The following is a 288,358-nucleotide window of genomic DNA, read 5'->3' as shown; positions in this document are numbered from 1 at the left end:
GAAGCCTAAGGAGGAAAGTAAAACATCTAGGCAGAACCTGCTTGAGATCTAGCTATGTTCCCATCTTGAGGCAAGGATGGGAAGTTTGTTCCCCAGTAATAAATTGCAATGCTCCATTCTAAAAAATTCTCTGGTGGACAGATGAGCTGAAGTCATATAGTAAATTTTTGGGAGAGTTTGGAGCATGTGTTGAGAATGGACGTAGAAACACGTTGCTGAGCAGGACTGTTGGAGAATTTTGCTCAGACATGGCTTGAAGGAAAAAGAGACCATGAAAATATGCAGCTGATGGAAAAGTAAAAGGCAGCTGTAAGCAGCTAATTCTCAAGCCTGTTTCTGTAAACAACAAAATTCTCAGGCACGTTTATGTAAACAGCAGAAGTTCTCAGGTTGGTTTTTAATAACAAGTAAATATCTTGTCCTTGGATAAGTTATGGGAAAGCAAAAGTGACAAACATGGAGGCCTTGAGAACAGTTCATAACAACATGGGAAAAAACAAGTCTTGGTTTCAATAACAAACCACAGGTATTGAAAACAAAAGGAGGGGTTGATGTTTAATCTGTAAGCAATGATGAGCTCGGGTTTTGCAATATGTATGAACTTAATTAACACTGTTATAAAATGTGCATGGTGGATCAATAAATCGGAGTTCGATGCTGATCAAAGGATGGGTCGTCTCCCTTCGCTTCTACACAGGACCTAAAGCAACTGTATGTTCTCAATGTGTCTTTTCTTTCGTTTGACTTGGTGAATGGAATTACCTGTTTTCCCATCCTAGTGAAATACTCAAGAGACAGTATTTGTATGAACTGAGCTAGAAAGGCTGTCCACAGACTAGTAGTGCCATGCCAATACTCAATAGAAAAAAAAATCAAAGAGGATATCAATTGTTCTGTGAAATAGCTTTTTCTGAACTGGACTTGAGCCTTTTTGATTTTTTTGCTCCAGAATTGCCCCTTCCTTGCTTTTCTGTTTCCTTCCAGAAATGCTGTGCTTCCCATGCTAGTTCCTACTTGGATCATAAGCCTCTGTTTGTTGATTTTCATTCTGATGCTCTCTCCATAAAACTAAATGCAGAGCTCAAGGCCACTGTGTAAAGCAATCATGTTTGCATCTTGAATGGGCACATCTTCTTTAAATGTTCATGATATTGTAAAAACGTGTGTAGCACTAAAATTGTCTGCCTCTCCACTACTTCCCAAGATCAATACATACCAGACTAGAGAAAGATACACTTTTTCTAAAATTTACAGTTATAACTGAAGTTTACTTCAATACCTTAGATGTCTTGATCTCTACTTGGCTTATTGAATCAATCCTAACATCATCTCTCTTCAAGGAGTTCTGAATATATATATAAATGTAACTTTTTAAATGTTTCACTGACCTCAAGGCTCAGACTCTTATTTACAGACTCTTTATTCACTTTTTTTTGGCAAGCAGATTTTGCATTAGTTTGCTCAAAACCTGAAAACAGCATCAAGGATTAACAAAATCTAAAATTCATCATCTACAGCTCCTCAAGTGTGAATTTAATATGAGAGAAAGCTGACAGTATTATTGCTGCCAGGGTATATGGCTCTGAAACTATTTAGCAAGGACAGAATGAATTTGGTTTCTATTTGAAAAGGATGCCTATTGACAAAAATGCATCAGCCCATTTCTCAAGGGAAAATCAAAACCATTTTCTTCCAGGATTCACATACAGAGCTTTGGAAAGCATTTATTTTACAAACAAAACCAGGCATATTGCTTCCTCTCTATGCTGCACCAATCAACTTAGTATTCTAATAGATTTCACAAGAGGCACCAGTAAAACCATGGTTTGAGCAGAGCAAATTATTTATAATTAATGCTTACAAGCTAGATTAATTTAGACTCATTCCTCTCAAAGTGACTGGTTTCCCTATGGAGGTGTTTCACCCATTGTTAACCATGAAAAAGCCACCTTTGAGGACAGCTTTGAGTGACCAGCTCCATCAGGAGTCACATCCAGAGGGAGCTGTCCATTACACTGTTTCCTACTTCCTCCTATTGGTCTTGGAGTAGTTGCAGAAAAGTACTTGATATTTTATTATCTGAATTATGGGATCAGTCATAATTAATGTGAAATTTTTTGTTTCCTGGAAGGATGATGCCACGTCTTGGGATGTGGGTAAACTGATCACGATGATGGTCTCTCCCTCTGGGTGAGGAAAACTTGGAAGAAAAGCTGAGGAAGCCATACATGCTTTTATTTCTTCAGTAAATTGTGGCAATTTAAAGCCAGGTAGCAGAGATAGTTACAGATCTTAAACTAATAGTATTGATTTTCCTTTCTGGAACACACAGCCCCTCTACAAAACATTGCTCTGAGAAAAAATATTGGACATCTGCTAAGCTGTGCTTAACAGAATTATTTATGTTGCTCTTAGACTGAATTAAGCAGAGTGACATATAGCAAATACATAGGAATAGTCATATGATTTACTAATTTTCAGCATCACTACAGTTATTCTTCTAATCTTGCATGCTGAAATTAAAGTGCTTTAGCAGAGGCCCTGACACTGTCTCTTAAGCTTTTAGAAGTTACTCCTGTGCGTTTCAGAGAGTATGTTTACATACTGAGTTTTTAGACAGATACATAGATATAGATTCCTGTCTGTATTTTTGTAGATAAAAGTATTTTTTGCATTTTAAATAAACTGGATGGGAATGAAAGAATGTAATAAAAGAGGAGCCAATTTCTCTCTCCATTTGAAGGACCATGGTCAGGATTGAATGAGCTGTAATATGAGGAAGGATAACTACTGATCAAAGCAGCTGCAAAATTACATGTAAGCCAGGGAACGGCACGCAGTTTCAAGGACTCTGATATCTTTCACCTTCTTTTATCATCTCTGTATAAGGTGAGGAGTATCCAGAAGGGTATGCTCTCAAGAGTGCACCCTCAGCCTGTTTGCTGATGACACAAACTGGGAAGAGTGGCTGACACACCCAGAGGGTTGTGTTGCCATCCAGAGGGATCTGGGCAGGCTGGAGAAAGGGGCTGATGGGAACACCATGAAGTTCAGCAAGGGGAAGTGTAAAGCCCTGCACCTGGGAAGGAACAGCCCCAGGCACCAGTGTGTGCTAGGGGATGCCTGGCTGAAAAGATGCTTTGCAGAACAGGACCTGGGTTGAACACGAGCCAGCAGTGTGTCCTTGCCACTGGGGCAGCTAATGGTGTCCTGGGCTGCATCTGGAAAAGTGCTGCCAGCAGGTCCAGGGAAGTGATTGCCCCTCTGCTTGGCACTGGGAAGGCCTCACCTTGTGTGGTCTTCCAGGCTGAGAATCCTCAGTGCAAGAGGCCCTAAACATACTGGGGAGACCTAATGAAGGGTCACAAATATGACAGAGGGACTGGACTATCTCTCTAGAAGGAAAAGCTGAGACAGGCATGGCTTTCAGCCTGGAAAAGAGAAGGCTCAGGGGATTTTATCAGTGTGGTAAGTATCCAAAGGGAGGGCGCACAGAGGACAGAGCCAGGCTCTCTTCAGTGGTGCCCAGTGAGAGAACCAGAGGCAATGGGCATCTACTAAAATACAGGAGGTTCACTCTGAACGTCAATAAACACTTTTTTATTGTGAAATTCACCAAGCAATGGCACAGATTGTCCAGGAAAGTTGTGGAGTCTCCACCCTTGGAGATACTCAAAAGCTGTCTGGACATAATCCTGGGCAACCAGCTCTGGGTATCACTTGCTTGAACAGCAGGGATTTGACCTAAGGATCTGCAGAGGACTCTTCCAACCTCAGCCATTCAGTAAATCAATGAGAATCCCAATCCAGACTGACAGAGTTAGGATTCCAAAACAGTCCCTTGGTTTCCCTATCATTTTAGCAAGTGAATTGTGCTTGAGGGCCCATCAAGGGAGGCAGAATGGGAAGGATCTAAGATTGCAAGAACATCTATGTGTTCTAGACACTAAGTCACCTGGTTCTTAGAGTGAAAATGAAAGGTGTAGGAGCCTGTGAGAGGTCAAAATTACTATCAGCAGCTCCAAAGGGAGACAAAAAGAACTGGATAGAGCCTGTCCACAAGGACTGCTGAGAAATATTTCTCATGTGGATGGTTTCATGAGCTCAGATGCCACTTCTGTACACCTTCCCAAACAGCACTGTCTGAATGCTTTATGATCTCCTGGGGCTCACTGTCTTCAGACTGGCCATTTCCTCACTTTATTGACTACAAAAGTGTATTAAAGGAGGCAGCAAGTGCCAGAGAAAAGAAAGACTTGTGGGTGATGCTGTAGAAGCAGCACTAGAGAAGGTGGCAGCAGGTCTTAGAACTTAAACACAAGATGAGTGAGATGCAAGGTTGTTTTTTTTTTATTAAAAAGCCCCCAGTGTTTGCCCAGGCAAATCCTTCATACTCATCTGAAACCATATTTAACAGCAACGGATTTCAAAGGGTCAGTGGTACAGGGGTTTAAATAAAAAGATTCTGCAGATGTGAGAAGATCTTTTCCAATGAGGTAATTAAGAGGACTAAATGGAGAAGAAAAAGAAGTTTTTTGATTTTGCTACAGATATTCCCTGCTTTGCACCTTGTTCTGCTCAGGCTGTGCTTAGATACCTGATTTTATCTTCTATTACCATATTAATTTCCAGCTATCCTAAAACTGGGAGAAAACTTCCCAGGTGAAAGACTTATGAATGCAGAGTACAGATCCAGCTTACTTCAGTCCTTGATGCCTGTGTAAAATACTGCCAGGCCAGAATGGTATCTTTTGAATCCAAGTCTTTTGATACAAATGTGTCAAATGGGGAGAACTCAACCTTGCACTTTGATATACCAACATCTCTAGTTCAATTAGGACAAAATTTGACAGTAGAACATTCTTCTAGCATTAATAACTGTTGTAGCTTGGTGTAACGTGAGATTATATAGCTAGTCATAACATGAAAGTTCCACAAGTCTTTCTCTAACTGACAGAAGAGAAAGCCTGCCAAATTTTTCAGCCCATGAATTTTGGGAGAGGAGTGAAGAGAATTGGATAGGGTCTATGAACTGTCTTTGGCAATTAGAAGATTAAACGGAGACACATGTCTTAGTTCTATATAGATTTTATCAGTGTACAGAATAGCCCATCAGTCTGCATTTTCCATATTTTCACCAGTTTTACACATCTTTTTGCAATTAACACATGGTTCAAATACTGAAATAAAAAAACATTGATACTTCATGTTTATGTCATCTGGAATTCATCCATAATTCCTCCCTGAAATATTCCATGTTGTCCGGGAACACCATTTGACAACAGCAGTCTTCAAAGGGTTAGTCCTGCAGGAGCTGTGTAAAGCAGATCCTGCAGACTCTTACATGGATAGTCCTGTTTTAGTCAGATGATGATTAAAAAGGAGAGCTGATCCAAGACAATTGAACTAATGTAATGTAATGTAATGTCTTTTTAATTATTTCATGCTGCTAGGCTGAAATACCTGATTTTATGGCGTAATGCCTAAGAGTTGGGTGTCCATCCAACCCCACAGGATCTTCAGCATTCCACCCAGCCCCGTTACACGTGTGTCTCTATAGGTAGAAGAGAAAAACCTCTTCTACCTATAAAGGACCCTTTCACAAAACTAGTGTCTCAGGATGCAGCAACAATGAAAGATGCAATTTTTCTTAATGTCAGTAGCATTGAAATTGTCAGTGTATATTAGCTTGGAGAAATTCTATATCGATACCAAATCTTGATTACAGTTTTTCCAATAAACTTAGGTTTCTTACCAACTATAGTGATCCAGGTGATCTGATATTCCTAAGCTTGAGTCACATTTTTTTTCTGTCAGTTTTAACAAAAAATCATAAAAATGAAGCCAAAGAGGACCATTGTTAGACAAGCATCTACTCATTTAAGTAGTGGCAAAATTTAGCTTTTTAAAAGAAATAAAGATTATTTATGCATTATTAAATATTGTTATAATTATTATAACACCATATTCCTACATGCAGGAATTTCTGGAATGTAAGATTTTGATATTATGATGGTGGTTTGTTAGTACTTAGCTAAAAGTTGTGGCAAATGTAAAGAGGACCAATCCTACTTCTCCCACGTATTGTCATAATTCAAGGTTTATGAAAGTACATTGAGTGATATCAGCCTCTGGCAAAGCATTACTGATTGAATGTCTGCCTCACGTACTCTGGCACAGCAGCAAAACACTGGGCTGAGGCTCGGCCCAAAGTCCTTTGTACAGCTCTGCTGAAATTACTTGCAAGACATGATAATGTGCAGCTGCACAGTCACTCTTTTGTGCACCAGCTCAGCATTGTGAAACAGGGCATTCCCAGGGGATGTACAGAAGTATTTGTGCCATTGTGAGACACAGTGGTCCAATCTAGATGTACAATGAAGCCAAGGCACAAAACATGCAAAGAGATCCTGGTAGATGTGGCAAACCTCTGTGTTGTGAGCAAAAGCTGTGGCTCTGGCTACACTGCAGGTACTGCTCTCTGTAGCTGATGGAAGGCTTCCAGCCATATAGACTGTGCTGTCTTGTGTGGCAAGTCGTGCTTACACCACCTCACAAAGACTGGGGCTGACAATGTGGGGCAGGTGTACAAGGTGAACTCCTCAGGAGTAACCCCATTCCCCATCAGGATGAGCCATGGGTGATATCTTTCCTGTCCTCTATGTCTGGTTTCCTTTGCAAAGACCCAGGAGTGCAGGCAGGAAGGGAGCTGCAGCATAGAAGAGTAACTCTTTGATCAAGAGTCCAAGAGTCTTGAGACACAAGACTCAAGAGCCATGAGACACAAGAGTAAGAAATGCAAACAGTGAGACTGAAAAATTAGGGCTAATTTTAGCTGATACTGAGACATTTGCCATCATGTGTGCCCTTAGGTTTCTAGAAAGGTTGAACAAAAACAACACAAGGATGTTCTCTCCTTGCCAGTCTGGGTAAGTAACAGTATCTCCAGTGCCTCTGTCTGAGGTAAACCATGCTTCTATTACTCACTGTGTATGAGAAGGTTTTAATTACTTCAGTGAAAGTATTGGCAGAAGGTTTAAAATTAAGCAAAAAGAAATACTTTTTTACACATGACTACACTGTAGATTTCAGTAATGCTGCTTGGTATCAGCTTAAGACTGCAAGAGGGTTCATGAGAGCCTTGGAAAAGCCATGAGTGCATTAGAAGCTGTCAGCTCTAGAAACCCTTAAAGAGACCTTAAATAGCTCATGGAAACTGGAAAACTGAGACAGAGGCATGTACAGGGACTTCACATTGGTTTATATTTGTCTTGTTTTTATGGTTAGTCAGAGTATTGAGTTAATGAACCTTGGAGAGTGTCTGAGATGTATTTGTTCACATCTGTGAGTATCAAAGCAGACACTTAAAATGGATATTGAGAGATTACCATAGTCAGTGTCTCACCTGCATATTTTCAGCATGCTTTTTTCCTAGTTTGTTATTTAAAAATTCAGTTAAGGAGAATGTCACTAGCCTGAGAAGCCTTTAGAATCTTTATTCTCAACCTTACCAGCAAAGATTTCCCAGAGAACTGACTTGCAGTATCTTGCTGCAGAGTACCACTTGAATACTGCTGGACCTTCATAGAACCCACTCCAAACAAACACCCACACTGACTGTGCACCCCAGCAATCTCTTTGTCTCTCTTTCCCATGTGGGTTGTGACTGCTCTCTTCTAGACTCATCCACATCACGTGTTCTAATTTGCTAAGATGAATGTCATGACCACCACCATCAAAAGCCTTTCTAAAGTAAAATAATACAATAGCAATTGCTTTTCCTTTGTCTGCAGCATCTGTTATACATTATAGAATAAAAGTAGATTATTCTGATATAATCTGTTCTCAAACACGCACAAAGTTACATGGTTTTTTACTCTCTGTGTCTTATCCTCCAGGTAGTCCAATAATTACTTGTTCCACTACTTCTATTTCCAGAAACAGAAGCTTTGCTGATTGGTTACATTTTCTTCTTGTCTTTTTGAAGTGCTCAACATGTTTACTCTTTCCATTGGATGAAATTTCTATTACTAATAGTAGTAAGTCAATCAGCTGTCTGAGGATGGAGAAGGTCCATGGAGCCACACTGAGTTTCATTTATCCACGGACTGAGGCATATCAAACTGAGGATGCTTTGGAAATGCCACCATTGCACCTTTAACTTTCAAAATGTGCACTCTGCTGTTCTCATCATCTGTGCTCTGTGCAACATCTGTAGTTCTAAGTGATTCTTTCCATATGGTGAAAGTCCTGGAGATTGACAGGCAAATTTGTACAACCAGAATGTACTCATATAAATAAGATTACACTAGGATCTTGGGGGCAAGGGGAATTGGCGATGCCATATGTGTTAATTTCTGTGCCAGATAAAATGATTTTAATCCACTATTGTATGCAATTGTATGCGCTTTGCCCAGGAAAATGATACCCTTGATATCTTATTCTCTCTGCACCATTTCTGAGCTTCTCAGACAATGGGAATGCTCATCTGGACTTGAATAATATCTCATCTATTGTGTTAGTCTCCATCCTTGCTTTCTTGATTACTCAGCATGCCACAAAACCAGGCTCTTGTAATGTTTGCTCCTTACCAACATTTGCCAAAGGGGATAATGCCAATTTCAAAATTGGGGTCATTTTCGATATATTTTTTTGGTGGAAGACAATCACATTTTTGTGTCTCTTAAATAATTTCTGTAAGGAAATAAAAAGAGCGAAGACAGACTTGTCAGCTGGCTGCAAACAGTATTTGAGTCATAATAATGAATTGGGGAGGTGCAAGTTAGGGATTGTGAGACTGTTTGGACTGAGGATGTAAGATATAGGAGGACAATCTCTTGTATCCATCAAGTTCTCACTGTAAGCCCTCTCCTGATAACTGAGTATGCAGATATCTGACTATTAGGTTTGACAGGAAAGGGACTTGAAGCTGACTACTGAACTCTACAAATACTGAGCATAACATAATTTTGGACACTGTCAGTGTCCCCATTAAAAATCTAAAAGTATTGCTGAAGTTTGCTGAAGTTCGTGTAGGATTTGTGATTTATTTTCCATCAAACACACAGGTGAAGATGTCCTCACAAAGTCAGTTTCGAAAGCATCTGAAGTTAAGACTGGCAAGATGACTGAAACCCCCTGTAAATCATTGCTTTGGACGCCTTTCTCTCCAGCTGGACACCTTCACAAACTCCTCAGCTTGAAAGAATTATTTGGTCAACTTGTTTCCAAAGCCTATTTCTTTTTTTCCATGTAGCTGCAAATACAATAAACTCAAGCAGAGTGAAATGAACTGGCACTTCAGATTAATGTCAACATCTGTGTGAAAATACTTCCTATCATTGGATAGCACTTTTAGCTACATCTAGTTTATTTGGATAGCTGCATTTAGTACTGCAGATTTCTCTCTATTGCAGCTGCAGGCTATTAACCTAGAACATGACCTCTTTTAGTTATTACTTAAGGCAGTAATAGTAGTGATACAGATTACAATGAAGATCCCTTGAGAAAAAGTACAGAAATTAAGCTCTATGTCATTAAAATTTTTCATGTCCTATAGTGAAACCAGTGTATTAATGAAAAGAAAAAAAAATAATGGGGAAATAATATGGAAACACTTAGCTAAAGGAATCTCATTTTTTGGATTGACATCTCTCCTAAGTATCAAAGGTGAGATTAAAGGAGCAGTGTGTGGGGACAATAAGAAGAGCAAACTCATACTAGAATGATTTAGGAAAGCAAATCAAATGCTTTAGGGCACAAGTTGAACACTCCTGCAAATAGGATTTGAAGCATAAATTTCAGGTAAGCTTTACTCAGCATGGAAATAAGCCATGTGAACTTTCTTTGAAAGTTAATTACAGACCATTGCAGGAGGCAGGACATTTCATCATTTGGACTCTTGATCTTTTCTGGCTTGTTGAGACCTATGTTCCTGTGAACATCTGAAGTTACCACAGGCTTCTTTTCATTGCCTTGCCTTGGAATCCCCTAGAGTTTTTTATGCTGCAGCTTCATGTTTATTCAGAACACAATGTCAAATTTGATAAAAATTCAATAATGGCATTCAATTGGACAAGAATGTATGCAAGGTTTTTTTTGTTTGTTTGTTTGATATCAAAGTTGCTAGTGAATGTATATGGGCATAAGAAGATAAAGGACATTAATAGGCAGAAAGATCAGTTAGTTAGACTGCTGAACTTTGCTCCCAGGACCTACAGCTTTAAAATGCGAATTAATGTTAGCTGATAACTTCTCATATGTGCATCAGCTGTGTAACATTGCAAATTGGATATGCTTTGCAAGGGAACATTTCTTATTAAAGATGGTAAAACTCCTTTTCTCTGTGATTCAGAGGAACATGATCCAGACATGAAAATATAAAAATCACTGACTATTACTTTTTACTTTGGACAAGATCATCTAACTCACCCCACTCTCTGAATGATTCATTGCAATATTATCAAGAGAGAGCTGGGAATGTGTATTATAAATAAAGGACAGATGAATTTCAAAAGAGGTGATGGTATCAGGAGAAGCATCTATGAAAATAAAATAGATACAGGAATGAAATTTAAGGTAATATATTCAAATATCTATTTCAGATTTTAATTAAACACCCAGGTTTATCTTTCAAGTAGTGCTATGCTTCCAGCATTTGGCTAAAAAGAGCTGAGAGTCTCTGGACATACATGCAGAATTTGAAAAGTTGACAGCCAGTCATGGAAGCTTTATAAAGGCTGCCCTATTTCACCTGAAGACAGACACAGCCACTCGTGCATATTCATGCATTTTAATTCAATAAAAGGTTAGTTTATACTGTGCACAATTTCAGGATGTTTATACTGTTATATAGTTTATACTGTGTGCAATTTTTTTGTTTATAGTGTGCGCAATTTCAGGATGCTCCCCTTCCTCTCTTGAGTGTAAAAGGCACATGCTTACTGTAAATGATAGAAAAAAGCATTTAGTTAATCCTGAGGCATCCTACAGATTGATTGCTTTGTAAGTATCCCTCATCTACTCCAGCAGGTGAAAAAAAACCAAGCAGCCATCTATGGTATAACACTTCCCTCCTGCACCATGCCTCCATAAATATGTAACACAGGCACAGCAGCCTTTCAAGCCAGTGGGAAAGGGTACCCATTTCTTCACTGTGTGCTGGCCAAAAGCCACTTTCTTTCCTCCTTCTGCAATGGAGAAGGTTGGAAAAAGAACACTTTTTTAGTTGATTCTGCATCTTCCACACCACAACATGACTTGCTCTTTTCCAAATAGGATGGATCCTTGAGGAGAGATGCCCTGCAGGATCCTTTCACCCTTGGCAGCAGAGCTCTTCAAGATGCCATGCTATTTGTGGCTTCCTACCACAGCTGCACATCAAATATACAAAGCAGCAGCCAGGCATGCTTTGGCAGCAGGAATAAAATTATAATGTGAGGACTGGAAGAGAAGTTACTTGTTTTTTATTGTTCTGGTAAGAAATTAGTAATCAAATGTACAGAAGAAAGTAATTGCTTGCTGTTCTAAGCAATTGTTCCAGAAAGAAGAGTTTGTCACCAGGAGAACAAGGGTCAAATTCACTAATTTTATATTCATGATTAGCAGTAGGCCTAATCTAGGAAAATGTTGAAACTGTATCCAGGATCCGCTCATCTAAGTTAGCATTTTCCATGTATTTCTTTCTCCACCATCACCACTCCAAATGACGGAGGCAGAAGAGGAACTGGGACAAAAGAGAAGTGGGAGTGGTAAAGATTTAGTTCTTCAGAAGTCTAGGGAAAAAGTGAGAGGCTGAGATGCACTTAAATGCAGTCTGACTTTGCCCCCGCCCTATTTCTGAGGTGACTGATTAAGCTTTTATGTAGTTTCATGACATTTGGTGCCACTTTGAATGCCTTTAGGTACCCTGTCTGATCTCCACATCTCCAGATGCTACCCTAAAAAGGCACAGATTTCCTACAGGTCCTATGGCATATCTGCAAGCTCAGAGTGAATGCAATTATAGCTTGCATCCAGAGGACACAGATTTCAGATGAGCAAACTTAAAATTTTCACTGAAGTGTCTGCCACTGAGGCTGAAGTCACTCTGCTCCAGTGCCTCCACACTGTCCAGAATAACTCAGGCAAGTTATATTTTGCAGTTTTAACAGCTGGGGACTGTTCAAACTGGTTGCAAGACAATCCCACAGTTCATCCTTTTCCTGCAGCCATTCTTCAAAAGGGTCACGTGTCAATAACACATGCCTTCATCTCTGCAGGAGATTTTATTCAACTGAGTGTTCAGGTTCAAGTTTGCAGTGAGCTCAGTGGCCTTGCAAGCTCTAAGTGTGAAGCTACACCTGGCAGTGAGAACACTCATCACTGACATGCCTTCCTGTAGTGAACAGAGCGCAGCGAGGGAAGCAGGTACCCCATGAATTTGTGCTCAACCCTTTGGGTACTTGTTGTGTTGGGATGTCATGGCAATGAAAGACAGGATCCTTGCCACAGGCCAGCCCTGGGTTTTACTGCACTGTAAGCATTTCCATGGCTCCCTTTTCTGTCCCTGCCCTGTCCTACCTTGCTTGCAAAGTATCACAGAGCCATAAATAAAGTCTTTCCTAGAAAATATCCTTGAGTTTGCATAAACCCCTACTCCACACCCACCTCCAGGAATCACCTCCTAGCAAGGTACAGAAAATCCCACATTTCCTTTAGTACAAATTTCAGACCTTGATTAAACACTCATGAGCTTCCACCAACCATTTTCTTTTCCTTTCCCACACCAGACAACACAGTCCTGCATTACCTAGCATTTTTGCAAGGGCCTTCAGAGGAAGAAAATGAAATAAAAAATCCCTAGCCAACTTAGCCAACATCTCACTCATCTGGCAGGAATCTGGGATCAGTGAGAATGGAGTATTTACTATTTCCCCATTTAAGAAGGACAGAGGATGTCACTTTTGGTTTATATAAATTTCCAAAACAAGCCTTCCTGAAATAAGATTATTTAATTAGCAAATACAGTGGAGTTTGTAGGAACTAGGTCCTCTTCAGTGATGTAACACTTTCCTAATCTAATCCAATGTGGCCCGTAGTGACTTTTATGTATTTTCCTGCAAATTTATCACAAGAAGGAAAAATTTGGCTCCCAGTACACATGGGAAATCTTGCAATCTCATAAGATAGCATTTTCTCTTTTTTTTAGTTATTTTTTTTGGGGGGGGCCTGGGGCATAGAATGATAAAGAGGACAAGAAATATTTTCTATGAAATATTTTTATTTCATAGAAAAACACACTCAAGCTGCAACTTTGAAATGATAAAGTCTATGTCCAGCTCTTCTATTGAATCTCACTAATGTTTTGGAATTTTTAGGAGGGAAAGTCTCATATCTGCAGGAGCTGGTCTCTTTTTTAGGAGTTAAATAACAGATAACTGACAACTTCCTCAGGTCACTTCTGGCAGAGCTGGAAAATTCTCTGTCTAGCCAGAGCAAAATCTGTCAGCTTGCATTTTTTCTGCCACAGTTTCTCAGAAAATGCTAGATTAGGTAATTCTGTAAGTTGCGCTGATTCATCTTAACTGTGACACGTTCTATGGCTGAGATCACACAGGCTGCAACAACTGCTGCTGCATCAAGGGTGGAGAACTTGGTCCTTTGCTCAAATAACAGGGGCTTGTATTTTTAATTTTTAATTAAGACTAATCCCTTGAAGACAAAACAGACCTGCCTAGGGTCTGAGAAATAACCAGAGCAGTGCTTCTTCAGCCAGGAATGAACATCTCAGACCTGAGTGGATGTCCTTGTCCTTTCACCACGTAAATACCGGTAAAGTATATCAGCAAAATACCTATTTAGTTGCCCTGTGTGGTTTGGTTTATCAAGAAAAATTTCCATTCTCACTTAATGGGCATTTAGACTTGAGTTTTGACATCACACTATAATTATGACAAGCTCCAGTTCCCCACCATCACAAAGTTTCTGTTGTGAAGTTCTCACCCTGCTCTGTGCGTGCTGAGGAGCTGACCACACCAGGGTTCAGCTCATGGTGGGATCCCCCAGAAGGTGTTTCCATAGAAGAAGCTGCATTTCACTGCCTTGCTGCCAACATTGGTCAGTTTTCAGTTTTCCAAATTGTCAGACATAGGCTGGAGGCATATTGAATGGACCAAAGGACAGCTATAAGGATTTGGGAAGCTGTTACATTATTTTTGATGTCTCGCCACTACTTCTCAAGGTTTGATGTTGTCTGTCCTGCCTATTATAGATGCCTGTACTGCATATTACAGTCATTCTGATGCTTATAGACAAAGAAATACAAAGAAAATGTTTGGGTTTTTTTTTTTAAAGATGGGTTGGGGTTTTTTTTGTAAACATATATAAAAGGATCTGACCTGCTGATACTAAAATAAATTAACTTTGGCCTTGTACAGTAGCTTTTGCTCATATAACATCTAATGGAAAAGCTAATTGACATTCTGTCATTTCTGTTTCAATTAACTGAACTCAATGATGCCGCCCTCTAGAATTCGTGACAGCTGATCTATTTCCAAAATAAACCAAGTAACTAAAATTATTTGCAAACAAAGATTACCTCATTCTGGAATACATGCTAAGCCTTTTTTCTGTCCTCATCAACTGGTACAAGAGAAAATATTAATAAAATGCTTTCAAAGACTTAAAGATCAAAAGGGAGACTATATATCACAGGAAGATCATGGATGAGAAAAATTAATCATAGGTAGTTTCAAATGTTTTTAAAAAAATCAGCACCTTTCATAAATAACAGCATACTGGCAATTAAGACAGGAATTCCAGCAGAAAAACAGCAATTATGGATGGTATGACAGCATTTTAAAAAGAAAAATGTATTTTAATAAAAAATCAGAACTTTCATGTTGTCATCCATGAAAGCATCTGAAAGCATGCTGAAATAATTAGGGAAGGAAAGGAAAAGAATGCCAACTACCATTTCTTGGACAATGCAAACAAAAAGCCCTACAGAGATCTGTCAGGGCATCACAGACTCCTGTTCCAGGAGTTCTGAGGGGTCCCCAGGTGTGGATCTGGCAGTCAGGGCATCCTTTGGGCAGCACTGGAGCAGCCACAGCTCTGGGATGAGGCTGGCACTGGCCAGGCATGGTGGGAGCTGTGGCTCACGTCAGGGCCAGCAGCAGAGACTCATCTTAAAAGCAGGTGCCACAAAAGGGCTGTGGCTTCCCCACCATCCCCAGCCACAGAAGGAAGGGGACGTTTTCATACTTACAAAAATTTCCATGTTTCCTCCATGATGGGGAAATGCACTCAGAGCCCCAACAAGTACAGAAGTTTGAGAAATGCCTCAGTCTTCTGCTGAGAATGGATGCTTCTGCCTATATATAGGGATGTATCAGTGTTGAGCAATACTGGGTTGGATAGGAAACTAGGTATGCATTTCCAAAAATGCAAGAGAGCAGTGTGAAAATAAAGATTTTCATAGGACAAGTGATTTCTGCCTGCATGAGATTTGAATTGGTTGACATAACTGCAAAATCTTCCACCACAGGATGAGTGTGTGTGCTCATAACAAAAATCAGGCACGCTCAGTGAACCAGCAAATAATCCACTGTCACTAGCAGGGCTATTAACCATCTGCAGGGATCTTTTAGTGTAATAAAGCTGGACATGGAAATGTGGCAAACGGCCTTATTACTCAGGAGTGCATTTTATGTTGCATTAAACATGCAAGATTTATTTAAAATTAAACATCTTCTTAGAGCCAAAATACCTCATTTTTGTTTACAGGTGATCTCCACCAATCTGAGTTTCATTGTGAAAAGGGTGTACATGTGGTATTCAGCAAATAGAATGATGTGCCTGTATTATTATCTAAATAGATTTAGCTTTCTACAGTCTCATTAGTATTTTGTTCTGAATGTAATACACTGGCAATTACTCCCTTTGCTCCCTTATTAATATTTTAGGACTGTATCATCTTGTTTTCCTCAGAGGTACAGGAAGCAGCAAAAAGGAAGAAACTCATCATTGAGCTGTTTTGTTCCTCTATTTATGGTACAGGTCAATGCGTTACGGAAATCTTTTGAGAAAAAAAAGAAGAGCAGTGTTTGGCATTTCAGCATGTGGTAACACAGTGCTTCCATTCCTACAATCCCCTGAGTAGTTTGTTACCTGCACACCCTATTCCAGTGTAACCTCTTCTGTACATAAAGATTTGCATAAAGTGTTCATCTTGATATACAATTAAAACAAACAAACAAACAAAAAACCCCACAAAAACCAAACAACAACCAAACAATGCCCCCTATTCTGTTTATTCCCTGAACATTTCTCCCCCATTCATTCAACCGCCTTCCTCATTTTTTTTTTTGTTCCTGGATATTCAACCTACAGCTGATTCTCCTCAGGTAAAAGAATTGGTATGAGCTTCCATTATTTTATTTGGAGGAAAATATTGCACAGTGCTGAGCTGGTGCTGTGGGGAAAAGAATGTACCTGTTCCCTCAGGAGTTGTACTTCTCCTGCCTGTTCCATTGCCTGCTGGAAATGCAATTCATTTCACTGTCCCACGGTCTTATTATTACTTCTGTGTTATTTTTAACCATATCACTGTTCCTTATTATTTGTCTTGTTATAATGCCTAGATACTTCTGCCAAGATCAAGACTGTACAAATGTGGCCTGAATCTGCCAGTAAAATGTCGCATATTGTAGTGGAAGAGGTAGGAACAAGAAAAGAGACAGCGAACACTATTGTTTCAGTTTTATGTAGAGAAAAACCAATCTAAGGGAGCTGTTCTTGCATCTGGGAGTCTAGAGCTGATCTGAATGTCTGTGCAACTGTTCCCAAAAGAGGTGGCACAAGTGACAGCCACAGTCCTCTGGAGGCTGTTGGACACATCTGGGAGTGCAAAGAGCTACCTGTCTTTAGGCTACCAGGCGCCTCTGTTCAGCCCACTTGAGATCACTTGCTTCAAGAAATGTATAGCAAAATGTGCTTCAATACAAATCCCATAAGTTCCAGTGTTAATCAAAATTAATTATTCCTAGTTTCAGCTTCTCTTTTTTTTTACTTTCTCCCAACCACCTACACTACTGCTGTTTTGAAGTGAATTATCCTTTCTTGCTTTAAATTTTTCTTCTTTCAGTTTCTTTGATTTTGGCTCCAGTCCTCCTCTCTCGCTCAGCAGAAGGCTGAACGCTGCTTTGGTTGGAGGCTGTGTTACAGAATGTTCTCCACCCCTTCTGCTCTTTTGTTGGCATCTCCTCCCACCCCCAGCACGCCAAACAACTCCAATGCTCTCTGAAGCACAGGGATCAATAGCCTTTGTAATTCTGTTTTAGCCAGTGTGCCAGTAGGTGTTGGTAGACAGGCAAACAGGTGATGTATTTAAAAACTCATGTCTGTGAAATACCCACTCACAATCAGCTCTCCAAGATAATTACATATGTGTGAAAAAAAAAATATTCTGATTCATGTCAAATGTATTTCCTTTTAAGAGTCATGTTATACATTTATTTCAGGCAAGATTATGTAGAAAAGACTGACCTTCTTAAAGCACTCTATTATTCTCTACAGTCACATTTTTCTTTCTTTTTCTGTCACTAAGAAGTCATTCCATTTCTGTGTTGACATTTTTATCTTCTTTTTATAGCCTTTCCAAAAGCCATGTCACTTGCTGAACTTTTGCTGACAAACAAAAGGAAGAGAAAGAAAAATGTCATAAACCTCCACATACAGCAAATGCAAGGGCACGCTGTATTACTCAGATATGGTTGAGCAACTTTTTAGCATTCATTTCTCATTTCACTCCTTTAGTTCCACTGTCTTTTCCTTCTGGTTTTGCTTTAATTCTCTTCTACCCAGTATTTTTGACTCATCTGTTTGTTCTGACACTTCCTTTTTATTCCCATCATTTCTTGTGATTACCACTTCCTTCTTTAGAATTAATCTATTTGATTAATTCTGTCTTCACTTTTGTTTAGCCTCTCTGCCAACCCCTTCAGGTATTACATTGCTGTGGAAAAAATTATATGTAGAGAATTTCCTAACTCCACAGCATCTGCTGTTCATTAAAATGTCTTTGTCAAAGTGCCTTTTTTTTTTTTTTTGGCTTTACATTATCAAATCTGGATGAATCCATGTTATTTACCTACTTAACAACCACCTTGTGATTTTAGGATTGAAGCATCTTGTTCTAATGCCAAGCTAAATGGCCACCACTGACTTGGCTGATGTAGAGCTGCCAGAAAAATAGATTTTCATGAGAATCGAAATTAGTGGCTGATGAGAAATATATAATATTTATATAATATATAATATATATATAATGATACTTCTTGAGAAGTCAACCTCTGCATATGCATTTTTTTAGAGCAATACTGTAAATAGCATTGTTGTTTTTTGTCCTTAATATATCTGTTGCATGGCCTCCATAATAGATGCAGACTCTAGGGGGACTGAAATTGCTTTAACAGCACTTTGCCCCAACTGGTTTGAATGTCACTCTCCTGCAATATGGGTCTGATGCTTTTCTGCCAACAGCACATTGCTGAGCTCGTCTCCAGCCAGGCCGAAAGGTTGGACCAAGTGTTTGGAATTTACTCTGCAAGCCTCTCTGAAGAGCTTGAGAGCCGTGCGATGCCGTGAGATCGTGGGCCGAGGAGTGCTGCTTTGGTTCTGTGTGCTGCTTCGGTCTTCTGATAAAATATCCACACTGAGAAAGCCACTACGATCACAACGCAGCCAGTGAAGGCACTGGCTGAGCTCATCAGGTACTCCCTCGTCTTGAGACTACAGATAAGCGGCCAATGAGGAAGGCGTGTGATTTCATCACACTTTGGATCTAAATGTGGCTATGGAAAAGCATATGGCTTGGCAATTGTTTTTGGTTGGTTTCTTTTTTTTTAGGTTTTATTTCTCTCTCCTTCCCTGCACAGACAGTTGCTGTCATCTTCACGAGATCAAATGTGGACTGGTGTCATACTTGATGCTGAAATTCACACTTACTTTCCTTCAGCAGCCCCAGCCAAACTTTAAAGAATTTCCAACTGCTGAGGATTTTTTTTAGAAGGTATTTGATCATTATGCTTTTAGCAGATTTAATTTTGAAAATGAGGTGATGTAATGAATTAAAGGAAAAAATAAAAGGCAGCCACAGAAGACTGGGAGAGCTACTGTTTCACACCCAAAGAACAACTGTTGAATATTCGTTCTGTAACATCCTGCAGCCAAAACCCCGATAAAGTAGGAAGATCTGTCGGTGTCCCCTGAAGGGCCGCATCCCGCGGCGCTGGGGCCCGTGATTAAGGAGCCCCCTGAGCACAGGGCGCCGGGAGCAGGGCCAGGACGCGGCCCCGAAGGGCAGGGCAGGGAAGCGCAGGGAAGGAAGGCAGTGCCGGCGGGGCGGGGCAGCGGCCGCGGCCGCCGGGGTGCGTGGGAAGCCGGTGCTGAGGGCAGGAACGCCGGGGGCGGGCGGGAGAGCAGGCAGGGATTCTCGTCCCGGAAAGGGGCAGGGATTCCGCCCGGCTGGGCAGGCGCCAGGGCGCTGGCGGGGGCGGCGGCTTTCCCGGAGCGCTGCGGGGGCGGCGGTGCCGGTGGCCGGTGGCGGACCCTCGCCTCCCTCTCCCTCGCTCCGTCCCTCCCTCGCTCCGTCCCCCAGCGCGTGCCGCCCGCCCCGCCCCGCCCCGCCGCCCGCGGCCCCGCGCGCCGCTCCTCGCACAGCGCCGGCCGCGAGGGAGCGGCCGCGCCCGCCCGCCGGGTCACCTTCCCGGCCGCCGGCAGCCCCGAGCGCCCCCGGGCCGCCGCCATCCGCCGCTGCGGGCCGTCCCCGCCCCGGGGGAGCGGGTGCCCCGGGGCATGAGCTGCGCCTCCGGGAGCGTCGTGCTCCCTGCCGGAGAGCCGCCGCGAGCCGCCGCCGCCCCGCTGGAGCTGCCGGCCGGGGCGGGGGAGGCGAGCGGGGACACCCCCGAGGAGGGCGAGAGCCGGAGGGACGGCTCGGAGAGCGGGGCCGCCGGCGGCGACAAGCCCGAGACGCGCTCGGTGTGCAGCAGCAGCGAGAGCGGCAGCGGCGGCCACGGCGGCGGGGCCGGCCCCATCTGCAAGATCTGCTTCCAGGGCCCCGAGCAGGTGAGCACAGCGCCGGGGGCGGGCGGCCGAGCCCCGCACGCCTTCTCACCCTCGGCTCGGGGTCGAGCCCTGTCCCTGGTGCTGATCTCGGCGGCGCTCCCCGGCTGGAATCGCCCTCCCCGGCGGCCGCTGTGCGGGCTGGCTGTGGCAAGAGCCTGGGGCGAACCTGAGCCGGCGCAAAGCTTTGGGGGAATTCAGGGATTTTGCCGTGTCTGGATCGCACGCTGGGTGTCCTCTGGCGCTCCCGCTCCCTGGTTCACCTCTGAGGGACTCTACACAGTACGAATTTCTCAGGTTTCTGTTAGACTTTAAAATGAGAGTGTTAGCTTACAGGTAATGCTGAGAAGACCTCCAAGTATCATCTCTGTCGTGACGTTACTGGGCATAATATCAGCGATGGATCTGTAACTAGCATTTTATAGCTTGTCTTGGAGTTGGAAAGAAGAGAACAGCTGATTTATATAATACAGAAACTACTGGGGGAAGTGCTTACATTATTTAAGGTCCTCTCTGACAGCTGGCTAGCTGGACAGCGCAGAGCCATGCTCCGAGAGTAAGGCTCTCTTGGAATTGTGACATCACACATTTCTTTCTAAGTGATGACTTCAAATAGCTGTTGCAGAAAAGTATCCAACCACTTTTGGTATCTTTTGAGGTATTTGAAATGGCTAATGGTACTGTTGTTCAATGCAAAGAAATATTTCAGTTGTTTCACACAGGTACATGAACATGTGTAGACAGCTCTCTGGCTTTTATCAGAAGAAGCAGCTTGGTATTTTTAAGACAGTTACGTTTTTGAGTATTTCATAGCCAAAAATACATGCTTTTCCAGATAGTGAAATTGAGACCAAGTCATTGTAACAGACCCCCTAAAGATTTTGGTGTTGAGTGTACATGTATGTGAAAGGTTCCTTTAAAGTTGACGTTTCTGTATTGCCTTTCCAGGGTGAATTGTTAAACCCTTGCCGCTGCGATGGCTCGGTACGATACACGCATCAGCTTTGCCTCTTAAAGTGGATAAGTGAAAGAGGGTCATGGACCTGTGAACTCTGCTGTTACAGATACCATGTTATAGCCATTAAAATGAAAAAGCCTTGTCAGGTAATTTGTTCTTTTAAAAAAAAGTATGTCTTTTCAGTCTTTTTTTTTTTAACAAAATTATTCTTACTTTTACTTCCAAGGTTTTTGGAAAATGCAGCAGAAGATCCTATATGCCTCACCACCTAGCACTTGCACCCACTTGAAGTTGGTTTTTAAGACCAGTTACATATTAAAATGTGTAGTGATTTGGTTCTGTTATGTTCTTCTAGTTTTTGATTTGCTGTAGAAATGGTTTTTAGAGGTTAGTAAATTCTGTAAGTAGTTAAATCATGCTGAGATGTGACAGAAAACTTGGATCTCCCAGATTAACTTCCTAAACTTTAAAAATGTCTTTATTGTTTGTTCAAGACTCACTCAAAGGTTGATTTTGTTCTTTCTTCAACTTGGGATCCAGAGGAGAGAGGTGACGAAAGCTTCTGTTGTCTGTGTATTCATCTACTGTAGAAATGTAAAAGGAGGTGACTTTTCAGTCTTGGCACAATTCAGAGCAGTGGAACACTCTTAAAGTTCTGTCCTCCAGAAGCTGTTTCAGAAGCTGAAATGTGCAGTAGCATTTTCCAGAGCTCCATTTCAGCAGCATCAGAACATGAGAGGAAAGTTAGAGCATTGTAGTGGTAGCACGTTCAGGGAGAGGTGGGGGGAGAAACTCAAAGCTCCACCAGATCTCTTAGGGAAGCCTTAATACCACTTTGCATACCAGAATTCTTTAGGGACTTTAAATTCCGTCTTGGAAATTATATTTTATAACATCTGAGGAACACATTTAGTAAGATAATTGTATCTTTTTTTAGTTTTGATCCTAGGAGCTCAGAGATGATGGTGCTCTCAAAGGCCAGAGCACTCGGGTCATTTTTCTGTGCCTGTGTTTGATTGGAGTGTTATAGAAAAGGCATGGTTGGGTGGTAATGGCAGTTGTGTGAACGTGATAAGCATGCCTTGGATACAGAATATCTGGAGTATTTGCTTACAGTTGTTCAGATTATGGGCAAGTACTTTCAGAGCCAGTGGACTTCAATTTTTTTTCCTTTAAAAATTCTCAAAGGAAAGGTTTTGGTAAGCTTTACTGGATAGAATCTTTATGATGTTAAAAAGTAAAGGATTTGTAAAACATTCCAGAAAATGAAGGTGGTAGATTCTGTTTCTACACAGGCATGGTTTGGCATGGGGTTTAATACTTTTGGCTTTTTTTAACCTTTGAAAAAATCTTTATTTCTTGCATCTCCACAGCAATCTCATCCTTTTCCTAGCAAAGATTACTATAGCAATATTTTGCAATTATAGTATCTGAAAATCATTGTGAGACAGCAAAGACATGACACAGTTGCCTGCAAAGAGGCATCTAGCACTATTTGAGATGTCCTAAGTAAGCCAAAATATGTACACAGAATAGCAGATATGACAGAATTTGTGAGGGACTCTGGAAATGCAGATGGAGGCCAAGTGAATATTAAAGGACATTTGAAAAGTCATTAGACACCTATCTGTGGACAGCAGAATCAAGCCCAAGTTTGAAGAACAACTTGTGGAAAAGAGAAGGGAAGAAGAGTCAGTAGATGATGCAGTAGGCAACAAAGTTTGGCCAAGCTTACAAAGGAAGTAAAAAGAAACTGAAGAGACAGAAGTTAAATGCCACTCATTGCATTAGTTGTCACCATTTTTATCTTTTTTTTTGGGTGGTGGGGGGGCAGGAGGGACAGAAAACGGATTTATGTTTCTCATTAAATAGCTTAATTCTTTATTTATTCTTCACCCTGTCTTTCATTATTTAGGTAAGTTATTTAAGTCTGTCCTTTCTTTCTAGACAAAATAGCATACAGAAAGATTTCATGGAGTTCCAACTCAAATAATAAGTTGGACATACAATCCTGAGGTCAAATTCCTGACACTCAAAAGATCAACCCATGTCTTTGAGGAAACACAGTAGTACCTTTCTCAGTCAAGAAAGTCTCAAACTGCAGTCATCTGTGTAATTGTATAAGGGGAATCAGTCTTAAAATGCGCTTACTCACTCCCCCATACTCTTGACTGTAATAATATTTGCTGCTTTTAGCCACTGGCTTGGCTTAAACTTTTGGACAGGTTCTGAGTTGTTTTCTGCACTACACAAATGCTCATTTTTAGGTAACTTTTTGGTTAGTTTTAGCAAAAAGCTAAGGGCAAGACCATTTCAATACAGAAGGATTTTAAAACATTGTCAGCTGAAGTAGTGAATGTACTTAAAAGTTCCCAAAAAGGCAGGACTTCTTGCGTTACATTAGATACAGTATTTGGACAGGAGTAGTTTACTCTGTCAACAACCACTAGTCTGCCTCAGTCCATCTTCCCATAATTGTCTCTACCAGTCTTTTACTTATTAGAACTTTGTGGGCAGTGTCATAGGAGAGAAAACTGGTGCTATTAACAAAAATAGCTTTTTCTCATGTGAATGCAGATCTGTGCCAGGTCTATGCAAGCCTGGTCTATTTACTCTCAGGTCTGTGCAGATCTACAACAGCCCTTCAGGTTTGCTTTCACCTCATGTATTTAAGGAATGTAACAATGTGTAGAGACTTAAGAAAGATTTTCCTTTGTTTTCATTCAGAACATTGGAATAGATGTGAATATTCCATTTAATATCTAACATGTTCTGTGGTTTCCATTGCTTCATGGAAGGCAAAGTTATCTCCAAGGGTGCGTCTCCTGGGCAGTACATTCAAGAAACAGAATATTTCTATTTTGATAGAAATTCTTCCAGTGTCAGTGTTCCAGTTCCAGATTCAGCAGCTACTACATAATTCACCTTTAAGAATCTAATCCTGGAAACACATAAATTTTATTATGGGAATAAACCTTAAAACATAAACAAACCCCCAAATTAACTCATGGGCTAGCAGTGGAAGATGAGCACACAAACAAGTTGATGACATTTGATATGATGTATAACAGAGATTTGGAATTTTTTCAGTATCCCTCTTAGGACCATATCAGAAAGACGTATCTTGTACTAGTCCATTAATGAAAACATGTGTTCATGTTGCTGGACTTGCTCCATTGGCAGGGTGGAATTTGATCCAATAATAGGCTAGGCTATGTTAATAACTGGGAAATTCCCTTACTGCCCCTCAAACTATAATGAGGGGAGCTGGAATAAAAACTGCTTTGGGCAGGGAGTTTTGGAAATACTTAAAAAGGAGAGAGAAACTTCAAATGTGTGACTTGGAAATTAAACTAATTTAGAATTATAATTGAGATTAACAAAAAAGAAAAAAGTACAAAAAGAAATATTTTTTATTAGTTCATTATAAGGTTATAATTTGTACAGATTTCCTTCCTAAAGGAAATATATTTCTAAAAGAAGTATAAACACATTGTTTTATTTTTATTGGTGCTATGTAATTTTTATGCTGTCAGGAGATTAGTTCACTAGACTTGCACTTAAGTATGAATGTGTATTAAAGAATATCAGTGCTCTTGTAAGATTGAGAATTAATGTTTAAAAGTGGAATAGAATAATGCAAAGGTTGAGAATATATACTTTGGTACTAAAACCTGTCACTTCTATAAGTGAGTAGTAAAGATATTTAGAGAGAAGCCTTTTCTAGACTGTTAGTGTAGTCTGTCATAAAATGGTGTTACATTAGATGTTTGATAAATCCTGTTCATTAAAACATTATATTCTGGTACTTTGGTGAAATGGACCTATTCCAAAATTAATACAGTAGATGGATGTGCTAATTTAAAACCTAATTGTGAGGCAGTTCAACACCTTTTCTGATGCCAGTAAAATCACAAAACTTATTTAAATAAGTAAATGCTTACTTGTTAGGCCTGATTTCTTAAAAAAGAAAAAAGATAAGGTGGTACTTTTCAAAAGGTGAGGTTTCACTTTTCCAAATTTTGTTAATGTGCGTAATCCTCACTCATTTGAGAAAGCTCACCGGCATCAACTAGATAAGCATGAGCAAAACTACATAGCAGACTGCAGGTATGTGAATGTGTGTTACACTAAAAGGTGCAAAAGTCAAGTTCTTCAGCTACTTCAGTATGGAGGTCAGTGTCCAGAAAAAATTGTAGAGTAAATGTTTAATAAAAGTTTTTGTGGATGACTATGCTCAGCTGGATGACAGCATTAAGTTCTTCTAGGCATAACTAAAAAGGGGAAAGGGGAAAGGCTGAAATCTTCAATTACGCATTCTAAACTGCACAATGTACTAAGGACAATCTATTAATGTCTCTTCCTGTACTGAAGATCCAGAAGAATACATTGTGCTATTCCATATGTCAGTGGACAAAAAAGAACAAAAAGGATTGTTCCAATATTGGACAATTTACAAAGAAATTTGAAAAAGAGATAAGGAATAAATCTATGGTACACTGGCCCTGGTACCGAGACCCCTGGTACACTAGCCATTTCTAACTATAATTCAGTTTTTGGCATCTCAAATGGGATGTATTTTAAGAGGCCTCTTAAAAAGAAAATAATGAAGCTTTGCAAGCACCCTTTGAATATGAAGGCACTATGCAAGGGCTGTTGGAAAATAAAATACTTGGCTGAGACAGGTATCATGAACTAAATGGAAGTGAGATTCAATGCCTGAGTAGTCATTAGAAGGTAATTAATACATCAATAAATGCCTGGAAGGACTTAAAAAAATTAAATAAAGTCTTTTTAATTTCATGTAATGGAGAAGAGAGTCCATCATAGTGGACAAAGTAGGCCAGTAACATGGTCAAAGTAGTGGAATAAAAGGAATTGTACTTGAAGCAGTTTTGTACTTGCTGAGAAGATTACTTTTGTCATGAGCTTAAAATATGTGTTACGGTAATTGAGACATAAGACAAAAGTGATGATGAGAAATTATTTTTTACATATGAATAGACTTAGATATGCTACATAGAAAGCACATGCAAGCTTTAGAAATATTGAGAACAGGAGGATCCAAATATATATTTAAATTTAAGATAATTCCTTATAAATTAAGGATCATTCCAAGAACAAATTCGTGTTTTGGAGCGATAAAACTATAGGGCTGGGACATGAAAATCCTAGAGATATTAATGACTCTAATTGAATGGTAAAATCCATACAAAAAGTGGTAGAAGCAGACTAATTCTTTAGTTTTGACAGGAGAGAGAAATCTGAAACAGAAAACTAGATGTCAGTCATCAGCATAGATACAGTACCTGTACTTCTCACACTTTTTTTTTTTGTAAGCATCTTTTGGCCACTTCTAGGGAGAATTTACTAGACTGTATAAACCTTTTAATCTGATATACTCACAGTCGGCTCAGTGACTGCACTGGGTAGATGGTGATTATGATCAGTTCTAAGTATCATGCTTAATGAGTTAAGAAACAAAAGGATAGCAGAGCTGTTGGAGAGGGCAGTTGGGTTTTTTTTCTGTGATGGGAAAGACAAAATACATTTTATGTTTACTTTCTGTTAAAGATCTGAAGGCAAATGAGGGACTGAAAAAGAGAATTGTGTAAGCAAGTGCCAATGGTGCAGAGTACGGAGAGTATAAAAGCAAGGACATCAACTTAAAAACAGAAACGCAAAAAATTGAAGGCATCAAAGAGAAAATTCTGATGGGATAATGAATTTCATGTTGTATTTTCTTTGTTTTCTTGTCATTAATGCAAAGAAAGACTTGGAAATAAAAGGAGTAGAGAACTGGCAAATAAAAGTGGTAAAAAGGTGTGGAGACAGAAGTCAGTTTAGCTTGAGAAAAACATTTGGTTGGCCATTCAGATGAGAGAGCACATTTTTCACAGAGCAAGTAAGCAGGCCGCTGGTGCACTGCTAGCACAGTAGGAGCTGAATATTTGGCTGCTAGCATACAGAGCTGAAGGAGTGCAAAGTGGACATTACAGTGGAAAAGAAGAAAAAAGCTTTAGAAACTTTAAAAATATGGATCTAATTGATAATTAATGACAGGTGAGAGAGAACAGAGTATGGAACAATATCATAAGTACCAATGATCTGAAAGTCATGAAAAAAGAAAGAACAGTAGTTGAACAAAGGAACTGATTCTATCATCACAGTGAGAGTTGGGTAGGGATAGAGAAGAACTAATAACAAATTACTAGATATTGACTTTGATATTCCTTTGAAGCATATTTGTAAGTTATGAGAAGAAATTAAATTCATCTTAAGAGGTCAGAGGACACATCAAGTGAGAGCTGAAGCCATCGGGAAGAAATATGGGGGATTACAGAGAAAATCAAACAGTTAAGCAATTCTGTCAGACTTCTAAGTATATCCTAAGGTAATCAAGTAAAATACAAAATAAAAAAAAAACAGAGCCTACTTTAAAAAAATAACAGTATTAAAAGTATGTGGGTGTGTGCCCCTCATACATTACACTTTTATTTTCCGCAGCTTATTAAATTTCAATTGCTTTCTGTTTTTATTTTGTGATATGTGTAGTTTGTGCTCAAGGCAGTTTGACTGCTAGAATAGTGTGAAAAAAACAGTGCAATGTAAACTGTGAATGGTTCTTGGAAATAATTTTTTAATTACAAGTGTCCTACTGATTTAGTGGTAAGATATATAATATAGATTTAAAGAGTGGCATTATCTTGTTATATTAAATAGTGGGTTAAATACGTCAAGGAAAAAAAGTTAGATTCCTTCAGCCTACGATTTTCATGGGGCAGAATGACTTGCATTAGATACAGAGGCAGGTTGTTTTTCAGAGGAAATATATCCAATTACAGTTATTGCTGGAAATATAAGCATAAATTACATATTTGCAACAGACTTCATTATAAAAAAACATCCAAAAGTAGAAAAGGATGTCAATGGGAATCAGGGTTGCTACCTATACATAAGTGCTGCCATTTCAAATGCTAAGAATAACAATGGAAGGCTTAAGATATGGCATCAGACCTGCATTTCCAAACCTTTGTATTACTGTGGTTTTTTGTCATTTTCTGTGCTTGGGTGTTTTCCCAATGGCTTGATCTGTTAGAAGTTTGTTTAGAGATCAAAGATTTCTGAGTTTTCACAATACAAATGTTTGTCTTTTTGTCATATGTCAAAAATACTTATTATTTAAGTCTTTAATTCCTGTCAACAGAGATTAGTGGAAAAATACTGAAACCAAGAAGTGGTTGTTTCAGCAGACTTCTTCTATTTCTTAATATGAAAAATTGTTAATACATGATGGTTTACTGCTTTCATACTGTGTGTCCATAATTCCTTACCTTATGCCAATTTGGCAGTGCAAGTAGCCTGCTCTGAGCACCAAGTACTGTCAATACATGTTGACTTCTCTACCAGTCTCTGAAGTGTCCTTGTACTGTTATCCACAAATGAAATTTGTCAAAGAAGATTTTATTAAATTAATTTTGAAATTTCAACTTTCCTTTTTATTTACTTTTATTTCTTCTTTTATTTTTCTTCTTCTTTTGTTTACATTTCAGTGAAGCTCGTGGAGAATGAGTATTCTTATTCTTGGCCACATGCTGTTTCTTTACTCCCTACTCTATTAGTGTGCATGTGTCCCATTTTTGCATATTTTTCTGGCAGTGTCTTCCCTTCAGGGCAGCATTAAACTTTGCCAGTTCTGTGATGACCATATTCCAGGTACAGGAATATACCGTACTGTTACCCTCACAAGCCATATTAGTGGATGGCCGCTATTTCCTAAGCTAAGGCTCATTTTTCTCATCTTTCATGGCAAAAGAACAGATATAATAAAATAATTCCTTTGCAGTTTCACATAGTCATGTACCTTGCCATCAAGATCAAATGCTAGCTAGCTTTATGTACATTTAACTAGTCTTCTAACACTGGAAACATATTATTCCAAGCACTACAAATATTTTGGAAAAAGCAAATTCCGTGACACTGGCAGCCAGGAATCTGTAACTGAAGAAAATGAGAGTAAACTTCAGTATGCCTTCTCTTTTTTCATGCTAAGGAGGCTCCCTCTGCTCCATGGGCAAAAAGACAGACTGAGAGTCTACATCTTAATGGAACATTTTATGTGTCTCTCATTGCCTTATCTGAGCAATCTGCAATTTACAATCTACTAGAGCTTGTGGCTACTCCCAGCACATTGTGTTCCTCCTTGAGTGACTAAAGTCTGCATCTGTTTCAGGGCTGCTCTTTCATAGGAGTAGAGTAGTTGGACAAATTTTAGTTGAAGGAATGGGTGTAACAGCTGATATGAGCTCCCTGAGTCACATCAGAATAACAGAAATAGACTATGGGAGACTCACACTTTCATCCTTCTCCTGCACCTGCAGCACTGTTCCTTCACATAGCTGCTGTTTTTACTGACCGTAAAAGTCATTGTAAGCTCAAATCATTCGATGTCACCTCCCAAAAAAGACACTTAGAAGGTATTTGAATGTACAAGCTGACCTAAAATCCTCCTGAGACTTAATAAAGAGGGTCACTTCCTCCCCACCCACCGTTTACAGAGTCCTGCATATCATCTCATTGCCTTCTGGATGCTTGCACCAAATAGAAATTAGATTAATAACAGATGCTTTTCTGATATCTGGCAAACTTACAGAAAAGATCTTCATATACTCTATTACCCAGTGTAAACAGAGGGACCCTCAAATACATCTTGTAGAATTTCATTCATGGGTGCATCATCGCTCTCTACAACTACCTGAAAGGAGGTGGTGGTGAGGTGGATTTGGCCTCTACTCCCAAGTGAAGAACAAGCAATAGGACAAGAGGAAATGGCCTCAAGTTGTACCCAGGGAGGTTTGATTGGAGATTAGCAAAAATTGCCTCATTGAAATGGTGAGGCTTTGAAACAGACTGCCCAGGGAAGTGGTGAAATCATCATGTCTGGAAGTATTCAAAATGCATGTGGATGTGGCACTTGGGAATATGGTTTAGTGCTGAAAGGAATTGTGCTAGGTCAATGACTGGACTTGATGATCTTAGAAATCTTTAGCAACTTTAAAATTCTATGATCCTATAATCTCTGGGATTTCAAAATTCTCTACTTCTACTTTTCTTTTCTTCTTATACCCTTGGTTAAAAATCTAGAAAATATGTGAAATTGCTGTTGGTTCTATGGAAATGTGCCTAGTTCAGAGCTTCTCCACTAAGAATTGATGCCATGTACTTGACTGTGTTCAGAAATTTGTGGAAAATCTATTGTAGCTCAGTGGGAAGTATTTATGGCTGCTGGAATTTTAAAAGCTTCTCTTTCCTCTGAGCTTTACCCTCCTGCTTTTGTAGATGTCACTGATACAATTGTTGTGAACTTAGCCCCAGCAATTAAACCTACAAGATCTATGGACTTCAGTCTTCTAGTCTAGATTGTTTTAGAATAGAAAGAAGTTTCAGTAGTTTAAGAACTTCCAGATGTCTTGGTGGTCATCATGTGACACAAGTGAGTTTTTGTCTTCATTGTACAACTTTCATGCATCAGGTCCTCAAGATAGCCTTCAAAGTTTTTCCTTCCTTGTTTAGGTTCAGAGATACAGGCTTCCAACCTGTTTACTTAAAAATAATCTAGAATTTCTGCAGTGCTATATCCTATAATCCTGCATTAGCACATCTGAAGTGTGAATAAGAAGCCATGTCTTTGTCCCAGGGTCACTCTCTGTTTTCATCACCACTTCTCTGGGCAACCTGTTCCAATGTCTCACCTCTCTCACTGCAAAGAATTTTTTCCTAATATCTAATCTAAACCTACTCTCTTTTAGTTTAAAGTTGCTAAACCTCATCCTATCACTGTACTCTCCGATAAAGGCTCCCTCCCTGTCTTTCCTGTTGTCTCTCTTGTCGGGGAAGAGAGTTTTGTAAAATATGTTTTATGATAAGAAAAAGAAAATTACTTTAGAAAACTAACTTTTATTTACAAACTCAAGTTCATGCACGAATTTTCACGCCTCCAAAGAGATGGTTAATTTGCACATCTCATGTTTATTTTCATTACTAAAGGAAAGGCACTTTCAGAAAACTCCTGTGTGTGCTGGAAGACAGCAATCCAACTGTTCAGACTGACTGTGGCCATCAGCATTTCTGAAGGATGTGGGTCCAAAGTCACAGCTACTTAACTTCCTGCTGGAGGACTCCACCACTGGACTTGGTTATCTTGTTGGTTGAGAGTCTGGGCTGCTTCATTTTGGTGGACCATGATCAGGCATTCACAAAGTAGCATTTTAAAAGCTCTTCTGTTGGAAAGTTGCTTAGGCTTGTTTTCACAGTCACTAAAATATCAACTTTTCCTGTTCAACACCTCATTCCAAGTTCCCTGACTGAAGAAATGATGCATTCCTTCAATCTCTCTTGTCCCTTAAAATCCTCTATGAGTTAAGGCTAATACAAGAGAAACAGTTCTCTTCAGTACAGCAGAGCAAAAAACAGTCTGATGTCAGTATGATGTCACTGGCCACTTAAATGATTTTTTTTGGTATAGTTTATGATAGTGATTCACAGTCAGTTTTCTGTAATTCAGAGTTGGATCTGTATAAGTTACTAAGTCAGCCAGGCCTGACTGGACAAACATACCTGAAGAAGAGTATTAGGTCCTCTCTTTACTAGATGTCTAAGCCATTTACCTCTTTGAGTGCTTTGAGCCATGAGATCTTACACTACTGGTTTCACAGCCCTGAGACATGTTCCATTACCTCTGTCTGCAGTCACCAGTCTTAAATATCCTGCACTTTCTCAGCTCACAGGCTTGATATTTACCAGAGTCTAAGGAGTAGGTGAAAATTCCATCTGAGATGGAGATGCTTCCCTGCTTTTTGATTAGACATCATCCATCCAAGGATGAGTTGCCCGCAAACTCTGGAAATCAAGAAATTTTTGTCTGACTACAGTGGCAGAACCAGGGCCTATTGAAGATCTACTTCCCTGTTTCTATCCATTCAGAGAGGTGAAAAAGAATCATAGGATCATAGAATGGTTTGGGTTGGAAGGGACCTTAAGGACCCTGTATTCCAATCCCCCATGCCACGGGCAGGAATGCCATGGGCAGGAATGCTGCTCAGTAGATGAGGTTGCTTAGGATCCCATCTAATCTGGCCTTTAACCAGTGCTTCACCACTCTCTGAATAAAGAATTTCTTCCTAATTGCTTTAATTTTTTTCAAGTGGCTAGCAAGTTGTTTCAGGGCTTATATGCTAGCAGACCCCTAAGATGTTCTTCTAAGAGTATCCTAAATTAGTTTAAGCAGAGCTCAACTGTTTCTGTTAATATAGGTAAGGAATGCAGAAACTGTGCTGACTGTAAGGTAGAACAATCTTATGAGCTCCTGTTCTGACAAGAAGACCAGTAGCTCCATCATATGTAATTAATGAACATAAAGAGGGACTATTGTCTAGAAACAACAAAATGTGAATGTGTCTATAGTAATAAACTTTAAAAATGACAATTGCAGAACAGTAAGTGATTTTTCCATAAATGTATTTTCTATATTAATAGCATGTACTTATATTTCATTCTTTTTGGTGCTTTTGGTATTTGAGAGAAATTGATGGCATTTTTATTTTATGTCTGTGTTTTTTCTGCAAGAGATGGTACATAGGTTATATGTAAGCCATATAAGCACCATCAAGCCAAGAACAATTTATAGCTTGGGAATTTTCAAACACAGTGATATGAATGGATATTACAGTTTTTGGTATTGCAACCATTGCTTCTAGAAGCAATATGATTGTTGACACAGAGTGCAACAAGTTAGCTGGAAATTTTCAAAAGCATATTGTGCAATTTAATTTAATTACTCCAAGGGATTTCAGATATATTCATGATATGGTTAGAGAGAAATAGAGAGTATCTGGTATAGTGTATGCTACAAAGGTAGCTATTCTGTTTTTTCACAGATAGAGCTCTAGTATTATATGATATGTAGTATTTAAATTGCCCCTCTCTGTAATTAAGCACTACAGCTTATATGTTTTTATAAAAATGGAATCTTGTAAGTAAGTGAGTGATCAAAACCATGGTTACTCAAACTATTAGACAAAAATTAGTATTGATTCAAACAGCACCTATTAGTGTGTAATTGTGATTATTTAGCAGTACCTGAAAAAACTAATGCAATTGACTGCTAAAATTTTGCTGTGTAATATATATTTAAAACACAACCTAATAAAACCCCTTTATGAATACCAATATTAACATTAATCCATTATAATAATTCTTAAAAATGTATTATGAATATTTTTAAAGCCTTTAATTTTTATACATAATGTGTGATATGTTAATTAATAAATTACTTAATTCTTCCACTAGGCCAAATTTTCAAGCAGTATATTATTTACCATATTCATTGGTACACTCTAAAATTCTATAATTATGACTAATTTCTCTTTAAGTGAAGACTTATTGCTAATTTAATTCACTACAAAATCAATCTAATTGATTTATTAATTTAAGAAATTACATTCAAATTGACTTACAAAGCAGACTCTGCCAGATTTCATACAACCCAGAACCCAAGATTGTCTTCTTCATGATTATATGCTATATAATAGCTTGGTACTCTTGCCATTCTGCCTTCTAACCTTCATCCAAGATACTCATTATCTTACTTGGGGATTAGACAAGGCAACAACTCGAGCTCAGGATATGTTTCTTGAGTCATTTCGTTGCCCTTGAAATCTGAACTTCTCTTTGTTTCACATCTTACAAAGAAACGCATGAAATCAGGATTGCTTCTTCTCTCATGAGCATCTTCCAGATTTCCATATGAAAATTCTGATTGCAGTCTGTGAGTTAGTTTTGCTGAGGGCCAAAAGGAGCAGAGGCCAGTATTTGTACTCAGTGGATTTCTGGTGAGGTTGTATCTTGCAGTGCTGAAAGATATCACTGCCATATAGCAACTGGAAGAAATCTGAATAGGGAAGGTGCATCTTCCTAACTAAAGGTGGGGAGTTGCTTTGTTCCCGAACTGTTGTTGAACTATTGTGACTAGTGCTGCTGCAGGATGCAGGGAAATCCAGCGACAATACATGGTGATGTTATTTGATTGCATGTCTTTGGATTCATAGAGTGTCTGCAAGCAGATAGTGGGAAGCAGTAATTATGATGTACTTTAAACAAAATTATGCTTTACAACTAGACTGTACTTATCCAATCAAATGTGATTGTGCATCTACATTCTGAGGGTCCTCTTCCAGTCTTCTTTCAGTGAACTGGAAACTTTGAACTCTGAATTTCCAATTGCATGGAATTTCTTTCACTTTCATACAAGTTCTATGGTTCTTTTCCATTATAGCCTTTCCATGGCTTCTTTTCCTGCATCCAGAGCCCAATGAAATATGCCAGTGTCAGAAATAGTTCCTAACTTTCTTTGTACCATACTAAAATCATTTCCCTACTTATCCCTATGGAGATGATGTGAATAGAGTAATCAATTTCATTTACTTTTCCTTTAGTTCACTGAACATCTATGTATTGTACAGGAACTGGAAGTGTTCCAGTAAATTACTTGGAAGAAGTTCTACTATTGAATATCCTGAATAACACAAAAATCTGTTATTAAAATAGTATCCTTAGAGCTGAAAGTTTAAAACCTTGCTTTCACTCGCGTGAACAATAGGTTTGAGGCAAGGCCCTCATGATGGAATAATTTTGGAATGGATCAAACATTAAGGTATAGAATATTCTCAAATAAACTCTCCATGATTCCTTTTGCATGGGTTGTAAAAATTATTTAATTATTCATAGGATCAAAAAGACAGAGAAAGAGTGGCCAGCACTTTCGGAAAGTCGAGCTAGCAAATTAAATGTGAGTTTTAGTAAAGGAGCCAGAATTAATACTTAAATACATTCAACATGGAAGACAAGAAGGCATCAACAGAAATGTATAGTGACTGTCTAGTGACTGCATAGTGACTAGTGTCCAAGGTATTCTTGTGGAAGAGGCTTGATCTGGCCCTCCATGCTGAGAAATTTTTTACATACATTTGGTGACTGCATCAATATCGTCATGAACTGTACAATATTAGCCTCATGTTCAGCATTTTTTTCTAAATTTAAAAGTTGTTAACAGTTTTAGCTAGAATTTACAGATAGGTTTTTTCCCACGAGAGAAGGAAAAAGCAAATCCAGAGCCCTTTCTGATACTGTTTATTAGTGTTGAAAAAGTAAAATGCAGAACTGTATAGGCAAAATGTGGTTAACACTCCAAAGTGACTACATGGCATGAAAATTGTTAATACCTCCTTCGTATCACTTATTTATGATCTTGCTGAGGTTTACTTCCTGAGTGCAATTATACTGAATTTTTTTCTCTCAGTGTTCTTCCAGGAATGTGGACCTGATGGTAACAGGACAGCCTGTGTTTGAGCTAAGCTGTCAGCATCACTTTGCAGATCATCTTTGGGTTGCAGAGACTGCAACAACCATGGCAGGCTTTAATTTCCTCCAGTCATTAATATTTAATTTTCAGATAATGCTATCAAAAATACAGTAGGTTGTAATGAAATTCAATATTTCCAATACAGCGGCAACAGAAATTGAACAGTTCCTACTTTACAGTAGGAATACTATTTATTCACATAGAAGGGTAATTTCATTTTCACCAAATATACACATCCATGGAATGTGCAAAATGCCAATGAGCTAAATGCCAGTAAGCTAAACGTAGTTAGTTTGAGTCTCATAGGAGTTAAAAGTTAACTTGAGAATAATTTACCTAACCATACATGTTTCTTATTTCCTTCAGAAAATAAGAAACCCTAGACTGTGTCCTCTTTGCTGTGCTGTATATCAGCAGACAGCTGTTCTTTTTTGTTGTAGTCCCCCATGAGAACAAGAGCTAGCAAGCATGAAACTTCTCCCAGCTTCCTACAAAATACTTCATCTGTGTCTTCATCCTCCTTGGATGGCCTGTAACAAACTCCTACCAAGGGATGTTTGCCTTGTCACCCTTTCCCTGAATCTTCATCCATGAATGCTCAAGTCTATTGGCATCATCATTAAGCTCTAGACAATCATAACACCCCTAATGTTCAGGGCTACCTTGCCAACTCTCCTTCCTGGACTATCCCTTCTGAAGGGTTTACAGCCATCCATTGCAGCACCCCAGCTGTGCAAGTCCTCCCACCATATTTCCATGATGTCACAGTTTTCCTGTCGCCCAATGGCTTCCAGCTCCTAGTGTTTGTTGCCCATGTCACATGCATTGGTGTGGATGCACTTCAGCTGGGCTATTGATCCCACCGCCTTTTTGGGGAGAGAAGCCCTAATTCCTACATGACCATTCTCAGGTGTTTCTGTGCTTTCTAATGTATCAATAACTTGTGCTGTTGCTGACACATACACAGATCTTCATTTCTGCCTCACTGAGATGGCAGACCAAAAGACTTTCACAGCACTCTGCCTCTCCAACACTAGTGTGCTATCCCCAGGCTGATCTCTAGTGAACATGGCTTTATCCCTTTTCCCTTCAAGTTTAGTCTAAAGCTCTTTCAGTGAGCCCTGAAAACTCCTGAGCAGAGATCCTTTTCCTGCTTTGTGACAGGTACACCCTGTCTGTCATCACAGGCTCAACACCATGTAAATTGACCCATGATTAAAAAACCCAAAATTCTGGAGGGAGGGAGTTGCAGAGATTTGCCTGCTGAGCTCAGCAGGAACTTGTCACCATTGTCCCCTGTAATTTAGGTCACTGCATTGGACAGAGGACAGGGAATCCTCCTTATCATGCATTCTGTCTGCCCTTTTGTGCCTGTCCCAGGGAAGGTAGTTGAACTCTACATTTTCTTTCTTACTCCGATATTCCTCACCCTGCTTGCCTGCCTCTTTTCTGTCAGTTTGAAGAGAAGCTCCTCTGCCTGGACATGCCTCCCACAGGCATGCTCACTGCTGCTGGCCCCTACTGCCACAAGAGTAGGGCACACTCTGCAGCCTGGCACCAGGGTGTCAGCATATTCCACTGGAGCTCTGCCTGGGTAGCTGCCTCGGCTGGTCACAGTCTTGCCTAATTCCTTTCATTATTTTAGCTGTCAGCAAAAAATAGATAGTGAAAATTTCTCAGAGAAAGAATAATGTAAGACTAATGAATTGACATCACAGCTCTGCTTGTGGTCTCAGATCCCAACTCTAACATAATTTTAAAAATTGTAAGATAAAAGGTTGAACAGTTCTACTTAGTAAGTAGTAAGATTTTGAGAGATGAAAGTACTAGAATATGAAGATTTTGTAGATTGACCAGGATGGCCAAGCTTCTGGACAGCCAGAAATCCAAAGTGCACCCAGGGTAGGTGTAGATGTTCAATCAGTTGTGTACATGCAGTAAGTCAACACTTCCAGGAACTGTCAACTAAACTGCTTGAGTGGTGCACAGATGGATGGGATCTGCACAGTAAATGTTATGTTTTCAGAATGTCCCAAGTAAAATAGTGATGCAGCATTCCAAGCTGATGGAGAAATTACATACAGCCCAAACTATCTGTATTGATGAACTCTCTGGCAGATGAAAAGATAATGGGCATCATGACTCCAGGCACTCCATGTGTTAATAATGTATCAAAATAGGCACCCATTAATGGTGTGCTGAAATTTTTGTGACATTGATTCTTTTAAGAAAAAATCATAAAAACAGAAGCCTATAGCTAAAAATGACATTTCTTATGTTTTTGTGTGTGTGTACTCAAAACTACGCATTTTCTGTCCAGACTGGTCAGTAAATTCACTATCATTGTATACTGAATCATGTAGGCAGTGTGTGCTTACTGCAAAACGTTTTAGAAATCCTAATTATGTAATCGCATAGACTACCAACAAGATAAAGTAAGGAACAGCCATTTAAAAAATGATATGTTGGACTTAAATCAGTGTGTTCTTTTGCTTCTCTATAAGTTTTATTCATATGCATGCAGATTACAAATCCGGTAATGGATAATGGATGACACTAGGAAAGAACTTTTTCATGTAAAAATTAGTTCTAGCAATTAGAGCAATCTAACAAAAGGTTTTTGAGATTGTATATTTGGTATGTTTTTGGGTTAATCTTGTTATATTACAGTAGGTCACAGCCAGGCATTATTGTTACCAGTATGTAAAATATTCATTCCAGAATGAGTGAAGGGATTGAGAGGTTTCTGTCAGCAGTGCCCATAATAAACCGTGTTTCTGAGTGAACAGAGTGGGATAACCCCATAACAGCTCTTTGTCTTAAGGAATTTTGGTGGATTATAAATTGGTACAGCTGATACGCATTTGGGTAGCCATAAGGAAATTTCATATGTTCTTTATTGAGGATGTAGGAAAACCTGTTGTTTCTTTGCAGACATTTTTAATGCAAAGTATTCTAAGTACAAGCACAGTATCAGTTCTTTTGAGATAATTTTTCTGCCATATATTATACCATAATCAATTGGTTTCTACAAGGCATTATTAAAACAAAGCCAAGTTAATATTGATTTATCTCAAAAATGACAGACCTTTGAATATTTTATCCACCTTTATGTTAGTAAGGACATGCATATAACTGTATTGACTTTATTCTTTAACAATTATTCCATCAAAGTAATAAATTTCCTTCAACTTCTGAAAGTCTCAACCTCAAAAATAAGGAATTATTTCCGTATATTTGTATTTTTCCTTGACAGAAACTTTAGAAGAATAGAAGAGCAATATTTCTGGGGTCAAAATTCGAACTCTAGAGTACCATTAATGTATTATACTCCCAAATGATTTATCAGGGAAAGACCAGTGGTAAATAAAAGTTTAAAAGAACCAAATACAATGACCTGTCAGTAGAAGTAAAAGTCTAGGAAGTTTTCAAGGGTAGAAAGTATTACATTAAAATCAGAAACATTAATTTTATTTTGTTTAAAACACCATTTTCAAAGGAAGTTTTGCCATCATTGTAAATTAAAATAAAATGCTTTTTTCATGGGCAACTGAGATGGTATGGTACATCATAACACTACATATATTATGAGAAGGAATATGAAATGGGATTTTCATAGAAATTTGAAATAATTTTAAATTATATTCTTAATAGTTTATAATAATTCTATAATAGTTTATAATAATTTAATATAATATTTATATAATTATATTATAGATATTATATTACATATTATAGATTATAATTATAATTATGATTATTATGTTAAATTTATAAGCATTTGTAAAATCTCATAAATGAGGTTTTAAAAATTATTATATCTGAAACCTACAATATTATTATAGTTATCAAGATACAAAATATTTCACATTTCTTTCTAGCTGTTGAACAAAAGTGACAATCTTTCTCGTAATATTTTTTTAGAGTCATCTACTTTACAGAAGCTGACAATAAAATCCTGTCTAGGTCTTTCCTAACTTGGCAAAATGTTTAGCTAAAATAACTGTTACAGATTGTGGAATGTATAGTCAGCAAATAGCAAAAACAAATTAGAAAGTCATAATATTATTTGTAGTCATGAATGATTAAAATTTTAGAACCAAGTTATATGAAGAAAATGAGAAAAACACTAGTGGAAATAATGGATTTAAGTCATGACACATGAATTCAGTCTGCTTTGTTCTGAATGCAATTTCTCAACATACTATCACTGAGTAATTTTTATTATTTTGTGGCCTCATAAGCCATTAATTTGACATTAAAAGATGAAGTGATTATAACAGAACAGTGAATACAATAAGTAAAATAACTGTGAGAAATCAAAGAATGTTTACCTGACTCTGATGCTATAATAAGAATGTCATTCTTAGAAGGAGCTTTCTTTTCCTGGGTTTCTCTCAGTTGTATTCTCACACGTGTTAGCCATGTTGTGAGTGAGAGGCACAAGCAAATGGTGTGACCACAACTCCAGTTCCTCTTCACAAGCCTTGTAATGAAATGCAAAGCAACCAAACAATGCAGTCGTGTGCAGTTCATCTCATTGTCTAATGGCTAATGCTGGCCACGTTTAAGAAAGGACTGAACATTCCAAGCCTATCAATATGTGAATAACGTCATAACTACAGAATATCACCTGCATTATGCGACAAATACACCTGCCCCAGTAACATCTGCTTGCCTTTTTATAATTTCTACCCAAACTCGGTCAAATTTATGGGGAAAAATATCAAGACACTCATTTCCCAAGAGACAATCTCAAACAATTACAAATCCAGACATATTGGAGAGGGGCAAGGAGGAGAAAATTTCTGTTGGGGTAAGTTAACCATCAGGAACATCCACAGTGTTTTTGCCATTAGCACTAAGGACTAACACAGACAGAAGATGAGATCCCCAAGCTCACCACATGTTAGAGCTGAGCAGCAATCCATCCCACCTCATCACTCCTGGGGTGCTGGATTCCTATGGCAGACTGCTGACCACAAGGAGGCAAGTTAGCGGTTTCAAGTAGATTTTCTAGGCCACTGCAATGTCTTCCGTCTTAGACACACAGTCCTTCCTCACCCATCTACTATGGAATATCATCAATTAGCTTAACTTACAGATTACAGTAATAGGGAGGAAAATTTTGTAAAAGTTTTGAATTTCTTGATTATTGCTGACCTTCATACTGAAAAAGTGGAGGACTAAAATTTTTTTCATAGGACAAAGACAGTGAATACCAAGAAGGTTAAAGTAGTTGGGTAAGAGAAGAAAATATCCAATCCTATTTTGGTGTTCTTGTTTTTAATTATTTTGATGGAGTTTTTGGTTTGTTGGTTTGGGGGGTTTTCTTGGAACGGTTCTTTGATTTTTAAAGGCAGAAGAGTTAGGAACAACAACCTCTGGAATGTTTGTAGTTTTTTCTCAGTAATGGTAGTAATTTGATAATGTGCTAATATGCTGAATCTTTGGAATTACTGACTTTATTGAGGTTGAGAGATTCAATTGCTTGCATTCTTGACAGATCAAGAGAAGAGTAAAATAATGAGAATACATTCTTTAGAAGAGGCTAGGAAGAGGTGAGGATCATATCTATGTTTCTTAGAACTTTTCAAGGTCAAGCTTTTCTAGAAATAAAGAATTGGGAAAACCCAACAACAAGCCAACAAAAAGCCCTTATGAAATGAGTAGTAAGAGTGGTTGGCACTGAGGAAGAGACACTGGTTTTCAGGCAACACCAGAATAGGGGATAAGCTATCTAGACTGCATGCTATATTATTTATCCCAAATGTTTGGATTGCTTTTTCTTTTGTTCATTAGTCTCTTTGCAGACTAACCATGACCAATCTAAGTTTAAAAAAAAAAAGAAAAAGAAAATAAAAATAAATTGAAGTGAGTTTACAAACTTCTGAAATTGCACTGTGACAGATCTGCTGTTTATTTCATTTTTATGTCTTTTCAGTTTATTGCCATCTTCTTCTGTGAATTTGGCAGTGCAATATTTTGTGACAGTTAAAGCTTTACTTCATGTAAATGGACTTTGATTCCAGGCATTCCAAAGAAATTTAATACAGTTCTGTCTCACACTGATAAAGAAAGACGATAGACATACATAACCAGCAGCATTTTTGACAGCTTTCTGCCAAGTCACACTATGTAGCTTCAGCTGAGAAATGAAAAATAATTTTGTTTAACATTACCCTATGGGGTCTAATGAATGTTCATTGAATTTCAGTCCTGAACTTCCAATCCTGTATACTGAGTCATGGAAAGCTCACACCATTCTGTCATGCATCACTTGTTAATGACCTTCTTTGACCTTCATAAAGAGACTGAACAAAGGAAATAAGTAGCCTTTGTTGTTTGACACAAAAAGGTAATATTTAGCATGAATAGCCCCATTCCAAACCTTCATGTTCCATGAAAAAGCTAGTATGCCTTTCATGAGTTCATTATTAAAGGATATTATTCCAAGATAGATGATTTACAAATTGTTGTATATCTATCTCTTTGTACTGTTATATTCAGGAGGTTGCAAGAAGAGAAGGAATGTAGCACCAATTGTTCATATTAGGCTACAGCAGAAAAGTTAATGGGAAAAGCTGAAAGAAAAGGACAGGGGACCCATTGCTCACCCAGGCTCTTCACGGTGGTACTTGGTGGGAGGAAGAGTGTAAGTGGGACAAAAGAGCATCAGAATGAATATAAGAAAAACTTTTTTCAACCTGAGTACAGTCAAGAAATGGAGCAGGTTGCACAGAGAGGCTGAACAGCCGCCATACTTGGAAGTTTTCAAGGTATTACAGAATAAACCCCTGAGCCACCCAGTCTAATATCATCCCCTTATCATGTTTTGAGCAGGAAGTTGAACTAGAGGGCTCCCACAACCCCTTGCAACCTGAATTATTATTTTATCCTATGATTTTTTGGTACTGGGTACCCAACAGCTGTAAAAAAGAGAAGGATTTGGTAAAGTAGTAGGAAAAAGGAAAAATTATTGCTAGATGGGAAAAGAGGCAAGAAAACCCTTGTTGCAATAGCTTTCTCCACTTGTTCCCTACTGCAGCTATAGAAGGGGGCTGGTACATCCAAAATTAGGAACAGGAAAGATGTCTACAAAATCCTCACATCAGCCCTGGAAGGAGTGATGGGGCTGGAGTGGGGAGTCTACCAATGTAGTAATTTACATAATTATGTCCAAGGAAAGCCATATATGTTAAGGGTAATCTAGAACAATTAGTTCCTTATGCTGTGTTTTGTTTTTGTGACTCTTATAATGGAATTGTATTTCTCTTGACAGAAGTCAGTACACACACTCTTTTATGTTTAAATCTTGTACAACCATAAACCAGAGTTATGTCACATATGGAAGATGCAGCCTGCCCTGGAAAGATGGACATAATTGGGGTGTGCTGAAAAGACATGTTTGTGCTATCTATATTCAGGGCTTCTCCTGAGTTTTCATGTCGCTCCCACACTAGGTTGCAGGAGATGTTTTGTGCTGTTTACACTGGTTTATGCAGAGAAAGACAACTCCCTTGGTATGTCTGGAACTTCTTTGATGAGAAGCCTGAAAGTGGAAATGGCTTCACACTTCAGGAGGGAGGGATGGAAAGGAAACCTGTCACACTAACATAACATATATTTGAAAAAGTCTTCTTTCTTTTTTATTCTGTTCATTACCCTCCAAAGATTAAAGACAGAATTCCATTCCTAAGACTTAATATATTTTTTACCTACATATTCAAAACAGAAGCAAAACTATTAACTCTTCAGAAGTTCACAGCTAGATCGTATTGATAGGGACACTGGAGGAAATGGAGAAGCAACTATTAGCTTCACTTTGAAATAGGAAAAAAGATATATAAGATGTCAGTATCAAGGATATTAGTAAATATCTATGAAGATATGTGTAAATATTAAAATACTTTCTGATTTCAGGAAAATGATGGAGTTGAATGTGCAACCATGGACAATAACATTTTTATCTTATACAACTTTGTTTCTCTTTTAGTGGCAAAGCATTACTATAACACTGGTTGAGAAAGTGCAGATGGTTGCTGTAATCCTAGGATCTCTGTTCTTAGTAGCAAGTGTGACTTGGCTTCTATGGTCAGCCTTCAGCCCTTATGCAGTATGGCAAAGAAAGGACATCCTTTTTCAAATCTGCTATGGAATGTATGGTTTTATGGATCTAGTATGCATAGGTAAGCTCAAATCTTTAAACAGCACAGACTGTGGTTTAAGACTGTGACTATTTCTATTTTTCTAATTGGTCACTCTAATTGATCAGTTCTTTGCAGATTTATTCTCAGCTGATACCTTTGGCAAATGCTGCTTTTTACAGTGTTGCAAATATTGCAGAGAGAAAAGAATCAGAGAAGCTTTACTCTCAGACTCATCAGTGGATTCACAAAATCTTAGTGGTGAGAACAGGATCAGTTTAAATTTCTTGATAAAATGACTAGCGAAGTTCAGGGGTTAAACAGATGAAAATATGAAAGACATTATTAAAATAATTAGTAAAATTACACACTGTCATCTTCTGATGCCAGTTTGAATTAGATTGTACCATCATGAAGCACAGAAGAAGCCCTTGAAGATGTCATCAAACTGCACACCCAAAATTAGGTTGCACAGATTTATATAGGTCACTGTGCTAGAAATGGAGGAGAACAAAGAAAGCAGGCATGACTTCTTTGCATATCATAAACAATTATGAAACACTCACACAGTGCTAACTATAGTAACTTGCTTTACTATTAAAAAGCCCCAAGTCATTTAGCCAAAACCTTGTAAAAGAAAATACATTTTACTGCAACACTGTATTGACCACTTTTGAAATTTCTGAAAATATACTGGATCAGGGAATATTTAAATAAAAACCCTTTTAGTATTTGGTAAAACAACCTGATTTGCTTGTTAGAATATTTGGAGAGAAAATTTACATTAAATATTACATAATTATATAATTTAGAGAAATAAATTTACAGAATTAGTAATAATTATTTACATCAAACCACATTCACAGAATTTTAATTGCAAGAAAATCCAGAAGTCAAACGCCATCTGATGTTTGCATTGACATTTCTGAGAGATAAATGTTATCTGAATCTTATATATGGGAATTAGAACAGTGCTGAATTCTGCTTTGTAAGGGACAAAGAAGCAGAGTGATTCCTAATATCAAGGGTTTTGCTTCAACTGTAAAGCCGCATCATCTTTTATTTAAACCATCCCATTACTGTAAAAGTATCTATATTTCAGCTACATCAGCAGTTCCATTCATTTTGTAATTTTTGTTAGAGAAGCCTGCTCTGGAATATTTTGTAACGCAGGCTTTCTTCTGTGAACCCAAATCTCAGACAGAAAAGTGAGCAGAATCTCATAGTTTGGACAAGTGCTCATCTTTTAAATTAATAAAAGAACTCAGCTACATGTCCTCTTAGATGCTGATTTCTGAACACCACTTCTTCCAGCTTAACACTCCATACTGAGGGCTTTGCTTTTGTTTAAAAATACCCCAAAGGAAGATAAAATGTGCTTCAGGCATTCCAAGCATTTCATTTATATGGAATTCTGGTTTGTTTGTCTTTTTTCTCCCCAATTAAAAAAAAATACTTTGGAATGCATCAGCTAGTTGAAATAACCAGTTACCTCAAATTATTTTCTTTTTCCCATTTGTTTTACTGTTAAAACACCTAAACCAGATTAAACTTCAAATTAGCCAAGAATGTCTGTGGGTAATCAGAAATATTACTGTATTTATCCATAGAAGTAAATATTTGGCAGGTGACCTTCCATGGATTAGTGCATCCTTTAGCTGCCTTTCAAGCCAGCTAGGCTGAAGCCACTGCTGAAGTGGAAGCTGCTGAACAAACGTGTACCTCACATGGAGCTTCTGCAGGAGCAAAGCAAACACACAGATAAACTGACTTGCCTTTCATTTAATAAATGCATATTTTATAGAACTATCACAAATAATACATGAAAATTTAAATGTAAAATGACTACAATTAAATATATTTGGAGACTATATTGTAGATACAAAATTCACTGCACATATGACTTAGGAATTTACTGTATCTGGAAATTCAGAAAGCTCTATAAAGGAGGTTTTGTAATTGAGGAATTTTGATAATCCAGATTCATTCAGACCCACTTATTCTGCATATAATTTCAAGTAATTTGCATTCTGTTAGCTTGTAAGATCAGGACTTCTTGTAACTCTTAAAAGTATTCATTAATATAGTCAACCTTATTAATTTCATCTTATTCTTTCACGATGAAGTGAGGGGTTTAGATTGATAATTTTAATTTACAATTTTCAAATAAAATTCTCTAATAGATATATGTAAGCATTACTTATAACTTATTTTTAAAACCCAAAATACTTTCCATTATGCTGATGATTTCCCTAGGCATTAACTTATTTTAGCATTATTATGAATCATCTCTTATATCATCAAACTTGTAAGGCTTCCAACCAGCTACAGGTCTCACTTAGGATCTCCTCTCCTTTCATTTGTGTTTAGTCATCCATGGCATTGTCTTAGTTTTGAACAGGATTTACAGTGAGCAAGTACCTCTCCTCCCACTGTAATCTCTTTATTTCAATGAAAAATTTATGCAGACCTACAGGTTTTCCTGTGCACCACGTATTTCAAGATAATGCTTGAGATACTGGTGGTATGACCAAGATTTATTCCACCTGCTTTCAGTTATGCCTCCCTACACTTTTGCAGAAACAATACAAATACTTTTTGGTTGTTTGTGAAATGTAGATATCTTCACACAAAAAGTGTGAAGCATTTTTTGAAATTTTTTGCTATAAGTTTAAAAGCAGTTTGCCAAAAGGTACTGACATATTTTTATCACATATTTGAAAATGTGCACATAACAATTAATTTACTCAGTTATTGACTTTTATATCACATGTAGCCCACCAGTCACTTACTTATTAAGTAAATTACACCTAACATGTATTTTACTTCTTTGTTTTTACATTTCAACAAAAGAAACACCCTGTAGATTATAGATCGTGAGAATAATATATTCTGTTCATTCTAGTGTTCATGCTTTTTTGGTATCCACTGTTCTCTTTCTTCTAGTCTGAATTTTCCCAGAATTATTCCTGACAAATAGGATTGTTTTTATTTATCAGTGTTGGTTTTAACCCTACAAGCCATTACCTTGTACCTTTCTGCATCAGAGCTGAGCATAAAGCTCTTCTCTTTGAAATTTGCTAGTGGGTAAGTTTTCCTAAAGCAAACCTTGAACACCCTGATCAAGCAGAACTTCAGCCTGTGAAAAGCAGAGCTATTCCAGTGATAGTGCTAGGATCAGACCATCCATCTAGGGATTACCAAAGGGAATGAGTTAACGAAAGGAATGAATAATGTTAATCCCTTATCTACTCACTGAAGGACAGTGTATCAAGCCTTTGCCATTCTACTTTCCAAACCTAGCTATTATTTTGCATAACAGAAAAGTAATAGAATTTTATATTTTTTTACTGGAAAATACTTATAACTACTGGTCATAAATGGTTCTAACATGAACAAAACCTCTCACAAATAATAAGAGCCGACTTGCAATCCCAGAACAACAGTGCTGCTCCTTTTCCAGCAGTGAAAAGTAGTTGTTACATTGCACTAGACACATGACAGGTGCCAGTAGTACTGTGGCAAGGGAGGAAGAGATGGGAGCCAGTGCGAGGTGTGAATTGCCCTCTGAAAGCCTCTTTCTTCTCTGCTAAGGAATTTGATGCCTTGCAACATTCCTGTAACTCCTTGGTTGTAAAAAGGAACAGGCTGAAGTTACTTACAATGAACACATCTAGCTGCACTTTATATGTCTTTACTCAGAAAGTCTTATTTTCTCCCACATTGGATCTAATTCTAAACAGTTTATAAATAATTATATTTTTTTACTATTTCTATTTTTAGCATGGATATGTTTCATTTTAATACTCTGAGCAATTGATTGCTTTTTTTTTTATATGTGTGGGCCCTAAATAGTTTTAAGACATGACATTTTGTCCAGAGGTAAAGTCTGTTTCTGAAAATTATCTTTTATCCCTGGATAAAATCTTGTGATATTACTGGGAGGACCATTCCTAAATGTTTATATGAATGTTTAGTATGATAAATAAGATAAAGTTGTAACCTAATACCACCAAATATGAATAAGACAAGTTGACTGCTTGTAAAGACATTCAGTAGTAAAAAGTTTCAAGTATCTTGTGAGTCAGGATAAGAAAACCTTTGAAGACAGTGAAAGAATAGAATGGTACTTGGCAAAAAGATAAAAAAAGAAAATAAAATTAAGATTCTTCCTAATCCTATTAGCTGGATCCCACTTCAATCCCTCCATCTTGGAGATAAAACCTAAAGGTAAAGTCTTCTTAGGACCATAGGACATTTAGATGGGTCCATCATCCAAAAACCCTGTTCCTTGTAGATATTAATTGGACAGAACATCTGAACAGCTAACAGTAGTGAATTGTAATACTTCTTGGGATCATCTGAGTCAAACAAATATTTTTCCCCTACAAGTGTTCAGCTGTGTCCTCTGTGTAGTTGAAATCATGGTGTTTGGAAGAAATCTGTATTCTTCAGGGATTTGTTCTTCTTTTCTCTCTCATAGCTACCTCCATTGCTGTGAAATCCTTAAGGGAAAGGCAATTATTTGCCATTTCCTTACAGCTCCACTTCAGTGACTAACTAGTTGTATTTTGAGCATCAGAACTCCTCTGGACCTGGAAAATTTCTAGCATTTAAAACTTACCTGGAGTTCCTCGTTTGTGGTCTTGGAACTGTTGGTGCCAAGAACTTCACACTCCCCCTCACCCTCATCCGCCCCCCATCCCCCAATTCTTTTGCCTCATCTAGGTAGGTATTTTTGTATTTTTCAATCTATAGCTCTATGAAGAAGGGAGCTAAAACTTTTTATGAGAAGAATTATGAAAGTGCTGCTTTTCTCCTTCAGCACTGCCAAATCTGACAACTTTGTCAAGGGTTGCCATATTTGATCCTTTGTTTTGTAGCTCTTTTAAAGTATATGTGACTGACAGCTTCTACTATAAAGGAACCCTTGCCAATGTTTAAAAATTTTGAAAACATAATTTCAATAAATCCTGAAAGCCCCAAGACAGTAAAAAAGGGCTCCCTGAAAGAAGTCATCCTACAACTTTTTCTGTTGTAATTTTGAGAAGAAATTTTGACTGTTTAAATGTACTCTATGTATCTCAATGATCCTTTCTCAAATACTTTATTCTCAGTTCTGAAATATGTTGTTCAGGTTCTAGTGAAGTGCAGACATGTGTCTTTACCTTGGAGTAAATAAGTTCTTTTGACTTTGCTTTCAACAGACTTGAGAGAAGTTGGACCAAATAATGCTGCATTCCAGGAACAGGTTGAGGAAGATTATTCTCATGTCCTTTATCAACTTCATAGGAAATCCAAAAGAACACAAAAGGATTAATCTTTGTCACAGCAGTAAAACCATGGCTAATTTTGTTTGTAGATTCTGTACAGGATCCAATACATTTATTCTTTTTGTACAGTCAAGCCAGTCTTGAAGGTACATTTATGTACCAACTAAATCATCATGATAAATTTTAAAGACAGGTTACTTTATCTATGTCTGAGAAGATAAAGATAGAAATCTTGCAATCAAGAAAAAATTCCACTAAAATGCTTTGCTGTTACAAAATACATTTAGAATATTTACTATTTAAATAAATTTTTTGTTACTACTTTTGCTGTATTGGATGCTTCAATGAATTCTAGGCAACTTGAAAGCCATACAGAGATGCTGCATTCACCATCATGTCCTTCTGAAAGAAATCTTTGTGTTTCTCCATCTTTCAGTGTAATGATCTTTAAAAATATGTTAGAGTAGGCGTTGCTTTCTGCAAATCATTGCACTTTAATGTGAGGTTTGCTGTTCATGTAAATATTTTTACCACCCTTTCAGCCTGTGACATCTTTCTGTGAGCATCTCCTTTCTGGTATCACTTAATTGTGCTAAATGACCTCGGACACTTAAATCACAATTTTCTTGTGTAGGAACAGGTGATATACAATCTCTTGGGATAAAGCACACCACAGGTCATATTACAGATGTGGCCATGTATAGGAAAATTTTAGGCAAGGAGCACACTGGACAAAAGTCTTATAAATGTTTTTGGCTAGGCAGATTGCTCTCTTCCCAAAGCAGGGAGCCAGAGAAAACAGGGGGTGTTGCTCAGAACTGTGTAAGCGTCTTCAAGCAGGCTGGCTGAGGAGAAAACTATTAGGAAGGCAGAAGCTCCATGTGTCTCCCCAGTAGTTCCATATTTGAAATACTCACATATAAAGAATGTGAGTAAAAACATATACATACATACAAAAAGTTCGAAGCTTAATATCTTTAAATAAGTTGCTTGAATGCATTCAATAGGCATAAATATTAGCTACAAGGAAATTCATAAGAAGATTGGTCTCCTGAGGACTCCAGAAATTTTGTATTTTCCTTGAAGGACCTTTTAAAAGATTTTTGGTTCTCAAGAAAAAGATAATTTACAACTTTTTCCTACTGAATACTGAAGAGAAAGAAGAAAGTGTATCATCCTTACCATGCTCATTGTAGTTAATAATAACATTTAATTTCGTCTTGTTCTAAAGAACAAGACAGGAAAGTCATTATATTTACAGCTGTTTCATAAATTTTATGTGCTCCTAAGTTGGACTGGGAATTTGAAAGCAGTTAAATTTTTCAGTATCTGTACTGAATTCTACAAAACACTCTTAAACAAATTGAGGTCTGTCCTGTTCATTGCGGAAGGTCTAACCTACTTAAAGGTCTACTTAAAGCAGTACCAATCTCAGTAAATAAATAGTATTTACCATGAACAGGGGCAGCACTAGCATAAGCAGTCAATATCCAAATCTGCCAGTTTTGCATTGGTTTACTTAAATCTGAAAAATTTATTTAGTTAGACATGCTCAGATTATTCCAGTATTGGTTATTTTGAGTTTTCATTCAGAACAACTTATTTCCTCTGCATGTTCCTGCCTCCCAAACAAATGAATAACCAGTTAAATTGCATATATACAGTTTGTTTGAATTATTAATGTTATGATTAATTAATTTAATTGCATCTGGAAATTGCCAGAGTCATTAAAATGTGTTAAATCTCTATTTGCTCTCAAAATGGTATCCATTGACATTTTGTATAAAGTCTCTTTTTTCCCGTCTTACTTTCAGGACTGATAGTCCACGAAGGTGCATCTGTTTACCGAGTGTTTAAGCGCTGGAGAGCTGTGAATCTGCACTGGGATGTGTTAAATTATGATAAAGCCACGGACATAGAAGAGAGCAATCGAGGGGAATCCTCAGCAGGGAGGACATTGTGGCTGCCACTGACTGCATTTAGAAACAGAAGTTTAGTTCATCCAACACAGTTAACCTCACCGAGACTTCAGTGTGGCTATGTGTTGTTACAGCTGTTCAACCGCATGAGACCTCAGGAGGATTCAGCAGAGGATAACTGCTCTGGGGAAGTAGTGATGAGAGTGACCTCAGTGTAAAGATTGTGCTCACTGTGCTACACAGATAAGGATAATGTGCCCTGGTGTTACAGGACTGTGGAATGTAGTTATGATGAATGGTGAAACCATTAACACTTGAAAAAATATATACACTTCTTTTTTTTAAATTTAATGTTTTTTATATGCTCAGATAAAACACAAATACATTTTTCTGGGGGAAAAAGTCTCTTGCTTTTTATATAGTCTGATTTATTGAATCTTTTCTCAATTTGTACCTGAGGTGTATGTAACATAGCTTAACTCTTAGGTCTTTGAATGATGAGGAAACTCATTTTTAAGTAAAAAGATATATTTAAATGTATTTTCTTAAACTCTGGCTTTAATCCACTACTGTTATTTTTTTCCACTTTCATGAGGATTAAACTGGGCAACATTCTTCCAAAAAGAATAAGAATGTTGACACAAGTGAAATATTTTTCCTTTTCTGTCTTTATTTTGCTGTTGTTTGTAGCTCATTTCAGATGTGTGAAAGTAAGTGAAGGATATATTGTCCTTTGCATTTAAGCAGAAAGTCCAGTGGGTGTTCTACAAAACCTAGAGGAAGATGGGAATTCTTTTCTTTTAGCTATCCCAGATGTCCATGCAAGCAATCAGACACAAATATGACACAGACAGGAGTAGAGTCTTGTACTGCCTCTCAAGTCTCTTAAGATCTGCAGAAGGCTGGTGCTGTGCCTGTGCACAGAAGTGACATTGCCTTCTCAGCAGCACTGCTGGAATTAGCAATGTGTGAATCTTTAGTACTATTCTAATTATAGGTCATTGACATCCCTTTAAAAAAAAAAAGAAAAAAAAAGAGAAGAAATGTGCATTGTAGTTTCTGATAGAATCTGGAGTATAAATAATACAGAACCATAATTTTGCCAGGGAACAAATCATATTAAAAATGAGTCAATATTATGATAGATCAATGCTGTGAAGTTTGCTTCTCTTGTTTCTGTTTCATGGCAAAAATTTTAATAGAATTTAATCAAATAGTAATGGAATGGAAATAATTTTCAACCTAATAATAAGCCTGTTGAAGATAGAGATAGAAAAGTAAGACTGAAATTACTCTGAGAACACTAGCTTATTCCAAACAGTTTTGTAGAATCATAGAATATACTGATTTGGAAGGGACCCATAGGAGCATCAAGTCCAACTCCTGGCCCTACACAGAACACCCCAAGAGTCACACCATGTGCCTGAGAGTGTTGTCCAAACACTTCTTGAACTCTGTCAGGCTGGTGCTGTGACCACTTCCCTGGGGAGCCTGTTCCACTGCTCAGTTCACCTCTGGTGAAAGATCTTTTCCCGACACTCAGTCTAAACCTCTCCTGACTCAGCTTCAGGCTATTCCTTGAATCCTGTCACTGGTCACGAGGTACCCGTCTGTTGTGGTTTCACCCCAGTCAGGCATCCACTCGCTCAGTCCCCCACCAGTGGGACATGGGAGAGAATCAGAAGCGTAAAAGGCAGAAAACTCATGGGTTGAGATAAAGACAGTTTACAAGAGAAAGCAAAAGCCACACACATCAACAAATTTAAACAGGGAATTCAGTCACCATTTCCCATGGGCAGGCAGGTTCAGCCATCTCCAGGAGAGCTAGGCCTCATCATGTGTAGCAGTTAACTGCAATGACAAAAGTCATCCCTCCAAACATCCCTCCCTTTTGTCCATCTTCCTCCTACTTTATACACTGTACATGATGTCACATGGTCTGGAATTTCTCTTTGGGCAGTTTGGGTCACCTGTCCTGGCTGTGTCTCCTCCTAGACTCCCAACAACCCTCACCCTCCTCACCAGAAGGGCAGTACAGAAATCAGAGGGAGCCTTGGCTCTGTGTGAGCCCTGCTCAGCCATAACAAAATCTCTGTCAACATCTACTACCAACTCTGTGCTCAGCATAAATCCAAAACTGTCTGTACCAGTCACTGTGAAAACATTTAATTCTACTCCAGCTAAACCAAACACATTCCACCCCTTATTCCATAGTATTTACATGATCCCAGGTGTCCCACTATTCAATACAATTGCAGTAACCACCACCTTAACCAACACACTGCCCATCTGCTTCCTCTCATGAGGATGTTGAGGACAACAGTGAGGTCTCCTCTCAGTCTCTTCTCCAGGCTGAACAGACCAAATGAGCTCAGTTGCTCTTCATACAGCTTTTCCTCCAGATCCTTCACCATCCTTGTGGCCCTCCTTTGGGCCTCCTTTGGATGCTCTTTAATAGTTTAATGTCTTTGTTATATTGTGGCACCCAAAACTGCCCCCAGCACTCAAGGTGAGGCCGCCACAGTGCCGAGAAGAGCAGGACAATCCCTTCCCTTGCCCAGCTGTGATACTGTCCCTGATGCACCCCAGGACAGGGTTGGCCCTCGTGGCTGCCAGGGCACTGCTGGCTCATATTCAGCTTGCCACTGATCAGGACACCCAGAGCCCTTTCCTCAGTGCTGCTTTCCAGCATCTCATTCCCTTTGTCTATACACACCCCCAGGGTTGCCCCATCCAAAGTGCAGAATCCAGCACTTGATCATGTTGAACTTCATATGTTGATGATTGACCATCTCTCTAATTTGTCGAGGTCTCTCTGCAGGGTCTCCCTGCCCCCAAGGGGGTCAACATCTCCTCCCAATTTAGTGCCACCAGCAAACATATTTAGTGTTCCTTTGAGTACTGTGTCCAAGCCATGAATGAAGATGTTGAAGAGAACTGGGTCAGGGAGGGAATGTTGGGTTGACCTTTTGAGGCTGTCAGATCCCCACCCAGCTTCTCTATCATCCTTCTCAACAGAAGAGAGAGGGGATATAGCATGAAAAATCTTGTGGGTCAAGACAAAGACAAGGGCATCACTAACCAGCTACCCCTCCTCTTCCCAGGCTCAGCTTCAACCCTTCACTCCCAACTCTTCTACCTGCTCTCCACTGGGCAGCACAGGGGATGAGGAATGGGGGTCAGTCTATAACCATTCCTGTTTGCTGCTCCTTTCTCCTCCTCACACTTCTCTGCTCCAGCCTTGGGCTTCTCCAAGCATTTCAGTCTTTCAGTATAAACCTGCCCCAGCGTGGGTTCTCCATGGGCTACAGTTCCTTTGAGACGTGTCTGCCAGGGGCTGCAGTGAGGATGTCAGCTGCACCATGGTGTCTCCAGAAATTACAGGGAAGTACCTGCTCCACCAGGACGTCTCCAGGGTCACAGGGCAATCTCTGCTTGGGATAGACTGTGTTTGGCATGGAGCAATCCCTAGCCTCTCCTCACAAAGGTCACCTCTGCAGCTCCCATCCCCACCTGCCCCCTGGGCACCTGGACCCAGTACAGAGATAAACAATTTTCTGTTTCAAAATAAGTTTATCCAGAGGCTGGAAATTTTTATTTTGTGCAGGAGTGCTGAGGCTGGAAAATTCCCTCTCATGAATCAACAAGATGGTGCTGAAATCAGTGCATGCTTTCCTTTTATAAGAGGCTTACGTGCCACCACCAGACACAGGAGGTCTCTGTGACTGCACTTGGAAGGCTGATAGAAATAATTTAAGCACTGGTGCTTAAAAGCTCCTTGTATATTCATAAACATTTATCTAATGAACTCTACACAGGGCCCAGTATTCTGTGTTACAGTCTCACAAGCTCAAAGTTATATTTAGTAAATTACAGATGTCTTACTGCTCTCTAACCAATTCATGTGAAAAGCAGTACATAAGCCATGAACAACAAAATGCTATCTCAAAAAACCCAACTTATCTCCTGCATGGCAAATTACCAGCATACAACAGGCACTCTCCTTGAGAAACTATGAGAATTCACTTCTAGGTTATCTTTAAACAATTTCCCAAAGGAGGAATTTGGGGAGAAATAAAAGATGAAACTATGACTTGGGAAACCTGCTCTATCACTTGTTCTTAATTAATGCTTAAATAAAGGCTGCTTTCCCAGAAGGACCACAGCTTCTCTTGACCAAATTGAGATCACAGTTGGTATCTCAAAAAGCACTTGCAATACCAGCATAATAAAGTATGCTGTGATCAATGTACTTCTGTTTCACACCTTTTAGGTACTTGTGATCTCTGGGATTTAAAGAACATTTAAGTGGTCTTTTACAGGATCCTAAAAACAAAATTAAGAACTATATGAAAACATTTTATTGTAAAGAAATTTTTTATTCTCATCCAAATGGGTAAGATGCTGGTAGAAAACAAAACTCACCAGAAAGAAAATCAGTGGATGTAATTTAAGAGAGGACAAGATTTCTGTGCACAAATATTTGAGAGACACCTAGGTCTAGAACACTTAACAGCCTCTGAGTGAAAAAAATGGCCCAACTAAGAGAAATGAAAATTGTTTGTAAGAGAAATGTTTACGGCAAATATACAAAAGCCTTTTTAATGGTAGGAGAACTTAACATTAATTTCTATTGCACAATAATTTTGCATACAACTGCATTTATGTATTTCCATATGTAGAAAACAGGATCAGGAAATTATAAACGGCAACAGGATCAGTATAGGCAGGATGCAGTTGTTAAAAAATAATGGAATTGTGTTGTCCTGCAAAATATTTTCAGAAGTAAGAGTGCCTAGTGCAGGATATGAACATTTTTTCATTGACCTTGTATTTGGATTAGTGCAGTACTTGCATTGCTGTAATCACCTACATGCCAGAGGATGAATTAAAATGACAACAGGTGCATAGAGAGGGTATTAGGATGAGAAAGGAGCAGGGACTCTGTTCCAGTCACTATGGGGACAGGAGGAGGGGTGTGTGCAGAATTAAAAGAGCCCAGCTTGTTCTGCATGACAAAAGTCGAGAGCGAATGTTATTGTTCTCAGTTAATACATTGCAGAATAAAATTTATTTTAGGCAAAGGACAATCCTAAGACAGCAGAAGAACTCAAGGACACAAACAGATCAGAAATAAATTTAGCTAGAAGTTCAAGGTAGTTTTAAAATATTCATCAGACAACAATTCAAGCTGGAAGGACCCACGGGAGGACATCTAATCCAAGTTGCAGAGTCAGCTTTGAGGTCAGACCAGGTTGCTCAGGGCTTTAAGCCATCAAGTCTTAAAAATCTTCAAGGATGGAATTTGCACAGCCTCTATGGGCAACCAGCTCCAGCTCTTGACTGTTCCCAGAGTAGTATTTCCTTCTATCCCACATTTTCTCCTGTTACAGTTTACACCCACTGTCTCTCATTCTCCCATAAAGCCCCACTGGGAAGTGGGTGGCTCTGCTTGCTAACCCCTTGCTGGGTCCTGGCTGGCTGCTGTTGGGCCTCCCCTGAAGCCATCCCTCCTCAAGGCTGAATAAGGCCTGATTCCTCCCCACACAGGGCAATCCAGCTTCTGCTGGATTTGTTCAGTTGCTTCATGTCTTTCCTGTACTGGCCTCTGCAAAGCATTAGAAGATGAAAGAACTTGTTGGTGGAGAAAAAGGCAAAGAAGACATTAGGAACATTGGTCTTCTCTGTGTCCACTGCCACAAAATCACTCTCTCCACCGAGCAGCACACAGCTCCTTCTTTGCCCTTCTACTGCTCACACAGAGGATGAAGATCTCTGTCTTGCCCTTGAGATCCTTTCCAGTTCCAGCTGAGCTTGGCTTTCCTAACCCCACCCTAGAAAGCCTGGCCAATATTTCTAAAGTCCTCCTCTGTAGCTTCTCTGACTCCTTTTTGTGGCAATTTTCCAGAATTCTCTCATGAGTTCTTGGCTTAGCCAAGCGAGACTGCTGATGCACCTGCTTGTTTTCCCTGGTATCAGAATGAACCATTCTCATGTGGTCCATATAGTCATGGCAGTTCCCCTCAACTCTTTAATCCTTCAGAGCTCCTCTTGTGTGATCTCAGCTGCCTACATCCTGGACAGGATGCTGACCTGGTGCCCCACATTCAGGCTCTGCCATTGTCCTCCCTCTCTCCCCTCAGGATCTTCATCTCCTCTCTTTCACACTCACCATAGCTAAGGCTGCCATGGCTCAGCACCTGCCCTGCTGGTGTCTCCTTGAAAGGGACAGCAGATCTATCAGTGTGATCCCGTGGGATGGCCCAACCAGGCCCGGTATCAAGAAGTTGTCCCTGACACCATCCAGAAACATACTCCTGCATGTGTCCTGACATGCCGCCCCTCCAGCAGTGACAGGGACATCCATGGCCCCAAGGAACACAAGGCTTTGTCCTCCTCAGACTCCCCCTAAAGGTTTAAGTAAGTCTCCTCCCTCAGTATGACGCCATGGTGGTTCCTCCCATGCTGCTGCCCTTCCTTCCCTTCACTTGGTTCTGAATCACATGTTCTCACCAGACCCTCAGCTGGCCCACAGGAGAATTCCACATATCTCACCTCTCCCGTAAACCTTGGGCATCCCTCCTTCTTATCCTCCCTGCCTGACTTTCCTCCTTGTCTTTCCTGAGAGTGCCACACTGAATTACTTGAAGACTCTCCATGATAAACAGTGACAAAAATTCCAGCCTGAATCAGAGGGGTTTTGATGACTTTATGAAAGTAATTGACATGTCATTACTAGTGGTGGCAGAAGACTGGGACTAGTACCGTTCTGTCCTGGTTCCGACCAGGACAGGGCTAATTTTGCATTCTGCAAGAGGCATGGCCAGGACCTGGAGGTTATTCTGTACGACTCCAGCTTCCTCTTTCTTCCAGGAAAGAGTTCTATTCCTCCTGGTCAAGTAAGCATGGTGGAGGGAGATGTCTGGTCCATTGTTGGGTAGGGGTTGTTTGTGAATAATTTCTTTTGTACCCTCTGTCTTTAGTATTGCAGATGTTACTGTTTGTTTCTTATCTCATTGCTGTTAACAGTAAATTGCTGGAATCTCAACCCATGATCTTTCCCTATTATGCCTCCAATTCTCCTCTCCAGAGCAGTGCATGGTTTGGAGAGTCCCAGTGAGGGCAGTGGACTGGGGAGAACCATTCCTAATCCACAACACCTTCACCCCTCTGTGTTCATTTTTATGGACACAAAATGCATACATCTCCTCTCCTGAATAATTTAATGCCTTGACCAAACAATTAACCTTTTTTCTAACTAATCTAGTTAAGTGAGAGACATTTAATGGACTCCAGAAAAATCACCATTTACTTAAACCCTAGGACCAGATATAATATAGGGTTAGGTCTTGCCTGCAGTTCCAGACAGAGGAAAAACACTGGAAATCAGACATGTCAAACCTGCATGTCAGTCACCATCCTGTTTGGATACTAAAACCACAGTGAGAGAGAATCAAGGTGTTGCACAAGCTAAAGGTTTGCATCACCACCTCTGGGAAGTCACATTTTTTCCATTTTCTTTGTATTAATCACCACTGACAGTAAAACAACTTAACTTAACTATAGGCAGCATAAGGGCAACATTTGAGTTTCTCTTTTGGCACACAGTAGAAATAGCAAGAATTGTGCAGGGAACAGCCCTCACATTCATATGACTTTGAAAGCAAGGAAGAATTAGATTCTTCTCACTCAAGAATACAAATGTTGGCTCTTAAACTGAAGATCACTATCCCAAAACTGTAGTGGTGAAACACAACAAGGCTCTCAAGGAAAAGCTATTTCCAGTCACTACTGTATACATAAGGTTTAAAAATGTTTAAAGTAGAAAAACCCAAACAACCCAGCCCATAGAAAATGGATTACTATTAGAGGTATATAATTTTGGGAGTCAAACTGAGCACCACTCCCTAGACTGGAAAGACTCAATAATTCTTTTGAATATCAATAAGAAAACTGATAGAAACAAAAAAAAAAAAAATGCTTCATAAAGAGTTTCTTGACAACAGAAACCTAATATGATGGAAGCTCTGCAAAATAGCTTCTCAAATAGACAGCAAAAGAGATCCTCATATCTTTCCTTTAGAATTATATTTAAAATTCAATTTATTGTTGAAACATATAATGTAATATTTAAAGCAAAACAAAACTTTCCACCTATTCTCCTCTTGCAGTTGGGCATCATCAGTATTAACCTACTCTGGTGTGTAAATCAAATTCAGTAATTCAAACAGCTCTGCAAAGATATAGGCAGGCTATTTACTGAGCTCTGCCAGTGTGATTATACTCCACACAAAGCCACAGTGGTTTGACAGGAATTTTTTTACTCCATTCATAAGGTACCATGGAACCCATCATGATTGCAAAGCAATTCCTGCTGGTGGCTCCTCAGGAATTAATTTGCAACTTGGACTCCACTGCAACAGAAACTTGGAGGAAAGGGTATATTTGATTTTGTTGTTGACTTTTCATACTAGTTGCTTTATAATATTTGGGTTGCTTTTTAACTACAGAATGTCTTAGTTTATTGCATTTCTATTCTGTGAATGACACACCAATGGAATGATTACCAGTACTGAAATCTAACTCCAGTCTGTGTACAGCAGAGTACAGGACAATACAAGGGGATGCTACCACACTGCAAAGCATAGTTCTCCCTCTGAAAACTTTACCAGTGTTTTCAAAAGATGATTTCTAGTGGATTGAATTTAAAAATAATTTATTATCTGTCAGATCTGCAAATATGTAAATTATGTACCAAGGAATATGGACATTTTCTAATTATTGAAAAATATTAATTGTTAGCAGGTTTTGTGAAAAGAAATGAAGACACTCTTTAAAACATTTCATTTTTCTTGTTTGCCATAAGTAAAAAAAAAGTAAATTAGTAAGCCTCATAACACTTTCAAAAAACCCTAATGAGTTATCAATTCCTAGAAATACCTCTTGTATAAGAGGACATAATTCAGTGTTCAGGACTGAATTGAGTACCTTAAAGAGGACATCAAAAATACATTTAAAAACCAGTAATGCTTGGATTTTATGTTTTAAAATTAGAAAAGAAGTTTTGGTTCTTTACACATTCAGAAATTTGTCAGGTGGGTATTAACATTCTCCCTAGATTTAAAGAGAGATATTTATAACACACTGTTGAGTGCAACCACAGTCTCTGTTAAAGGTGATGCACACATTGAAAGCAGTCACATGGCAAAAAAATAAAAAGGAAACACTAGGAAACAGGCCCCTGAGAAGCATAACACCTTTCAAAGATCACCTGCAGATAACAGGAAAAAAAGAATCATTACCATAATTTCCTCCTGCTGTGGCCAGTCAGCTCTCCTGCAGGTTTGCAGAAACCCATGAACATCCTCCTGCTTAATGAGATCCCTCCTGACAGACCAAAGCTGTCCTTTCCCCTGGAGCCTCCTCATGTACAAACTCAGCTGAATCTGACCCTGACATGTCACTATTTGCTCCCTTACTTTAGAAGCAGTGGGCTCGAGGGCCTGTCCTCTGAACAACAGAAGACCTCTCACCTGGCCAGAAATTCATAAAAGCCTCATAAATGACATTTTCAGCAGGAAGCAGCTGGCTGGAGCCAGCCACAGAACTTGTTTTAACACCAGACCAAGCAAACTGTACTGACCTAGATCCATGTTTGCAAATCTGTCCAAATGCCAGAATTTGGGATCAGTCATGGGCAGAGACCAGAAATGGCACCAAGGTCACCAGAGGAGGAAGAGTTAGGGTGAATGAAAGGGACTTGGACAATGGTGGCATAGTGACCCAAAAGGCTTTCTTCAGTGACCACTGCTCCTTCCTAGCCTGAAACCTCACTTTGTCTTACACATGAAGCTGGAAAAGGAACAGCCAAACTTCTGAAAGAAAAAATTATATTGACCGATTTATCCAAAGGTCCTGTTCCTCAGGCCTGATCAGCACTAATTCTTGAGGAAAGAGTACTTCTCCCCAGTTATGACCTGCCACCAGAAGGTGAGAGTAACCCAAGATCTTGTTAAGGGATCCCTTGGGACAGATTAGTGTGATGTGACACTGAGCGCTCAGTGTTTATAAATAAATAAATGAAAAATTTCATATATATATATATATATATATGTTCATTTTAGAACAGTTTGGTTGCAATGGAAAACAGGTATGTAGCCCTTTTGGTTACCATTACAGTTTTACCATCAGGCACAAACATAGAAACTCCTCTGTGTAGGTGCACAGACACACTTTGATTTGTTTTTCTAATGCAACTGGTCAAAACAAATAGTAGCTTGAGTCTGGTTCAGGGACAGAAACTCAGAGCCAGCTGCATTTCTCCTGTCCAGAAGTGTCTGTGAATAAAACTCTTGCATGTCTCTAATAAAGAAGGCAATTAAATCCAGAAAAGGCACAAATAATTTTAGTATAATATGTTTTGTGCCCCTGACCTACTGGACAAGGACATCTATCATCCAGGCACAGACTGGCTCCAGCTGGGTGGTGTGATTTGTTAGACTTTGCTATCTCTTGCTCCAGGCAGATTCCGCTTGTATTCATGAACTTCAGAATGAGTTTTTACACTTTGAAATGGAAGGTTTTCAGTACATGGGCTGACATTAGCCATACATTTCAAACTACATTCAGTGCACACTGGGGTGGGACATTTGTTCCCACTGAACACATCTGGGCTATTACTCATTCCCAGACATTAAGGTAATTTATCCACATCCCACTGATGACAGCTTGGCATTTGTCCATGAAACAAGAGTATCTGAGAGGCCTGTTCAATATTTATCCTCACATCAAGTGTTTATCACCTTCACAGGGTATTAATTTGGGTATTACATATTTAATAAACCCCCCATTTACTCCAGCTGAAAAAGGGTACTTCATTTTGTTTATCAATTAAAACACTTAAAAATTGCAAACACTGTCTCTGTAAGTACCAGCCCCTAATGACCTATCCACCATTTCCACTCATTCATAAGGATAAATTAGTTTTCCTGTTCTCTTCCCAAATTCTCATGCTTTCTGCAACAGTTTCTAGGCTGGCACTGAAGCAAAGCCCTGGACATGTCATGACTCACACACTGAAAGGTGTATTCTCCACATGACAGGACAGCCCTAAACTCACCATTTAGGCCAAACTAGCATTCAGCTCTGCTCTCTCACCCTGCCAGTGGAAATGGTAGGGGTCAGTCTCTTCCCAAGCCCCCCCTGGATGGGTTAAATGCTGTGGTTGGGGAGCTGTGTGTCACCATTTGCCTGCTTCCCCAGCTGACATGACTCAGCTCCTGCCACACAACCTCAAGAGCTGAGACACATCATGCTCTACAAAAACCATCCAAGGCCAGCAGCTGTCCCCTCCTGTGCACTGAAAACACAGCCACTGCACAGTTCAGCTGACTGGCCTCGCTCTTTTGCTACATCTCTCTGTTCTGCATTTACCTTCTCATCAGCACACCTTGCCCATCTTGCCCCAGGCATGGACAAACTAGTGGCCCCACTAGAAGGGAAAAGGGAAGTCATCTGTGACCAGATTTGCTGGAGACAGGAGCTGTACTCTCCTTTGCCCAGGCCCCTTGCCTTGTGCAGCAGCAGCAGTGGGAGCTGTGATGGCTGCAGGGCTGCATGCTCTCACTGCTGCTCTCTGTGAGCCCAAAGCCAGCCCTGTGTCCCCTCAGGAGAGGCACTGCAGGCAAAGCCCAGTGCTCTGGGTGCTGCTGGATCTGAGTGAGACCCTGCCACCAGCCAAGGACAGGCCTGCTCTGCAAGGAAGGACATCCTGAGCTCCTGGCAGCGGGCAGACAGCTTTCTTACCCCATTAGTGAAGCCTAAGGATGCCCAAATATTCCCTCACCCCCTCCTTGCACAGCCAGCAAGTGACAGTGTGAATCAGCTGGCTGAAGAAATCACAGATACAGGCCAAAGGCTCTTCAGTTGAGTTGGTAAATGGACAAGGTAGTGCAGAAAAAACAAAGTTATTGATGGAAAGGGACAAAGACAGGAACTTAGGCTTTCACCCTGGCTCTAGTGAGGATGTTTCACTCACTTTGCTCCTCTGTGCCTGGATTCCCCTCACACTTTATGTAGTTAGATTAGAATTTAGATCCTTAGATCTTTTTATTTTTATATACAGCTGCCTCTTTCTGCATACAGAGCATATCACAAGGAGCCTCTGCTCTTCAGCAAGGCCTTTTAGAACCTACCTAAAAGGAACACAATGTAATGTAATAATGCAGCATCCTCACTCAAAACCATCTGGATAATACTAAACTTGTACTAAATACAAATCCAGAATTTTATGCTGGCTTGAATACAACTAATTTGATAAATAAAGACATGGTGTAGAAAAATATATGCAGATTCAGTAATACAGATTTTCAGTAATACAGATTTAGTTTCAAGGGTAACACATGCATCTTTTGAAGCTCTGGTTCTAATGCATGCATTCAACTGCCATCATTTTGATTGAGAGGGAATTTAAAAAAGAAAATATAAAGCCAGTGATTGAGATTTTGGGGATTGATTTAATAACAAGAAAACCCCAAATATTTTTATAGAGCCTTTCTTTATAAGAGTAAGGCATATTTCTAAAAAAATGATCATCTAGATCTTACAAAGAAACTTTTGAACCTGTAGCATTTTAGCTTTGGCTAGCTTGGGCCTCTCTGCTTACATGAAGTCTTTTTCAAACTGAGCTGCCATTTGCTCTTTCAGATTTTTGTTTTTTCCTTTTGTCCAGTTCAATTCCAATTCTCAAGTGGTTTCACAATGACCGAACAGTTCTACTCAGCCAAAGTGGAAGACAGCCAAATACCCAGATAAAGAGATTTTCAGATGAGCTGGGGGAAATTCATTATGCTGAAGGTACATCATTATTGTCAGTAGCATTTGGCAAAGTGGAACAGGCAGTAGGTAATTATTAATCATAGAAACATTTGCACTTTGTCTCCTCTATGCAACCTTGCTTCCTCTGCTTTGGTTTCTCTGAAGTCCCACTTGCTCTGGGCTATAAGTCTTGGATTAATGTTGTACCTAGTGTTTCAGCATCAGCAGTGATGGAGAAGTTTCCTCTGCAAAGCTAAAGCCAGAGATGCTGATGTTATACAAAAGCAATCAATAATGCTATTTAACATAGCATTATTTTGCATTTAGCATTACATACTTTTTCCACTCATATTTAAAAAAATAAATTATAGACTAGCTTGGGCTGGAAGGGGCCTTAAAAGTCATCTAGTTCTAATCTCACTGCCATGGACAGGGACACCTTTCACTAAGTTGCTCAGAGCCCCAGCCAACCTGGCCTTGAACACTCCTGGGGATGGGACATGCACGTTTTTTCTGGGAAATCCATTGACACTTACAGTCTAACCTTTCCTTGGTCTCATCTGCGAGTTAGATAAGTCAGCTTGATGGTAGCTGGAAAAAGAAATACAGAGGACCCACCTCTAGGACCCTGAGCTCAGAGCCAGACCCTGATTATGAGAAAAGAAGAACGAAATCATGTGGTGAAAATTTCCCTATGTACATACTGCAGATCCACCAGCTGGCTGCTGTTTTGAAGGAAGCAAAAAGATTGGAAAACCTAAATGGTGGCATGTACCAAAAAGGGAAAAATTGAATTTCAGTAATGACGGGGCACAAATCTGGCTCATTTAACCCAGATAAGGCTCCTGTGAGGCTTACTTAGAAAAGAAAACATGTAAATGTCGGAGAGAGCATCAGTTGACCTTGCTGCAATGCACTTGGATCTTAACAACATTTACCAAGCATTTAATAACTGCAAAAATCCAACCACCCATATACCAGCTACTTTGGGACAGTGAAATGCTTGTGCTACATCAACCATGCTATGCTTTTCAGGTTGTTTGAACTTGCCTACATTCAATCTATAGGAGTCAACATTATTAGACACAGATTGTAATTGATGTTCTGGCACTGAAATTCTATTCTTTTTTCATGCACAGCGGTCAGAAACTGATCCATCCTGATGGAGCTCACATTTCAGTAGAGGAAGAGATAAACTATCAGGCAGCAATGGATAACAAAGTGATAAGAGATGTGCTGTGGCCTTCCTTCCCTGTCACCATAAACAGTTTCAAGCAGACTTGTGAGCTCCAGGTGGTGCAGAGAGGAGTTTTGCTGCAGATGACAGGAGAATGACAGAAGAACAAAGGAGCTCCATTCAGTAATGTTGTTCTGAATCAAAGCTCAAGCTTTGAAGTCTGCAAGCAGATCAAGTTACCTGATGACCAAGGGGTTCCTCATGAAATCTGGACTGGGTTTCCAGGGTACATGCTCACATTTTTTTTATTTCTGAAATCTGAAAAAGAAACTAATCTCAATAAAGCACAGTATTGAGACATATGCCACGGCCATTTTGTCTGAAAAGCACCAGGTGAGGTGGTTCACAAAGTGAAGGAAAGCATATGTGTGCCAAGCTGCTGCATAATACAAGGGCTGGAACCGAATGTAGATTTAGACTTCATCAAATCACAGCAGGATTGTCTCAGTTAAAACATAGAATTAATTCCCCATAATCAAGAGGAGAGAAGGATAAGTCTTATTTTTTTTTTTTCAGATGATGCTTCTAGATGGCAGCAGTGTCTTGTGTCTCCCCTGTAAGAATGAAGCAATAAATAATGATGTTGTAAAAGACCTGTAAAAAGACAGCTCCCCTCTCCCCTGCATTCCCAGTTTCTGTTGCAGTTCAGAAGAAGGCAACGCAATACTCAATTTGTCCAATAGGTGTTTTCTCCTATACAGCTGCACATAAATGAATTTGGATGCATAAGAAAGCCCACTATCCAAATTGCATGCAGTTTGTTCTCTAAAAAATAAAAGAAATTGAATTATGATTTTGTGCAATGCCCCCTTCACATTAGGTTAATTAAGCCAGTACCATTGGTCACACGGCGATGAGATATTTTGTGCCCTGAATAAGCAGGACTGGAAGATTTGGGCCTTGTATCTTCTTGGGATGATCAGTTAGAGATGAAAAATCACAAAGGCAGTGAGTGCTTGTATGCTGTGACTGAGCTTGGCTTGACAGCTGGCCAGCCTAATGCTCAATGTGCTAATCACGATAAAAGCAGGGTAATTAATCAGAGCACAGCAAGGACATGCCCCTTAACAGCGCTGAAAGCAAGCAGAGGAAACCTTCCCACGTTACAACACATACTTTTCTTCCCTAGAGATCTTCCGGGAGACCTATTATGGAAATGTTTACCTCGGTAAGGCCGAGGGGGAAATGGTGCAGTGATGCTGCTGATGGTGATAGCCTTGAGGTTTTACAAGGGAAGCCAGCAGTTATCTCTGCAGAGGGACACCAGCAAAAGGATTTCCTACCTTCTGGGTATGGGTTTCATAAGCAAACTTACACCAGAAAAGAATACACAGTACACATGATAATAACATAATACAATAATTCAGAATACACAATTCAGAATACACATAATTGAGAAACTGACCTGCCCTAGCAAGGGAAGACCTTCTGCTTTTACGGTCAGAGTGAATTGCATGTGGTTAATAATTAGAAGACACCTTTTGGTCAGATGCAATAATCCATGGAGTTAAAAAAGAATTGCTCTTAAGGCACAAGAGATTCCTGCTAATACTTCAGGTAAAAAGATACCACATTTTTACATCAACCAAGGCTGCTTACCAGGATTCCATTTTTATATTTGGTAGAAATACAGTATCTACTTTAAGGAATAAAAAGCCTGTTGAAACAAAAGCCTGGAAACCCTCTCTTCAGCATCCATCTCCTGAGTAAGTCACCAAATGCGATCAGAGGATTATCTGGGTGGAAACTCAAGATGTGCTGCAGCCCTTCACGCAGCCCCCAGAGCAAACCCTGCCTTGGTCCCTCCTTGCACATGTGGAGCTCTGCCCCAGGCACAGGATGAGTAGGAGGAGCAGCCTGGCTTTCTAGAAAAGGGGCAGGGAGCCTGCCTGAGCGTTGAGGGCTGGCTCTGCTCAGCTGGCACAGCACTGGCTGGGAGAGGATCTGGTTTGAAAACTGGACACTTGTGTGCAAACAGTAGTGCTAGCTCTGGATATTGCTGCCTGTGGCTGCGTGGACTCCAACAGGATAGATTTGTTGTTTTTCTGACAAAAAAGTTACACATACTGAGACAGAGCAAATTACAAGAATGTTTCATGTTTCACCCAGAGCCAGTGGACCTTGGGCTCCTACTAAACCATTTACCAAGCTATAGGAGGATTTCCGTGTGGAGAATCACTGGATTCATAGTCTCTAAGGCCCAAAGGAATAATTGTCATAAGCCAGGTGGATATCCTTTACAGTCTAGACTGCAAAATGCAGGACATGAGTGGGGACCTTGAACAAAATGCTCTCTCTTTTATCAATAAGGAACTGAGCTTGGATCTTCTACAGAAAAAATATATTCCATTAAGACCATGCAACAATAATGGTAATGGATGGGATGTTCATTAGCTGATGAGAGAAATAGCAGGTAACAGCTATGGAAGGGAAGTCTCTGTCCCCAGAAATAAAATAACATTGTTTTCATAATGGCAGAAGATACCCCAGATACCATGAGCTACACTTCTTTTCTGAACAGAGGGTTTGCACTTAGCCATGTGTTAACTCAGAAGATGACAACTCACAGAAAAGTTGCATGAGGTAGTAAAAAAAACAGTAACAGGGAACTACCTGCTGGATTGTTATGAAGAATTGCTGTGAGAAAATGTTCATTCTGCTAGGCATTTCCAGGAGCATCAACATTCAGCTGCTTTCCCATTGTAAAACTATCTAGGAATGCCAGCTGCCACCTCTGCTGAGTGGTGATGGAACAGATTCAGCCATGGCAGAGGTCATGTACAGAAAGCATGTTCCTTCTCACAGGTATGACACCAAATGCCTGCGCTTTGCATATATGGCAACAGCAAACTTTAAAAAAATATAGAAAGGAGGAGTGGGAATGCAGTTGGAAAGGAAGAATAGAATCATTTTGATGCATCATACTTAGGCAGGTTATCTGAGCATTTCACACATGAAATAACCTGCATAAGTACTGGTTCCAGGCAAGCCCTAAAGATGGAGTTACTTAACATCACAGAAAAGAAAATCCTTACCCCAGCAGCATCAGTGCTGCAGTCAGGCTGGCTCTGCTCACTACTAGAACATGCACTCAGAGTCAGGTTTCCTGGGTGGGATTTGTAGGCAATACGTCTTAGCCCAATAGTAATTCACAAATAGCGCATTTGGAGAGGAGAAGCCCTGAGGGCTTTGCTCTTTGTTCCAGAAGGGAGGATGCCCCGGGCAGGGATGGATGCGGGTCCTTTCCCGCAGATGGAGCCCTCGCCCCAGCGAGCAGCCGCTCCTTGGCTGAGCCCCAGCGCGGGGAATTCCGGCTGCAGCACAGGCGGGCTTCAGCTGCTCCTTCTCTCGGCTCTGCCAGACCGAGATTTTATGCTCACTCCGGGATTTTTGCACCAAATGAGCTGGTTTTATTAGCCAGTTCCAGGAGAAGCCAGGATGGTGGGGAACTGTAGAGGGGGCAGCCCAGTACCAGCCTAACAGGGGATCAGGATCACAGGGGGAATTCAAAAGTGTGGAAGCAGAGTTGTCAAGTAACTTTGTTCGTTGGGGATGTTTGTTTGTTGGTTTGTTTTTGTTTTTCTCCAGAAAAAAAGTTCCATTCTGCAGGAATTGTAAACTCTGACGGTGGTTTGATCCCTTTTCCTATTGTTGCCTGTAATTAGCCCTCAACCATCCTGCAAGACTCACTTATGGATATCTCTGCACTTGCCCAGGTGAGGGGGGTGCTTCTGTATGCCATTCATGCAAGAGGGAAAACCGAGTGCTTGAGCCCAGCAAGCCATGATTCCTGGAAAAACCCAACACAAATCTGTGAATGAATTTTTCCCTAAAACTTCAGGTTTCAAATTTTGTTTTACCCTCAATTAGGAAAAAAACAATTTTTAAAAGTGCTCACAGAGTAGAGCCATACATCCAAATGAATCACACTAAACCCAGTAAAGTGATTCATACTGATGAACTCCAAATGTTTTATTTGGAAGCTGATATCATTTCACTGAATTGTTTTTAAGTGGTTTTGTTCAAAGAGTGAATGGAGACATTTTTTGGAGGGAAGTTGGTCAGGCTGGTCAGGAGACAGGTCAGACTTGGAAGGAAGGGAACATAATACAGGTTTTATCCAAGCCAAAATAAAAGCTTCAGCATTAAAAAAAAAAAGTTTTAAAATAATTTTGGAAATATCTTGGTTCTGTGTCAGTGACACTGATCTAATTTCACAATTCACAGGGAATTAAATAGTTTCATCTGAAAAACCTTTTTTTCAAGAACAAACCCAGCAATATTTTTGATCCCAAAACACCACATTTCTTGGCTGCAGCAGAGAACTAGATTATAGTGCAGAGACAGATGTTATCAATAATAGCAGGCCAAGAAGTAACTCTCAGTATGAGAGAGTCCTCAGTATTCTGAGTCCCGTCAGGCTATGAGGGAACACAGGAACATTCCAGGGAAATCCAGAGCAGTGACATTAGGTAATGTCACTACTCAGAGAACATGATGAAGTCAAATGCATGTCCTGAATGCCCTGCTTTCACACTGGGTGAGCAATGAGCCCCCACAACTGTAAAACTTTGTATGATGCTATTAAAATGTTTAATTATTTATGTTATAGAACTACAAACTTCATCAGTTTGGAACTGAGCCTCTCAGATTCTCACCCAAACCTTGTCTTGAGTGAATCTGACAAAACCCACGTACTCCTTTCCATGAAAAGCCAAAGAATTCCAGCAAACCACTGTATGCCCTCTGCAGCAGAGGGAGGCTGTTCAGGCTGCAAGGATCTGCTCAAGGACCACTCTCTCCAAACAGCAGGTCTTTGGAAGAAGTCTTCCTTGCCCTCAGAATCATTGCTTTTCTCAGCAAGGCACAGCTGGCAGAAGACCAATTTTGCCAGATAAAAGAAATATGAAGAGTCTAATTGTCAAAATTGCCGTGAACACTTAGGGGCCATGCAACCAGAACAGTTCTTACATCTATTACATTTGCTATTTGGCACTTGTATAATTCAGTATTTTAAATATAAAGAATCTTTTCATAGCTGATATTATTTTTTCTAGTGATTTATGAGAATGGATTCTTATATGCACCACAGCTTTTAACCTAACACTGTTGTGACAATATGTGCAATATATGGCTTTATTTAGGGTAATATCTACTACTTAAGTGAAATATAAATTGGATCACATGGTTCATTAAGAGAATTTAATCTTATTAGAAAGGATGAAGAAGGAAAGATGGGAAATTTGCTCTGCAGAATCAATCCATTAACACCTTATTCTTACAAAATACTTCAGGATAATCTTTCTGCATGGTATGAAGATGGAAAAGGCATTCCTAACCTCTTATTTTAATAGGCAGTGTTGTTAGCAATGAGAGCTGATACTGCCTTCAACGAGTATCCCAAACACTGCAGGTCAGCAGAAACATTTATCATTTTCACATGAATCGGTCAACTTGGGTAATGATCCAGGATGCCTCTTCTGCAGTAAAACATTCATGCACAAGAGTAAATTAAATTTATGCTGTCATCAGCTGCCATGTTTCTCCACACAAACCAGCCTTTACTTGCAAAGGATCTATCAACTGTTTTAGCTACCAGAAAAAAAAAATTGGGAGATAACATTTGGGGGATAGCTTCCAGCATTTAGTAGTCTGAAACCATGGAAAGCAAGCTCCTCTTTTATATGTACAATTAATGCTTTATAGTAAAATCTTCCTAGTTAGGCCTTTTGAGTCAAAAATTAAAAAAAGAAAAAGAAAAAGAAAAAAAAGACAAGAAAAAAGGAAGGTTTTCTGAGAGATCTTCAGGGTTTCTCCTAGGTGGAGAGAAAATTTTAAATCAAAATGAAGCAGGTAGGGTGTAAAAGCCACCACCAGTGTAAAACCCAAAAGCAGGGAAAATGAGGTAGGAAAAAACCCAAAAAAACAACAAAGCAAAAATATCTAGGGAACAAACAGTAGACAGAACAAAGAAATTATTTTATAGCAAATTCTTTAGTACTGAAAAACAGGCAGTAGTGTAAATTGCCATTACCTTGTAAAACATCATGCAGGAATAGAAACCCAGGATAACACTTGCAACCCCTTAGAAGTGAACTTATGTCTGAGTGAGCTGCAAACAGATGTTATGCAGCTGCTGGAGTTTACACTGCAGTCCCTACTTCAAGAACTCAGCTGGGCTTCAGGTTTTCATCCCTCCCTCCCTCTGGCTGTCGCTCACCTGGGATGTGCAGAAGAGGACAGAGAGGAAGGAGGGGACGCACAGACCTCCCGCAGTTTGCCGTGTGGGTGTCCCCAGCTATGGGGTGAGGTTGGGCTGTCCCACAGCAGGCTCCGGACAAGCCCTGCAGGTGTTCCCTGACTCCCATCGCTCCCAGCACCCCTGGCAGGGCACACTGGGCTGCACAGCATCCCCCGCACGGGGCTGGGGAGGAGCCTGGCTGTGACCTCCAAGTGTGGCTGGCTCCCTGCTGCTTCCTGCAGCCCTCGGGCCCAGCATCAGGGGCTGATGCTTCAGCAGCTAAAGGGCGGAACAAAAAGAAGTGCAGGGTTATATCCTCACAACTGTTTCAGGTATTAGGATGTTCTCTGTGATTTCTAGACTGGCACTCTACATTTGTGCTCCTTTAGCTGGGGATGAAACCAGTGCCACAGCTTGAGATGACTTCACCTTTCAAATCCCAGAGACCTTCAGCAAAGCTCAGGCAGTGAGAGCTAAGATGTCTCAATTTTTTTCTTTTTTTCTTTTTCTTTTAAACATCAGAAACATTTTGGTTTTAAAAAGGAAGCCCAGACTGCCCTTTCTTCAAGAATAAACATTTGCACAAAAATTGTGGCAGACAACAATACAAAATGATCAAATCCTCACATGACGGTAATTTCTACGCTTGCCTGCATAGTCAATCATTTGTGGTTCGTTTGTTGTGTGTTCGTGGCCCAGCCTGTCTGGCCTTAACCACAGACATTTTCCTCAGAAGTTTTGGAAGCATCTTTGCCCAAGAAGGGCAACTAAAGGCATTTGAGATGCCTGATGGCATTGCCTGGCCTCCCTCTGCCACAGCAAACAGGCACAAATCCTCCTCAGGGACTGCCATCCCAACCATCCTTCCATGGATGTCTCAGATATCCTTGTGCATCTCTAATGGCATCCAGCATCTCTGTTTTGTCCACTAAATTGAGCCTTTGGTCTAACACTGATCCCAAAACTCTGGCCTTCATTAATGTAAATAAGGAATGAATGCAAACCTGAAAATGTGTAACGGATCCAAAAATGTGTAGATTGCTGTACAGCGACAAGCCTCCCTGCAAACAGCTGCTCTGCACTGATATGGTTTTCCCCAATATGAGTCTACATTTACATTAATCTTAAGGGTATTACTGGCAGAACACCTTATTAAAAAAAGAACGGCAGGCTAAGATTACACAACGAGAAGTAACTATTGATGATCCTAGAGAAGAATCAGAATATAGGTAAATATTACTGGTATTTTTCCTACCTTTTCTTCATGCATTAAATGGTCAAATTGAGCGAAGTTCTTAAACTCATGAAATATTACCACTCCGTAGGCAAATTCTGTGGAGAAAAGTAAGTGAAGCCCAGGAGTGTTCCAAATAGTGTCTCAGTACTCCAAAGCCAGAACAGTAATTCTGTATGCACTTTTCTCATTTTCTTGGTATACCATGGGTGACTTCAGTCCTTGTTCAAAGTAAGGACTTGATCATCTCATACTGCCATAGTTTCCTATTTTTCTCCATGTTTCCCTAAAAAAAGCTATTAAGGAAAGAGTTAAGTTCTCCGACAGTCAGGTCTTGGTTCAGTTGTGGATTTACATGGGCACATTTGGGGCATTTGTCTGAAAACCTGAGTGTACCTTGACATTCAGCCATGAGGAGAATGGACTAACTTTTTCCAATCTTGGCAAGACAAGCACACTTAAATCAAAACAACTTAGTCATATTATGAAAGCTGAAACCCTTGCAAATTTATATTCCTCGCCGTGTTTGGGTATTTGTGTGGGCCCAGGGCCAGAAGTAGGCAAAGGGTTTGAAGGAGCAGAGAAGGGACTCTGTGTTGCTGATTTGGAGATAATTTCTGCCTCCTCCAGATGAGTCTGGGAAACATATAAGCTGGCACTTGGTGACAGCACAGTTTCTGTCAAGTGTGTTGTGTCCTGCCTTTTAAGGGAGACTTAATTCTGATGCCAAACATCACAGCCAGTTTGACCAGACAGAGTGGTCAACTGCCCTGATACAGCTGCTTGTGTCTGACACATGGCAGGCCTTGCTAAAAATTAATAAAGGGAAGCAGAGATACTTAAACTTTTTTGACTGAGCAGAGGCTCGGGGAAAATTCTTGTCTTGATTACAAAGATGCAGTCTTACAGAAATCAAGAGGTGTCTTGATTTCGAATTCTCCCTGTAGATGAGAGGAATGAGAGAGACCTGGAAAATCTGTCTCTCTGTGACCAGCTTCCCAAATTGCAGGAGGTGGAAAGAGGATGAAATACTCTCCTTCCCCCGCTCTCTTCGAAATACAGACATACTCTCACTAGAGCCTGCAGCTAAAGGGCTTAAATATGCAGAGTACCAAGCCCTCATCAAAATTTCAAGTGTCTACTTCCATGAGAATCAATAGATGAGAATCTTTTCTCCTGAGTGGATTGGGTTTTCCAGTCTGAAGCACAAGGATTTCAGAAAAGAGGGTGATGAAAATATTTGATTTGGAGAACCTTGAGCAACTCTGAATATGGGCATTGCAAACAACAAATGAACATGTGTTCTGTGTCATGGATCTGCTGAGACAGATACCAAATCATGAAAACAGCTGCTGACAAAAAGGTCCATGTAGCTGAACAGTCTGGCTGACTGTAGCCAAAACCCAGCGCCTAGAGAAGCACAACAGAGCAAGCGCATTTTCCCAGCAAAGCCTGCCAGGCTCCAAGACTTGGTGCCTCAGGCATTTCCTGAGCCAGAGGTTGTCTGTTGTATTTAATAGCTGCACACACACTTTTCCTCTACAAACTCATCCAGTCTACTCTTAAATGATGTGAACACTTAGCACCCACAACACCCCACAGCAGGGGTCTAAGGCTCTAACAAATGGCAAACAAAGAATTACTCTAATTTGCTATGGATCTCTTACCTACTGGTTTCACATGATGCCCCAAACTTCTTTTTTCCGCCACTATTATTCATGGTAAACATTCAATCCCTTCATCCATTCAGCCATCCATGTCCTTTGTCACGTGTGTCTCATCTTGCCATAGTTAATTCTTCTCCAGACAAAGCATCCAGCCTGCACTGGGATGCCAGACACAGAAACCATTCTCAAAACTTTTTGGTATCCCCAGCTCCACAGCCTGACAGGTCCCCCCTGTACTTATTAATCCTTTGGATTTCTTGTAGAAAAGCTGTGTTGGTTCTTCCCTACAGCCTCATTTATCCATGTGCTCACTTCATGTAATCTTTATGATAATTTCAATTTACCCTTCAGCTTCACAGGACCATATTTTACTCCCACAGGAGAAAATACCTTATAAGCAAGAGATTATACATTACCACTTGCAATTCAGCTTTCAGCCTTGAATTCCTTTGCTGTCTTTATTGGGGATTTTGACGCAATATTTCTTTTTTTTCCTCTTTCTTTTTTTTTTTTTTTTTTTTTTTTTTTTTTTGGCAGGGAAAGGGGCTGCTTTGTCATGCTCTCAAATCTAACCTGCCAGAGATTTATGAACTCCAAAGTTCAGACTGCAAGGTCGTCTTGTGTCTTCATCAATTTGCCTTACAAAAAAAGTAGACCAGTGTTAAGAAATCAGACACCCCTCTGATCTGAAGATAAGCCAGTCTCAGTGTTTTTGGATGAGGTTCCCCTACAAAGGGTAAATACCAAGCAACTCTAGAAGGCCACTACTTAAAAAACCCAAACTAACAAAAAAAAATACCCTTTCCCTCTCATTTTACAAAAATAAATTTAAAAGTCTGAAGTCTCTCTTTACATGTCTCTGTGTTGCATCTCCAACAACCTCCCCTTAGCTTATGAACATGGTCACCTTGGCCTTGTCACAGCTCCCTTTGCTGCTTCACAGAGTAGAGTAAACTCTTTGGAGAAAAATCTGTCTGGGTTGCATGCCAGGAAAGCCCTTTCTACAAAATGCACATTTGTCCCGTTTCTGTCCTGGGTTTCTGACAGGGCTCCAACAGTCCCTGCAGTATGGATACCCCACCAAGAAGACTTTCCTCTTGTAACTCCAGCATCTAAGGAATGGTATTGGAGTGACACATGTGCCAAACCCCTGACACGAGGCCTGGCACTCCCCAGGGCACTCCAGAGTCCCTCCTGACTGGCCAGAGCTTCCCTACCTCTCCAGCCTGGATACACAGGGAAGGATGGCATTTCGTTTTCCTTTCCACATGTGGGATGTTGACAGTGGGGTTGCTGCTTTAGGACTGCAGGTCCCCCTGTGTTGTAGTGTGTTTGTTAATTTGTTCAGTTTCTCTCCCTTTTGTTCTGTAATGGTTCTGCTCTCCCAGTTTTTCCCGCCATTGTATGGCCTATCATTTGGTTACCTTGGTTACTCCCGCCACAGTTTATGTCAATCCTCTCTGTTATATAATTTCCCCTCCCCTGTGTTTCCTTATATGTGAATTTGTTCTTCTCCCTGAGCCCAGTCAATCACTCCCCACTCCTCCTAAGCTTCCAGAATCTTCTTCTACCTGGGAGTTATGATTGGCTGTGGCTCCGCGGCCCCTCCCTTCTAATGTAACTATTGGTTTCTCCCCAGTGCCTATTATGTTAAGTCCACTCCCTTACCTTCCCCTATTGGTCCTTTGTAAACCCCCCTCCCTGAGATCCCTCCCCCCTTTATAACCCTGTTGCACCCTTTGTTCGAGGTTACTCACTGGCTGACACCTGTTAGATACCAGCCAGGTTGTCACTCCCTGGTTGACACGCTGGGTTCTACAATAAATCTGACAAGTCCCCAATGAGTGTCCGGACTCTTTACTCTCGTCGGCCAGCAGCGATTCTGTCCGCTGTGAGCACAGCCTGAAGCCTTCTGACGCCGAGGGGTGCTCACACATTTGCAGCTGGGTGTTGGCCACCCTTCTGCCTGCCGGACACCTGACCTTGAGGCCACACCACGCTGCACCCCTGCACACACAACCATGCAAGTGCTGTGAATGCCCCAGCAGCAAGAATGTACTGCTGCTAAACTTTTGCCAGGCTTTCCATTGCATGTCAGGCTGTTTCAAGCAGATACATTTCTGGGAAATTCTTCTCCATCCTGAAAGATCAAGCCTGTGTGGCTCTGTGATTACTGCCAATTTCCAGGCACTTGCTTGCTTGCTTGAACTTTCCTTTCCTTCTGGTTCTCTGGAAAATGCAGCAGGTCCCACCACGGTGGCACCACTGTTCTCCTGCCCGTGAGAAGGGAGAGCTATTTGTGATGAGCAAATCTCAAGGAATGGAAAAGGGAGAAGCAACCACATCTCAGAGGGCACAGCAGCAGGGATTTAGGTTTCAGCACTGAGAGAAGCTGTCAGCCCAGCTGGGGAGGTGGCAGCACCAGAGATGATGCACTTGGCCAGTTCCCACTAAGATATGGCTGTTGGGATGGATCTCCAGCATTCCAGCTGCTGAGAGAGGGAGGGAGGACATGAAGTTGTTGGAGATTAAAAAGTAAAACATCAAAAGTTCACAGTCACTTGGGGCACAGATACAGAAAGTCTGGGTAATTTCTCTGCTGTTCAGGTATAGGAATACAATGCCAGAGAGGACAAAAATTCCAATGGTGCTTCCCCAGCAGTATCACCGAGGTATGGCCTGACCATACACATCATGGTAGATGTATAACTGATTTTCTACTACACTGCTTTAACAAAGCAGATTTTAATGGCTTCATTATACAGACCACTTTCCCCCAGATGATTCACCTTGTAGTTCCCCATTATTTTTTTAAGAAAAAGCATCAAAAAGCATCATCTTTACTGGCATTTGTACATGAACTTCCCACCTCCACTGAGAAACATCAGTAAGATATGGCCACTGAGTAACACGCAGTCAATCCCCTCAGTTAATCACCTGGATTGCCTGCCAAGTAAATGGCCTTATCCTATTAATACTGAGACATCCATCATTTGAATTATCCAGGACTGTGGAGGTGGAATACAACAGACTGTCATGGGAACTTATGCAACTCTATAAGGACAGAAGAAAAAAGGAAAGGGCATCATGGAGGAAAAGTCACGACTCTATTACCTTGCCCAAAGCAGGTGTCGTAGTGCCAGTCTGGTCTTGTTATTGATGCCAAATAAAACAGAAGATGCTTCATGCAGTCAAGGAATAAATCACTACAAAAGTATCAACACTGCTGTGGGCGGGTATTTTAAGACCCACAGCAGCCACCACCCATGAAAATGCAGGCTCTGACAACTGCTGTGTCACACACACCATGTGTTGGTCCATTCTATTCCCATGCTGAAATGCAGGTTGTCACTCTGCAGAGTCATGCCACAAAAGACCCATCAACAATTGCGATACCACAGGAGATACATGACCATAGAGAAATCAAATAGAATGTAATCCAAGTCCAGAAATAAGCCCTGTTCTTGAAAGTATTTTCACAAACCAGGAACAGAGAAATAGGGCAAAATTGGGGTGTCAGAAAAATAGAATTAGTTTTAAATATCTAGAAATATTTTTGCAGTTGTCCTGATAAAGGCTTAGGACATATCTTTTATAGGACAAGTGATTAAGATGTGAAAAAAAAACTTTATAAGGCTTAAATTAAATTAAATTATAAATTATACATTAACTACACTTATTTTTCATAGCTAGAAATTCAATTTTTCCAAAGCTCTGATGTCTGTCTGCTGAGGCAACTGTGTGAATGGAGTATATCGAAGAAGTAACAAAACATCTGAATAATGGATATTTACTTGTTTTAAAATAAACTATTTTAAGATCCATCAAAGATAGACAAGGAAACATGAAACTGTTAAAATATTCATTCCTTTTGGCACAGATCTCTCTCAGCATTCTTTCTACGCTTTACAAGATGACTTTTTCCATTTCTACCATTTTTGTGAGCTTGAGGCTACAGCATGCAATGTTTCTTTAAAAAACAAAGGAAAATTAATCAATTCTAACCCAAAGAACACAGAAGCTTTAGTGCTAGAAGGAATGGCTAAGATTTCTGTTCTGCATTAAAAGTACCAGAGTAATTTAGAAAAGCCTGGGGCAGGGGGGTTATTTGCTTTAAAAGATCCCTCCTTCTGGTTCCTCTGGTTCTTCCTCCAATGCCTGTTTAGTAACTTTTATATTGGCTTAATATGATATATCTATGGCAAACTGTATTGTTGCACTCATAATATTTTTTAAATTTGCATTAGCAAAGCCTACTTGGAAAAGACTTCTATTGGCTAGTTTAAATCTCAGTTGTGCCCCTGTGATCATCCAGAGGACAAGGGAATAATGACCTGATGTTTCTATCCAGTTTTCACAGAATACAAAGATGGAGGAAAAACATGCTCTGAATCTGTGCAGCAGGGTGCATGAAAATAAACATCCCTCAGCTATTTCATGGAGAAAATTGATTTAATCTGTTTAATAGCATGCAGTAATGCTGTTCAGTCAAATGTGTTTTTGTTAGGCTAAGTTTGAATTCTGATGTCTTCTGCCTGGCAGTAACTTGAACCCATGATTATTATGCCCTTTAACAGTCTGCAAAAATGGCATGAGTCTGGGTTCACACTGGTGGCTGCACCTTGGCAAAGCTGAGCAGCTGGTGCTGCTGAAATGCAGCTCCAAGAAAGAACAGACCTTACAAACAGACCTGCCTTCCTTGTTCTTCTCACCAGGCTATTCACACAAAGGTGTAAAGGCAGGAAAAAGACACTGATGCTGACAACCTCTCAAACCTTCACATACTGATAAAAGCTATATACTTCTGCTGGTAAAGGCTTTCTGGCCTGACTATATATATACACACATATTTAAAGGTAAATATTGGAGGCACTAGATGCAAAATTACTACTTTATTTTTGGTTTCAAGCTTGAGGCATCCTCACTGAAACAGTCTTTAACATTTCTCAGAGCCTGTGCCAAGGGAGCGTACTGTATTTAAATGAAGTTCAATTAATTTTCTTTATGTTTCTCTTCCTACCCCAAACTTTGTTCTTCACTATTTACTTCCTCTGGCCCAACCCTCTCTGCTCAACCAGTCAAACCCACCTCTCTTAACCCCAGTCCTACTTTCTTTGCTGAAAATCATTCAATCTCTTATCATTTCAGTCACAGTCCCGCTTGCCGAGGAAATCTCCTTCATCCTTCTTGTCCCAGCTCTCAAAACCCCATCTTTCAACCCTGTCCCAACTTTCCAGGCAGCTTCCATATAATTCAGGTAATTTCCTCCTTCACACTGCCAGAGTGATAAATGCCTCTTAGCTTTGCCAAATCTCAGCCTTGCCAGACTACAAGCTCCAAAAGATCTGAGCAAGTCCCTTTTCTCCCTGGTTACAGAGTTGGAGATGTTCGAAGACATGTAATGCAGCTAAATTTAGGTGAAACTTACTGGGAGATCAGGAAGACACATCCTTTTCCCAAAGCTGACCTCCTGGCAAGGCTCATGCTTTCACTCTGAAGGCCTTAGAGGAGATGAAAAGCAATGGACCATTTTCAAAGGAAGGGTCACCTGGAGTTTAACATGAGCAAAATGACATTTCCTCCAGCTTTATTTACAGAACCAGATGAACCATTTCAACTAACATTTTCAAAGCCCAGCATGGGAAGTTTCAGCATGAATAGCTAAACTGACAAAATTACAAAAAACTGAGGGTAGGTTACTTTCCTGGGGAACCCTGGGGGAAGAGGAGCCATGCACCAACTCTGCCAGAGAACTTTTCCCCTCTAAACTAACACTGGCAGCCGAGGGGCAGCCAGCCTGCAGTCCAAATAATCACTGCGTTTCTTTTTAATACGAGTTTGGACTTGCTTCAAGCCTAGTGCTAAAATTAGATATTTTACTAGCTTTTTAATTTTTCAGTTCAAAGTCCAGGAGTTTTGAGAAACCACATAAACCACTACTGAAGGTTTCCGTCTGGACCACGGTTCTGAGTTCAAGACATCCAACAGAAGCTGTTTTGCATTCTGCAGGAAGCCAGATGAGCACAGCTCAAAGAGGCAAAAGTGTTGCGCTTCCCATCAGTTTCAAGCTGCTAATATGAAAAATACAGTTCTACTTTTTACAAAAGCCAAGGGAAGGATGAATACCTAGACACAGAGTTTTGGCTATAATCACAGTGCATGGTAGTTTGGATGTGCCTTTTCTAAGAGACCCCTCTCCAGAGGACACAAATGATTCCAAAGACATAAACAACATGCCAGCCTGACGGATGTGATTCATTGCTGCCTTTCTTTGATGAGATCACCATATGCTGCTGCAGAGCAGAAGAAGCCTCGCTGCCTGAGCCTGAATTTTATGGTTCAAGCATCACCTATGTTTTCACTCAGGAAATTTATAGTCTTTGCTAACCCTAAACTAGAAGACACATCAGACACACATTGCGACTTTTCCAGCAAACTCAGCTCCACATGGACTATTTCAGTTTTTTTCCAGTGCAGTTTTTTTCCAGTATTTTCTGGTTCTGTCATTTTGGAAGTAGACATAGGAAAAAGGTTAAAAGTCAAATCAGGCAAGCTGCATCAATAAGTTAAGTTCAAATTTTCTTGAAATAAGTAGCAGTCTCAGAGTACCAACTCAGATCACGTAAGACTATGTACTTAAAAACATTTGGCTTAGAAAAATTACCTTTATTAACTTTCCACCAGTGCCCCCCAGAGAAGGGTTTCTACAGCATGCAAAGGGCAACACTGCTCCAGTAAGTGCTCTATCCTTTCAGTCATTCCATCTTACTTTTCTCATCAAATATGTTAACATGTCTTTAAACCAATGCAGAGGCCCTTCTGAAATTTTTATACAATTTTAATATTGTTGTTTTTTCCTTTTACTTATACTTCAAGTTTCTGATTATGTTTCAGGGTCAAGAAGAACCACATGAGGAAAATCAAATTTTAAAGACAGAGATAGGCGAGGTCATAATCCGTAATAATTTTTTTTCCTCTTTTAATAGTCATTTACCTACCTGATGGGTTGATATGCTCAATCACTCACCTACTTTTTGAATTCTATAAGTATTTAATCTTTTCTTTTCCACTAGCAATTAATCACTTAGTGCAAATGATGCTGCATGCTCATCAGTTTAAACAATATATTGCTTTATTTCTTGGTAGCAAATTAAGGCTTTATAGTGAGATTTGTACAGTACAGGCCAAATTTAAACATTAGAAACTTTAAAAACCATATAGCACTATTCACTCAATTCAACATAGCCAGAAAAGTAGATTTTTTTTTTAATAAACAATTAAATGTTACTAGTGAGGCCTTATATTTCATGAGTGCAAATGGCTCAAAATCCCACCATCCTCAGGGCTCAACATTTAAATTCCTTGAGGCCATTTTTAGATAAAGGATAAACAGAGAGTATAGCTGGCTCAGATAAAATATACTGTATTACTTGCTGGAGAAGAACCTCTTATTTTAGAAATATGGAAAGGAAAACCAAAATGAAATTAACTGTCCAAGGGATGGGATCACCTCATATTAGTCACTGACCAGTAACAGTAGCAATGACAAATTCATTTTCCATGGCCCTCTTTGCCTTAGTATAACTTAATTTTTAATTCAGAGCTGATGCCATCCTGCATATTAAAAAATCCAAAATTGGAGGAACACACATAAGTTACAGGAATTTTTGGAGCAGTAGGACAAGTTCCCTCTCCAGGGACATGTCCAAACCATTGCCTTTTTTTTTTTTAATTTGAGAGAGCATTGTTATAATTATTTCCTCAGCAGTTATGTGTTTTTCTTGGGCATATTGATTTTCACTTCATAGCACTGATTTTATTAGTGTTGTCTGGAGATGATGGAACTACTGCTTATGAAAACCAGACACAGCGCTTCCCTTCTCATGAGACACTTAGAGTGTTTGAGCTGAACATATGAATTCACCTGTCAGTCAGGCAGAGGGGGCCTGCCTGAAAATATCATCACCCTTCACATGTCTGGCTTTCAGATCTGAGCATTACATGTGAAAATGCAGAGGAACAGCTGCCAGAAAATTGTGAAGAAAGTAACCCTGAATCAACCACACGCTCTGGGGAAGGAGCCAATGAGATGGGGGACTTCCAAAACGCTCCTGCTCATGCAAGAGCAAGAGTGACCATGAGAGTACCAGGAGCTCCCAGTGTCACAGGGCAACTCTGCTGTTTAATTCTTTGTTGAACGCAGCTGTTTCTCCAGCCTGAGGGAACACACAGAGCCAAAGTCTCAAAGAATCTAAATCTAATGTGAATAACACTTCAAGACCCTCTGTCCCCAGGGGTGTTATCTAACATCAGGCTAATGTCTTTGAAGTCTTGAGATCAGCCATCTATCCTTTGAACTGGAAGGCCACAGAAAAGGCTCATGTTTCCAATTGTATTAAGGCACATACTAACTTGACCTAAACGCAAGTCCCTGGTTTGCTCAGACAACACCCAGTGGTGGTGCCAAAGGTACACTGCTGAAAAAGTACAGCAAAGGGACAAAGCCAGGCTTCCTGGTGACAGCCACGCAGCACAGCAATTGGGACTGGCCCATGCAAGCTGCTCCGCAATGCCTCAGAGCCTCTCTGCTGTCCTACAGTGCTATCTCAGCTTGTTGCAGAATTACAGCAGCTTCTCAGGCTGGTTTGCTGGCTTTCCCTTTTGCAAGGCCACCAATACCTCATTTGTTCTCCTACACTCATGTGAATACATCACTGCTTATCAGAGCCAGAAGTCCCTATCTGCTACCAGAGGATGGTACTACACATGCTGGAGAGGACAAATTTAGAAATGAAGGCAAGTAGTGATGACGCACGAGTGACCTGGAGGTGGGCTTCCCAAGAGAACCCATACATGGGCACAATCTCCAGATTCACTCCGCAGAAGTGCTCAGCAATGGCCAGCAGGTCTTACTCTGCTTCAAATGAGTATGTTTAAGGACACTACCCAGTATTTCCTGAGGGATTACAATGGATGACTATCAGCCATATAGGAAAAAGGTTGTGGAATACAGACACAATATTGCATAGTCAGCTTCGTGAGCACAGCTAGAAATCAGATGTATTTGACACAGCTTAGTAGCATGTCCAAAGGAGGGATTATGTGCTATTTCCTTTGGAGGCAGCTACTGTAGCCTGGGACATGGTCATGGCTCTTATGGAAATGACACCCTACCGGGGATGCTGAGCACTCACTGCTTTTGCATTAAGGTAGCCTCTCCACAGAGGCCCACGGCACCTTAAAAAGTGATCATACAAAAAGCAAACAAAATAGTCTTCTAGAAAACCCCTCACCCATAAGGTAGGAAAAAAACTGACTCCCGTGAGCGACAGAAAAGACAGCATTACTGATTATGGGAGCATGTGTTATTATACATCAGTGTTTTTAATACTGCATTGCAATGACAGGTGTGGGGTGTCCCTTCAGAAGAAAGCAGGGTTGGTGTGCTCTATAATACAGCGTTTGCAATGTCGTTTAACGAATCGCAGAGCATCCACAGAGACTTCGCAGTCCTGCACGTTCAACATCTGCAGGTCAAAACAGTTGGCAGCTACAATCTGCAGGCCCTGCCCGGTGATGCTCTCACAGGATTTCAGGCTCAGGCGCTTCAGGTTGAAGCAGTTGAGGGCTAGAAACTCCAGGCCGGTGTCTGAGACCAGAGGGCACTTGCCAATGTCTAGCGATTTGAGTTTTGTGCAATTTTTGGCGAGGTACTCCACGCCGTGGTCCGTGATGCCCTCGCAGCCCCGCGCGTTGAGGTAGCGCAGCTTGCTGCAGTACTTGGCGATGTATCGGATGCCCACGTCCGTGATGCGGCCGCAGTGAGCGATGCTCAGGTAGCGCAGGCGCGACTCCAGCTTGGCGATCTCGCGCATGCCGAAGTCGCTGACGAAACGGCAGTCACTCACACTCAGTTCCTTGATGGATGTGCAGTAAATCATCAGGTAGCGCAGGCCCTCGTCGGTGATGCGCACGCAGCGGCGCAGGTACAGGTGGGTCAGCTGAGTGCAGTGGGCGGCAATGGTGTGCAGTCCTTCGTCCTCCAGGACGAAGCAGTCTGTCATGTCCAAGTAGCGGATGGAGATTTGCTTCCCATGCAAGGGAGACAGCTTGATGGAGGCCTCGCGGGTCAGACTGATGCATGTTACTTTGGAGCAGCCTAGGTGGAAAAACACAGCGAGTTTAAGCAAGCAGTAAAAACAAAGCACACAGCAGGACCAGAAAGGCGGGTGTGGAGTGGTGTGCTAGATTTGATGAAGGTATCCTCACGTTGAAAGAGTGGAATCACCCTGACTGACTGCTCTGATTTGCTGGGCTGAGTCTCCACACCAGAGGAAACAATAACTTCCACGGGAGACAGTGAAATTACTTTGAGATTGGGAGCCCTGGAAAGCAATAGACTGATTTTGTCCATATCCCACATGTGAAATGGTGCTCCTGGGTCTATCTGGGGACAGCCTATGATCTGTTACTGCAATATGAACCCAGTGACAGCCAGAGAAAAGGATACTACGTGACAACCAATGCAGTTTTTCGATCAGTCTCATTGCTGACTGGCTGAATTTGCAAACCAACATCAGAGGCTCTTTCGCCATCCAAACTCATTATGGAAAACACAACCCTGCTCCCTTTCCCCTCCTCCCCTGCCCCAAGCATTTGGAGAACAGATGTGAATCCAGCCCCAAGCCTGCAATGTGGGAAGGATGGAAACTATGGCACAACTGTGTGCTTGCAGAAGGGTGGAGATTTGGATAACCTAAGGAGAATGGAGAGAACTGGTGGAAGTCAACAGACTAATAAGGGCATGCCAGGACACGGACAGACAAAGAAAAGGATTGTGTCCAATGAGAAAGTCTGGCCATGAATGGAGGTAACTAGACTGGAGGAGAAACACCAGACCTTGCAAGGAAAGACAAAGAACTAGATTAAAGGGAAAAATACACACAGACTTTCCCCCTTTTTAACCTCAACTCATTGCATAGTGGAGAGTGAAAGCTTTTTTTGGAAAGTGTGGTTTCTGCTGCAGTGCAAACTGGCAGTCTTAGGCTTCTCAGGGAAATTCTTAAACTGTGCCAAGTTCAGCTGGGCACTTTGCATTAGCATAGCTAGAAACAGCTGCAAGAAATGAGAGTCTACCCATTAGTGATTAAGGCCCAACAGTTTTAGCCATAAATGGCTACTCAGAGAATTTCTGCAGGTTATGCTCAAAGAGGTGCCCCCAGGTAGAAATAAAAAGACCTTTTCTGTATTGCTGGAACGCTGGCCAAGCAGTATGAAGTGACTCATAAAAAGCGATGACCTTAGAGCTCCATGTATCAGAAACTCTGCAAAATACTGTAGTGTGGAATTAAAGAGCATGATGATGTCTGGAGACTGCCTCTAAAACTTACATGACCCAAAGCTATGCCACTTGCTATTAGGGGTTGTCATTCAGAGACTTAGTGGAAGGTATGAATATGCTTCAGCTCTTAAAAGCAAAAAGGAAAAATATCACTTGAGATGGCAGTGTGGACTCACACAAATGCTGTCAGAAGTGTGGGATATGGACTTGAAACACTTTGCCACTTGCAACTAGATTTCTACATTCATCATTTAAATTCATGCTGGATCTTTAATTTGGATTTCAAATTCACTTGAAGAGAGGCAAAGTTTACCTTAGGCCTCACACAATTAAACAGGCAAATTGCCCACAGATCATGCAGAAGAAAGACCTTGAAGTAAAACACTCTGTTCAACAAACATCTTAAAACTGAATGCTATTTTCTCTTCAGACTGTTTTGGATCGGTCTATGCTCTGGAGCAATCTCTGGAAATACTTTCACCTTCAGGTATATACACGCTCAGTAACACAAAGGATTTTTTTAAAGGGAAGGACAACAATACTAATGGTGTAAAAAATTCACCTCTAGTGTATTCTTCGAAGTAGGTGATACAAAATGGATGAAAGGAGTTTCACAGTAGAAGCTGGCACCTAGGCAGAGCTCTGCTGCACCTGATGTAGCTGCTACTGTTGCATTTGGCTGAGGAGGTTGCTAGATTAAAAAGTCAGTCTGGATATTTTATATTCTGACCAGAATTCAAATTTAAATCCAGCTTAATGAGAATGATGCATCCATGAGGCCAAGGAGAACATTCTGTCTGCTGAGAGTCCAAGAAGGTTTAATGACCATAATTAGAAAGTGAACGGGTCAGAAGTCTCTCAGCAGGGCTGGAGTTGCATACACCAGTCGTGCGATCACGGTTTTGTCAAGCTCAGCACTGCCATGTCTAGTTACTTTGGCTACACTGTAAAACATTTCATGGGAAGGATATTCAAAACAGTTTCACCAGAAAAATGAGTCCATGCCGATACAGAACTGACTGATTTTTAGGCAAAATGACAGGTTCCTGGGTCTGCAACAATTTTTCTGTCCTAAATAACACCAAGTGTAAAAATAAAGCTCTTGTGACAGGATTTTCCATAAAGTATGATTTTCCATAAAGTATGATTTCTAAAAGGGAGGAGAAACGTCCAAACAGACAGGAAAAACATATTGGCTAGAGTGCTAGATAATAACTTGCAGTCAAGCTCAACCAACTTCTAGCAATATCTCAGACCTGCCCACAAAGTGGATGCTGACAGTGACAGAACTTACATTGCGGAAAGCTCCTAAAGTTAATACAAACATCTGGTTTTGACATTAAAGATTTTGGTAAGTTTTTGCTGCCAAGTAGCCATCCAAAGGGAAAAAGGATTCAACTAGATGTACAACTGTGAACTGGGATTTAATTAACTAGCAGCTAGCATCACCCCCCCAACACACACCCCAACGTCCTCTTGCCCAGTATGGAACCAAACCAGTGAAACACTTCAGTCCTGAGAATTCCTTGAGCATGTAGGTACAAGCCTTGTCCTAGTAACTACAGAGAGAAGAACAGGAAAATGGAATCCTCTTTCCCAAACATCCTCCAAAATTACCCACATCAGAATGAAAAAAGTGGACTCAAAACAAGAGCTTGGAGACTGATTATCCTCAATTCATATGGTACATGAAGCAAAAGCTATATCCAAACCCCAACATCCTGACTTCTGAGCATGTTCAAAAGTAGGATTTCTTCCTCACGTGCTCCAAATGGAAAGAACAGCTTAGGAGAAAAAGAAATTAAAATTACTTTCATATCTCATTGATGAGACAAAATTGAAGGGAGAAAGGAATTTTATTTGACCTCTGCACACTTTATACCAAACTGATGAGCTCTTAGGGACAGACTCTGCCTTCTGGGTCTGACAGTAAGACAGTTGGGAAAGCCACAAATGAAGACAGACCCCAAAAGAACCTATTTCAAGGCCTGGTATAATCTTTTTCTTTTCCCTGCCTTTGAAAAAGTCACCTTTGTTCTATAGCACATCCATAAATAAGAGCTGTGGACCAAAAGCATTTTCAACCACCTACAAGCCCCCAGGTACACTCAGGCTGTGAGTTCCAAAGCTCTAAGTCTAAACCACACAGGTACATACATTTTTTTCCTGGCACTAGAGATGCTTCAGCCTGGATGTGTGATCAGCAATCCAGAACTAATGTCAGTGTGTACCAACAACAAGTAATTCATACACAAGGGCACTGTGAATAAACACCTGTGGAGTTCCATAGATTCCTTATTGCCTTGTGGTTTTAGAAAGCAATCACAAAAAGGGCATAATTCTGATTTATTGATATTTGTTTTGATGCCTTCTATGACATTCTGCCATCCTAAGAATGGGGTGAGAGAGTTGGGTAAATCAGCTTAAAAAAAAAATTAAAAGGCAGAGAAGAGAATGCAAATCAGTGTATACCAGATAGGCAGCCTTGGAAAAAGCATCTGGTACCAATGACTCAATAGCATCACTTTCTATCCCCTGTTGTTTAATCCCCTGTCTTCATCTTTCTTGTTGCCACTGGTACCTCTGCAATGGCAAACCTGGTTTGGCTGATTTATGACGGCATTAGACTGATAACAGATGAGATCACAATGTAAATGTTGAGCAGCAAATTTACTTCAGTGCTCTGCTTGGCTGCATCCTTTCCATTAAGCGCCAACCTATTTGCAGAGAAGAACTTCTGTGCAGCTGACCTTGGGAAAAAACATCTTGTTTCCCCAGAGCAGGCTTGAAGAAAATTGTCTAAAACATTTCTGCTGATCTAAACATCTGCAAGGGCAGCTTTACATAAAAAAAAAAAAAAAAAAAAAAAAGGAAGAAAAGAGAAAAAAAGTTAAAGCTGGCTAAGTCTTGTTAAAATAGCAATGGAAACAAGAGGACCTTGAAGCTAGGGATGACAACAGATATTAATACCCAGAAAAAAAGCCTAACACTTTTTCTGAGCTCCTCCTCAAGTCACTTACCAGATTACAGATGTATTCATTATCTATATACAATCTACATATACATGTGTGTGAAAAAGATAAAACAAATTTTGCTGAAGTGACTAGGCTTCACCACATGACGTAGCACTGACTACAGTGTGGGCCCTTCTAATGGGTGCTTTGTGCCTATAGAAATCTGTAAGAACTCCTTGTGCCATTTGAACAGGCCATCTCTGCTAGCTCACTTCCTTTAGAAGAGGCCTGGCCACTCCAGAGGTGTTGCTGGCATTAGGGGCGCTGAGATTTTAGTGGTGCCTGTCCCACAGGCACTCTGTTAGGAGACAAGCATTCCTACTTTGAAAGACAACACAGAAAGGATAAGCGTGCAGTTATGGAGTTTGACAAACATCAAAAGCACCTGTATTGGAACATTCCCTGTTACCTGACACATCCAGGTGTTCCAGGTTTGGGCACAGTGACACGACATCGAAGACTGCCTCATTGGAGATGTTGTAGCAGCCAGACACCTCCAGCCTCCGCAGTTCAGGGCAGCACTGGGCAATGGTGTAGAGTCCTCTGTCTGTGAGCCGCCTGCAGCCACTAACAATTACCGTCTCCAACATGAGACAGACGTTGGGGGTATCCTGACAAAGCCTCCGCGTCAGCACTTTGAGAGCCCTGTCCACGTTGATTGTCTCGCCAGTGAGGCGAATTGTCCTCCAGAGCCGCGGGTCCCAGGCCAGGTTGTACCAGCGGCGGCACACGCGGGCGCAGCGGCACAGCTGGTTGGTGGGCAGGAAGGAGAAGATCTGGATCATGGCGTGGTCGGGCAGCCGGTCTATGTTGGCCTGCTCCTTCTGGTGCTTGGATGCCAGCCGGATGAGGGGATGGGTGAGACGGGTGGGAGGCGGCGAGTGGACCATGGCAACGGTTTCCCCAGTGACTGAGGACGAGGACGTCGACGAACCTCTGCCATTTTGGAAGCCAGGGGAATTCGGTGGAAATATTAATGCTGGACTGGGTGTGCTGAGCGTTCGCATGCTCAGGTCAGAATCTGGAAGATAGAATACACAATTCCAATTAGCTCTCTGCACAGCACAGCACCCTGCTAGCCCATTTGCTAATGGAGTACGATGGACTTCGGAGTTTGTTGGGGGTTAAGCAGTCAGAGTGAGAAAACATATTTCAAAAGCCGTGTGAGCAAAGGAGATGATGCAGTTCTGAGTCCTGAAAAGGAGACAGCAGCGGAAGGATTTTTTAAAATCCAAGGATTTTTATTCTTTATCCTCTTAATTAAACACTGAATTGAATTATGATGTTTGAGTCACAGGCTTTTTTTGGCAGAAAGTAACTGCCCATAACCTTGACACAGCTGTGAACTCTTAGGGGCAGAGAATGCTGTGGTCCCTCATCTCTAAGCTGCTTCAGCCATTCAGCAGGAGGCCAAAAAAGAGCTCACAAGGCAAATACTGCTTCTTTCACCAGATCTGGGCAGATGGGAAAAGCTCAACTCCATACACTTATTTTCAATGTGTCATCAGAAAAGTTAATTTCTCTAATTCAGTCATGCAAACTGAAACTCAGTTCACCCAAGAACCCAGTGCATAGTTCTTCATGTGCACACAGAAAACACTCCTTTCCAATGCACTAAAGCAAACTTTTTGGGAGAAAAAAAAAAAGCCCAGAAAAATAACAAATGAAGAAACAGCATGCCTGGAAACTTGTTGGAGAATTGTTATACAATATTTACACACTTTTTGCTAGAGCTATTTGTCACATTGGAAGCAGTCAACTCAACTCCCCAAAACAATATGCTACTTCTTTACCTTCTTTAGTTCATTTTAGTTGCCAAAATCAGGCACAAAATTTGAGGTTTTTTGCTACTAAGAAAGGTTACCTTTGCTGTAAGGTTATTTAAACTGTTTTTCCTGTGTGCTGACATCGCCTACAAGTAATTTCCACTCCTGCTCCCAGTTTCTCCAAGCAACCCAAGTAAAAGACTGGAAGACAACTAAGATATAACTTTGATAGTCAAGCAAATGCCATGGGCAATACATTTAGAGAATTTAAGGATATTTTAGTAGTATACTACACAAATACAAGCAGTGTATGAGAGATGCATGCTGCTGCCGAGCACACTCCCTCCACTTCAGTATGATATCAACAGAAACTTTTCCAAAGGAAAGCACCACCCAGAAATGAATACAGTAACCACAATTTAGTGAAATGCAGAATAACAAGTTTCACACACAGACAATTTTTTAGAGGACCAAGTTTTTCTCCACATCACATCTCCTGCAGTCACATCAATGTTCAGGCCTTTCAGGAAGTGTACAAAGACAGCCCCTTAGGTAACACTGACTCTGCAGCTGTGTGACTGTGACAGCATAGATAAGCCTAAGGAAGATACAGCCAGAAATGCATTCAACAAACATGTGCACACCTGGATTTGGGCAAGGTTTTTAAATTAAGTAGATTTTTGGTGAATTTGATCATAACACATAAACTTCCCTATGAAGCTTTTACTCAGCCCAGCACGGGCCTGCTCTGATCTCACTACCTACAACAGCAGCAACCACAGGCCTGTATTTCCACAGTGAGCCTGCAAGGGAAAGAGGCACAAATATTTAGCTGAGGAATCCAAGACACAAAGTCCAATGGCTCGCTCATGATCACCTAATTGAGTTGCAGACACATCAAAATCATCTTCTCACACTGTGGAGGAAAAACCTGTACTGCCCAGCTCCTTCCCTCCTCCTCTTATGCATTCTTGTTTTACTTAGAAATTCACTGTTTCAGTAAATGAAAGGAAAGAACATTTTCCCCAAGGGCTTCTGAGTCCGTGCTATTGCTATGTGGCCCTAACACAGGGATTTGTGTATTTATGAGCAAGAACAGTATCTTCATGCTGAGTGGGTTTTGCAGATACCCTGCTCCCTTTGAGACCTCCTAATACCCCCTGGCAGCTTTTGCAAATAATTGCATCGGAGAGTGCTATTTGGTAAGCATCTGGTATATGCTGGTATTTTAAAAATGAGATTTACAGCTGGAGAGAAAAATCCAACCAGCAGCAGCCAGGCTCCTGGAGACAAGCACTGACTCCACAGGCCTCTTAGGCAACAGGCCCTGAGATTAATTTTTGCAAGGACTTACCATATGTTTGACCTCGCTCACATTATCACCAAAACCAGTGACAGTGCCTGAAGCTAAACATGTGCAGAATATGTGGCAAAGCCTTTACTTTTTGCTCCTTTTTTGAAATTTTAATACAAGAATGTTTCTAATATAAAAGAATATACACTTTTTTTCCCAAGTGCTGGATGTATCTTCTACTGTTACATGTATTTGATATTGTCATTTCCTCTCATTTTACTTTTTCATTTGTTTGGGCCTTTTCCTTGGTTAACTGTTGGTTGCTTGTTTTACACAAACCAGAACAAAAAGGAAAACAAAACTATATGAATAAAAAACCAAAGAAGAAACACTTGTTTCTATTCCACAAAATAGTATTAAAATCAAAAGCAAAAAGTTCCAATTATTTACATCTGCTTCAAACAAATTTTAGTCCTCTGGGAATGAGTGTCTTCTGTAAGACATGGCATATTTGGAAAACATACATTTTTAGTCAGTTATCACTAAAAACACCTTAAAATTTCTGTAGGGTCTTCGTTAGTTCTGCAGTCTTCATTAGTTTCCATTTCTCCTTAAGCATAAAAAAGCTTTTCATAGTCCACGATTCTCCCCCCTTCCCTGGTGAGCAGTGCTCCAAGCTAATACGGCTAATCTCCACTGCTTTTGGATCAGAAGTGGCATTCCTTCATCACTCCTGGGCACTGTGAATAATCAATAGTTAGACATTCTGGGTGTGTAATGAATTACTAATATGTGGTTTTTAACTTAGACTTTCAGCTAAAAAAGGCCTGACCTTCTGTTTTATGTGTATGCTCCGTGCTTTGTGCTCTCTTAATTCTCTCATTAGTATAGCAGTTCCAGATGTGCATCCTGTATTTCCTTTCCCTTCAGTCCTGAAGGTGCATCATGTAAAACTTGCTCCCTCCATCCTCGGGACACAGAGGGACAGATAGACAGACACATACACATGCACCCTGTCTCCCCAACACAAAGCATTGAGGAAAAAGACCGTAGTGGTGTCAGTGTGTTTAAAAAAGGGAGTTGTGAGCACATTACTGCTCTGCTGAGCCCATAATGCAATATACTTTCAGACAGGAATTTTGCTGGTAGCTCAGCTGAACTCCACACAGAGGTATTCCTGCTTACTGTTCTCTGTACACCCCTAAGGGGAAACAAAATTTAAAAAAAAATAGCAGGTGAGTCCAGGAGCCTTACTGCCAGGAAAAACTTGGAAAGCTTTTTGCTAGCATTTAAAACTTCAGCAAAACACTTGGTCTACTGTACATTTTCCAGACTTTTCTAATGTTGTTGGGAGGGGCTTCCTGTAGCACTATCTCAACCTCTAGGAGTTTCCTTAGAATTTTGTTCTTCACCATTTACTGAGTGCTTGCCAACAGGCTGGGGCAGTCTGAGAAAGAGCAAATTAATGACCATGTAACATTACTAAACACAACCCTGCATGTAGAAATGAAGTTACTGATCAAAGTTCTCAATACACATCTTTATACACACACACGCCCTATACAAGCATTTCTCTTGTAAACTCAATTGTTTACAAGCCTGAAATGCGACTTTAATTTTGGTGATCTTAGAAAGTAAAAGAAAATTAGAAAGCAGCCTTGCACTTCCTTCCCTACAATCTCTTTTGCCCCTTTGTCTCCAATCTTCTGTGCAAGATACCTTTTATTAAAGCTTTGATCAAGCTCTGACAGTTGTTTGTTGATGTAAGACAAAATTTCTGAGCAATCTTTAAAGAAATCTCAAAAGATTAATTCCAGAAACAGAACCATAAAAGCTGACATAGAGGGAGAAAATGCAGTAGAGGGAGTTTTCTTATTCCACTAGGAATCTGGTTTATTTCAAAGGATTTTTTCTCCCCAGTTTGTTTCCCAATTAATAGATACATATGTGAACAAAAAACCCTTTAAATATATAAGAATTAAGCCAAGATCTAACCTCCATTCCTTCTGGCATTGACAATAATATGCAGTTTGATTTCAGAACCAGAGAGAGAAAACAGTGTTGTATTTCCATTACTCCAGCAACACACACTAACACGGGACACTTGATGTCCGGATCCCAGCATGGCCTTTTTAAGATTGAACCATTTTCCACACTTAAGGAATGACTCCATTCATTCACACCTTCCACTATGGTATGGTGAATGAGTCTTTTTTGAAATGAATACTATGCTGAGTTCTTCAAACTAACAAAATTGAAATGAAAATTTTGCAAATACCAATCAAACTTGAGATTCTTATCAGACAACTGAAAAAGGTCCTCTGTGTTGATCTCCTGTCACCACTGCTGTTTTTAGCAAAACTAAGGCAAGAAATAAAGAAAACTGTGTTCAAGCTCTGAAAAAGTCAATATAGCTGAGAAGAATAAAAAGCAATTGTCATTGTTGTAAACATTAGCTGCAGAGTAATATGCACAAGAAGCATTTACACAGCATGCCAAAACCTCACTGACTTAGCATCTCTTCAATTAGTGTTGTGTAGATATAACATAGTTTATTAAGTGCAATGTGGGCATAGACTTCACATTTTCACCACAATACCATCAACCTCAGGCATGCCAAGTAAGTACTCCTTTTACAGAGACTGGGGAAATGGGAAATTAATGGCTGTAGCAGCTACAATCAGAGATGCAAAGGGGAACAGAGGCTTCTACAGGGGATACAATGTGGGCTGAGTCAAGGAGAGACTTGTGAATTTGACAGACAGATTTCAAATATGGCTCTGTGCCCTTGGATTAGAGTAGGAAAAGGAGTTAGCTAGGAGAGCAGGCTACAACCCAGCCATTTTCTTTCCAAAGCCCTGGGTATGGACAAAGTTCCAGAAAAAGTGCTACCTACAAAAAAATAAAGAGCATCTTCCACATCACAAACATCCTCAGGCATTTTTCTCAGGATAAGTTACCCTACTGACCTTGGTTCCTCCCAGTCCCAGGAGGCTGGGAGGAACTGGAGACTCTGAGATAGCAAAGAAGCAGCTGGAATGAAATTCACATGCAAACTTGTGTGGGGCTGCAGCAGTCAAGAGTGTCAGAAGGAAAGGGTTGCCCAGTGGAGATAGCCACATGATTTTGCAGCCTTTTACAATGAAGAACATGCAGAATGAGTTGGATGAGTTCTCTCATCTCTCTCCAAGAACACTAAGTACACCTAAACCATCCCTGATGTGCCTGTCTGCCTTGCTTTTAACTGCTAGGGGCAGCTATTACTCAGCTCACTGAGGTGCCTGCTTCAGTGTTGTCACTGTATCAAGTTTCTAAGTTTTTCCTCTTATTTGGCTCATATAAGGAGTGGTTTCTGCCCCTCTCCTTGTGCTTGTGAAGAATGAGAGGTCTTCACTCTCCCGATAAGGATTTCTTACATGCATTTGCCTTTCTTTTTATTAGTCATTCCCAGTTTCCTCTATCTTTTCCTTTACATTTTCTCCTATCTTAAAGCACAATGCTCTGAACTAAGCATCATGAACACCCAACCTCACCAGCAGTGGCAAAAGTGCAGCCCTTTGCACCCATATTCCATGGAAAGCACATTTCCAACCTTCCAGATTTCAACAGTCCCAAAAGGCTGATGTATTTTCACTACGTGACTCAAGATATTGCTGGGACTCCCATGTGTCATACAGCACCTAGATATTTATTTTCCACACCTGTGTTTATGGAAACCATTCATCTTCCCTCCAGCTGTCTCCTTGGAGAATACTGTGTTTTCTCTCTCCTTAATCTAGTTTTTCAAGAGTATTTTGAGCACTGAGCAACCTTCTCTGAGTGTGTTAGTTTTCAGTTTTCCAAATACTTTGCTGCTCCAGGACCATAAATTTCATCCCATTTCTCTAGATATTGGTAATTTTGTGTCCCAATTCAATTGAAAAAGATGGTTCCTAGGGAGAAATGGAAAGTCTGGCAACCTGCTCACAAATATTGTAAGGCATTTCAGCTGAGACCAGCCCAGTTGATCAGAGCATGGTGCTGGTAACACCAAGGTTGTGGGTCTAATTATTCTATGGAGGAAATTTCCTCTATGGAGGAAATTCCTCAAAAACTGGACTCAATGGTCTTTTCCAAATCAGCATATTCTGTGATTTCTAAAGGGTTCTTCCTGAAACATCATCACAGCTGACAAAAACTCAGAGTGTGACTCCCGTTCAGTGCCCACCTTATCTTACCATGATTTTGTTCACCCCGTATTTCACCAGTTTGTTTCCAATACACACATGCAAAAGTCCAAATAAACTTCAGATGGCTTATAGCTACTGCTTCCCTCTCACCAGACAATTTATTTTTGCCAAAATGGAAAATTACATGGAAAACTGAGGTCAAAGGTACAACAACACTTTGGCAAAGGTAAAAACTAATTTTTTACCCTGTGAGATCTTGTCAGTCAATGAGAATGCAATTCTCTTGTCTTAAAATGAAAATGCAGTTCTCATTTTAAGAGCAAAGACCTGCAGCAGAGCTTGATTTGTCAGTGTAAGAATAAGCAACCTTGGAGCTCACAAAGTAATCACATCCACATGGTCTTGGAAGGAACAGTTCCACAGAACTTGAAATAACCTTTTATGGTTTTGAAAAACCCCCTTTAGAATGTAATAAGAAACTGTACCTATTGTATAAGACTAGAGGCATTGTGGAAGAGGGATATGTTAACTAGAATCTGTAGCCATCTCATAGCAGTTTCTGTGTGACACTTTACACCTTGGATTAGAGAGGTGTAGCTTCCCTGTGATGTTGAGCTCCAGTTTTCTTTAGCCCATAAACTCTTCTACACACATTTGGAGACCTGATCTTGCATTCCTGGCATACTCACAGTAGACGCTTAAAGTCAAAGAGCATTACAAGTGAAGTAATCATTGTAGTTTTATTAAGCAAATAATTCTTCCTTACAATGTATTTGTGGAAAACTGGAACTAATTTCCCCCCTACTGACTTTGTCCCCTGCCACTTGGCAGGAATTAATTTTATCCCCATATTTTTGAACAAGGCTAAAAATACAAAGACTGAGGGGGAGAAAAAGTAAAAAAGTAATTCACTATTAGTTTAGGAAGTCAAAGCATTATAATTTAGCCTTGAGTACAACTGATGATACTAGCACATCAGCTCTGAGAAAAGGGTTTCACAGAGCAGCATTGCGGGGAATTACACAGAGATGGACTGGAAGGTGCATTTTTTCCATGTTCTGTAAATATGTATCCCAAAATGAATTCCACACATGCTTAAGTAAAAGCTGTGCTTAAATCCTTCAGTCAGATGCTCTCCCAACTCTTTATGGTATGCCAGGGAGCTCCTCCAGCTGAGCTAGTTTATATTTACATTAACAGGGAGTGCAGCCCAGGAAGAGGAGTTCTGTGGAGCAAAACTAATATTGCTGAAAGCACAACATCCACAGGCCTGGGAAGTGGGTGTTATTTTTTTGCCAATATTTAATTTAATCCCCAATCCTGAATGCTCAGTAGGGGTTGCCTTTGGTGCTTTAGGTGTACTGCCAGAACATATTTTTTGGCTTTAGTTTTGCCTGAGTGTAACTGGGTTCATATACCTTGTGGTGGTTACTAAAACAGAGTAAGAAGGAGAGGCATTTCAAAAGCAAGCTTTGGACTTGAACAAAAATGCTAATGTAGATAAACTGACTGGTCAGAAGAAGCCCCTGTCTACCTCCTCCAAACCATGGGTTATCATCTCCCATCCTATTCCATAGCACTCTGAGGAGAGGAATCATGTGCCCTGCTTGATTTTCAAGGCTGGATTATCAATGGACCAGACACACTGCATTTCATCAGCCCCCATTTTCAGGATTGTCACGCCTATGAGGATCCATGATGTTTAATGCACTGCTCTAAAATGTGCAAACCAAATATAGTTAAAACAAAAATAATAATTTTACGAGATCCTTATAAATAAGCACCTTCAACATATTTCAATATAAAGGTTTAAATAAGGCAACAAAAAAAAAGCAAGTTTGCTTAATTTCAAATCTTACTAAAAATCCTGCCATCATCTCTCTCTCATCTCCTGGTAAGTTTGACAGCCTTAATTAACACAGAAACACCATCCTGGTGAATATAAAAAAAACCTTTCCAATTTATCCAGAGAATGACTTGTTTCAGTGAAACAGGCTTACAACTATAACCTGCCTTTTCGTTGAGTTACTCTAACATGCTCCAAGGTCAAAATTTTGTCAGGTAAAACATTTTTACACCTGACTAGACAACATCTACATTACATAAAAATATAAATTTTTACACTTTTTAAATCCACTCTTGTTTATTTTTCATTTAACACCAAGTTTAAATAAATGTAGAGAGGATGAGTGCACACTGCTTGATAGTGGCTCTCAAGCTACACACACACAGGGCCAGAATCAGTCTCTTAGAATAATACTGAGATGGGACCAACAGATCCTACTCTATCTTTGAATGATAAATACTCATTGCAAATGTATCTTTGAAATTTATATAGAAAACTGGAACAACTGCTTAATGGCTCCCATCTTCAAAATGCAGAAATCCAATCAGCTGCTCCAGACAATTGTAGCTGTCCTACTATTTTACCTTCCAAAAATGGGAGAATTTGGAATAAAATATATATCAGTTTACATTATTGCAAAAAAAATATATTTTGAAAATATATTTCTTCCATAAATATATTCCAGCAACAAGACAAGTTGCTGGAATATATTTATGGAAGAAATATATTTTCAAAATCCCCAGTTCACATGGATAAAAACCATAGGGACCTACAGAACTCTGAAATACAGTTCTGGTAGATGTGCGTGACTCTAAGTGGAAAATAATATACAAAGCAGAGGAATGTTTACCTCTGGGAAAAGCTGACAATATAATCACTTTGTTGTGTAATCAAGAGGACTTGGATCCAGTTGGTAGCAAATGCTGCAGTAGACAAATAATTCCCCCAAGAATGCCTGTTTCCAGCATATTCACCATAAACAAATTATTTGTGTAAAAGAACATTGTCTCATAATCAACTGTTGGCATTTTAAAAGCATGCAGCTCTCAGAAATTACCGACTTTTAAATTAACAGGGGATCCACGATTTGACCTTCAAAATTGGAGAAACAAATGGTAAGCAGTATGCTAAACAGAAGAATAAACTGTAATCAGAGATTTAAAGACATAAAATTGTGCTTCTCTCCTATCATCAAGTTTAGAACACAGAATCATAAAAGGTTGATGGGTTGAAAGAGACTTTAAAGACCATCTAGATCCAATCCTCAAACTGTGAGAAGGACAACTTCTACTAGAAGAGATTGCTCAGAGCTCCATCCAACCTGGCTTTGAACACTTCCAGGGATGGGACATCTACAACTTCTCTGGGAAACCTGTTCCATTGCCTCACTACCCTGACAGCAAAGAATTTCTTTTGCTATATGTAATCTAAACCTACTCTTTTTTTCACTTTGAAGCCATTTCCCCTTGTCCTGCCTCTACATGCTCTTGTAAATGGTCTCTCTCCAGATGTTCATGATGCATTAAATCAATGTAATTTAGAAGAGTACAAATATGCTTCCTAAAATAAATTCAAGCTTTGAAAACATACTCTTTGCTGATAATTTGGAAAAGATAAACCTGCAAATTATGGGACAGAGTTGTACACAGAACAAGATGCCTCTAGATTAAAAATAAGAAAACAAACTCAAAACCCAATTGGTAAAGCCATTCCCAACTCACCTTGGCTCATCCCAGCTTGTTACAGATTGTCCATGAGATACCTGCAAGTGCCTGCTTGGTGTCCCAGCTGATGAGTTGTGTCAGAGCAGCAGACACATCCCTCTACCAGCTAAACTCCAGTAAGTGAGTGATAATGAAACAGCAACAAAAAATGCTGCCAACAGACAAGAGAACACAACCTTCTTCTTAAAAAACTGCTTAATAAGTTACCATGTTAGTGCTCACTCCAGGGTGAGTTTGGTGAGCTCTTTTCAGTCCCCTAGGAGAATTACACCGAGGCAGTAACAGTTTTCCTGACTTTAGCAAGGAGATATGTTTAGTCCCAGACTAATGCTTTTGCAGACTAGGAGCCTGCCTGCATCCATCTGCAGGATGCCCACGAATTACAGAAATTCAGTGGAACTGTGCAAAGTGTAACTAAAGGCTGACCTGCAACACCTGCTCCTGATCAGCTCAGATCCATTTACACCTCAGTTTTCAAAGCTTATTTTCTTTTCCAGGAATGAGATTCCTTCAAAAGCACCTGCTAGTATCCTGGCAGGCACTCTCATGTTTTGAGGGCAAATACCTTGTTTCTAGGGTTGCATCCCTCCTCCCTTCTGATACATGGCCAAACTGAGAAAAACAAAGCTGGTCTCCAGGGCTTTTTGAAGGAATGGTAGAAAACTTCACTTAATCCACATTTTTGCATTTCTTACAAACCCACTGTTGCCACTACACGTTCAGACAAAGAAATGCATTCAGCAAAGAGCTGGCCAAAACCAATTCCCCAACAAATCACCTTTGGGACCTGGGTGAGAGGAACATTCTGGAGAGGATGAAAGCAAAGAAACATAGACCTCCAAAGCAGAAACCCACAGCACCAGCTCAGTCTAACTTATCCAGCATCTCTTCAACAAAGATACATAAACTGAGGCTTTTCATAATAAACACGTCACGTTATGAGAGCCTGGAGTGACAGTGAGCAGAGCCCTCTTGTTACAAACACACACAACAACACACTGAGCAAGCATGCAGTGCTTACTCAGAACCACAAGGATTAAAATTTTGTTTATGGGAAATCTGGGAGTTAAGCTGGGAAAGCGACATGGCCATTGGCAGCTTTCTTCCACTAGAAAAATATAACTGGCTCAAGCCCAACTGCACTAAGTTACATGGATTCCTGACCACCAGTGTGAAGCAGTCCCAGACTGTGTCAAAACAGATGGTACTTGTGACTGCAGAAGCATTCAGGGGGCATTAGCCTCCCTCTGAAACCCAGCCCTGCCGTCTGAGGTCCCAATTGCTGTCTGTGACTGGTTCTGTATAAATTGCAGATCACTATTTATATGCAACAGCATAAGGTACTCTGACATTTGAGGGGTATCAGATATACATACATGCAAGTAAACCAAGAATTCAGCACTCAGTATTTATGGCAATTTCAATAACTTCCCAGTCTACTGAACACAACAATAAATAACTGTTTTATTGTGCAGAAAATATGAACTGACTGTAATTATTCTTTTTCAATTCATTGTGATTTCAATGTACCGAAATGAGGTAAACAAAATTATTCACTGACTCTTCAAATCACTTTGATTTCATTACCTCAAAATCAATGTGCAAAAAAAGAAAATGTGATGTTTATGTCAACACAATTGCTGAGGTATTATTCAAAGCAAGAACTCTGGCACTATCTAAATCTTTAAGTCTATTTCATGTTAACCTAAGCTAATTATTTAAAACATCATCACTAGCTCTATATGGAATTTTACATTTATCCTCAGATTTATTCTCAGCAGCTCATGGCAGTATCTCAGGCAGTAGACTTAAATACAAGACAGCAGCAAAACCAGCATTTGGAATCAAGAAATATTAGACATCCTGACAAAGTACGAGGAAGGTGAAGAGAAAAGCCCTTATCTTCACAAAGTCCAAGGAAAATGGGAGCCTGCCAGGGGGGTCTAATGAATATGTATATACACCTGACAGGAAGGTGTGCATGAGTCCCTTCTAAATATTATTATTTTGTGTTTACCAATTCAGTTGATCTTAACAATGCTCCTCTTTTTGAGCCCTTGCACAGAATAACAAACCCTGCCTAATTAAAGCAAATCAAACCTTGTGAAAATGTCATAATAAATGTTCTAATTCCCAAACTCTGAGTGGAAAAGTTAAGTGATCTTGCCCCGTGCAGCTGAAGATCAAAGAGGACATGCTAATATGTACCATGACTCCAATGGATGCAGTCAGAGGAGGGAGGTGATGGAAAGGTTACTGTGCTTGCAGAGCCACCTAAGAAGGAGCAGCAGCCAAGTTTGACTAAGAGACAACATAGTACTTGAGGGTTAAAAATTTTGACACAGTACACAAATAGATAAAGGCATAGGCTGAGTGGGTTAGGATTGACATCTAGAGCTTACTAGGAAGCAGCAAAATTTTAAAAAACCAAAACACAACAATAGGGGAATTAATCCATGAAGAAAATTGTGCTTTAAGATATTGTTTACACAGGATGACCCAAGAGCTTCCCCATGCTTTATCATCAAGCAGCCTTGATTTGTTAGCCATCCTGGTCTTTCTAAGACAGGGAAGTAAAACTCTAACTGAAAGATTTGTCAGGGAGTTGAAAAATAAAGGAGTAACTGATGCTTATTTTCATCATTGGCATGGATCCACGTGTGGGCCTGAGAAGCAATGCCCTTGCTGCAGCACACACTTTTACAGATGTTTTACTCTGTTCATTCTCCATTTTGAGAGGAAAGAGGATGAAGTTCACTGCAATTCACATGATCCACAGGAGCATATTAAACCCTACTCATGCAGACTCTGATAAGTGTCTTGAACTTCAGTGAAATTCCTCAAGATTTTTTTCCCCCTCACAATACAGTGAATATACCAAAGATCCTTGTAACTTACAACTTGAGTTTGAGATTTAGTATTCACTGGCCTCAGTTCTGAGACTCCTGAGCAGCACACAGACTCTGGAGTGTCCTGAGCAGCACACTCCACTGCCAGTCTTCCTCCTTGCTGTAGAAAAACTAGCATGTCCTCTCCTTTTGATAGAGTTGAGGCTACAGATTTCTTGGTGGGATGCACTAAGCTTGGAGACAAGGACTACCAGAACTAACTAACTGAAATCCTAGTGAATCCACCCTCAGATCACCTCCAGCTGAACTGATGCTTATCCTTATCAGACCTGCTTCAGAAGTGAAGCTGATGGACACAAAGCACAGGGGAAAGTTATAATCCTTCAGAGAAAGAAAAGCACTGTCCAACTGCTGTATTACCATTATTTTTAAGGAGTGATGACAACGTGGTGTTTACAGGATGTGTGATGTAAATTAATGTAGATGTAATGAGGCTCTGGTTCTAGAAGAGACATTTAACACTCTGCTATAGTTCCACTAGGTACTGAGGCTTCAGGTGGAGAAATTATAGTAATGACTTCATCATTTCCCTCCTAATTGCACAAGACTTCAAGCAGAACACTACTGCAAGCAAAAAACCAAAATTATAAAAATGTATTCCTAGCATTTTTCAGTATAATTTGGAAACACGGAACACAGCCAGTAAAGAGAGATCACAAAGTTGCACTTAAAAGTTTTTAATGAGAAGGTAAAAAGAATTTTTATTAGGAAACATTTAGAAGCACATAGTGACTTCACATTTTCCAGCTCACTGAATTTACAAGCAAAGAGGCTGAGGCTGGTACCTGGATGCCAATTAGTTCCTAGGATGTGCAGAGTACCAGAGGCTACTGTAAGTTCAGAGCAGCCGGCCTCTCACAGGATCACACCTCCTCTCAGTATACACCAAAACTGAAATGCTGCCAGGTTAGGTCACTCTCTTCTCTTCTGTTTGTGGCAAAGAGACTTTTATAACATCAGTAATTGGCTGGAAAGCATTGCCCTCGTTTCATCATACTAAGTTACACTCCACCCATGCTGTATTCATGACTTTTTATAGCATGAACCATGTATAGGAACATGACACTGCAAAAGTGTCACTATGAGAAATGCTGAAGTAAGAAGTGAGATGAGATTACAAACACTGAGCCACTAATCTCCTATAATCCAGTTATGCCTTTACTTGCTTCATCATTTTAATTCCATTTACAGAACACATGAACCATATGCAAGGCACTGATACTACTGGTATTACACACAGTTCAGGAAAATACTTCTGTAGCCCTGAGAGTGATTCAAAAACTAGTAAAAAATGTTAAAGTTTTCACTATTAAATATATTATCCAGTCTGGGAGACAGCAAAATCTGTTGCCAATTCCTGATCACCCTGTAGTTTGTGTCTATCACAAGACATCCCTCTTGTTCAGTTTAGACTGACTGTTCTGACATGATACAGGGAAGGAAACAGAAGTGGCAAAAGCACTGGAGCAGAACATTTTCAATGACACAACTGCATGTGGCTGCTTATGTCTAAAGAGGTATCCCTATACAAGGGCACTGAAGTCCTTCCATTTCAATCTCAGGAATTGAAATCCTCCCTAGGACCATCTCCATAACACATGACATAGGTTTTTTGTTCACTACCTGCCAAAATGGGATGTCTGTACATCAACCCGGAGATGGAAAACAAACTCTCCACCAACCTGCTTCTCATGTGACTTTTGCAGTACTTGAATTCTGCCACTGCAGAGTCAGACTGTGATGTAACTAACTCATCAGATCCCGGCACAAAAGTATACCTGGCCCAGAAAGGTGTCTGTTCACAAGGGCTGAAGAGCAGAGTACAAGGAAAGACTGTACAGCTCACACGGAGCATCACCTCTTACTGAACAAACCCCCTTCACCATCCCATCTTTTTAAGGAAAGCCCTTACAAAGCTTTGAGTTTACTGCAATGGTGTAACAAAAACAGATGCTGCTGAAGTGATATTTGACTCACAAAGCTTTTATGTTGAATGGCCTCTGTTGATTTAGCAATTTCTATTTCATAAGCTCTGGAAGGCGACAATACATTCCCAAGTGATCTGCTATGTTATAAACCAGCCAGAAACCACTTGACCACCACAACAAGAAAAGGCTTTAGAGAGGCCACAATGCCTCCAGCCACGAGGGCTGACCATTAGGCATGGACATCCAGCTCTTCCTTGGGGGAATTGCACAGGTGGGATGCCTGCCTTGGGACTGAGCCATGGCTCCTGCACAGCTCAGTGAAGCAGTCACTTCTCTTCATTACTTGCTATATCTACAGCACTCACCAGTGATGCTACTGACTCCTCTTTACTGACTATAATGAGTTTCATGAAAGTGAAGCCATATCTGGAGAACAATTCAGGCAGAATAAGTTATTTTAGCTGAGACTACAGCTGGCAGAGCCTGCCCCTTAGGCAAATTGCCTTGTAACACAACAAAGCTTCATCAGTCTTGCAGCAAGCAAGTACATTGCAGCAGGCTTGCAAGCCTTTCTCTGAACAGATATTTGTTCCTTGAAGGGAATTCAGATTCTTGTTTATAGAAAAACTCCAAACTCTCAAGAGCAAAAAGCAATCTCATCATGCTTGAACTGCATTTAGCAGCCTTTTTGTACACAAAGGTGTGAGTGCAGGGTGTGCTTCTATGCCCTGCCAATGCAGCAGAAGATTACTGAGCACAACAAAGTGAGGTTTAGGAACAGATGGTGATGGCATGGCCTAACCTTGGGAAATGGTCTGGGACACCACCTTTTAAGACAGAACTGTGAGTGAATCATTGGTGGTGTGCAGGTGTAAGAAACCAATAAAATCAGTGTGTGCTTCCCAACACTGCTCATGTGAAAATGCACAAAACCCATCATTTCTAACCAGACACCTTAATAATGAAGAAAATCATCATCACCAGACAGAGCAGCTTCCTAGTCAGAGGCCAGGAGCTGCCTGCTTTCAGGCAGGCTGCTGCAGGCAAAGACCCAGAGCTCACGGGGTGCCCCTGAGCTCATGGGTGCTGCCTCACCAGCTGCAGGGAGCAGCTCTGGCTCCCAGGAGGTGAGAGCACCCACATCTCCTGCAGGATATGGGTACACTGCAGATGGGGAAAGGGGGGAGACTGTCACCCACACATGCTGGCAGAGTATGTGAGTGTACTTGTGGAGGAGAGTCTGTAACTTTTGGGGATTAATTAAATCTGTTTTCTGTAAGTGCTTATTAACATTAATTCAGTGTTCAGGGTTGTAATTTATCTGTGGCATTACTGGTACTGATCCCAAATGAGCAGTTCATTGACTACTGATTAAATTCATACCAGTATTAAACTGCTTTGATCCTAATTTTAGTTTAAGCTATCTGAACTGAATAGCACTCCACTGCAGCACATGTGATTCATCACTTGCTGCTGTTTGTTTCTGTTATACTTTTAAGGATGAGAAAACTGATTTATATCAGGCGTTGACAAGAATTTCAAAATAAAGCGAGGGATTAAAGAGTGTTGTTTAACCAGCTGCAACAAGCCATTGCTTAGAAAAGGTGTGGACAAACTCCAAAAGCAACCTAGATGTCACTGTGGATTTGTGGAGCGCTGGTAGCGCTGCATAGTGGAGCAACAGGGAGATGCTAAACACCTGCAATGAGGGATCATGTTCTGCCTTGGCAAGGACTGCAGCTGATCCAGACTCTGGTTTCTCCTGCAGGGAATCACAGCCCTGGTATAATCTAATTATCTCTCCATACAAAAATGTGCATTATTTCCATACAGAGCTACATTTGGCTGTACCTATAGGCAGTTTACGATAATTACAGATGGCCAGAAATGAAACAGCGGCTTTGAATTTTCTTCCTAAGTATGGAAAGTAATGGAAACCACAGAAGTGCTACAACTGAATAAAAAGCTCACCTTTCATTTATAAAATAGTGTGCCAGGGAAAACTTAATAATATACACCTAATATAATTAGGAAACCAAATTAAAGGCAATTAAACAATTTAAAACATTTTTTCTAGGAAAAGGTATCAAATTCCTTATGAGTAATATTCCAATCACACAATTAAACCATAATGATTTTACTCTATTAACTTTCTCTCTCTTCTTCTTTTTTTTTTGTTAAAGTATGTAAGATCAGGAATTGGCATATTACTATGGAGGAGTATGAAAAAAAGCCACGCACCCAGTGGTACAGTGGTAAGGATTATTTTTAAGCTGGGTTAAATTTAGTTTATTATGTTTAAATTAATTAAAAATTAATCAGGCAAGCCACAGAATACAGCTTTACAATAAGGAGCACTTGCAGAGGCTTCATCTGCTTTGTTTAAAATGGAGACACTTCATGATAGCATTGCTCAGAAAACAGATGGACACGAGTTGTAAACTTTAAGATAAGCTACCAAGATACTGCAGCTTTAAGTCAAGTTTACACTGCAAGGAAAACAGCTTTTAGTGTGTGTCCAGCACATCCTTGGAACTCAACCAGAAAATGGCCCTTCTCACTTTCCTGGGAGTAATGCTACTTTGAGCTGTAGTAACTTATCAGAGACACACTGGAGTACTGTAGCTTTTTTCAGACTTGTACCAATTTTTAAATCAAATTCTCCCTAATTAAACACTTACTCTCCTCTTTCAGCAGAGTGGTGAAAGAACCGACACGACAGACCATGAGAATGACTTTGGGCTGTACCAGGTCTTCAGGCGAGCTCCAGTGCAGCCTGGGAGATGATGCATCCTGGGGATGCACCAATGCAGGAGCAGACTGTGGAAAACATGGATCATGGCCTAGAGCTGGGAACAGCTGCAGCTGTGGGAGACATGCTGGGGAAATGGGACCCTTTCCCAAACCATGGGAAGCAGCGTGGTTTCAGAGGATATGAGCACTGAGCTGTTGTCAGCTATGATGGTGTAAAAAGTGCTGCTGTTTCACTCTTTTCCCTTTTTTGCACCCTCTGTTAAAACCCATAATTCCACTGCACAACACAATGTCAAAAATGTCATACAGATAATGATGAGTGGAGCCAGAGGATGAAGCCAGACGTTTATTCTTATGTTATAACCAATATAAACTGGATTAGGAAATTCAGTTTATATTTAATTGTATGTTTTAAAATAAGCCATAATAACCATTGCACTAACATACAAGGAATTCAGAAGCTGTTGGATGTCTTGGCAACCTTGATGTGAATTCATATTCTGCTTCTTTTAAAAGACTGTATCCAAAAGAAACACTGCATCAAATGTATTGTTGAGACTTTCCTCAGCACGTGTTTTGACATCCAGGCAAATCTCATGAGTCAGGGTGGTTGAGAAGCTCAAGCAACAGACCTGATGCTGCTGAATCTGACAGGTTCACCAGTGGGAGAAAGTAAAGTGCCTGTCTTCTTTTGACAGCTGAACAGGAGATCTCAGCCACTTGGCTTCATGCTCCCTATCAGTGCCCTCCAAGCTCTCCAGCTTCAGCCTGTGGCCAGCCAGGCAGCAGGGCTGAGCAGCCTCCTCTGCAGCTGGCACTGAGGTGCTCCTGGTGACATGACAGAGCTCCAAAGGAGCTTCAGGGCACTTTGAGACACCCATCATCTTAAAGCAGCTGTCAGGCACCCAAACTTCCCCAGTCACCTGTGAGCATGCCACAGTATTTATTACCTGCCCCCTGTGCTCCTCAACAAAGCACTGGCAGCTTACTTCTATCACATCTAATTAGTCACCAGGAGTCATTTAGCAGCCTGAGAGCAAGCCCAGCCTGGTCACAGAACAGGTCTGCTTCCTTGCAATTGCCCATTCCGGTACCAGAGCATTAAAGGCAAGTGAGGTCCACAGAAAGGCAGAAAGATTTCTTTTTTTTCACAGGAATATTTCACCCTGGCATGACCACAGGGTGCCACCAACCTGTGTTAGGTATCCCATGAAGATCATGCAGAATATGGCATACTGCAACACATCTAATATTTGTGCTCACCCAGCCACGCATCTTTCTTTGTCCTGGGGTCCCTCTACTACTCTGAGCATTCAGATACAGCTGCTGAAATACAGCTGCTGTTGCATTTGTTGCTGTTGCATAGTTGTTTCCCAGTACCAGTAGTAAAGCCCATGCAGCCAGGGCCAGGTGTAACTTCTTCACCATCACAGGCAGCAGTTGCAGCAGACAAAATCTGAACACACAGATACAAAGTGCTCTAGTTTAATGGGAAAAAAAGTGAAGCAAAAGCAAGCAGACTACAGGTGCTCAGGAAAGAAGCTAACGTGTCACATGACAAAAACTTCAAGTTAGAGATGGTAGCAGACCTGAAATACAGCCCTCTGGACACACCACCATGCACAGTGTGCAATCACCAGATTCCTGCATGCAACAATGAGAAACCTGGCAATCCTAAGGTTCATTATTTGAAACAGTCTAGATTGCCAGTTCAAGTTTTGTTTACCTGTATGACAGAATATACCCAAGCTGAGACATGCTGGGAGGATTCTCCTAGCAAGTCAATAATCACAACAGAAGTCTGTTTAACAGGAATACTGTTTCACATTCATTCACAATCAACTGTTTTGAAATCTTATTTTAAAAAGTGGGAAAAAAAATAGAGAAATCAAAGCAGGTAAATTAACCAGCCTTCCTTAAGCCATGGATTCAACTACTGCTAGAGGCTGTGGTGAGGTTAATGCCTTTATCATTGGTTTCACCCACCTGGCAAATACATGACACATTTAAATTTTCTACTGTATTATAAACAGAATCTAGATTTAGGCTTTTTAGATGAACCTTCTACCTGCCAACCCCACAGCATCATGTTGCCCACCACAACAGAGAGCTGCCATGCACAGGATGGTTTGGTTTTGCCTCTAAGTGCTCTCAGTCACGGCACCCTCCCACTCCCAGGACAGAGCAGAGGAACTCCCAGAGCTTGCTCCTCTGTGCAGATATCAGCACTCAGCACAGCCCTGCTAGCAAGGAAACTTGGCAGAGGCTCACAAATACACAACTTAACAATCAAGGGCCTTGTTGAGTTGGACCTTTTATTGAACACCACTCTGGCCCTTGTCTCCTCTCTCTGTTTATAAGGCTTACCAAGTATATAAACTATTGCTCTTAAATTATGAGGACCCACATTTATGAGAGCAATTATCCTTTGTTTGTTTAGAAAGGCTATTTGTCTTTCTCCTGTCTTTTAGATGCCTCCCTGCCTCCTTCGCCCAAAATAAAGCAAAATGTTTGGATTTTTATTTGAGGGTGGGCTCCATCTGAAGTTCACTTAATGAGAGGAAATCTCTGCTATAACTATTGGATGGGGGAAGGAGCTGGAGAAGGAGATCAAGCCTTGCTTCAATTCAAATGAAAGTTAGGCAAGGGAATTGTCTGGAGGAATAAATAAAGTTTTTGCTTTTATACATCTATAAAACTATTCATGACGTTGAGGTGGCTGGCCTTTAAAAAAATAATTTAAAAATCACAGTACACATCAGGTAGTAAGTGCCTTGCTGTCACTGTGCACTCTAGAGCAGGGTAGGGTTTGAACGTTGGACTGGCCCTTCTGCAGTCTGTTCAGATGAGATGGAAAGTAAAATCCCACTGGGGTTTTAAGAGGACCATGCTATATCTGGGAAACGGATTATACTATATCTTCCAAAAGACTAAAATATGTCTTTGTAAGACTGCTCTATTCAGAATCAATACTGCCAACATAAGACACATCTGAGCTCTGCAAGGAGCACACTTGGCTGTCTGACAGTGCTTCCCAGAGAGGTGTCAAGTACCAAGCATGGATGGGCTTCCTCTAACAGCTTCAGAAAAATGATCCCACATATCAGCTCTGTCACTCCTGTAACTCCAACAAGAATCCAAGACCTGAACAGTCCTGGGGCCTGCAGCCAGGCAGCTTTTACACTGAGGACCTCTGTTATTACCCTGAGGACCTCTGTTCTTCCTTCCTCTCCAGAATTTGCAACACCTGCCCTCTGCTACACCCAGGCTGAGCCTTTGAAATTATGGAAAATAAACCTTTCTTGCCTGGAAAACCACAGCAGCAAGCACCTGATGTAGCTCCTCCCTTCCTCAGGCACACCTCCTCATTGTGAGTAACACTGTTGTAAGAAATGCCCCAGTTAGGGGAAATCCTCCAGGGTCCTTTCAAGTGTGAAACCATATGGGTCCTTCTGAGACATGAGGATGGGGCAGATCTAGAGTAGCTGAGCTTCATCTTGGAAAATAATTTTAAAAAAATTGAAAAGGAAGATATTTTTGAAATAAGTGCTGCAGAACTGTCAGCAGAAGAGAACACAGGGCTGGCACGTGCAAGGAAGGATGCAGATGGGCAGAGTCATTGCACAACCAATCAGCCACTACAGAAGAGAAGTGCAACACAGAAAAACCTTCCAGGAAAGTGGCTGTTGTTTTGTTCAACAGAAGGGATCAGAACATACCTCAGAAGTGAAGTGCATTTTCTAAATTAGGGATTCTTATCTCTCTGACAGGAAAAGCACTTTGACTCAAGTTCACTGGTTGTTCGGCTCTCCAGGTACAAGGCACCCATCCCCTTAGGTGACTTTTATCAACTGAAATTAAACCTTTCAGTGCAGAAAGTAGAAGCACCAGACACTTGAAAGCCAAAGTCACTAACACTCCCCAATATAGCTTCCATATCCAGATATGATGAGAAGGGATCTTTTAATGGGACTCACTGACACTTACAAAGTTTTAATAGGAGGCTATCTTTCATGTTGCAGGATGTATTACACTCTCAACAATGCAGCCCTGGAATAAAATCACAAGTTTCCCTTCTTGTAGAACCTGTTTTCAAGGTTAAATGAACACACTTATCTTTAGGCAGAAATATGAAGTATTATAGAATCACAGAACCATTTAGGTTGGAAAAGACCTCAAGGATCACCAATTTCAAGTACAAACCTAACACTGTCAAGTCCACTACTAAACCATATCTCCAAGTACCACATCTACGTGTCTTTTAAATCCTCCAGGAATGGGGACTCAACTTCCCTGTGCAGCCTGTTCCAGTGCCTGACAACCCTTTTGATGAAGAAATTTTTTCTAAACCTCCTCTGGTGCAATTTCAGACCATTTCCTTTTGTCCATTCACTGGTTGCCTGAGAGAAGAGACCAATCCCCACCTGGCTACAATCTCCTTTCAGGCAGTTGTAGAGAGCAATAAGAGGGCAATAAGGCTCCCTTTCTCCAGGCCAAACACCCCCAGCTCCCTCAGCCACTCCTAAGATTCATTCTCTTAATTAATTATAAAAGGTATAAATATGAGCTCATGCAAGAGAAAAATGCCATTCTGCATTCCAGAAGCAGATTTTTTTCTCTCAAATTCTTTTTGGTTTTTTTGTGGGTTTTTTTTGTTTGTTTTTTGGTTTTTTTGGGTTTTTTTTATTTTTTGTTGTTGTTGTTTTAAACCATTAACAGCCACTTTTAGTAAGTTTATGCCACATCCTAAATATGAATTTTATAGAAAGCTTTTGCTGTAAAAGAGTTGTCTGGTTTGATTAATAGTCATCTTGAACAGGAAATACTTGCATAATGCGAATACATCTTGGATACAGATCTGGCTCACAGTAGGTCTTTTGTGCTGCAGAGACTAACCTGGAGCTGTTCCCACTGATACTGCTTTAAACAATCCTGCTGGACTGCAAAGTGTGGATACCAGCATCTCCTTCTGCAGGTTTTAAGCTATTCAGCTGGAGAGGGGAATTTTCCCAAGTTCCACCAGCTACAGATGAAGAGCAGAAACCACCTGATTTCTGAGCTGTATAACTTGGCCTTTCAGTCAGAAAGCCTCTAAACCCTATTACAAGGCTCAGATTGCACACTTGGAGAGCTTGGAATAGAGGGCCAAAATATGGGAAAAACTAAGGTTACTTGTTAGCTAGCAAACAAAACCACTGCAAGCAGCAATCTCAACCAAAAAGAAAAGTACCAAAGGACAGAGGAAGATCTGTTTGCTATAGTTCACTTGTGTTTGCAGAAGATACTCAATTACTGCCTACATTGAAGTCTTGAAAGAAACCCTGCAGCCAAAAGAAGTGGGAAGGTCTCAAAGGTGAGCTCCGTATTTTTGAGAACAGAAAACAAAGCAGGAGTTATCAGTCACTTGTCATTCAGGGAAGGCTCCAGACAGTTTGATAGGCTCACATGTAATCTAGACAATGTATTTAATAGGAAAACAATAAGTATGATGGTTGATAGATTAAATTATTCAAGGAGGTGAAGATGAGGGCTTGCTCTGGAGAACTGCAGAAAAGTCTTAATTGCACTCTGCTATTGGACATTACATTGTCAAATAATTTAATGTAGGTACAAATAAAACTCATTCGGATAAACTTTTCACAAAAATAGGCAATTTTCCACATAAAGTGAAAGAGTTTGAGCTGACAGGTAAGATCTTGAGATTGCAATAGACAGTTACACACCATAGTTCCAAGTGTACAGTCTCAAACAAACAAACAAAGAAGGGCAAAATCAAAATTCTCACAAAGGAACAAAGAACAGGAAAAGAGCAATCATCACCACAGAGGAAAAAAACCAACTCAAGTTCTGCATGCACTCCTGGTCTCCTCCTCTCAAAGCACTTTAGTATAAGCAGAAGCAGTTCAGAGGAGTATTGAGGACAAGCAAAAATAAGAAACAGCTTTTGAATCACAAACATTCTTCAGTCAAAAGAAGAGACAATTGAAAAAGAATATGATGGAGACCTGTACAGTCATAAGAGGCATTAAAAAGCTATACCTCACTTATTTTCTTGCACAAGAGAACAGATGATAGAAATTAAACTAACCATTGACAGACTCAAACCAAACAGACATGAGAGGGCAATGATCTGTAGGTGGAGGACAGCAGCATTTGCAGAAATCACCTCCTATCATATTCATAATGCTTATAGTTCTTATCCAGCTCCATCAGCATTTAAAATCTCACTCCTTCCTCTCCCATGTGGATTTTTAAATCCTGTAAGAATGCTGTATAAGCACTTCCAATAAATATAGGACTGAAAACACGTTATACTGCAAAGCGTTAAGAGCCGCCATCTCTTCCATATACAGTATTGCAAACATGATTGAAACTGATGAGTGTTTTCAAGCCCTAAGGCTGACTGGAAGGTGAAATTAAATGCCTCCTTTTATAAGAACAGCTGGAGCCAAATGGTGGTTAAAAACTGGTGAAGGCCAGAAGTCAAGAAAGTAAGCTGTGAACCAGGTCAAGAAAAGGTTAAGTTGCAAACAGGCAATCTGGCACTAAAGACTAAAAGAATTAATGTGCGGCCAATTGCTGGAGCATGTAAATATTAAGCTTCCAAATTGTTGCAGTGTGTTGTAAACTTCCTTCCCCAGGTGTGCCTATACCTCTCTCCCTTCCCCCTTGCCCCCATGCTGAGTGAGTCCTGTCAATCAGGCTTAACATTCCAGCAAGGCGTCGTGTGGTTGGTCAAGTTCAAAGGATGCCCCTATGCCCAGGGGTCATTGGCCTGTCTAGGTGTCATCCCCCCCTGAGACCCTGCCCCTCTCACCTGGTTGGTGATCAGCTGTTCCCTCCCCCTCCCCTGTCCCTGAGCTTAAAAAGGTGATCAGGCCATGCGGTCAGTATTCTGTTGGAGCAGTTGCCTACATTCAGACCTCTGTAACCATGGAATAAACCTCTGGATTAAACCCTCCAGCAGAATCCATTTCCTTTTCTCTTCACCATTGCCTGAAGCTCTCCTCCTGAGGTAAACGGTGTTCCTAACAAGCCTGGACTTGTTCAGTGCCCTGCTGCAATCTCCAGCAAGCCAAAGGTATCTCTGGGGTGATTACACCACAGTTGCTGCCTTTGGCCCAGCAGCAAGGGTCAGACTGGCCCAGGCACAATATAACTGCTAATATTGGGATTCATATTCCAATACCAAATAAACATGTCTAAATATAAGGGAAGGAAAAAACATAGTAGGAGATGAGCATTTTCTGTCAACAGCCTTGCAAAGGTAAGGCAGACCTAGGTAACATGCATGGGAGCAGCAATTTAACTCAAAAGACTGATGAGTGCAGTGCAAGAGCAAGCCCCTCAGCTTGCTAATACCATAACACTCTGCAAGTCTCTCTACAACTCCCCAATAAGACCTGAGATCAATTTAAGTGAGTCTGTGATAACTACCTTCTTGAAATTCAGAGAACCAAGAGAATAATTCTTAGTCCAATTTTTTAAATTTTGAAAACAACCATCCCAGCTCCCATACAATGGACAATGGCTCAAGCTAGCATTACTGCAAGTAAATATCGAGTTTTGCAAAGTTTGATGGCATTTTCTCAACAGTTTTTTTTTACATTTCAGTCAAATACCACCTGTAAAAACTCATAGGGAAGAGCTGTGATCTACGTCTGACCACCTGTAGTATTATACATAAATTCTGGCTATAAAAATAAAAAATTTATTTCCCCAGAAGGTCCTGCAGGACAAAAGCATCCAGAAAATGGTTGGTATTTGGCAATACTTCTAGTAAAATCCAGTCAAGGAAGAAAGGAGAAGACTTTCCCAGCTATCCAAATCTCAAGATGAGTAAACAGAACCATAGTAGGTTTATGGCAAGAAAAGATGTTAATACTTTCAGGATCTAAAAGTTATTGCTTGTTTTTTTCAGAGATAAAAAAAGTAATACAAAAGAAATAGCTGCCCTCTTCAGGGAGCTATTTTTGCCTCTTATCCCCTCTCAGGGCATAGAGGTACCAGAAGCTGAGGAACAGGCTCACACAAGTAGCTCATTTACAGAAATCCCACCCTGGGAATGCCTGATGTGGATAAAGCAGTTCATTTCCAGTGAATGAAGCAGCAAAAGCTGCTGTTGTCTCCTGAAGGAAAGGGAGCAGGGTACTGGTGTGGGAAGGAAGAGTGATCCTCAGTGTTTGTGCACAGTTTACGGATAACCATGCAGTGGCACTTTCCCAAAATATATTTTCCCCCTTCAGCATCTCTCCACTCATGCACACACCTGAGCTTCTGCAGTAATTAGGGACACCCCTGCAGGGCCCAGAATACCATGGAAAGGCTCCCAGGCCATTCTGGGATCTGTATTGCACACACCAAACAGTGTCCAGCCAAAGCGTGATTAATCTTCCTCGAGTACTCTTCTGTCACTGGGCCCTTTATTCACACGTAGTTACGACATCAAGCAGCCCTAAGCAGGGCCCAAGTGCAGCAGCAAGCAGCTTTTTCTGCCTCACAGCTGTGAGTGCTGCTCTGGATCAGAGCTGGGTTGCTAATAAAGCAGCACAAGCGGCTGAGGGAGTGCCGAGAGCCAGGGGAGTGCATGCCTGCACAAATGCTTTCATGCTTCCAGGAAGGAAGAAGTCAACTTGAAGTGAAGCCTCAGTGAATTGTTCCTGCTGACCTTCCACACTGCCCTAATTTTGTCAGTGCAGAAAGGTCACCTCTGCCACAGCGAGCAACTTTATCAAAAACATTATTTTAACAGCAGTGCTGAGAACACAGTGGGTCTGTAATTAATAAAACAAGGAAACTCCACCAAGGTGTTTTTAAAGGGTTTGGTTAGAGGAAGAAGGTAAGAAAGCAATTAATGAAAAAGCAGCAAAACAAAAGACATAATGCAGAGAGTTCACTGGAGTTCAGTTTTCATATATTTAATACATTTTTTTCAACACTATTGCTGTTTCTAAAATAGTCTGCTGCACTTCAGGAACAATGAAGAGGCATATAAATAAGCTAAGAGCTAGGTTCCCTTAGGGTATTTGAAAAGGAACAGGTATCATCTGACAACTTTATTACAGGGTTTTAAGTGTAATAAACACCTGTAGGGAACAGCAAGAGCATTAAGAAACAGGGAAGTGAACTAAGGAACAAAGATATTCATGACAGTATCAGGACACGAATTAAAAATATATTTCAGTGCTCAGTCTGAATTACTAGATATACAGTATCTGTAGTAAGGGGGCACTTTGCCATAACATGGAAAAAAAATCACCTTCAAGCACAAAATTCCTTCAATGATTTGTATAATAAATTACCAGTGAGGCAAATCACCATGGTTGGGCTGACAATTGCAGTATTACCAACACTCAAAGAACAGCTGTACATCGAAGAAAGACCTATGCTGCTGTCAGGGGAGGTATATTGAGCATGAAAATATTAATCAACTTATCTGTAGTAAAAAATAAAGGTAGCTTTACTGAATCCTCATTTTTTGTAATGCAAACCTTCTGAAGAAAAGCTCCTCCACCATGATTTTAAGAGCTGTGGTGGCCAGCCTGCAGAGGCATTCAGCTGCCCAGTACAGCAGGCAGAACCTGGCCAGCCCCATCCTGTGGGTTGGCCCTTCTCAGTTGCAAGGGTGGACATAACCCATGCAGTCCTACATATGATAGCAAAGATCATTGCCAACACAGTATAAGCACAGAAGGATCTAGAATATATCTTTATCTACCTCAGGGAAGAACATCACAAGCTTACCTGCCATTAGCTAATTACAGAAAAAAAAAATCAATGCTGAGAAGTTTCCTCTCATCTCTGAGTCACTCTTCCTTTAGCCTCATCCCTTCAGTTTAAGGCACTGGTCATCTTTATTCTGCAAAGCTATTTATAAATAGTTCCCCATTTAGTCTGTTTATCATGGCTGGCTTCGTTGGACTAGTTTAATCTTTTGAGCTTCATGTTACTTCTTCTGACAGTTCTGAAAGACTGCTGTCCACTTGACCTAGCAGTTTAAATTCCTGTGCAAGAGAGTACCCTAATGGTGTGCTTATTAATAAAAATCTGCTGAGTAATATTTGATTTCTATCCCTTCTTCTCCATGACCATCCCTTCTTCTTCAGTACAGCTTTTGAAACATCTCACACTGAGCAGTTCTTGCCTATTGTCTTAATCTTCTGTAGTGTTTTTCCCAATATTCCTCACTTTTCATTGCACCACTAGGACCTCTGCTTCAGAGCATTTATGTGAGATGCTTACCATACCTCTAGTTTCCAGTTGGGAATGGATTACGGAATAGTAAACAACACTGTAATTTCTTTTGAGGGTTACAGGTGCTGAATGCCATTTTTGCAGCTGTAGTCTTATCACTGACACATCTCCTTTCTTTGCAGCAGGTAGGTCATCAAGCTTCTCTCATGCTCCCCCCCAATTTCTGAGGCAGTTTCTCCTACCTCATGCAAAATCCTCTCCTCTTTTTAGCATTTACAGTTTTAATTCTTCTCTGAACCCAGGCCTCCTAGGTCACAGAGACTGACCAATTCACAATTCAGGGAAACATGTTACTCTCCATCCTTAGCAATCCCTCAGATCGAAAGGAGATCTGTACTGCTGCTTTATATTCCCCCTTCTTTACACTCTAATAGGCTTTTAATAGCCTCCATCACCTTTGCAATTTCAGGAAGGAAACAGTACATAACAGATTGGAGAAACAAAATTAGGGAAGAAAAAAGCAGATGCTTCCCCAGCTTATGCAGTAAATATTTTTAACAGCTCTATGAACCCTGGAATGGCTTGAGTGAAATTATGAACCAGTTTTAAATGAATGAAAAATGAAAAAACTTATAAAGGGGGAAGAAAGCCACCCTAAAACATTCTCAGTTTGGAAAACATTTTCCTTGTCAGACAAAAAAAGAAAGAAAACAAAGACTAAAGGTGTGTGATCTGAGGAGCTGGATTTGAAATCAAAAGCTGTATCTAACCAAGACACTGCACAATGCCATGGCAGCTCTTGGAGTCTGACTCCTCTGGGTACCTCTTAGCAGTAAGGATGGTGGTATACAGCAGCTCTAGTCAGCTCTATTCTTATTAAAACAATGTCTTTAAAAAGGCATGCTTAGAGTTTTAGTTGTTCAGCATCAAAGATTTTTTTAACAAGTCATATTATATTAAAGAAGGAAAATATGGAAGAATCAAGAGTTTAAGGTTGAGAAGAGCTAATTTTTTTTTTTTTAAGAACAAAACCCAGGGACTTAGAAGCTCACAAACTTATCAACAGCTCAAACTTTTGACATTGTGCTGCTTTATGATGCGATGTATCTTCAAATAATCCAGACTCAAGCTTTATGTGATAACCTAAAAGAAGTATTTATATAGAAATATTTAATACATTTTTAAAATTTTTATATATTTGCACAAGAGCCACCCAATGCCAATGTAAACATGTTTTAAACTGGATCTCAATATTTATGCTTGCAAATTCTTCAGATTCTGTTATTTTCATTCATACTGCAGAGCATTCTGAAAGCATTGCTTGTACTAAAGAGTGGCAAAACTATCCCATTTTCACTCTATTTTGATATGACTATGACGTTTTCCTGAAATTAGGCCTTTGCTCCAATACAGGAACTTTTCATCTTCATAAAAATGCAATAGAGGAGAGGAAAGGACTCTAACACATAACTGCCTTAATCCAGCCAGACCAGCATTTAACATCTTATATATTTTACTTAAGCAAAATGTAAGTGACTCTAGGGAAAGCAACATTAATAAACATGATCATATAAACTTTGCAGTGAAAATTCAATTTTACCTTTAATAGCGTCTCTCAAACAGTAAACTTTATTATAAGACCAACAACTTAATCAGATCCTAGCACCAAAATCAGGTGTTTCATTTTCAATTTTTAATGTTTGCTCAATTGCTTCTTGGAATATTTTATGCCCTAAATAAGATAGAAAATGCCAATGAAAATGTCAGATTCTGCTGGAAACTGGACTGATGCCTCCACTCTCCTCAGTTCCAGGAAAATTCTTCTTGACCAAGGAAAGCATTCCTCTTTGGTTACTGCAAGATTCCATATCTGAATGTAAGAGATGAAATACCAAAATTTGTCCAGAATGCTATTCTAGAACCTGGGTTAGTGGCAATTTCAGAGTCACACTGCTCTGAGGTGATGGCGCAAATTATGTCCAGTGGTGAAAAGAAAACAATTGTGATACAACCTGCTCAAAGATCTTTATATTTCTTTGGTTGCTTCAAGTCTCCATAACGCTCTACACTTTTCTCCTACTCACATCACCCTCAGTACTTATTCCTAGTATTTCCATTGAAATTTCCAGAAATGCTGTGAGGCATTTTCCTCCCTGCCCTCATCACAGTACTTGCAGCGCACAAATAAGCCCAGCCTGGCTTGTCCCTTAAGTATACTTTCTGTTTAAAGACACTATTGTTCTTTACATGCAAACATATAATTTGCCAGACACTAATTTTTTTCTCAAGCCATAATGTCTTTAGCATATTCAAAGGCAACTCCACAAACTTTATATGCTAGGCTAGTGCATCATTAACTTTTTCAGGGATGCTATTTACATCTCTTTCCCAAGAACACATGGAAGAGCTTTTGCCCATTTGGAAATTCTGTGTGGAGCCAAGCTTTCCACACTTGGTGGAAGCTCTCAGGTTTCTGGGAGTCTCCAGTTCTGCATGCTCAGTTTGAGTGATTACACCCAGACTTGCCACAAACAGTTGCTTCAGGTTCTGCAGTGGGGCATGGGGAAGAGAATGACAGTGCATCCATAATCTGCTCTGGCATTGTAAGGTTTCCACCAACGTGTGAAAACCAAGAAATCTTGACTTTCAACTGCAACTTTGTGTGGCTGAAGAGTGTAATGAAAGACAGCAACTCAAGGGCTGCAAGTGCAGTTTGAAGACAACTTTGCTGCAAAAGCAAAAAGAACTCCCCTGTCCCTGCAGAGTCCAGGTTGATCATGAGCACTATGTATAAAGGACAAGAGAGAAGAGGTGCTCCAGTTCTGCAAGGTTAAGATTTTGCCAAAAATACATAAATATTGGAAGGGAAGTAAAAGCTGATGTTTATAGCCAATGTTAATCTTTGCAGTTCTATGGATTGTCATTAAATAGTAGTGGACAAGAAATTCACAGGAAACTTAATTTTGTTACTGAATCTTCTGCAGTTTTGTCTCACTACTTGTTCTAAAAGTGTTGAAAAAGAGTCTTACAGACTGACATTGGTGCAGCTGCACCCATCAGCCTGCCCTAAACTCCATACCTATCCTATGGAAAATCTAATTTATCTGCAAAGATGCATGGTGGCTATAAAATATGTACATTTTTTGTAATGTCATAAAATTATCCTTTCATATACATTTCATCCAAGCACAACAACTACTGAAAATTTTTAATTACTGTAATGAATTTTGTATTTATAAAGGGGAAAAATGCAAACCAATTGCATCCTCCTTCTCTAAAAGCTAAACTGTTCTAAAAGCAGACAAAACTTGTGCACAAAGTATTGAATTGATGGGCTGATCTTGCAAGTATACTGCACAGGCACAAACCAACTCTGCACATCCTCTGGAAAGAAAAACATGAAGTTCCTCCACTCCATTACCTGAGTTTCTGGATGACTCAGACATATGTTTCCAGTGCTTCCAATAACTTGACAGGCTTGCAGGTTTCTGCATTCTTTTAAGATTAGGGAAACCATATGACAAGTTGAAGGAACTGCAACAGCATTGCTTTGGCACACGTGGGGACAGAAAGGCTCTCCAGAAACAGGAGCGTTAAGGAACGGAAAGAAATTTTTTTCTTGGAGAAAGCAACTCTGTAGGATTCAACACAAGCTCCAAGGGACAGACGAGGTAAAATGTTCCAGGGGATTTCTTGCTATTTGCAGAACATATAATTACTTCAAGGACAGCTTGTTTCTGCTCTCCTGGATGCCGCAAACCTGCCACACCACAGGACAGATTTACAAGACATATTTCCTTCAGATGCAGGAGGCTCCATCCACCCTGTCAGCTGAGTTGATTTGCCTGCACATGTAGGCCCATCTGCCCCTGGATTGCCGGAATGCTGCGGTTGCAGGAGCCCCCCATGGTGTCCCAGCTCACACAGCTGTGCTGGGCTCTGCGCAGCCGGGCTCTGCTCACGCCTGGGGAAGGGAGGCAGCGCCACAGCCTCTGCTCCTGCGTGCCAGAGACATGGATCCGTGAACCCCAGGTGGGATGTGCTGTGCAGCAGCCAAAATGAGGCCAGCTTTAAGAGGCCAAGAGCAGCCCTTTGAAGCGTCAATAGATGTAATGCTCTGCACCATGTCACAGAGTTTTCTGCCATGGATCACAAGGAAACCCAAGGTTTGCTGCAGAAAGATGAAATCTGTAACTCTGCTGTCACGAGCTCAAGCAAGCAATGACAGCCTTTGAGCCCTCCTCACCAGTGAGACATGCTGCAGTTGGGATATGTCGCAGACATCTTTTTGTGAAAATCCTTTTCTTTAGGATTTTCCCTTCTGAGAAGCTGAGGCCTCAGAAACAAAGGTAAACAATGGTTATCTGCTGCTGTGGAATGCATCAGGTGGATTTTTGATTGGGCCATCTTGAATGTTTACAGTTAATGGCGAACCACAGATGAGATAGCTTGGACTCTCCGTCCAAGCCACAGATCTTTGTTATTCATTCTTTTCTATTTTTAGCTAGCCTTCTGAGGAAATCTTTCCTTCTATTCTTTTTAGTATAGTTATAATGTAATATATACATATATATATCATAAAATAATAAGTCAAGCCTTCTGAACATGGAGTCAACATTCTCGTTTCTTCCCTCATCCAAGAACCCCTGTGACCACTGTCACAGGGATATATGAAGGAAGAATGAGACAGGGCACAAGACACAAATCAAGTACCTAAAGAGACCTTTGGAAAGCCACCTTATGACAATGAAACTGTTATCATGAGGGTACTTACGGACATCTGGCAAAGGATTTCCAGTGCTTAACCTCTGCTTTCAAAAACAGAATATGCAGGCACTGGGAAAGAGATGAAGGTAGAGGTTTTGAACCACTCTCTGCCTCTGCAGGCCTGTTAGATATATGAAATAATATATTTTTGTTCCCCAGCAAATGTCTTTTAAATGAATAGTGTAGAACCACTGCAAACTATCCACAGGGAGAAATACCTAAGTAGTCATTCTGTTGCCATGTATCTACTCCAGACTCCTCACTACTCACAGAAAAATTCAATTGTTTAGTGAGTTTAGATGACTGTTAGAAGGAATATTTTCTGCCATCTTTTTCTTAATCTTAATAAAGTCTTTTCCCTCTTGTCTCCTTCTCACTTTAGTATAAAATATGCTCCCCTGTTAAATGTGATTGCAAAGAAAATTACATGATTTACAACAGAATTCAAGCTACACTCATGATCTTTAAATTCTGTTTCTTGAAACTTGGTATAAAATCCCAATTGCTTCTGAGAATTAAGAGAAAATGTACATAAAAAAGCTTAGCAGAAAATGCTTAAATCCAATCTTATTTAGCAAGCACATGTTCTACACTGTTGAATGGGTTCCAGAATGGAGCTTCGTGTTATTTCCAAATAATCTTTACTGTCCTATAAAGCAGTCCATTGTATGAACTTTTTGGATTGGACACATAAGCAGATAACACAGACACATTTATTTAATGCTGTAACTGAAACCAGGCCTATATTCAGTATAAAACTTAACCCAAGGATCAAGGATTGACAAATGCCTAGGTCAATGAAATGAGAAAATGGGGCAAAATATTGGGAATGCTGGGTAAACTAGACCTGAAGGCTCCTACCCTACAAAGCACAAGCTGTACCAAACTGTATCTTAACACCAACCCTTGCAACTCTGAGTGGAGCTTCAACATATGAAATCATATTTTGTCCTGCTACTGACAGGTCAATCTCACCAGCCTTTCTTAAAGATGTTGCAGTATAATGCAGGACCTGTTCCAAACAGCTCTCCATGTTTGATGCTGTGAAGAAGGCTCTGATGCATCCATTTTCCTTCTCTTGGTCAGTAGGACCAATTAACTTTATGTAGAGCATCATCAGGTCAAAAAGAAGAAAGTAAAAAAAAAAAATGGATGTGCCACCCTCAAGTCCATCAAACAATTGAACTACTTGTGTGCAAAAATGGGGGCTACAACCCTGTCATTCAAGTGCTCCATCAGTCTTCTGCCTAGAGTGTGGTGTGAGGCACAACTCTCCTGGGCCAGATTAGTTCCCATGCCTGATCACTGCTAAGGGGTACTTGAAATGGTGCTTCAGAAATCAAAGTACCCAGCCTGCTTATTTATTACAAAGAGCGACATTTCACCTTCCTGTTCCACAGAAGAAGACAGAAAAGCAACTATGTGCATTGTATTGCTAAAAAATGGCTTAAATTTGCTCATCAGAGTACTGGCAGAGTCCCTGCACAACCCAAAGGAGGTGGTGGCCAAGCAGAAGCAGGTTGGACATTTGACCCCTGGCTGGCAAAGAAGTGATGTACCACCAGCTCACTTCAGCTAAGTCCAACCACAACAAACAAAATCCTGGCCTCAAACCTTTCCCCATCTCTAACAACGCTTTGAATCAAGCCTTTGGTCTGCTAAATTCATACAACATCAGAAATGTATTAATGCTTTTAAACTCTACGTGTCAAAAAGGAACTAAACACCTCTTGGGGTAACATTTTTTCCGAAACACTTTCACAATCGTGACGGTAAATCCCACTTGCAACACAATCAGAAACATGACAGGAGCAGAGGCTTGCACCTCCCAATAAGCAGTACATGTCATCTGGTGGGCAAAACACCCTCTGGGAAACCCCATCTCCCAGCGAGGAGATGCCTGAATGAACACATAGTTGATAAAGGCCAAAAATATCCAGTTACCAGAGGGAAAAAACCCCAAACAACCTAGTGATTGCTCAGTCTGGAGAAAAGCTGGGAAAAAAAATTCATATATGTTCCACTGGACACCAAAACAAAAAAGAAAAAAAAAAAAACCCTACAGACTCAACAGGAATAATGATCTTAAGGTATTTCCAACTCCTTCTCCCTCTCCCAGAAAGCCTCTCACAATCCACAGGCAGTATAAATTTCAGGTCATGCTGTTTTCCATACAGCTCTGTATTTGTCCACCTCTCCTCCTACTTTAGTCACTCATCACTCCTGCTGTCAGGTGGCTGGACCAACAAGCTCTATCTACACTCCACACAGTTGTTAAACTGTTAATGAACTGTGAAGACTGCTACAGGCTATTTTGGATCTACAGAACAGCTTGTGCATCTAGAAACATGTATTCCTCCCACCCATTAATATTATTTGCTCCAAAATATAAAATACCTCTCCTCACGAATCCCTCCTGTGAAGCTTCAAGCACACTGCCCACAGAAACGTGGGTGCTGCAAAGCTGCATCAGGAAGACACTGCTCAGTGCTGTCCTCCAAGCCAGCAGCAGCCTCACCTCCATTTGCTGACAGTCACTTCTAATTATTTTCCATCCCTGACTACTTAATGCTGCCAGGCAGGCTCTCCTCAGCTCCATGTAATTTACTTAAGCACTGCTATGATTCATCCTGCACAAGGTCTTTAAGTAATGTGGGTTATTTTCCATGCTTGTATTGACATAAAAAATTTCTCAATTGTATTTCCTTTCACAGACCTCAGACTGTTTATTAAGGCATCAAGTATCATCAGTGTCCTCCAGGCTGGTGGTGCTCTTGGCTAACCATATTGATCAGATCATGGCCAAACTCTGACTGAACTGTCAAATAAGTCAGTGGTAAGAAAGATTTTAAATCCTGTTGGGAGATACAGCTTATCCAAAAAATGCAATAAATATGGGTTTTATTTTTTATTTTTTAAAAATTTATTATGTGGTTGCTTAGTTTCACTTAAACTTTTTAAAAAACTATTTGGTGGTTTAAGGAAGAAAAACTGATGTATTCTGCCAATTCTCTCATTCATCTATTTCCTTGTTCTATTGTGCTCCAAGTGTCTGTTTCACTTGTTAACAAGTAAGCTCAGAATTTCTGTGTTTTTAGATGCCTATGCACTGACGTAGTATCCACATACACCAGGAGAGAGTGAATTGTGCTGTAACAGCAAGTGAGGCAGTTCCCACCTGGCAAAGCTCATATAAGCCATTTCTCAGGTGCTGCAAGTCCTCCAGGGCCCAAATGAGGTAAAGCTGAGGTGCTGCCCTGATCCAGCTCAGGAACTTGTGATCTTATCTTTGCTCACCTCTGTCCTGGAGTCTGTGCAGTGCAGATGCAACTGAGTGCGACTGTCTGTTCCAGCTGGTCAAAACCAAAAATGTTCTAAAAGGTGTAAATGAAATAAGTCCTGCCTGCAGTTGCCTTCACATGAAATATGAAAACATCACATACCAGCATGCTCTCTGATGTATAGGAAAAAACACTGATTTTAATTCTGAAAGTTCCCTGTCTCTGTCATCACACAAGGTAGCAGGTGTTGGAAATGGCCTCTTAAGGATTCAAGATTTATTACCTCTCATATGCTGTAACACCCTTCTTGGGATGCCCATGGAATACAATCCAATAGGGAAGCCCTACAAATATCCTTACATGACACATACCAGACAAGCATCTTTTATACACACAAATTCAGTTTATGTGCTGTTCAGCCAGAAGGCAATTGCAAAGGTACTAGCTTTTTATCCCTGCTTCATGGGGGGAAACGTATATAGCCCAATATTATAATCTTCCATGAATAACTGCAACAGAGTTGGGGTTTGGTAAGTGGATGAGGAAACACCAGGCAGGAAGAAAACACTGTCTCTATTGGCACTGGGCTGGGCTAGCATACCACTCTGTTCTGCAGTGTATGACACAAATTGTAGGGAAAAACTGGAGAGGGATCAGTAGGAGCCACAAGAATGACTAAAACATATTTCAGCAGACTAGGAAATTCAAGCAGCTGAGGATATTTATCTTACTGAGGAGGTCCAGGATAACTGTTTGTAAGTGCCAGTAGGAAAAGACAGATTTGATAGAGGACCACTCAACCCTGGATATAAAACATATAATCATGTATAACATTTGGAAATTGCAGTAGACGTTCTTATTGGAAAAAAAATTATTTTTATAAAAAAACCCATAAAATCCAATGAAGCTCTGGAACAATTTATGAGATTGATTCCCTCTACTCATTTCTTTTAGCTGATTTTGAGAGTTCTAAAAACTGTTAGAATTCTAAAACTGTTTAGAACTCTAAAACAGTCTTATGCTGTTACATAAGGAAGTAAAGGTGTGTGTTTCCTGTCCATGCAACAGATAATAAGCACTCATTACAGACCCTTCTGCAGTGAGAAATTACTAAATTCGTAGAAACTTGAAAGATATTTTGCAACCTCTTCAAAGAGGTATTTTTCTTTTAGAATTACTAGCAGTTAGGTCTGGAAGTAATTAACATTAGGCTGATATTTTGTTTCAATTTTTTAAGAAAAATTATTCTGCCACCATCTTTCCAACCACTTAAGCAACGTCCCTGAGTAACTACAAAGAATGAAAGAGGAATGACAGAGAGGGGAAAAGAAAGCAATATAGTATCTTATTATTCAACTGCCAAATGCAAGAGCTAGCATACAAGGAGGGCATCTTGTTGTAGTGTGTTCTTAGGTTTCTTGTTTTGCTCCCCCATTTTATGTATTGTTTCCCCCTGTTTTATGTAAAATGGTTCTGTCCTCCCCAGTTTTCCCGCCACAAGCCCTTTGTCAGTTATGTTTCTATGGTTACCCCTGCTCCCCCAGTTTGTCAGTCACCTAAGTTATGTAACTTCTCCTCCCCTATTTGTCCTTATAAGTAAACTTTTCCTCCTCCCTGGGCCCAGTCAATCACCCCCCACTCCTCCTAGCCTTCGAGAACCTTCTTCTCTCTGGGGGTTGTGGTTGGCTGTGGTCCCAGGGCCCCTCCTTTACTTTGTATTTATTGGTTGCTTTTGTATGTCAGTTGGGTTATGTACCTCCCCATGCCTTTCCCTATTGGCTAGCTGGGCATCCCTCCCTTCTCCACCCCTTGCCTTTAAAATCTTGCCTCTCCCTTTGTTCCTGGCCATTTGCTGGTCGGTGCCTTCCCTTTGTTGGTGCCTACCTCCCATCAATAAACCGACTTCCACTCCCAGCAAGTGGTCGCTCCTTTCCTCGTCTCATCAGCGTGCAAATCCGGTCCGCGATCCAGCCCAGCCCGAGGCCACGACGCCAAGGGGGGCTGACGCCCTCGCCGCAGCATCTCCCATTTAATCATTTAGTTGCTAGCTTTTAAAGAAAAAGGAATGGCTGCTATTTAATTTGCATTGTAGTTCAGCAATACTTGGAGCATTTGGTTGCCGAACCAAAATATTCTCAAAACAGATCATGGACTCATAGAATCATTTACGTGGGAAAAGGCCTCCGAGATCATCAAAAGTCCAACCTTGACCTGATACCACCATGCCCACTAAACCATATCATGGAATGCAATGTCTGTCTGTTTTTTGAACAGTTCCAGGGAGGGCAAATTCATGACTTCCTGGGCAGCCTGTTCCACTGCTTAACAACACTTTCAGTGATGAAATTTTTCAGAATATTCAATCTAAACCTACCCTGGCACAGTTTGAGGCCATTTCCCCTTGTCCTATTACTTAGCTGCTTGGGAGAAGAGACTGACCCTCCCCTCACCACAACCTCTATTCAGGCACTTGTAGAGGGCAGTAATGCCTCCCCTGAGCCTCCTTTTCTGCAGACAGAACAACCCTACTACCTTCAGATGCTCCCCATGGGACTCATGTTCCAGACCCTTTGCCAGCTCTGTTGCCCTTCTCTGGACAGGCTCCAGCACCTCAAAGTCTGTCTTGTAGTGAGGAGCCCAGAAATGAGCAGAGGATTTGAGGTGTGTCTTCAGCAGTACCAAGTGCAGGGAAACAATCACTGCCCTGCTCCTGCTGGTCACACCATTGCTGATACAGGCCAGGATGCCATTGACCTTCTTGGCCACCTGGGCATATGCTGGCTCATGTTCAGCTGCTGCCCCCAGGTGCTTTGCCACTGGGTAACTTTCCAGCTACTTATCTCCCAGCTTCCTGGGGTTGTTGCGATAGAAACCAACTTCACCTTGTTCAACCTCATACCATTGGCCTCAGCCTATCACTCCAGCCTGTTCGGAACTCTCTGCAGGGCCTTCCTTTCCTCCAGCAGATCAGCACTCCCATCCAACCTGGTGCTGCCTGTGAACTTACTGAAGGTGCAACTCAATACCCTTGTCCAGATCATTTTTAAAGGTATTAGACAGGACTGGCCCCAGGAGTGGAAAACGCCCTTGGTGCCTGCCCACCAACCAGATATAATTCAATTAACCAATTAACCCCAACTCTCTGAGCTCAGTTATCCAGCCAGTTTTTTACCCAGCAAAGAATACGCCAGATGCTCTTCAGCCACTATCATCTCATTGTGCAGAGCTCTGCCTTCCCCCCTGTGAGTGCAAGCTGACATTCTGGAGTATCTGAAAAGCTGTGGCTGCTCACACACCCTGCACTCACCCAGGGCCATAACTCACACACAGAAAAGGAGGCTGCTCTGCTGGACTGTCCTTCAACCACACCTGCCAATGGGGCTCCCTCATCCATGGCCTGAGATGTCACTGCATGCCTGTATCCTGAATTGCCAAACAAATTACATTCTATTTGCCATCTGTATAGCTGTTGTCTTCTGTTAAGTGGGCAGTTTTCCTTATCTCTTCCACATCCAATGTTTCCTCGGGGGGGGGGGGGGGAGAACATCTGCTGATAACAGGCTATTGAATGTCACTGCATGACTGATAAAACTACAGCATCCCATTGTGAGATGCTCCGCCCAGAGGGAGGAGCCAAGCATTCCTACCTGGATATAATATTGAGATTCTGGAACACCAGCACGGCTTCTCCACTGGATTTCCCAGAGAAACAGCTGCCTCTTCCACTGGATCTCCAGAGGAACACTACACCCCTTCTACATGATCACTGCTCCAAAAGAACCACACCTGACACTCCAGGAGGACTGCAGCCACAATTCCAATTGGACTGCTACCAACACCCTGACCAACAGGGTGTCAGGTCATATTTTGACTCTGTCAGTGTTGTTTTGGTATACTGCATTGTTTATTTTATCTTTTTATTTTCTTCCTTAATAAAGAACTGTTATTCTTTCTCCCATATTTTTGCCTGAGTGGCACTTAATTTCAAATTTATAACAATTTGGAAGGAGAGGGTTTACATTTTCCATTTCAAGAGAGGCTCCTGCCTTCCTTTAACAGACACCTGTCTTTCCAAACTAAGACAGTGTGGCACAGGAGCCAGCTCACCACAGCCCCTGGCAGGGGAGGGAATCACACCACTGCTAAAAGAGGTTTCCTAGGGGCAGGGGGACTGTGAGCCAGGAGCTCCCAACAGGCAGCCTGCTGTCCCTGCCACGGCATAAATCCCTGAGCAAATGCAGCAACTCCAGCCCTTACAGCTAGTGACCGCTGAAAGGAAGCTGTTGTCATATGGTACCTCATCAGTCCCATGTCAGATCTTAATGGAATATCCTGGCAAAACCCAGAGGGGTCACCAACAGCCCAGAGAGCTGATTTTTATTATATTTATTTTCCATGTATTTATATTGTTAAATTATTAAATATATAAATACATTATTATATAACTGTAAAGCGTGTTTAATTAATTATTATCACAAAAGTTACTGAAATGGAATAGACAAATACCTAATTACCTCCTAATTACCTCCTAGTTCCTGAACTAGTTGACCTTTAAATCTAGTTTGCATGAGGTTTTGCTGGCTTTTTAATCAAGTGTGAAGTCTGATTATAAATTATATTTATAACATATAATGCATGATAAAATTCTATATCATAAACATACTAAATATTATAGTTACAGCTATAAATATATATACAGTTATAAATATATATAGTATTATATAAAACATATTAATTATAAAATATAAAAAAATATCCATGTGACTTCCTTTATAGCAACAAATTTATTAATTACAGTACCCAAGATAGCAAATTACCTAATGAAAACTTTGAAATCTAATTATGACAGAAAGGAGCACGGGGAAGAAAAGTAAAAATGCTTTGCACTATGCACATTCCCTGACTGGCTGCAGCTGCTATCTCCATTCTTCCCAATACCTGGGGAAAGCACCCAGCTTGGGACCCCTTTCCACTCTGGGGAGCTTTGCTCAGGCACAAGAGAGGACAGCATGCCTCAGCAAGGCTGGGCTGTGTCTGAAGGCACTTACAGCTATATGAAATAAAAGGAGACTCCACTCATGCCGTGCAAAGCCAGAAGGAGCCATGTGAAGCCAGCTCCCTGCCAGCACAACGTGGAGCACACCCCAGCACCACTGACTGAGCAAAGCAGGAGTCTGGAAGAGACTAGAGAGGCTGAGCATACTGCTGGCTAGTCACTGGCTCACAGTTCCACTTGTTAATTTGCTTGTAGGAATAATCCAGAAGGGAAAAGCAGGCTCATGTATAAAGGCATGAACCATCTGCATGTGGAAATTACTTCACCCATTCAGAATCCAGGGGACAGATTGAAGAATCCAAACTTAAAAAAAAAAAAAGAAAGAAAAAAATAAGACTATGAAATAATCTGGCAACTTTCTTTTCAGGAAAGAGCTGGGGGAAACATATCCCTGCTGATTATGTGTCTAATAGTTACAAAAGCCATGTTCTGTATCAAACAAATCTGTACAGCACAAGCCTGCTTGCAAAAGGGAGGGCAGGTCTTTAATTGACCACTTTCAGAATGATGTAAGAGTTTTACAAAGGAGCATGAAAAAGGAAAAAACACACAGCCTGATTAATGAAATTAAGACATTGGAGCTCAATAATATAAAAATATACATGCTGTTAAAGCCTAGGCCTGTTCCTGTACCACAGAACTTACATGTGCCAAAGTCTGAGACAGTATGTGATATTGTTGAGCCATGTGAGGAAAAAAAATTATGCCACCAAACCCAAAAATATGACAAGAACAATGGATGTTTCCCTATTGCTGCCCAAGGGACTGCTGCATTAAGGAAATTACTGACCAAGGTCAAAGGCGTCAGAATTTACTTTGAGACGATAATCAGCAAAAAGCCAGAAATATTTATTCTAATCCAGATCTGACAAAGCCCACTTTATAACTTGGCTTGGGATTTAAATGACTTGTCTAGCATTACACCATCTAAAGCCTGGATGATGAATCAGAATTTACCTCATATATATATGTATATCTAGATTTGTCTTAAAAGTCAGGCAGAAATACCTAGCCTTTGAAGATATAAGAGGTTAATATTTTTCTCCCACTGACTTTTAAAATACTATAAAATACAGAAACTTGATGTCTCTAAGAATTATGCAGTAAAAGAAAGACAAGTTTTTGCAAGTTTAAGCTTCAGCTTTTTTCATATTTTAACAAGATGTAAAAATATTCTCTAAATATTGTGGTCTGAAAAGAGTTTTTTATATTTTCTAATTTTTATAATGTATTAGAGCATAGAGCAACAAAAGCCATGTAGATTTTTTCAGAACAAAACCAATTTTGTGTGTTGCAAGTATTGTTAAAAATTTTTCTTCTAGTGTGGTCAGAAACTTATTTACATTTGCTTCCCATATTAAAGTGAGATGTGGGGAAGCATCAGCACTTTGTGCTGCCCCTCAGTTCAAAGGGAGCAGCATTCTCCAACAGAGAAGGGGTCTGTCAGTGGGAACAGCACTTTAGAGGAACATGTGATTTGCACCTGGGCAGGATAAGGAGGCCTCAGGGCTCATGAAGAAGGAGAGGATGAAGAAGATGCAGCAGCCCTGCTCACCTCAGTGCACTGCTCACACTCACACCATGTCTGGGCATTATCAACAGTGCAAATAGGCCTGACTGGAGTTTCTAGGGGAGAAGCAACTGGGCCTTTTGCACACAAAGGCACACCCGAAATCCTTTGAAAACAATAAGCAGTTGTCTCAGCAGTCCTTGGAGTATTGGTAAGTTGCCAAAATCAGTCAATCAACAGACCTGCAGTTCTGCTCCAGGTGGATTCTGGTCAGCTGGAATGAGATGGAAGATTTTCATTTGGATCCCTAAATCAGCTGGCAGGGAAGCACAACTCAAAGTGTTAAGGCAACTGAGGTGATATTCTTTCCTTCGTGTTACTAATGAGTTAAAAAAAAATAAATATATGTATATATATAAGAAGAAGGAAAAGCTGTATTTTTGTGCCCTGCTGCTGATGTGCACTTTTTGATGTTGATAAACTAGAGATGTGACCCAGGGGCTGTCCAAGCCACATGGTGGAATGGTGCATTTGGGGCAGTGCAGCAGGATTGCCAAGTGTGTAAGAGGAGCAAATGTCTGCTCCCAGCTCCCCTCACCTCTGCAGGTCTCACCAGTTTTAGATGTGTGTTTGGAGACCAGGTTTTCAAACAAATTTCAGAACCAGTCTGTGAGTAGCAGCCACCAGCTGGATCAAATGTGACCATCTATCTGCATGTGGGCACTGTTGCAGAGAAAGGTTGCTCTGATGGAATGAAACAAAGGCACTTTAGCAGGAAGGCTCCAGACTAAAACTGAAATAATGAGCAGCCCTAAGAAAGATTTGTATGTCTGTTCATCATCAGATCTTTGATGAATGAGGACCAAGATCTCCATGTTTTCAATATTTCCATGATCAAGCCTGCAGTTAAACTATGCTGAATGAAGTGACTCCAGTTAAGAGTTCCATTAAATATTTTTTGTCTACTGTATTTTAGGCAAGTCCTGAAGACAACAGGAAAAATCCTGTTCTTTTCATACTTAACATTAAATACATTTTAAATGCCTCCAGAAAAAAAAAAAGTTAAAAGCCTTGTAACAACCAGCACAACTTTTCATTTAACAACTTTCTGTAGTCTTGGGGACAACTGTTTCTAAAAACAGATGAACAAAGGGGGATTAGTCCTTTATTTTAAGAACAAAGGCAGTGTAATCTAGTCATTAAATATCTGATGATGTCGTTTAATGACATGTGAAGAAGTGCCTTGGCACAGGCTGCGGAACATGTGCTAGCAAGAGCACAGATTCCCATGTTGCTGTGATGGAAATAAAAGCCATGCCAGGCCACTAAGGCACTTGAAAAAATTAAGCCTTTAGAAACAGAGATCAGATAGCTGGATATCCTAAATTATAAAATCTACTTTAGCAATAATAACATTTGTGATAAGTTTCTAGAGAGAAAAAAAAAACCAAAACAAGGCAAATATACATCATAAATGCAGAGCCCTCCTTCCAATTTAGCGTTATCTGAAGTTAGTGCAAATGGGAGCTATATGGGGAAAAAAAAGTTATTGTTAGTCTAATGCACAGAGTGGTACCTATGGGCTCAATTTTAAAGCAGTGTATTATGTAACACTTGAAATGCTAATATTTGGATAGTAAAAAATGTGAGCAAGAAAACAACGAAAGTAGGCACTGGTCACTGAAACAGAGGTGAAGCTTCTATTTCATTAGAAAAATCTGAAGGAAATCTTCTAATCACTGACCATGCAGTTGTACTTTCTATTGCAGCTGAGTGAGTTTGGAAGTGAAAATTTTGGTGAGGTACTAAAAAAATGATCAGAAGTGTAATCAGCTACCTTCAATAACTCTGTACGTGTGCACACACACAGATATTTTTGTTTAGTAAATGTGAAAAGACCGAAATGCAGAAATATTTTGATGATGAAGCAGGGGTAAGAACTATTTGCATACTAAGAGCCAGCATTCCCCAAAAGACTAATTTCCTGCACTGAAACCTCCTAACACAAATGACCACCTGTACCTGAAATAAACTGTTACTGTCTAATTGCAGCCTTTTATCATATTCTGCTTCCCCTCTCCATGTTAAATATTTAAAGGACATCCAAGGGAAGCACTTAGAAAGGTTTTAGATACAGAAAAATCACTGCATCTAACAGACATTGAAACCATGACAGTACAATTACCCCCCAATGCTAGAACTATCACTGATGTAGTTTTTACTACTTTTTTCTTAAGTTAGCCACAAGAGGGAGTCAATAGTACTTGAATGCCAACACCACACCCTCCCCCCCATCAGAACCAAGGGATGGTGTTTAAAAAAAGAGTTTAAATAAAACACATTCTAAAGATCCCAGTGAGATATTTGGTATGCATTTCAGGGAAATGAGGAGCACTAGTTCGAGGGTAAGTGGGAAGCTTCAGTTTCTTTGTATGTGAATTCTTATTCACTTATTTGTACATACATTTGAGGGTGAAAAGAATGTCTATAATGTGTAACACAATGATCCAGACAGCCCTTGATGGGATGTTTCAGTCTCTTCCCAGCACCATCCCACTCACAGCCTTCAGCAGTGGCACCAGAGGTTTGAATTACCCTGCTCTGACCCTCGTGGCCTGTTCCACTGACTCCCAGGACCTGTGGGACACTGAGAACCTGGCACAGAGTAATGCCCTTTTGCTCAGCCCCTGAGATGCAAAAGCCGTGTGTGCTTGTCTGGGCACGACCAGGCAGACAGGCAGGCCCAAGCAGAAAATTCTGCTTTTTGAATTGCAAAAAGAGCAGGGGGTATCTCCAAAAGGCAGGCTGAGACACCTCAAAAAACTTCACAGTTCAATCTCTTCACACCTTCGCAGCCAGAGCAACCTGGAAACTGACTACAAGCTGTAGATCCAGTATCCACCTCTATAAAATAGCAATATGTTGGAAAAAATTAAAATAAAATTAGTTGAAGAGTCTGAATGAAAATCAGATCTATTCCTTTTTCTGCAGGTAAGGTCAGGACAGAAGTACTTGACTTTTTAGCCTTTTTGTCACCTCTTTTTCTTGTATTTTGCCTTACAAATCATTGCTAGTTAGTTGTAATTGGCTTTATTAAAACAATTTTAATCCTCACTAAAAAGAATTTAATTCTGTGGATAGCTGCTTTAAGCTGGAAACAATACTCAAACAAAGCTCAAAGATGTAGCACATTCCTCTCTTCCTCATTTGCATACATAAAGATTTGTTCTGTCCATTCCTACATTTACTTAGGAGCTCATAAAACAGAGCACCAAATTAGAAATACCAGCCTTTGTTTCAGTGTCCCTTCATTTCTTACACTTTGCTTTTTCCATATCCCATCTCCCCCACTACATTTGTGAGACAGGTAAAAAAAAAACCCAGCACTCTTATTATGAAGATTATTTTATCTGATAAAAACCCCAGTTTTCTGAGGATGACTTGTAATCTCATTTCATGTTCATGTTCTGCAATTCTATTCAGATGTTCATTTTGTCCTATGAGTATGCAAATGACTACTACTGGCACAAGCACTGAAGATGAGCTTGCTTTAAATGTACCCAAAAAAAACCCAAATGGAGAAACTAAACAACCTCTCATGCACACAAAATAAACAAAAAACCTGTTAAGAGTTTCTGCTGGCTGAGGCAACAGAGGAATTTCATCACTAATAATGTTCACAGTACACAAAATATTCTGGACTTAATTGGTACTTTGAATTGTCTACTAGCCTGGTGATTTATGATATTGAATGCTTTTAAGTCCAGATCCCAGTCTTCCAGATTGAAAGACTGCTTTCATAATCATCATTTTTGTTGTGAAACTTCCTAAATTCTCCCAGCTACAATGAGGCTACAGTAGAAGCCTTTAACAAGTAAAGATTTATCATCACTGAGAAGTTGCCACAGAAGATCTTCTCTCTTCACAGAAGGCCACACGACAAAGCCCACAATGAGCCTTTGGAGAACAAAGAGAACAGTTGGGATTGGACAATACCCTCCATTGGAGCATCCACTGCATTTAGAAAGTCCATGACATCCTATTCAAACAGGAGAGGACCATACAGGTATGAGGTGCAGGTAGCATCATGTCCACCTATGTTTTCTGATTAGGCTTGTTTCAGATCTGATCAGCATTTGAAACAGGAAGCAGGCTACCAGCACTAAAGGGGTTCTCTATCACCATAGTTTAACCCTTCTGGGAATGAACTCATCTACCCACTAATGCATTCCTAACACTTAAAGATGAAGACTACAAGAAATATTACCAAGTCTGACGCTTGATGACATCAAATGCTCCACTACCTCAGCTAGGAACAGCTTTTGCCCCAGATCACAGCCAGGCATATACTTACTGGGCACATTCTCCCTCTCTTCCTCAGAGCCTTGGAACATGTCAAAGCTGGGGATAAACTATCACTCCTTGCTGGGGACAGAAAATCATTTTACTAATGTGCCTGGAGAGTGCTGTCTGCTTATACAGTCATTATGGCTCAAAGACAATTCCAGTTCCATACCCTGTGATCCTGGAGAGCACATACTGCAAAAGACAGCACAACCAGTGGGAGAGTCAAGTCACTGTCCTCTCCTGGGAAATCTGCCCTTAGTTATCTCTCCCATTTCCCTGTTATCTGAAATAATGCCCCAAAAGACTACAATACAGATATATTTGTGTGACATGTAGAAGATAAGTGATGAGCATTGTCCTCTTCTTCAGGGCCCCAGTGCAAGGCAGTAGAACCTAAATCAGCTTAGACAAGGGGTAGGACCATGTAGGACAATGCAGAAAGCAGGCCACTCATTTTAGCTGCCCAGCTCCCTTGGAGCTCAATGCAACTTTGAATTTTTGCATGGCTAAGAAGCTGAAACCACATAAACCCATCAAGTTTTACATGTTTCCATCCACAAAGAAAAAACTGACCTAGATTCTCTCATTCTTAGATTCCCTCACAGTTCTGGCCAGGTTTTCAGAGGGTTACTAACCTTGGCTGAGTTAAGGGTTTATAATGAAACACTAAAACACAAGTACGTTTGAGTTGGTTTGGATTTTCTTATGGATGTTTTGGATGGCTGTAATGCTAGAGTCAACTCAGACATTCTGGGCACTTTTCATCCAAAAATTTCTGCTTGGAAAAAAAACCCCCATGATTACAATAAATTAAAATCAATCATTATTTTGGGCTTGATTCCCCCCTTCACCATTCCAACACAGCATCTGGTTTAAAACCAGGCTCCTGAACTTGCAGTGGATGTACCTTGGTTTTATATCTTCTTACTACAATAATGAAAATAAACCATTTGTGAGAAAATTTACTTGCAGCTTCAAAAGAAGCAAAAATATTAGGTGATAGACATGAAGATGAGTAAAGAAGTAAAATAGTAAGAGAAAAGTCAGAAAAAATAAAGCCAGAAATTCAAAATACATCAAAAGTAGTGAAACAAGACTCTTAACAGTATGAAAGACAGCATCTTCAAGCTTGTGAGATAATCCATTGCCTTGAGACACATATGAAGATACACCATCAAGGTGAGGCTCTTAATTAATTTCATAGTTTAGCTAAGGATTTCATCCTCAAAATGTTTAAGCAATGACATATCTCTACTGCCAATCCACAGCTCTGGCAGAGGTGGGAACACTTATCTGAGTACTGGCAATGCAGAGCAGCACCTTTATCATTCTGCTAGAGCAGTACAGGCCCCTTCCAGAGACTCAGAGTTATTGACATTGAGAGTATGAAGGCAAATGGAAACTGCCATGGAGAGACCATGCCGCAGGCTGAGTAACAACAGAAGTATTTTGAACACTTGAAAGTTCTTCATACTTTCTTTGATGGGCTGTCAGTTCTGTCAGCATGTAGCAGAGACGGATTTTTGCCCTTCAGCCAGAAGGATGCAGTAGGACAGAGACAGAGAAAAAAAAAGGGGTGAATGATACTGACAGAACACTCTAACTCTGGAGTTCTTCAGAAATCAGTATCAGACTGATGTCTGATACTATCTTCAAAGCCTTTTTAAGCTTACTTTAATTCCTCTTATAAAAGCAATATTCTTTCTCCTAAAAAAACCCTAAACCCAGTTTTCCACATTAATTTCCCCTAGAATGAGGTTGCAAAAAGTAGTTTTACAACAGGAATAAAATAGTCTATACTATGCAAATACTGTGCATACCTTAACAATAGAGAGCTCAGAGATGCCTGTTTTCACTTACAAACAGGGACAGGGTGATTCTTTGTTAATTTTGTCTGCACTTTATTGAAATAGTTATGAAAGGAGGAAGAAGAAACATGCCTCAAGCTTTGCCAATATCCAAACAAAACAAACAGCAGCAGGGTTTGTTTTCACTTAAATTTCATTATAGTTCATATATAGAGAATTAGTGCAATTTAAACTGGTTTGTATTCAAACCCATGTGTATGGCAAGACTAGCCAACATGCTCATTTTCTAGTGGAAAAGTTTTATTCTTGCCATTGTTTTCTTGTGTAATGTGTTTTAATATATTCTGGGAATCTTTTTCCTAAAGCAAAACTATATCTTAACAAATTAACAGAGCTGAAGCAAAAGCCCAGTCAAGAAATCTGAACTACCAGGAGATTGCAACTGCCTTTACAATTCTATGGCTAATGTTCCTTCACTTTGACAACTGAACTTGGATAAGAGTGGCAAGAGAACATGAGTCACCCAATGACCAGGCAAAATAACCTTGGCAAGGCTTTGGCAACACTGAAAGCCAAAGAAACAGCCAGGAGCAAGCTATTTTTCCCCAAGTTTTCCCCAAGTCAGTAGAGGTTACTCAACTGAAAGCTCGTGCTATTCCTCATGCTTCTTGTGCAGTTTGGCAGCTGAGCCGTTTCCTTAATTCATGTTAAGGCTCACTGCAGGCCACCAACAAACACAGCCCTAATGACAACCAGCAAGAGGATATATTTAAATTCAGCAAAAGACACAATTGTAGGCATTTCAGATGCAAACAACTCCCAGCCAATACGTGACTGGTGCATTACATAACACACCTATGAGAGCTTGGAAGATATCTAGGAAACACAGCCAGGCAGAGAGACTAACTTTGTAACTCAGTCCTACATGAGGATTCAAGGCATTCAGTCATTTAAGGGTGGTGTTCTGCACTTCAAAAAACCACCTTAGAAAGAAATAGCATTACATCTGGCAGCTAATTAACACATTTCAGACAATTCATGATAGAAAATGCATGCTCAAACACTATGTTCCAATTCTTTGTTACCTGCGCTAGTTGCATGATCACTCCAGTTTTACATTATCCAGAGGAAAAATGCTAAGGAGTAAGGTGTATGGAAGGGTAATTAGCCTTCCAATTAGCAGAGGGAGTGACAGATTTTCTTAGTGAAGTGGAAAATAGAGGAGAGCTCCCCTGAGTCAGTTTTCTACGTGCATTTGTTGTGGTTTAGGAATGGTATTCCCCAATTTAGTGTTCCCACTGAAACGCTCCAAAGCGCGTGCTGTTTGCTTGTTTCTTGCTTCCCTTCCCACTCCCACTATGGCAGGATGGAGAGGAGAATTGGAGGCACAAAAGGTAAAGATCATGGGTTGAGGTAAGAACAACTTCCTGGAAAGAGCAATGAGATAAGAAATGCACACTAACAGCAACAAGTCTAATAACAGAGAAAACAAGAGAAACAAGGACAGTATATTCAAAATTACTCAGGAACTTTTAAGACCAAATCAGTCAAGAAACCTCTATAAATCAACCACGACCTCAGGTAATCTGATGTAGCAAGGAATCAGAGGACAGTTCACAACAGTTTAACTTAAAAATGTTCAATGGTATTTATACTATAAATTCATTTTTGAGTCATCCAACAAATATTAGATCTGTGTCCCCATGCTTTTCATGCCAATTTTCAAAGCAAACAAAATACTCCCCCATCTTTTTCCAGACTCTGATCATCTTTCCACCAGAAGCCAGACAGGAGACAGCACAGCCAACTAATACAGTAGGCAACATGTGACACTAATTGTCACCTGCTTGTTGTGATGAAAGTTGTGACTCTTGGCCTAAAATGCAAAAGGCTCCATGGTTCAACAGCATTCCTGCAGCAGTTGCTTCCTGCCTGACTGATTAGCTTGAAAAGAGAAACAACATCAATCTGGGAAGGACCTTCCATGGTTGACCATGAAATTTCCACCACACACATGCTTCAAAAAGAGGCTTTCCAGTTGGGAAGCAACAGATATGCTATGAAGTGGATGGACATCAGAACAGACACGAAAGTTCTCTTCTGACACAAAAGAATCTGTCAAAATTGCCATAATGCAATGCTTTCACAGTGCTTTTCAGAGATGGGACATAAAAAAAAATAAAATTAGAAGGAGTCTTAAGGACAACTGGAAGCAAAACACTGTGAAAAATATTGCTTAGAGCCCTGGTATTTAAAACATTAAGAACAAGAACAAAATCATCACTTTCAAGATACTAATAAATCCTTAAGAGAAAGCAAACTCCAACTAAAGAAACATGCAGGTGATATTCTCTAAATCAGCATGTGCCATTACAGCCTATAAACATCTGGGAAAAGCAAATTGGTAAAATTTGTTTCAGTTCATTTAATCTCTAAACAGAGAAGCTTATCTTTTCAAGCCAAGACTAATGAAAAAAGAATGTCTTCAACCTAATAGGTCAAATGTAAAGGGGTTTAAAATTCAACCACTTCTAAGGTATTAGAAATGACACTATCCACATGACTCTTCACACTCCTCTTCCTCATCTGCAAGAGGAAGTCCAGACCTGCCTCTAAGTCTCCTGCCCTAGTTTTCTTCCTACCCAAAGCAACCACTGCTTAACTGAGAACATGTAATCAATTTACTTGGCAGGGTTAATAACACTCAGTGCTATCACTGTGACTGAAAAAGAAGCTGAGAGCTGTGTGTTGTTTGGAGAGCCTCAGATAGCAAGATTCTTTCTCGGGAACTGAATGATCAGTCTGTTACTAATACTGTTTCCAGCCCTACTCCAGCTGCTCCCTTAACATTCAACTCCTCTCTACAAGTTTCTGCAGTTTTTGTAATGCCTGGATTAAAAAAAACTGTTCTGCTTGAAGGTCCTCCAAGTATTTGTATTTATATGTTGTTTCTTGCCCCCAGTCTCCTTCATTAAAATCTAGAAAACCCCCAACCCACCCCAAACCCCAAACAAAACAAACACAACCCCTCCAACCAAAAATCTCACAAGCCCATCCCTCTCCCCTGCCACCTGCTCAGACAGTTACTGCAATAAATACTCAATCAGAATCAAAGCACATAAGCTATTGGTGACAGGAACTAAAAAAGTATTTCACAAAGAAATTTATGTGATCTGAATGACAGCAGAAACAAGCTAGTATTTGGATTAAATTTTAGGCAGAAACTTTCTCTCTGTAATTTTGTACAGCCTGATATACAAATACTCGGGTCATACTATTGCTCCCAGAGATTCAAAGCCTGCAATTTCATGGCCACTGAGCTCATTGAACAGCACAAGCCTTGAGATGCCAAATCCCTTCTGTAAAGCAATGAAGGATCTCAGATTTTTTTTCCTGAATGGTCACTGTGAATTGCTGGATAAGACCTTCTATTCCCCCTTCATTAACAAATGGTATGATCTGGCATTCCAGCAAATCTGCTGGCTTCAGCTGAGCTACAAAAATGCAAGCTGTATGTAAACAGCCCAATTATTTTCCTCTATCCATTAAATCTAACCTAACCTAAGTACTGATAAATTACAATTTATTTCAGTGTTTTCTGACATTTTTATTTCAAGGACTTCTTCCGTTTCCAATTAAGATTTTACATTAGAACTATCCCTTCATGCCACAAATACACAAATGTAAAACTTTTTTCACTTAACTTCAAGTAATTGAAAGCTTACCAGGAATTATCTATCAAATGAATCTGCAAACTTCCATTTGAATTGTGTGAAAATATCAGATGATGTTAAACTGCAGCTATTTTTATGACTATGTCACTGAATGCACCTTTTGGTAGAGTTCAGTCTTCTTCTGGGGTAGTCAGTATTACACAAGTATTGGAAATAAAGTGATGAAAAGTTGGGCAGTAGGACTTCACTTCTGCTACTGAGGAAACAGCAGCAGGGCCAATTCAAACAGCATCAAACAGCCAATTCAAAGGCAGAAAGGGAGGCTAACCCACCTCACTCAGTATGGCCAGAAGAGCCCATCTCTACCTCATCTCTACTCTTCCACTAAAGTAGCTGTAGGCAGCAGACCGTGCCACCAGCAAAACAAGCCCTGTCCTCTCAGCCTCTGGTCACAGGTAAGTGCTTGAGTACTCAACCTTCTTTAAGGATGTTTCCTTTGACTGACTTCATTAGGCCAATGTGCTTCATGCTCTGGAGAGCTCAAACCAAACACAGCCACAGCGGGTGTGGCTTCACAGGTGCCAAAGAGAAAAGACAACTTCCCTCAGTTTATTGACTGCACTTTTACTAATACAGCCCAGCCTCAGGCCATTTTTTCCAGCCAGTTGATATTCCCTCTGCCGTCAAGTAGGTCAGTCATTCCATTTAGTTAGGTATTATCCATAAACTTGCTGAGAACACACTCTATACCATCCACCTGCATTATTAATTTGGATTTTAAACAGCGTTGGCCCAGTATCAGTGCCCGAGGGATACCTGTGGTAATTGGCTGCTAGTTGAAATTTGTGGGAGCTGTAAACCTGCTGATTCATATTGTAACCAATAATCTCACTTCTGAAGTGCATTTTATAGTGTGAAAAAAATAAATTTTAAAAAAGTTAATTAAAAACCTTCTTTATGAAAACGCTTCCCAGCCTTTATCCTCAGAGGCTTGTTTCCTTGAAGTACAAGCCCATGTGGCACAAGTTCAGGATTTCATGTTGCTGTACCAGGAAGCACCTCATCCTCTCAGTGATGCCACAGTTCAGGGAAATATTTACACCAAGAGCTGCTTGGAGCTGCTTGGCCAGAATTGCAAGCTTTAGGATTGTCTGTCAAGCTTTCCACAGAGAGATGGTCAGCTTGTTCTAGCTTCAGCTGGGATAGAATTCATTTTTTTCCAGATAGCTGATAAAATGATGTTTTCTGGATTAAGGATGAGAATAATGCTGGTAACACACTGATGTTTCAGTTGTTGCTGAGTACTCCTCACCCTAATTCAAGGACATCTCAGTGTCTCAGGCTCTGGAGCAAGAAGGTGCACAAGAACCTAGGAGGGAGCATGGCCAGGACACCTGATCTGAACGGACCAAAGGGATATTCATACCATGGAACATCATGGCCAGTGTATAAACTGGGGGAATTTGGTCTGCTGTGGGCTGATGGGAATCTGTCAGTGGGTGGTGAGCATGGTATTCTGCATTACTTGTCTTTCTTTGGTTTTACTACTTTGGTGGTTTTTTTTTTTTTTTTTTTACTTCAGTTATTAAACTGTTCTTAATCCATAGGTTTTATATTTTCCTAATTCTCTTCCCCAGTCCACCAGGGAGGAGGGGGAGCATTGTGAGGAGCTGTGTGGTACCTAGCTCCTGTCTGGGGTTAAACCACACAATGGTGTCACAGTCATCCCTCAAAATCATTGTAAGAAGGGATTCTGACTGTCCAGATTCCCAGCTGAAGCTTGCTTTTTCTCCACAAGAAGAATGCTGCATATGCAGAATTTCTGCTCTCAGTTCCATTTGTCATGGAACGTTGCTTGGGAGACCTGTAAGTGATGTCAAATATGAGAGTTCTTCTTGAGAATAAACTGATTTAATAATGCTTGAGTTTTTAATCTTCAAAAATTGACAGACCATGCCTGCAGGGAGTAGAAAGAGCTTATGAATTTCCTGGTTAGAATGCAAAGCCATTCCACCGCAGCATTAAATTAAATTTCCTAATCTAACCCCTCATATACTTATCCTGCTTGAGAGCTTCTTGATGGGATCAAAAGCTATTAACTTTGGTTGTTATTTGTAGTGGATGTTTCTACAGAAATACGCTTCTACCATGTTCAAACCACATTAGTTTCAGAATTTGTGCTATTAGCAAACACTGCTTCAGAGTGCAAAGAACAACTTTTTTGCAGGCCTTCTTTAAGAGGCCTGTGCCTCCAGCAGCCAGAGCACATGAAATGTGTTTGTCTTTGTGGTTCTGAGGGCTATGAAACAGCAGAAGGAAGCTGCATGGAAGACAGCTGTTCCTGGAGAGTCTGTCACCTTTCAGCAGTCAGCAATCACTGTTTTGATCTGCACAATGGATGTGGGCATCACCAAAGCTCATGGTGGCACTGAAACAGCTTGAGGCCCAGCTCTATTGTGCAGTGCTGCAGCTCCTGGGCACACAGAGCACGATGGCTCAGCTCCTCTGTGGCTCCATTTGTGCAGCCCCACCGCAAAGCCCCTGAATGTCAAACACACACACTCATGCCCCTGCTGAGGCACTTAGAGGTGTCTTTCCTGCAAGCTGCTCCTTCTGTTCTGGATACTGAGTAGTAACAGAAAACTTGTTTATTCAGCAGAATATTCTTCTTCTTCTTCACACTGGGAGAAAAACATCTCTTCAAAGAAGTTTTCCTGAAAACTGAGACTGGCCTTACTCCAGGAGAGAGTGGATTTGGGTTCATGTCTCCCTTGTCCCAGACAAACCTTAGTAACTGAACCTCTGGCCATTTCAAAACCAGATGCTCTGCTGTACCTCTGCTTCCCCAGACACATGCATACCTATTAAAAGTTTTGTTTCCAGCAAGTCAGCATTTTCAAAGAAAAAAGCTCTGATCAGAAAGATGCTCAGTTTCAAGAGACAGAATAGTGCCTTTGACATCCATCTGTGAAAATATTAGGCTGTTTAAGTGCACTATCATCCCTCATGAAACTTCAAGTGATTAAAGGGAATGGAAAAACTAGAACCTGGTCCAGCTTGCTGATGTGCTACTCCAGACATCCTCTCTGGAATCAAGATGCTCAGTTTTATCTTCATCCATGCCTTTGAGTTAAGCCCTCGGAACAAGTACCATAACTTTGCATCTAAATCTTGTATTGTTAAACCCATCCAGAAGGCAAGTGTCATTTCAGTGTGAAGCACCTGCTCTCTCTCATCTCCAGTTTCACAGTATATCACTGACAAGTCATACTGATGATATAAAATGTGTGGGCAGGTAGTATTTCTTTTAAACATACATACATGTTTGCACACAGTTTAAAAAAATCACTGCAGAAACAGGAAGAGAGGAAAACATAATACACTACATTTTAAAGGGCATGGACACAAGCAGTGTGAGACTGGATTACGCAGAAGACTTTGATTTCATTACCTCTGTCAGTCATGGCAGATGTGGAGAAGGCAATGGAAACATTATGTGCAAGCAGCTTAAGCCCTCTGCCTGCTATAAACAGATGGACTGTGGCAACCACCTGACTTCCATGAAAATAGTTTTTGACAGAAAAATAGAACTTAAGAAAAAAATGAAAATTAAAGCTAAAAATAAAAAAGCTCCACACCTCTGAAGCACTATAGGAATACCTGGGCCAAGCAGAAACACCAGCCCAAACTTCCCAGAGAACTCAAGCAAGCTGGAGACCTTCAGATGTAGGAGCAGAGGCATTACATGCTTTGTGAAGCCAGAGGGAAGGCAGAGCAATACTTGCTTTTCACCAGCAATAGTCCTACTTTCTCTTCTCACTTGTGACTATCTTGTAGGCAACTGTCCTTACACTCACCTAACACTACACTAAGTTCATATCTTTCACCACAAACATTTTTATTCGTTTCTTTATTTTCACCCTACCTGCTGGTAGGTGACACTTAAAATACACTAAGCTGATAAAGCTATTTACTGCACATTTAGCTAACAGAAGTTTGCAAGCTCTGAAGGAGATATGACCATATTTCTGCAATCACAAGAAAATACACGATCTGTAACATGTCATCAACTGCTTCTATGGCCTCAACTGTCCCTTTCATTGTATGGCAGATTTAACTACCAAGCTTCTATAAGAAGTCACACTAACAGCACATCTTGCTGCTACTCAATGGAACAACCTTCCCTCCCTTGTGTACCAGATTTCTAATTAAAGAGAATTAATTTTCTGCTTTGCTTAAAATATCCATTTAGCATGCAACAGTCGCACGAACACTGTTAACTGATTTAATAAATACATAAGTGCCTAATTCCCTTATCTCCTCAGATCCTTATTGTCTCCTGCAAGCAACACCTGCCACAAGTCCCCATGACTTCCACAGCAATGCACAGCATCAGACATCTCACTAAGAGCTTAACAAGGTTTTATATAATGAGGTTATTGAGGAATGCTCTTTCCATGGAGAGAAGTTATCTCTCATCTGAAAACAGCTTTGTGTTGTTAATTAATGTTTTCTTGCCTCTGAGGCTCACACTCTTTTCTATTCATTCCCATGAGAGAAGAAGCTGCAGTAATTTTGAATGCCAAGATGTCTCTAGACCTGAAGGGGGGAAAAGATCCTGTGAAGATCTAGAAATGGAAAGGGCACATCCAGCACCACTTGCAGAAGGACACTGCAGTGAGAAGCTACATGTGGCTTTTCTACATAAGTCTGCACATGGGTGCAAATTATGGCCACACAGAACGCACACTCCTATGTGCTACCTAAGATCAGTCATCCAGTAAAGCAGATGACTACACCACAGGCAAATTCAGAGGTGATTGCATCTCAGGGAATGCAGCATGAGAACAGCACACAATGCCCACAAAATTAAGAGACATGGCAGGCTAGGAGTCAGGGTGCCTTGCTTTTATTTCGGGATGTTGAAGATTTTTCTTAGAAACTCTTGACAGAAGTTGCAGAAGAGAGGCAGGATCCTGTAACAGACTTTACAGAAGATTAGAAGGAAAGAACAATAGCTTAGGGAGAACAGAAGAACTGTTTTGTCTGATGCTGTGCCAAGATTGTGTTAAATAACAAAACAGTGTCCTAAAAGAATTTGTTAATATGGCAACAAGTCTCTCCTGGACTGATGAGAGATAAGGCTATGCAAAGCATTGCTAATCTATTTGAGCACCAGTTTCTGCTACTCAAGTTAAAGCTATAGATCTTGGCTGTTGGAAGATCTGCTCATTTGCCAGGGAGCTGGCAGTAGTCCTTGCTATGCTGTAAATTCAACCAAGCAACTTTCATATCTTTTCAGAGGACCAGATCTTTCTAAAGTCACAAATAATTATTTCCAGTAGTTTCAGCCTCCCAAACAAAGAAACAAAAAATTACTAGTTACCTACAAAAATCAAGATATATATTATTAAGATCACACATTTTTTTTCAGAAGAGCTCTCAATTCTTCTAATCCCACTAAATCCCAAGCAAGCAATTAAACACATTCCTTTATTAAGTTCCCTTTGTCCCATAAGTCATCCATCCATACCTACCCTTCAGGTATTTATGTTACTTTATGGCACCTTTTAGTGCCGTAGATAAACAGAGACTCTGGTCCAGAGAATTTATTCTCTTATTTTATCCAAGACACAATGAAGAGAGAGGGGGAAGAATAACTGGGAATGTGAAAATGAAGCTATGTGATTGTGAAAAGCAGTAAGGTCATGAATGGTAGAAGACTGCCAAAGAATTTGGAGAAGAATGCTGCTTTACACAACATATTGTGGTACTCTAGATTGAAAAGATGAGCACCATTTGGGTATGCCACAGATGAGAAATAGGCATGGATTACTTAGCTGGATTACAGTGACTTCACTTTATGGATCAAAACAAAGAGAAAATCCTAGCTTGAGTGAAGATATGCAGTTAAATCAGTGCCATGCAAAGATGCATTCTAAGTTTCCATGAACTGTCAAGAAAATGGATTAAATACAACTTCAGAGCAGTGCCTAATGAAAGATTTTTTGCATGCTATTGCTTTCCATGATCTTCAACATATGGTTATTGAAAATCAGATTGCTTTGTTCCTTTCCTATAACATAGATTTATGATTATGTTTGTTTTCCTTTCTCTTCTAGAGCAGAACTTTCAATGCAAAAAGTCATGAAAAAAGAATCTTGCTGTTGGAGTATTACACACTCCAAGCAGCAACTCCCTCCTCTCCTGCAGGCATCCCAGGACAGCTTGTACTTATCTCAATCACCACTGTACATATGCAGCTCAAACCAAGGCTGTGAGGAACTTGGCAGCCTTTACCTTCACAGGCTGTCACTTCCAAAATTTTGTTGCTTTCTGACCTGCATTACTACACAGAAGAAGCAGCCAGCAATGCCAAATTTTGACTTAAGGGTAACAAAGATGGGAAAATCACAAGTTTGTATGGTAAAGGTGGAACTCAGAGTCTGACAGAGACACAGATCCTGCAAAATCATTTTGGAGAAATGGGGATCTTCTGCTCCTAGGCCAAGTTTCAGGTTAGGATCCGATACCAGACTGAAGTTTGTATTTAGTCCCCTGACTGCAGCTCTTTTCCAGTGCAAGGAGAGACAAAAAGCCAGCACTACCACATTTAAGTAACCTTAGCAGACGTTGGGTCTTTAGTGTTTATAGGTTATGAAATAGAGCTAGAAACTAAAAAAGCTTTCTTTATTATTACCTTTTTTTTTTCTCATCACATTTCATTTTCTGATTTCACAGAACTGCTTAGTCTTTCACAGAGTATTCGTAGTTGGAAGAGACTCAGGACAAAGATAAATATAGGATTTCAGTTCTTACACTTGTCAACTTTCAGTGCTGCTGCATGACCTTCAAAACTTTAACAAACCAAAGAAATTAAATAAAGAAAAAGGAATATAAAATTACAGAACCACTCCTATCACAGGTCACTAAATGCTCTTAAAACTTTCCATGAAAGGAGAGATTCTGGGAAAACATTAAGAAATAATAAACCTGGTCCCCAAATAAAAACAACAATACTTGATTAAGATTAATCAATGCAGATATCTCAATGTTTGTCATCTGCATGCAAAGGAACAGGGAACTATAAACAGGACTAGGGAGGGAATATGATAGGATGAAAAGAAGCATAAAACCAAGGAGTTCCTATCCTAAACTGTCCCTCTGTGAAAAGAGAGAAAGGGCTTTAAGGCAGAAGTGTGTGTATGTGAATTCTTGCTACATCTGCTGCAGTGTACAGACACTTGGGGATCTGCCATCAAAAATAAAATGAGCAGTTTGCCAGCAACATACCGAACATTAGTGGTCTTTGACACAGCTACAGGTTTTGCTCACAACGGGGCTGCCAAATGACAGCAGGGTTTTGTTCAAACACTTGCTTCACTTTCCCATTGCAGAACAACTGCCTGCTGAGCTATTGAAAATCACTCTGATAAATATCTGATAAATACCTCTGTTATAGGCACACAGAAAACCCACAGGCTTTCAGTCATTAGTGTGTCACTATTGGGCCTTTAATCACACACTCACTTGTCAAAACAGTTACTGTGTCAAAAGTAGAAAGAAAACACCATGGTTTCTTGCAACCTAATACTAACCAATCCAAAACTGGAGTAAAGAGTTCCACAGTAATGCTCAAACTGTGCTAAAAAAGGAAACTTCCAATCTAGAAGCTCATCAGCTTCATTGTCTTGCTTTGGTTATCGTTTTACAAGCCATGAACTCTCAGATTAAGTATGATCTGTTTGTTTCCATGTGGTTGAGGTTTACAGGATCATTTGAAAATACTAAAAATTGGAAAAGTAAAAATGCCTGGAGCTACTGCTAGCTTTAGAGGAACAAAATACCATTCCTCACCTCTCCATGACTATATCAAAGTTCAAGTAAAAGCAGATGAACTTTTCCATCAATACACACAAAGCAGAAAAACAGGTGACTTCTGCAGTCAGCTAAACAACTATAACCTTGCTAAATTGGTGATTTTAGGAGCATGATATGGTCAGAAGATGGGGAAGAAGATCAGCAGCCATGTGCAATGACCATTCAATCACAAAATGTTAATGGTCTTCTGAAAATCACTAACAAAGAAAACTCAAGGCCAGTCCAGCCTACAGACAAGGTTCATTAGTTCACATCCAAACTAAAAGAAGTTGGCAGGACAAAATAGCAGCATCTTGCCCTTGTCATTTCTAAGACAGTTGGAAGTAAAATCTTTGCCATAAAGCAATGTAAAATGATCCAAACAACTATTCTTTCCAAGTACTGCTCAGACTAGTCAGTTGTCAAAAACTGAATCAAATAAAATCAGCAACAAAGCTCCTCCCAAGAAACTCAGCTGCAGGAGATTCTCTTTCAGAATTACTAGACAGTGTACAAAGTGTTTGCTTGTGTTATAACAACTTTTTTCTCTTACCCAAACAAGGCTGCAACTGCTTGTCACATCTGAGTTTCAGCAGGTAAGATAACCTCTGATGAGTCACCAAATTTTGCCATCCTGGAAATGAAACTTAACTGTGTCTGGAGAAGTAAAGGATCAAAAAGTGAAAGTTAAAAGAAAAAAAAAACAACTTTGAAAACCTGGAAACAAATAGCAGTGATATTTGACAGTTGGTTCACTGCTCTTAGACTGACTAGGTTGGGGTTTTTGGACTGTGTCCTGAGGACCATTCTCTTCTCTCTCTGTGCATCTTTTCCAGACATCTGAATCTCTTATGACAAGGACACTGCTTGTCTGTGCTGGAGTTGAATTCACCACCCTATCAAGTCCCAGTTGCTTCCTATGCTTTTGCCAAAACAGCTGCCACTTACATAGCACAGCTGAGGGACCTGCTGTTCAGAGCATCACTTTTCCCACCAACCACTTCAGGAGAACATCCACATGCTGCAGGACTGGCCTCATGCTCCCATTGCACAGTCCATGCCAGAGGTGTTTCTGGATTAAAAATTAATGTTGAAAAACCTTGACCCCTCCTGGCAAACCTCCCAGTTTATAGACTGGACATAATGTTCTGTGGTATGGAATATCTCTTCAGCCAGTTTGGGTCAGCTGTACTGGCCAAGCTCTCTCAGCTTTTTGCCTCCCCAAGGGCAGAGCCTGAGACACTGACAAGTCCTTGACTTAGAGTAAGAACTGCTCAGCAGCAACTAAAACATCATCAATATTAGCGATAACACTGATCTTATCACTGATAAGATCAGTGTTATCAACATATTTCTCATTCTAACTCTGAAACACAATACTGTACCAGCTACAAAGAAAAAATGATCTCTACCCCAGCTGAAACCAGGACAATGTCGAATTAACTCACCGAAATTCACATTCCTGTTTCAATCAGGAATTCAGCATCACTGAAGGGTTGCCCAGTCTCCCCAGACAGTGAGAGAGCCAGACAAGGGGAGGACTGTCCTGTTGTCTCCTCCAGTCTGTGGGAAACTGCCAAGAACTCCAACCACAAAGTGGCTCTGCCTCTCTTGAACAGTCAGCAGGGCCAATGGCATGGACCAGCCACTCTTAAGCTAAAGATGGAAGTGACATCAGGACTTACTATTTATCTGCATCTCCAGCAGCCCAGCAAAGCAACAGCTGACATATGAAGATATCAGACAACTCGGCCTCCTGCTTTTGAAGGAAAGTTAATCAATACCTCATGACTTCTGCTTCCAGAAAACAGCACCAACAGGTATATCCATCATCACTTGGCTTATCACAACCCAATAGGGACCGACTAGAACTCTCTGGCAGCCTGGGCAAAAGCCAGCCACATAAGCCCCTTCATTTGCCTTTACAATGGTTGCTGCTTGCCAGCTGGGCTGCAGATGACATCTCAGCAAGATGAGAAACCATCCTGCTTCCTACTCTTCCTTCTGATACATGTTTTATATCAGAAGACCTTTCCTTTTCTCATTTCACTATCCCAAGGGTAGATTTGTGAATCTCCACCTCAAATTCCTTTTGGCGGGAAAAAATTCCTTTTGTGTTTTCAGACTACTTCCTAGAAGGGGTCCAACTCTTCTTTTTACAGGTTTACAATGTTTAAATATAAATCTCAGCATAAATTTTCTTCCTGTCTTGGCTACTTTTTTTCCTTCTGAAGCCTGCCATCAGTTACCTAAAAAGACTCCCAGCTTTATTGCATTTGCCAGGAATATTCAGGTAAGGCAGCATGTAAAGATTAGGAGTCCAAGCCCACTTCTCCAAAACCTAAGAAAAAGAACTTCCTAGAAAACTAGGAAGAAATTGATATGGAGGGAAAGAGAAAATTGAAGCCATGGGAATTGGAACATTGGAAAAATTGTTCTGAAAGGTTTCACATTTAAAAAAGCTAAATTTTTTTTAGTGCACCAGACACGTCAAACAAGGTAACTGTATTTCAAGGCATGGCACTGATCAGCTGCAGCTTCTAGAAAACACTTTGCTGCCAAAAGTCATTCTCTAGTTCCTGTTTTGATTTCCAAAGACCATCTCCCTTTGCAATGGTAGGAACTGTTTGTGACACTACTAGAACAAATGGTGTTGGTAAAACTTTTTTACATACAATGGGCTAAGTTATTGATGCGCTCAGTCAAGTTCTTCTTTGAATGCTTCTGTGATGAGGTACACCATCATTGTGTGTAATGAGGCATATCCATTTGGCCAGTTTTTCTCTGGAAATTCAAATGTCTCCCTTATCATGCCATTATAATATAGACTCTATTATGTCCATTATGCCCATTTCTGGGTCTTGTGGATATAATTCTCATTTACCCACCATCAAAATGAATATTTTCTATTTTTACTGTTAGATAAACCAACAAGGGAAAACAACCATGTTTCTAACTTACTTGGCAATGCAAGACCACTTGCAATATTCAGTATGTTTGATAACTTTTTGATAAGAAAAAAAAAGTCACCCTTATTTCCTAACCCTACTAAAGCAATATTTTCTATCTGGTAATTAAATATTCCTCATTTTTCTCCCTGTAGAAGTGGAAAAGTCCAGTTTCACTAAGAAATAATTGATGACTGCTGACTGCCCATAAAGTTGTTATCATTTCCCATGAAATAATATTTTTCTTATGCTTTCAGTGTAGTACATCTCCAGGAACAAGACACCTCTTACCAAGCTAAGCAAACCATACAATAAAATTTAGTTTGTGCCAGAATGCAGACTCCTAACAGCTTTGAAATACAGGCTCTGTTGAAGATCGTATTACTTGTTGGGCAGTGGATTAGAGCCACAAGTGATCTCATCTAGAAGGGGAAGTGTCTATATGCAAATAATACAAGTGTTTGCACAAGAAACTACAGAACAATTCTTTTATCATTTACATCATATGATATATATTTTTGTGCATATACCTGTTAATATGTATATTAAGAGTAATATAGATTTACATTTTGCTAATACAAGCTCTGGCTTAACACCAGGCAATGCTACTGACAGCAGAATAAGGCACAGTAAGAGTCCAAACTGGCAATGGTAGGAGGTAGTTTCCATAAATGCTTCCTCCAACATGTAGATCAATAGTGAAGTTGCAACCTCACTGCCTGGAGGTGATCCTAGAAGTCACCATAAGACAAATTACCTCTCTCCACACATAGCACTGCTCAAGCCTGCTACAGAGCCCTTTGAACAGAAATGGGGTAAGGGAAGATATGCTAAGTCTGATATGAAGTGGCAAAAAAGAAAAGGTGTCTGGCCACTGCTTTTCTGGGTTGTGCTGACCCAATAAAACTAGATTTGACATTTGAGGTATTTTGTTCCATCCATACCTTTCAAGAGTGGATTTTCCAAGAAAAGGCTTCATAACTTAATTTACTGCAGCAGAACCTGCCTCCCAGAAAGAACTAATGTGTACTATTTAGTCTACTTTGGCAAGTCATTAAGTATTTTCCAACAATGTATTCTGTTCCTAGCAAGTGACTAAAGGGGTCTCAGTGTGCCAGAGGAATGTACACACACAAAGACATGGTTCCTCCTCTGCTAGGATTTAATGGTTCTAAAAACTGAACTGTAACACAGCCTGGAAAAAACAAAACAGTTTCCAGTGCTAGATTACTCTATCATCAGCTTCCAGTGAGATATTTACAACAACTGATTTTGCAGTTTTAGCATTAAGTATCTTCTCCAGCCATGAGTAAAACAAGACGAAACAAAAATGCAAACCGTAGAAGCCATTTCCAACAGATAAACTCCTTGCTAACTCTCTCCTGCTTGCTGCTAAGTCAGCCTTCTATCTAGAGGAAAGACCTTTGTGATTTTTTTCCTGCTTTGGTATTATGCTGGAAACAATGGCCTTTTTGTTCCATGGCAAGACGACAGGAGCCGAAGCTCCGCGCACAATTGTGTGATCATCGCGCGGCCCCGTGTCCCAACCTTTGTGAAACACGGCGGGCACAAAGCTATCCAGCTGACTAACGAGAGGATCCAAGGGAAACAATGAACAAAACTGTCACTTCCAACAATGCAGAAGGCCACTTCAGTATTCCCACAAGCTCTTGCCAATTTTTCCTTCCTTGTGCGATTTCCTACATCAAATAACTACTGTCAGTTTTGACCGCTTAAATGATTAATTATTCTGATAAATATGCTTAAGAGAAATGAGAACAGTGACCTAGACCTGGAACATTTATTTGCCATAATAATCATAACTTTGTGTCCCTGAACATGAAGGAAGGTCTGAGACACTGAGGCTCCAAAGACCCAGATGCTGCCCTGCTTGGCATCTCTGAGGTAGGTCCAACATATAAAAGCCCAGCTCCAGGTCACGTAGTCCCCACAGAGGACACCTGTGTAACAAAACTAACCTACAAGCCAGGGCAGAAGTATGATTCCAGAAGTGGAGACACTTTTCTGGAAGTCTTTTTGCCTGGTTACATTACAACTAGAGCCTTCTGGGTGCACAGCAGTAGAGGCTGTGCAGATTTTCAAGTGTTTTACAGCTGTGCTGCTTGTCTGCAGTATCAAAGGATTTCAGTTCACTGTCGCACCCCACCACACTAGCAGATGTAATGATTACGCGCTGTCCTTATGTTTTGTGTTTTCAGTGGATCAGAGACACACAAACAAGTAGGAAATTTTCATTGTGTTCATTTATTAGAGTAAATTATTCCACTTGTAAAACAGTGAAGGAAGAAGCAAATGATGTCCACCCTTAGACAACTTTTCACTATCTCTGCAATTCTGCAATTAATTGAGCAAATGCAGGAGCAGGGCAGCAAAGAGCTGCTAGGAGCCCTACTCCTTGACTTTGCAAGAGTAACCTCCTCACCATGCTTAGTGGTAAAACTCTTCACCACAATTACAAGCCTTATGTGAAAAGTGCATCTGTTATTAGAGATAATCCCATTATTTAGTCATGGTCTGTTTTGCACATGGCTACCAATCATGCTAAACCCTGCATATTGCATTCAGCACAGCCCTACAGATTAAATGGCCAATGAGAACCCCAAATATACTATGAAAAGAAGTGTCTTGCTTCAACTCACCCTGTTAAAATTTGATGGCTCAGGTCCTTAGGATCCAAAGTAGTCTCTAAATTGAATGCTGGGGAAGAGAAGATTCGTCCTAAACTGAGTACAGCCCTCACCCAACCTCAGGCTCACTGTCCTTTATCTATCTCACTGTCCTTTTAACTCCACACTATATTCATCATTTCTGGGGGGCTGAGGGTAGTTGGTGTGCCTCTTCTATCATTCTTGGGACAAAAAAGAAAAAGAAAAAAGAAGGAAGCAGCTAGTATTCTAAGTATTTCCTTTGCAACTCATTTCTTTCCATTGCAGTACTCCTACCCTGCATGACATTGGCAGAATTTTTTTAGGTAATAAAACCTCATTCCATATTCAGGAGGAGTTCCTTGATTTTCTTTAAATTATAATAAAATTATAGAAGGTGTCCTGTTATGCATTTACTCAACTAAAAATAGACTTTGACCTATCTGGCAAAACTAACAAACAAACAGAAAAAAACCGACCCAAATATTGTTAAAGAAAAAATGGTAACATAATATATTCCAAGTTATTCTAGAATACTACACAATATATTTTTATGAGTTAGAATAATAGATATTGTGATAATATAGTGATATATCAGGATGATAACAAAATTGTAAAATACTTCAGTTTTAAAATTTAACATCCAGTTATTCTCCAGAGCCCCATCCAACCTGACCTTTAATGTTTCCAGTGATGGGGCATCCACCACCTCTTTGGGAAACCTATGACAGTTTCATCACCCACACAGTAATCAACTTCTCCCTTCTAGCTAGTCTAAATCTACCCACCTTTAGTTTGAAATCATTAACCCTTGTCCTACAGAACATGCCCTTCTAAAAAGTCTGTTCCCATCAGAGAGAAGATGCACACGTGGATGTAGAGATGGATGTGACAGGAAGCAGGAGGTGGCCACATGAGCTGAATCCTAAGCCTAAGGATGCCAGTTGCAGAGTCCTTCACCCAGCATGCAGGTATCACATTTTATGTCAGTATTTTAATGAAGTGCAAACACAGCACAGAACTGTCTGAGTTGGCAGTAGAAGCTGCAGTGTCCTTTCTACACTGGAGGACTATTAAGTCAGTTTAACTGCTGCCTGCTAAAGAAAAAAAATTAGATTCCTTATACCTTCCCATGTAAGTCAAATGTCAACATGTCAAAAAAAAGCCAGAAAGGCTTTCCAGTTTCACCAAAACTTCATGTTCCACACTCACATGCAAGGACAACAGAAAGGTTTACCAAAACCCAAAAGTTGTATGTTTAGAGAAGGAACAGACAAAAAAAAAAAAAAAATGGGGCATACTAAACATGATCTTTCACTTCAGGGTCTTCTCCCCATCTGACTACCTCTGGGTTATAGCAGTCATTTTACAAGGCTGTGACTGCTAGAGATGTGCTGCAAAATATTTGTAGTGCTGGTGATGTTAGCCTGGGCTGATACACCGTCATCTTCCAAACAGCATAAAGCAGTTCTGACAACTCATGACATACTTTCATTTATACTATCCAATTGCAAGGGTTTCTCTCAGGCTTATCAGCCTAAAAGTTAGTGGTCTGACTGTTCTGCATTGGATCCCCTGAGAACACCAGCTGTAGCACTTAACCACTGTAGTCTAATAGACAAAGCAAGAGAAGGGAGTTGGCAGGCAAAAACAAAAATGTGATTTTATGGGCTAGCATATACCCACAAAAACAGTGGTGGAACACAAGCCCAATCAATATAGGACCATAGGGACCCCTGTTTATGTAACGTGAAGCCAGAACACATTAAACTCTTAAGTTCTTTCCAGTGTTAGAGGTTTGCAGTATGCTTTGCACAGACTTTGGAACAGTATCTCATCTACTTTGCCAGCAAAAACATTACAGATGGAACTGTCAGATCTTCTTGTTTAGTGGCGCCTGCTTTTCTAACACGTGACTTTTTTAAATAACAACTGTCACTCATCAGATAAGCTCAATGTGTTTTCCAGCACCTGCAAAAATGCTTTGAGGACAAAGAATAGATTTCAACAACTGACAAACTACAAAGTGCCCTTCTAACAGTCATTCTAGGCTGTTTTAAACTTCATGCGTTTCACTACCATAATTCTGGTTTATTGTATATTTGTAGGATCTGCCACTGCAAGGATCTGTTGTAGGTTTGCTGATTACTCGCACCCATTTTGCTATTTCTTCGTTTTTTCACAGTTGAGCAAACAGTGGGCATGTAGGTCAGATCATCCTAGAGATAAATTTGGTGTGCATATGGTGTAAAAATGGCTAACAGCAAACTTAAGACTCCTGTCCTACAAGTCTGATTAATAATTTATTTCCTCATACCAATCAGGATTCAGGGAAGGCTTAAGGATACTTTCAGTCATGTCAGTGGGAATAGAAGAAAGCCAGCACAAGGTGTATTTGAAAGGCAGCCTTGGAAGCAGGACAACATGAATTTTCACTGGGATCAAATCCCAAAACCAAATGCTGAAAAAGAGTTCAAACTCAGAGTCTGGCTCCTGCTACTTTTCTCACTTGTCCTTAGGAGTGATGACTAACAATCATTACTACAGAGTATTGCATAGAGCAATAAGAATACTTTGTTTAAGTACAATGTTATTTTAAAAGCCCCCAAAATAAAAAAAGCAACAAAAAATCAAACACCCAAAAAAACCTAATTTCATAATAAAGATAGCATAAAAGAATGCTGCAGCCACACATGCAAGAGAAGGAGTTAATAAATACAGCACAACCAAGTTTTTGGGGGTCTCCCAAAATTGCCTGGGAAGTTGCAGAAATAAAATCAGCTAACAATTAATTTTAGCCGATAAACTTTCCATTACAAAAACATCAGTAACAAATGCTATTAAAAAAACCCGTCTCAAGAAAACTTAGCAAAGCTATAGTTAATCAGAATACCAGGAAGGAAAAAAGCAAACTTGGAAGACTGACACTGGCACAACCCTTGCTGATAAAAAGGAAGAAGCAGGAAGCAGACAGCTCATGTGATATGGCTTAAGCCACATATACAAAGACTTAAACATCTACAAGCAAAAAAGTTAGTATGAATAAGATACATCACAAAGCAAAATATTAGCATTTATAGAAGGGCTTGGTCATAACAGGAATTTTGGGGGTTTTGTGATTTGTTGGTCATTCCTGTGGAAGGCATGCTGTTGCTAATTTTGTCTGGTTGAACTACAAGAAAGTATTTCACAGCTCCTGCTTCACTACAGGTGCAGAACCAAGATGGGAAATGGTATTTTTCTTGTAAACTTAGAAGCATTTAAAGAAGGCCATTTATAAAGCTAAGTATTACAAGATGATTCCTTTAAAAAGCTTTTCTAATGCTAAGCTACATAAACTGTCCATACTAAATTTAGGGAAGGATATTAAAAAGATGATGTTACTCACCCAGGCATTTCAGTCTCTCCATGTTCAGTCTAGACTTTGATGCATTAGGAAAAATATTACCATTTGCCAAAACCCCCAATGACAATTGCTTTAGTCATTATTAGACGCAACTAAAACAAATTTAATACCATCCACTTCTCTTCTCACTCCACTACTAAAGAAGTAGTGTTTAGCAACATAGACCTGAAATCTACTCAACAAATGTAGTTTTCCTACATCTATTCTAACTCCAATATTGAAAGAAAACTGTATCAACATGTTTCTGTAACAGATAATGATTTAATAGGAAGCAACTGCTGACAGTGTTCATTAGATGCTTACATCTAATTAACTACACACACTAGTTAACACTTTGCTCAAGCACTCAGTATTAATCTGAGTTGCTGGCTAATAAGGTCCTATATGCATATATATCCACATTTATATAAACATGTGATGTTAAATATGATACTCCTTTAAGAGAAGAGTTTAAGTTTGTCAGTTCACTCCATGTTTCTTGCAGATGTCTTTGAATAAGTGGTTTCTACCATACTGTTGGGGGAACCTTCTTTCCTAGGGGTGGTTGTTGGTTTCATTTTTTAAGACTGTTCATTCCATCAAGATAATGTTAAGAAACTCCATTCTGTGGAAAATACACGACAACCTAAACAGAAAGAGACTGATCTCCCCTCTATTCTACAGCAAAAAGCAGCAACAGCAAAATCACACATCACCTGTTACTCACCCTGAATGATGGTTTTCTATTCTAATCTTTAACCAGCAACACAAAGTATTTGCTTTCTTGCAATACTGCATTGCATGAACTCTTAGAGCATCCTTGCTTCCCCTGAGGTTAAATGTAACACATACCTGGTTGGCAAAAGATAGTCAGAGGAGATTCCTATAAGATTTCCATTTCAACTAACTGAATTTAAAATGTTAAACTATGCTGCCTTTTCTTTTTGTAATAGGAGTTGGAAAGTTTCAGTTACCCACAAAGCATTTCCTGAAGGCCCAAAACACTGAAGCTTTATCAATTATAAGATCTGTCAGATCTAAAATGTTCATGAACACTGCAGTTTGAGAGTGTGGCAAGTGAGTGATTACATGTCCAAGAAGGCACTACAGCAACTGCTCTGCCAAGTCTCAAGGTCCTAAAAGTATTACTCACAATGCCATGGGAAGGTGATGCTCTTAGGCAACCAAGGGCCCATTTTGCTCAAGGGACACAAACACAGAGCAAGGTCACAGAAGAAGAAGGAAGGACAGCACAAACCTATTCCTTCAGCTGCACAAAAGGCAGCAGAGGCAGTGAAAATGGGAAAAAACACTCAAAGCCATGGCTGAAATCTGTCAAGCAAGAGGCTCAGAGTTATCTTATTGATGATCAGATCAGGAATTACCCATGAATACTGGGTAGCTTCTGCAATTTCCTTCCTTAAAGAACACTAGATTTCTAACCTGCTCCTGTGCCAAAGTTTCTCTGATAAAAGTATGGGTGTGAGGATGGGCTTTATGTGTGGGTTTTTGCTCATTTGGATTGGTTTTTTTCAGGGAGAGGGGGACTTCTGTTTGTTTCGAGCTAATTTAGTAGGTTTGGTGGGGATTTCTTTGTTGTTGTTTTGAGTCTTGGAAGACAGATCTATAGTCAGGAAGGAAAGTAAGGAGTCTTAGGGTCAGTCTAGATAATACTTCATAAAAATACTGAGAAAGACCCATTCTTTTGTGAGAAACTTTTGTAAATTGTCATCACAGCACACATTTCTGTGGGTGTGAACAAAGCCTAACATCCTATGACATTTAAATTTTCATTCTCTTTCCTATTTGAAAGGCAGTAGCAAAGTTATCCCTTTAAGTACAGAGGTCATTCTTGGGGTACTGGTGTGTTTTCATATATGCAAATAATAGATTTTTCACCTATGGAAAAAGACACATGTAGTATTCATTGTTTGCTTCACTAGTTTTTCCTTCTTTTCTCCCGTTCTCACATGAATCAGTTCCTGACTGCCTCCACTGAGTCAAAAGAAGACAGGCAGATATGTTAATCATCTGACTACCAGAAAACTAAGTCAGTGAAATGTTTGGGGTTTTTTTCCTTTATAAATGGTTTGAGAATCATTGAATCACTGATACCTGGGTTACCCTGTTCTGTGTCAAAGGGAGGACAGAAAACTGTCTTTTCAGCACGAGTGTTTACATGAGACACTGGCAAGACAGAGATGCTCTAATTCCTCTCCCCTCCCTTTCTGGTCTCAAGTCTTGGCCACTGCCTGATAAAAAACATATGAAAGAAGCAATGCAACAAGAAAAAAAATTCACATTCCAAGCATTAACATCACATATGCTGAGCACCAGACTCAATTATAGTTTTAAAATTCATTACAGATGTAGCTTAAACCAAATGGGTGCAAGATGTACAGTCAGATATGAATTTACAGACAAGTGTTAGGAAATAGCTGGCAGAGGACAGGCAATGTTGCTTGCATTTTGCCAACCCAAATCTTCTCCCCTTTCTCTCCACCCCTTCTCTCCCTTTAGGAGTTTTGGCAGCTGTGTCTCAATGTCTTCAAATTACTCTTCTAATTGGGTGTTTCCATGGAAACAGACTAGAAGACACAGTACCTCTCCATTAAAGAACTATAAAAACAAGAGGTGTACCATGAGAAAACAAAAAGGATGAAGAAGAATAATATAATGGAAAAAGTTCTTACCAACAATAAGGAACTGTACAGCCTTTAAACAGTTTAACAGCACACGGCAAACCAGGACCGCACTGGTGCTGCCAAGTTACCACACAACCAGCCGTGACTGTGCGAGGATGGCTTTTGTCTGGAGCAGCAAGCATTGTGCTGTTTTTCACATAAAAATCTCTCCAGGCCTCAAGAGCCTGTGCCAGTGGCCTGATGTAGTCTGTGTCTGATCATATTTCTCTATAACCCAAGATAAAACTCTCCTGCGACTCCATCCTCTGCAACCACTTACTTTGACAGCCAGTGCCTTTAGCGTGATCTCAGAAAGGAGATTTCCTGATCCAGTAGAGCATTCCAAGGGAAGAGCAGAGAATGCCAGTGCACCTAGACCATGCACCATTCCTCTATAAGGTTGCATAGATTAGCTCTCTGATTGGTGTATTTTGTACACTCATGTGGGTTTTGTAAATTGTTGGGAAAGCTTACCGAATTCAGCCGTCAACCAGAACTGGCTGAGTACACTCTGGTGATGACCACCAAGAAGCTGCAGCACCACACCAAGAAAACAGGAGGCATTGTTCAACCTCTTAAGGAATGCAGTGAGTTGACCTTAGCTGTGTGCCAGGTGCTCACTAAAGCCACTCTATCACTTGTCCTTAACAGGGCAAGGGAGAGAAATCTAATCAAAGGCTCATGGGTTGAGATGAGGGCAGGGAGAAGAGCTCACTCACCAACTACTCTCATGGACAAAACAGACTTGACTTGGAGAAACTGGTTTAAGTAATTACCAGTCAGAGTAGGATAATGTGAAATGAAACCAAATCTTAAAAAACACCTTCCTCCCAAGCCCTCTTTTTCCTGAGCTCAACTTCACTCCTGATTTTTCTACCTCCAGATCTCCAGCAGCACAGGGGGATGGGTAATGGGAGTTTCAGTCATTTCATCATCCATTGTCTCTATCATTGCTTTCTCCTCAGGGAGAGGATTCCTCATACTCTTCCTCTGCTTCACTCTGGGCTCCCTTCCATGAGAAACATCCTCCACAAACTTCTGGAACACTTTCTCCCTTTCCTTTACTGGTGTCTGCAGGGCTGTTTCTCTCACATCTTCTCATTCCTGTCTCCTGGCTGATGTTGTGCTGTAACTTTTTCCCCTTTGTAAATATGTTATCCCAGAGGTGCTTCCACTGGCACTGATGTGCTCAGCCTTGGCCAGTGGTGGGTCTGTTTCGAAGCTGGCTGGCACTGGCTCTGTTGGACATGGCAGAAGCTCCTGATGGTTCTCAAAGAAGCCACCCCAATAGCCTCCAGCTACCAAAACCTGACCACACAAACCCAGTACAGGGAGTAATCACTTCATGGAATTTAGACTTAATTTAGTGCTGTCCTGTCCTTGATACAGAAAAAAAATTAAGTCTATTACAAAAAGCCTACATCTCAGCAATGTCAGGTCACTGAGTCTGATCGCCCAGTCCACCACTTTAGCCCATGATGAGTGGGGGAAATCAGTGATAGACTTTCCATCACTTCAGATGCTGAGTCTATTGTGAATCAATGAAAAGGCACTGCCTACTAGTAAAGGAATTTCATAGCAGCCTCAACTGCAAAAGAAGGTACATTCAAGATTTAATTAATATAAAGTTAGTTGTTGGGTAACTTTTTCAAAAGGGCTGCTAGAAACAGGGGGCATCACCAGCAGCTGCTACTCAGCTGTGTGAGGCAACAGAACCCTGTAACTGCACTGGAGTAACAAAGCAGAATTTGTCAATATATTTAGGGAAGGTTGATGAAGAATTACATTTGTATTCCAAGCAAGTTAGTAATTTATGGTACCTTCTTAAAAAGGAACATATTCATTTCCAGCAATCAACAAATAAAGATAGAATGTACTAAATCCTTGACATTAACAAGTGGTGCTTAGCACTAATCAGAGATTTTTAACCTCAAAACATAAATCTGAAATCCAGTGATAGTTTTATGCTATTGTAGCAGAGAGGAGTGAAACAATTAAGTACTTTTGCTCAAGATCATGTTTCAGGTTGGGTTTTGGTAGAAAATCTTGTTAAAAGCTACACTGAAGACTGCTGTACTTATCATTCTACTGTTTTTAAAACAATATAATAGTTAACCTAATCTGATCTCTCTGTTGCCAGGGCCTAAGAGCTGAAACACAGGTCAGGGCAGACAACAATAGGTCATGAAGGAAATAAAACATTAAAAAAGGTGGCCAGCTGCCAACTGTGCTTTGGCATGAGGAGTTTATTCTTCACCCCCATGCTACTCCACCTTTCCCAAATAATTCCCTTAAAGAGGACAGTGAAATTTGACATGCGACCAGAGTTGATAAGCCACCCCATAATTACAGTGCTGTCCACACCACTTTTCCACTAAACTATAACCTACACCTCCTTCCACCCCCACAAAGTTTCTCCACTACATTCAAAAATACAGCAACAGGGGTATTTGGCAGTTTTTCTGGGATCCCCTACTTAGATGAACACCAGTTTGTCTCCCTGAAGGGACACTTGTCCTTGTCTGCCTGAGATACACAGAATTGTGACAGTAGCCCTGGCAGCAGAAAGCAGCATCCTTTAGATGCACCTGGCAAGCAGAAATGCCACATGAGAGGTATGTGACCCTAGGAACAACACAGGAAACAACAATTTTTATTTTTTTTTTTTAATCTCCTTTTGGAGCACATATGATAATAAATCCATGCATAGACAGAGGTATGTATAAGAACACTAATTTGCCATCTCACCCCTTCAGCCACTCTTGACTGGGGAGAGGCTTACTTATATGATAGCCTTTTGATGAAGAAGTGCAGAGAGTGATTAGGGGAACAAAAACAACTTAAGTGATCTTTTATAGAGGCCTGCATACTAACCAATCATGTTAGGAGAAAGATTCACCAAATTTCAAGACAGAGAGAACTTTCAAAATTCGGAAGGACTTCTTTTATTCCCCAACTAAATATATTATGTGTGACCAGACAAGTTCATCTTCTATAACAGTGCTGCAAGGAGCCCTTCTTTTCATCAGTTTCTTGATCACTCGTCCTAATTTCCCCAGTGTACTGACAACTCAAGTTCCTAACATCTGGAGTTATTGCCTTCATACTGCAATCTATTTGGAAAGAAAAAAGCTGAAAACAAACCCCAAATAAGACATCTAATTCTTTGTTTTTAAAGTAATTATGTTATTCCTTTAGGTCTGATAATATTCTCCTTCAATGCTCAGGAAAATCAGTGGCAAAAAAAAAGTATGTATCAAGGAAAAATCTTTTGGTTCTCATTAACATGAGGGAAAACACCTGGAATTTCAATAGAATTAAGAAAAATATCCATTTCCTTTAAACAGATATGAAAAAAACATGTTACTTGAGAAGAGGAGGGTGATGCAGACTGATTCCTTACTTGAACTGACTTTTAATAGCCTGCAAGCTTGCTGCTGAGCAGGGCAACATGATTTCATGAAGCTTTGTGCAGCCTCACAAAGATGAGAGAAACAACAGGAGCTCACAATGCTCAGAGCACACATAAAGTGAAGCCTTCCAGGACTCCCACTCAGGCAGAGGGCCAAAGTCATACCTACATACAACACTGAGTAGGCTACTGATTTACTACAAAGTCAACTGGGTTCACTGTCTAGAAAAATGAATGTTTGCATGCACGTTCCAGAAAATATGAGCTATTTCCAATGTAGAAAACAGTTCCCACATTATCCAAGTCTCATTTGCACACAATGGAAGTAATTTTTGCTGCCCCCATGCTGGACAGCTGCAGTATATCATTGCCATTTTCCATCTCAACCCTAGACAGAAAGCAGAAATGCTTCTGGTGCGCGCTCTGTTACAATTATTTTAAAAGGAGAGAAAAGAAAATTACCTACATAATAAATTAATGCTGCACATTACTCAGCAGCACACTGGAACAAAGGAGAGGAAATTGAAGAATCATGTTCCTTCCAACACTGCTGCAAAATGCTACCTGTCATAACACTCCCTCCATGTGCACCTTCTGCTGTTCCTGCCCAGAACAACATGGGACACTTTTCAGTTCCTTAATTTTGAAGGAGATCTATAGCTACATACAGACTGACCCTATTTCCCTGCTTACATCATTTGCAGTTAAGCACTTTACATTTTCTTGACACCTTTGCACATCTTCTCAATTCCTTGGAAAAAAAATGAATGGAGGAACAAGCAACAGAAAGGAAAAAATTCCATTTGGCAAGGTTACTTCTCATTAAGCTAACAATAGGCAGCCCCTTGGACAATGCCAAATCTGGAATAGGATTTGAGACCACTTGGTGCATCTTCACAATATTCCCAAACAAGTAATTAATTCTAGTCTATTGTTTAAGACACAGTTAATATTCTTAGACATCTTGCAACAGGTGAGATGTTTTTAGTAAATATTTACTAAGTGAACAGGAAATCAAATGAATACATGCAAATTTTAAACACTGAGCTTTACTGTGTATTGAAGGTTGTTTTATTCATCAGGTCTAGCAAATCATCAGGGCTGCTTTTAAAGTGCAGCAAAGTTTGACAGCTCCTGCCTTGCTAAGTGCCAGAAGTCATTTGCTTAACAACTCTTGTGCACTGAGTTGTATTATATTTATTCAAGAGACTTGAAGAGTACTGGATGTGCTACACAGTATGGTTATTTGTTCCTAAAATGCATTGATGACATACTGTGTGCATTCCAAGCTCTATAAAATTATGATTCAGAGCAGTGTGATAATCCAGCCTGGCTAAGATCAAAAGAATTCAGGCTTTATAGTAAGGTGTGGCTATTGCTGAGGCAATGCAAATGAAGAGAAAGAAATATCATGCATTACCAACTCAGATTTCAGGTCAGATATGTACCATTGCGTTTTTTTTACACCAACTGATATAATCATCAATAACAAACTTTTAAGTAAGCTTTTTTTAATCACATGAAACTGCAGCTAAGGTGGTATTTAAAAATAGTAAAAATCCCACTGCAATTGTTCCATGGGTTTATAATGCCTGGAAGTATTGTGGGCACATCAAACCAGACAGAGCACCTTCCATGGACAGTTTTTCCACCACAACAAATGCAGGCATATTCCCACTGAGATATGGCAAACTACACTGCTGAAATCAAACATCTGAGCAATCCTGGATACATGCAAGTAAAATCTACCCACAGGTCTACTCAGCATTTAGTATTTCCCTCTGGATAAAAGAATCCTTTGCTCTCATAAACCATACAGGAAATGTTTTTCATATTTTTATTATCTCAGGAGCAGAATGGTAAAAAACAAGGTATTGGTGAAGAAGTAAACAAAACCCATCATTACCTGCAGGGTTTCTATAAACTCCTTTGCTTTTCATTATTTCCTTTCATTGCTGACATTTTGATTCCTTCTTTTCTGGCCAGCCCATGACAGTTTAAGCCATACACTTATCCTACTCTTCTGTTAAGCTAAAAATACAAATTAGTACTTCACCACAGTGGCAAGACTAGAGAACAAAACAAAAACACCTGTACATAAGCAGGTTAAGGAGAATCTACCATTTAAAAATTAACTCCCAGTTTCATATACATTTTCCTTGTTGGCTGGGGGCCCAAGATAAAATAACTACCCACCAGTGCTGGCAATGCTACAAAGTTTGCTCAGCACAGGGTTGTTTGGTGGCATTTAATAATTATTTGCTTTACAGAAAGCAAACAAAGCCTATTGCCAGAGGACAACATACCAAACCCTTAGATAGGCCACAAATGATCACTGAACTAATCTAGTTTATCCTAAATCACAACAAAATTGCTTAGATTTCACTAGGACTTTTACAGGAGGGATTGTTCCTGTAGGCAGAACGGGCATTGAGGTCGGACAGGGCTTAACCAGCAGCATCCCCAGAGGAAAGGTTGTGAGAACAGCTGCAGCTGCATTTGTGTCCAAAGCTAAATATCAAGCCTGAAGCTCATATAAATAATTGATGGAAATGGGTGGAGGGATTTCCTATTAGAGAATTTTACAAAGAACCAGAGTATTTTTTTAAAACAATTGCATTTTTAAAGCCTGAATTATTTTGTGTGTGTGTGTGTGTAGAACAGTGTCATTTATATCCTCTAAGCAACTTTGAATGACTCAGCCTGGTACCTTATGCAACAATTTGTTGCCAACCATCTCAAAGGACCGCGTGCTTTCCAAGAGAAAGAAAAATGGCTGGGCAGGGTGGGGATTAACAGATTCCTTCATTTCTCCAGAAGGAACTGAAGAACAACCTCAAGTACATGGTGCCTTATCAAATCAAATTTAATATTTTTCTATATATGGAAGGTGTCCATTTATCTGACTAATAGCAAATATAAACCAGTACCTGCAATGCTTTAAGTGATTCTTCTAAGCCTTGCTTAGGCAGAAGTATGTTTTCTTCACTCCTTATAAAAACCCACTTATTTCTGTAATGTCACTGAAAATGTCATTTTGGAAGCCAGTTGGCTCTGTCTGACTGATGGCATCACAGTTTAATTGCTGAATTTTTATTTATCTCATGCTTCATCTTTTCTTACTTATTAACAATCAATTTTTCATCTTAAGGCAGTGACAGAATTTCAGATTAAAACTCTCAAGGGTTAATACTAAGAGCAATACTGTTCAACATCTTCACCAAGGACTTGGGTGATGGGAGTGAGTCTGCCTTATGGTAGCGCTGGTCAAGGCCCAACTTTAGCCAAGTTTGGAAGAATTGAACACCTGTACTTGGTATGTAGATATGACTATAATTCAGTCACCTTTCTCCATAAATACTGGACAGCTGAGCTTGAAACTCATGCCCAGTCTATGGTAAGACTCTGCTGAAAACCCCAGTGAATCTGCACCTGCTGACAAAGCTCTCTGGCAGTACAGATACCTGGAAAAGTGATACTCCATCTACACTAGGGCCACTAGAGCCACCCAAGGAAAAGTGACATGGGATGAGTCAGCCTGGAAGGAGAGCCAGAGTTTGAAAAGGCACAAACAAAGTCACAGTGAGAGAACGACTTAAAGGCAGCAAATGGAGCAGGAGGGCTGGCTCTGTTTCAGAAGTGCTTAAACTCAGGAAGTTATCCCACATGAGGAGTGCCCTGGAGGGAAGGAAGTCTCTGAGAAAGGACCACAGATTTCCTTGAAAGATGACATCCAGGTATCTGCAGAAGGGTGCTGGAAGAATACAGAATACAGAAGGGAATACAGAACGGTGCTGTTACAAAATAAGAAAACATCAAAGGAGAAAACCCTGGTCTAGAAGCTCAGGAATAAGACAGAAGCTGTCCAAAATCAAGTATAACTAGACATTGAGAGGTTAAAGAATCTTGTAAGAAGTTCTTCAGCTGTATAAAAATAAAAAGGAAAAAATAGTATCACAAGTAAGTAGTAGAGGCATTATCCAGAAGTAAAGGTGGATGAAGATCATTTGGGAGTGACAGAGTATATCTGAAAAACAAATAGGCATTTTGGCCTAGAATACTTTCAGGCTTTGACTGAAAGAAATATTCTGCATCCTTAGAGAAATGAAGCTTTGAAATAATTTCCCACAGAAATGAGGGGGAGAGGACAAAGTGCTTACAAAAGGGCTCTGCAAGTTAATGAAAAGGATTGCATGAGGCACTTGCTCCCAGAGCAGAGCAGCTGGTCCCAGTATCCTGAGACATCCCTTCAATTCTTTTGCTGTCCTTCAGAAAAAGCCAGTAAAATCCTTGGCCACCTTTGTTACAAGAGTCAGTATAACATTCACACACTGTAATAATTTGCAAACCTTTTAAGTGTCGTTTCATCACTAAGTGGAAAAAAAAAATCCAGCTGAAGAAGTAAGTGTTGGTCCTAAAGAACAAAAGCCTTACAGCATTGTTCTACAAAGCCTTTTCTCTTCCAAATACAGTTAATCCATCTCCAAAAATGGACTGAGCTGTATAGGAATAAATCGAGGTTTTAAAATCTCAAATTACTATACAAGTGAAGAGACACTGAAAGCATTTCCTCCATCCCTAATGAGTTTGGTCCCAGTTCTGAGATGTGATCAGGACACAGTTTGTTCAAGTGTATCAACGTTAAAACAGTTTTAGAGAAAAATGGCTGGAAAAGCTTCAGTGCAAGTACTTTATCAATATGTGATTCCCTTGAAATGAGTGTCTTTGAGATAACTGTATAGTTTGCCCAATTTTAGAAGTCAGCACAATAGTTGAAGATTTTCAGAAAAACGTGTCACTTTTTTTTACTGCAAAATGAATGCCTTCTCTTGCATCATATATTAGGAAGACAGTATTAAAAGGGAAAACAAAGTTTCAAATCACAGGAAACAACTGAAATTCTAAATAGCAAATGAAAATATTTTCCTGTTTAGAGCAGTCTTATAATGTAAACTATCTTTTACTATCTTTTCATTTACAGAAAATGTTGATCTCTGTCTCACTCTATCATCCATATTTCCAGACTTTATTAAGTCCCAAATTTTTCTAAACTTGTATTATGCCTCATCTCCTTGCAAAATTTAGAAGTTTGCTTTTATAAAAAAGCTTACTAGATGAATTAGAATGGGAATATAGGCTAAACAAAGGGAAGACCTCTCCCCTCAGTTGAAGAGCAAATTTGACTCTTAGTTAGACAGAGACTTAAATCAGTAAACTCAATACAGAATTTAGAAAAAAAGCAGAAATCGAGTAAGTCTTCAGGAATGTATCACTTTTTCTATGCTACAAGGCATATGTAGTATGCTGCAAGTTTAGGGGCAGGAAAAGCTGGGTTTAGGGATTTGCAGCATGTATGTACAGGGTTTTCTTCTCAACTGCTGGGGTGTCAAGTAACAAAAACGGAACAACGTAACTGAAGCCTCCATAAATTAAACACTATTCTAAACTGCAAATAAATTGTTCCCTGCTACCAGTTTAACAGTCCCTCCTTGGTTTCATCTTCAGCTTTCTGTGGCTTACATTCCTTGCAGGAATACGTCAATCTGTATAAACCACAGCAAGAATTGTTAAAGCTGTGGTGTCTAGGCAGCTGCATATACCCAGCCAACAGTAATCAAAAGCATAGAAAAAACAATTACATTTTCTTCTGCATGTATGTTTTAGAAGAACAACAGACTTTACAAGGCCTGTAGAGGAGTCAAATTAAGTAAATCAGTCTGCTGGAACTATTAAGTCTGAGTTTGGGCACACGAGCGCCATGGTGCAAACTGCCATCAGCCTTGAGTTCTGATCGACTGAGCAGATGGGAAAGAGGCAGGAACGCTGCTGTGTTCCTCCTGGGACACTGGCTTTGGAGGAGGGCTAAGCTCTTGAGGGGCTGCCAGGTGCCACAGCTGAATGGGGACGGCACCCCATGATGGCACAAAGTTAATGCACAGGCAACTGGGGAGAAGGGCTGTGAGGGACGAGCTTCGGAGCAGCCAAAACCTACTGGTTCCAGGACTTTGTGCTGCATTTAAAATGCAAGGATAGCAACAGCAGGGTGAATATTACCCCTTTTAACTGCTGCTGGGGCAAAACCATAAGAGACCATTGAGAGAGGTCTTTGGAAGAAGCCGCAGTGAGCCTGGATGCCTTTGCAGAAAAGCAGGCAAGTGGTGGGGTTAGACCTAGAAGGGGTGAACAAAGCCATGCACTGACTTTTAGTAATAGCAGTGGAGGGATTGCTGAGGAAATTCTCCATTCTCCTGAACTGCAGGAGAAACACGTCCTCCAGATATTTAACACCTACTTACCTGTTAGGAAAGCACCAGGCAATTCAATGTTTGTTTTGAAAGTTCATCAAAAAATCATCTCTTGTACTGCACAAAGCATCTTCTCATGTGACACTCCATTGAACTCCTCCATCAGCCCAGGGTCTGGTACTGGAGGATGCTTCGTGTCAAAACCATTTGCCTGATCACTCTTCAGTCCTACTGTGCTGTTGATCTGTATTAGCTATAGGAAGCAGGAAAATTCATGGAGTTTTCAGCTCTGTTGATGCTTATGAAAGTCTTGACATGGCAAAGTCCTTCATATGAGATACTACAGTACAATAATTATCCTGCAATTAACAACTTCTTGAACTGCGTTCATTTAAATTCAAGCAACCTCTACCATCTGAGATATGACTCAGATTTCAGAGTTCAAGTGGGTCCCATCTTGGAACCCATTTCTGGGCACACATAAAAATGAGATTTAGATCAGCAAAGCTTAACCAAGAGGAAATAATGTCACCTGACAGCCTTCAGTGATTCAGTGACATTGACTTTTTAAAGCCTGTTTTGCAATCTTCAATATTTTTGCAACCAAATTGGTATACCATGATCTGGATGACTGGAAAGCCAGAATGGCAAAAAAATGCTGGATGATTTGTCCATTCCAAAAGGGTAATGATTGCTTGGTTGTACTCCAGGCTAGTAACAAGCACCAGAAGGGTCAATCCTGAAGATTCATGGGACCACATCTCCCTTACTTCCAAGTTCTGGACTCCCTGATACCAGACTGGCTTTGAAAACTTGGAATAATTCCATCAGAAAGGCCCCAATGTCATCAGGTTACTGGAGCACTGACCTGTGAGGATAGGTTGAGGGACCTGGGCTTCAGCCTGGACAAGAAACAACTGAGGAAGTGGCAGGAGAAAGGGGCTAACAGCAGTTTCCCAATCCTACAAGAATGTTGTAAAGAAAAGAGAAGCAGGTTCTTCACAGTAGTGAAGATGTGAGGACAAGAAGCAATGAATGTAAGTTGAAATGAGGCATCCAGATGCTATGAAAGGGAAGGTCTTTTTTACTCTAAGGAAAGTCAGTGGAAGAGGATTCTCAGCCACTGGCATTCGAGGTTTACAAAACCCAACTGGATAAAGACCTGGGAATCTGGTGTGATACAGCAGGCAGCTGGACCTCTCCACCAAAGTAGTCTTCCAACCTGAACTATTCTATAATTTTGGAAAATACTATTTATTTTCTTTTACAGGAAAACAACACTGTAGGACTTTATATCCATTGATGCAACAGATTTTTTAGTAGACCTTCATTATCCCATGTACAGAAACTTTTCCAAAGCAGCTCTTCCTAGCACAGAAAACCTGTATCAAACTCAATGAAAAAACACCATCTGAATTTCCCAGAAGGAACTAGAAATAAAACTCAAGAGTGCTTCATGATATTAAATCATTCATACTATTATCCCATATTAAAAAAATAATATTTCATGTGAACAAAGCATCCCAATCATGCTGTGGGATCAAAAAAAAAATGCAAATGAGGTCTGTACAAACCACTGGATTCTACTATTCATGCTGCATTAGTTAATTTATCCAAAAGCTTCTTATCAGCAGAGGTGTTAATGAGAATATCCCTTTCATCTGCTTTTAATAATGAATTCAGGGAACTACCACCTCATGCATGTAGCACTAGACTCTGCTTCTGCCCCTACTGAATACTGAGGTCCACAAGATATTCCCTGTAACAACTTCATACTACAAGGGATAAAGCATCCATGAACAAAATGTGCACACAAGATTTCTATATAAAGTCATTAAGGACAAGTCTACACTCTGGATTTTAACCAGGAACACAAAATGTTGACCAAATGCGTCTGGATTCGTTCTTACTGTCACAATGAAAGTGCTGTCTTTTGGGGACAGAACAATATTTTACTTTTTCTGAATATGAGGGAGGGAAGAAGATTCAAACCAAAGACTTTTAAAAGACTGCTAAATCCACAGATTTTCCATTTCTATCATTTGCAATGTTTGAGCAGCCACTACAGTTTGGGAGCTATCTAGATAAATGACTCACTTCTGGAGTATTCCAGCTGTCACTGATCTCCCAGAAAGATGTCTGAAGAAATGAAAATGCTTTAGCAAGTTTATCTGCAGCCAGAAAATCTCACACTAGTAATTCAATTTTATTGTAAGTGTCAAGGTACTGCTAAAATAAATGGACTTTGTCCCTTGGCTCAAAGAATCAATATATCTCAATTTTTGAGAAGATTTCAACTTGCCATACCTAAAAATATGAATTAATAGAAATTCAAACAGCTGACATTACAGTGAGTACATTCCCACTGGTATTTTCAAGAACCCCAACAGCACTTTTGGAATCAGAGTTCTGAAAACCAGTATCCAGATTTTTATTTTGCAAAAGGACTGGAATTGCACTTCCAAGTGCAGATCTGAGTGGCAGAAACTTTTTCTGCCATGACTGCATTCGTGGAGTTTAATACTCTATAGCTGAAGGTCTAAAGTAACATTTAGCTATTTTGTAAGGTGACAACATGTCTTTATTTCAGAGCTGCCTACTTTATACACAAAAACATTCAAAAAGCATTACTTCCATCATGTGGGAGGGAGAAGGAAGCTTTCAATCATTTGCAGATTCAAGTTACTGCAGATATTTAAACACCTGATTTATGTGTACAGGCGCTGTTTGCCCATACACATTACAGCAGAAGGACTCACATTTGTTTTTTGTGGCTCCAATTTTGCTTCAACAAGTCAATTGTGGGTGGAAGTAACCAAATAGCATGTAAGATGCCAAGTAGAGGCCTCTGCAAACTTGGCCCATTGTGTGCATACTTGTTAGTCTTAAGTTTGCTGTTCTCATTTTAATCCTCTGTGCTTCTCACATCTGCAAATTGTTTAGCAAATTTAAGTTCTTCATTTATCCATTTGCAACCCAGTCTCCTTTCCTACAGTATTTTATCATCAGATTTGTGGAACCACTGTTGTTTCACTTGAAATTTAAATTAAGTCAGATAGCAAATGATGCTGATCTTTAGGCAGTGGCCACCAAGAAGGTGCAGGTATCAGTAGCAGCATGCTGTTCATTTAAAATAGTGTTGCCAGAAATTTGAAAAGGAATTAAATGCAGACAGATATTTTAACTCCACCATATCTCAAATCATACTATTTTATTATTTTATCCCTGCAGGTTACATAATGATGGGCAGATCTCATGTGCTAATGAGATTTTAATTACCCAAATGATTTATGATACTTAAACTTTCAGTTTAAACTTTAAGTTTAAGATACTTAAACTTTCCTAAAACAAAATACATGACTTGTTATGTTTTGTACCAAATCTCCTGGCACACACAAGGTGTCTTCCTTTTCTTATGATTGTTTGACCTGCCTATTAGTGGACAGAATTATTAACACATTTTGAAACACCAACAATACGGTAATTTTTTCCCTTGCAGAAAGGGGCAAAGGATAAGGGTATCCCTTTACTACAATATAGACAATGTCATTTTTTCTGGAAAAAATAATAAAAAACTATCTAGCAAAAAGCCACAAAAACATTAAATAAACAAAAAAGAAAAGTTTGGAAGCACCTCCCCACTTTACCGACCAAAACAGAAGAAACAAAAATAAAAAAAAAAATAAGTACAAAGGGTCTGATATGCAATGAAACAAAAAGAATCATGCCTCACTTCAGATTTCAACGAGCTGCACATTTCCAGACAGCTGTTCTGTTTCAAACAAACAGACAAGGTCTGCCTCAGGATATGAAAACTTTTTATCAGTACCTTTTGTGCTAGATAGGGGTAATCTGGCACGGAGTACCTATATCTGTGTATCCTAATGAACTAGGAATGTATCTCCTATTATACTAGGAAAAGAAAAAAAGAGAAAAAAAAATCACCAAATCTAGCAAAAAACCTCCACCCCACAACAAATAAAAATAATCCTAACAACAAAGGAACTCCATACACGAAGGAACCAAAAAATTACAAGTCACCAACCCCTAAATTTTAGGAAATAAATTCATATTTTAAATTAAAAAAATGCTACAGGTAACTTTATTGGCACAGCGTAGCATTGTTCTTGGAGAGTCTTGCCTTGCAATGGAAGTTTCTCCTGCCTTGCAGATTTGATTTCCAGCTCCTAGATGAATTGCAAAAATTAATCCCATGAGGTTCTGGGTAATTCACTTGGCTCCCACTGCTCTTCCAACCCTTCCAGGGCTGCAGCCCGTCCAAGGCAAGCAGAAAAACCCAAGCATATTTGCCATTTGATGTGCTATGTAAGCAAATAACATGTCTTTCTTCTGGAAAGAGATGCAAGTCTGACAACTTATTTCATGCTGCTTAATTTATTTCAGACCTGAACAGCTAAATGACTTAATCGGTCTCAGCAGCTGACCACTGTGATTTGATGGCCACATATGGTCAAACCCCGAGGGAAAAAGAATGCTGGAGTTAGCAGGGCAGCCACAACTTTTAAATGCACAAACAACAGGTGAGAACACAAAATCATCTGGTTACCCAAGACAGGCAGCTGCTGACATAGAAAATGTGGGACAGCTGCTTCCAGTTGGTAGTGTTGACTGTTAGAAAACTAGTTATCCTTGAAAACTTAACATATTTGCAATATATATCCCCAGGAATACATCTGGAAAGGCACAGAGGGATCTTAATTTCCCTTAGAAACAAAATTCCATCATAATTCAGCTTATCTGTAACAGATGCTCATTCTGGAAAAAAAAAAAAAACAAACCAAAAAACAAAAAACCAAAAGCAGTCCATCATGGGATTCTCCATCAAAATTCAACTATAAGTTTTGAATAAAAAAGTGATAATCATGTGTAATTCATAGCATCTTGGGACTAGATATTGGCCACTCAAACAACACAGAAGAACATTAAGAACATGCTGCTCAACGCAGATGCCAGCTGAGTACTGCCACCAGACAAGGAACCTGGGAATTTGAATTCAGATCAAAAACCTGTGCTTTAAGACTTGAAATCTGCATTTGTTTTGGACAACAGAGAACTCTTCTCTTTCCACAAAGAACACATGCTACTCATCAGAAAAATGTTCATATCTAACAAAAGGAACAGTAGCTGACTAGTGGAAGAGTTAGTAATTGATGTCTGAGAAAGAGAAAGCAGTTTAGGTATAGAAACCAAATTGCTGCAAATTTACTATAAGACTTCTTATTCTATATTTGCTCAGACCAACTCTCCAATACTGAATTATACATCTATTTTTCTCTCCTGAGGAGTAAAAGAAAATACAAAACTGGAAGAAGATTTTAAAAGATTCACCAACAGGGTTTAAAATAACCAATAATAGCAGAGAGTGAACAAATGGCTTAAATATGGTAACATGATGGAGAGATAGTTTTCTGTCAACCATGAAGTGTAGTTTGACATGAATGTTACTGCTGGCAATAGGCACCCATACATAGGATCATCAAGAGCATGCTAGTGTGCCAGGAGGAGTCATTGCCAATTAAACAAATTCAGCCCTTGTTTCTTCCCCAGTCCCCTCACTATATTCAACAGCTCTGCAAGAACGACAGTCCTGACTTCTAACTAGCTTCCATGTAGTTGGAGAGCACCCTCATGCAACCTCCTTGAGCACAAAGCAAGTAAAAATGCCAAAGTCTGTCTTTTCAGCATGGAATTTATTTCAATTTCACCCATCCAGTTCCACAGTTCCATCCCTCATCAGGTACTGCAACATTAATATGGAACTTGGGATTTTATTTCAACTACAGTGCTGTGAAACACCAGTGTTTACCAGCTGCACAAGGACAGCAACCTCACCTGAGCTACACTTAAAATTACAGGCAACAGAACAGGACCAGAAAACCTCAAACAGAAATCAGAGAAGCTCCCTTAAAGGCCATGAGGGTCAAGAACATGAGTGGGAATCCTTCCTTCCAGTTTCCTTCCCATATCTCTGTGATGTTCTGCTTGGATGTGCCAAATAGATTTAGCTTTTGATGGATCAAAACAGAGGGAGTTTCTTCTGGGATAAATAAAAACAGGGGTACTGGGAGTTGGAACAAATCTGAGAACAGTAGGTGCTTTTTAAACCATGAGTTAATTTTCTACAGAAGCAACACAATTAGATAAGACCTTTCAAAGCAATCTAAAGTCATTAAACAACCAAATCCTGCAATGAAACAAGGTCTCAGGTGAATTACTGTGATCATCTGACCTTCAAGGAGACTATTGCAAACTTAACACTTGTAAAGATGTTTTATAGCATTTAAGAAGCAGGGGCAAAAATTTGAAGTGATGCTTGCATTTACAAACATATGTCAAGGACTTAACTTTTGGCACAGATAAGTGAACCAAGCACTTTGAAGCTCAGTGTCAAGCCTAACAGCTGACCAGTTTAGCTGTAAAGGCACTCTGGACTTCATTCACCTGAACTTATGGCTGAGTAGCCAATACTGAAGAGAAATATCTCAGCAGAAGGAAATCAGTGATCATAACAATATTTGCTAGGTCATAAAAATATGATTATACTGACACAAGCCTGTTCTAAATCAACACTAAGTGTTGGGGTTTAATACTATTTATGCAGCAAATATACTCACTGAGAATTATGATCTACTTTGTTTATGCTCATTTTGAATGCTTTTCTCCTCAAATGATTTACAGTTTCATTTTTTTCTTCCAAGGCTCAGTTCCTAGAATTCTCAAACTGCTCCAACTCAGACACTTCCAGATCACCCATTAGTTGTTTCAATAAAGCTGTGGATTTACAATGCCCACTCAGCATTCCTATCACTGACTCACGTTCTCATCGGCAAGCAAGCTCTGACCAGTAACAATTTCACCCCAAAACTGAGCCCTGCATTACCTGCACAAGGCACCTTACCAGCATGCATGCCAACACCAACTGGGCATCCAATTTTATCCTCCTCCCAGGAGCCACTTTAAGACTTTTTTGGAGATTCCAACATTTAGTCATGCCTACTCCTGCACTCCTCAAGCATCCAATCTCCTTGAAATCTCACATCAGCTGGACAATACCAGGAATGCAGGTAATACATCTGCCTTCCCTCACGTTTCCTCCTGCCGTACACAAAATATCTCCTGCCTTAAAGCAGCTTTGCAAATTCCATTCCTGCTAGAGCCAGGAAGAAACACAATGCACACTCAACCTGAGAGAAAATAAATTAGAATATGTCAGTTGCATCCATGTTAACACTGGAAAACCATCCATTTTTCCCAATATAGAGCCAAGGCATCTACAGAAGGCTCTCAGAAGGCTGAGTATTGCTCTGCAGATCTTTGAATCTCCATAAACCAGAAAGACTGCTCTCTAACATTGATAAACAAATACAATCTGAAATATTACCACCTTTAAATAGCACTGAAAAAGGACTCCATGGTACTGCTGTCTTGAGTGGCTATCACAATGGAGCAGATTGAAAGAGCAACACCTAAACGTTCATGTGTATATCACAGGTTCAATAAGGAAACAAAAAAAAAAAACAAAACCAAAAAACCAAACCAAACAAACAAAAAACAAACAAACAAACAAACAACCCTGACAGAATCACTACTCTTTTTCCTCCAATGTTTTAATGCTGTTTCCTATGGAGTTCTTCACTACTGTGTGCAGAATATCCAACTATTGCTACAAATTCAGGTGCTAATTTGCTGCACTTATAGTTCGCTAAAGACATGCTGCAGTTGGAACAGTTGCTTTGAATTTAACTTTTGTAATTTGCAATCATTTCTATTTCCTGTTTTCTTACATTTAAGTTTCATATCCAGCGTAAGAGAAAATTAAGATGTATGCTATAGTAATATAAAAAATACTTATAGGCTTGCACATAGGCTCCATCACTTGAAGATGTGATAGGTGGATTTGAGCTATAACTACAAAAGTTCACTGATCACCCAGTATTTCAAAGAGGGATCCCTCTTAAATCTTGCATGGTTGGAATGATCACAAAATGTAAAGAAACGCCAGGAAATAAAAATAGGAAAGTGTGGATTGGTGCCATTGCTCCCAGACATGAGCAAGCTATGGTGTTAACATATCCAGTCAATTTGCTTGAATGTCTGAGTCCCAATACAATCCTCCTCCAAGCACAGTGTGTGGTTAGCTTTTAAATGGACCAGTCTGTGCTTCTCATATACATATCACTCATCTGATCATACAGCTTAAATGTGAATTGCACCATTTTTTTCCAAACAACTCCCTTAAGATTCATGCCATTCACATTACTAATAGGCATATTCATTTTACTCCTCAACTTCTTGCTAGTATGTTAGGCCTGGTAGCTTCTAAGAAGTTAACCATAACAATACTCTCCAAATTTAAACTAATTCCAGTTCAGTCAATATTCGAGTCTTAAAATCAAACAAACCAAAACCAAAAATAAAAAAGCAAACAAAAAGGAGGGTTTTTTCCATTATTTTACTACCTCAATGTGACTAAAACAAGTATCCTACATCATTATGCTATATCCACTTTGTATAAATGCAAACATGTCCATTAGATAAAAGGCATGCATGTGTGTGAGTGAAATCAGGCCCATCAGTCACTACATAGCTTACACACACAGAAATATGCTAGCAATGCACTACTCAACCACTTCAAAACACAGCAAAACAAACTGCATCAGCTGCTGAACACAGACTGATATCATGGAAATTTCTGAGTTAAGAAAGCAATGCACACAGACTCCTTCTTCTGCCTGTAATGCCTCTGAGAATAAACTGTATATCATTGTTAAATAAATTACAGCTCATTACCAAGTCGTATGTCTCACCTTCATGAGAAACAACAAAAATGTCATGTACTAGTAAGAATAATTCTCTGTGCCTAACATATCTTTCCTTCTCACTTCCAGAGGTTCCCCTTAATACTTATTTCATACACTCATTACATTCCTAGCAAATGCTCAGATACATCTTAATTCCTGCAGAGTGAATGCCATCCCTCTGAGTGTAAAGGTCAAATTTTGCTCTCTCATCAAAGCAATGCCTTGGAAGCCCCAAGTTAAAATGAAATAATATGAACAAAACTGAACCAAAGGGATTCATACATTGGTAATCAGCCGGTCTGCCAGCTGTGCTACTGGAGCAAATTAAGTTATCTGCCAATTCTTGAGCAGGTATGTGCTCTCCACATGAAGAACCAAGGCTCTTGAAGCCAGAGGATTATGCTTAGATAGCTTCTAAAGCCCTTAGACTACAGAACATTTTCTCAGGCAGACTATATATGGTCAGGGAGCATTATCTGGCTGATGCACATTTAGTAATGTAGGTCCCCACATTAAGACTAAAAGAGTTTTTGTTAGAAGCAGCACTAAGCAAAACTAATGAATTTAGGGGCACATTTAATTCCAAGTAGGATTGAACCCTACATCACAGGTTTTTGTGAGCTTAGTGCCTGATACAACATTTTCTACAAAACACTGAACATGGCTCTGCAAGCAGAGGGTGAGATAGGATTTCACAACTTCCAGCTATCTTACAGAAAAAACAATAGCAAGATTCACTGAACTTTTTGTTGTTTCCAGCTAACTCTGCCAAATCTATCCCAATTGTTTAAGATTGTTTTCTTCTTTATCCAAAATAAGACTTTAGTTTATTAATACACAAAATCTTGAAGTATTTAGTCTGCTCAAAGCACATGCAGATTTCATTTCTTAAAGACCTGATACTGCTTTGGTCTCTGCTGTCATATTCAGAAAACCCATCCATTGTGTTGTGCACCACAGGAGAACTGCATCAATGATAACAATCCAAACAGCATTTTTCCTACACACACAAGTTGCTGCACACTTTTAGAAAACACTTTCTGGTAACTTCCCACCAGAAAGGACAAAGACAGGTCCCAAACTAAGCAAAAAATTTACATTAAGTATTTAATCTACTAAAACAATATTGTTCATTTAAATAATTTACTAGATGTACAACTAAGACATTACTTCAAAACTCATGCGCAAACCCTGAGTCAGTTGGAAGCTTTCATCTACATGGCCTGTTTTGAAATCTAGTATGAGATGAGTGCTGATGAATAAAATTTGTCACAAGGCGTTTTTGCCATGTAGTTTTACATCACTGAAATAATTTTTTCCTGCACTCATTGACAGTTGTATTAAATCTGGTGAATATGACCATTTCCACTACACTGTCAGATTCTAGAGAAATGTGAGTTTTCAGTGGTTCAAGAACTGGAGCTGTCAAATATAATATAAAACTGCACCCAAATAATGACACAACATTACTTCGGTATTTCAAAGATATCTTAAAGACTCCTTAATAAAATATCCCCTTTTTGCATGAGCAAAGTCCCATTAGAAACCCTCACTAATTATTAACTTATATTCTTAAAAGAATTTTAAGGAAGTCTCAGATTTCAGACTCTGAATTGAGCTAAAGCTCCAGAGGCAAACTGCAGGTTTGATTTAGTCTAAGAGAGTCTCATAATTTTCATTAAGCATGTTATCTGGAGAGAGAACTGATGACTTCCAGAGTACAAAGCCCTTGACTTCCAAGAACCCACCATTTCATCAAGTCTCTTAGTATCACCCAAGGAAGAGGCAAGAGCAGAATAGCTTATTGTTCCATGTCAGACCTGCTCAAAATTTTTACTTGTCCTGCCGTGCATGTTTTCTCCTTACTGAATCTATTCTGAATAGGAAGCACAATTCATCTGGACAATGTAATTGCTTAATTATTGCAGCCTGCTTACCTTCCAAAGCAAACTAATCCAAAAGAAATCAGAGGAAAACAGAAAGCAACTGATTGCATCCCATGAGCCAGAGCATTGGAAACAGTGGAAAAAACCAAAGAGGATAACGATCAAAAGCTATTTTTCTAGTACCAGTGCCACAGAATTCATAAAATGTTTAAAGGAAACTTCCAGATTAGCATTTGGTAGCTTGTGCTCATGTCTTCTGCTCCCCTTCCTCCCCCATCTTACTCTGTCGCAATGTCTGTCTGGTAAAACCTTAGCAAGCACAGATGTATACTCTTTAAAACTAATGTTATGAATGAAAGTTTATTCCTAGGCAACCTGAGTATGGCAATAATAGTCACTACTGACCTTCTACAAGACTTTGACCACAGCAGGACATATCAGAAGCAGCATCTTTAGTTCCATCCTCAAAGAGATTTCCATTCAACCAATACTGCCCACTGAGGGCCAAATGGGAATACAATTCTTTTGTGCAAGGCGCTTCAGGGAGAGGACACTCTACCCACTCACATTTTTGGCCAGTAGCAGTCTGAGTTAAGTTTGAATTGCTGTTTTAAAGACAGAACTAAAACCACCCAAAATACAGCTGAGTTTCCTTTTTCTTCAATTCATGTTAAACAAGAAAGATAAGCCCTGAACTCTATGCTTTAATGTGCAGCATTACTCTGCACGTGCTTGTGGACAGAATTACATACAATAATATTCTGTACAAGTGCTGCTGTTTGCAGACTCATTCTCATGTAACAGTTAATCAAAGTTTCGAAAAAGAAGCAAAATCCTGAGTAATTCTCCATTTTCTTATCACACACATAGGTTTAAGCATTTCAGAGAGTCAACTCTGCAAACTGAACTAGTCTGAATATGAGGTTCCATTTGGTTTTTACTGTACATCCTTCAGGAAAGGCTGAGTAAGTTAACATTATTCTCCAAGCAGTACTTGTGCAATTCCTTTGAAAGCCATAATTAATGGCTGCCAATTAAATACATTTCTGCCAAAAATTTATTATTTCACTAGTATAATAAAAAAATTGGTAGGGCATGCCATATTAATATATCTTTCACACAATACTTTAACTCAGTGATACTTCAGTATGAGGATTAAATAACTTTTGAAAAACATTGTTCTCTCTCTTTAAAGCAGTGCTACCACCAACACGCACATGGCATGATACCCACCTGTTCTGTATTCTGTTCCAAAGCAGCCCCTACATCAATATATTTCCGTCTTTGCTGCCTGGAACAATTACAACAACAATGTAACCCTGAACCTTCTCACTCCAAACTCCTTCCCCAAAATGGGACAACGGAATTCCCCTCTTCAGTGTGAGGGCTCACCAGGTAACACTGGTTTTGGAGCAGGGCTCTCAGTTCAATCTCAGTTGAAATGGACCCACTTCTGTGGGGAGTGGGAGGATTTGAAGAAACCAGGCAAATGGTATTTGACCTTTGCTCTTAAAACAAGCAGAAAAAACCCCAAAAGCCTGAAACTCACTGGGTGGCACATGTAGACGCTTTATGCAAAGCTTTGTTTTTCTCCTTCAGTAATGCTTGAACAGTCAGAGAAAGCAACACGCAAGAAGGAAGTTTTATTGTCCAGTTCTCTGACACTGCATGCTCCCTGGAGGCTTCCTCTCAGATTATCTTGCTGTGCTTAGATGGGTCACAGTATGTTTCTGTAAAATATTTCTCTATACTTGGAAAAAAACCCTTAACAGCAGGGAAAATGGCCATGAATAAATGTCAGGCTGCTTTTCCTAAAAAGTGGCAGAAATTAACTTGATTGGCAGTGTTTGAAATACCCCATCACCTGCTAGACTGGCAGCTCTCGAGTCAAACACAGCAAGTACCTCCAAGTACTCTGGAGTTATCCAGCCCTGAGATAATTATCACTGCTAGGTTTTGTCAGTGCAACCAATAAAATAAGTTTATTTGAAGCTTCTGTTTACATACAACCCCTAAGGTACTCTCGTTTTGAAGAGGTTGCTCAAAAATGGTGTCAGCACAGCTTCATCATTAAGAGATACATCTTCAAGCAGGGCTTCTCTGACCTGACCCAATAAAATAACTTATCCACAAATGCAAGCAATATTTGTAGAATCCCTATGCGATCTTAAAACAAGAGCCATTATTTTTCCATACTTGCAAAAGAGAATTGAAATTTATTTTAAATACTTAAATGCATCCTCCCTCTTTTTCTCTGCAGGAAAAGCCCATTATTTTCACAGCTGAAAGCAATAATTTCTAAATGGGAAAACATTTCCAAACAAGAAACTCCTGATTATCACCAAGCTGCTCAATTTTGTTTGGGTTTTTTTGTTCCCCTCCTCCACAAACAACCATCTGCAAAGAGGGTGGAATTTAAGTGTGTGTAAGAACACACATTTACAGGCAATAAGCTCTTCAGAGCATGGACGGTTTCTCCAAAAAGCACCATTAATACAGTTCACATTTGGCACAAGTGTGCTTAGGACAGGAAAAGTCCTTTTCTCCTAGCCTTTGGGAGAGGAATGTGAACATCTTTCAAAGTCTTACCTATTGGGTCATAGCAACAATCATATTCTTCATAAAAGACACAAATTAGAGGCTAGTTTCTGCAAGAACCATCTTTCCCCTAAATGTTCTTACAGGCTGAACTCTGCTAACTGAAAAGATTAGTGCTGGTTCCATACAGGCTCTTCTCCTCTGCCAGTCCCAAGGCTGTTCTTACAAGCAACCACCAAGCAGTAACCACACAGCCAAAGATAGCCTAGAATAAGCCAAATCTCTTCTCACAATCTTGTGCCTACCCAGGTGTAAATATTTTGCACCCCATTCATATCAGAGCAAAGGCAAACAATTCCTGCACTAGTCTATCACTGAAATGCTTGAAAACTTGGACAAGATGTATCAGGCAAAGGCCTGAAGGATGGAAGCAAATTTGATATAACACAGAATGTCATAAAATATAGATCCATTAGTATTATGGGAAAATCAAAGTACAGCTGTCCAGAAGATAATCAGGAGGTTACACTAATTACAGCCCTTTCCTCTGCTGTACACCACAATGCAATGGCTACTTTTTCAGCTGCTGGTAGGACTTATACTAGATTTTGCTAATTTGAACAGAATGATAGCAAAGTGAATTAAGAGTCTTATGGAGTGTGTTCTTTTCCACCAGGTGTCAGAGAAGAACACAACTCCACTTTCAAAAAGACATTCCAGGCAGATTACAGATGTTTACAGATGCAGCCAGTCAGAAAAACAGAATGGGCTGGGCTGTAACCTCTTCCTTTCTAGAAGGAAGAGGTGAAAATAGCGGAAAGATTCCCCAAAAACATCATAGCAAGTTGGTGGACTAGGTCCTCATGTTTTAAATCCTAAAGGACACAATGTTCTCAAAAGTGGCGGAATTGACTCTGAGGAAAAAATGCAATAGCTGAAAATGCAGTTTACTATTTTTCTGTCAGCTCAATTTTATGACTAACACTAACACCTACAAGTCATGCCTGGCTGAAGTCTTTCAATGTTTTTATCCCTTTTCTCTCATTGTCATAAAATGGTTATTATACAAGGGTATGTATAATTTTACATTAACAGAAGGAAAAGTGATGTCTCTGGACTAATATCTACAATACATTCCGTATCAGATAAGAAGTCCTTTCCTACAAATACAGCCTTCACAGAGCAAACTGTCCAAAGAGAGTTGACAATAACTCAAGAGTTGCTATTATGGAGAAAGTCTCATTTCTCAGTTTTATCAAAAAAAAAAAATCCACCCAGAATGAAATTTCACAAACTGGATTCTTAAGACACCAGTGCACATTTCTAAATCATTAACTAGGTTCATGGCTTTAATTCTACAGACAAAAGAAGATATTTCAAAAGCTTAACCACAAGCAATTCTCAATACCTCTAACTATTAGTAAGAAAAGACTGGTGACCCTTCATTCTGAAGTACAACCATTTAAAATTCATATTCATGACAAATGGCCACAAAGAAAAGAAACAGATCCACACTGGATGTGAATTCTCTCTGCAGCTGGCACCAGGACACATCACCACTGGAGAGAGAACATTCCATTTTTCAATATCTACAGACATCTGGGGTTTCATTGCGGCCAGGAAAGTGCAAGTTTATGTGGAGTATGCTTAGATCTACCAGAAAAAATAAGAAAAGAAACACAAAAATAAAGTTATACTGTAGAACTTGGACAATTGAGACAATAGTTTAACCCAGAGATACCCCATAGAATCAGCACCTCCAAAAGAATCCAAGTAAAACCATGGTGTCAGGTAATGCTATGCTTGTCCTTTCACCAAGAAATTTGGCTCTACATGGCTTCACAAACTCCTGCACAAAGAATGATGGATGAAGGAGGAGAGGCAAGGAGCAGGAACACCACAGAGGTAAGACTGGCTCTGATCAAGCACTGGTCTTGACTTTAAAACTTAAAAAGTAATCTTTGTCCTGGAATGCTAGATCACAGTTAACTGTCTGCTCAAGGTGGCTGTTTTTCAGGGTTAGAGGCAGTTGGAGGAGACTAACACAGGGATTAAATCCTCTCTCTTTCATAAATATTCTCAAAGCCTCACAACACAGAATAATGAAAAAGAGCATAAACTTGCAGACTGGAGGCAGGAAAAAACATGGATGAGTTAGAAGAAGAAGAACTGAAATTAATTTCTGTAGGTATAGGATGGAATGCAGACAAGAACAAATAAAGTTTGGAGTTTTAAGGATCCAAAAGGGCACCACTGAGTACAGTAAATATATAAGATTTATGGGAGAGGAAAAACAGTGGCATGAAGATAGAAAAAATAATGTTACATTCTAATTCTCAATACCAAGCCTAAATACCTGAAAGCAGCAATATGCTTGCCAGAGAGAATGTTTAATGGTGATGTGAATGGCAAGGGAAAGGCAATTCAACATGTGGAGCCAGCAACTCAATAGTTTTTACACAGTTACGGCTTTCCCACCCTCAGTGCTCTGTGCAGAGCCCAACAGAATTAATTTCAGCCCATTTACAAGCAGGTTACTAGCCAGAGGACACATCCTAACTGGGTTAGGATAAGAGATGGACTCTGGGAGAATTACATGTAAATATCCTCCAGTACACTTATTACAAATTCTCTGTAGGGTTTTGGAGCTCAGCAGGAGCAGCTCCATTCTCTTCAGCTTCATATTCCTGAGTCCTGAAGGTGATCATCATTCCCTTTTCTTTCCCTGCATACTAAGCAGGCAAAGAGGTTTGCCAGTGGGTGCCCAGGTATACCTTTTGTGGCACAATTATAATGGTACACTTACACACCAGCAAAGAAGCTCCCTTCTGCAGACAAGGCTGCTGATGCACAACCGCCCACGCTGAGACATAACCATTACATGGGATGCTCCCACACAAGGGTTGATCCATCAACTGAGCAGGTTTGATTAAAACTATGTCAGCAATTCCATACTTTACACTGAGCCAAGAGACTGTACCTATCATAGAACCATAGAATATGCTGAGTTGGAAGGGACCATCAACATCATTGAATTCAAATCCAGGCCCTGCACAGGATACCCCAAGAATCAGACCATGTGCCTGACAGCATTGTCCAAATGCTTCTTGAACTCTGTGAACTCTGCCAGGCTTGGTGCTGTGACCATTTCCCTGGGGAGCCTGTCCCAGTGCTCAATCATCCTCTGGGTGAAAAATCTTTTCTAAGCCTCCCCTGACTCAGTTTCAGGCTATTTCTTTGAGTCCTCTCACTGGTCACCACAGAAGAGATCAGTGTCTCCCCCTCCTCTTCCCTTTGTGAGGACGTTGAAGACCACAGTGAGTTCTCCCCTCAGCCTCCTTTTCTCCAGGCTGAACACACCAAGTGACCTTAACTGCTCCCTCTCCAGACCTTCCACCATCCTCATGGCCCTCCTTTGGATGCTCCCTAATGGCTTTATACCCTTCTTATTGACTGTATTTCTCCCAACAGACAGCCCTGAAAATAAAAACACAGAAAGCTAACTCACAGCAACAGATTTGAAGTACAGATGTTAAGTTTTGATTTGCTTAGCAGTTTTTCATTTGCGGAGTAGAGGGCAGGAATTAAGGCAAGATGATTTTAATCATAGTTCAGAATTGCATTTTCTGTTTTGCACCTTTACATACTCCCAGATTTGAACAAGACAACAGTGTTTTTAGCAGCTACATCCTTAGCCTGAAGTCTGACCTAATCCTACCTAAGGTCTGTAACGTGACAAAAGAAAGAAATTACTGTAAAGTAATTAACATTGGAGAAAAAGTTTTCACATTCCAGCTAGGAAATGAGAGCCCAGAAAAAGAACACAGCAGATTGAACTCATGGTTTTACTCAAGACACCTACAACATAGCAAGAAGTCACTTAGTGAAACATCTTTTTCAAGGTAATTATGAAGCACTGGAACAGGTTGCCCAGGAAAGTAGTGGAGTCATCATCCCTGGAGGTATTTTAAAAGACTTAGGTGCCTAGGGACACAGTTTAGTGGTGGATTTGGCAGTGTTGGGTTAAATGGTTGGACTCAATGATTTTAAAGATCTTTTTCAAACTAAATTCCATGATTTAAAGGTAAAATGAATAGTGGAGTTTTCCCACCACAACTTGATGATTGGGAGGGGAAAGGGGATGGACTTCAAAACCCAAACACAAAGGCACAGTTGTGCATTCCTCTCCCTAAGCCAATAAGTTGTTTGAAGTGAATGCATCTTCTTTTAAGGCCTGCAAACCAAAGGCCCCATAGAGCATACAGGACATACAGTGAGAGTTCAGCTAACATACATCAACAGCACACATACAGATTCTGGCAGGGTTAATCCCATCATATACTGCCAGGGGATCCTAGATCTACTTTGGATGTATGTGGCAACCAGTTTTGTTTTCTTTTTCAGTTTTCAAGAATCAATTTCCTCAATGGGTATCTAGCTCATCACATGCAAAAGCCAGTAATTAAACTCAGTCATCAATAAGTTAAGTCTTCAGTGTTAGTACAACTATCCAAATTTTTATTCTTTTTCTGCTTCTGAACTACCAAGAAAATCCAATTACCTTGAAAATTTACCCTATTAAATATTTCTTTGACAGTGAGTGCGCTGTATTCAATTAGAATTTTTTTCTTGGTTAAAACCAGAATTGTATTCAGAGCCTACACAAAACAGCTTTTTCACGTTTAATAATTACTTAACAACCAATTCTGTGTCTTTGGACTTAATTTTAAGTTTTGAAGCCCCTAATATCTAACAAGTAAATAATATGAGGAGGAAAGATTTCTTTGTATTGCACTAAAGAAAATACATTCCAAATTCAACTCTGCATTCTGCATCTGTACCATAAACCTGATGTAAGCATATTTAGACCCCAATAAAAATGTTACAGTGCAACAGTTCCTCACTGTATCATGATACTAATGAATAACACATTATCTTCAGTGGAGAAAAAGAGAAACTACATTTTTCCTTGAGAGATTTTTAGCAATAATTTCACACAAAGTGATTTTATATTAATTGTAATATAAGAGAATATAAAAATTTTGTCTGTATGGATCTCCTCAGTTATGCTCTTAAATTAAGGAGATTTATTATTTAGCAGTTTGAAACTGTTGCTTATTGATCCATGAGTGAAAATACATAGAAAAGTAAGCTTTAAACAATTTTTGGGGTTTATTGAGAAAATACCATTCAAATCAAATTAATAGACAGTAAAATGTCATATTCAAGGTCTTGGCATTCATTTTTTGAACTTGCTAAGATAATGTTATTATTTGAAACATTTAGACGTCGTGGAGGGTGACTTTGATTTGAAAATAAACAAAAATAGTATCTTAAGATACCCAAGTTTATAGGTAACTACATATTCTATTATACTTATACTATATGTGTGCCACAATCTTTTGAGTTGCTTCCCAATTCATGTAAAGAAAATAACTGCCATTAATAATTTAAGGTTTTTAAGGTATTCATTCTTGAAAGTCATTTGTGAACTAAATGAAGTAGCAGTAATATTATCATAATGCATTTAAACTAAATGAAGGTGCCTTACATTTGCCTAATTAAAAGTAATAGATAATCTCAACATTCAGTTTAATTCTAAATCATATGGTGCTATGCAAATGAGTTTCCCCTTCTTCTGCCTTTGACTGAGTCCTTCAAAAGAAACATTTGGCCTCAGATTTTAACAAGAACAGCTAAATCTTCACAGTCAACTTGATAGTTCATTTTTCAGAAAGAAATTCCCATACCCTCTCTTCCACTTGCCTCCAGTGGCATAATCTTCACAAGGAATGCCACTAGGCACCCAAAAACGCTGCTGTTCCCCTTCCTCTGCTCCCCAAACTCTACTTGCCATGTTTGCTGATAAGTCATTTGCTCATAACCTTCTTGTAAGAAAATTTAAACTCTGAGCTGCCATCCCTCCAGGACTGGAAGCCAGGGAACAGTAAAGTGGGGAAAGGCTTTTGCCATCCACAGCTATGAATCTTTACAGGGCTGACCACTGGAGCTTAAAGCTGAGAAATTTACCTTCCTGAGTAAAGCAGTAATATGCAGGTAGGGAAAGACCACAAAGGTTATTTAACAAGACAGAATACTGGGATCAAGGAAATCTCATATCTACCTCGATGTCCTTAGGCAGCTTACTGTAAAAGCCTAAGGTCCCCTCCAATTACCTAAAGGAACAATTATAAGGATAAATGTTGCTTAATTTTAGAGACCTCATGATGGATGGGCAAAGAACCAAAATTTAACATGTTCAGGTAATACATAAAAATAATCTACATTCTCTCTTGAAAGATATAATGTTTTCCAAACTAGCTTGTATTCACAGAACTCTAAAAGCAGGCATACACATTCTGCATGAAACAGCACTGTTGCTGATGCTTAAACTCTTGTTAAATCTCTCCCATTTTATAGCTAATCACATTTTTATAGCAGGCATGAAGCACTCTACAAGGCCCTTGCTGAGCTGTTCGTGTAAATCAAAACCTTATTCCATCTTTCTGCTTGCTGGCAGCAGAGCAAGGTTACTTTTACCATTTATGGTTATAAAACACATCCAACTTTTTCCCCCCTTCAGTTGCTGCCTATTTTTCCACTATTCTTTCCTTCTCTGTCTCACTCCAAGAAAGATATTCCAAGTTCAGCTAAACAACTTCAGAACTCATCTATAACCTTTTCCTTGTCTCCCAGTACACTTAAAACCTCATGAAAACATCTAATGAGAAGACAGTGAAACACTAGTACAGTATTTAGGTCAAGAGCCTCCTTCTGACCTCAAGTCACATGAAACAAACAAAAACCACACAAGAACAGCAGGAGCTCAGAAGCTCTTTATGATAAGTTATCATTATATGGCCATACATATATCAGCTCACAAAGTAAGGCCCAGGTCAGACTGGGGGTACTCAGAATGATACTTTAACACTCTCATAGGAACATTCAGTTCAAGAGCTGAGAGCAAGAAGAATGAAGAAATAGAGTTAAATCTTACTATTTAACCCACCTATAAGCAGCCACCACATTCAGCAATAAAGCAAACTTAAGAATGGAAGAAGAAAATTCCTAGATTTAGGTATGCTGTCCAATTACATCCACCCCTCCTGGCACATAGGGAATTAAACTGAAACAGCCTCTATTTATGATGACCACAGACTGAAACACCAGATTCAGTTTCTTGTCAGGTCTGGTTCCATTTTTCCCCCCTCCAGCTTGGAGCCAGAGCATCCTGCCACAGAAACAGGACACTCTGCCCTTTCACACGCCTCCGCAGGGCACATTATCAACATGGCTCTGTAAGAAGCTGTACTGCATGGAAGAACAAGGATGTACATTGGAAACTCCTGAATTTTCAGCTAGAAAGGACTCCAGCCCACACTACGTAAGGGAGCAGTCAGCACACATGAAAATCATTACAGGGATGTTATTACAGGCGAACACATGTCCAGTTACAAAAGCAACTCTGCTGCTTAGAAATGCAGTTTTTCCAATGGACATGAAATCTACAGTGCTTCAGAAAGATATAGATATCTTTTTGGACTAAATGAGATTTATGTGAACATCAAGAACAGCCTCTGTTTGGTCTCATATTACCCTTTAAGAGTGTCAGTCTATTGTTCAAAATTTGATGTTCAAAAGAAATTCAAGCATAGCACATTCTCACATATAACTCCTACAGTCAGCTTAGCCAGGGATTTGCCACCACAGAGAAATCAGAACTGAAAAATTACTGACCTTTAAATGTAACATTTCCTGAACCTTACAGATAAAATGAACGAACTACACAAATGGTGATGTGCATGTGTACAGAAAAAGGCTTCCTAAGGAGATTATTCCCACATTAACTAGGTGGCTCATGACAACAAGCTGGTTTGTGGACCCACATCATTCTTTTTGTTGCATTCTGCCTCAAGTAGAAATCTGCAAGCAATCAGTAAAAACGATGCAACTACCTGCTTATCAAGGGGGTTTGGTTCTTCTGATTTCTGGAAGTATGCCTTAAATAATGCTGTTCACTTAAAAGATGTTTGATTTTGTGCATAATTTATGGTACATATTCTATGCAGATGTGAGCATAAACTGTTGTTACAATTTTCCACCTGGATATTTCACAGTGACTGTACTGATTTATGGTTCCATAACTATTACATCATTCTTGACTTCATCCCTTGTAGTTAAGCATATTTCATGAACAATGGAACAGAGTGTAATCAAAGGAAATCAATTTTCAGGGTCCTACATTTTTGACACACAGACCACCTGCATGAGGCGCTCAAAATATCTTTGCATCCTGAACTCCAGGGCAGGATGAGGCAAGAGTATGAGCAGGTTGCTGGACACTGGGGAAATGGAAGCACGTAACGAGAGCAAGGGAGGGAGAGGAGCCATGCAAAACCTTGTGCTGCCTGCACAAGTTGCCTCCCATTCCCCTGAGCCCAGCTGGACAGGGCACCAAGAAGTGAGGGCTCCTTTCACCCCAAGAGGGAGTCCCTGGGGAAGAGCTGCAAAGAACGAAGCTTGTGAAGGCACCTTCATGATTGCATTCTCTTCTTCATTGTTTTCTTGCAGAACTCCACACTACCACTAAAATTAAAGTCATTACAACCATACCCTTCCTGTTCATTGGCTGTCCCACACAGAGGTCCTCACAGCTGCTGCCTTTACCTTCCTGCCAGGGACAAAAGGTAGAACACCCACTGAATCACAAGAACTCTAGAAATTAGGTTGCCTGCAAGTACTTTCTGATAAGAAACTTCAACAGAACCATCCTCTCTCATACTTAACATAATTAACTGCAGATGAATGCCTTTGAGAGCTCATCAACAAAGGCAGAGAAGAAACTTGCTACAACCTTTCAGCTCCATAGCTCCCCTATCCCAAATCAAACATGGCTTGTTTGTTCTTCAAAAACAAAGGTCAGATTACAATTTCATGGTAAGATGAATAAATATCTGCAGTAACACTATTAAGTCAATGGAGATCCCCTGGATTTGCACAAAAAAAATCTGGCTCATTGTATTCCAAATAGCTAAAAATGTGGTTGACATCATAACACAGCAGCTGAAAGATTTGAAGAAAACTACTTGCATACATTTTTCTGTGCAAGAAGAGCAGAAGGTTAGATTCAAACCCTACTGTCAATATAGCAAGGGTCAACATTAATATTTTCTTCTTATGTAATGAATTGTCAGATCTCAGCTATGCTGCTGTCCTATTATCTCCTGGGAGGAAGGATAAATTGGTTAATATAGTTCTTTCCAAAAAAAGCCTTCAAAAGCAGAAACATCTGGTATGTTCATTAGTCACTATTTGGCCTGAGTTCAGTAGTAAGGCAAATTACAAACCCCATTCCCTTTCTCTTACCTAGAGAGGTCACAGTAGATGGGGGCCTAGCTTTACGGAAATCATCACTAACTGGAAGGAAGATGGCTGTGAAGCTTACAGATACACTTTGTTTCCTGTTCTCAGCAGCAAAAAATGCATTCACACACTAGCATCTAATGGCCATAGGAAGTCATATGATTTACAGGAGACACAGAGATCCAGGTAGTCAAAATATTTTTAAACGTGGCATTAAAAAAGCCCAGAATATATTTATATATTTAAAATTAAAGTATGCCAAGAGCTAGCTCAAAAATCTAAGCCTACAGCCACATGAAAACTGGAAAGAGTTGCAGAAATTAAGCAGTGTGATTTAGTCTGAAACAAGGACAGGAGCTGAATGCAGATATTGGAAGTTTGGGTTTAACTCTTCTGGTCAGCTGTCTGTGCAACTGGACAGAGCAATATTGGAACCACACCCTTGTTTTTACATTTAATATTATGTACAGTTTAACCTTTATTAGAGCCTGTCGGAGCTGGAAAATAAACATCAGACCTTATCAGTCCTTCTCCCAGGCTGGACTATACTAAACAGCAGCCATGTACAAGACAAAATACTGTTTTTTAACTCATCATTCAACAGAGAGAAGTAAAAATAACATGCATGAGGCCCACTGTCCAAAGAGTGCTGTGTGATGAGATGAGATTATTAATGGAACAGTTTAATCATAGCAAAATCCACAATAGGAGTTTGCTGCTGTGATGCTCAGTGTTCTTACACCAGGAGTCTATAGATATCCCCTACCAAAGTCCCTAAAACTGCAGGCCATCTTTTTGCATGCACATAATGTGGTTTCACCCCTGATTTAAGGTAAAACTTACAGTTAAATGTAGGACACCCAACAATGTCATAATTACATAGCTTTTAGGTCACCACTTCACTTCCAACAACCCTTAGGCAGCTGAAGAGTTTTTATATGCAACCTGTCCCAAAGCTGTCTTGACACGTCAGAAAGGCACGGAGATGCCACTCTATCCAAAATATGCTGTGAGCACTACAGCTGAAATATTGGTACCACAATTAGGGTGACCACAGGAAATAAACAGTAAGTCTTTGCATAAGCAGTGACTGGTCTTAGTATCAACTGAGACAGAAAAGGTCCAAAAAGATGATTTTTTACAATTCATAAACATGACAAAGGCAAGCTTAAGTTTTACAGACTTTCCTAATTATAGGAAATAATGGGTTCAAAACCATGACTACTGTTTCAGCTTAGGTCATATACCACTTTCAAGTTTATTTTAAAAAAAATTAACCTAAAAAAATTTTTAGACTATGGTCCTGCATTGAAACCTGTTTGTTTCAACAATTATTGGCCACCTTCTAATCCACTACACCCACCTCTGTTGTTCAAGCAAGCAGAGAATTAAAAAACAGCAGTGGAGGGAGCAGACTGCAATGAGCGTTTACCACTGGGTTTCAGAGGCATTTACAAATAGAAGGCACAACCCAGATACCTGGGAGATCTCCTACCCTGTCCCACTCTTCCTGACCAAGCAAGGTCTTTCACCACTCAGACTTTTATCTTCTCCCTTCAGATACCTGTCAGGCTTCCTTTTCATTCTTAGGGATGGCATAAGAACTTCCTCATCAAGTGTCTGCTTCTAAATTTTTAACATTTGGAGGTTTGGGATGTGAATGTGGAAAGGGTGGGATTTTTGTGGGGTTTTTTTTTTCCTTCTTCACAGGTTGTTCATCCTTGCTTGCTTATTTTCTCCACTTTCTCAGCCCAAACCACAGCATCTGTGCAAGCAGTAGAGGGACGGCACTGAGAAAACCAGGAAAGAGTTTCTTGGTCAGCTCTAGTACTCCTGAAAATGATCTTAGGTTGTGTTCATGGTGATACTGAAGGTTTTAAAGACAAAACTCTGATTAAACACAGAAGAGCTGAATATTCCAGGGTTTACAACTCGACATAATTTGGATCAGGCACCACAAGGGTACAGGATTCTGACAAAAATTAGCCTAACTCAAACCAGGGAGTCTGTATACCACATCTAGAGAAATAAACAATACAACTTCAGTAAAAATTATGGTATAACTACAAAACAATTTTCTCGATCTTAACAAAAATAATTAATATGCTGCAATGGAAAAGGCAAAAAAAAAATTAAATATCAGCAGCACATGCTACAGACAAACCAAGAATTTATGCAGTTAAACTTCTGTGATCCTTTTGTACAGGTATTGTGCAGGTTATCTCTATGGTTGAGCAGCTTCAACACACACATTTAAGAGCACTGCTTCAGACTGTAAGGAACTCACCTGTTCCTCTTAGAAAGTCTAAAATTATATTTTATACTATTAGAAAATAACTACATATTTAAGGGGGGCAGGGGGAGAGTGGGATGGACAGCACAAACACCTGAATTATTTCAAAAATACTTAGCTTTTTATATAAGAAAATGAAGTTTAATTTCATCTCATGACTTTTTTATATCTAGCCTCTTCTTCAGCCCTAGCAATTTCAAAACTAGATAACAGCTATACTTTTTCAGGCAGTAATCTTAATAAAATTGTTAAATAATTCTCTAGACTGTAAAATGGAAGGACATCTTGTGGTTTTCATGATCTTTTTCTTCAAAATAAGCTTGTACTGTTTACCTTCAAGGGTCTTCAATATTTGCTATGCATAATCTGCATTACTGACCAATTTCACTTTGAGAAAATAAAATTTTCAGCTTTTGTTGTTGCCCCTTGCTTTTATTCTTCCTGGCAAACACTCTGTTACTTGCCTAGAGCATCGATGTGAAAAGGGAGAAATCATATCTGGAAAATGCCCTAAGCCTACAGTCTTAGTAGTTCACGAAGAAAACTGAGATATATTGAAAATGTCATTCAGCATCTAAAATTTGGAAGTTAATTCTAACTCTATCAATCTTCACAGTGAGGTTAAAATCCCAAAACATACAATATTTTAGTCAGAGCAACTAAGCACATTTTATTAACTGAGGTGGAGATTCTAACAGGGCAGCTCCTGACCTTCACATCTATAGCAAATAGTGATCCCTTTTATATACAAATATTTGCTCTAGCAAAATAGTTTATCCATTTACTATGGATCACACTTTCAAAAAAATCCCTGAACAAGTTTCACATGCTTCACCTCCTTCCCACGTACAGGAGGGATAACATGTTTTATCTCACATGTTCCTACAAAGGATATTCTACATGTCTCCCCATGTGCCCTTTTGCTAGATTTTCCTATCATTTTAATGCCTATAAAAGTTGATTCTACAACAGAACAGGCAGATTAAAAGAAGATTTCCTGAAGACACTTTACAAAACCTCTTGGACATTCCAAAAATCTACCTTGGCAATTGCATTGACAGAGATGTTTTTCCAGCCTGTGCAGCAATTCAGATCCTGGCTTTCTTTAAGCTACTGTTCTCCAAAGGGAAAATCCAGTACTTTGTAGTAAAACTGGAAAGATTTTATCTTTCACATCAGCAAGCAGAGTCCTGCTATGTGTGAATACACTCAATTCCTAAATGACAACCCATTTCCAAACTGCTGATTAAAACCAGCATTAGGAAAAATACTCATTTGTGGACAAGTCCAACATGAGAGTAGAAAGGGTACAGAGTCTCCAAAAGGTCATAAATAGTCCCTTTTCATTTTTAGCTCTTCTATTTCACAGCAGTGTTAGCTGTCAGTTACAAGTGTATGCGCAAGATGTAAGTATCAGTCCTACACATACCTAGGCCAATCTTTGTTTCCTTCATGACTGAGCAGAGGCACCAGAACTTAGCACAGGCTAATTCAATGCTCATGGTAAAATTTGATCTGTTTTCAAAATCTAATTCTCTCATCTGCACCAAGCATGGACAAGATCCTTTCTCTTTGTAATTGAGCAATTAATTGCAGTAATTTTGTTCTGTATTCCAAGACACACTTATGTCCTCTTCCTTTCCCAACCTTATACTAGGAAATAAAGATGTCTGAGTGATTTCCTTTACAGGTCAGGTTTTCTGAACACAGGTTCAGTCTTGTATTACCTCGAAATTACTCAAATCATTACACTTGTAATGAAATACATTCACAAACCCTCAAAACAGCTACCAAGATGCTTCTTAAAGATAAACACAGCTTAAAATACCAAGTACTTGAAATTTGATCTAGCAAGGAGCTTGTATTACTGTATTTGATTTACAATCTGAAGGAAGGCATTTGAAATGCCAATGTGAAAGAACTCTGAAATAGCTTCATTTATATGACGTTGCCTTTTTAAGACATTGTAGTACTTTTTGCCACCTCTATACAAAACAGCAGCTTCTACTTCAAATACCACAAGTTTTATGGTGTCAGCCAGGATGGCTGGGCCAAGCTGGGTCCCTTCTTGCTTACGAGGATGACTGAAATGTCACCTAAGAGCTGCAGGACACAGACTTCATGGATCACAAAGGCACTTGCCTCTTGTGATACCCGACAGACCACATACATCTGAGAACGGAAATACCTTCAGCAAGCCCCATGGTGTTAGAAAGTACAGCACCAGACAAACGAAGCTATTTCACCCAAGTTTGTTTTGGCAGGTTGTCAGCTCTCTAAGTCTATCCTTGCCTTGTACTCACACACAGGACTTGGAGCAATTCCATTTATCAAGTCTACCTAGGTGCAGCATTAAGCTGGCCTCTAAAATAAGACAGGGACAAAAGGGAAAAGTAACAGAATTCAATACTGTTAACAATTTTCTCACTCTAGTTTTATGTAGGCAGGACAAAAAGATGTAGGGTAGAAGGGGTGGGGGGGGGGGGGGGGAAATCACATGAAATCTGAAGAAACAATAAACTACTTTTCAAGCCATGCTACTTGGCATAAGGCAATGTTAGTCAAATATGAAAACCTACTCTTGTAAAAAATGTCATCATATTATCTCAGAATAATTTTCAATTAAGCTAGAAAAAGGATATATACTTATTTCCTTAGTCTAAATCAGACAGTCACTAGTGCTTCATGTAAGACTGACGAGCTTCCGGTTATGCACTTTATAATTTTATATATTAATAAAATGGCTATAATTACACATATTTCATATATCCAGCATACACCTGCTAATGGAAATATGAAATTACTCTGTGTTTCAATTAAAAGCAAACTTCACTTTGCACTGCATTTCAAGGGAAGCTACGTTTTACAATACCAATATTCGCATTAGATACTACCTGAAAAGAGTTACTAAATATGTGCACATGTGCACCTACTCACTTAAGAAAAGCTTCTCAATTGCTGAACTTCTATAGCAACTTTAAGAAAAATGAAAAAGTTTTGGCTAGCCATTATCAGGCATTGAAATTGAATAACGAAAGCAACATCCTTACTCTATTTTGGAATTTAACTTGGACAAAATTCAGCTTCCATTATATTCTCAGGCGTTTCAGTAAACCGTAACCAAGTTATGATCGGTTTTAATTAAGTTAATAGATTATGAAAAATAACTACCTAAAATCAGGCAAATCCTTTTTATTAGGGCCTGTATTTGGCTTCTAAAATGTGGTTTAGTTTGGCAGACACTTATACCTACCAAATGGCAAAAGCAAGAATAAAAATGCAATGAGAAAACATTGCCACTGGAATGACACTTAATATCTTAAAAACTGCCTCCACTAATAAATATATCTTGCAATAATTTCAGTGGTGTAATTTACCAACCTTTAAGGAAGAAGTTGTATTCTTATGATCATGAAATTCCCGAAGCAACTTTGTTAAGCATTTTGAAATATGCCATCCTTCCTGCTGTATTTTCTATGTGTTTCATATCAAATTCTATCAAATAGAGCCCATGCTCTAAGTCAGTCATGTGCTCCAGGCTTTTGAAAACTAACATAATTTAAGTCAGAGCCCTGATTCAGAGTATCAAACTGATGGATACTTGTTTGTTCAAATTATAAATAAGCTTTTTACATATAGAACAAACCAAAGTGTAGATAAATGAGTCATTTATAACACAACTTAACATATATCATTTAAACAAACAAAAAAAGCCTTCATTATTTCACATCTTGTTACAGTTTGCCTTCATGGCAGGCAGCCATCCTGCATCATTTGTGGGTGAGGAAATGGACTGAAATGATAAATGACAGAAGTGGTTTCTAAGAGTTACAAGTTCCTTGATTCTCCCCAGAACAGTGCCTTTTTCCAGTGGGGATGTCATTACATCAGAAGTTAATACCTGAGAGTTCAGAACTTTTACTATCAATATTTAAAAAAAAAAACCCAAAAAAACAAAACAAAACCTATTATCAGCAAGCTTAAGTTCATGACTGCACTCTGTACTTCATGGAATAGTTTCAATATCTGCAGATCAACGAGTTGACATTCACAGTACATTACTTCAGCTCTCTTAACCACTTTGGCAAGGAGTCAGTCCTTGAACAGTCATCAAGAAGCACAAAAAATAATTCTTACCCTTTCCCTTCTAGGTCCACACTATGTGCTTGATTAATGACTGACAAGTTTCTCCACTAACACATATTGACATATTTAGCAGGGAAGCCATGGAAAATTGTTTGCCTATCACTAGAAATTAAACATAGGATTTGTACAAAGATTAAGCTTACGAAAAATGGGACAGATAATTTGCAGCAAGACAACACACCAGTAACTTCCCACCACAGGAGGTCTTCTGTAAAAAGCTTTACTAACGCCAAAAGTCTCATCTTGGACAACAGGGAGTAAGTAGTAGCAAAGTCTCAGTAACAGATAGCATGCAAGAATAAAAGCAGATGCTTTTCCCTGAATTAGCAGGATAAAAAGAGCACATTTTCAACACCTGAACTTGTCTACTTCTGGTGTAGTCAAAGTTTTTCATCCAGAAAAAGTCAAGATTAAGCTACTCAGTTGCAGCTCTACTTCTCAAAACAATTTAAACAAATATTTAAATTATCCAAGACAAAAGTTTAATTGCTCCTAATAATTTAAAAGCTTCAGAGCAAGCAGAAGGTAGATCAAGATGATCACTGATGGCATCCTATACTAGATTTATGATGCTGAAGCCCTTTTATGCCTATAGGAAAAACAGACAAGGTTTTTCTCATTGTGCACAATTCCTTCTCATTGTGCACAATATTTGGTGAAGAATAGTTATGACTGCTACTCCAGCATTCAAGCCTATTTTTCTGCTTGTGGAAGTAGATTAATTTATGACTGCAATTGCTCACTGAGGAATTTCTTTGTGAATAACTCTACAATAAGGGATAAGATTTCATTTCATATGAGGCTACCAAAATACAAAGGATACAGCTCCAAAAAAAAAAAACACAGGAAAAAAAACCAAACAAATCAAAATACCAAACAGACAAACATCAAACAAACAAAAACCAAAATGGAAAACCCAAAACCTGGAAAAGGAAAAAAAATCACCACTTTTTTTTTTTACTGAAAGAGCATTCAAGTCTATTTTGCAGGTGCACAAAGTTCTGCTAAGCAATTCCATTTCATTTTCATGTCCTGCAGGCAGTATTCCTTTCATTCATGATTTCCATTTGAAAATGGACTAGGTATAGCCAGTATAGCCAGGCTTTTGAGAAAGCCACCAGCCACTACTTTACATCTCCAACCCTCACATCATCTGAGAGAGCTGTCATCAAATCCTTCAAGATTACTGTGATCTCTCCTGCTGGCCAGCTGAAACCCAGCAGTACAGCAGAACTGAGCATTGTCCTAAACCACTCCTCTCAGCTGAGGTCAAGAGGCAGTAACCCCCAAACCCAACCTTCACGCTGTCCAAAGCTGAAGACCCCAGAGCTCTGTTTGGTCTCAAATGAGGCACGTGCACAGCTATGAGGGCTCCAGAGAATTTAGTGACTCGTTTGCCATGCAAACTACCATGAGAGACCTATGGTTCTACAGTCAACCATGGCTTAGCAAAGCCTTTTGTCAAGTTATCAGGAAAAAAATTAAGGTCTTCACGCTAAGCAACTCCAGCCCAGACAAGCAATGCAACAGAACAGGGCTGTGAATACCAAGTGGCTTCTGCCTCCCACATGACCAACAGTCCCTCTCAACATGTAAACCTTAGTGCAGCCATACTTTATACATCCTTGGAGAGGATTAATTTAATTTTGATTTCCTCTCAGTGTTTGCTTTGGAAGATTGCAGCTTGAGCAATATATATACGACCAAAGTTTGGCAGCAAGAAGCCTGTAACTATGATGTATATCATTTCAGCCTGGCGAGCATATTCAGAAAACTAAGCTGGCAGTGAGGACAGCTTCAACTCACATTCAGAAATAGTGTTGGAATAAGACATTTCCAGGAGGTAAATTTAAGATGGATGGAGTCTGATGTCATCCATGTGACTGAAGGAGCACGGTGCTCAGCAGAACAAGCTTTGATCATGACAGAGGAGGTGGCAGACATACAGATGTTTAAAGGCCATTCCATCATCAAGGTTTCTAGTATGTTGGTTACTGGTACCTTCCAAAGCTTGCCAGAGCAGTGGTGAAACCAGGGCCGTGCAAAGAGGTATTATTGACACAGGACGGCACACGGAAAACTAAGAGTTTTGCTGTCCAGTTTGCATGTTTGAGCATAATGCTAGATTGATGAAAACAGTAAGTATTTTCTAAAATACTCTGCAATGAGAGGAATACTTATGAACTCTGAACCGTACTATTTCCAACTTAAGTGTCAGTTAAATACTAAAAATTTCAGCCTCAACTTTTATTCCAACAGCTGTCCATCACAAAAGTTAAATGCATGTATAAGATGCTATTCTAGATACATAATATTCTGTTCCAAGTAATCATAAAGTCATGCTTTTATGATAATACCTCCCAACCTATAACACATTTGGTGCACAATAGAAAACAGCTTCTACTGCATTCCAACTAAATACAAGGACTTTGTTTTTAGCTTGTTCATGCTGTTTCTATATAGCTGAAATGCATTTGCCCAGCTGAGTTCTCTGGTACCTCCCTGCAGTCATAAGCTCCAGTTTATGAGTGAAGAAAGCATTATTGCCTGGAGCTAAAGAACCCATCCATCCTGACACAGACCTCGTTTCAAGGATTTTCTAGCACACAAGGGTTCTTCACTGTGTACAAACTCAAAATTATCCAACATCACAACCTATTACTGTTTCAATATTGACATCTATCAATATTATTTCAATGGTCTTGTAGCATTTAGGTTTCCATGCACCTAGAATTGATAGGGTTCCTTTTATTGGACCTCTCTATGAGTCTGTCAAGATTATGTTGTTGCTTCCATCAGAAGCTTTCTGTAAGGAGACACAAGTGCTGGAATGCAATGGCCTACATTTTCCTTAATGTCTTGTAATCACTCCTTAGCAGTGCGTTGTCCCTACAGATGAAACCTAAAGCTACCTTTTTAATATTATACACCACAGAAGCTTTATTTTAAACTTTGGCTTTACTACCTTTGCTATCTTTTAACATCACTGCTCCCTTTTCCCAATCTAAATTCAGGGCCTTTAGTTTGAGCAGTCCATTCCCTCCCCAAAATTCAGTTTCATGTTTCTGTGATCGGGAACCAAAATAACTTGTTCAGCAGAAATTGCCAAAAAAATTAAAGCATAGTCTATTCAGACTCAGTCACAAGCTCAATGCCAGAGCTAATTACTGTTCCATTAAAACTAAAAAAATGGATAGATGAATAGGAGTTATCAGGTCCAACTCCACAGCCAAAAGTTCACAAAATTAATACATTAAAAAAAAAAAAAAGGAGGGGGGGATAAAACCTGTTTAAAATTAGTGTCAGTTTCCTACACGGTATTTCGCCCAGGCCCAAGATCCAGCATGCAATGTTCAAATACCAAGAATAAGACCATGTATTTCAACACATACATATAAACTTTCATTTTTTTCTTTTAAGCCTTTGCCATCAAGTGATTCATGGTTTGACTAAGGCTATCTGAAGACTATCATATTTTGGATGTGTAAGACAACATCATTTACAAGACGGTGCAACATAGTTAAACACCTGGTTTTCCTTGGCCTTCTTCTGTCAGCCTACAATTCTTTCCTCAAGGAAAAAGAGAAAATTATTATGTTTTTCAACTACTTCCAGATGTTAAATGGCAATGGCTCTGACCAGGATACCTGAAGCTTCAAAAGCTCCAGCTAACTTCTACATCCACATAAGCAGCATCAAATTAAGTGCACCTGGCATGGTAGGGCATCAAGTCACACTTCCAGAGCTCTGCACAGGATGTCCTGACAAACTGGGGCAGGAGTGTCCTTCATTTGGATTAAATTAACACAGACATGATGTACAAATGAGGACTCAAAGCCAGCATGTCAATAAAACAGCACAGGAGCATAAACACTTCCAAGCCCATTAGAAGACCTAATTCTGAGCTGAACACACCATTACCAGACCACAGAGCTTGCCCACAAAACTGGGTCAGAATTAAAGAGAGCACAGTCCAAGGAGAAGCAAATTTTTTCCGTTGATATTTGAACCACATTAGCATTAAAAAATACTAAAAGTCAGAACAAAATTGATGTTACTTTTTTAATTTTCAAGAAACAACCAAGGCAACAAAACCTTTCCAGCTTTTGAGTAAACAGGCACACACCACAAACTACTGCAGTACAGTGTTAATGAGGTGAGGACTGATGATGTGTTTGCAGTTTAGCATCCTCCCATGCCAAATTTCTTGAAAATTCCAATACACACACAGATGGGAAGAGTTGAAGCTCATCCAAATCTTGAATTTAGTTTCCTGGACACTAGTAAATGAAACAAACAAAAATAAATAACCCTCCAACACATAAATAGCACCCTAGCACCTAAAATACACACACTTTTCTTGCAACAGAGAATTGTATCAGAACGTAAATGGAGACCAGCACCATTGACAGCCATGCATTTCATACCAAAGATGATCTTGTCCTCAGGTTAAAAGGAGCTGACAAACATGCCTCAGATTTTCATTTAAGTTTGAACTATTTTCTTTTCATAGAGGGTTTGTGTAATGATTGATCACTAGCTCCAGTTTATCTCACTATTCCAGAGTGAGTCTTTTTAAGAAAAGCTCAAGCTGGTTTTGATGGGCAACTTCTTGATGGGACATATCCATAGGTTCAGTGAAGCTCAGAAGTGAACTGAACTCCTTCAAAACTTAAAGAAATATGGCCTCTCTTAGGACTTGAAATTAGACACACTCTCGAATCTAGCATAAAAGTATAATTCAATTCAAGACAATAAGCAACATTTTCAGAATGGTATGTCAACTATTTTTTAGAACCACACTCACAATCCCAAAATAAACATCATTAACTTTTACATAGATTTTATTATTAATCTTTTGGATTAAGGAAGTCTATCCAGTTACACAAGTAGCATCAGATTCCAAAGATTCACTGTGATTACATCTGCTGTTAACCAAACCATCTACTACAAAATGCTTGTTTCTCTGGCATGCACTGGCTAACCATTCAAGCAAAACATCACAATTTCCACAAAGGGGCCCAAAGGAAACACTTTAACTTTTCTGCAGTATCAGAACCTACTAACTTTATAAGCATAATATATCATATTGAGCAACAGACAGTAGAATACAAATGTTTGGTCACTCATACCATATTATTTTTTTAATGATTTTGCAGATACTGTTTTTTCAGTTTCTTTTACCAAGTTTTACTCTTTGCAGTTCCAGCTACATTCCTTTTTTCTCCTATTAGGCAAATTAAGTTTTTGTTTAGCTAGGGTTTTATTATTCTTCCTTCAAAAACAGTACGGAATATCACAGATTTAAACACGGTTGCTTCAATTTAGAATCAGGAGATGTTCAACAGTTCATGGTATATTGTCCTTTTACGCTTATCTTATTTCCAAGATACATGAGAATAGACTTTCTTTTGGACAATGATATATAAGGAGCTGATCTAATATTTCATGTTCTGATTTCTGTGAAATTTGCAGGTTTGAAATTTAAGTAGCATTGAAGCAAGTACAGATCAGAGTTAAAGCAAAAATGAAGGATAATAAGTTATTCTAATAGTCTGGGAATTAACTTGATATCAAATTCAAGAGGTTACTCCAGTCTTTGCTTTAGGGCTCTGTTCATATCAAAACTAGAATAACCAATAAGAGAAATCAGGACATGAAATAAATTACATCAGTTCTGAGCCTTGTTTTTTCTGCTCACAGTATTTGCCAGCTAACTGAAAATAGACATCTATTAATAATCATGACATAGTTTCTCACAACCAAATCTCATGTTTGTTTCAGAACATTCAGAGTCTTCTCCTTATGAACAATATTTTTAAAACAACTAGTATTGTTTCAGCAACAAAAAAAAAAGCATAGTAGCTGGGGGCTATTTTGTGTATCATTTTGAGTTTTGGGGTTTTGTTCCCATATACAATCACACATTCTAAACAGAATTAAAATATGTGAAAGCATTAACACATCAAGGTGAGAAGATACTAATTATCCTTCATTCCACGTAGCTATTTAATATGATGGTGAAATCTGAACCCAGTGACTGAATGGCTGTACTGCTATTTTGAACTGGATACACCTTCATTGGGAGTGACATTCTCAGCATTGTCCAGCAAACATTCGCGTTTCACTAAATGCTACAGGGTTAATTAGACGGTGGCAGAAACGATCTTTACGAAACATGGATGGATAGGAGCAATTTATCATTCATCTAATGCCATTTCAGAAGAAAGAAAAATAAATACTCCTTGATAGCTTTTTCTTTTCCAAAACCAAATTTGTTAAATAATCTGCCAAATTAACAGTGCCAACTGATACCTACCAATGTCAGATTTTTTTACTGGAACACAACAAAGCATATTCAGAACATTGTGATTTTTAGCCAGGTCCAGAATAGTCTCCCATTAAAACCAGGCACATCAGCAGCTTCATCAGCTTCGCATGTTTTACGTGGCAAAAGCTTTCAAAAGATAAACTCAAGGCTGGACAGAAAATCCATTATATAACTGAATCTGAGGTACAAGGGCATTAAAAGAAATTTGAGACAGTTAACTCTACAGGAACAGCAAAGGGAAAATACCCTCACAGCTAAAACCAGATTGACTGCAATTTTGCCTCAGATTACAAGAAGTCTTGTTTTTAAAGAGAGAAAAAAGAGAATATTTTCAGAAAGCAGAGTTCAAGCTAATGGTTTATTCCAGCCCACAATAAAGAAGGGTCAGTAGTTTTACAAGATTGAGCTCACAAATTACAGTCCAATTATAATTTTATCATTTAGACTATATGTGTGCCCGTTCTTTAAGGAAAACTACCACAGAAGTCTTTACTGGACCAAGGTAAATGACTGCTGTGAACAGTGAACAGTTACTGAACTTCTGGGTGCCACACTAAGTTTTTATTGCTCAAATGGAAGCTCAAACCCTACCTGACAAGGCTTACAAATGTTTATCTTATGGGATGGAGGTGGGAAACGTGGGTGTATCAAATAGACAAAGAAATAATCAATGTTTACATATGCCCACATGGCCATATAAATATTCATGTTAAGCAAGCATCACAGCTGGAGACAAGAATTTGTTCCCACTGCCCACATCCTTGAGATTTCTTACTGTTTGTCTTTCAGAGACTCCTACACAGCATTAGTTACCTTCAATGAACAAGGTAAAAAACCTCCCACAAACAACGAATACTTCACAGTGCTGTAAAATTTCACTCTCTTTGATATACAGGATGGAAATGGGAAAACTATACAAGATGCTATGGAAAACTAAAAGCACTATAGATTAGATTAGGCACTGGTAACACCCAAAACATAGTTATGATAACTGTGATAAAAATTTACAATGGAGATATATGATGTATCCAAGTCACTGCAAGCAGCATGCCAGATTACAGCCATCCAGTAAAGCCATCAAGCTTCTTCCCACCCACACATTCACACCTCCAAGGCAGCACCAACATGCCACAAGGAGGTGACATGCCTATGAAAAGTCTCCATACTTCACTTTGTGGGAGGGTAACTCAAACTAGCAGATCTAAATTGACTGCAGGATCTTGCAAACAACCATTTACAATGCATGTCTAAAGAGACCCTGCCTGCCTTCTGGCAAACCTGTGTACACCCAAGAGGACAGAGTAAGGAAGTAAAAACCTCCTAGCCCAGTGTAGATGACAGGCTGCTATGGGCACTTGTTTTTCTCTATACAAAAAAAAAAAAAAAAGGCAAAAAACCCCTTTTATTTTAACTGTTAATACAAAAAATTTACTTTGAGGTTCAAGAGTTACAAATTCCCAAATCTATCATCACAGATCAAGATGAAAACTGTCCCTAAATAGGAAAGAAGTATCGCAATGGTCAGTTAGTGACCAGGCACACCACAAGTTCTATGTTCAGGTGTGGCTGATTAAGGATAGAGGAACACATAAAAGGCAAATCATCCAATTATATTCATGTTCACAACTTCTCCTTATACTTCCAGCCTAGTCTGATGTAACTGCCTAAACCAAAGATGATCCAGCAGTCAGAATTAACAGGAGCAGAGGAATCATCATTATCCACTCTTGAACTGCCATTTTCATCAGCCAATACTTCTCAAGGACAGAATTGAGGAGATGCCAACCTTGAGAAAGACACAGTAGCAGGAACTATGGTACAATAAGCCAGAAGAGATATACAGAATGGCTCAGCAACTGCAAGCAGATATTTCTCAAGCATGCTGCTAGTTTTGGCACTGTTGGTGGTATCAGCCTTAAAAAGTACACAGTCATTCGACAAACTGACATCAAAAGATAAGATATTGGAACATAAGGCAGGAGATTTTGTGCAATAAATTTAAACTACAGCATTTTAACAGGGATTGTGAAGTTATAGTCAAAGAATTTGCTGTTCCAATTTTATTTCATTATTTCAATCAAGAACTAGAACTAATCTGAAGCAAGTTGCTTGTCTCAGTTCATAAATTCCGAAAAATGGATAAACCTGACATATTTAAATATGCATTATCAGGTTGTATATATTCTTCAAGAAGTCTTAGGAGACAGTCTAGCATTCAAGAAAGATGGGGTTTTGACTAACAAATGGTGAGCATTCTTCATATCCTTTGAGATGACTTCACTTTTCAGAGAAGGAAACTACTTTAGACAGCTATCATAGGCAATAACAGGACAAACAGTTAAGTGTCAGAACCTTCCTGTGATAACGGTATTTAAGTAGTTTGGTACAGTATTTTACCTAAAGAATTATATTTGAGATCTTGGATTCCTTAAAATCAGATTTACAGGTAATTGAATAAACTGCAATCACTCCTACCAAGCATCAGACCTCACTTGGAAAAGCTAATGCCAGGTTTTTAAATTGGGATAATTTCTCTTTAACTGCACTGGTAAGTGCATTTGCTCTGGTGGGTCTCACATTTCGGGCAGCAGATCAAATAAGACTGCAGTTTCATGTACCTTTCCAATTTGTTCTTGGTATTGTTTGGGCAAGTTTTAAACATTTGGCTATAGCATTTCAGTACAAATTAGCCAGAATAACGTAAGGTTCCAATTTTCAGGTTTAACCTTGCCAATGTCTCAGCTACTTTTGCCTTGTATATGAACCCAAATTTAAATGCCGATTGTAATGGTATTGTTGTAATTAGCAGAACAGTTCTGCAGGAATACTGCCTATTAGATAGCAAAAACATATCAAGATGCGGTTAAGTACAAAAAAACAGAGCTTAAGAGTAAGCTCTATACTAATTTGTACCTTCACACACTGCTTGAGGTGATTATATTTGTGCATGCATTCAGATATGTTGGTTAGTGCAATTTAAATAGCGAGCTCTGTTTATTCGGCCAAACTGTTTACAGTTTTGGATTTATAAGCTGTCATGCCTCTCAGCCCCCTCTTACTCCTCCTCAATCTTTTTGGCTTGAAATTATTCTGTTTTGGCACATTCTGCAATGCAACATTTCGCTTCTCTAGAAAACTCCCCTGCTAGAAAAGTAACACAAAACCCCAGGAAACTTACCTAGTCTCCAGTTTCACTACCAACTCAAAACAGCCACAGCTCACCCAAAGCCAACTGAACCTCTGCCCAGTTCCAAGCAAGCAGGGGAAAATTCAGGCATTGATATCAACTTCTGACACACTGTGGTATACAGAAAGCCTGCTTTGACAGAACTTCAGTAGGAGAACCAAGAGCCCAAATGCCCACCAAGAGGCTGAAAAGAATGCAAAGATATGAAAAGGAAGAAAGAATAGGAATTATGCATATATTTGCATTCATCCAGAAAGAACATTTAAAGGTTTTCATTTCTGATACTGGGTTAATAACCTTCCAATGTTAAAGAGAAAATGAAAAGAAAAATGGTAAAGAACCAAAGTGGGAAAATATTTCTTAACAGGTAAAGAGCTCTTTCTCCAAAAGGGATCAAGAAAATCTGAGTTTAAAACTGCATCTTTTTTCAGCAGAAGTCTTGCCACAACACCTAGCTCAGTGTCTCAAAAAGGTACACAAAAAACTCAAAAGCTTTAGTGGAAGTCTGATATACCAAACAGAGCTACCTACCTATTTATGAAAACCTTAATATACAGAGAGGATGTCTATTTGCAAACTGGTTCTCTGAGGTTTTATCTCCCCTTAAAAAAATATCAGATTGCACTCACCTACATCTCAGTTTGAGCTGATTCTCTATCAGGAACTGTTTAAAATACAAAAAGCATTCCACAGCGACAAACCTGTTCCATCTTCCCAAATTTTTCGATACTGTCCACCACAGTCCACAATGCAAGAACTTCTCCTCTTAAATTCATTGAATAGATTAATAATTACTCAGAGATCCAAAAGAAAGTGGTTATGAAGCCAAAAGAAATTAAACTAATTACAGCTTCCCAGAAAGTATCCTGTAACAACTACTTTGTTCCCTCACTTGTACGGTGAAATGAGAGGCACGCAACCCAAACAAATATGTGTTCAAGAAATGTCACTTAGTATAGTCCCATGTCAAGTAGTGATAAATGTTTTCTGATATTGAGGTCAATTTTCTTCTGGAAAAGGTTTTCTATGGAAAAGCTTCAGTGGCCAGGTCCCACAAAAAAAGGATGGCCAATGGCCCCAAACACAGCCTGATCAACCAAGCCATCATCTTGCACAGGGTACAGTAGAACTTTTACATGAGTAATTAAAGCATTAAATGTTTGCAAAGGGCTACATTTTCACTCAGTTGCCCCCCCAAGATGGTTTAATGGAGGGAATGACTTCTAATGAATGCAATTGCTCCCACCAGGCTATAGGCCCTGCTGCTCTGAGAGTCATTGAATAATTTAGGTTAGAAAGGACCCTTGAGATCATTAAGTTCAACTGTAAATCCAGCACTGTCAATTCCAGCAGAAACACTACAAAACCCAAATAAAACAGGAAGGAGGATACAGCTGTGAAAGGGAGGGCTCTTCTTGTACACACCTAAACTGCAGATGCATAAAAACAGCTATTGCCAAAACAAATTCATTTGATCTGCACAATAAACATACATTGCAGTGTACTCTAGAATTGTCAGAGTACTGCAAAAGAAGAAATAAAGTAAAATACTTAGTCTTTGAAGGTCCCTAGAAGTCAACTAAAAGCAGATTAAAAATTGAACTTCTTCAAAATACAGCAGCTGGCTTCACCATGTTTTTGCAAACCTCAAAATACTACGATTTAATGGGATATATTCAGAGGTACTTCAGCACTGAGCCCTTCTGCTAAAATAGTGTTCTACTTCAGACCTAATCCTTCAATTTGATTTTACAGAAACTGAAAAATAAATTAGAACTTCTACATTGAGCTCATACATACTCAATTTAAAGCTGCCTCTGGATTACATCTTAACGGTGCTATACATGAAGTGCAAACAGTATTGATTTTTTTATTTGAAAAACAGTCAGTCAAGTTAATACAAAGTGTGCATAACATTCCACGCTTCACAGGTAAGTTGGAAGAAAACTCCCTGATCAAGGTAAGCCCATACAAAAACAGTCATTCAGTCTAATCTTCTAAATCAAGTTTCAGACAATAATATTCCAGCTGAGACTATGTCTAGCAAATTGCATTTAAATGGCCCACAAAAATCCATTTAGTCTCTCACTTGCCAGAGAGCAATGGGGGGTAGTAAAAACTCATGCATTCTCACGTTTCCAACTGTAATTGATTGATAGGGTAAAGAATTGCAGACAATGTTTGAGACTGGAAAGGAAGTTAAAGGCAGTGTATATTCAAAGCTGAAGGAAACTGTATCCTCAGGAGACAGTGTGGAGGCATCAGTGTGCATGCACACCCACAGGCTACCAGGCTTCCTTCTGACCCAGGCTGTAGCCAAACCAACAGGTCCCTCCAGCCTGTGATTTACACAGAGGACCAGACATCTGGGTTTTGCCACCTTCCCTTCACTCAAATACACAAAATGAGAGCCACTGGACTCCAGTTTCAGCACCTCTCCATTCCTCTCAAGTGCATCACTGGTATGTCAAAGCCTGAATTTAAGAAGCTGCACAGAGTGCCAGGTACTGTCTGCTTGCCTCTATGCCACAAAAACAGAATAATGGTTACCTCTCTGATGCATCACTGAGTGAAGCTTGTTTAGCTAAGGATACCAGCACACATTGTCCTTGTCTGGGGAAGATGTGCCCTTCACCCAGACACACTCAATAGCATGGCCAATATTTTATCTCTTTGAGACATAAAATATTCCACAACAGATGCCCTACAGATGCTCTAAATCTGCAGTGTGAGGGAGGGTACCATTATTTTGGGCCTAACTGCACCACCCATGCCCATCAAAAGAGTTAAATGATGCTGCCTTAAATGAATATGTAGGAGTGGAACAACAAAGGCCATTTCAAGCATCTTGTTACCTATTTCTGGTACCCATTCTGTAGAGAAACATCAGAGCTCTGAAACTTGACAGATAATGTGATTGCAGTCATCAGGATGAAGAGTGTGGTTAATTGCTTAAGCTGATGGAAAGACAACACCTGCTGTCAGATACATCCTGAGGTGGTCTGCTCTTCCAAACACCAGTCCTGCTTTACATCTTTTTGCAGTTCTTGGGAATATATAGCTGCCTAAGTAGTAGTTTACATGACTGCTTCTCTGCTGTACAGTACCAGAGATAAGACAGATCATTCCCACAAATTTCCTTTCTAGTTGTTTTAAGGCATTCATTCCATTGATTCAGCTTCAACAAGTGTTGTCACAAGTCACCTGTCTTAAAGAAACAGACGACAAGCTGAGCAGAACTGGAAGGAATTTGGTCTGTTTAAAAAGCTGGAAAGCAGAAGGCCTTCAGCCCCAACCAAATATTGTGTTCTTCACAGAGCTGGGCACTCAGGAAAGCAGCTGGCAACAGAAATTCAGAGGATGCCAGAGAAGGTGTCCGCCACTTGCTCAATCAGGATCATGTCCCATGGCAATGAAGCTGAAGAAGAGTTCACCTGCAATGATTCCTCATCCTTCCCACACCAAACCTGGCTGCATACAGCTCTCCACACAACACATGGCTTCTTCACAGACCAACACACAGTACTGTGAATTTACAATATAGGCAGAATTGGACCATTCTGTGCCTGCAGTAAACAGCCTCCAGTGAAAATAAAGATACACATACTGTGCTGGGCAGACACTATCATACCATGGCAAGCAAATACTACAGTGGACTAGGTAAATTTAACTAAAAGTTTAAAAACTGCTATGCAACCACTCCAAAACATGTAAGTGCCACTGCTTGTACAGCATCTCACACAATCAGACTCCTGTTCTTAGCTGGCCCCTAGGCATTACTCTGGTACTGAATGGTGCAAAAACATTCAGCATTCTGTAAGAACAGAACCCAAGTCATCTTCTGGAAGTATGAGTCTTTATACCCAGCTGAATCCTCCTTCAGTATATGTTCTATTGTTCATGGGGAAAAGAGGCGGCATTAGTAAAAACTCCAGGCACAGAAGTTGATAAATATGCCTTCAGTAACAGCACCAGTTTCAACAGTGCCTGTTTTGCTCCAGCTACTTCCCTATCTCTCGTCTCACTTGCCTTCACAGAATTCTTATGCTCCCTGGTTATGACATTCAAAATATCTGCCAGATGATGCAGCAATCCTCATTAAGGTAATTTCTATTCAACTGGTCCACATTAGTAATTCCTCAGGAGAAAGAAATGGTAAGAAAGTAGTAATAGCACAGGCTGAGGAAGAAGCTACCTCCAAATCTGTTGTCAAAATAAGTATTTGTCAAATCACACTGTTCCAGGGCACAGAAAAATTAGGCTGACAAATGAAATTGCCTCCAAGTATAGAATGCACAATTACACTGCTCTGAACTCTTTTTTGCATGTGAACTCATAAAAACAATTTTACTACAGCAACTGCTGGCCTGCATTTAAGCCTCCCTTGCTAATGAATTAATCAGCTGCAAACTAGTGGTGAAGATTTCAAGGTCAACATTTGTATTCACTGGTTCAATAAAGGGCTAAATTAAGAACAGAAATCATAGAGATTAGTACAGGATTATTTTGCATTATCTAATTTGAATCTAAGGAAAAAAAAATGCTTTATAGACTGAAGTAGAAAAGAAACTCAGAGCAATTGTTAAGTACTGACTTCAGAGTTTCCACAATTCTTTTGTGGTTTCTTTTCTTTTTCATTCTTGGCTGTCATAAAGAGAATACATTTCCTAAATTTTTTTGTGTCCTGGTAATTCACCTCTTTCAGATCCCTCAAAACTTTTGAGCCTCAGGTTTAGAGAAACATGAAGTCTACTATTCAACTTATGATTAACCATTTATTTGTTTGTTGTTAAATTTACTGGCTGGACTAAAAAGCACAGATTCTAAACCAGTATTTCTTATGATTCATAAGTGCCAGATATTCATTCCTGGTATGGGATTATGCATGCCCAACATCAGAACTCTTGTGATTTATGTGGTCATTTATTACTTACATGAACTGCTTTTACTGAACAGATTCTACAGTCATAGTCAGACTTGCCACACCAGAACTATTCAAAAGACCGATTTCCTTTAACCATAAGAAATAAAACTAAACTGAGAGCAATCAGAGCTTGTAACTTAATTTGTAGTGACAGAAATGTAAGAAATCAGAATTATAACTCAATTACTACCAAGTAAAACCAAATCATTATGACAGTTAAACAGAAATACTAGTTAAGTCATATAAATATACAATTTTTACAAAGCCTTATGGCTTACATCATTAAATTATATATAGTTATTTCCTCTCAGCCTTAAAAGACGCAATTATAAGAACTAGGGCAAGTAGACTTACATTTAACAGGGCACACCTACTCACATGTAACAAGTCAGAAAGGAACAATCAACATTTTTCTGTTCATAGACCAGTTAGCACAACATTGTACTGATACTGACAGATATGACACCTCCTTCCCCTGGACATCAAAAATCCAGCCCTCAGTGATGACATACTCCAGTAATTGAGGTGAGGTGTACTGACCTAATCAAATCTGTCAGGTCAGCATGCCCACAGCTATACCTTTGAAAAAATTTTCTCAACTCACATTTTCATGGTGTTTGCAATACAAAAAGAATTATGACTGATATTTGACCTAAATTGTATGTCAAAAAGCTTCCATCAAACATATCCTTCCCATATAACTGCAAAATAATGTCACATAGAATCATAAGTATAAAGGCCTTTGCTGAAAAAGTAGCATACAAAATTACTCCTAACTCTCTACATTTGGGTTCTGCAGAAGTACTTAAATCCTTTGTCACAAATTCAAATCAGAAACTACCACGGGCAGAAGTGAAAACTGTTTAAAGGAAGAATGGCTTTGGGATTTCTAGCAGACCAATGCTACTACACAGACGGAGTGAGGAGGAGAGTTTCTTCTTCTGAAAAGTGCTAGGATTCTGCTGGGGGGCCTGACCTGGGTAATGAGTACCAGCTGCCTACCTTCACTGGTAGCTGCATTCTTCTGGGCTTTGGTGGGTGTGTGATCCGTACTTGAACTCACGTCGGATGAGATGCTTGAGCTGCCCTTGCCTGCAAAAGGAGAAGGAGGTGGAAAGGGAGGGAGCGGGGGAGGAGGGGAGACAGAACAAAACATGAGTTGAAACTTTGAAATAGAAAGACCTTCAATATCTGAACCTGGAACAACTCCAGGAAGCTTTAAACTAGGTTTAAAGCAGCTGATGTTCATTTTGTACACACCAGAATAGGAATTCACTGCACTGTAACGTCTAGCATGTGCATCTTTACGTGTATTGAGGCTGCAAACAGTCTCCTATGCCACAGGGCCTCTCATAAAGTACATATTTGCTAAGCTCTGTTGAAAATTAAATGTTTGTGATTAAAAACATTAGGGGAACTTAAATGCTCACTTTACTCATTCAAATACATGTAACACAGATCAAGAAAAATGGTTACATTCAAAATATGATAAATTAGTTTAGATTTCTGTCTTATGTGTTCACATCATGTATTCAAGTCATTTGGTCACATGAAAATGAAAGCAAGGTATCTGTTTTCTCCTTCACCATACTCACTGCATGATGTAATACACCATTTCAAAATTAACTTCTCACTAACGGTGGAGGGGTTTTAACTGTAAATCATAACCTATGGATGTTTCTTCTCTTATTTTTCTCTCTTAAAAGCTTTTCCTGAATTTCCTATATCACTGTCTTCAGACATATTTGCAGGATGTCAAATGCTAGATACAAGTTACAAACAAAAGAAATTCAAATACATATTAAAAATTAACCTATATAGATACTACAGAAGAACAGAGTTGGCTAAATCAGAGCTGTCTTTTTGTTTTCCTGTGAGGATCTAAGAAGGAGTCACTCCTGTTTCTCTTCACTCATTCTACTCAGTCTCAGTAATTACTAGCAGGGAATACTGCTCAACTCTGCAGCAGGAACCAGACCAGCCACCCAATGAGCAATAAGTGGGATAATTCTAGAGAGAGGAAATGCAGCAAATACTGATACATTTTAAGTTACCTATCCCCAAAAACACTGCATCACTGAAGCCTTTAAGACCTATTTGGTTTTTTTTGACCAAAATTAATCTGTATGCAGAAAGCTAGCTGACACCAAGTTTCTGTCACTTGAGTAAACCCATAATCACAGGAATGTTAGCAAGAGACTTTTCTGATCTGTTATTTCAATCAAGCAGTCCTTGGGGTTCTGGGTTACAGTATGCCTGGTTTTCATAACATTTAGATGTAAGGGAGAGGTCTGCTTTTTAAAGGTGCCACAACCGAACAAGGATTTAAGTTTTAATGGGAAACAACTGGAGAATGTGCAAATGTAGGTTGTTTCACAACCAAGGTACTGCCACTTAATCTGTCAGCCAGCCCTAGAGAATCATTCTCCACAGAAAGTTGCTTAAATTAACATGCTTAGATTTGAGAGATGATTATGAATTTAACTGGAGTGAAAGGATATTAAAATGGCCAGAAGAAGATAAAAAAATAAATGGCTAAAGCTAGTAGCTGGGCAGGGTGAAGAGAAAGAAAAAAGTGTATTTCCAGTGATTCACTAATTGCTTTTTACATTCCTTTAAGAAGTTAAGCAAAACCAAGAAGCAGCACTTCCAGAATATCTTCATTTGTTCTCAGCTGTGACATGAGTTGGAGTAATAGACTGTGGTCTTTATAGAAATTACTGCCCCAAAATAACTCCATAACTAAGGCAACAAGGTTTGTGGTAGAAGAAAGGCAGAAGATAAAAGGGAAGGGTAGATGTTAAGTGCTCTGTCCCAAGAAGAGGCCAAAGAACAAGAAACACCTGCAGCAGCTGAGAATCAAATCACTACTGACAGGTACTGAGAGGCATTTAGATGGTAGTGCCACTACCAGCAACTCCTCAAGTATCAAAAACTCTAACTACAGAGGCAGAAAATAAAATTCTAAGGGGTATCAGCACTCCTCAACAGATTCATAGAAAGAAAACAAAACTAAACAGAGCAACTGGAAAAATTATTTCCTTAAAGCAAATAAACAGGATTTCCTCTAAAAGAGAATTTATCTTTTTGGGGGGGAGGGAAGAGGGAAAGGAAGTCAGTGAAACCAAATAACAGCAGAGTTGCAAGATGGTCATATCTGCAATGGGTTGTTTTCACAAAGTGAATTCTTCCCAGGCTCCCCATTAACAATAGCAGTTCTATTTACCCCAAATACAAGCCCACCTCAAAGAGCATAACCAAAATATTTTACCCACTGTAAGCTACTGTCAGTACACATCGTAGCAACATATTTACAATTGCACACTTCTGTAGAAATTGTGAAATGCCTGATGAAAATGTAGATATTTATCATTTGAATCTACTTGAACTTTAAAACATTTTAATGCCTTTCAAGAATTTAAAACTAGAAATTAAGAGAAAGGAAAAAACCAAACAAAACATAGTTGCTGCTTTGGTTTGATACAGTTCTGCCTGTAATTGTATATTTATATGGAGTTTTTTCTGACTGCATACAGCCCCAAAACTAGCCTTTTTCCTTATTGCCAACACTGTAACTCTCCACTCAGATAAGGGGAAAGCAGGAGGTACTTTCTAGTAATTTGCAATGTGTTTCAAATAGACTAGCTGACACTATATATCTTTTCTTTTGTTTTTTTTTTCAGTGCACAAAGCTTTGAGTAGGCTAGATTTGGCTACTGCAGACTCATGTACACATGCCAAAGCTAAAACATAACAGTATTTAAATATTCTCCAAAGAGGAAAGGCTAGGAGAGCAGCAGCTGTTCAGCCTGGAGATCATAGTTGGCCTCTACTCCCAAGTAAGAAGTGACAGACAAGAGGAAACGGCATCAAGTTGTGCCAGGGGAGGTTTGGGTTCCATACTAGGAAAAAAATTCTGCACTAAAAGGGTGTTCAGGCATTGGAACAGGCTGCTTAGAGAAGTGGTAAGTCACCATCCCTGGTGGTATTTAAAAGACATGTAGATGTGGCGTTTGGGGACACAGTTTAGTGATGGACTTGGCAGCGCCGGGTTCGCAGTTGGACTCGATTGTAAGGGCCTTTTCCAACCTAAACGATTACATGGAATATTAGAATCACAGAAATCCAAAGACTGCTGATTGCCCTAATGCTACAAGGAAAAGTTAAAACACAGCATAACACTGGTTTCCAGAGACCAGTTCCTCTCCAATTTAAAAAGTGCACTGAGAAAGTCATTGCACATAAATATACCCTGACAAGGGTTCTAATGCAATGACAACTAGAAGGATCAAATAGAGGGCAATATTGCAAAGACTACAGCAGTAATGACTGTATTTGATCATCTGCTTAAAAAAATTAAAGGCCTGCCAAAATCTTCCCTAACATGACTTGCAATGATCTAGAGTTTCCTTCATACAGTCAACAGTTGTTTATTCCTAAACCAGAAGCTGCAATCCAAAAGAAAGGAAACTGCACCATGGTAGTATGTAGATATGATAGAAGAAATCCATTTTCCTAGAACACAACATAATTCACACTGGGAGTGAAGGTAGCATGTACTTCATAACACCTGCAAAGAATCACAGAGCCACACAGTTGCAATTCAAATCATGTCTCTGACCTGCTTCTGAAGAAGCAAAAGTAGGGATTTTTTTTCCATCTGCTAGTGCCAAAATCTTACAATAGTTGTAGGAACAAGACTCCAGCTATCTAACCTAGTACACTATTTCCTGCAGATTACATTTTGATCCTGCTGGAAAGAAAACCAGAATAAGGAAAGCATATAGTATAACAGATACTTCTCCTCAACATTGTCTTCAGGCCTTTGTAGCCCACAGAAGTTTTTCAGCCACAGACATCTTTCCACTTAGTAGCCCTACAGCTTTATTAAATTTACCTTGTCTATTTTTGAATCATGACTATTAAAATCATGTGTTTAATTTTCTTTTTATCATACAGATGCCTATAAGGACAACAAAATTATGCTTGTTTTATAAAGTGTTTGCTATCTTCAGTTTTGCAAACTTTCGATTCTGCCATCACACTAACTGCTGACAAGTATCAAAGACATCCCAAGCCAGTCAGGACAGAATCAATGCAATTTAAACTTCCATGGCAAAGCACAGTCTCTAACTGTATGACACTGAAAAACCATTTTGGGAACCACATATGCAAAGCTTGTCCTAGTCTGAACAGCAGTGAGTCCCCTTCACTCACTCTGGAACAATTTTATTAGATTTTTATGCAGCAGATTTGCCTTGGATTCTGGTGTTATGAGCATTTGCAAGCCGTATTTTACACATCTTTCTAAGATCTCATAAAGACAGGTTGACCTGACCATTGTTTCTTTTGTGTCACCCTGGAAAGTAACAGCAGTACTTCTCTTGACATCAAGTTTTTATGTGATGATGTCTTTCTTCATCAGGCAGTGACAGGTACCTCAGGAATTAAATGGATAGTACACCCAAATCCCCTACTTGCCATGCTGAAGTGAAACATTAGACAAAATGCCAAAACAGAACAACTAAATAATCATTTAGGAAAAGAGAGCAGAAAACAATTAAGTCCAGAATAACCACTAATCTTTTTAACTGTCCATAAGTGTTATATTACAATGACTTTGATGTAAAAAGTCTGAAAATTTTGTTTACTTAAGCCACCAATTCTTATCCAAATGACATTATTCAAATTAAACTTCTCAAAATGAAAGTGCATATGTGCATGGTTTTCCTACCAGATGATCATTACTTTCTCTTTTATATCTTCAGAGAAGTTCTTTTAAAATCAAATACATGCCAACCACATCAAGAAGAGATCCAGAAAAAAAAAGAAATTAATCCAAACCTCAAAGCATCAGGGATCATTCAAGAGGAAAGAAAAATCTCTTTTCCTTCTCTTATTTCCATGACACACATTATGCTGGTCCAAGTCACCAAAACCTCAAGTATATCTCTTTACAATCTGCCCCTCCAAAGACTGCAGACTCCCAGTATGTTTCCAAGTATTCCCATGGAAATCAGCAGCCTAGTGCAGTGCTTAGGCTTTGTGGATATAAAGCATCATTTAAAGATGCAATATATCAATTCATTTATCCAAAGTACAAGAAAAGTTGGACTACACACTTTGGACAATCATTCTCCTTGAACTTTACATTTGTACGAATGGAAATTATATGTCATAAAACTAAGTTTTATGGTTTCCATCTATTAGTTCTTAACTGCTGACCAAACTACCACTGTTTCAACACTGAAATTACCTACCTACAAGCATTGTTACTCACTGAACTGCTTTCAGGATGCAGTATGTTCGTTTACAGATTCACTTTGACCACTCACAGCTGACCTTCTACCCTAAAATCTTAGGCATATGGCTCTTGAGCTTGCTCTTTCTTTTTTCCAAATTAAAACGCATGCTAATGTAACAAGCAGGTGCCAAATTTCATTCCACCCAACATTTGCCAGGATATGATAAAATAACTTGTACAGTAATCTGCACAAGCTCCAATCCCAAAGCAAAGAAATAAACTGAATGTTTCACAGGAAGCACACTGAAGTTTGAAGAGTTTGCAGATATGGGCTAGCACTGGTACTTGGGGACAATATTTCTTAAAACTTTCACGAGTGGAAGCTCCATAAGCATTTTTACATTACTTTTATTTTTAAACCACACTCCATCTTCCAGGATTGTGAAATTTGGCTGTGAAATCTGGCATAACTTAGCTATGAAATAGTACACTTAGCTCTGCAGCATTTCTGTAAGTTTTAAGCTAAATTTCAATTCAGGTCCCACAGGCCAATTTGGCCAGTTTTGTTCTTTCAGTCAGTGCCTGCCTCACCTTCTCAAGTACCACAGCACACGACAAAACCTCCTGCAAAAGCCAACAGGCTGCACTAATATATCCCTGGTAGAGCAAGTCACCTCCTGTTTTATTTCTTTTAGGAACCTTTCCCAGGTGCAGGTACCAGCCAAATGGCCCCACCACAGGGCATGGCTGAGCCCCTCAGAGCAGGGACGCCCTGAGGCTCAGCCCCTCAGTGTCACCTTTCTGAGGCAGTGTTACAACCAGATACAAGAAGCCCATTTGAAGGCAATAAGCATATTTAATTCTGATGTAAATACAGCTGTGGGAGTTCTGCAGCTAGCAAGACACAACAGTTTATCCACTATACTGCAAAAGGCTTGAGAACATTAGAGTGCAGGGGAGGGATTGAGTTTTTCAGAACTGTTTAGCAGAATGATGTTTGTTACCACCAAGGAAAGCCTTCAGAACAGCTGGATTAAAATCATGACACTTAAATAAGATTGTTTGCATAGTCATAGATTTTAATTGCTGCACTAGAAGCCTACTGGGTTTGCAGTCAGGACATCAGGTGCTAAACTTGCCAAGTGCTAAATAACTCACTATGAGTTTAGAATACTAAAGGCTTTATTTAATGAAGTCTTCAAGTGGACTCATCTAATCCAACAACTAAACAGAGGCAGGGCACATATTGCCTCCTCTATGTAACAGATGCAAATATATTTTCTAGATAATATCCTTTTCCGAGAGAACTTCAGCACTCACTGACAAGGTTTGTAAACCAAGAACCCTTACATGGGACTATGAAGGCCACCCTAATTTTTGAAGACAGTACATGTCTGGTTTATCAAAGGATTTCACCATACAGAGTGACAAACAACACACAAGTCTGCAAGGTTTATAAAGACTCAATAATGCATCAAACTACTTTGAGGCCTTTCTTCACACCTGCTAAGCAGCCTGCATGCCAGAAGGTAATATTTATTTGCAGCTAAACTTTGCACCCACTCCAAGTGTTAAGCTCCACTTTTCAAACACACAGTGATAGAACCCCATAAGCTGTTTAGTCTAGGCTGCCTGAGAAAGAAAGAATGCAAGTACTTTGCTTATTTGATCTCTTGAGAAAACAAGATGAGAAATCTTTAACATCCTTTTTTCTTACTTAGCAGGACTAGCATGTCTCCCAACTAAATGGCCCAGCCTATTTCAAAAATGGTTCCCACTTTGTAACCTTCTTCTTTGCCAAGGAAGCAGGGAAATAAAACTTTGACCTTCCTACCAATCACAGAATTTTCTTAGAAAACATTCATTCATTTAATGTAGGGCTTTCCATTACAAGTTGTCATCCAATCACCGCCATCTTGTAAGATGGGCATTTACTCAAGATAACATGTTCTCAAATTTATTACCTAACTTAAACTCCGCTATTTTAATCCAACAACCAAAAAAAAATTATTAAATCAACACAAGAAATTAATAAACACAAGTAAGTCAAAACAAAACCCTTTTTCTAGTTTTACACTTTCTCCGAGAAAGACTCTTCATTGACAAATTCACCACTAATGGCTACTTCAATTTTGGTTTTTTCCCAGCTCTATCGTAATTTAAGCGAAATGCTAATCCTTTCCATTCAAAAAAGGCAAAGACTATCCAGTTCAATACCAAATATAAATGGGCAGAGACTTCATTTGCACTTTATTGCATGAGACATGCCAAAGAGTGGAGGTAGCCTGAGAGGATGAACTCCAGTAGAGATTCTGAAGTGGCTGCAACCTGCTACTGCATTGGAACGCATCTGACACTTGGTATCGGTCTGAATTTCATAAAATAGTTCAGTAGTACAAAATCAAACCCACCAAACACGTTTGTCTTCCACAGTAATACCATTAATACTTAAGATTTCTTTTTATATTTTTGCAAACAACTAGTTCCAAGATCTAAACAAAAAATATTAATAGTAAATTTAACACTATCAATTTCATGGCTCAATCAGCTACAATGGAAGCAGAAGAAACCCCAGATGGAAGTGGCTGCTGTGGCAGGCTGGAGGGGCAGCTTTTTTGGTGTAGTACATAGTAACACCACATAAAACAACCTCACAATATCTCCCAAATTCTCAGCTTGACTATTGACAGCTGTTTAAGTCAGAGTTAATGGTAAAGAGGAAGTGAAAAACCTTTATCAAGACATCATACCAAGGACTCTGGTATCAGTGTACACTGTGAAAAGTAATACAAAAATCTTTCACGTGAGAATACAGATCTGACAGCCTAAGATGACTTCTTTACTTAAAGAAGAACCAAAAAACCTGACAGCTAAGGAAAAGCAGACAAGGATCACTCTACTCCTTTAGATAAGCACAGTCACTTCCAGCTTTTCTTTACTGATGGATACAGGGAGGGGAAGAGGGGGAAAGGCAAGTGGCTGACTCAAGGATGCAAGTAGAAGGAGACTCTGAAAAATAGTGGAATTACAAAAACTAAATGAAACTGATTTGTGAAAAAGGCATATAGTGATAGAGAGTGGTATCTTAAAGGCAACTAATAGGAGAGAATCTGCATACTAGAGAAATATCCCTACTTTTTTAACTGACAATCAAGTTTGGCAAAAGGACAAGCTTCATTCTAGCAGGTTCAGAAATGAAACTCATCAGTACATAACTGAGTTAAAAACAATTAAGAGAATGAAAGAAGCCATACTTACAAAAGAAATCAAACTAAGGCTTCATACAATACATTTGGCAATCAGTTTTAGATTTCTTCTTCCTTTTTCTCTGAATTCTATGAAATGCAAAGTTCTAATGTTGCACTAACCACAGATATCTGGCAATGATCCCACTGAAAACTAAAAAAAAAAAAAAAAAAAAAAGAACCAAGCCACAAAACAAAACCAAAAAGACCCAGTACCCATCTAATTTTTTTAAAATACAGTTTTAACAGATCATTTAAATGTAACAGAAAATTCCATTTTTCCTATTGAAAACTCTGTAGATTCAATTACATAAATTAATCTTTTAGTCTCAACTCTGTACAGAGACTGTACACACTACTGTAATTTGCCACTGCAGTATCTGCCTGAACACAGAGTAAAATTTATCCAAAACAATGCAGAGGCTCATCTCTCCCCAGAATGTGAGTAGGACGGTAATTCTCCATGCAGATTCTGTGCTTTCAGTGCCTATTCAGCATTTTTATTCCTTCTGCACCATTATCTATATTTCAGCTCTCTTTAACAAAAATATATTCCTGTCAGGAGACATGAAAATATGGCATGGAAACTCTGAGAAGAGTTAAATATAAATCTATCTCCCTCAAGGCATTACAATTTCTTCATCTATTTTATTTGCAGTATATGATCCAAGGTATCCCAACAAAACAGCAACAAAAAGACAAAGGACACTTTTTTCGTTTGCCCTGCAACCTTCACTAGGGCCATGTTATTTACAACTCACACAGGTTTTCAGTGGGAGAAGAACACAATTAAAGAAAAAAACACATGTAACTAATATATACCCTGCTGAAAATTCAGTATTTAATTTTGAAATGCTTTTCTTCCTCACTATTTAGTAGTATCCATGCCACTGTCATAAAGACTGTTTAGTTACAATTTGAGGATTACAAAATTCCTTCTGAAGTATATCCATAAAGCTCTAATTCAACTGAGCAATCCTGAAAAATAAAATAAATATAAAGGCACTGCTTTCAAAAGTGTTTTATCTAATGTTTTTGTGAAAATACATGCTTCATCCCCCTTTCTTCCAAGCACAACTGACAAGAAGTAGTTCTGCTCTTTGGTATTACTCATTCTTGTCGTTTTTAGTATTAAGGTCTGATCACAGGGAAAAAAAAGAATACTGAAACAAAGATACATCTCCAGCAGAAGAAAAGAGAGCAGAAACAGAGTGGGTATGTCAGCGACCACTACACATGACAGTTCAAAAAAACCTCTTGCTCATGATGTTCTTGTCTGGATGGTTTCTGGGAACCAGCCATGGTGCAAACAGGGCCAGTCTCCAGCTCCCATTCTTCCTGCCCAGCATCACACTGACTCTAATTCAATGTTCTTTAAGTCATTCTCAGTTTCTTTCCCTCAGCCAACTCTCTTGCTATACAGAAAAGAGGGCAGAGGATGCACTGCTTCCATTAATATTCTGTCATTTGACACAAAATCTTCACCACTACAGTGTCATGTGAGCACTCTTAAAACACTCAGGGAATCAGCTTCTTGATCACACTTCTGCATATATTTTTTAATTAATTAGTACTGGCAAAAAACTAATAGATGTCACACCAAAGAAACATGAATCATTTTAGAGAATTTTTCCCAACCAAAAAGAAAAGAAAAAAAAAAACACCAAAAAAACCCAACCCAAGCAAAAACCCCAAAAGCAACAAAAAAACCCAAACAAGAAACACAAACCCCCAAAATTAAAAACACAAACAAACAAAACCCCACAAAATCCAAACCAAACAGCCATTCAATCATTATTAAGATTTGTAATAACTAGGGTGACTCAAAAGTTGAGAGAAAGCACATGAAGTGGTACAATACAATGGCAATTATTACAGAAGAAACAGTTTATTATGCAAAAACTGCTGTCAATAATCAGGTTGGTAACATGAGAAGGAAACTAGAAATCCAAATGGGGGTGTCAGACAGGCTGAGGCTAACAGCAAACACAGACCAGGCTCAGTGGTCAACAGGATAAGGTCCAAGCGCACTATCTACAAGATACTCTGGTTCTCTCTTTGCATAAACTTCCACTCAGTTACACATTTTAATGGCTTTTTTATCATCCTGAAACCAGCTAAGCAACCTATGCAGTGCAATGTGAAGATGGCCCAACTGGCTCTACCCAAGGCTCAGCCCCTAGCTCCTCTTGGCTCTGAAAGATGTGCCTGATGAACCAAACCAAACCGAGCAACGCCCAGGACAGCTGCCTTTGCTGGCAGACCTGGTAGGCAAGAGTAGCCAAACATAAGTGAATGCCTTAATGCCTTTGCCATTGAACAACAAAACTCAACTCTTCCCAATTCTTTCAGTCTCTCTGGTTTGCTTCATTTTTCTGAAAGCAGTCACCACTACAAACTCATTTCTGTGGAAACTGTTCCAACTCCTTGACCACAATCCATCTGACAAGAAACATTCTCAAAGTGTCTTTCTAGTGCGGAGTAGAGATGTTCAACAATTTAGCCACTTGGGATTTAGTTTGCATCTTCTTGCATTTGCTCCAACCTGTCTGATGACTTCTAGCAAGTAAGTCTAATAACATTTACAATGCCATTAGTACATTTTTGCTAGCAGACAGAGCAAGTCTGGACTTTTACATGCAGAGGTAGAGCACGGAGCAGAGTAGCTGTGTCCTGGGAACTGACAACAGTTGTGTATTTCCTCCTACTCCCTCCTCTTTGAAATCTCTGTCTAGTGCCATTTGGCACCTTTCATACCCAAGCACTTCCTTAACTACTAAGCATCTACTTTTGTAGTTGTAGGCAATAGCAAGCTGCATTTTACTTCCAGGGAAGCATATAGCTTACATGAGCCAGAGGGAAACACCTGCACTTCTCTGGTCTTGGCATGTCCATGGCTGCATATCAGATCAAAACACAGTTGATGTCAAAGAGCCACAGGTGCAGGAAGCTTGCTCCAGTGCTCATTTCCACAATATCCTCTTAAAAGGACAGCTTATCCTTGGCTAACTACACTTAAGAGAGCTGCTAACGACTCATGTGATTCTTTTTCAGACATAAGTTTTAACTAAATGCCACTGTAAAACTAGAATTTGAGAAACAGACCATGCCATGCCAAGAACCTGATTTACTCATCTTAAAATTTAGTCTTCAGAAAATATCTGAACACAACAACAGGAACAAAACTTCTTGTCCAAGCCAGCTAGAAGTTTTGCTGATTTATCTCATTCTCCACTATGCTATTCAGGGTAAAATCTATGAGCTAAACCATTGTTTTTACACAGAAAGGGCCTTCAGAAGGTTGAGATGCTCTTGTACCAGTTCATTAGTACATAGTGCAAAATGTAATTGAAATGCAAAAGTAATGCCATGTTTCAGGCATTAATTTTTGCAAATTAAAACTGAAGCCAAATCACTGTACTGAAACAGACTTCTCCAAAACTAAACAACATATTAACTAATACTGAAACAATGATTTCTCATGTGATTAATTATCACATGTTATTTCCTTGGTTACTCCTTACCTGCATTAAAGGAAATCTAAGGCTAACATTTTTTCAAGCATAGGTACAAACTCTACAGCAGCAAGAAGGCCTCTGCAGTCCTAGATCAGCCTGGAACAAGCAAGCCCTCTAACTCTGTCCAGGGAGCACACAGAGGCATTTTAAACCAAACAGGCTGATTTTTTCCCCTTGTGCCAGTAAGTGCACGTTCATCCACTACCAGAGGGCCTGAGAGAATGCAGGAATGCTTAAAGTCATCATCTGTTTTTCCATTGCTTGTCACACCCTCTCTCAAAGGAAGTCATTAGAAGGTACTTGCTCAAAACATAAGCAGCAGCAGTGTGTACAGGATGGAAAGACAAAAGGACAGAAGTGAAGAACACAAGTAAAACCTGTCCTATATCTATGTCAGAAAACAAGTAGGAATATATCTGAAATGCTGGGTAGCAGAGGTGAGATTGTATCAATATTTCCTAAAATACCTCCCATGCTTCTAGTAGTAACAGATATTCATACTATTGAATGATTATACTACACATCTGAAAAATCAATAGCTACCAAAACAAAGTTGCCATAGGAAAATAAGTTTTAGACAGATTACGGCTGTGATTCCAGCATAGCACAACTACTAATTCATAATTTAACAAAAAGAATAAATGCTATTTGAACATCCATGCTGTCTTGAAAACTCAGAAAGGTACCTGATTTCTGCATATAAATGCACACACAGAGATGCATACAGTCAAGAAACGCAAGAGTGTGTCCATTTTTAACATCACTTCAGAAATCCAAATTGCACAATGCAATGAGTGCACCAGTATTACTACTATTTTGAAATTCATAATCTGGGTTTCAGATGTCAGCAAACACCTGAAGGCAAGCTTTCTCAATGGTTACTAGCTGCAGTGTTCTGACTTTTTCTTTTGCAATACAGCACACTTTTCTTTGAAGTAAAAAACACTCTTATTTGAGCTGAAACCCAACTTCAGAAAGCATCACTACAAAATCTGAAGCTGTAGACAGAGGCATTTATTAATGACAAATATCTTTACTAAGTCAGTCCACTCACAAATAACAAAATACATCTTGAATGTTATATCTAAAGCATTTAAAAATATACATAACTATGGAAGAATGTTTGCCAAAGTGGTTTTGGCACACAAAGGAAGAGATGGATATTGAGCATGTGTCCACTGTTCTAGGTCAGACAGAAAGGCTGATCCATCTCAGAGCTCCGCTGACAGTGCCCAACAGCAGATGCCTTTTTGGCACCACATCTCACTCTGAAGAAAACCACACCTCTCAAAAAGGAGAGGTGTGCTTTCTCTTACCTTTAAAAGCATGTACTAACCATTAGTAAATACCTGTTTGAAAAGGAACATTTTTCTTAGAGGAAACAAATCACATAAGGCTTGATCTGTCCCCATGGTGACCTTTCACTATGTAAGACTATCTCTATTTCAAATGGATAAATCTCAGCCTCAGTTGTCCTTATCCCACTCCACTAGCTTGCAACAGTGCAGAATAACCTTTCTTAAGCACTTTCACCGTCCCCCTTTCCAGAACAGGCACCACTGATAAACACCACCTTTAAAAATCAAGACAACAAAAACTACCTACAGTCAGTACCTGACATAAGGGAGGTACTGCTGGCTTGAGATTTATTCACTATTTACCATATCCTGTCCCACCAACTAAAAACAAAACAGCCAAACAGATCTTCCTTCAGAGCCTTCCATTCCATCTACTCCCCAGCAACATCCACAGGCACTTTCCCAAGGTACTCATCAAGTTCATGAAATCTCTAAGTATACTGCCCTCTTTTTGTCTCTCAGATGAAGCTCTCCATGATTTAAGCAGTCTGCTGGTAGGTAGGCAAATATCTATCAAGACAACTAGTATTAAATACTAGTTGTTTCCTCAAATCTGCTTTTCTGTCTGACTCTTCCAATAAAGAAGATAAGCTCTGGAGGACTGGAATTTTATTCTACTGCTGCAATCCAGCAGCATGAACAACCAACACTTCAATTCTGGAAGTCTGCAGGGAAAGCTGTTTCTCCTATTCCTGGCAAGAGCAAGCAGTTAATATTCTAATTTTCACTGAAAAAAGCCAGCAGAGAATAAAAACTCTTCAAGCTGATCAAGTACCCACCACAGTGGGTAAAACAAACTGCCAAGTGACATATAACAGGATCCCTGCAAAGGAATGCAGGGTCATGACACACGCGACCTTCCACAATGATTTATTCTTTCTAAAAAGTTGTAAAAATCAGGGGATGAAGTAGGTGGTCATGTCACTCTTCATCCAACAAGTCTGCACTGATACAGTGCACTGAAGTAGACAAACTTTCATAACATTGTAAAAACCCACACAAGTATCAGGAACTGATGGATGACTGAGCTGTGCTTGAAAGTGGCTACTAGCTCCTTCTGCACAGGCAGGAGGAAAAGATGCAGCTCACTGAAAACCTTACAGTTCCGCAGATGAGCCTGCTTGCTCCCCATCTGTTCATCCCCTTTTGGTCTCTGTTCAAACTGGAAGAATACCCTCCGGAGAGTGTGATCCCCAGGGTGCATCAGGTTTCTGATCCACACTGAATGCTGGGTCAGAGCTTGCCTGTGGAGAATGTTTTAATTACATCATGCTGGAATTTGGCAAGAGTCCTGGCATTTAATTAAACAGCCGTTTTTTGAAGCAAAGCTCACAGCAGAGCAGACAAAGAGACACAGAGGCCTGATGATGTGCTTCATAGCAGCACTTCCCCTATGGCCCAGTGCCTACTCTGTAAGCACTCCCCATCTACCAGGAATACAACATCTCACAGCACCAGATGCCTAAAATCAGGCTAAATGGGGTGGTCTACACCCAGGAGTACAAAAACCACTCACATTTTCCAAGAGCAGTGAAAACCATAGTCGACTGAATTCAGGCACATAAAAGCTGTATAGCCAATATTAGGAAAAGATGATTGGGGTTCTTCCTAATTTCTTTCTCCTGAAGAAAAGTCCACAGAGTAGCCATGCCACCATATTTCCCCAGACACTTACAAACATAAGGCCCAACAGGAAGATTAAAAAAAATAACAAGCATGATGATCATTTTTACCTAGAGAGTAACTTTTTCCTGATGTACAGAGAAAGGCCATTTAACAGTTTGACAGTTTGACATTTAACAGTTTGACCATTTTAACAGTTTGAAGAACTCTTACTTTAAAATAGAATCTCCACCTTGGCTGCCAGGTCCAAAAGATAGTTTTAAAACTATATTCCTGGGATCAAACATTCTAACTTCTAGTTTCAGTCATTTTTCATTTTTTTTAATCTATCAGGGATTTATAACAGTCTGAACATTTGAAAAGGAACCAAGGACTACTCCCCAGAAGCACGTAGCAAGCACTTCCACCCAGAACATCTGTTCTACCTCTGGGAAACAAGACCCATTCCGAGTTTCACAGCCCTGAACACAACAGCCTTAAAGGTAGCCTAATGTGTAAGATACCGTTCCCAATATCTCCAAGCATTCTAGTGGCAATTTCCTACAGATTTTTTGGTTTAGATCAACATTGCCATTCTGGCCCTCTAAATAGGATCTTTTATACAGGTTCTAGTATTCTTTCATTGCAAATACTTTCCCTGATGTACAGTAGACTTTCCCATCTCCATGCTATGCCATGCTGACAATCCATGGCCTGTTTAGCAACACAGTCTTCATCCCTTCTCCTCAGCTGCCTCCAATCAATGAGATGCCTAATAAAAGTTTTACTGTCAGTCTCTTCACCGCACTACTCAGTATTTTGCACCAGTGAGTTCATGCCATTTCTGCTTTTACCACCTCACAAAGTTCTGTCAACATACTCTGTTATGGTCCTTTTGCAGTAAGGACGTTTCCCATCATTACACACATTGCTGCCTCACCTAGTTCAAAGTCAATAATAAAAATGTTAGACAAGACAGGTCTATGAGGAAACACCACCAGGAACATCACCATTGTTGCAATTCCCTCTTGAAAATACCTTACTATGTGCTCTTCACATCAACCAAAGTTTTGTTCCCCCATAGACATCTCATTTCAGGAGACAGGTTTGCCAGGACTACTGGCAGAAGGGGAAAAGGCGGTGAGGCAGCCAAGAGCTGCAGTGAGCCTGCAGGCACCGTCCAGCAGAAGACACTGCCCTCTGAAAGAAGAAATTGCTTTCTAAAGCATTAAAAAACAACACAAGGCAGAGTTGCCTTTTATTAAGGAACTAAAACTGATGTATGCTTGGCTTTGATACAGTTTTACACTAAAATTCAGCTTGAGAAAGTTTGCAAACCTAACCCAGCAGCCTCATGTTCAACATAATGGCAACTATCACCACAAGCATCACAAAACCTTACAGCTTCCTGTCTGTGAACTGTCAAATATTAAACTTTCTTTGATAGTATTTCGAGACAAAAGTAAGACACCAAGCATATGGCAAATCCATTTTCAAAGGTCTCCTCTCCCTTTAAAAATTTATTTAAAAAAAAATAGAACAGCTGCCACCAAGACCAAGAACACATGGACTGATTTCTTGTCCAACCCCATAAAAATGGACTTGAACTTGAAATTGGCCAACTAAGATTTATATTTGCTCATGTAGAAATTGAAAGCCAATCACCGCCCAAAAATAATTAAAATCAAAAGCCCAAACAAATCCCAACAACTAAAAGAAAGTCCACAAAACAATAATAGCAATAACATCTGCAGCTAAAATAATTGAAATTCTATTAAATTCAAGCTTCTTGCCTTAAAGCTAACCCACATTTTTACTAATACATGATCATAGTATACAAGCCCTCTAGAGCCTCAAATATATCAAAAACTTCGTATGCTTGGCCATGAGAACCCATTAAATTGAGCAATTGCCAAAGCACATTATAGGGAAGATGTGAGGTTGGACTGTCAAGTATGTTCAAACAAAAATTTATGGGAATTTGGAAGCTTTTAAAAGTTTCTCTACTGTACACAATATCTGCAGCATGAGTTGTTCTCATGACAAGGATATCATTTTCTAAAACATGGTAGCAAACACTAAATTTCAAGTTTAATCTGATGTGACACAGCAGATTTTAAGTTCTTATATGCGTAGTCATTTTAACTCTGACGAAACTCTGAAGAGACAGACATCTTTAACAAGTAGATGCTAAAATTCTCCACAAAAATCCTACTACCTCCAGGCCGCCAGAATTCATATGACTGTAATGATTTCAAAACATAGCTGAACTGAAAACACCTTGGAAACTGGTATGTATTATGAATGCAATTACTACTGTCACAATTAATATATCCCTGGGTCATCAGAATTTCCATTCTACCTAAGCAAGAGGCAAAGGCCCTGATGACCTTCAGCAAACACTTCTGTACATCACATTTTGGATGAGGTTTCTGGAAAGTGTGTTTACCAAAGACCACTGCTAACCTGCTACACAGAGTAGAGAGAAGTACTGTGTCAGGCAAGACAGGAAACACCTGAACTGAGCAGAGAACCACACTTGCTTATACAAAAACCTACACCACTTAGGGCCAGCAAGGCAGAGGTGTCAGATCTCATCTCAGAAAGTTCCTCCTCTCAATCTCCTTCCATCAAAAAATTATTTAACTATCCATGTTCTGATGAACAATCTGCATTGTTTGGCTACCAGCTATAATCTTTTGATGTGTACTTACAGCTGAGTCAGAATTCTTAAAGAACCATGGAAAGTTCTAACTACAATCTGACTTCAGAATGGGTTACAGCATGCTTAATGTCACACATTCCCCAGCTGGCTTACAAAGTCACTCAGAACCAGTCACACTGACTGTCTGCATCCCAATGCCAGATTTTATTTTTAACATTAAGAATATATATGCTTATATTTCTTTCATTTCAAAGGTTTAATATTTTCTTTAAAGGATAGCATCTTTTAACTAGACCTTTTTAATTGGGTTACTGTATGGAAATTATAGTGAGAATTAGTATTACTAACACTTTACAGTCTACATATCCCTAGGAGCCCAGAAATCAAAAGCTACCCAAGGACACCCTCATAGAAATGAAAAGCATTACAATTAATGCTGTGTGTTCTCTGTAACTGTTCTGACTGCCCTTAGAAAAACACACTCCTAAGTTGCAGCTCTTCATTGTATTTGTAAATACTGGGGTCCATGTAGTTATCCATATCACCACAAAAACATACAATCATTTAGAAATTGGAAAAGACCTTTAAGATTATCAGCTCCAACCATGAACCTCACACTGCCAAGCCTAGTACTAAACCGTATCCCCAAGTGCAACATCTACACATCTTTTAAATATCTGCCGGGATGAAGACTCAACCACTTCCCTAGGTATCCTATTCCATGGCTTGACAATTCTTTCTATGAAGAAATTTTGCCTAATATCCAATATAAACCACCTCTGGCACAACTTGAGGTCATCCTATCACTTGTTACCTGGGAGAAGAGACCAACACTCACCTTACTCCACCATCCTTTCAAGCAGTTGTAGAGAGTAGTAAGGTCCTCCCCGCTCAAGCCTGCTTTTCTTGAGACTAAACAACCCCAGCTCCCACAGCTGCTCCTGATAAGACTTGTGCTCCTTTCACCAGCTGTTTCCCTTCTCTGGATCCCCTCCAGCACCTCAATGTCTTTCTTGTTGTGAGGGTCCCAAAACTTGATCCAAGGTGTGCCCTCACCAGTGCTGGGGGGGGACAATCACTGCCCTGTCCTGCTGGCCACTCTATTAATGATACAGGCCAGGGTGCCATTGGCCCTCCTGGCCACCTTGAGTTCAAAACATATTAAAAAAAGAAGCAACCATGATAAATAAATAACATTTGATGTGTTGGTCAGTTGCACAACTGAATAAGTAAATCCCTAGGAACGACAACAAATTACTATCAGGACTTCACACAGACTGCTGTCAACTTGAATAGCAGAAGTCTTAAAATGCCTAGAGAGACTGCTTAAGCTTCCGGGTCCCGTGCCTGCTATAGATGACTTGGACAAGAACATCAACAGAAACCTCATAACAAAAGCAAGTCTCCAAACAAGGACCTTTTAACAGAAGCCATAACTAAGCAGATAACCAAACAAAAAATTGCATGTTTTGCTTTTTAAACTAGCATAATATTTACCTTGTTTTTCTCATGGCAAAAAGTCTGAACGCATGCTTGAAAAAAGTTCTGAAGACCTAGCCACACTGCTACACCTTTAGGCTGTCATTTTCCATGTTCTGTAGAATCACAGAATATCCTGGTTTGAAAGGCACCCATAAGGATCATCAGTCTGTCTCCTGGCCCTGCACAAGATTCCCCAAGAATCGCACTATGTGCTTGACAATTGTCCAAATGCTTCTTGAACTCTGTCAGGCTGGTGCTGTGACCACTTCCCTGGGGAACTGCTCCAGTGCCCAAACACCCTCTGGGTGAAGAAGCTTTTGCTAATATCCAACCTACACCTCCCCTGACAAAACTTCAAGCCAGTCCCTTGGATCCTGTCACTGGTCAGCACAGAGAAGGGATCAGTACCTGCCCATCCTCTTCCCCTCATGAGAAAGTTGTAACTGCAATGAGATCCTCCTTAAGCTCTCCTCCATGGTGAACAAACTAAGTGACTTCAGTTACTCCTCTAATTGTTTCTTAACAATTTTGGATTTATATATGAAGCAAGAACCACATCTCAGTATTACTTTTTGGAACAAACCCTGGCAATTCTCATAGCAGCTTTTCGTAAAACTTTATTTTCTATATGAATCAATCAGTGACTGGTAAGGCACGCAAGTACTTTAGCTTTTAATAAAGACATGGCATTTAATTTAAAAGTAGTTGGATTGCTTCTGTATTTCCAGAATTACAAGATCAATAGTATACCTAAAATTCATTGCATTTCCTTTCTGAACAAGTTTCCCCCATTTGAATCATCTTTGTTTGCCAATTTAAGATGAACAGTCAGTGTTTCCAAGTCCAAGTTGCTCCATTTAATCCAGAGCATTCAGCAGATTCCCTGACATGGGAAGCAGAGCCATATTGCCTGTGGGTATCCAGCTATCAGAAGCCGTTCATGCCAGGAGACACAAACACAAACAAACAAGATGATAACAAGAATTCTTCTTGAGAAAGAGCAGCAGATGCTGTCAGTATTCAGCTTTAAGTAAAGAAACTAGAATATTTAGAGTACTTAGCATTCTTCTTTTAAGAGCATAGACCAGAAGACAGCAACAGTCCTTGTTAGGCCTAAAGAGAAATATGACCTAAAGAACAAGTTAGAAGAAATCAAGACATTTATACCAGATATTTGTTTATACTTGGGGCATCCTACCTTGTGATGGGAAAGGCCCTCAGTCTGTATTAGTCCTCTACTGCAGGAAATGCTCACCATACAAAAACCAGTATTCAGGGAAAAAAAAAGCCTAAGCAGGATCAGATAATTACAAACAGAGACAAGCAAGTTAGGCAGCTTTGAGTCACAGCTGTTGTCAAGCTACAAAATCTGCTTTTTGCAGGATTCTGCCAATAATCACAGACAGTAAATGTGTCCATTTGCCTGTCTTCTATCCTTACGAAGGAGGAAACAGACACCGCAATTCTATTCTTTTTTCAAATCCCTGGAATGGCTTCAAGTCCATAAAGGAATTCTCCACAAGTTATTTGAAATTCACAGACCAGACCAACTTTAGAAATTTGCTGAAGAAGCAGTGTCCATTAGCAATGGAATTTCTTCCTGTGCAAAGCTTCTACATGGATGAGGGTCACAGTTTAGACAATTATACCATCAACAAAAGGATTCTCCAATGGTACCTTACCTGATCAAGGGAACTATTACAGAATCAATTCGAAAATGCCCTTTCCTCTGGGGAACTAAAACTATAGAGGCTTACAGCTATACCCAGCAGGTAGATTGGCTTTCCCTCTACCTTTTAGACAGAGGGTGAACCTAGTCTCATTGTACTGAAATAGAGACTTCCAGAAGAAAAAAGATACTTTCTAAAAGCAAACAGATGCTTAGATTCACCATCATTCTCAGTGAGAGCTGTCCCAGTTGGACCCACCAAGTCCAAGTCAGGGCTTGGAGCTACAGTACAGGGTGATACAAACAAAGTATTTCAGAATAAGCTATTTCAGGGTAAGATGAACTCAAACAATGATATGCTTCAAAGCTTTTACTGTAAATATAAAACCCATCCCTTATTGAGAGCTATTAAAAACAGATGAACAATAAAAATGCTTATGCAGGAAAAAGAAAAAGTTTGGAAAAAACTCAGCTTTATTTCTTATGGTCCGTAAATCCAATAGTTAGAGATGTACTATACATGTGACAAAACCTCCATTTCCAGAAGCCTAGAATAGTTCACTTTCATAGTTCACTGCAAATTCATGGAGCTTCGATTAATTTTGTCATTATGAGAGGAGCAGATCACACAAGTAGGTTAATACACTGTCACTCAGCAAGGCTGCACTTCTGGAACGGGGCTAGAAAAGCAGCTCTATCTTTCTAACAGCCCACCCATCAAATCAAAAGGCTAAGAGAGTAGGGTTTGTTAAGATAGGGAAAGAGAAGGCTTTGGGGTGACCTAGGTGTGGCCTTTCAGTGCCTGAAGGGAGCTCCCAAGAAAGATGGAGAGGGATTTTTACAAAGCCATGTAGTAACAGGACAGGGGTGAATGGTTTCAGACTGAGAGCAAGTTTAGGTTAGATATCAGGAAGAAATTCTTTCTTGTGTGGGTGGTGAGGCTGCCCAGAGAAGCTGTGGGTGCCCCATCCCTGGAAGTGTTCAAGGACAGATTGGATGCAGGTGTGAGCAATCTGGTGAGCAAAGGGTGTCCATGTCCATGGCAGTGGGGTTGGAACTAGATGATCTTTAAGGCCCCTTCCAATTCAGGCCATTCTGTGACTAAACAGCAAGGAAAAAAATTCTCTCTTAATGAAACTTCTCATATTGCTGCTGCTCTAAGGCTCAACCACAAGGTGTCAGAAACAAATGTTTTTAACTAAACTATAGTGATGAATGATCACAATTTGCAGTATTTCATTTCTAAACACAAAATATGACTGTAGCTTTTCACTTCTACTGACAACTGTAGTCAAGAGAATTGTAGTATTTCCAATAAGGAGCAATGAAAACCTAACAAGAAAAGGGCACCCACTTATCTCTTATTCTTGCTTCAGATACCAGTCACACTTCTAGAATGTACAATTCTAGCTTGCAGGTTCTGTCTTTTAACTCTTGACATGATTCCATTAAACTATTCTTTGCTCATAAGTCATGAAGGTTCACCAGGCTATGGGGGTCTCATTTCAGCCAGTTCATGTATTTTAGGTTCTACACAAATGTTCTCCCAGGAATGTCTTTAGAGAAAGCAGTCTTGGCCATACAGCCCTTTTCTTCTGATTCCTACTTCTGCCACTGCTGATAGCTGCCATAGAGATTTCAATTAAAATCATGGGGGGGGACACAGAAATACCGTGCGAACCCTTGGATTGTCAGCCTGGCCAGATGATCATCACCTACACAAACAATGCACAACATTTCTTAGGATAAAAGCAAAGGACTAGGATTTAACTCCATGACAAATACAACAGCACAACATGAAGAGTCCCTTTCCAACGAGAACACATACAAAAAAAAGCGCTGCTCTGAAGGACAAAACCTCAATTGCCATGGCACAGAGAAAGGCAAGCAGCCCCACAGCAGCACATTCTCACAGGTCAAGGACATGTCCTGGGTTAGCAGAAAGCATGACAATGAATCCCAAGGAATCAATCACCATTTAAGTTTAGATCAACCAAAAATAAAGATGTTCAAGTCTAAATAGCATTTTTACATTACACATATGCAAACAATATTTTAAGATAAAGGTAGACCTTTGCTATATGAATGAGGCATAAAGTACTATGGAACAATTTATCTTACTGCTATTAAACATTCAAAGAAACAGCAATTCTCATTTGTTTACTATGGCCAAATGCCCAGATTTAATTTTTTTTCACAGATCTGTTTAAGCTAAAAATTGGACAGTTTAGGCTGCAAGAAAAGAGAAGGCTGAAAATGCAAACACCTTGGCCTTAAGGTGAGAGGACTTGCAAACTTGGTAGGTTACTTATCTTTACAGCAATGTAGTAGAACTTTTGCCAAGATTTTAGATTCCCAATTAGTTGGGATAGTACAGGATTATCCAGCATTTTATAGCCATTTCCTCACTTAGAATATCTGTCCTTAGCATCCTTCACTTTCATCTGCAACTCTAACTAGCAAAAGAAAATAATGACCATTTATTCTACGTGAAAGTGGGAGAAAATTCTGCCTATAAGCTTTCCTGCAGCTCTGGTACCTTCTTGAGAACTCACCTACAGATTATGGAGATTTGGGGTGAGAAAAGTAAATGTTTCTCCCTTTTCTAGTTGATAAACTAGCACTGAAACTCTAACTTCATTTCCCCTCTGTTGTTCTAGAATGAAGGAGCCTTGATCTAGTTCTGTCACTAGATTTATGAGGAATGTGCAACACAGACCCAGTGGGCAGCAAGGCCCAGTTCTGTCACTCCTATATTTTCCTTTGCTTCAGAGGAGTGTTTGCTGGCTGCTATAATTTAGTTGGCCTTTCCTATTTCCTGTGCCTCTCACAGACAATAAACAGAAATATTCCAGACATTACTTTTTGTCTGGATCCCAAGAAGCATTTCCAAAACAACACAAGCACTTGCAGTGCCCACTCTCCCATACTGCTCCTCAAAACCGCACAGCAGAACAGAAATACTCAAGAGACAGCCGTGCCATTAAGCAAAGGAAGAATAATCTCTTATCCACTTCATAATTTACTCAAAAGTGATTAGGAAGTGTAATGGAAAATTCTTCAGGACGCTAAAAACTTCTGGCCAGTCTGAATGACACCAATACAGAAAAAAGTACTACCTGAGCTGCACAGAGTCCAGCAGCTGCTGCCACCACCCAACCATCTGCACGTGGGAGCACACCCCAGGCTGTACTGGCTTTGCATAGAGCTACTGAAATATAAGGAACTGTTGTCAGTTCTACAAGAGGGCAGCAGGCAACTGGACTTAGTGATGCTAAGGATCTAATAAGGATCAGAGTATCAGAGACAACTGATGCTCATCTCTCAGAATATATTAAGGTGAATCCAGACTAAACTTAGACTGGAGTTTGCTTATAGCTGCAGAGAAGCAATTTGAGAGGCAGCTCCTGAAGGATCAATATCAGATTTGACTCAAAATCACAAACAAATTCCTCTGGCAGCTTCTAAATCGATTCCTTACCTGATCTGCATATATTCTTTATTCAAACATTCAAAGTCCTACCTGGAACAATGGTAGCATCTTTCTTACTTATCCTTAATTGCTTCCAGCATGGTCACAGAGCTTGCATACTAGTTTAGATAGCAAGATAGCACAGGAAGTAATTCAAGCAGCAAAGTCTCTTAAAATACTTTTGAAAACCTTTGTGTCACTTATCTAAAGGGTGTTATCTATCCATACAGTGTTACCAAATCATAAATCTATTACCCTTAAGGAGAATAAATCCTTAAGTGGCAAATCAGTGACAAAACATAAGATAGAGAAAGTTGTTCATTTATTCTTCACAACTGATGCAATCTCTTCAGAGAAGTTTTCTTATGTCTAGTGTAAAGAGTCAATCTTCAAGAAAAAAAACAAAAACCAGAGATACTCTTTCCAACTTCCTTGGCAATCACCTGATGTGCCAGGCCCTTGAGATGCCTTGGACTATTGCCAAACAGGAAAGATAATATTAAGCTACTGTACTTCTTTTTAACTATTGCACAAGAGAAAAATCCAAGTTAGTCCTTTATTGAATGGACAACAGCAACAAATCTAATAAAGTTCATCAAAGCTGTGATTGCACAGCTCCACTTTAGAGCAGGTACTCTGCCACTGCTCAGATGCAGCATCCCTGTCTCCTCCACCACAGAACATTCCACCAAACAATCCCAGGGGAATACCCAGCTTATTGCAGCTGGTACTCAGCAAACTAAGAACATATTATATCAATAAAAGAATTTTAATTCACCAGATTTCCAGAGGGCTATGCCCTACCGAAGGATAGGGCTGTCCCATTTCACTGGGTCAGGTCAATGCACCACATTAATATATATTGGCACCAAGCATTAGTGCTATGGTAAATTGTTTATAAAATATGCAATTAGTTGATTTCTGGTCTGCTGGCAACCAGAATTATCAGGGCTCAGCTAATGCATTTCAGAAGATAGCCAGGATGTAATCACTTTCCTGGCTAACTAACGTGGCTAGACAGTCTCAAGGAAAATACAGGGGTCTAGTTTCTGATCTCCTTAACTTCATTCTTCCATTACTTGTACTTGGTTTTTTGCATCTATTTCTAAAAGCACAACAGTACATTGTCTTTATCCGAACATTGCAGTTTAAATTTAAAAAGTAACAAAAACACAGTTCAATTCCTCAAATTAAATATTTCAGATATAAGCTATCCTTTTTAGATCACAAAAATCAATGCTGATTACACAACACTGAAAATCATATTCTTAGCCTCAACTTTTCAAAGCCATTTCACTGGAACTAGATTGAAAAACTCTTTGAGGCTTCTTATTGGAATTCCAGAGCTTACAGTTGTAGAAATTCCATTACCCTAGCACATATATTAAGAAGAACTAGAGGCTCAGAAAAATTGTAGATACCATTTTTTTTAAAGATACATGACACAAATAAATAAAAAGGTCAAAGTATTAAAAACAGTGTGTGGTATTACTATACAACATTTCCAGTATATGTACAAAAATTAAAATTAAGGCCAGTTCCCTGAAGAATACTTTTGCTCAGGTATTTCTGTTCTCATTTTTGATTTCTGCAAAGCTGTATTATTACTTGTGTGCAGTCTGGGTATCACTAACACAGGACTTCAGCGCTCTGGCAGACAAATGCAAAGCCAACGAAAAGTTAACATATTAAGATTTTTTTTTTTAACTTTTCATGGCTTCATCATGAAGAAGGACTTAAAAAAATACTAAGTCTTTATTTAAAAAACTCCTTTTAAAAAGCAGTAGCTGTTGTTCCAAAGGACAGAGGCTCAGGTACAACACAAGATAAGGTTGTTTTCTCAAAACTGCAGTAAACTCAATTTTGATATTGCTTTAGAAGAGAATAGCAGAGAATACTGCATGTAATTCACTATTCTTCCGCCATTCTCTGTCATCCAAAAACACACCACTAGGAACATCTAGTTCACCAGATAACTCACTAGTGATGCAGATTTGCTTATTATTCCTAGAGCATTCTTTTTTTTTTTTAATTATTAGCCAAGTTTCTACTGGGTACCTGATTAATATCACTTGTATGGCCCAGGAAAAAACACACAACTTTCCACTGCAGCTTCATCTCTTTCTACTTTCAGCTGTAAGACTCAAGACTCTAGAAGATGTAATTGAGTTTACATGTTTCTTTGTTTGATTTTTTTCCTGAAACCACCTGTGGTCAAGTCTACAAAAAAAAAAAAAAAGGAGTTCTGTTGATTTTACAGGGATTTTGTTCACTCTTCACACCCATTGGCTGGCATCTACAGGGTTAAAACAAGATTGTGTGACTATCCTTCTTCCCCCGTGTGCATAGTTAAAGACCTGACCTTGGCTTGAAAATACATCCTGAATCAACAGAATCCTTCACAATTTGTCTTACATTTTCTCAAAACCATGGATGGCTAGCATGAGCAACAAGGCTGTTATCAGTATGACTCAATCAACAAAAAGCTCAGGCTCTGTGTCCTACCTACCACACTCCTTTCAGTCAAGTGCTGATACCTCAGTTAGGAAGAAAATTGAGGAAAATATGGGTAGGATTAATTGGTGCTTAAAAGGCACAAACCACACAACCACTGACAGCCAACTGCTGTGTGAAAGGCTCCTGTGTCTGACTAGACTTGTTCTGGTTTAGACTCTAATCCTGGGGAAGCTAAACTTCACTTTCTAGGAATGTTTTTGCTCAAGTAGGGACTTAATGAAGAAACCCTACACTTCAGTGACAGACATGGCAAGGCAAAGGGCAGCAGGAGATCTTATCCACAGAAGGGCAAGAATTTGTTTTCAGCAGAAAATGTGGCCTGGCAAAATGAAAGCGGGAAACCCAGAATTGAACAGATCTGCAACATTCACTGTGTCCTACTTCTGCTACCAAATCCTGTGCTCAAAAAAAAAAAAAGGTAAGTGATAAGGGTGTTCAATTCCACTTCACTACCTGACATCAAAACATGTACCATGATAAAGATGCTGGGCAGTCATCACAGTTCAGCTCTTCCAGAGACAAATACAACTTGCTATACTATGGACTTTCCTTATGAGAAGCAAATTACTCCATTAAATCAAAACAATTTTTGAAACAGTAAATTCCTGGACAACCAAACAGAAACTAGTCCTTCCCTTTATTCACAGTTTCCGTGCAACCTCTCGATAAACTGTAAGCCAATTCACAGTTGAATTATTTCTTCGCTACAAGAAAGGCGCTCACATAGAGCCTTTTAAAACCAGAATTAAAGCAGGAAAAATTAGTAATTGTTTGAGGGAGAGGAAGTCTCACATTCACCTTTGTTCCACTAGTTCCTGGCAAGAGAAATAAATACTCACCACAAGCATTTGTGTTTTTCCATAAAGACAACCACGCAGGATAACAAAAGGTACACCCACAGGGGAGTAAAGCGCAATAATTTCCCAAGAGAAATGAAGACATAAGCAAAATATTCTGCTCCTGCCTGAGTGCCAAAGAAAACTATAGACTGGACTATGCTGTCTAGTCTATACATACAAATGGAAAGAAAAACAGTTTTAAAAAGTCACCCCTAAAATCTCACGTTAGAACATTTTGATTCAAGCACTGTGGCTATAGTTCTGATACCAGAGAACCTTCTGCCTTGCTAGAAAGTTACCCCCTCTCCCTCACAGAACAAATGTTCAAGGAATAGATAACATTAACAGGTGAATTACCCTAGAGGTAGATTTTTGGTACTAAAATCAAAATGCAAATTCAACCGCCAAATAAGTTCAGACATAGCAACACCCAAAACACATTGTATTGTACATAAATTTAGTTTTAAATAGAAGACTCTTAAGAGAAGCATCTACTAGCACTTTAGAGGATTAAAATTACCCATGTTGTCAGATAGTGATTGCTCTCAGAAGGAAATTTAAGACAACCATATTTCATCATTTCACATATGAAAAGTAAGGCATTTCTTCTAAACTTGAATATTAAACTTCTATAACTTAAATGGGGGATTTAACTCATCTTTGATTCAATCCTAGAATACGTGGAAAGAAGCAAACCTTTACACCAGTAGAACAGTACTTTTACCAGTCATGGCTACATCAACTTGAACATGGCAGAAGTGCTTTCTTCTTATTATTATTACTACAACTTTATTAATTAAAGTAACAATCCTAATTGCCTAGGAGAGCACAAAAATGTTATCCTGGGCTAGCTGTTCCTCCTGAAGCAAGGAAAACTCCATGGAAGAAGCTTTTATGAAAAACGCAGACCACTGCTGCTGCCAGAAACAGCAACAAAAAAAACACAGAGCCAGATTCTACCACCACAACTCTTGGGAGTATTCTCCTTATTTCATCTGCTCTCTGCCAAGAGAAAGTGCAGTCATTGAGAAAGTGTGAGTTTCTTTATTCAGCAGAAATGAAGACTTTTTGCATTAATAATATAAGGAAAAAATAAATTATAGCTGAAAAACTCCAAACCAGCTGTAGACACAAGTATAGAGTACTGTTTAGAGATATTCAACTACTGCAACACAGCATTCACACTTGCCAGAACTTGCTACAGCTGAACTCTATTGCTTCTGAAAGCCCAGTAGTAGCTTCTCTAAACATAAGTAACCAGGAGACGTACAGGAAGATGGAGCTAGGGAACATTTAACCAAACTGGACAGACACAAATCCATGAGACCTAATGGAGTGCACTGGCAATGGCTGTGTGATCTGGCCAATGTCACAGCAAGGTCACTCAATTACTGCAGGAAGGTCATGGTGATCAGGAGAGGTTCTGAGAACTGGACAAAAGCAAAACACGCCCCTGTCTCTAGAACAGCTTGGAGGACAATATAGGGAGCCACACACTGGTCAGCCTCACCTCAAACCAGGATAAGTGACAGAGCTTCCTGGAAAATATTTCCAAGCCAAGGTGATGGGAAGACATTATCAGGGATTTATAAGTGGAAGTAAAGCTTGCCCAACCTGACAGACATCAATAAGGAAACAACTGGCACTAGGGAGGTACATGAGTGGTTCATCCTGACTTCAGCAAAGCTTCCCAACTTTTGTTTTCCATAGCACCTTCATAGACAAATGGATGAAGCTAAGTCTAGCTAAGTGGACAGTGAGACAAAACTGAAAACTGACTAATCTGCAAAAAGATAGGCCAGGCAGAAAGATACTCTGAGAGCTAGAACACTCTACTCTGAAGAAGAAGGAATTCAGACAAAATCTCATCATTGTGTATAAATACCTGGAGAAGAGAGAAAGTGAAGTAAAGAACACAATCTCCTCATTGAGAGCCAGTGAACAGACAAGAGGCAATAGTCACAAATATATGAGCATTTCCATTTAAACATTAAAGCATTTTTTTCTTCTTTTAAAATCTGCAGGTGACGGAGCACTGGAACAGACTGCTCAGGGACATTGTACTATTTCATGGGCATTGTAATACCTTCATCTTTGGAGGTGCTAAGAAATCTGATGGCACAATATTCTGTGCAACCTGCTCTACTTGGCTTCATTTTGAGCAGCAGGTTGGATTAGAGATCTCCAGAGATGTCACTTTAAATCTTTGGATTTGTGTACTTCAGCCTCTACAGACCTTAAGATATGGCCAAGAGTTGATTGGAAAAGGCTGGAATGTAATTTTACTGTCCATACAGAACCCCACTGGCAGTCTAGTATACTAAAACCATAAAAATTCCCCAGCAAGAGGCTCTGAAGTAAGAGCACCCATGTTCCGAAACCATGCTAAAAATAGATGAGGACCTTCAGGCTTGTTGGCTACAAAAGAGGACAGCCACACAAGAACCTGAGGAGGAAGGTCAGCTGCTAGATATTCTTGACATAGAAGAGCATACAGTTAGCTTCAACTTGATGCTAGCATGGCTAACTGGAATTGTAATCCTGCTGCTACAATACTACTACCTCTACCACTACCTCTACTGCTACCTCTTAATATATTCTGAAGCTTCAGAAATTCTAAAAGCTCAATTTGTAATAGTACATCAACAATTTTCACCACATAATAAAGCAACAGCTTATTGTTTCCACAACCTTACTTAAAATAAAATTTATGCATGTCCACACTTGGAATACTGCATTAGGTTCAGGAGACCATAGCACAGGAAAGACATGGACCTGTTGGAACAAGTCCAGAGGAGGACCACAAAAATGATCAGGGTGCTGGAGCACATCTTCTATGAGGACAGGCTGAGAAAGCTGGGGCTGTCCAGCCTGGAGAAGAGAAGACTCCTGTCAGACCTTACTGCAACCTTTCAATACTTAAAGAGAGCTTATAAGATGGGGACAGACTTTCTAGTAGGCCTATTGTGATAGCACAAGGGATATTGGTTTTAAACCAAAAGATTTAGACTAGATATAAGGAAAAATGATTTTACAGTGACAGTGGTGAAACAGTAGAATGGGTTGGTGGTTACCCCATCCCTGGAAACATAAATGGTCAGGCTGGAAGGTGCTGTGAGCAACCTGAAGCTCATTGCAGAGGGATTGAGCTAGATGACATTAAAAAAGTCCCTTCCAATCCAAACTACTCTATGATTCCCCGTTGATGCCACAAGCAGCTTCCTTATAAAATGTCAAAGGCAAATGAAAAACTGGAAATAGAAATACATTTTACTGGGTACTATAGAAAAATCCCAAAAACATCTGTTGAGTACATCTGTTGGTGACCAGCTGTTGGCCTTGCTGTCTTGCACTCCAGTGATGAACAAGATCAAGTATTGCCATCATTTCATCAGAGACAAAATAAGACAGGAGCCACAAGCACCACAAGAAACTCTCAAAGAAGTGCACTTTGTCTTCAGCTGTTTCCACAATAGCATTATTATCTCTCAAGGACAGGATTTAAACAAAATACTCACCCTGAGTAATTATTACACAATTTAAGAAAAATTTCCAAGTTTTTCTTCTCTGTGCAGCCATTTATACAGAAAGAGGATTTTGTGCAATCTGGCAACAAAATAGTATCTGAGCCTTAAATGGATGGCATGCTTCTCCACTATGCATTCAGCCATGCAAGCAATAAAACTTTGGACTCCCCATGAGCTGACAAGACTGCACTTGTCATGTGACAACTAGACTTGACACAAATTCTATTTTTACTGTGAAACAAGGTTGTGTGACTTTTGATCAAAAGAGGTTCTTCCTAGTTAACCATCATTGATGTTATGCCAGTGGTATTAGAGTCCTCTTTTTTTCCTTAAAAAAACAACCAAACAAAAAGACAGCCAACCTCATAATTGCTCCTTTTATAATAGCATCTGCAAATTTCATTTGGTTTTCTTTTAATAGGAGCAAAGAAGGAAATTGAGGAAGATAATTTTTAAAATAGATTACTGAAAAGAGTATTAAAACACCTTCCTCCAACCTAATGCTGCTTGAAAAGACTTCAGTATAGCATTACTGCAGCTATTACACACATTTGTACACAAATTGCTCAGAAAGAAAAGTGCCACATGATTTCCGATGTTGATTTAACAAATTTATGTATTGCAGACAGGAATTTCCTGATCCAAAACATGAGCATGAAAAAGAGCTTCCTGTTGCTCACTTTACTCCAAGGGTAAAAATCCCCAAGATACAACAATTTTTTTCCCCATTTACTTAAGGCAGAGATCACAAAAGTATATAGAGTGAAGAGACCTATTTTGCCAAAAAATTACTTTTGTTGAGTTTGGATGCTGGCACAAAGTTGGAACCCTTTCCTGAAATATCTGCTCAGACATGGCCAACTCAAGCACAACATCAAGATGATAACACCTCCTTTATGCTTCAACTCCTTTAAGGAGGTCTCACACAAACCTGCTCTCAATGCCAGGTTGGTCCTAGAAGACACAAGTAGATTTGGAATTAAAATGAGAGGTATGACCAGACAGAACTAACAGCTTTTCCCCCTCAAGGTCAGGTACAACACTATGAGTTCTCAACCTAAATGGTACTTGAATAACAAAGTCCTGCAGCTTGTCTATCCCATCACAAGCTGGACATCTCTACACATAGAAAGTCTTGCATATTTATTCTTCTCATCAACAAGGAACAGATTTTATTGGGAGCCCACCACCTGTTTTTCAGCTTTTGAAGGTCGCTACTCCTTAATGAAATAGTTGTCCTAATTTAGCAAAGCACATGTCCTGTATTAAAAAATAGGGCATAGCTAACTATGAAATGAAGAGCAGAAATAAACCACTTGTGCATTTCAGCCTTCAAATGTCATCCACTGCCTTCTGCCAATCACTTTCCTAACACAAACAAGACACAGAAAGGAGCAAACCAATTCCTAGTTAGGAATTGTTCACAGAAGTAAGGAATCCAGAAGTGGCCAAAGGATTGAAACTGCCAGAAAATTAAGTTTGCTGAGGAGTTTTTTGGGGTTAGCAGTTTAGACTGAAAACTGCTCACTCAATTATGAATACATGTTGATTTCTATTTTTTCCCCCCTCACAAGGAATGATATAGTATCCACTTCAGTTTGGATTTTATGAAGTTCAGCTTGGTAGAAGGATGTTCAAATTCAGTTTACAAAAGTTACCAAAGCAGTCTTGTCTCCTTCCATGCCTTTGGGGAGTGGGCAAAAGAAGGATGAGGATATGCAAGTCCTGGACTCCTACTACCTTTACTACCTTAGCTGAGACAGGTCTGCTAGAAGCTTTCCATGTCATGCATCCCCAGCTTCAAAGTTTATTCAGGCCTCTGACTGTCACCCAGTTAACTTTTTTTTTTTAAATTAAACAGAAGAGAGTCCAGTTAATCTTGCACCATGCAAAGCTACCAACCAAGTCAAAGACAACTCCCTAGAGTACAGTTAGTTAGCCAATATCTAATAAAAAAAAGAGATCCTCCCTTGTCCCAGAAGCATTTTATGAAAGAATAACAATTTATGAAATAACATGGATATTAGTCACTAAGTTACTTTCTAAAAAGCTATCAATAAAATTAGCAACATTTACAAGCCTAAACCTCCCACAAATCTGTAGCTGTGTGAGTGTGTATAAACACATATTTGAACTACACACAGGCTGTTCATTTTTTTAGAAAAGAAAATTCTGTTTTATGAAATACTGACAGCAGCAGAGCAGCTCACTTAAGTGCTGTGTCCGACCCTCCTCCTGCCCCTGCCATGCGATCTAGACAACAACATGCAACATAAGCACTGAGCTTAGAGCAAATTTACTTTTTGGAGACAAACTGAGTAAACACAAAATACACACAATCATTTTGCATTGCTCAGTTGACAGTTACATAAAAAATGAACATCATAAGCAGCATTTTTGAAGATTACTTCTGGTTAAGAGCAGTTGGCCGCTGTCAGACCACAAATTCCCTTTTAAAAAAAACAACACTGCTTGAAGGACTGACATTTGGAATACTGCTATACTTCCAGTCTCAATTTTGTTGTTAAGAGGCAAGTCTCATCTCTCTGAAGGTAGGTGAGTGAAATTCAGCCACAGGAAAATGGAAGAACCGACACTGGACAAGTAACAAAAAGCAGAATACAATCACATAAGTAAGTGCAACACCAAAAAGCACTATTAAGCAGCACCCTAATGTTTAGGATGGTCACATGTATGTTAAGGTTAAAATAACAAACAAAAAAACCCCCACCAGAACAGTAAAGTAAGACAGCAGTGCAATATACTAAACTTCATTTTTAACAGGTCAAATAGTAATGTGTAAATGCAACTCAGACATCAAAACAAGCTGAGAAAAAAAATGCACAGCCCAGGAGCCTTTTAGCACCCAACTTGATGAGACTCTTCACTTGACTCTGGGAACCTCATGGGGTAGAAAATGATCAATACCAGAAAGAAAAACTGCCCTTGCTTCTGAAGATGCAGTATGCAGGGAAGATGCCTCAGGGGTTGTCACAATTTTGTAATTAAATAATGTAGTAAAAGCTACTTTATTGTCTTTCCCATCCCCTTACCCTCATTAAAATTTCCCACAAGGCTTCACAGATTCTAACCACCAATATAAATAATTGGTAAATGATTATGATTCAACTCTTTAACAAACTCTTTAAACAAAAGAGTGCAAGACTACCATGGTAAACTGTTTTTCACAGCTGACATAAGCACTGCATGTGAAGTAAATCCAGCAACACTTTGTGAAGAAAAAAATCCTAACATATGGCAAAATCTATAGGTCATGAATGTCAGAGCTTTTGGATGAAAAAGATTTCCATACACAGCCTCAGGTGTGTCAGAACACCTGCCATCACTGAACGAGCAGAGATCTACTTCGAAATGAAAGGCAGCATTAACAATGAGTTAGTGTCCCACAGCACCTTCAAGAAAAAGGACAAGTCTGAAAGCCTGGCTCTATAATGCAGACCTTGAACATGTTTTCCAGCTGAAGAGGCAGGTTTGAGAGGGTAACCTACTCCAAAATGAACTCAGACTGACCCATTTCTCCACAGTGCTCCATGCTGGCAATTCCTGGGAAGTTTTAGCTACTGTATACCAGGACTCCCATCATAATTAACACTTTGTGAAACTATGCTGTGCTTTCTAGCAACTGTATCTCATGACAAAGGCAGGTTTCTGTGCTGGTGCTTACTTGAGCAGAACACTGGGAGAACACGGAATTCTACCTCCAAATGGTTTGTGAATAGAAAACACCATAAATAAAAGTCTGAAGAAGGAACATTTTCAAACTAAGAACAGAGTGAAAGTTATTCCTAAAGAGTTTGCATTAAAATCTTCCCACATTAAATATTCAGATTCAAAAAGAAAAAGTTTGTCAACAAGGCTTATGATTCAGAAAGGATGTTGATTTCCTTGTCTAAGGTGCTGTTTCACCTATGTCTCCCACAGTTTCATCTATTTCTCCCCTGCCATCCCCTGTTCTCTACAGAACAAGGCTCCTGTGTTACATCAAGCCTTTCATGATACATTTTAACTGATCAAGTGGAGCTCATTGTCACCAATCCTCTCTAGACCAGTTCATGGATGGAGAAACTGCAGGAGAGGCTCAAAGAAAGTTCTATCCATAACTGCAGGATTCTGGACAGTTGTTAAAAGAGTTGTTAAAAAGACATTTCTTCATCTGGTCTAAACATCGGTATTGTCAACATTTTGTACCATTATTTAGGTCCTCTCAAATTTGACTGGTTCTCAGGTCTCAGTTTAATGAAGAAGTCACTTGTGAAGAAGACATGTTGAAAAGTTATTTTGCAAAGCAGCAATTTCACCTCAATGCCACAGCTTCCTTTCATATGTAATAACACAGACTATTCCTCCAACTCATATCACAAAGCCAATTCCCTTGTACTACAGAAGTAGTTTTAAAGTCCTTCCCTTGAGGATTAGAAGTTGCCTCAGGTGGTAAGAGGAACAGCACCCAGTTAACTTTTTCCCAACAGCTGGGACTTTACCCATGACCGTCAGCACCCACCCAGCCTCATGCCCAGCACGAAGGTTTTTCTGGGCAGAAACATTACAGAAACACTGCCAAGGTATCTCATCAACTTGGCAATAGTTAAAGGGCAACATCCTTCAATTCAGTCCCTTATCTGTTATGATGAGTAGTGTCTTGTTTAGTCAGCTGCAACAGCGTTACATTTTAAGGCATGTCCTTAAACAGAACACCTGACTTTTGACAGCTCCTACAACAAAAGGCTGCTCTGTCCACTATCAGACACAAGACTCCCTCTTATTTAAAAACTGAGCAAGTAGCTAAATAAGTGAGAGAAAACAGAATGGTTTATCCCCATGGCAAGAAAGTGAAAGACAGCAGTAAGACTCTTGCTAAGGTCACTGATGATTTCCATCAGTTTATCTGTGTAGGCAAAATCTCTACAGGTTCTGCTCCATGATAAAGTGTATTTCTTGCTCCAGTGTTCTATGAGCATCAGCAGCACTGTTCAAACACAAGTGCTGTAACGCATTCAGAAAGATTCACCTCAAGCTTTAGCACTTCAGTCTGAATCTACTGCATATTACAACAAGCCTGAAATCTCAAGCTCCACATATTTTTCAGGTAAACAATTTCCAGGAGTAATCTGCCTTATAACAATTATTGTAAAAAATTCAAATGAAAATTAGAAAATTAACCTTGTATTTAATATTTTACATTTTAAAAGAGGTAAATTCCTATAAACAAGGTTTTGTTACTATATTAATTTATCATCATTTCTTAAGTAAGTATTGTGTTCATATCCCAAAAATCATTACATGATTTTTCAAGTAAGCAATTTTATTTACATGTAAACTTCATTCAGAGCAAGTTTTAGCTTTAGAAAATAAAGTAAATGGAAAACAAACACATTTAAAGGCACTGTCAATTATACACCAGACTCTATATACTGATTTAGACTCCTCAAACATGTAATTGTCCAGTGCATTTTAACATGACACATTCCATAAAGCCTTGGCCAACCAGATAAATAAAGGCAGTCCAGGGTAGTTTATGTGATCAGTCACAAACACTTAGCTGCCGGAGATTATTGCATACACAGCACAGATGTGAATTTCAAAAAAAGTTTCTTACTGGTAGTGTAACAATGTAGCAATCCACATAACACCCAATTTCCTAGTCATAAAAGCTCTCTGTTTTAGAAGCGGTATCGTGAGCAAGAGTTGTTCTTGCCCTAATGTATCTGTTCAACACTGAGATGAGAACCAATTTGGGCAAATTAATGAAGCTCTGCAGTTCCACAGCAGATAGGAAGGAAAGCTGTGAGGAAAAACCCAACCAGTTTAAAAATCATTTCCAGTTGTCTTCCTGAAATCCCACGTAAGATATCAGCAAGCAGCAAATGGTAAAACGGCCTTCAAGAAGCTCAGCTAACAAAGGTACTTTTCTCCACTCTTAAAATGACATAGCATAGTGCAGCATCAGCCTACAAAGCCCAATGGGCTAAAAACTGTTGAGATTGAGGCTAAAAACATTGAGATGCCACTCAATGAACTTCCAAATGGATATTCAGGTTGCTTTTAAAGAAAATGTTGTTTCCTCCCCCACCAGGGAGCATAATCACATCCTACTAAAGGATAACTTTTTACAGCAATGAAGTGGTTCATTTGCCAAAGGCACCAAAAGCCCCAGTAGTTTATGGGGCGGAGAAGGGGGGGGGAAGCCTCCCTTTATCAGGTTTAGATTTGTTCTCCTCTGTATCACTCAGGAAACAAAACTAGTATGAGAGCTTCTCCAAGTTCCTCAGTAACTGACAATGCATGGGAGTTACCAGGAAACATGATCTATGATGCACATCAATGATGTAGTTCTGGTCATGGGGCTTGGGGATTTTTTAAGTCTATTTTAACTCTAAGCCACTATTCTACCTAATTTGCAAGACAGGTAATGGTCTGCACTGCAAAGATTCATTTGCCACAGGTAGTGTGCACTGCCAGGATCCAGTCGCCACTCTGAATGGAGGAGAGACGTGAACTAAGAACTCCCTGGTAGTACTAATCCTCCTCTTCCTCACAGAAGTGCCTGTCAGGTACTTCTGGAACAGTTAATCTCCCCTTCACTGAGGGCTGCAAGAGACTCTGTGTCAGTCACATCTCTCCCCAAAAATTGTACATTTATTGAAGCACTCAGTCCTCTGAATTCACAAGAAAGATCAGGCATGCATCCACACCTTCTGGTCATTGAGGTAAACACCTCCCAGCAGCATGACCAGAAATATCAATGATGGCCCTTTCAACTCTAATGAAAAACTAAGATTTCCCCTTTCAGGAGGAATCCAAAGAGGCTTTGGTTGCAACTTCCAGGCTCACCCTATTTATGCAGGAGCTTTTCTAGTGATGGTATCAATTGACTGAAACCCCACGACAGGAAGAATATCTTCAGCTTAAAGCATCTGACTTCATCAACTCTTCAAACAGCAGAGCTCATTTGGCAATAAATGAAAGGAACTGCAGAATCTGCTCTAGAAGTGGCGTCTTTCCCCTTTCCTTTACACAATCTCCATGCATATTTTGGATGTAAGAGGTGTATCCTTTGACAGCTGCCATCTGAACTCCCAAAGAATGGAGCAGACCACAAGATCATCTCTTTCTCTCCACCTACAAACCCTCAACAACCAAAAAAGGGGGTGGCAGTGATCCTATAAGGTCGCCCAATACGCCAAGGGGAAGGCATACATCCTACAGAGTTGCCTAAATACTTGGAGGGCAATTCATACAGAAGTCAGCTAGAAGTTAAAGAAAGCTTAAAACTAGCTGGCAGAAAGACAAACTTTCTGTACTTGCCATTGGTTTGCCTGACACCAGCTGACTGTTCCAGTAGTCCTTCACACCAGAAGCAAAGCAGCTGAAATTCATCCCTGATGCAGCTCCAGCGAGACTAATAGGTTTCCACAAGAACGAATCAGGCCCTGTATATCTAAAACTAAGCCCACTAAAGTTTCACTGAAGCGAAATTGCAGGAGTACAATCTATGGATAACAGCTGGAGAACATTAACTCTCCCCCCAACCCTTGCCGGGGTTAATTTTTTTCTTTCTGTTCAGACAGGAAGCAGTCATATAGCATACTGCATAATATAAGGATCCTGGGATAGAAAGACGAGTAAAAAAAGGATTACAAAGAGCGTTCTACAACTTTTTAGCGAAGTTAACACTCTCCGTAACCCCCGAGCTGCCTTCGAACAGCAAGCCTCGCCGCTGCCTCGACATCACGAGCAGAGACAGCACTTAAACTACATAGTTTAAACTTAGTGAAAAATAAAAAGCATAATAAAAATAAAGGGTGTTTTTAAGGGGCGCAGCGGGAGACAGCGTGGCGGGTCGGGGCGGGAGCGGTCCCGGTGAGGAAGAGGAGGGGAGGTCCCCGCCGCGGCGCCCCCCGCCCGGCCACCCCTCCCGGCCGGCACGACCCCCAGCGCGCTCCTGCCGCCCCCAGCTCAGCTCACCCTCGCTGCCGTACTGCTTGCCATTGTTCGCGCCCATCCTGCCGCCTTCATGCTCGTGGCCGCTTTCCCACGCCGCCGCTCAGCATCTCTGCCGCGGGGCGGCCGCGGCTCGGACCGAGTGCAGCCCCGGGCAGCGCCTCCGAAAGTGTTCACGCCGACATGTCCAAAGCAGCCCTGCGACTTCCTCCGCTTCTTCGGCGGTGGCCGACACCCTCCCTTCCCCACCTCACAATAAAAAAAAAAAAAAAAAAAACCCAAAACAAAACAACCAAACAAAATAACCCCAACAACAACAACAAACTTTAAAAGAGAAAGAATCAAAAATGCGATGTATCGGTGCGCCCACCCCGCCCTGGTTTCCAGCCGGGGTGTACGGGCCAGGAAGGCGGCTCAGTTATAATCCACAAGCAGGACGGGCGGGACGGCCTCTGGGCGCTGGCTCCGCCGCCCCGCGGCTGCCGCTCGGCTCCTCCGATGCTTCAGCGCCGCTCCGCCTTCCTCCTCCTCCTCCTCGCAGCCGTGCCGCTGCCGCCGCCTCTCCCGGGAGGCCGCCGCCAGCCACTTGTTGCCCGGGGCGGGAGGAAAGGGAGCCTCGGCCGCAGACTTTTGTTAGCGGCAGGCGCCTCCTCCCGGCGCCCAGCGCCGCCGGGCCGAGCCGGGCCGGGGAGGGAGGGAGGGGATGGCGATGGAGGGAGGATGGAGCCCCGAGCCGGCCCCGGCCCTTAAAGACACAGCGCCCGGCACCGGGGCTCCCCTGGCCGCTGTCCCACCAGAGCGGCCCGGCGGGGAGGGCTGCGGGGGCTGCGGGCTGAGACCCGCCCAGCTCCGCCCTGCCCCGGTGTCCTCCCCAAAGCAGGACAGGGGCTCTGCGTTCGGCACCTTCCTGCCCCGGTGTCCTTCCCAGGCCAGGACAGGGGCTCTGCGTTTGGCACCTTCACTGCACCCCCGACCCCGTGCAGCTCAGCCGGGGGCTGACAGAAATCTCCGTGTGTAGGAGGAAGCCGCGCAGCAGGGACGCTTACTTCTCGTCCTCTCTGGCTGCTCCGGAGTTCGAGGTGTTTTCTCCTTGCAGATTGAATTCCTGCAGTCACTGAGCTCCAGGGAGTCACTGCCGGCCTTTGCCGCCGCATTGAAGAAAAAATATCAAACTGTTGAATATCTCCCAAATTTGTTCTGCAGGTATCCTGTAGGGATATATCTCATCCCTTGGGAAGAGATTATTCTGTTTAATTCAGCTATCTTAAAAAACAGTTTCTGCTTCTTTCACCCCAAAAGACAGACTCAGACCACTGGGATTGGCAGGGATGGTGGACATCCTTAACCGGGTAAGTGCCTTTCCCGAGTGCAGCCCACCCAAAGAACGGCATTGGGATGCAAGGGCTTCACTGCTCTACTGCATAAGAGCCCACACCACCTCTGCCTGGCAAAAGGGGCTGGATAACAAGAGATGCTGTCAAATGGGAGTGAGGATATACTGCGTGTGACCAGGTTAATACAGAAACTGCCAGTCCCAAGAGGGTACTTGCCCTCAGTGGGCTACCTAAGAACATCAACTAAGTTTGCTCCACACAACTGTTACCCAGATCAAGTGGTAATTGGGTGTTACCAAAGGCTTTTTGGGGAAAGAATCCGGTGTAAAAGAAGTGAGAAAGAAGGATGAAAGCTTGTAATAGGTGGAGAGAGACACCAGAGCAGGCAGTCTTGGTTTGGTGCTGGCATCTCACCCGTGCCTTGGCCTGATGGTGCTGGCTCTGTCTGGCGGCAGGTCGGGTGTAACGAGCAGGGACCCTCAGCCCAGGTGTGCAGGGGTCTTGTAGCGTGTCTGTCAGCACAGGGAGCAGCACAGGTACATGGAACTGTACCTGAAACGTGGTTACAAGGGTACCTGCAGGGCATGGGGGGCAACAGAGGGACCCGCACTTCCAGAACAGGAGTGTCAGCTTGTAGCCCACACAGCCTGGGGAGTGGCATGCCCAAAGCAATGCATGTGTGAGGCTAGGAGTTTTTAGGATTAGTTCCAAAGCTCTTTACTAACATTTTGCAAGTATCTGTGGTTGGTGTTTATGTGTTGTACTGCTGATACTGGCCCCAGCATAGAGCTCACTGATTGCTAGGTCAACATGTCCCTGTTAAAAAGACAAAACCACTTTAATTCTGATTTGATTAAAACCATGAATTGAGCAGTTTTCCCTGCACCACACTATGATGTTATGTATGAAAAAGCCTGTCTTTCTAAACATATCACAACACCCACAAAATAATTACTGCACATACAGATAATTCTGAGCTAATTATATCTTTGTCAACTTATACAAATGGCATATGAAATGGCAGAGGCAAAAATATCAACACTGTCAGGACTACAGAAAGGGTGTCAAAAACCTGAAGTTCTAACGATGGGTGCATTATTTTTTTCAAAGTTCATTTTCATTAAGAGGTGGGCTAATTACCAAAGCTGAAGGTGCCAGGTGATGACTGACAAGTAATCAGGCAATGTTTTTGAGGCTCTAATCCCATGAGATACCCACTATTAACCTTCTCCTTGTAAAAAAGTTTTGATCCTGATTCAGTACTGAACACTACAATACAATGCTACACACACTCTTCAATTCTCAAAAACCAGTGAAGGTCTAAGAAAACAGAGTGCCTTCTGGGGTCAGACTCATCAAGTGACCAGCCTTCATCCTTTGAAACAAAATATGAATCAGTCAAAAAATACAGGTTTCTGTTCTCAAAGGTTAATTTCTAAGAACTAATATGAAACCAACTTAGAACTGTGCCAAAGCAGGTAGGCCTTGACACAAGTGTCTGCTTTTAGCATCCTCTACTTTCTTTTTGAGAGTTACCCATTCAGGGGCAGGGCAGGGGACAGGGGGAGCAATCTGCCTTCTGTAAAAAGTTGTGGGGCAGTATCTGCTCAATATGAGTCCACAGGCTGCCAACAAACACACACATCCAAGTACTATTTTTCCTGCTGTATGGCTTGTGGGGTTTGATAAATGTACCCCAAACACTTGTTAGGAACTCACCTAGGCAGAGTAGGAGGATAAAGAAAAAATTTAGGGCTTTCTGCAGCACAGCAGCCTACCTTTGTCACTGAAACCCTCACACCCAGCTGGGCTGTGGGCCAGCACACCCAGCCATACCATCCTCCCCACCAGTGCTGCAGGGCACTGCTAGTCCCCAGCTGTGGGACGGCACATGCAGGCTGAAAACAACACGTGTCCCTGCTCCATGTGCAGCACAGCTGTGCTTAATTCCAGCCTGAAATACAGCTATGATGGGAGCACCCACTGCAAACAACTCCTGAGGCAGCCCCAGCTCCTCATGTCACACCCTGTGCTCTGCACCCCGTGGCAGTGTGGGTCACAGGACAGGAAGGCCAATGATCCCACTTCTAACTCCTAGAAAGTTCTGCAACCTTTTTGGCATATGAAAGAGAAGTTTCTCAGCCTGGTTAGAAACATCACTTCACACAGACCTAGGCACAGAGCGGTATGTAAATAATTTCACATCATTTAGAAATCATGAGTTCACTCCTTGAGAGCAAATACAGCAGTTTCCCTCCAAATTCAACATCAGATGCACCACAACTGAAATTACTTCCTTTGCCACAGGGTAATTTTGGTTATCAAAACCAGCATAGGCTGGTGCTTTGTGAGGCAGCAAGCTCAGCTGTTGGGGGGGCCCTGTAAAGAATAAAGATATTAGACAGACCTGTTACCACTCTGTCAAGTTTATGATATAAATCCCAGGAATACTCCACCATGACCAGAACCAAAAGGGAAGAAAAACAAAAATAATTTTAAAAAAACCAACACCCCAATAACAAAATAAAACAAAAAACAAACAGACAAAACCAAAATGAAATACACAAGCAAACAAACAAAAAATACCCAGGGAAAAAAAAAGTCTAATGAGGAAAGAAGGCCCTGGTATAGGAAATATGAACACAGTTTTCTGATGAAGAACTGAATATTGCTGCTGCACATTGTGTAACAGTCCTATTGGAGAATGAGGTGGGGGATACAGGGACAAAGAGTAAAGTACCAAACTAATTTTCTTATAAAGACATAAAACTCTCACCCGAAATGTATCTATCACAGATGGTATGCTGACAGTGGGTAACTGTTTCATGCAAGGCATGGAGGACACTCAAACTTGGAGTTTCATAAGCCCAAAAACATCAACATGAGCCCAAAAACATCAACATTTCCCAGAGAAGCTGGGAAATGCTAGTTTGAAGAAGCCAGCTAGGACTGAGTCATCTTACAGCCCTTCAGTATTTACCAAACACTGGGTTCATTGTGGGATTCACTCTGCCACCCTGGGAGGCCTGTTATGTTCAGACATATGGTTTGGGACTTAGTCCCTTACAATGCCTGCACATGAGACTGAAGAAGATATTTTCTTTCAACAATTTCAGAGATGTTTCACTCATTCTTGGCAAAATTTGGTAGTAGGTTTTTTTCCTTTTTTTTCTCCTTGTCTTCTATACCTTGTACATTGTGATTATTCAGCTTGAACTACGTAGTTTATTTATATATTAATACAATGGACAGGTAGGGGTCTCTTGGCTGTGACTGAGTTAAGCTGTCTAAACCATATAATACAGTTTCTATGTGAAGCTGTTTGCAATAACCCTTTTAGACACTTCCACCTTCAAAATGGTGCCAAGAATCTGAAAGCACATCTGTTCTGCCATCTTTTCAATGATCCAAAGGAGATACAGTGCTTTCTGTAAGCACAAGGACAACTTTTGATGGTTTTGTCTCTTAATCCAAGCAGTACACACCCAGTTCAGAGATGATGAGATGGAGTACTATCAAATGCTGGTTTTGCAAGACAGAAAAATGCTGGTTTTGCAAGACAGAAAGATTTGTTGTTCCATATAAGATATATCTTCCTAGGCCTTCCTTGTTCATAGGAGACATCAATGCATTTTTCTTAGACTTGTATCCTATCCCAGCAAGAGGAGCTTAGAAATTATTGGAGCTGAGGTAAAATAAGAAAGCTATGGGCCAAAATATTTCTATTTGGATGTGTTGCTACAATCATTTCTCAGAATGTTTGTATTACATCTGTATCCATTATGGGCCTCCCTCTGTGGTACATTACATGTCTCATGATGCACCATTTTTCTATTTCATGAACAAAACCACAGCAATTTTTGAAGAAGTAGCCAAATAAAGGGTTCTGGACAAAGAAAATAAAATTTAAAAAATTGAAAGCAGCAGAATTATTTCCATAAGGTATCGTCAAAGCAATTCCAGGGCTAAATAATTTGGCTTTGAAATTTTTGCTACAGTTTTTTCAGTACAATTTTTTTCCTTCAGTTTTAGTCTAAGCTTTCCTTTTTGAAAGAAAGGATGAACAAATATCAAAAACTTCCAGCTACTTCCAAGTGACCTTATGTCAAAGTTAAATTTAAAAGCCATTTGTATTTCAGGTCTTAAAATTCCTGCAGCAAATCTAAGATTAGTTTCCTATTTGGTTAAAAAAGCTTTGATTTTTCCTACCTACCTTTCCTTTCCTTCCTTGAACATTTTAAGCATTTCATTTCACAATCTGAATTTAAATAAAATGTTAAAAAATTCAGTATCCTTTTAATGACAGCAGAAGCCAAGTGATATTTTTTAAATTAAGTCTACTTTTACATCACCATGTTCATAGGGCTGCATATATTTTGTGATTGCTTCATGATAATATCTGTGTTGACTGTTTTTGGGCATTGTAAAGGGAAAAAGAATCCAGAAGAAATTTGACTAATATGTTGCTGGCAACTTAAAACCATTATCAAAAGCATATTGTTTCATTAACTAGAAAATGATCCATTAATGCTATGTACCTCCTAAAGAAAGAAAAATCTAGGTTATCTTCATCATTACAGACAAAAGCTATGGCCTCATTTCCCTGTGACCTGAAAGTATGTGCCATTTCCTCATTATTACCATTATGAGTGACTTAATTTACATGGCTAAAAAGCTTCAGGACCTAAGGATATGTCATATTGAGTTTGATGGGGCAGCTTTTAGTAGAGCCTGTTCTCCTGGCTGAGAACTCTCTTAGCATCCACTTGCATGAGGTCAGGCTGCTCCAGCCAAGCAAAGGCTCCGGTCCCACAATGACTTCAATAGGCCTGGTTGAAATGCACTAAGTTAAGGTGGTGCTCTAGTTCTAGGACATTTTGGATAATGTGAGTTTATGTTCTGATAGGTTTGTCTGATGGGATTACAGACAAGATGAAGTACAGGCAATTCTATGAAATAAAGATCCAGCTTTATATTAAACTTCTTTCAGAACTTCAACTAATTCAAGTCTTTAAAAGTTTTTAACCAACCTGAGATTTTAAGACATTTTTGCTGATTTTTTTTCAGTTTTATAGGAGAAACTCCTCACTCATATGTGATTTTTCCTTCTTCCAACAACAAAAGCAATAAATAAATTTCAGACTGTGTTGAACATGTTTTACATTACATGTAAAATCTGTTGAAAAGAATAGTGAGTTTGAAAAGCCAAGTTCCTAAGTCTCAAGTGTTAGAAAACGCAGGAATGAAGACTGTGTAGAGCTCCAGAACCACCGTCCTGAATTCCCCCGCCTTGTCCGCAGTACACCTTCCACCACGGACAAACCTGAGGCCTTCAGCCAACACTGCAAAACCACTTCAGTCCCAGGAGCACTTTGCAATTATGTAAATTGTGGCATTTTAATGCACAGACACAATGAGACATAGTAGGACTGTAGAAGCAAAATGAATTCTGGCATTTCACAACTAATGTCTGACCTTGCAATTTTAAAGTAGAGGTTTTCCTTGGATTTAAAAAACAGTGTTGGCTGGTGCATTCTCCAAAAACTGAACAAAGAGTGAACTTAAGATGCATTGCCTCATTGCATCGACATCTCTAGCAATGATTTTCAGGGTTGGAAGCCTGAACTCTGCTAAATAGGATGCTGTTGGTTGGACTAAGAGAAGTAATGATGGAAATATAAGACTTTCCAAGCACCATGGTTGTGTCTATGCTTCTCAGAAAGAAGTTGTGGTCTTCTTTCCTGGCGTGGCCAGGTTTCCTTCTCACAGACAGAGCAGGGTTGTGCCCAGGTTGTTCATAGCAGACCTTCACACTGTGGACACTCCCTACGCAGGGATGTGGACAGACTCTGGAAACCTCTGTTCAGAAACAGCCTGCAGGAATCAACACTGGGGAAAGACAAAGCATTTTTTCAATGCTGTGTATCTTCTCAAGAAGCAGCAGATGTTGCAGGATCACAGGGTGCTGGACAAAGGATGCTGCATTAGACCAAGCTTCTTCTGAGCATTGCATCTCCATAAGTGCTGTTTCTTCTCCTTTGAGCACTACCTCACAAACAGTCAAACTCCACATGCACACCAAATCCTCATTTCACATCCTTTCTTCCTGTCTGTCTAGTTGTAGTCTCAGCTTCTCGTGCCCCATATATGCCACACTCAACAAAGCTTCCTCTCACCCTTTGGCCTTCCCTCCCTTCGTTCTGCCTCTACTGTCTTACCTCCCAAGTTCTTTCACCAACTCAACTCTTGCATTTACACAGACTTTTTTTCTCTGCAGCACTTATCTCCACTAATTCCTTCTACATTCAAGTCTTTGTGAGCATTCCTGGAACCAATTTTCTTCTGGTCTCTCACCACTGCTGCTGCCATTCCATTCTTCTGCCTCAGTTCCATTCTTCTGCTTCAGTTCCATTCTTCTGCCTCAGACTGATGTTAATGCAAACATTCTAAGAAAATTCAAAGTGGCTCTTTAATTGTTCAGCCCTGATGAGCTCCCTCCCAGTTCTTTCTTATTTTCATAAGAATGGGCAGTGAAATTTAGCCATGTGAAAGGGAATTTCACCAAGTTCCAATCAGAAGGTTTTATTGTGTTTCAGACATCATACCTGAGTTGTCGAGCCTGCAGCCAAAATGCCTCATTTTCCCTTGGTGGTGTCATTCCCTGCACAGCGAGCCTGGATTTCCTTCCAAGCTTGGATTGACTTTCAGTGAAGAATTCACAGACAGGTTTGTACAAGATTTAGTGAGGGACAAAAAGTCTCTCTGCTGATCCTAGATCTCCTCACAGGCCTTGCAGAATCATATCTTGCCCAGTCACTGGGTCACTCAACTCACAAACGGAGCTGAACTAGGTTTCTTCCGAGGCAGCTTGCACCCACTGAGAACAAGCTGTGCATGCCTTCTCCCAAAGGCAAAGCCAGCAAATGGTGACTCTGTTGTCACTAACACTAATCCCACTGTCAGCACATCCTGCACTCTTAACCAAAAACCAGAACTTGGTTTGTAAACAGCAGTGTGCTATGCTGAAAAAACCAGCAGCATGAAGAAGCATGCTCAAGAAGTTCTTTCAGTGCTGCAGGCTGGACTACTGTGCCATAGTGAAGGAAAAGTGCGTGTAAACATCAGCATTTAGGTGTTGAAACAAAACTAAGGTGTGAAGATCAGCCAGAAACCTGCAGAGGACACCAATAATGGCAGCTGTCTGGATGCAAAGAAACAGTTCAAGCATCAGCCCTGGAAGAGCATGTGTACTTCCCCTTGCACAGCAGGACAGTCTTGTTTGTGTGCTCTGCTAGGAGGGTTTTCACATATCTGAGACCGAGATTCTCTGCCTATGGCAAATGCTTCAGTGGATGGCAAATATCCAGCAGAGTGATTCTAGCATGCAGTGCATCATGTTCAGTGAAAAGGTTCCCTGCATTCTCCAGTTTTCATCCCACCCCAGACAGCTTGCCTTGTCCCATATTGTCATGGTTTAGGAATTATATTCCCCAGTGTAGCATTCTCACTAGAACACTCCAAACCACGCACTGCTTGCTCACTCTCTCTTCTCCCTCCCCATGGAGGGCTGGAGAGGAGAACTGGAGACCCAAAAGGTAAAGATGATGGGTTGAGATGAGAACAGTTTACTGGAAACAGCAATGAGATAAGAAACCAACAATAACTGCAACAGTATTAATAACAGTGCACAAGAGGCGAGTGATTCACACCAGAGCTCACCATGAGGAACACAAATCCAGCCCCACAACTCACCTCCCTCTACGTGACCAGGAGGGACCCCTTCCGAATACAGCCCCTGAAAGTGACACAAGGTGGTATAGAATAACATCATGTACCCCCTGGCTGCTCCCAGGAAAAATTGACCCTTACCTAGCCAGAACCAAGACACTTAATCAACCAAGACACTTACTCATTGCCTATGAGTAATTTGGGAATTTGCTGCAAGGACATTGTCCACATGTAAAGCCAGCACAATTAGCATGCATTTAATATTACCAGAAATTTTATGAGATATCATCTAGCAGGCTAATTTCTGGCTCAAATAAATCAGTGCACTACTTCTGGAAAACAAAGTATCATTGCTTCCTTTTTAACGTTCAGATCTACTATTCTAAAGATTTTTGCTCATACTTATTAAATCTCTCATGCATGTGATTCAACAGCTGAAGCATTATTTTTCAATTTGACTTTCATTGATACTTCCATTTTATGAGACTCTGTCCTTGACCACACTTCCCACTCCCTGCTGCCTCCAGGGAGGAATCCACCCATTTCATTATCACAAAACTGTGCTCAGAGGAACACCTTCTGATAAGGCAAAGAATGCCACCTACCACCTAAGCTTTAGCTGCAGCATATCACAGCCACAGAATAGATTTATGTTCTAGATTTTTACATCAGGGAGACACCATATACAGGGAAACAGTTTTCCAAAGTGATGGAGCTCCTCTGAGGTTTTCCTAAATGTGGGAAATGGACAGTAAAGTTTCCAGGTCTCCTTGCAGTAAGGTCTAAGAAGGACCAGACACATCTGGTTTTACCCCAAATAGATCAGTGGTTGACAATATATCCATGCCTTTCTTAAATTCCTCTTCAAAGTTACTATTAGTCTTCAACACAAAGACAGCTTTATATATATTTATGTCATTTTCTGCATGGTTTCTACATTTGGTTTAGAGCAGAGTTTCTTTAATATTTCATCACATGGATCATCTTTCAGTATGGATTGGCTGTTATCTCCTACACCTTTGAAGCAGCTAAAGCAACTGCTGAATCAAAAGTAAACAGCCAAGAGTGGTAGTTTGTGTCTGGATACTTTTACTACACTAAAACCCGGTAACAAGCACATGCTGTGGCATGCCCTGTGGCACAATCCAGGGCACTAGGCCATGGCCTGACCTTCATGTCTGAAGGTCTCACTGGTCTGTGCAGCTCTCCCTGTGATGGCTTCACACTTCATTCTTTGCCCAACCAGGCATATTTAGGCTCATGGCCAGAATTCAACTTGGTAAGGCAAGTGTCTAGTGCACAGTGACCTTACTCAGATGCTGGTGAATGTCCTGGATCAACAAAAACCATTAAGACACAATTTTTCTGGAAGATTTCTACCATCAACAAGGCTAAACAGAATACAATGTTGCATTTTAAAAGTGAGGCTTTCGTGACTTTTGTCCTGTTGCTTTCCCTTTCATTGGCAGGGATCAAGTTAAAGAGCCCAAGGAACTTGAGGCATTTCTAAATCCATTTCTTGGAACTTATGAACTCTGGTGACTGGGTTCAAAATTGTAGTAATAAATTAATGAATAATTCAAAACCACTTATGGAAGTCACCCTCAGCAATTTCCCTTCACATCCCATGTACTGAACAGTGAAGACAGCTACAATGGTTGGCTTTATCAGGATATTAAAGCTGTTACAAGGGTTTAAAAGATAAGAATAGCAGCACACACAATTTCAAGTAGAAGTTACATTATACATGGTGATATCATGCCAGTGTTCTTATGAAAGCATTCATTTAGCGAGTTTAATGAGAGCAATTTGTCAACAATTTCACACACCATTTGCCTAGAATTCTCCAATGCAGGATTTCACTGCAGGCTCCTCCCCCCCCAAATAAAGTGCACGTTGTATACAGTTCTGCCTACCATTAATCATCTTTTCAGCGCTCCAAGTTCAATGCTGCTTTCCCAGTCAGAATCCAAGGGAGCAACATAGCCAAAAGAGGGAAAAGTCATGGGAAAAGAAGAATATAAATGTTCACTTCACCAAAACAAAAGTAAAAAACAAAATACAAGAGCGAAACCTTAGTAGGACTATCCTTGTCTGTCCACGGTACGGTAGCTGCTTCTAACAGCAACTTCTGGAGCTCTACTTTTTCCTTGAGCTGAGTGTGTAACTACCAAATCCAAATTGTGCTTCTTTCGCTTTAAAAGTTCAAAGCAGAGGTTAAGAGTATCAGTCAATTTAAAATACAAAGAAGTACGTACAAAAATTACAAAAAAAGTCAAACCACTTTCCACTCTCATACTGTCATCAGCTTCTGGAATTGTTGCATTTTGTTTTTCAACTATGTCCAATTGAAAGATAACTCCTTCTTAAAAAGAACCCAACACATCATGTGTTTATTGAAATTTTATCTGCAAAAAGCTTGACTTAATAAGTAACAACTGAAGAAGTCATTAATATTGATTGTCATGCATTTTTCTCCTAACCAAGATGACTGAAGGAAAAACATATGGAAACTAATTAAAAAGGCCAGGAGTGAGGTTTGCTGGAAGTAACTGATACTGTTGGTAAATCTGGGACTTATAAATGATTCTCTTCCATGAAGGAAGAGAGGCAGATGTTTCTGCTATTCCAGCAAGGAGCTAGGGGAGAGCAAGTAAAAATGAAAAGAAAAATCAATAGAAGAACAATAATCCTGCAAATACACAATTCAGCTGGAATTACACCCTTCCTTCTTTTCTCTGATGCTCATAGTAAGTTTGAAGGCTTGAGAAGTGGAGAACAAATCCCCTGACATGACCTTATCAAAAAAATCCAAGGCACCAACAACTATAGCTTACTTCATCTTATGTGGACTTGTGCAGTAGGAATATGGACAAAAGAAAGCATTAAGTTCACTTTTAAATATCTGAACTTTTAAAGATGTGTAGGAAGAATTGCCAGTTCTGCAATATGTTTTATGTTATGCTTAAACAATACTGAAAACCTGAAATTAGGAAAAAAAAAAAAAAGGGAAATAGGTGGAGCTGTAAGTTTACACTCAACACAAGATCCCTCCCTCTTGCAGGAAAGGCATTTTAGGAAGGTTGTGAGAAGACAGTGGAGGATGGGGGGAGCTGTACTGAGCAGGTCTAAAGGGGCAAGACATGGTGCAAACTACAAAGCATTTCCACAGAGACAAAGTGCTGCTGTCATCTACACTGGCAGCATTTTCTACCCAGCAGTGCTCTGTTTCACTAACTGTGCTCTCTATTGCCAGAGGCATCTGAAAGGAGAAAGGTGTTTTCTGAAGTGCAGCAAATCAAGATTTTACTATTTTGGCCTTCAGCAATTATCAATAAAAGGTTAAATGAAATGTGGGCTTGCATACAGGCATAACTGCATATATATGACAAACAGAAAACTACTCCCTTTAGATTTTTTTCTATATATGTTTAAAGCTATGTGTGTTCTTCTGAACACTCATCCACCCACCTACCTTTCAGCATTTAAAAAAATACTTTAAAAAATTTCCACAAATATCAGATACTGCATCTGAAGGAATTAAGATGTTCCATCTCAGCTGCTGTTATCCTACAGGCTTTCAAGAGATTGTCCTTCATGGGGGAAAAAAGATAAATTCATACAGAAAGGTCAGGAATATATATATATAGTTTTTAAATTAACATTCTAAACATTATAATTTTTTTCCTTCCTGGAAGCTGTTGAAGGGTTGTCAATGGTTGTCAAGAAATAAAATAAAATAAAATAAAATAAAATAAAATAATAAAATAAAATCCTTCTTCCCTGAAGACAAGCGTCCAGGTATGAACCTGTCCAGATTAGTCAAAAAGAAGCTATTGCAGAAAATACACAAATGTTGAGGGGTTTTCCTATGTCTCTCTACTGTCTAGATTTAATCCTTTTTCTGGCTGCAGTAATACACGGTAAGCTACCATCATCAGTCTCAAATTTAGGAAAGTAATTACTTAGAAACTTCAGAAATGAGCTTTGAAAATGCACCTCTGGCCATAGTTTACATTATGGTTACAGTCAGAAAGATCATATAAAAATGACATGAGGATGATGTAATATTGTCAACCACAAAAAATTCTATTTGTCCAATTAGCAAGGTCAGGCTAAAAGGCTTTTTCTCTTTCTTTTACTGCCATGCCACAAAATTCAGTGTTGCTGAAGAGCTCCAGAGTGCATTTCTATGTCATAGAATCATTTAGGTTGGAAAAGACCTCTAAGATCATCGAGTCCAGCTGTTAACTCAGCACTGCAAAGTCCATCACTAAACCACATTCCCAAGCTCCACATGCCTCTAAATGCCTTTTAAATATTTCCAGGGATGATGACTACACAACTTCCCTGTGCAGCCTCTTCTGATGCTGGACAACTCTTTCTGTGAAGAATTTTTCTGCTATCCAATCTAAATCTCTCCTGGCACAATGTGAGGCCATTTTTTCTTGTCCTGTCACTTGTTGCCTGAGAGAAGAGACCAGTGCTTACCCTGCTCCATCATCCTTTCAGGCAGTGATAAGGTCTCCCCTCAGCTTCCTCTTCTGCAGGCTAAACATGTCCCTGAGCTGTTCCTCAATGGGTTTGTGCACCAGACCCTTCACCAGCTCTACTGCCCTTCTCTGGACACATTCCAGCACCTCAGTGTCCTTCCTGAACTGAGAGGCCAGTAGTGGACACAGAAGTCAAGGTGTGCCCTCACCAGTGCCAGATAGAGGGGTACAATCACTGCCCTGGTCCTGCTCCCACACTGTTGCCGATCCAATCCAGATGCCACTGGCCTTCTTGGCCACCTGAGCACACGCTGGATCATGTTCAGCCAACTGCTGACTAGCACCCCCAGGTGCTGCTCCACTTTCCAGCTACCCAAGTGCGGGACCCAGCACTCTGCCTTGTTGAACCTCATACAATTGTCCTTGGACCATCAATCCAGGCTGTTCAGATCCCTTTGCGGAGCAATAGGCAATACAGGAGAAGAAAGGCTAGCTTAACATTGCACGTAAAGACATCCTGTGGACACTCAAGAGTCACCTGAAAAACGCTGGAAGCCTTGGGCCATACGGGTCTTCCATCAACAGAAACTTCTGCATTATCAAACCATTCTCAAAACAGAATTTGTGAGAGCCCCAGAAGTTCCAGTGGCTGTCTCAACAACAGGTTCTCCTGCACACAGACTGTGGACACTCAGGGGAGTAGAGTCAGGATCTCCACAGAACTGGCTTCACCCATAGGTGAAAATGCATATCCTCCAAGGGTATGCCTATGGAGGATAATTCTCAACCCTTATTGTGAACACTGGATCAAATAATTCCTCTTTGGAAAGTACAGAGTTTGTATATACACAGACACACACACACAGACACACAGACACACACACACAGACACACAGACACACACACACACATATATATGTATATAAATATATATAGCAGGAGTACTCATCATAGTTTCTTCCCCATTATACAGCTACTCCTACAGCACACATCTTTCTGCCAAAGGATGTGATCCTGACCTGAATTAGCTATAGGCATGTGTAAAACATGTTGCTTAATAACTAGACCTTAGACAAGCAAAGATGAGAATGTATCTGTTTACTTAATACTTTATCTGGTTCTGTTATCACATGATGAAATGTAGAGACCATCTTAAGGATACATCACAGGGAAGAAAGTGGATAAAAGGCTATAAGGATGCTTTTAACTCCATGCAGTCCCACAGGTAGACAGCCAAAAGTCTACAGGTATGCACAAGAAAATTCCATCTCCAGGCCCATGTGCTTCAAAGCTACTATTTAAAAAGTGATTATGGTGCAGGAACAAAAACCATCTAGAAAGAAAATCAAAAAGGCAGGCTTATGATTTCCTCTGATGTAAAATCATACTATATCTCATGCCACCTTTGTGGAACTTGCTGACACAGGAAATTGTGGAGACAGAAAGCATTGTCACATTCAGAAACACTCACAGAAATTAATGGACAGTAGCTCTATAAACAGAGAGGCAACAAGAAGAAATGCACTCTGTAGCATCCCTGTGAATCCAGTGCAATCTATTGGGAATGGACCAGGGAAAATTACTAAGGTTGCACAATCTCAATAAAGGGCACGTGTAGTTATCCTTGCTGCTGGAGAGGAAGTGTACTGAGAAACAGAGCTGGTCGGATTTTGTGGAGCATTTTGAGAATCTATGTTCTTCTTCACAGGCACTTAAAATCTCTACTGCTTGCACCTATGTCAGGAATCTGTGTGACATTCAGCAGACATGCCTCAAAACTATTGAAGTCTGTGATCATGTTTTCTGTACTGGATGGAGCTGTGTTAACATTGATATAACGGGCAGCCCTAGAGTAACTTCATTATTTCAAAAGTCTGAAGAAAATTAGCATTGTAGTTTTGTGTTCTTTTATCCAACTCCTGTCTGCAATGATGGTCGAGTCAGGCACCAGTCTACTGCTTAAATCTAGCATCTCAGCCCCATCCACCCCCACACTGCAGTTCCCTAATGCATATTTGTGACAAACTTGGAACAACATCTGACCTTTGAGGCCTCTATCCACTTCCCTGCTGCCTGCCAACAAATTCTGGCTAACACTTAAAGAAGATGTCTCACCACTGACCTGGCACTGTGAGTTATCAGCCCACAGTGAGGCCCCTGCAGTTTAGTGAAACAGTGCCCCAATACCCCAGGATTCCTAACCCTGCAAACTCATACACCATGTTTGTCAGAATAGTGCAACTGAGCTTTATTATTGCACCACTATCAATTTTAAGTACTTGTGCTCTTTTGCCTTCAAAAATAAAATAAAAAGTCTGAATTCCAACAGAAAAGGGCAAGGGAATACAAATAATCAGGGGAAACAGTCAAGAGCTTTCTGTAAGTGCTTTATCCTTTCAGATGAGTTGGTGGAGGCAAAGTGACTGGTCTTACAAGTCATCTTAAGACTTGCTACACCTACACCTAGATATATACACTTTTTCATATTCAAGATGTCTGTCCCTGCTTCAAGATTTTCTGAAGATGTTGCTAAAACTTTGGAAACTGTATATCTTTACATAGGATATTTATGAAGCTATTGTAAAATTTAGAAGCTCTCACAAGAAAAAAGCCCTCACATGTTTAACAAATGACAGCAGGACTGGGTGCTTAAGTAGGTACCATTGCTTTTAGGCTATATCACTGCAAGGTTTGGAAGGAAGAAACTTAGGTTATTTTCCTACAGAAATCTCAAGGTTAGTGAGAGTCTCAGAGGGACATTTGGGAAAGGCAAAGATTATGTGAACTGTGCTGGGCCCATGTTTATTCAATCCCATTTCAAGACTTCTGGTGATGAAGACAATTTCTCCAGTACTTCCATATGCTTGCTCTAGAGGCTTTTTTCTAATACAAAACTTGAATCTTTCTTGCTGCACCTGACCAGATTTTTTGCTCTATCCACCATGGACATGAAGTGCTCACATATATGACCACAGGTATCCTACCTCCTCCCTCCTCCTTCTCTGAGATGAAAGAAGCCACTTCACTACATCCTTCATTGAGATAAATACCCTTAAGAGCCCTGATCATCCATGTAAGTGGTCTGAGATCTCCTCTCCCTAAGCTGCAAGTGTCTCTAAGCCCAGCACCCAGAGCAAGGCACAATATCCCAGTAAAAGCCTTACCAGAACCGACTGTCCTGCGCAGTGCTGGGGCTCCTCTGCACACAGGCACTGCTCCATTCTCCCTTGGATTGGGAGCTTTGCTGTCTGGGCAGCAGCTCTGTATTGCTGATTTATGTCCAGCTTTTGACCCATCTACAGGCTCTGCATACAGGCACAGGCAGCTGTATTCTCTTGCCTGTTTGAGTTGCTGCAGCCTCACTGGAACTGATAAATAGACTGCTGTAGATTTATAGTCAGTGAGCAGATGACTCAAAATTGCACAGACTTCACTTTTATTTCTTCTTTACTTTATCAACAGACTCAAACTCCACAGGGTGTATAAATTCCACAAACTTTTCTTTTCTTTTTGGACTTTGGAAAAGTGCAGGTCAGGCAGTGGGAGTCCTTTGTACAGGACATTGCTTATCCCTACATGTGCTCGTGCTCATAAAACCAGTTTCCATTCCCTCAGGAATATACAGTTTATGCATAAATACCTCCTTCTTATTTGGAAATGCTCCTCAGCCTAGGATTTCAAGTGTTCAGCTACTCAAGACTAAACCTGGATCTCAGTTATGAAGATAATTTGCCACACAAAGCAATGTGCAGTAGGAGACTCAGGACAGGGAAGAAAAGTTGGTAACTTCAGATTTACACATCTGGAGCTTAAATTCCCAAACCCAGCGATTAGCACAGGAAAAGTATTGGGATAACAACATTTCTGGGAAATTATTGACAGTTGTTCGGTAGATAGAAACCAGCATGGAAGAAATGGTCTTAGGAAGGTCAAAAAACCCTCTTAGAGCAAAAAACTACCAAAGAAAGTAAAGGAAAAAAATAAGTATCTATGAAAAAAGTGATACTACAAAAAATATAAGGCCTGTTTTTAAGTTATTCTTTTAACAATTAAAGCAATATTTTTGTAATATAGAAATAGGAAAAAATTGAACTGTTTCCAATATTCTACACTCTTGAAAACAAGAAAAAGAAGAAGAAAAAATATTCTAGACTAGACATCAGACATTGATTCACTGGGCTATACTGATTCATTGATGGAAGTGTCAGCAATACATCTCAGAAAAGGAGCCAAAACCATAAGGGATAGTTCAACTTATGGGGTGTAGCTTTTAGAAAACTGAGAATTTATGTAAATCAACCCCAGACTTCACTGTGTGGGGAGAGAGGGGACCTTGAACACCACCAGGCGAAACGATGTGCTCCTACCGCATACTCGAACTTGTTCGGTTTACTGTAATACCCAATCCGCCAATATTAATTTCTTAATGAAAAACTTACATCTGGGAAACTACATCACCATCAAAGTGACAAAACCCACATCCTGCTTAAATTTCATTCACTTGAATGACATATCCATGGAAAATCACCGCAAAGCAAGTCAGCGTTACTAGAGAAGCAGACAAGAAAAAGCACTATGTTTATTAAAACTAAAAGCATGTCTTTTTTTCCAAAGAAGCCAGGCAAGTATATTTGCTACAACATACTCAATTAGAAAAAAAAAAAAAACAAAAAACAAAGAACAAACCAAAAATAAGAATACATACACAAAACCCCCAAACAAACATCAAATAAACAAAGCCCCAAACAAAACAAACAAACAAACAAACAAAACCTAAACCAACCAAACAAAAAAAACCCCCTAAACGTCCAACAAAAAACACCAAAAGAAAAAAAAACCCAGCTAACAACATATCCCCCCATGCCCCCATGTGACAGAATCACAGATTCACTGAGGTTTTTTGTTGAAACAAGAAACCACATTCTATTGAATATCTCTGATGAAGAAACAGGTCTTTCTGTAGAAGTGGAAGAGTTAATTTCTAGATATCCTAAATACTCCCACCTTTCCCTGCTGTTGGAGCTGTCTGCACATAATTTGAGAAAGCTGAATTAAAGGAAAAGAATACTGTATACATAACATGTTAAACGATGAGTATGAAAAGAATGTATGTGAAAATCCTTCATATTTTCTGTTTGCCTTTAATTAGAGATGGATTCCTGATCTTGATTATCCTAAGCAGAAAATCAAGACCAGTCCCTGAAACCAAACAGTCTTCCCTTTGTGGGCCTCCTCTTGATTTATGTAGGGCTTTAAACAACACAAAAACCCCCAGAGCTGGGGTTACTATTCTTTCACATGAGTTGCTTTTTTTGAGGCTGTAGATGGGCCTATGCTTTAGGATATTTATTTCTTGTTACGCCTTACATTACAAGAAAAGAGAGAGCTGGGAAAAACCACTACAGAAATTGATACACTTTCAAAATCATATTTTGTTAATCATTTTATTATCTTTTGATTCAGAGTCCTCCCATTTTAAGATGCTCCTCCCATCTGTTTTGGTTTGGATACTATTCTGCCACTTTTAAGACAATTAAATCTGCAGAGTATTTTCTGGTAACTGCTCTTGGCTCATTCAAAGTAGCACCCAGATACCCTGAATAGCTCATTTGACCTGATGAGGCTTCAGCCACTTTGCCATAGGAACTAAGGCAATGATATTTTGGGACAAGCTACATTTTCAGGTGTGACAAACAACATCAAAATTCTGAAGTAGTTGCTTGTGTGGTTCACAGCTTGCAGGGGGAGAGATAAAAATAAGGTAACAGAGAAAGGGAAAATTATAATGCTAGGAATAAAAGGCATTAACGCTGTGAATTAAAGGGTTTGCCATCACACATTTTAGCTGCATGTTCTCTTCTTGCATAGACAGAGAAAGATTTGAGGCTGGCAGCTCCCCCACAGAACCCTGAAAGATTTAGAATCCTCCTTCTGCCCCGTGGCAACACAGAGAAAGACAGGGAGGCTGAAACCACTCTCTGTTTCTTACCCTCTTGGCAAAGCAGCCCTTGTCCATACATTTAGGAGGTAGGACAGACTGGCTGGTCTCAAGAGAGACCAACTGACCAAATTTCACTGTCATCCAGCCCACTGGAGGGAATACTGCATGGAAAATGTTGACACCAGGGTAGAGGGAACATGGTATGTCCAAAGCCTGCTTCAGTACAAAGCAGGGACTACATTGCCATGACAGATGCAATAGTCCAGCAGCTTGCTAAATTAGATGTGTGTGCTGGGTTACAAAGCTGTTACACAAAATATCCAAGTCTCAACTGTTTTCCAAAATGAGTGAAGGTAGCAGGTCAGTAACATGAAATGCTTACACCCTGGTCAAGTTCTCATTAGCTGAATAGGGAAAAAAATAAAAACCTGGTTTGCATTTATGTTTTCTCCTAAAGCCACAGGCTAACATCACTGTACAGCACTGATAATTTCTAAAGTTATAATGAGATCAGCCATTATACCTCATCTTTGTTTTAGAACTTCTTCATCTGTTTCACATTTCTTGGCTCTTTTACACAGTACTTTCAGTAGAAATCTGACCACCATGACTGCAGTACCATAGTGCACAATCAGCTTGGGGGATATGGATGGCTCATCAGCAAGAACACGTGAGGAACACAAGTCCCAGCAGACTGATAGAGTCTTTGATAGGCAGATTTCACTCTGCACAGCAAGAACATGTGCAAAAACATGATATATGAGAGGTCTGTACCAACTGCAGAGCATGCAACTCTCCCTGACTCACCTCCCCAAGGTGGCCACACAGCCCACATTTGCCACTCTGAGGAGTCAGTAGGAGTGGTTTCTTCTGGAGCTCCACACATATATGGAGCCCAGAACTCATGTGTAGCTACTGCATTCCCAGAACTTTTATGAAGTCGTTCCCTTAATTGAATTTCAAAGCCCTGCAGGACTAATTGCTTGGCCAGTAAAGAAACAACGAAATAATTCTGCATACAGATAAACACTCGTATATATTTTTTAAATTTTAAAGTGACTTGCAGTTGAAGTTGCTTTAATTTAGACTGTATTTTTGTAGATCTTGAAAACACCAGATTCTCCCTCATTTACCTTTAATAAGATAATTAGCACCATTAATCACATCTAGGTAAATTCAGTAACCTTGCATAGGCAAGTAACTGAATGCTTACACTGTCTGTCACTTCCTGACATGCATATTGCTTAGCCAATTTACAATTTAGCTGTGTGAAAAAGCTTGTATATGATTAACATTGGTCCCCAGGGATAGAAGAACAATGTTTTACATAATGACCGACAAAAGTAAAGGGGAAAGATTTATTTGGAAAGCTGTACTGGGCAAAGGGAAAAGAACAAAAGTACATTGGGAAAGGGAAAGCACCAGTCACTCTTTCAAAGCTACTATAATCATTATGAAATCTATGCATGGAAAGGGTAGGCTATGCCGGACTCCTCTCACGGCTTACAGAAACACGCCACATAACAGAAGAAACAGGGGAGTGAAGAAACACTGAAGAACTGCATCTCAACTTTTGTCACCCTGCAAACACTCATGGTCAGGCTGGGCAGGGCTCTGAACAACCTGATCCAGTTGAAGAAGTCCCTGCTCATTGCAGGGGGTTTGGACTAGATGACCTTTACAGGTTCCTTCCAACCCAAAACAATCTATGATTCTGCTGCAGGTCTCAAGGACATGACATGATCTCAGTGATGGATAGATCTGATTATTCTAACTGCATTTTAGTTGTTTCTCTTACATGAATAGAAAAAAAATCTCTAAGAAATGCCAATTTCATAGATCCTTATTAAGGCAGAGTTTAAATTATTAAGTGGTGTTCTATACTATTGAAGCATTTGTGAAATGATTGGTCTTAAACTCAAACCATCTTTTTTGAATGATTCCTATAATGCACATACTTGCTTATCTGCTTTTGAAATCACATTGAAATGAGCTGCATTCACTGGGTTTTAACAAATGCCAGAAAAAAGCTAGACACTAAATTGTATAGGCTTCATTCTTAGGAACATGTTTCCATTTAACATCCTGTATTAATGTGATTTTATTTTTGCCTTACTTTGGAGCAGCAGCACAAGAGATCAAAAGAAACATTAAGAAAAGTTCTCATCAGAGACTGTTTGTGATCATCTCCGTTTTGCTTTGCCTTTAATTACCAAAGAAAAATAGATTATTTTAGTAAGTTTTTGTCATGCTGTTTGAAGTAACAGCCTGTCACTAAGATCCATAGGAGTGCAACAGAGTACAGCAAAATCAATACTACACTTTTGTTCAGGGAAGCCTGGGGTGTATTTACATTGCTGTGGATCCTGATGCTGTAAAAGTCTGCTGACTGTAATGACAATGGAGTTGGCACACTGGTACAGATCTTGGCATTGCACCATGGGGCCCTTGCACATATTCACGGCTCTTGTGCACAATTCCTCTGAAGGAAGTTTGTCTCTTTACAGGATCACTTTTTCCTGTGAAAAGGGAATAGAAGAACATGGTGAGGTTTTTCATGTAGACATGTATCCTCACTGATTCCGGTCAACTGCAAAATATTTGCAACTTGGAAATAAAAACAGTCCCTTCTTTGATCCCAGGATGATAGGTCTGATACAAGTCAACTGCACTGAGAACATTCTGAGACCATCTACAAAATTAGGGAGGCAGGGCATAATCCCTTGATTCTAGATAGTGACCCTGATGTAGGAGCTGTCCTGACACTTAGAGTTGAGACGCTTATGGTCAGTGCCAAAACGAAAACAGGATGTGAAATACAGCACTTAAACACAGAGGTTAGGGACATGCCCAGCTGGGCCCCAATGGATTGATCACCATTTTCCAACTTGAGTAGAGTGTAGGGGCACATTTTATTAGAGCTGTTGATGGGGTAACACTGTTGCACAAACTAACCTCAGTTACATCTAGACAAGCAACCAGAACATCAGATTAGATAATGACGAGTCCACATGATTCCCTGGGAATATATACTGTTGAGTAGCTGCTTGAGACGACCTCCAACCATCCCACAGAAGGAAAAAGCTTACCTCAAATCCTAAATAGGTTGCAAATTTAGTTTAAGTTTTCTTTTGGTGAGGAAATATATTTCTATTTCATACAGTTCAGCAACTATTTAGAGTTAAGCATCTGACTCTACATAAAATAAACTAGTTGATAATTACCAGAGAATACCAATGAGTACACCTGTGAAGATATTCTCAGCTATAAGAAAAACAGGGCAAGGTATATTATTAATGATATATATTTTAAAAGTCTCCAGGATGAGGCAACTTTGCAGACTTAGCAAGTGAAAGTAAAGGTCAGGAATCTGACTCAAGCATGCATTGATGACCTGCTGGCAATATATAGAACATGTTGTTTTAATAAATTTCAATGTTGGAACAAAAACTTGGTACAACCAAACAAATGTATTTGTTTAGCACAGTTGTGGGGTTGTGGGCTTTTTCCTAAGCTATTTAACAGGGCAAGTGAAAAAGAGGTCAAAGCATACAGTACAGAGGCATATAATTTTCACTGGACAAATCCAATCTAATAGTTACGTTGCCTGATTGATCTAGTCCTGAATGTGTGAAGGCACTACCTAAATTTATTTATTATATTTATTAAATAGGCTGTCATAATATCCCTTGCATACAAATCCTTAAAACTCAGAAAAACCTTATCAATAACCTTGTTTAACCCACTAGCAGTGCAAGAGTTATGCAGAGAATCAGCAAATCAGTGTTTAAAAAGTGACAGTGTGTTGTGCAGTACTTCAAGCCTGAGGTTCTGGACATGTCATCGATATATTCCAGAGTTACTCAGAATTATTGTCAATTGGGTCATGCAGATGTAAATTTGCAATGGCCAGAGCTCTAATGGTGCAATGATAAATCCCAGACACACAAGGCTTGTGTTCAAAGGCCTGATTCACTAAGATTTCCAACTGTTGCTACCACTACCCAAAGTTATACATGAAAATTATGGGAAAAAGCCCATACTTACAGTCATGATCAAACTACTGCATAAAGCAAAAGACTTTCACAAACTGGAACTGGTGTAGTGATTGGTAGTAGATAGACAGAACAAATCTGATAGACTCAGAAACCTATATTATTTCAGTTGAATTATTTATTTCTCATTTAAAACACTGATGTTGGAAGTAAAAGGTGAAGAATCTGTGTTGTTTCCATAGTCACTTTGAATATTGGGAATGTATTTCAAAAACAGGATATTTCTCACCTTCAACATGCAAAGCAGCCAAATTAATATAAGGTCATGATGATCCTAATCAGTTAACTGTCTTGGATAGTCATCTACTTTCATCTTATTAAAAGAGAACCTTCTATGGGTATTCTCAGTTCTTGAATTACAGACACAGCCATAGTGGTCTGCGGGTGTTAAAGGTTGTTTTCTTGATGAGTATGTTAGAACGTAATTTCAGTTATTTCAGCAGATAGAGATCTGTCTTCCATAAGAAATAAATCTAAATCAGCACAACACAGATGTTATGTATTCTGTTTAAAGTACCAAAGCAGTGCTGTGCTCTAGAAAGCATGATGAACTTGCTGCATTGCTTCCTATTTTCATCATTATGAACTCCTGATGTTACAGGTCAAGGAGTCTAGGGAAATTTCTAGCAGAAATTACAGTTCTAATTTGCAGGAAACAATGAGAACTTCCATTGATTTATTAACCTGCAATAATAGTACTGGCACACATGGACAGCTGTCAGCAGAAGTTCTTGGTGGCATAAAGGACAGGGCTGCCCTTATCACTCTGCATCCAACAACCTTGGCTCATCTCCCTGCTTCAGTTTTCTCACCTTCTAGGTTTTGCTGTCATTTTATTTCTTAGTAGCATAACTAAAGCTAAGTTCATCACATGCAGCCTGCCACTGTTGTTCAGTTGCCTTACATGAATATCTTACTATATTTATTGAAGTAGTTAATGCTGAGGAAATTTTTTAAGCCTATTAAAAGAGCCAAGAAGCGATTAAGTATGTACAGCTACATGGGAATTTTGATATTGGGTGCTAACTGAGTGCCAGGGTAGAGGAAAGGGGTAAAAAAGGAGAAGAGTACAAAAAGAGGGTGGAATGACACATAAAGTAAGAAGAAATTTCAAGGGAAGAAAAATCAGTAATTAAATGAGAAAGCAGCAGGAAAAAAAGGCAAACGTTACTGTCAAGGTTTAAGTACTTCTCAAATGTAAGTTTCCTAAGATTCTGAAGAAAACATGAATGCTGTCTGCAATTACATGGGAAAACTGAAGTCCTTGTTACAGGCAACTTCTCGCAGTTCTGTGTCTTGGGGACAGATTGTCCTCTTTTTCAGAAAGAGGATGAAGTAGTGTCTATCCCAAAGAAGTCACCCAAAAGGTGACCCAAAACACTGAAGGGACCACAATCAAGGAATATGCAGGAAAAACCTTATAGTAAAGCAGCAATTAAGAAAGTTGTGAGATGGAGCTCCAAGGGGGTCAGTGCTCATTAATGGGGCCAAACACTTCTCCATGGCTGACAGCTCCTGCACTCACCAAAAGAGCTGAAGATTTTGGCAAGCATGAGGAGACAGTGCCTCTTCAGCAGGCACTTGAAAATGGACACAATCATTGCCAACAGCCCATACACCACAGAACTCCTCATTACTGAGAAAACAATAACTGGATGGACATGCCAAGATAAAAAGGACGAAGACTGATGGGCAGGAGACTCCAGGGCCTATGTTCAGAAAGGAGATCCATAGAGTAGTGTCCTCATGGACTCAGCATCAGCTACATGTGCAGGAGAGAACTGGAATCTGCTGGGGCAACCTAGTTTCTCCAGAGCAGTCTTTCCCTTAGGATAGACAGCAGAGATGCTTATTAACAGACAGGCCAATGCTGTGGCAAAACTGAAGATGAAGATAAGCATTACATTTTTCAGGTAGAGAATTAACACAAATGAGTTAACAAAAGCCTGGTTAATTTTTTTTTTTTAATGGGGAAGAGAAGAAATATATTTTTCTACCCTTTTATAACTGTGAGGACAACCAGAAAATGCTTGCAAAATTGATACCATACGCGCAGATTAAAACCAGGCTGCGAGCCAAATCCTCCTCTTCAGTTTCACTGGCGGAGCCCAGCAGACTGCCACAGAGCTACGCTGGAGCAAGCAGGGAAAAGAATTTGACCCTTTGACTGCTGCATCAAAAGCAGCTAACTTCCCACTCTGTTTGGTGGCCTCAATATTAAAAGTTACAAATGTCTTTGATCTCAGAAAAATATCAATTTTCTGCTGGAATAGTTATGTGCTGATGTCCTTCTGCCCTGCTCTCTCCGAAATTACATTCCCTCTCCCCTGAGGCAGCGCAACTGGCATTGCCACTGCTGTCCCCATCTAGCTGGGGATGTATTGGATTGATTGGTTGCTGATGAAGGAAGTTCCTCCACTCCCTAATCAATCTCCCAACATGGATAATCTATGAAAATAGCAAACAATGATTTTTAAACTAGGCTATCATTTAACTTCTTCATTATTCCACTGGTCCATACCTATGGAATCAAGTACAAAATGTCCTCTCCCATCATTTTCTAAGTCAGGCAATTCAAATGTCAGAGTTTATCTCATGATCACAGCTGGTAAAGATTTATTTTTATGTAACAGAGGTTACACATTGTACACATGAACAAGAATGTAGACCCCAGAAAGAAGACTATACAGTACTTTGCAGTAAAGCTAAACCTGCAAATGCAAACCTTAAGATAGCAATTACCTCTTTGTACCATGAAATTGTGGATTCTCTTGATATGGACTGAAGATGAGAATATCTTACTCAAATGATAGATATAAAAGGTATCCTGACTGAAAAAAAGAAGTACTCTCAGCATGAAAATAGCTGTTTTGTTACTCTGCACTAAAATACCTTATAAATAAACCTGCTAAAGCAAAACAATGGAAAGTTTTGTTGTTGTTTATGAAGAAGGTCACACCAAGAGCAACTTTCATATAGAAACTTGATTCCCTTAATGCTCTTGGATACAGAATTAGTTCAGGGCATTTCCCCAAACATTTTAGGGAAGTGCAGGGATGCCCCTTGCCCAGAACACACACCAACAGAATTCAGTTTTCAGATGTTAATTTAAGAAAATGGGAAAGAGAGGGACACGAGCAGGGAAGAGCACTTTGGTGCTCTTCTTAATGCTGTGTCTCTGCTGTAGATGTGAAATCTGCCTTCTCCGTCCTCAATGCTCCCTACCATCCAGCCCCTGTCTTTGCTTCAGCTGTAGCCCATGTTTTTACCAGATCCCTTCCAACAGGCCTGACTCCCCATCTGCTTGCTGAGTGCATTGGGTTTGCATAGCAAGCTTTTGGTAGCAGGGAGGGGGGCTGCAGGAGTGGCTTCTGTGGGAAGTTGATAGAAGCTTCCCCATGTCCAACAGAGCCAATGCCAGCTGGCTCCAAGATGGATCTGCTGCTGGCCAAGGCCAAACCCAGTGGCTTCCTTGGCAGCACCTCTGGGATAATGTATTTAAGAAGGGGTAAAAAATAAACACTTCACAACAGCAGCCAGAGAGAGGAGTGGGAATATGTGAGAGAAACAACTGTGCAGACACCCAGACCAGTGCAGAAGGTGGGGAGGAGGTGCTCCAGGAACAGGAACAGAGATTGCCCTGCAGTCCGTGCAGCTGACCATGTTGAGGCAGCTGTGCCCTGCAGCCCATGGAGGTTCATGGAGGAGCAGTGACCAATCTGCAGCCCCTGGAGGGCCCCAGGGGAGCAGTGACCAACCTGCAGCTCATGGAGGTCCATGGAGGAGCAGTGACAAACCTGCAGCCTATGGAGGGCCCAGGGGGAGCAGTGACGAACCTGCAGCCCATGGAGGGCCCTGTGCCAGAGGAAGTGGGTGTCCAAGGGAGGGTCTGACCCTGTGGGAGGCCTGTGCTGAAGCAGACTCCTGCCAGGACATATGGCCCCATGGAGTGAGGATGCTGAGGTAGTCTGCTGCAGGAGACTTGTGACCCTGTGCAGGACTCACGCTGGAGCAGCCTTTTCCTGAAGGACTGCACTCCTGGAAGAGATCACGGTGTTTGTGCTGTTTGTGAAGAGCTGCAGCCTGTGGGAAGGACCCACCTTGAGGAGCTCACACAGGACTGCAGCCCATGGGAGGGACTCACACTTGAGCAGGGGAAGACTGTGATGAGTCCTCCTTCTGAGTAGGAAGAGTGGTCCAGGCAGCATGGGATGAACTGATCTCAGCCCCCATTCCCTGTCCCCTTGTGCTGCTGGAGCAGAGGAGGTACTGAAAACCAGGAGTAAAGCTGAGCCCAGGAGGAAAGGAAGGGTGAGGGGAAGGTGTTTTATGATTTTGTTTTATTTTTCATTATCATATTCTAATTTGATTGGTAATAAATTAAACTAATTTCCCAAAGTCAAGCCTGTTTTGCCCATGACAATAATTGGAGAATGATCTCTCCCTGCCCTTAACTTGATTGGTGAGCCTTTTCTTGTATTTTCTCTCTTCTGTCCAGTTGAGGAGAGCAGATATAGAATGGCTTTGGTAGGCACGTGGTGTTCAGCCAGGGTCAAACCACCACACTGAACCAGACCTGTTCCCTTTTCTGGCACCAGGAACTTCTTTGCAGTCCCTAGGTCTCTTCACTGGCAGCATTCAAGGCAGTGCTGCTTGGATGCTCAGTAAGAGCAGAGGAAAAGTTTGCTGTCCTCCACACAACATCCAAGATCCACACAGCCCAAAAAGGCAGCACAGAGCAAGTCCAGCCTCCACAAAGAGCAAGCAGTCAATTTTCTTTAAGGCTCAAGCCTGGTATATACTTTTCCAGAAATAGCCCCTGTAAAAAAATAAATCACAAAATCAAACTCACCATAATTTTCTTGTACTACAATGTCTATTCTTCATAAGTTCTATTTTAAGATGTGATTTAAGTTTTGGCTAGTCCTGAAACAATGCAGCAGAAAGCCCCCAGATAAAAAGTTTCAGATAAATTTTTCTTTTTTTGGCAGGGGCAAAACTACACACAACATATCAAAAATGAAATTCAAGCAAACACCAAAGACTGCAATGCCTGACCTGCTCAATGTGGCACAGGGGATACAAGAGAAAGAACATTCTGGTAAAGGAGAGTCATCAGTAACTTTTAGAATGGATGGTGATATTCATTGGGTTGAGGGAAAGAGTAGGCATGTTGCATCTTAAGGAGGCAAGCACTGCTATGGGCACTGCAGTTAATCAGCATTTTTGCTGGTATCTGTTCCCTTACAGTTCCAGGAGCCTCCTGCCACATGGGAAGCCACTACAAAATTAAGAAGTCCATCTCTGGACTATTTCTGTACAAGATAAGGTAATACACTCTCATTAGATCCTAATATAGCCAAAATAGTTTTATAAATTTAGTTTGCCATGTGTTTCCAAAAAAAAGTCACTTAGAGAACATCAATTAAGATGACAGCAAGGCAAAAGAAAGCTTATGGAGGGTGCTTGTAGCTACACAAATAAGGCTTGAATGAGGTGACAGCAATGCTTACAATTGATGATTTAGCATTAGCATCTGGTGATCAAGACTTCCATAGAAGGTATTGAAAATAGTCAGGTCTGAGAGTACCTTCCCAGTCTCTCCTTTTTTCCTAGTTGGGGTACTTCAGCATCCTTAGCAAGTGCTCTTCCATCCTCAGAGGGAGACAGCCTGAGCTGGGCTGGCATGCCCTGTTATACCCACAGCAGTTACAGATCTTTATGTACTAGTTGAAGGAATCCAGAGAAAGGCAAAGAGGTTGATCAAGCAGTTAGAAAACAGGACCTAATAGTAAAAAAAACAAAAGCATGAGATTGTTTAGACAGGAAGAAAGAGACATAACCATTTTCAAAATAGAAAGGATAAGTTTGACCAAGACAGACAGCAACATTAGATGCTTACATATTATTAAAATGTAAATGAGGGATTTCAACAGTGAGGAGGTGACTTACCCAAAACAACTCAGAAAATCCAAGAACAGAGTTCAAGGCCTTTCATGATCAGTCCCATGCTCCCACCTGTAGCCATTATTTTCTAGATACTGTTTAGGTGACAGGCTCTTTCTGAATGGAAGATATTGAGTGACTGTCATTTTATACCAAAGCAAAGTTTCTGCTGTGGAAGTCTTACCTCAGACTGTTTTATCTTTACCCTTATCAGTTGTTTTTATCCTCATTTCTACTATGTGCGTCCAGCTATCTTTATTATCTCATTTCTTTCCCACCCAAACAACAGTATGAATAGCCAGAAAACCTATTTGGAAAAGGCCAGAAAGGTAAGGGATAAATAGAATGATCTAGCAGTCAGGTTTACTGTAATCTCTTGACAAGCATCCCTCCAGTTTTCAATTCCTTGGACAGCATGAACAATGCTCAAAAATCATGGTGGTGCATCTAATGGAAATGGTACTTTTCTCACTGTATTTTTGCTACCAGGTCTGATAGTATTGCAGTGTGAAACTACAAAATAAGCATACAGGGATCTTCACTATACTGATGCCTGCTCTGTAGTTTTAGTAAGCAAGCTGTCCATAGCCGTTTTGCTGCTCCCCAGGTACAAATTTGTAGCTGCAAGTTTGGGGCTGGGCAGGGATGATGACTGAAAGGCATATGCTACAATTTGCTACTGGCTTGGAATTTGCTACAGCCTAAGTGAGTCCCAGTAACTCAGATGTTTAAAGAACAATCTCCAATTCTAGAGCCAGGGGATGACAAAAGCCCACCCTGTCAAAGCACAGTCCCACTGTCAGGCACATCACAGATGCAGCACTTCCTGCCTTTTCCCATTGCTCTGGAAGTACTCACTGCACTCTTTGCAGTAATGGTCCTTGGAACAGTCCAGGCACCAGAGCCATACTATGAGCAAAACTCTGCTGTTCAGCTACATCTGGCTTCTACAATGGGTAGTGATTTTTTAAATTAAATCAGCATGCTGAGGGTGTGCCAGCTGGACACAGTAAAACACGGACAGCATTCTGTTGAACAAAGAAAGAAAAGAAAGATAGATATTCAATGAAGTAGATTTGACCCTTAGTTTGAAACCCACACCCAAAAAAGTGTTGTTTGCAAGGACATCTCAGAAAGAGACACTCTAAAGGCTTAAATGTCTAAATTTTCTGGTTGCCCATGTGGCCAGATACCAATCTCAACATGTGGCAGATAATCTGAGTGTAGGTAATGCATTATATATTATGTTGGCTATCCAAGAAGCAAGTTGCTTTCAGTTAGGTACCAAACAACATCAAATCCATTGGGACTTAGAATGCTCAAGCATTTTGAGAACATAATCAGAAAGGAGAACAGTGTTATAAACTAGTCAGGACTTCCCATTATTGTACTTTTTTTATTTCAGGAACCAAGTTTTTTTATGAGTTGAAGAAAAAGACTCTGATTTACCAGTGATGTTATTTAGAACATCATTTCTCCAACAGATCTCTTGTTAGGCCAGAATGAAGTCAGTGCAGTAAGTCATGAATTGTCATAACCACAGTATTTGTTGACTTTCTGGAAATTTTCTTAGACTACACATCATTCGTGTAAGTTAATGATATATGCAATTGCTTTGTTAGTATAAATACCACCGTAGATGGAACATCTTTTAATACATAAAACTGTCAATCGGTAGTGGGGTTTTTTTTGGTTTTGTTTATTGTTGGGGTTTTTTTTTGGTAGAGAATAACCTTCTCTTTGACACTGGGAACAGTAAGAGAAAATAACCATTTTACATCTTAAATCTTTACACTTGTCTCTGACAATAACTATTTTCCCTTGTTTTCCATGTAAAACCATTACCAGTTTGATATTTAATGTCTTTAAACAAACATATCAGGTTGTATGCAAAGATGAGAGTTAGAATGCTCCTTGGTTTTGTAAGTAGCTGATTCTTAATTTTTAATGGTTTCATGGAATTCACAAAACAGAGAAGTCATCTTTGTTCCAGTACAAAGACTTCTGACAAAATACTTTTATTTTCAAGATTTACACACTTGGGTGAGAGCTCACTCCTTATGTAGGACACTCATGGGATCAGATTGAGACATGTGAGCCTTCTTCAGGCACAGAGCATTTAAAAAAAGGCATCATTAAGGTCAAAACTAATAATCAGAAAGGATTTTCATACAGTAGCAGGTGACTGTGAGACAGGCATGAAACTCGAGTGGAGAAAAAAAAAATTAATCACAGGAATACCTGAGACTTTTCTCAAAGATGTTTTACCTTCTGGCAAATTTGCCAGACATCTCACCTAAGTGTGTGCACATCCTATTTTAAGGATTATAGGATGTGCACGAATGCCACATCCTATTTTAAATAAATACTCTGTCAAAAGTATAACAAAAGAATGAATAGAAAAAAGCCACCAGAACAATTGCAGTATTTTTTCTTAATAGGAATCACATATAAGACAATGTAAATATCTTGAAGTTCAAGTTCTGTAGAAACAAAACAAAATAACTCCTCCCTCTCTATAACATCACATTTTGTTTCTTTCCAAAAATCCTGATATAAACACTTTTCTCAGCAAGCAAACAACAAGCCAACCAAGCACTGGAAAAGTTTTGAACCATGACAGTGAACTGATGTCAGCCAGAAAACAGAATTCATCATGAATTAATAAAGAGGGAGGGAGAGGAGGTATTGTCAGTTGGTTTTAATCACTTAAAATGAAGCAAAAGGGAAAAAAAATGCAGCATGAGAATAGGAACTCTAGATCTTTTCATTCAATACTGCAAGTAATGTAGATGTACTCTATAGGTCTGATGTTCAGAAAGATTTAGCATCCAAAATTTAAATGCACTAGGATTTTTCTGGGAAACTAAGCACTTCTAAAGCCAGACCATTCTTCTCCTTTCACTGTCCAAGCACATTCACCTCCTGTAATATCCTAAAAATGAATAGCTGAGTTTGACATATCCCATACTCTGTCTGTTTTTTTTTTTCTTCTGTATTGTGGAAGACACTATTGAGGGATTGAAACTTAAATCAGTGTCCAGGTTAAATTTAATCCATTTTAGCATTAATCTCAAAGTTAACACGATCACTTTCTAGGAAAAAAATAATTTTATCTCTAATACTGGGTCCCAATTAAAATAACCTCTCTGGCTTGAACACCAACATTAGAGTTGAGAGACAAAACTAATGTGCTTTGCTTGGCTGATTATCTAAGTCTTTCCACTGGCACCTTCTCAAACTGACAGCAGTGGAGGAAGGCAGGGGAAGCAACTCAGTACTGTGGGGGTTGCTGTCAAGATGGGAGACAAGAAAACAACATGCAGTGCTATGGAAAAGGTTGAAAGTGGTTGGGAATCACTGGTGTATAACTGGGCCTGACTGAAATGTTTCATAAACATACTTAACTCAAGAAAAATTTTGCAATTTCCTCAAATACGCCCCCCACTCTGCACACACACGTCTCTCATTATGGACTTAATGTGCAGTACAAGCATCTCCCTTTCACTTGTGCAGCAAGAGGGTTTTGACATGTAAAATCTTTGGACACTATTGCAAAGTTAAATGTGTGTGTGGCCCTCCTGCCAGCAACAAGGATATAGTTTATATTTTAAAAAGTTTTTAAAAGAATACTGCCTTGACCCTCCTCTGGGGAAGGAGGAAGTCCCTGAAGTATGACAATTTACATTGTTGTTTGGGGTTTTTTTCTGCTGAAGAGAAATGCTAAAGCCTCCTAGTTTTCATTTTGGACAAATAGCAAGGTCCAGAGTCACCTCAGGGGATCTGTAGTCATGATGGTTTCCTACAGTGGGCCCTGCTGCATGCCATGAACTGTTCTTCCCTCAGCCAGTCAGGCATCAATCCACCCATCTCTCTAAAAACAGTGATAACTTCCCTGCCACTCTACTCAGTTTGTTATTTCAACATTTTAGAAAGTGTGGATAACACGTAGAGCTAAATACATTCCACCCAGAATCTCCCTTAAAGGTGGTTCTTTGGCAGCTGCCTTTATTTTTCAGCTCCCAGGAAACCCATAGGAAATCTTTTCTGTGCCAGAGGTTGCCAAGCACTTGCAGAAGCCCATCCCTTTCCCTTCTCCCCTGTACACCTTAGTCTTTCCACTCCAGCCCTGGAAGCAACTCCAGCACACAAGGAGATGAGTTTATCCCAGGCACAATTAGGGTTAATCGGCCTGAAACTCTGCTCCCTTTTCAGCAGAAAGTCCTCTCAAATTTATTCATGCATTTAAACCTAAGATATTTTAGGTTCGCCCATTGGCCCTCCTTGTCTTCCCTATACCCCCTGAGATGCAAACAGAACACTCATAATTTTTTAGGTTTCTCTGCCATCTGCTATTTGGGCAAAGTGGAGAAGTGCAATGCAGGGGGTTAATTTTCACTTTAGGCCTCAGCCAACAGGCTTATACATTCATTTTACAACTTGCAGGTTTCCCCAGTGAAAAAAAAAAAAACTGATGTAAATAACATTTTCTGCAATCACCTGGGTCCTCTGTTCAGCCCAAGAACCTGAGAAAAGATGGAAAATGCCTCTAGAGAAGAGAGTGAGTATATGAAGAGATACTTGACCACAGCTACAAGAGAATATAGGAGAGAAAGTGGGAAGGGAAGATACATAAAGCATACAATTTTGGGCAGCAGGATGTTGGGCAGTA

General features: G+C 39.9%; 2 protein-coding genes across 2 annotated transcripts; one reads left to right on the top strand and one right to left on the bottom strand.

The window, feature by feature from the left end:
• The first annotated feature begins 19,839 nt into the window (after nt 1-19,839).
• MARCHF11 (membrane associated ring-CH-type finger 11) lies at nt 19,840-51,848 on the top strand. The gene is made up of 4 exons (XM_054285028.1): nt 19,840-20,109; nt 21,055-21,210; nt 43,480-43,672; nt 50,718-51,848. The coding sequence occupies exons 1-4, from the start codon at nt 19,840-19,842 to the stop codon at nt 51,038-51,040; spliced, it is 942 nt and encodes a 313-aa protein (XP_054141003.1). The 3' UTR covers nt 51,041-51,848.
• Nucleotides 51,849-80,801: 28,953 nt separating this feature from the next.
• FBXL7 (F-box and leucine rich repeat protein 7) lies at nt 80,802-254,376 on the bottom strand. Its single transcript, XM_054284977.1, has 4 exons — nt 254,214-254,376; nt 215,092-215,181; nt 88,782-89,393; nt 80,802-84,176 (listed from the first exon to the last, which is right to left on the bottom strand). Exons 1-4 carry the CDS (start codon nt 254,248-254,250, stop codon nt 83,440-83,442), a joined length of 1,476 nt encoding a protein of 491 aa, XP_054140952.1. The 5' UTR covers nt 254,251-254,376; the 3' UTR covers nt 80,802-83,439.
• Nucleotides 254,377-288,358: the final 33,982 nt, after the last annotated feature.

The sequence above is a fragment of the Melozone crissalis genome, unplaced genomic scaffold (assembly GCF_028551555.1).
Source record: "Melozone crissalis strain CALT ecotype California unplaced genomic scaffold, PUWL_Pcris_2 ptg000042l_1, whole genome shotgun sequence".
NCBI lineage: Eukaryota > Metazoa > Chordata > Aves > Passeriformes > Passerellidae > Melozone > Melozone crissalis.
This window is presented reverse-complemented; position numbering and strand designations above follow the sequence as displayed.

Bases quoted from the DNA above. Each gene is read 5' to 3' on its own strand.
- MARCHF11 (XM_054285028.1), top strand. From the start codon at position 19,840: ATGAGCTGCGCCTCCGGGAGCGTCGTGCTCCCTGCCGGAGAGCCGCCG. The intron at 20,110-21,054 runs GTGAGCACAGCG...TTGCCTTTCCAG, and splicing joins GCTTCCAGGGCCCCGAGCAG to GGTGAATTGTTAAACCCTTG. The intron at 43,673-50,717 runs GTAAGCTCAAAT...TCTTACTTTCAG, and splicing joins TATGGATCTAGTATGCATAG to GACTGATAGTCCACGAAGGT.
- FBXL7 (XM_054284977.1), bottom strand. From the start codon at position 254,250: ATGGGCGCGAACAATGGCAAGCAGTACGGCAGCGAGG. The intron at 89,394-215,091 runs GTAGGCAGCTGG...TCTATCTTCCAG, and splicing joins GAATGCAGCTACCAGTGAAG to ATTCTGACCTGAGCATGCGA. The intron at 84,177-88,781 runs GTAACAGGGAAT...TTTTCCACCTAG, and splicing joins GGAACACCTGGATGTGTCAG to GCTGCTCCAAAGTAACATGC.